We start from the raw sequence: 288,358 nt of genomic DNA, 5'->3' as shown, positions 1-288,358 counted from the left end.
GCAGCTAAATAAATATCCCATCACCAAAAACATCTGCTGGTGTGGTAAAGCTTTTCAAGAGCATGGTTTGGGGATCACTGAATATAAAGGTATTTGTCCTTTGATCAAGGACTCCTGCTCAATTCCCAATGGGATAACAGACAGCTCCTGGTTGGCTGTACCCACGGAATGGCAATGAGGGTGTGCATGCAATGCACTGGGAAATTCAGCCTCAAAAATATCATATATATATAAATGTTTGGGGACTGTCCAGCACCAGCAGACCCATTCCCAGCAGGACCTCAAGGAGCTGCTGGGATTCATGGAAACCACACAAGTCCTATGATTCATGGGGACTGGATTATAAATGACCCACAGCATGTCCTGCTGAGCTAAGAACTGTCCACAAAAATGGGAATAAATTGGATTTCACCTCTCCCGTGCAGCTGCTTGGGGCATGGTGGGCACAGGATCCTGCAGGCTTCATTACACTTCGTAGTAAAATACTACAGACCCAAAATCTTCCCCCTCTGAAGGTAGTTCTGTCACAGAGTATTTAGGAATGTTGGCTGATTGTGGCTTGTTGCTTCATTTCTGCAGTTCCTTTGAAGTCATCAATATCCCAGGTTCATTTGGTGGCAGAGTTAGCTCAGGGGAGAGGAGAAGAATGTGTCATGGATTCAATTCCACAGCTAACTGCTTATTGGGACTCTGATCCTCTAACCCTTCATCAAGGAAAACTGCTGGCCTTGGTGAGACAGGGGGAAAATGCTCCAGGAGACTTCCCTGAGTTGTTTTCATCCTGTTGCTCATTATTTGAAGATTATATATCCAGTAAGTGCAATAATAGGGGGTTGTTTTTATGTCCCTGCAAGAGTTATCAAGGACATCTAACAGGAAGGAAAGCCTTTCCCATAAAGTGCAGGGAATTGCTTCCCAGCTACAGGACCAGCTTGTGGAGCTTTTATTTCCATTTCTTTTATTAACTATTAATAATGATATATGCTCTTTGAAGTACACTCTGTTTACACATAAAGAGCATAATGGAATGGCAATGATGAGGCAGAAAGTAAATCTGGGTTTCTAAACAAAACATTTTTAAATGATAAAGTAGTTCCAAGCAAAGAAAATGCAAGGAAAAATTGGTCACTTGGGATGCTGTTGCTGCCTTTTGGGACTATCTGAAGATTGCTGACTAGATTAGATTAAAACCACCATAGCACACAATTAAAATTTCATAGAAAATACTAATTTTAAATATTGATGACAATCTTTTCTTGCAAACCACTTTAAAAAAATAACTGTGGCAGCTCAGTGGCATCAGTGAAATACAGTGGCACAAGTGAGAGTTAAAGGGCAGGTAATGTCCATTCTGTGACAATTGTTGGCAAATCCAGTTCTGTTGGGAATTGGGGTGGGATGGGACCAGTGTCATCTCTGTGGGACAGCTTCTCCAAGGCTTGGTCACATTTTGCTATGAGGTTAAATAAGAGCTAAATAAGAGGCACAGGGTGTGTAACAACCACAGAGGCAGAGTGTGTTCTTTGTATGGAGCTTTCACCTCAAACTGCTGAGGATTTGAGAAATTGTCCAAATGACAGAGGAGGCCACGGAGCTGCTCCAAGGACTAGAGCCAGGCTGGGAGAGCTGGGGGGGCTCACCTGGAGAAGGAAAAGTTCCAGGGAGAGTTCAGAGCCCCTTCCAGAGCCCAAAGGGGTTCCGGGAGAGCTGGAGAGGGACTGGGGACAAGGGATGGAGGGACAGGACACAGGGAATGGCTTTAAATGGAAAGGGGGGAGATTTAGATGGGATTTTGGGCAGGAATTCTTGGCTGTGAGGGTGGGCAGGCCCTGGCACAGAGTGCCCAGAGCAGCTGTGACTGCCCCTGGATCCCTGGAAGTGCCCAAGGCCAGAATGGACAGGGCTTGGAGCAACCTGGGACAGTGGAAGGTGCATGGTAGGATGTTGGAAGTGGATAATTTTGAAGCTCCTTTCCAACCCAAACAATTCTGCATTTCCTCTGGCAGGCAGTGACTTCCCTGATGGGATGGAAAGGTTGTTTTTGCAGACAGCCCTTATTCCACTCTAAACTAATCTCTCCTGCTCTCTGCCTGACATCTCCCTCACCGTGCCCTCACCGAGCCTCCAAGGACCATGGAAAAATACACACAACAGAAGAGAGTTATGCAACTCCTTGTTACAGCAACAATCCCTCCCTGCTGCTGCCGGGGGAGTTTCTGCCTTTGTAGGGCCCCTGCTCCCACACCTCCAGCTCTGCTGGGCCTGGCTTTGCCAAGTTCTGAGCCCAGAGGTTCAGAAAGGAGCAGATTAGGGCCAGAGAGGTTATGTGCAGGGAGGGAGCTGCAGGTAGCAATAGGTTTTCTGGCTTTGTTCCTTTTTAAGGGTTTCAGGAACTGTGAATTGCCTCAAACAGTGGGGTGGTTTTTTTTAAAGTTTTCCCAAAAAAACAAGAAAAGCAATGTTGTGTTATCTAGAAGGGGAAATGTAAAGGGAAAAAAACCCCATTTATAGGGTTTGCATATGCAGTTATTGAGGATATAATTTAAAAAGCAACCAGGAAGCAAAGAGGGGGAATATCAGACAGAAACAAGGAGAAAACAAACAGCAAAACTGAGACAGACCTTTAAGTGGATGCAAAATGTTGGCACTGAAGCCAATGCTCTGCCACCTTCTTCATCTCATTTGTCTCAGAGAAATCCTCAGGACTGAGCTCCATGGAAGTCACCAGTGCAGGAAAAAGCAAATCCTGTGAGAAAACACATGGTGGGGATCTGACAGAACTCCCACTGATGGTCTGGTGAGCCCCTTCCTCCCACACCTACAGCAGCCTGAAAACCCTAAAGAGGTTTCACTTAACCTGGAACTATGGAAACAGAAATTATCAATGAGAAAAAATGACCATTAAAATTTTTATTAGAGGTGTTTAATTGCTGGGACAGCTTTGCTCTTCTCCAAAACTCACTGCCAAAGGCAACCAGCACTGCCAGGCACAAGAGTTAAAGGAATGTCACCACAGAGTCATGGAATGGTTTGGGCTGGAAGGGACCTTAAAGCTCATCTTGTCCCACCCCTGCCATGGACAGGAACACTTTTGTAGCCCAGGTTGATAAAAACTCAACTGCCAGCACCCAGATCTGCTGCTGAACCTCCAGAAAAGCACAAAGATCAGGGGAAATCCTGTTGGGAATTCAGCCCCAGCCTCAGGAGCTGTGCTGGCTGCCCTGGCTGCAGCAGGACATGGCTCAAAGATGGAGCCACTGACCTGGAAAGGGCTCTGGCTTTGCACATTGCTGTCCTTGCTGCTCTTGGGGCCAAGTAATTTCCCTTAATACATCCAGGAGGAAATCTGCTGGGGTGCTGCTGCCTTCTGGATTCATTCCTGGGCACTCACTCTGGGTGCCAGAACCCAGGAGATGAGGTGAGGACACAAATGCATCTTCTGGGTCAAACCTTGGGCACACAAGTTGGTAGCAGAAAACTCTTTGACTTCCCTTTTGCTGTTTCAGAGAGGTCAGGATTTCTATCTCAGTTTAAAAAACACCCTAAACCAAACAAGAATTTCCCTCTACCCCTGCACTCCCATGAGAATAATTCTCACTCCTGTGAGAATAACAGAGAGCAATTAACAAAATATGTTATTTTGTTTTGATTGATGGCTGGGCTGAAGAAAAACACTGGGTTTTTTTTTCTTTGAGGTTAATGTGCGTCATTCAAATAACTTAAAAATAAATAATCCTCCTCTGTTCTTTTCTTACTACATTTTTGTTAGGATTCCTTGAGCCAGACCTTGCCTCTGTTGCTATGGAAGTCTTGTCTTAAGGTTTACCAGAGAAAAGAGTTTAAAAATGTAAATGGGAGATTGACTCAAAGATATTGATTGTTGCTACAAGGTGCATTGTGAAGTCATTTATTTCTTGCTATGTATCTTTTTTTTAATATCAGAATAGAATTTTAAGTTAGGATTTAAAAAAAAAAACCTTAGCATTTTTACATCAGAAAATAATTATCTCATAATTATATGAGGGGTTTTTCTTAATTGTGGGCAAGAGAGACCTAGAAAATGGTAAAGAGAATTGTGAAATGCACAACTCACTGGTTTTATCAGTCCAGGGAGTAAAAATATCCTGAGTTTTTGAAAATTTGGTTTTAATTTATGTCCTTTGAAGAGGAAAAAAAGGGTTATTTCAAGGAGCTCAGAGTTTCTCTGTTAGGAATGATACCCAAAAAAATTAAATTTAAAGCCAAGCTCATTTTAACTTAAATATTCTGGATTGTTGAGAAGGGAGAATTATTTCCTATTTGTAGACTTAAATTTGAATCTTTGGAGCAAGTACCCTGAAAACTTTGGGTTTTTTCACACTGTGTACATGACTTGATTTCTGTTGGGGTTTTTTGATTATTTTTTAAGCAATAATTGTCTTCAGTCCATAAGGGGAAAAAACCTCTAGGATTGAAATTGGCTGTGAAATTGAATTATAAGAATATTGAGGATAAATTAGCAATGAATGTTTTCAGGCAGTGTGATGGTGGATAGACAGACAGACTAGTGTAGATTGATAAATCTTCAGATTGTTTTAGGGATTGGAAACCCATTTGGAATATTCTCCTGAACAGCTCTGGAATCACAGCAAAATTGTTTAGCCAGAGAAGTACAAAGGGACTAAAACTAGAGTTAAAATATTTGTGCAGGGCACCTAAAGAGTTCTGGTTGCTGCAATGTAGAGACTACTTGGAGCAATTAAATTTCTGTGTCACTCTCGATTACATCAGAAAGGTGGGGCAAGCCCAGGAAAATGCAATAGTGGAGTCTCTTTGATAATCAGATTTATGTTCTTAAGCTCCACAGAAACATTGGAAAATGGATTATAAGTAACTTGGTCACTCAGATAACATCAAAATTTCTTGGGAAAATACCCTGAAACACCCAATAACCCAGAAATAGCTTTAGCCATCACTGGACAATGGGAGAAAAAGGAAGAAAAACCCATTCTCTGGCTTTGCCATGGCTTTTGAAGCTCCCTAAATTCCAGCCTGGTGCTACTCTTGGAATGTCTTTGGTTTCTTTTGTTTATTTGGACACGACTTCACGCCTGCAACCTTATTTTGTTCAATCACCAACATAACAAACCAGTTTTCTCATGCATGATTTGCTCATTAGTGGCAGCTTCAAACACCCCCATCTCCTGGCACATAATCCAATTTTAAGAATAATTGGGAAAATGATGTCGCGTAATTAGCATTCCGAAATCTGGTTTAATCCGTGTGGCTCTGGGTCAGCTGGGGAGAAGCGATTTCAATTAGTGATGAATTGCCTGGGCTGGGGGAGCAGCGAGGTGGGTGTTACACAACCCTGCACTGTCACCTCCCTTGGCCAGCCTGCTCCAGGATCTTCCAGAAAAACTCAGCCTTGCCAGGGATTCGCTTGGCAGAGCCTTCCCCTTGGATTTATCTCCGACCTGCCAGGATCTGATCCCGCACCTTTGGAAGTCGGAGGGAGTTTAGCAATTCCCTTGGCCCGAGCCCCAGGCCCCGTTAATTGGGGCTGGCAGTGATTGGGCCAGGCTCATTAGGGCTGCTCTCTGTGTGTGTGGGGGCGCAGTGCTGCTGGGCATGCTCTGGCCACACACCAATCCCAGCAATGTCACAGCACCAAAATCCCCCCGGAGCCTCCTCACAGTGTCCTGGGTTGCAGTGTAGGATGTACACAAAGTATTTATTCTATCACCATCCTCATGAACTGTTGAAACCAGGTGGGCTAGTGTTTTCTCAAGCCTCCTGCCTCTTCTGTTAATGGCCTTCGGATGTCTTCTGCTAATGGCCCATTAACGCCTTGCCCATGACTCACAGGTAACTCCCTCCAGGGGTTATCTCTGATTAATGGGCCATCAAGGAGCCACTTCACAACTCATCATCCCATTGTGAGATGTTCCACCCAGGGGGAGGAGCCAAGCATTCCCACCTGGATATAAGCTGGTATGTGGGACAGTGCAAGAGCACTTATCCACTGGATTCCCAGAGGACCAGAACTACCAGACCTTTCTACAGGATCACTGCTTCAGGAAGAGCACTTCACCTGGACTGCTCCCACCATCCTGCTCAGGTTGTATTCTGACTCTGTCAGTGATCCTTTGTGTTATTGCATTTATTTTATTTTACTTTTACCTTTTTACCTTTCTTCTTATTAAATTATATCTCTGACTTGGAGCCTCTCATTCATTTTGCTTTCAAACCACAACACACAGCCAGCCTGGGGATGCTCTGGCCACACGCCAATCCCAGCAATGTCACAGCACCAAAATCCCCCCAGAGCCTCCTCACAGCCAGCCTGGGGATGCTCCGTGACTCCTCTGTGGCACCGCAGGGGGAGATGCTTAGCCCTGGGATCTTCCACAGTCAGGAGAAGCAGCTGGCGAAAAGGAGGAGTGAAAAAAAACTTCCGAGCAGACATTATTGAGGTTGGAAAGATCCTTATAAACCTGTCCTATGTGGAGAAATGGAGATTTTTATTGCTATGCAAATGGCTGTTATGTACAAGTCTCACAGGCTGCAGTGGAGATGAATCATTTAAATTGACTTAATCACTACATAGTCTGTTAAAGGGTTATCTGAGAATCTCATTAAGTACCGCTGCTAATGGCTGGCATGTTTAGGCCATTGTTTTAAAACTCAGAAGTCGCCAAGTTTCCTGTCTGACAGAGAAACAAAACCCCAGGAGCTCGACAGCCTGACTTTTTATTTTGGATGCTTCACTTAATAACTCCTCGGAGAAAAAGAGTGACAGCATAGGGATTTGTGGTCTCACTTCAAGGTATTCTACAATCCATCCTGAGAAAGTCTCAGCGTTTTCTTAAGCTATTTAAAATGGAATGACTTAGGGCTTATAAGTGTCTCATTTCTAACTTGTTGCTTGTCCACTCCTCAGTCACACACACGGGGATGCACCTGGAGTGCACACCATGGAGAAGTCCCAGTGGCTCCCATTTTCCCATCCATATTAGATTTAATTGTGCTGGCTAATACAAGGATTTAGGGGATCAGCTTGGGCAATATTTCTTAATGATATAAAGCAGCATAGGAGCACAGAGCTTGAAGCAGAGGATTGAATTCTCAGGCTTAATGAGATACGGGGCTCTGGCTTATCTATTCAGGCAGGGATTTTTATTGACAGCAGGAGCATGAATGCAAGCTTTGGAAATAAAGTGAATACAGCAGCTGCCCAGAAGATCACCTTGACTGCAGCTCCTGCCGTCAGATGCCCAATCTGCCAGGAAGCTTCTGCATTATCCCCAGCCTCAGTCCAAATCTGAAATCCAAAGATTTGAATTCATCCCTCCCGTTTTCTTCCTCTGCAGAGAGCTGGCACACGGAGCTGCCTCTGTCCTCTCAATCTTCTTTTCCTTCCCTCAGTAATTTTCCACTTTGCACCCCTACACACCTTCTCCCTCACTTGTTGCAATTGGTTTTATGCAAAATGGGTTTAATCCTTCCTGAGCCGCATCCCTGTGCCAGCACACGGATGGAGGAATGCAGACACGTCACAGAACTCCACCAGGCTGCTTTGGGTTGGGAAGGACCTTAAAACTCATCTCATTGCATACCCTGGGACACCGTCCACTGTCCCAGGTGGCTCCAAACCCTGTCCAGCCTGGCCTTGGACACTTCCAGTGATCCAGGGGCAGCCACAGCTTCTCTGGGCACCCTCATGTCCCTCCCAGGGAACAATTCCTTCCCAATATCCCACCTAAACCTACCACAAACTCATTATATTCTTACTGCTCATAAGCATGGAGGTATGTCTTACCAACTCAGGAGTAATACGGTGTCTGTACCCCAATCATTTTATCCCTGTGGTACCAGTGGGGCTGGTTGAGGCCTGGCCTGAGGGTGGGATCTGGGCATGGATCTGGGCAGGTCTGTGATGGACATGGCTCCTGCTGCAGTGATGGACAGGGAAACCATGGCAACCAGCACTGGGGTGAAGGTGGTGGCAGCAGGGCTTGAACCTTGGAGGTCTTTGGGGTGCTGGGGGTGCTGAGCACCCTCTGCCAAGATCAGTGGGATCAGGACAAAGTGGGGTCAGGGCGTGGCCCCAAAGGCATGGAGGGTGAGCAGGCTGCTCACAGCCAGGTTTTTATCTCTGGACATCACACCGTGCTGCCAAACCTATCAAGAAATATCCAAGTACTACCAGTGCACTTTAAAACTGATGTAAATTTCCATGCAAACGAGGTGCAGCCCTCCAGCTTTTGGCAACTGGCCACGGCAGCCTCTGCTCTTGCCCCCAGCAGCTCATGTTTTATGGGAAACCATCAGTCATCCCACAGCACCCGAGGAGGAGAATTTCCCTGCATGAGCTGCATGAAGATGGCACTGCACACTGCTGTCCTACCCAGAGCAAAGGGACTCTGCTCCCAGCTCTTCATTGGTGCCTTTTCCAGCCTACTGAGCCACTGCAAAAATTGGATTTATGGGATTAAAACAATAGGGTGTTTTGGAAAACAAATTCAGTGTTCTCATGAATGGGCAAGTGATAATCCTAGATAAAAAATGGAGTTTGAGTGTCTTGTGTACATTCCCTCTTTGCAAATATTGTATTTCTTCTCTTTTCACTGCCTACTGGGTACATTTGTTTCTCTGTAAAGAATATCAGAGAAAAGTAATCCTTGGGGGGCAAAATCCCAGGCTTGATCCTCCCTACAAAAATATTTGGGGGAAGAATAACTCCAGAAATTCTTCTGTTTACAGCTTGATTGCTTCTCCTAGTGAAATGTTAATAATGCAGCAGTGGCCAGAGAGGGTCGATAATGAGGTAATGTGTATTTATGGGCTCTGTGTCCAAATGATCCTTAGTGCATGGTTATTTGAAAATAAATAGTGTATTGATTGAAACAGCTACGGGACAAAATGGGCTTTCAACACGTGGGGAGTGCTGATAATTACTTGGAATATTTTTCCTTGTTGTTAATATATCAGCGAGTCTATTTTTAGCTCTTTTGTATAGAAAGGCAAATCCACTCAGAACAATATGATAATTTTTAATAGGTTTGGGGTTTTTTAATATATCAGGGGTTTCTGCATCAGTTTGGAAATTCTGTGATGAAAATACAATATTCACACCTATCTCCAGTCACTGGGATGTCTCCATAGTCTCATTTCAACACAGTCAATACCACTTTGAAAGAGGTTTTAAATGGCATTTAATGTAGCCACACTACTAATATTCCATTAAAACCACATAACCTCCTGTCCTGGGAAAAATCAACAGAATGAGCTGCAAGTAGTGGAATTCATAGAGTTCAATACCCAGCTCTTAAAACTCTCCATTTGGGGGGGGTGTTCTGAAGTCTTCATGGCAATATTTTCGGGAAATAAATGAAAATTATGTGAAAGTTGAAAAAAGGGATGAAAAACCCTTTGAAAGACCAAAGCTGGGTTATCAGATGAAGAGATTCCCCTCAGTGACTCAATGGATCCTGACTTCATATTCAGTTTTCCTTGTATTCTAAAGCCAACAGATAAAATTCCTACACAGAGAAAGAGCTGACGTAGCTTATTGGGTAAAATATCTGATTAAAAATTTAATTCAGTTCTTAAAGAGCTGGAATGGGTTGAAAATTTGGAGTTTCAAGCAGGAGGTATAAGCGACAACTTGCTTGTTTTCTTTCATCTCAAAACTGCACATGAAAAATTAAAGGTTATTTTTAAAACATTTAATAACTCTATTCCGTGCTGCAGGCAGTAGAATTGGGCTTTCCCCAAATATCTGGGATGCTGAGATGTTTGAACCAAATATTTGGTATTGATATTTACCTATGAAATACTCATCCCAAATATTTGGTATTGACTCTTGCAGAGGGATGTAAATATTGACCTGCGAAGCTGAGTTGGGGATGAGGAAGATACTTTGTCTATTTTACAGTCAACAAATGCCGCAATTCCCCACATCATTGCCCAGTCCTTGGATTTTTGCAATGGGAAAAATGCAGATTAAGGAAGTTTGAGGATGTGTTCACTGTCCACAGGGCAACACACTCAAAATGTAACACGTCCTCCTCCACTTTTCCTTGCCCTTTTAGTCTTCAGATCCTTTTTAGTGAGGTCACAGCTAAGAAAACCACATTATTGTCTCCTCTAGGCACTTTTTTTCAAGTGCCATTAAAATCTATAGCATTCTGTCCCTTGGCCTCTTCTATAATTCATAAGTATTTTGTAGTTGTGATCTTTTATATTAAGAACTTCCAAACCCCCCTAAACTATCAACTTCAATCCCACTTAATTGCCTGCCTGCAGCATCAGAAAGCAAAAAAAGATGAATCATTTATTCATTTATAAACCTTCTCTCCACAGCACATCCAAGCTTTGTAGATTTAAGAACAACTTTCCTAATACCCATAAGTTTACAACGAGAAGGTTTATAACACAGAGCTATAAGCACTTCCCAGGCAATCGAGGTATTTTTCCCTTTGAATGTGCCATTTTGGTAATTCGAAGGGCAGCTAATGGTGTTTTTTGGATGGGAAGGATGGGGGTTAGAGGGCATTTGTTGAGATGGTTGTAAAGCCAACCCAGATTCTGTAATTGCCAGTGCAAGGCTGCCCGCAGCAGCTGCAGCACTCCAGCTCTGTTTATTGATCCCTGTGATTCAGTGTTTGTGCTCATGGGCACAAGTCAGCACTTCCAGCAGACCAGCACGGGGCCTGAAGGATCAATCGCTCCTTCCCCCTCCTGATCCATTTTAATTGGGGTATCAAAGGTGCTGTAATCCTCTCTCAGGTCAGGAGATGTATTTGAAGCCGGGACAAAGCTGTGCAATAAAAGCAGAGAGATTCCCCTATGCAGATCTGAAGGAAAACCTCCTCATTCCAGGAACCCACCCCAAAGCAGCAGCCAGCCACACTGAGCTCACTTTAAATTGTTACAGCAACCGACTCAATAAATAAAGTGGTTCACTTCCCTCACCTCTCCCTTGGCAGCAGTGTAGGGCTGAAAGGCAAACGGCAGGACAATGGTGCTCCAGGGAAATTATTAAGCTCAAGCTCAGAGTCTTTATTTTGACATTCAGGAACAAGCCAGAGTGCAGACATGTTACCAGGCATGTGAGGGCTGAGCTCAGGTGAACCTGAGTTGCGTCTTTTTTTTCTTTTGGAAAAAAAAAAAAAAATCTCTTCTGAAAAAAATTCTCAATCCTTCCATCAGTGTGTTTAACTGATGAGAAATAATTCTGAGGGAGAAGAAAAAATGATTCCTAGAACAGCTGCTGGCTGTTGCACTCCATTAATGGAGAGGTGTAATCAGAGAATTGGGATAGCAGCTTGTCAAAACACAGGATTGCTCTGTGGTGGGATTGGGGGCTTTTCCACTTTGGTTTAGAGCTTTGTCACCTCTGCTTTTAGCCATGCAGGATATCAAGGCTTTCACATTCCCTGTGGAAGGTTGGTCTGTGGCTACTTGGGATTTCCTGGCACATATCCCATGGAGAGAGCACACATCCCATGGAGAGAGCACATATCCCATGGAGAGAGGTGGAGGGAGAAAGGAGATTTCTCCAAGGCTGCTGCACTGGTGCATATCAAGAGAACGCACCTGAGATTGTTTGGAGTGACCTCCCTCACCTAACTTCGGTTTTCTCCATCCTCTGGTCCTAAGAACTCTTCCAAGGAAGTTGAGATTGATAATCCACATGTGCTAGACTCTCTTCCCTCTGAAGAAAACATCCTGCCCTCAGGCTGCCCCTCACACACAACCTCCTTCCAGGGGAACTCAGAAATGGCTCTGGAGAACCAAGAGAGGATTTTATCTGGGAAAGAAACAGCTTAGAAAATTTTAGGCTGCTCAGCTGGAAGTCAAGAAGTGGAAGAAAAGACAGAAGGAACCAGAGCTGCTCTTACGCCTGGTGGAAACCTTGATCCAGAGAGGAACTGCAGGAACAGAAGAGCCACAATTCAGGAGTTTCAGGGCAGAGTTCCCCCCGGGGTCACAGCTGAGGGGGGAGCACAGACCCTGCTGGCAGGAGGGGTAACATCCTGGCTGTCCCCATGGCAGGAGGGACAGAGAGTGGCTGCCACACCAGGCACCTCTGCCCCACCACCAACGGGAAGGTGAAGGGAGAGCTCCCTGCCCTAATTTAGAGTGGCCTGCAGATAAATCTAGGCTGAAAATGCATTCCTTGGAGCTTGGAGTTTACATTCCAGGCACACATTTATCCAGATCCTTCAGACCGAGCTCCAGCAGCACTGCCTCACTCCAAGGGCAGGTTCTCCTGGCTCCTGCTGAGCTTCCACAGGTGGCACACCTGGAAACAGCAGGTTTGGGACCTGCTGCAAGCTTCATTCCCAACTTATTCAGGAGGAAATCACTTCTCAAGACCTCTACAAGAGGCTGCTGGTGAAGGGGGAGCCCAGGCAGCTGCTGCTGCTCCGGGCATCCCTGCATTCCAGGGAAGATGCTGCACCCACAGGTTCATGGATGGTTTCAGCTTTCCCTGGGCCATAAAGGACACAGATGTGGAGCCACAGTCTTGGAGGAGAAAGGAGAGTGGGGATTTTTTACTGTGTGTTTCACCAGGTTTATTTTCTTTGAGAACTGGGGATGATTTTGCATTTTGACCAGTTTCACACTGGTTTCACACTGTGCTGTGGGAGCAGAGGGATGTGAACCAGAAGCAAAACTGTGCTCAAAGGTGTCCAGCATCAGACCTGGAGGCCCTCACACAGCAAAGCACAAACACAGGTTATTCTGAGTCATTTGATTCCTCAAATTTTCCTTCAAAAACTGACAAATTGTCCTCATTTAATTTTGCATTTAATTGCAACTGCAGCAGTGGACTCACATTAGTGATCTTAGATTAAAAAGGCTTCTGTCTATACAAACCGGGTAGCACATCCTGCCACCCTATTTACACCCAGAAACAGGCAGATATTCGGGACCTCATTAAATGCATTTGAAGTGAAGTTTGAAGTGGTGAATCCGTGACAGGGATTTGTGAAGATGGGAGCCCCAAGTGGAAAAGGTATCCGGGTAAATAAAATAATTAGGGAAAAAGTGCCAGCACACGAAGCAGGGGAGGGACAGAATGAGAGAGGCAGAGCAAAATGCAGCTTGCCTGGGCTGGGAACACACAGCAGGTGTTTGGACAGCAAACAGGCATTAGTGGATGATTTTATGGCAAGCCTACAGTGAAATGAGGGGATGCTGCAGATAGAGGTGAACTGATGGACAAAGATAGGTGCCTTTAAAAATTAACATGCACAGGAAGAGGGGATTGGAGACAGAGCTGCCATAAAACCGCAGAGATAGATGGAGAGGCATCAGCAAAGAGGAGAGAAGGAGGGGAAGTGGATCACGGACTCCCTGCGGAGACAGCGATTATCACTTTCAGATAACTTTAATAGTCCGAGTCCTTGAGACGCTGTTATCAGCAGAAGGAGCTCGAAATGCAGTCCGAGATAAAGGAAATGGGAGCTCTAACACGAGAGCGGTGTAAGAGCATCCACCCCACCTCTGAAAGGCGATGCTGGGGAGGCTCAGATTGGATCTGCTGCTCCTGGGTGTCAGCCCCAGCTCCAGCACCAGCACAGTCCGAGCCTGGGGCAGGTTTTCTCCCTTTTCTCTGACTAAACCTGCTGGGTTTGCAGTTTTCCTCTGAAAAATGGGACTTGAGCAGGTGACCTGGAAGTGGTTAGAGGGCAGAAATGTCCTGGGTTTGTTCTATACTTCTTATTTTACCTGTTCAGGAATTAAATCCAAACTCATTGCAATGGTCTCTCCAAGACTCTTTTCCTTGCTTTACATAGTTGATTACTGTATCTATACATCTATATCTATAGATATATGTTGTTGAAGTTTATAATGGACATAACATTTTGTAAATATAAATTATACTACTATAAACTGTACTCTGGAACCTCTGCCCTACCATTTAATCCTCTGATGGATTTATTGCCAATTTATTGCTTATTACATGCCCGTGGTGCATGTACAGCTTATTTTCCCTTTCTTTTCTCGTGGATGTGATGACCCCAGCTATTTTCTCACCAGTTACAGCATTCACTTCTTCTCCCCAGCCTGATGCATCAGAAATCAAAAACGTGGTTGGGAAGCAATCAGAGCAAAAGCCCCCTGTGAGCTGAAGGCATGGCAGTGCCTGATAAGTGTGTTCTCCTCCTGTTCCCAGTGTTTGGCGTCCTGCAGGCTGTTCCCATTAGGAACAGGCAGTGCTGATGGAGTTGTGTCACCCTCTGATGAGCCCCTGTTTGTTCCCAGGGAATGTTCCCATTTCCCTGGGCAGAGCAGGGCTGGGGTTGTAGGAGCTTCCTCACCCCCCTGACTCAGTGCTCAGTACCAGGAATGTTTTTTTCCCTCTGTCTTTTCTGTGCCCTGGGTGATGCCTCTTTGCTGCCTTTTCTTGCTGTTTCTCCCTGTTTTTGTCTTTCTTTCCCTCCCAAAGAGGCCTCAGAACTCTTTGCCCCTGTGTGTGCAGGGAGGCTGCTGCCCATGGATTACTGACACAGCTCCCTGGGTTATTTTTCTAGACGAGAATGTGGGGTTCATTTTTCAGCTAATGGCATCACCAGAGTTAATCCAACTGGCAGGAATAATCTCTCAGATTTGGTACCTGATCATTGCACCTTGTTACAGGTGAGCCCCTAATGAGAGCAGAAGGGTTTTAGTGCTTCTTTCTTGAATTTCATACAATCCCAGATTGGTTTGGGTTGGAAGAGACCTTCAAGCTCATCCAGTCCCACCCCTTGCCATGGGCAGGGACACCTTCCACTATCCCAGGTATTCGCTGGAACTACAGCCCTGCATTTCTCTTCTTCCCAGTTTCTGGCTGAAATGCCTTCATTATTTTGTATTATTTCTGCTCTTTCTTTGTGTGAGGGTTTGACAGTTGTATTAAGGAAAAAACAACTCAAGGGTTTAGGTGTTGCAGGCAGTTCTGAATGTGATGAAGTCGAGGATCAGATGATCCTCACCCAAATTGTGATGTGTGCCAGCCTCCTGCCATGGCTTCTGCTGGGAAAAAAGATTAAAATAAAGACAGAAAAAAAAAATAGTTGAAAAGAAGCAGCACTAAGCAGCAAGGAAGTTAAAATACTCATTTTAAAGAGTGGCTCATGTTTATTGTGTAACAAAGAGGAAGAACTCTTTTCATTAATATTAACAACTGACAGCAGATTAGACCAAAAATACCCTATTACCACTTTCTCTAATCCACCTCTAATTGTGTACCAAGCTATCGACGAGTACTTAAACCCCAAAAAAGCCTCAGTAAGAAGCAGAAGGCAATTGTCTGCTTCAGCATCTCCGACAGTTGGAAGTGGAAGTCATTCAGCTCCAATTGTCTTTTATTTCATCCTTCCAGTGCCTTCACAGCCCTGCAACAGTTTGAGGAGTTAAATGTGGTCTGTGGGGTGCAGCCAAACACCCAAACCGCTGGAGCTGCCACTGAGGAGGAAATTTATTCCAGTGGGAGAGGCCTGGGTTTGTCCTTCTCTGGATTTGTGCAGAAACAGAATATCTTTCGACATTATTCAAACACTCTGCCTGAAAAAATGTGGGTCTGATTACTACTCGTTTGCATTCCCTTTTCCTTAAGTTTGGAGAAGGCAAAGCTCTCCAGTGAATTAATTAATTTCACTCCATTTTGACAGAGCGCTTAAATCAGCTCAGAAGTGCCACAGCTGAGTAAACCCAGCTCGCAGGCTGTGATTGCTTCTTTTGGAAGGCGCTGCTCGACAGCAGCAGCAGCAGCTGAGACAGAGCAGCCAGGAGAAGCACTTCATTAAAGAGCTGTGACAACACTGCTGCAGCCTGGGCTGCTCCTGCAACAAACTGAGCTTTTACAGAGTGATGAGGAACTTTTCCTTTGCCTTTGTGCCTCCATGATCCAGTGGAAGATGTTCCACTGTGACCCAGGTCTGATCCTTCTTCAGTTCCCCAGCCCTGTGTGCACCCAGAGCAGGTTTGCATCCCACAGACAGGAGCTTGCAGCCAGATTTCCCCAAGGCTGGAAGTTATTTTGTTGGTATGGAATTAAGATATTTAATTACCCTGAAATGTTCAGAACTTGTGTGATTGAGATCTCTATAGATACTCTCTTGTGTGTGTGATAGATACTCTCTTTTGTGTGTGTGTGTATATATGTGTGTGTGTGTGTATATGTATATATATATTTATAATAGAGATATATATACATATACATATACTTTATATATACATATATATGTAAATATAAAAATATTTACCTATAAATATATGTATATATTTATATATACATATAAAATATGTATTTCAAATTTTATATACAATATATTTAATGTATAAATATACATTTAATATAATCATTTGTATAGATATATATTTTAATAACTCCATATTGTAATTATATATGTTATAATTTTTATATGTAAATATAATATATCTTACATTTAGCCCTCCAAGGTAAATTTCCCTCTTGAAATGTCCATCAGCCTTTCCTGTGACAACCTGGCATGAACTTTGCCCTAAAGTAAATGTACATTGAAAACCTTCAATACAAATGTGCATATCTGGGAGATCACCTGACAGGCTTCTAGAACAAAAGTGTTTTCCCATATTGATCCAAGTGGACACAATCTGTAGAGCAGCTCCTGTGAAATATGGATTCCTTCTTTGCCTGCCATTTAATTTTCCCCTTTTAAGTGCATCAGGATTTTAAGATAGAACTACAGATCCTTCTGCCTTTAATTCCTGCACCAGGTATTTTCAGGCTTCATTGTGAGACAAAAATTCAAATGCAGTCACCTACAGCTTAGAGATGGAAATTGCATTTGTGTTTTCCTTATCACTGCTGTGTTTTCCCAAATTCCATCTCATAACCACAGCCATCAACCTCATCGACCTGCTTAAGTTTGGATCTTCTAGAGACCTGCCCTCGCTGTCACCTCTTCAGAAACAACACCCTCCCCTCTGCAGCCAGATAAACTTCTGCGGCCTCCCAGCTCCCTCTTCCCTCTTGAATTATTTACTGAGGTCATGAATTTCTTAGAAAATCAGGCAACAAGACACGAAGAAGTGAAGAGAGCCTTTTGTAGGTTTGTGTCTGGGAATTAATTTACTGCCTTGGACTGGGAAATGGCCAAAGGGAAGATGTGAAACCCCACACACACGACACAATGAAATTGCTTCTTGTTGCTCCTTGTTTCAGGTCAGGCAGGTTATTGTGCTTGGAAATTTCTTTTATACAAGATCCAGTTGCTGCAGAGGGCGAAGTAATCAAAACCTTGGGAGCCTGAGCAATTTACATGGAAAAGCAGAGATGATACAAGGTCAGTACCTCACATCTGCTCCACTCAGGCCAAGGGTGCACCCAGGATGGCTCTGAGGAGGTTCTGTCTAAAACAGACCCAAAAAAAAGAGTTTAGCAGCAGGAAATTGTGATCAGCGGGGAGAGTGCAGGGTGTAGTCCTGGGCTTGCTCTGAGGCTTCATGGCAGCATCTGCATTTTCATGATCTTATTTGAAAAAAAGAATCATCGTTTCTGGGTTTAGGTTGTAGAGGGAGAACTGAACAGCACAGGTAATTCTAAGGTTGTGATTCAGTGCTATTCCATTACCTAGGCAATTCCAAAGTTCTAGTGGGCAAACAGCACATTTTAGCTCTTCTTTTTTAATAAAATCATACAGATTTGTGTTAGAGTTCAGTGCAGCCTCTCATGCTGCAAAACTGAGGATTTCTGAGCAAACCAGCTGGATCTGTAGATTTACCAGGATGGAGGGCACAGGAGCTGCCTGGCAGCTTTTGCCATCCCCATCCTTGGGATTTCAAGGTCTGCTGAGGGAAAATCCTGAGCCAGTGTGTAGAGGTTGAATCTGAATCCTCTCAAGTCCCTTCCCACTGGGGAACCTTGGGATCCTGTATTATAGGCATTGTGAACTATTTTATAGATATTATAAAGCTTTGCTATTAATTCATGTTCACCCTTCATTCAACAATTCATGGGGGGGGTGGGGTGGGGTTCTGACCTCTGTGAGCCCTGAATGAATCCATGAGAACGTGAAAGGGAAAACAACAAATCTCTCCTGTCTGAAATGATCTATTTATTTTGCTGTGGCTGCCAAAGTGAGAGGCACAGTCCCATCTGTCCTGCAGCACTGGCCAGGCTTCCCAGCTCATCGGGGCAGGCACTGAACAGAGACTGCAATGGAGCAGTGCCAGGGAATTTATGGCTGAAGTAAAAGCTGGGAAAACATGGGTGACTCTCACAAAAGCTTTGTCCCAAAGAAAATGTACATTTTCTTTGAGGGAAGTACAAAGTCACTGTGAGGATCACCAGAGCTGTCCCAGGACTTCAACTCCCTCACCATTATTGAGGTGTTTGATGTTTGATTCTCTGCAGGAGTGGCAGCAGAGGTGACCCCTGAGTGAAGGCTCCAAAGAGGAAAATCAGGTCTCCTTTTAGCCTCTGAGAGGGGAATTGTTGCAATCCATTAAGCCTGGCATGGAATGCAATCCCAAACAGGGAGGGGTGAGCTGGCAGCAGCCAGGGCTGGGCCAGGATGGGAGCAGGGCTGGGATCAGCCTCTCGGGGATGGTTTGTGTTGGAAGGAAGAGGGAAGAGCAGGGCTGCAGGCAGGAAAGGGATTCTGCTGGAGCAAGGAGCCAGGAAAATGATCTGTGAGAAGGATGGCTGTCAGTGAGGAGGTTTGGGATTTGTCAGGGTCAGAGAGAGATTTCTAACAGCCCAGCACAGAGGTTAACCAAGATCAAGATGAGCACTTTGCAATGTGCAGTTAAAAGGCAAAACTTGCCTAAGAAGGACCTTAGAAATGTGCAGGGTAAAAAGCACAGAATTTGCTGTCACTCCAGAAGAACTTACATCAAATGAAATAAAAGGTGGTAGGACCTCTCTCATCTTTGGGGGTTGGAATGAGATGGTCTTTGAGGTCCCTTCCAACCCAAACCATTCTGTGATAAATCCAGATAACACAGGTTCTGGGAAGCAAAGGCGCTGTTAAATTGTTGCATCTATCTAAGAGATCATAACTTCACCTCCCTCTCTTTATTCCCATTAAAATATTTGGGATAAACTGTTGGTGAGACAATACTGAGGATACAATCCCAGTATTACTAATCAGGACCCATGGACAGCACAGCCAGGCATGGAATCCATCTCTGTGTTACTCCTTGAACCCAATTAATACCAAATGGCTTATTAGCAATTACATAGCTGATGTTTAAATCTGAAAAATATTTAGGAAATAAATATTGGAGAAAAAAGAGGCTATTAGAGGCACTTTCTCTTGGCATATTGCTTTATTAATCTCTTCCTTGGGAGAAACAAAAAATGAGGGAAGAAAGCAAAAGCTTTTTCTTGGTGCAAATTGGCCACAAAGTGGATCTTTAAGAGGTGGATGGAGCTGAGGTACAGAGGAGCCAATAAGGCTGGGCAATACAGACAGATCTTCATTAAAATCCCTGCTCTAACAACAAAATCAGGTGTTGTAGCAGACATTTGGGAAAGTAACCTTCACCTGCAGTAAAAGTGTCTGAAGCTACCAATGGCTATTTATGTTCTTAAAATAATGGTTTTCACAGCACCATTTCACAGGACTTCTAAATGAAGTTTGGAGAAGCAGCTCAACGACGAATAACAATGAGAAAAAAACATTGTGGGAAAAAGAATTGTAAGACAGTTCCTCTCACTGTGTCTGTGGGAATGTTTATCAGGGAGACATTCACCACCCACATTTTCTGGGTGATTTTGCAAAAACTGCAATGCTGTTCCCTTCTTTGCCACAAATCCAATTTTTGCATTGTTTATCGAGAAGTTAAAGAAATTTCAGCCACCTGCTTTGGTGGGAGGTATCCCTGCCCATGGTCTTTCAGGTCATTTCCAACCCAAACCATCCTGTGGCTGCAAAAGGGTTTGGAATTTAGGATCCTCAACTGGGTCCCCTGGTGGGAATTCATCTCTGGAAAACCCCTGCCCGTGACAAAAGGAGCTTTTGATGAGATTCAACACTGGCCTGCAGCCAAAAGTGCTCTGATATGTGTTGAAAACAATGCTGGGGCTCTGCTTTTCTCTCTGATTTTGGTGTAGCTGAATGTGCTTGGTATTCTTAATGCTGTGTTCTGCTATAGGGGGGAAAAATGTTAATTTTCTATTCAGATATGCTCTCTACAGATATTTAGTCACTTCATGTCAAACATCTGAAATGTGAGACAGCAAACTGTGCCCCCGGTCAGGTTTTTCCCTGAGTTTTTAACTTCAGTTATCCCCTCATCGTTGCACTGTTCTTCTTTAATGCATGGATTCCATGATGGGACAGAAAAGAAGTTCTGGTTTAGTCAAGGGAAAAATCCCACAAGTGCTTTTATTGCATGTCTTTACAAGCAAAGCAACTTCCTTTCCAAAGTGTCTTCATGCCCACTCTCAACACAGAGGAATTAGACAAAACCAGGATATTTATTAACATAATATTTATTAACATAACATTTATTAACATAATACTTTCTTTTCCTTGATCCAGTGCTGATGCAAAGAACCCATTTGCTCTTAGGTTTAAATCATGTTTTAATTATGTTGTTCTAAAATCACCTGTGACTTTATTAATCTTGCACAAATAATAGTTGCTTCCTGCACGTGGTGGCTGGAGAATAGTGGTTTGTATTTGTTCTAAACTGCTTGTTTGGTTAAATGAAGTGCTTAAGATAATTAAAGACATTTTTGGGGATGGCTCAGCTTTAGCCTAATGGAGGAGAGGCACAAGAAGGTGCACACAGACACTTCTTATTGCCCATAAATCTGTTCTTATTGCAACTGTAAACTCTGGAATGGAGTTTTATGGCTCCCATTCCATCGAAAACTGTGGAGGCTGTTACTGATGCTGGATATTTGAACAAAAGCAGTTTTGAATTTGGGGTTTGATTGCTTTTACTTGTGAATTATGCCAAAACTGCTGTAGTCATTATCTTAAAAACTATTTAATTAAATGTAAGTATCCAGCTGTGTGTATTTTCAAAGAGCCAAAATCCTCTAAGATCTTCAGCAGAAGAGAAATATATGTATTTATGTATCACAGGGTTTGCAAAACCCTTCCCTCCTCATTTTTCTTCGAATTTCCTTACTTTGAGATGTTTCATTTGCAGCCCTAATGATTGTTTTAGTCTCTATTTCTCATGTGTAATTTGAATTTTTGGAAATAATAAGCAGAGATGAAGGCCAGGGCTCAGCTTGCACCATCAATATGCAGTGAGCATTGGGCAGAGAGAGGGATGGGAGCTCCAGTCCTGCCCTGCCTCCAAAGAGGAGAGAGTCCAAAATGCCCTGACTCTTCTGCCCACCAAACCTGAGCCTTTTTTCCTCTTGGTTTTTCTCCTTCAGTCTCTCCCAGCCCTAATTGCATTTCTCCCTCTCTGAGAGATCTTTGTTCTCCTTCTCCTTTCACTGCAGTCCCCAGCTCTGTGCCAGATCCAGCCCAGATCCCCGTCCAAGTTGCTCTCCTCTCACTCCCTGTTCCTTTTGCCTTTGTCACAATTATCCCAATTTTTCCTGTTTAACCATTAATGGTTTCCTGTTTTATCTGCCTTTCCCTGCCCACCTTTTAATTCATGTCTTGGCTCCCTCATTTGCCAGTATCCTTAATATTTTTATTCTCTGAGAAGAGCTTCTCTCTTCTCTCACCTCCCTTCCCCCACCTAATTTTTCAGGAAATCTGCCTCTTGATCGCCCTTGTTTGGTTTTATTCCCCATTCTAGTGACATCCAGCCCCTTCACTCAGCCTGTCGCAGTTCCCCTCCTGTATCCACACATGAATCTGTGCTCCCTTGGATGTGCAAATCCTCAGCCTGTTCCACAGCCCAGCAGAGTTCAGCTCAGGCTGCTGCCCAGACTTCAGCCGTGCCTCCGAGTTAATGATGTGAATTAAGGAGTCAGCATTTACTTGGAATTTTCTGCCTTTTGACTTTTCTTCTCACAGCTTGACGTTTTTGTAATGCTCTGTTTTTCTGAGACTTAAAAAAACCAAAAAAACCCAAAAAAACACCAAAAAACAAAACAAAACAAAAAAAAAAACAGATGGGGAACAATGTGCCAGCAGAACATGTTTTGGCAGTTCTGCCACAGCTCCCCGGGAGCCTCACTGGCCTTGTCCTGGAGTGTTGCCCCTCTTGGTACCACGTGCCAGAAGAGGCACACTTGGTGTTTCAGGATTCCAGGATTATTTTGGGTGGAAAAGACCTCCAAGATCATCCAGTCAAAGCCATGCCCAATCCCCAGTTTGTCCCCAGGCTGGAGCACTGAGTGCCACATCCAGGAATTCCTTGGACACCTCCAGGGGTGGGGATCCCACCACCTCCTTGAACAGTGTGTTCCATTTCTTCCCATGAAGAAATTCCTTGTGATGTCCACCCTGAGGCTCCCCTGGCCCAGCCTGAGGCCGTTCCCTCTCCTCCTGTCCCTGTTCCCTGGGAGCAGAGCCCGACCCCCCCGGCTGTCCCCTCCTGTCAGGGACTTGTGCAGAGCCACAAGGTCCCCCCTGAGCCTCCTTTTCTCCAGGCTCAGCCCCTTCCCCAGCTCCCTCAGGAATTCTCCAGCCCCTTCCCAGCTCCATTCCCTTCCCTAGACACAGTCCAGCCCCTCAATGTCCTTTCTTGAGTGAGGAACTCATAACTGGGGACAGGATTCAAGCTGCTCCTCACCACTGCTGAGTACAGAGGGAAAATCCTGAGAATCTCATCCCAAAGTCAGCTTGGCCACCTTGGGCAGGTGTCACCTTGGGGAGATGGCAGCTCTACACAGGTGTCCCAGCAGGGAACACATTCCCTGCCAATGGTGCCAAGGAACAATGGGGAAAAAAAGGGAAATAAGTAAGGTGACAAGCTGGGAAACAGCCAACAGGGAAGGGTCAGTCCCCAGGCAGAGCAGGGAATTGATTCCCTCCCCTCCAAGATGCATCTCACTGATTTCCTGCAGCACCTTGACAGAAAGCAGATACTACAGTGATAGCTAATTTAAAGGTATCAATAGACAGTCACACTCCAATCTCCTTTTCTGTGGTCAGAATCCCAAACCTTTTCTGTGGTCACACCATCACCATCCCTCCCCAGCTGCAGGATGGGCTGAGGCTGTGTGATATGACACAAATCTGCCCTGAACTGTGACAGACTGGGGCCCTGCAAACCATTTCCAAGGTGTGGCACAGCTTTGTGTATCCCAGGAATGATTTCAGGCAGTTCCACCCATGGATGCCACTTTTGCACAGTCACATTTTCTCATGAGCAGTGGAGATTCACACACCGAATCCTGCAGGTCGGTGTGGCTGCTCCAGATCTACATCCCACTTCAGCTGGCTTGAGGAGACAAATGGAATGAAAAATGTTTGATTTGAGCAGAATTCCATCATCTGGATTATGAAAATGGAATGGAGTTTGTCCCTGGGATGTGGTTTAGTGATGGACGTGGCAGTGCTGGGTTAATGGTTGGACTTGATAGTTTTGGAGTCTTTTCCAACATTAATGATTCTGTGAGCTCAGAAAATATATGGTAATGTAATCAGAGGTTAAAGAGTTATTGGATCCCCCTGAGGTGCAGACAGAGAGATTCTGTTGTGTCCTGTTGTGACCAGCATACCTTTAATCTAAAACTGTTTCAGAACTTCCATTTGTGTGGATTTTCTCTCTGATTTGCAGGGAAGCTCCAGCCCGGGTTAATAATACAGTGGCAGCACTTCACAACACTCTCCACCATCCAGAAGTAGCTATTAAACTGTCAACAGCACTAAAAGATGATATTTTGATGGCAATGGATAGGAACCCCATCTCCCTGCTCACGCTACTCAACATTTCTGCAGCTTTCAAGCACAGTCAAGCATAATTTGTCACTGACTTGCATATGTGACACTGTCTGAACAGGGACTCAGAGCTACAACTCTGTCAATCATTTTTATTTTTTTTCCCCCCAGACAAAACTTGTGTAGCACCAACAGACAGCAATTCCCTTTCCCTCCTCCATGCCCCTTGCACTTTCTGCTGTTCACCATCCACCTGGAGAACTCTGGAGGGGTGGCAGGATGTGCCAGCTCTGGGGCTGGAGCTGATCTGGACCTGCATAATCCCCATGCCAGCTGCAGCCAGAGATAGCATTGAATGCTCCGAATGAGGAGTGGATTTGGGCTCAGTGCATCCTGCTGGGAAACGCTTCCAAGGGCTGACTTGGCCAATATCTGTCTGGCTATCTTCTTCCTCGCAGCTTAACCTTTCCTTTCACACTGCTCACATCCTAAAGGACATTTCCAGCATTCAGCTCAGGTGAAAATACATCTTTTTTTGGCCGTTGTCACAAGCCCGCCATAGGAGGGGGTGACCTCAGCAGTGATCTCTGTAATCACCACCTCCAAAAGTGCACCTGCAATCTGGAAGGAACAGCAGATCCTGGTTTGTGCCAGAATCCAGCAGATAATCACAAACCCTTCTGTCCCTGCTGCAGTTTTAAGCTGGTGATCAAAGTCTTAGAAGTCATTCAATCCCACCTACATCAAACACTGAATAAAGTTGTGTTTTTCTCAGTTTAAACCTGTCTGGAGAATATTAGAGGCAGAAATAAGCTTTGTTTATAATTCTTAAGGAAAATCAAATTATTTCATGTCCCTGTACCCCAAGTTGTTTTTCTTTCTTATCCTAACTGGAATAATGAGAAAAAGGTGGGAGGAAAAGTGCATCCACCTGGGCTGCTCTAGAAAAGCTCAGCAGCAAACATTTTGAAGTCTGCCATGAAACATTCATCAGCCTCATTTGCATTACAATGCCGTGGTTCTCTGGGTGAAATCCTGAAATCATTGCAATTTTTTTTTTTTTTTTTTTTTTTTTTTTTTTTTTTTTTGGATTTAGAGATTGCTAAAATCACCACATGCAGCTGATGGGAAGGTAATGGAGGTTCAATGAACAACACGAGCACAATGCAATTCTAAAAGGATTTAAAGGAATCTCCTCTTCTGTTCCCTGCACTTTGTGTTCTGTGAATTTTGTTGTTTGTTTGGGAAAAGGATATTTTCTAGGAAGGTATCTAAGAAATGCAGAGGTCACTGGTGTACTCAGAACATTTTTGTAGGAAGTAATCACTGTCTCCAATGAAATATCTACCTCAGAAGTACTTCGAGGTATTTTCTCCTTGAAAAACCCTTGGTGCACTGTAATCAAATGAACTCTCAGTATCCTTTTGGACAGCAAACCAGGCTGGATCACGTATTTTTAATTTTCTTTAGTAAGTTAAAATAATTTCTGAGCAGTGTTTTTCTATAGTTCTATTTGGAATATGGATACCAAAATTATTGCAATATTCCAGTGCTCAGCAGTATTAGAGGAAATCATTTCCATCTTTGTTTACCCCCCTTAAGGCATTATATAACTACACAGTTAAATTATTAAAAATCCTTCATTGTGTTCCATCATTAGTGTCGTGATCAGTTATCAGCAGGATGATTATAAAATTGGTATTTTATTCAGTTATCAATGATTTCTACATGGCAAAAATCGAGGAGAAGAATGGTGCTACCACTGATTATTTTAAAAAAACTTGCAATAAAAATTAAAACATCTCAGTGAAAAATATCACCTTCATAGCATAATTTCAAAACTAACACTGCAATGGAATTTTAAGTCAATTAGGAATTTGCTGGGCTTTTTTCCCCCCCTCCCATGGCTAGAACAGGAACCTTTTGGCAAACAGGTGTCGGCTACTTAAAATTCCAGGAGCTCGTTACAGGGATATGTGCGAGCAGCATATTTGGACATTTCCTCTTAACTTTGCTCCGGAGCACTGAGAGACAGGGAGACAACTCCAGTATTTAAATGGAGAGAACTGTTCACACAACGCCTTTACACCCAAACACGAAGGGACACAAACCATCCCCACCGGCGCGCCCAGCTTTTCCCATCACCAAGTGCTCCAAAGCCATCTTTCCCGGGACACAAAGCCCCCAGTGAGAGGCTGTGGCTTGGCTGCCGGAGCGGCGGCAGCTGCGGGCGCTGGCGGGTGAATAATTGATGCTCTGGCAGCTCGGGGCTGTCCCTGTCACCGGCGGCGGGCAGCGCATCCCGGGCGGCGGGGGATGCCCCGGGGAGCGGCCCCAGCGCCACCCCAGCGCTGCCGGGACAGCCGGGACAGCCGGGACACTCAGCCCTTGGTCACCTGGGACAGCCGGCCCTTGGGCACCCGGGACACTCAGCCCTTGGGCACCCGGGACAGCCGGCCCTTGGGCACCCGGGACACTCAGCCCTTGGTCACCCGCACCGGGAGCGGCTCCGCCCGCCGGGAAACGCGGCCTCCGGGTGAGTTTGGGGAACTTTGGGGGGTTCTGAGCGTCCTTGATGAGCTGCTTTCTATTTCGTGCCGCTCTCGCTAAAAAAAATACTCCTTTTTGAGTTTGAAGTGATTCCTAAAAAGGCAGGAAGTACCTTTCTTTTTAACTCTGGGAAATGTGTAAACAGTGCCTGCAGAAGGGCACTGAAGTTGTGATCCAGCCGTCTGGAATTATCTGCTGCTATTTAAGTTGTCAACCCCCCGAGGCACGCTACTAAAACTAAAGATATTTATGTTCTCTTTATGATTTTTCTAAACTGAGATTAATGTAATTCGCTGTCAAATGTGAGGACCTGAAAGGAGTTTTGTTTTCCATTACAAAAAAAAAAAAAAAAAAAAAAAAAAAAAAAAAAAAAAAAAAAAAAAAAGTTGGTTCCCTGTTGGAAGTTTAACTTGTGTTGTTTTTTATTCAGTTACACACATTTCTCCTTGGGTTGAGAACATGACCCGAGACCTGCATTAAGTTCTTAATTAATAACTCTGCATTAAATGTTCTATTTTACCATAAAGTAGTGGAAAAGTAACTTTGTTTTCCTAAGGATAGGAAGGAGATATATTTTATATGTAAAGCACACGGCAGTGACGAACTAAAGCAACTCTCACCCCTTCTGTACAAGGTGAAAAGCATCAAAGTGTTTTTATTTATTAATCATTAACAGCAAGCCTACCCATGATATTTGTTCCAACTGTCTGAGCGCTGTTATTTTCCAGCAGTGATCCTGTCAGCAGTGCCTGGAAGCTCTCAGGTAACTCAGTCCTTGGCACAGTTAAAAAATTGATACAAGAACAATCAGCTCCCGAGAGCAGAGGCCATGGGCAGGAGCAGGGATGTGAGATGAATCGTGAATAAGCCTTGATTGTGGAGAACAAGTTCCCTCTCTTTTTATTTGTTTTTAATTGCATAGTCCAGATTCTGCTGCTTCTGCTTTATTTCCTTTGTTTGGATCACAAAAGCATTTCTTATTTGGCATCCAAAACCCAGCCAAATTTCGAAGGGATACAAGTCCAGCACAATGATATCTGGTGCTAGCAGTAATTAAATGCCCCATGTTAAAAAAACCCCAACAAAAAACCAAGAGGTGAAAACAGGGATATGTAAACAGCAGGAGATATGCAAAGAATGGATGTAATGCTGCCCTCCTTAATCATGGGAGTAATCCATATTCAGGAAAATAATCCTGGTGCTTTCAATAGACATCAGTGAGTGCTGGAGCACCAGGCCCAGCTTTTCCAAGGAGATAACAATGTTTTACCTGGAGAAAAAAAAATTACCTGTTGGGTTGGTGTTTTTTTTTTTTTTTTTTTTTTTTTTTTTTCCTGCAGTGCATTTTTAGCAACCCAGCTCTTGGTGATGGGTTTGAATGCATTAGTGATAATGTTAAATTAGGCTTTACCTGATGTCCGTTTTGCCTGTGAAAGTGTGAAAGAGAAGAATGGGATAATGGATGAGATGTGGCAGGGAGAAGGTACAAACCCCACGTGTTTTATTGGCTCTCCCTGTTCCCTGTGTTTGTAAATCACTTCTTGGTCCATGGGATGTATAAAATTTGCTCTTTTTTTTAGGACAGGATGCAGCTTTAGCACCAAAAGACTCTGATATCCCTTGAAGTATATTTGAGTCTCCCTAAAAGTGATGTAAATAAATATTGTCCATCTGATTTAAATACAAGGGGACTGTGGTAATGCCCTGGGAACATTTTTTATTGCTGTTACGTTCTGTGATCTTGCAGGAATGACACATTTTTATATAAATGTGGTGGTTTTGCCCTTTCCACCAGCCCAGCTCAGCATTTCTGAGCTTTGCCCTGCCAGCCCGTGTGGTGCTGCCCTGTAATCCAGGATGGGGCTTAGGAGCACCTGCATGCCCTTCCCCAGGCAGTGCATCTGTTAATGAGGAAAACTAATTACTTAAAAGCTTTCAGCAGGATGGGGCTGTGAAGTATAAATAGTCATGAACTGCTCCTGGTGCTCTGTGTTTGTGCTGCTGCCAGCAGTGGTGGGGTGGAGGGCAGTTACCCTTTGCAGTCACTGCTCTGGTAAAATGCTTCCTGTAGAGGAGAAACTCTCCTCTGAGCACCCAGAAATGGGGCAAAACAGAAAAAGTTACAGTAAAAATGCACTGGATGATGATTCTAGATGGCATTAAAAAGTCACTCTTAGTGACGTTGGCATTAAGTCTCCATTGGCTTCTTGTCATTGCATTGAGCAGTCAAGAATGAGCTGATTTTCCTCCATCAGTTTTCTTCCATGGTGGTTTTAATTTAAACAGGAGGTTTAGTGGATTATCAGCATTTATTTGCTACAGAAGCAGTTTTATGCTGAGGTTACATCAGCATGGGCAGCTGGAAGCCATAAAATGACCCCAGTGCCAAGGGCTGGAGGGGCAAAGTGGCAGCTGCTGCCAGGAGGAGGCTGCAGTGGCCCTGGGCAGTATTTCCCTTCTCTAACTCCCTGCAGAGTCCCAGCAGGAGCACCAATTCTCTCCAGGGAAGTCCCTTTCAGTCCCTGAGCCCTGCCCATGGAGTGTTCCTAATCCTTGGATAACCCCACAAGCACTGGCTGCACGTTAATTTGAACTTTATAAAATTTGAAGGTACATTTTTTACATCTGGTCCTCTTTATTGAATTATAGCTATAAAAATCCAAACCACACATGCAGCAGTTTTTATTGAGGATCTCCTTCTGGCATTGGGCACAGGTCAAGTGCCAGGTTTAGTTTTTATTACTTTTTGAGAATTTAAAGGTGGCTGTTCAAGCAAATTTGTTGTAAAGTTTTTCAAACTTGGCCAAAGCGTGCTCTGGAATGGTTCAACCTGTGTGTGCAGTGATGTAGAATGGCTAGGTTTGGGGGGGTTTTTTGTGCAAATTGTGTATGGAAAAGGTATTTTCTGTGATTGTTGATGTGTCATTCTTAGGTCTCTCATTGTCATGGCTGGTATTTGGTCAAAGGTTGGACTTGATGATCTTGGAGGTCATTTCCAGCCTTAATGATGCTGTGATCCTGTGACTTGGAGGTGCTTTCCAACCTCAATTATTCCATGATCTTGTGATTTTAAATGGGAAAGCTGAGGTGGTGTCAGTGTACATATTGTATTTAATGTATAACTACAGACAGATAAAACTGCAATGCATATTTTTAAAATGAAGCTTTTCCCTTGTCCTCCATGAGTTCCTGTGCTGCAAATCCCAGCCTGGGAGCAGCCAGGCCTGGAGGAGCAGAGTTCCCAACACTCCTTGCTCTGTTTGTGGTCCAGCCCAGCCCCAATATCCCCCCCAGGGCATTTTCAAGGGTGTTCTTCCTTTATACAACGCTGCTCTTGTTTCATGAGACGTTTCTGCATCCCTGGGGAGGGAGAGCTGAGCACAGGACAGCCACACTCCCACCTCTGTGTGTGGTCCCAGATTGCCATCAGTGCTGTGCATTAATCACCGCGTTAATTGGGCGATGCTGCAACACCTCAGTCACACACCTGGTGTGGGTTTGGGTTTTTATCTTCTTTCCTACTGTTAGAGCTGAGATTAAATGCTCGAGAGACACAGTTCATGTTTGGACTCAGATGTTTATTAATTCTTATCTCTGTTACAGTCTCACAAGCTGTGAGTTCTAGCTAACAATGTAGAAAATGGCTTTGTCTCTCTACAAGGCCTTTTAAGCACAAACTGTCCAATTACGAAATGACACCTAAATGATTTTTACTTTTAACCCAATAACCAACCACCCATGACCCACAATGTGGATTTTTCTACCCAATTACAAAACACCACCCAGACCCATGAAGAAGGTGAAAAAGGACTCAGCCTCCACCCTAAATCCTCCATCTTGCTTTATATCTATATTACTATATTCTAAACCCTTAAACTCTGAGTTTTCTACTCTGTGATATCACACACTTCTATTCAAACTCCACACCCACAATCCCAGTGCTGTCACTCAATTTTGGAAGCCTTTTCCACAGCCTCAGGTCAAATGCAGTGTTTGCCTGGGGAGCAGTGCCTGTCAGCACAGAAAGTCTCAAATTCTCAGTGCCCAGGGGTCCAACAACCTGGAAATCCTCTGAGCAACTGGGACAAGCTGGGCGAGCTCCTGTGAGGAATAAGACCTGACCACTCCCTGTGGAAAGGGATTCTCTTTCTTCCCCTCCCTGCTAAGTATCAACAGCTCAAAGTGTTCTAGCCCCACTTGTTGATGGTGTGTTACCACTAATAATTATTAGGGTCCTGCATAGGCTTGTATCACAACTCAAAGTGTCTTTCCTGCCCATGGCAGGAGGTGGGATGAGGTATAGAAACCTTTGCTGGTGATTAAAGCCCATCAGTGCAGGATTTATGAGGGGCAGAGAACAAAATAGTGCAGAAAACACAATAACCAGTGACGAAATCAGATATTGACAGTTATTTTGGCTGTGTTTTGGAAGAAGAATGGAGTCAAGAGAATTTTCCCTTTTGTCTGTAGGATAAATATATAGAAGAAAAGAAGTGTTTTAGCAGCAGTAGGTAACTCTGGCCACAGTTTCTGTGGGTGCTCTGGGACACCTTTGGGATTGGGTTTCAAATCTGTTTGGGTTTAATTGATTGTATTTAGTTTTCTGCTTCTCTTGCTCTGGATTCCTCGTGCCACTTGGAGCTGCCAACATGGAAAATGGATTTGGGAGGCTGAGCACAAACAGCTGGGCAGGTTGGGGACATACCTGGCAGGGCTTGGCTTGGAAATTCCCATGAGAAGCAGGGCAAGGCAGAGCCCAGGGCCACACATGGAGAGCTTCTGCCTCTTCTGGGATCAACTGCTGCTCTTTGGGGCATTTAAAATTACTTTTAAATTCCCTTTCTGGATAAAACCAAACTTTAACAGGCAAAGTTCCCATGCAAATTCCTACAGAATGAGCGAACTTTTTTTTTTTTTTTTTTTTTTTTTGTGTTGTTTCGATTAACAGACACTCTTAATGACAGATTATACTGAAAGCAAGGTTTAATCAACATAAGGTGGCTGGGTCTCACTTTGCTCAATGTGATGTGGCTGAGGGACTAGAAGTGAGCTGCCCATGCAATCCCTCACCTGCAGGAATTGTGCAGCATTGCACAAGCACAGGAGCAGCCTGCAGGGAGGGTCTGTGCCAGCCTGCAGGTGAACTGCACCAAACTCCTGCAGTTTTCAAACAGCAGTTGAACAATGTGGGTTCATTCCCATTTTCCATGCCTGGAGCTGGTTGTGGCCCTCACAATGGGCATTGTCCCATCGGGTGACACACCAGGGAGGGCACTGTGGGAGCATCTCTGGGACAACCCTTTCCATGGACAATAAAAGACTTTTTTATCCATGGATAAATAAAGAGTGGATGTCACTGTGCAGCCTGAGAGCAGCCACTGGGAGCAGCCTTTGCCTGCTGAGCCCAGAACTGAACCACCCAACTCTCCTTTCCCTGTGTTATCCTCTCATTGTTGCCTTATCCTGAGTTGCTCAAGGCTGGATTTTCTTGCAGGCAAACGCCGCTTGCTTCGAGTTTTTTTCCTTTCTTTCACATTGCCTTGAACAACAGCTCCTGACCTACTTCTGTCTTTTAATTGCTGCTGCAATATGAATTTTAATTCCAGCCAGAGTCCAGATGTATTGAGGATGCACAGCACATGCCAGGGCCAGGCCATTTATCTCCCAGGCCAGTCTTTCCCAGCCCTTTCAATCCAGGGACCCCTTAACCTTTCCGAAAAAATATCTGAAGCCATCATCACGTATTTCAGTGTTGTCTGCTGATGGGAAATGGAGATAATAACTGTTAATCTAAATGCTAATATGTATTTTCTCTGACAGCTTAGTTCGTTTTACTGTTCTTTAACCTTTGGCTGAAAATATTAATGGAGATGGATGTGAGCCTCGTGCTTCCATCCCCCAGTGCCCAAATGAGCCAGGGCAATGGCAATTTATATTTTCATTATGATACTTAATACTTTTTGCTTCTTTTCATGGCTGTTTTTGGGGAGTTATGGACATTAGAGGATGAGTGGGTCACTGCAAACTCAGTGTTCTGGATCTGGGGGACATCACCGCTTGATGAACGAGAAATTAGGTTTAGCATTCTCCAAAAGGGTTCTGTGAACTTTGTTCTCCCAAAAATATCCTTTTTTACCTCTCTTCACCTGAGAAGAAACACTGGCTACAGGTGCTGCATTCTGAGCATCTCAAGAATTTCCCCTCCCAGGGGATATTATTTTCCTTAGCTAAGATCTCCCTCTTTTTGTCCCACAGAAATGGGAAGTGAGGGCAAGTTATCAATGTGTCTTCCACTCAATTAAATTAACTCTCACAGAATTAAAACTGAACTCAAGAAAAGCTTTAATTTTAATCATTCTCTGGTTGTAGCTTGTGAAGGACTCAGGAATCCTTTGGGAGGGGGAAAAAAAAGCATATTAAAAAACATAAGCTGGTTTAGCTCAGGTTTTTCTGGGATACACTATATTTTAATTAACCAGGAGTTTAATTAATAATAATTAATAAGTAGAATACAGAAAAAGAGAGCTGCTCATACTCTGGAGGGTCAGAAAAGGAAGAGAAAATTGGGGATACAGCCTCACACAAGCCTGGGAATGTGGCTGGGAGGAGAAATCCAGGGAAGGACAGCACAGGGTGGAGTATCCTTCCCTCCACCATTCCAGCATCCTCTTTCCCAGAAATATTTTCCAGAGCTTTTTGCTTGCTGGTCACTCTGCCAAGGGTGGATTTACCAGCACAGATGCATCAAATCATTATCCCAGTGATGTATTACAGGTACAATGTGTATTGCAACCTGTTCTCACAGCAGCCAGAACGTTAGTGCCTGGTATTATTACTGATATTTCATGTACAATCCAACTCTATTTAATTAGTTCACTAAAATGCACTTTTCTGCCAGAGAGATGGTGGACAGGAAGGAAAATCACCTTCCTGGAGAAATGCAGGATGACTGAAAAAAGCAGATAGTAGAGTCTGAGAGGCAGAAATTGAGCACATTAATCCTGCAGACTCCCCCAAAATCTGTGGAACCTCATAGCTGAGATTTTGGAACACAAGCTGGCAATGTAGCTATAAAACAAAACTCTTTAAGAGGAAACTCTCATGATATTACCTATAAACACTTTAGAACAGCAGATTAATCTGGAGTTTATGTGTAAGGTAGCAGAAAGATGCTTCTGTGCTCAAAGAAGTGTTTTTATGTTTGGGTAAATGACCTGCTCTTCATCCAAAGTGCTGCAGCTTTGCCTTAAACACGAAAGTCAACTGTGGCCTGGGGAATCATCCCCACCACAGCCACATTCCTGTTGTCTCCTTGCTGCCCACACTCACAGTGACACCAGGAGATCATTAAGAAAGGTTTCATCTTCTTTCTGCATCCTCTGTGGAGGCAGCAGAGCAGGGGATACTGGATTCCTCTGCATGGCTGATGGCAATTTGTGCCCTGCTGTGCTTCTCAGAGCCAAACCCTCCCTGAGCAGCACACACACCTTCCCCCAGCAGCTGAGTGATCACAAACAGCTCTCTCCTCCTTCTGTCCTGTGGGAAACGTGGGCTGACTTGGTTGCTGGACGTGGGAGGAGGATGCAGGAGCCAAACACCACTGCAGGTCCTGTTCTCCTGCAGGTGGGAAGATAAAAGGGCTTGGAAATGGATCTCTGAGCCCTCTTGCATGAAGCCAGGGGATCCTCTCTTGCTCAGGGCTCACTGGGGGGCTGTGAGAAGGGTCCCACTCATGTTGCTGCTGCTGCTCTGCCCCTGTGAGGTTGGCACAGGGAGGAGGGGATCCAGCGGGGTGGAATCACAGCTCCTGGACAGCTGCACTAGGGAAGGTCCCTGCCCATGGCAGGAGGTGGAATCAGGTGGCTTTTAAGGTCCTCTCCAACCCAAACCATTTGAAGATTCTGTGATTCTCACAGTGCCTGGTTGGGAATAGTCCCCCTCCTAAACTGACAAACCTCCCCATGACCAAATGCCCAGCTCTGGGAAGGCTGATGGAAGCCTCCAAGGGAAGAGGGATGGATGTGGGATTGGTGGCTCGTGCAGAGTCAAAGAGCTGTTTTGGTGGCTCCTTCCATCAGAAAGGTCAGAGAGATTCAGAGGGGAGAAACCTGAGCACTGAGCTGCAAGGAAAGCTGTGCTGCTGTCTGCATTTCCAGTAAAGGGAGCCTTGCCCTGGGTCTGGCAGCTGAGGGAAGAGGGAGGAAGGGGCATTTTCCCTCATCCCAGAACTGCCTTTCCAAGCCTTCCAGCCTGGATGGGAATGGCAGGACACCATGGAAAAATTTGATTACCTGTGCTCATTTCCTGTGTGGATCTGCAGCGAGCTGCTCTGCCACATCCAAATTCCACTTTATTGCTTCTCATGTTCTTTCTCTTTCCCTTTGTGCTCCTCAGGTAGCAACTGCATTTTAGCTTGTTTTCAGGTACCAGCAGTAATATTTCCTGAGCCAGTTCCTTTCTTTAATTTGTTGTTGTTTTGGTGTCTGACATGTCCAGAGCTCTCCCTGGACTCCGGAGTCTCTGTACAGCACAAGTGTCTTGAACACAGTTTTTTTTAATCAGGCCTCCCAGAATTCAGTAAATACTTCAGGCCAATTCCTCCAGCAAATCTGAACACATTCAGCAAAAAACATGTGCAGCCAGTGCTCAGACATAATTGCCAACAATTTCACACCCACAGAATCCTCACCTGCCTCGAACATTCCCAGAGCCCCATCTTCCCCATGGCTGCTCCGAGCAGGAATCTCCCAGTTGCTAAGGGAAAGGATTTTTTTTTGATGCGGCTCTAAATGAAATATTTTCAGCACCAAGTGCAAAATTACCTGTGTAGTTTCCTGGTTAATGTTCTCTGTATCAGAGTGGAAGGACCAAGCTGCTGTGAGAAGCAGCTCTCCAGAGGTCTGGAGGCCAGGTTTGATCCAGGCATTGAAAATATGAATTGAATCCGTGTCTGCTGCGTTTAACTGCAGCTCTGACAATTACAGGCTGTCACAGGAGACTTCCACTCCTGTTCCTGACTCAATTACCCAGTCCCATGCTTCTCCTAAGATCACCATTGCTGTAAATAAAGTCAAGCTCATTCTCCTTTCTCTTTGCTATTCTAAGGAAAAGGGAGAGGCTGATTTTACCACCCAGCATCCAATTGAGTCCAAGCCTCAGGGGGAACTTTTGGTTGAATTGGAACTAGGTATTTCTTTTTTTAGCCAAGATGTGGTTATGGATGCACTGAATTTTAAAACAAACAAACAAAATCACATTCTATGTTTATTGTCCTTGTTATAGGAGAATCTATCATAAAATCCTAAAATAACAAACCTACCTCATCAACTCAGGTCCCCTGAAAATTTTACGGACACAAATCATTACTGGGCAAAATACTGCAGCACACCAGTAAGTTCTGTTATTGCCACTGTATTTTCCATAATGTTTTCTGCTCCTTATGTAGCCTTGTTTTCCTTATTCCCTGTTTCTTTGTGCTGTAAAGTTGTTTGCATTAAGCTGTTCACAACTCCTGCTTTCTTTTGGGAGTGATCTGTTGATTGCAGCTCAGTAATTGAGTACATTGAATTATTTCTTGCATTTTTGTAGTGATCTGAGCATGTCCATGTACAATTCCTGAATTGTGTCCTATTCTGGAGCTCGTTAATCAACTCTGCATGAGTCAGGCAGGCTCCACTTCCCATGGAAGTGCTCCTCTCCTTCTCCTTCTCCCCTTTTCCCCCGGTGTCATTGTAGAACACAAAAGAAAGATGAGAGACTCCAAATATTTCAGAAGGAAAAGAGCATAGAAAAAAGGCTTCATTGTCTAATTCTTACTACCTTTTATAAGGTGTTGTGATACAGACTTAACGTGGTTGGTGAATAGGAATGACACCTCTCTAATGCCACTGGTTAAACCAGAGAAACAGCAAAGCACCACCTGGAGAGAGATTGTTTTGAGAAAGGAGAGTTGTTTGCCCAGATTGTTTTGAGAAGAAGCTTTCTTGAGAATTTTTTCCTTGGGAAAAAGTTAGCAGCTGCTAGCAGGCTAAAACCTCTCAGACCCAGAAACATCAGGCCCACACCCTCAGATGGCACAGAAGGATCAGCACAGGATCATCCATGGGAGTGCTCTCCCACAGGAATGAAATCCCTCTAAATCTGGGGAACTGGGAACTGCACACCACAGTGCTGTGGGATCTTGGCTGGGCTGCTCCCAAAGGTTGTGTGGAAGTGTTTAACTGAGCTGCATGGGAGAAATGCCTCAAAAAATTCCATATCTTGTTGAAATCCCTGCTGTGCTGCCATAGTTTGGGGAAGGGACCTTAAATCCCATCCAGTGCCACCCCTGCCATGGGCAGGAACACCTTCCACTGTCCCAGGCTGCTCCAACCTGGCCTTGGGCACTGCCAGGGATCCAGGGGCAGCCAGAAATGACAAATTGTGCCATCACTGGTGCTCTGTGTTAGGAGGGCTCATTAACTCCCCAGAGCTGCTTCAGGAGATGAAAAGTCTCCTTTTCACAGTGCAGGAGTTTTAACTGTGCCCTGGCTAAAGATTACCTCAACCTGCTATAAATTGAGATGTTTCACTAATTGCTTTCTTGGTTCATTAGCCATATTGTGAGTATGAGGGAAATGGAAAAGGCTCAGAATGAATCTCCCTTGCAATCCTTAATTTAAATAGTGAATAATAATTTAATGTTGAACAAAACATTTTGGGTGATTTGCTGTGCTGGAGCTCATTTTTTACCTTGAGATTATTTGCCACCTTTGAGGCTTTGTGAGAAAATGATCCTCAGCTCTGCTTCATTGTGATGTGACACCAGGCAGGAAGGAATAATTATAGAATAATTGTAATAATCTCAGAATTGATACAGAAACACTTTGTCATGGGAAGTCCCTCCTCAGGTATTGTTTTAAGCAGTGAGATGAGAGAGATAAAAGGCAAAAATCTTTAAAAGTTTTGCTCCTGTGGATGCTGAGGCTCTATTTCCATTTCAGCCACGAAGGTGTCAAAACTACAGCATGTCCCTGGTTTACTCTTTCCAACACTCAGCTAAAAATCAAAGATTAACTCCGAGCAGCTGCAGGGAACAAATTCCACTAATTCATCAAAGCCAACACTGCAGAATTTAATCTGTTTTATGAAATTCCTCCCATGGATTGTTATGGCAGGGCTGTGGCACAGGAGGTCATTTGTGAGCTCTCAATTGCTGGTTGTGTGACAGTGAAAAAAGGAGGCCAAAAGAAAGGTTAAATTAAAGAAGCTGCTAGAAGCTATTTATGTGAGATGAATGTATATTATCTAAATTAACGACAGCAAACCTCCAATTAGCTGGATATTGATGCAGAATTCGAGCTTTATAAGGTAAATACATGTTTTGTCCAGCCAAAGGGTTGGGTAAGGAAGGGTTTAACTGAGGTGGGGTTACAGGTAAATGAACATTCTCTCTTTACTGGGGCACAGTGACCTCACTGCTGCTGCTGACAAATCTCTACAATAAATCTGTCATTGTTTCCCAGCATCAATAAGGAGTGCGAAACTTGAGTTTGACCTTTCCCTCTAAAATATCCTCCTATAACATGGGATGAGCAAAAGCCTTGAATCTGCTGCTTTGTGTTTCGATAAACAACTTGATTTTTATTTTAGAGCAGAGCTTTCCTCCTCACACCAGTGCATGTTGGTTTGGCTTAAAGAAACTTGTTTCTGTTTTGTTCATTTAGAAAATTTCTCTATAAAAATATGACAAAGAGAGCTGCAGCTCTGAACTCCTTCTGTTGTGGTTTTTGCAGTTTATACATGCTAAAATAATGGTGTAATGGAGTGATTTGATCAATTTACTCTTTGGGAAGGGTAGGATTTTGTTGTAGATCATCGGTTACTTCATTATCCTGATAATGGTCATTGAGATTCAAGATTTAATTACACTTTGTGCAGAAAAATTCTGTTTTAATGTACCCAGAAGCTTCACATCTCCTCATACCTCTTCCTATGCATCTTCTGAATTTTGTGATTTTACTGCATCTCTACCCTATTACTTCTTTTGACTTGCTGATGACTGCCAACTTCTTTAGTGTCAATATTTTCCAGTAATGTTCCCCTTTCTGGGCCGTTCTTGGGAAATATCAGTTCCTAGAATACTTCTGCTTATTTAGAGAGATGTGGAGGCACTGCTCTATTTTATTTATTTATATTTTCTTTGATTTCTGGCTCTGCTCCTTCGTCACCCTGGTCTTCAGTCTTGTCAAGGCAATTTAAACTGGGTTTATTTTTTTTCATATTATTCTCTGATTTATCTTAATCCCATCCTAATTTTGAGATGCCTGTGATATCAAGATCCCTTTTTTAAATTAAGCAGCATTCTGGATTACTCAGCACTTCTGTGCTGTGTGTTCATATTCAAGCTCACACACTTTGTATTGCTCCAGTTGCTATTTTTAAGCTCCAAGTACAAATGCAGCTCTCCTTGTCTTCATTGTTCTTTGCAATTATTTTATTTTTTTAACCTGAAATTTTCTCTGTCCAAAAATACAGAAGCTTTTATAACCAACTTTTCTTCAGCTTTTAGCTGGGGAGGGAAAAAAACCCAAACCTTTTTAAAAAAAAAATCCATGAAAACTCTCTCAACATTAAAAACACTAATTGCTGTTCTGTTCTGGGGGTGGATGGAGCCAGGCTTTCTTTGCAGCCTCCTGCTCAGCCCCCAGGGTTTTGCCAATAAAATTCCCTGTTTTCCTTCTCTCCAGTGTCTTTTCCTGTGCCATTAGAGTGGGACTATTTTTCATGTGAGGGTTTTTCTTTTGTTTCCTGTGTCCCCCTCTCGTGTTTCTCAGTTTGTCTAACTGGGATTGCTCTCTTTCTGAAAGCTGAGGGACATTTCTAATATCCAGAATTGAAGACAAATAATTACATATGTGCTTGACCCAGGTTACCAGCAGATCACCACCCACCTTTTCTTTGTTTTTTTCCCCTACCTTTGATCTCCACTGCTGTTTATTCCTAGCAGGAGACATTTAGCAAAGGCTTTGGCTATAAGATGAATTCCCAAATCCATAGAGTTTCCTCATATTGTATTTTCAAACTGAAATCCTTTTGAAAGGTCACTTGAAGGTTTGAAATACCAGAGCACTTTGATTGCTGTTGATTTTTCTCATGGTGATTGAGGAGCCATCAAGCTCATCAAGCTTCTCTACTGAAAATACAGCAGTGGTTAAATTTTCTGTCCTTGTAAAGAAGGAGAACACAGAGCTTTTCCACACAGCTGCTGCTGGAGCTGCATTATTCAGGGATGGATATCTCCAGCAATGACAGCTGGATCTGCCCAAATGGGGCAGAGGAGAAACCATTCCATGTACCTGTTGTAATAAAAGGGAGAGCATGAATCCATTTATGTGATTATGATGAGGGATTAATTAACTATCCAAGGCCAGGTTGGATGGGGCGTGGAGCAGCCTGAGATGGTGGAAAGTGCCCATGGCAGGGATGGAATGGGATGGGATTTAGGTCCCTTCCAACCCAAACCATTCCATGATCATAATCTCTGTATGATTAACTCAGAGCCACATCCCCAGGGAGGTCACAGGTGACCTCTTTGTTTTGGGGGCTGGTCTGTAAGGGGTCACCTTTGTTGGGTGAATAATTTTTGGGGTCGTGCTAATAACAATAAGATACTTTAGTTGTCCTATAGGCTGTCAATGTATTCTATGAGATAATATATTTATAGGTTTCTTCACCAAGTTTGGCTCAAATAAAGATTACTGAGTTCACAGGTTTATAGGTAGCCCAAACAATGGATAACTTCAGTATAAAATATTTTCAGTAAAATAACAATGGATAATTTCATTATAAATAACCCTGAATTCATTCAGGAATGCCTGAAGATGTTTCTTTTGTAAAAGATGTAACTATAGTCCTACCACCCTCATAAATGCAAAGATCAAATTGCTTTTAAGACTTTAGAAATATAATACGGAAGATTTTTGGCTAAGGGGTGATTTCTCTCAGCATTGACCTGCCTACCCATGACTTCGGTGCTGTTTTAATTAATCTTTTTTAATTAATGATGAAGTGTCTGAACTTCCCTGTGTCATCCCAGTGCTCTTTTCTCTTTGCCATCAGGATGTTTCTGTTATCCCACTCTGAGTTCATGCCCTTAAAGTTCTTTTCCACTCACCTTCCAGGCTCAGAGGATCCAGCTCTGCTCTGACAAAAGGCTGAGTTATGCTAGAAAAACATTAATATCATATAGTGATTTTTTTTTTATCCTTGAGAGAAGATAGATCATATAAATGAGGCAATCATTGCTGAGAAGAGAACTTAAATTTTTTCCTTTCTCCAGTACAAAGTGCCAAGCTTTCTTAAGGAAAAGGAAGATGGGAAGTGCTGTGTGGAGCTCAGTAGCAGAAATGTAATAGCTCTGTGTACCCTCTTTGAAAAGCTGCAAATTGGTTTTTTTAATGAGTGAAAAAGTGAATAGTATATTATTTTTTACAAAAAAAAAGGAGAGCTTTTATTTATGTAAGGGAATCCGTGTTTATGATAAGTTAAACATTTGGAGAAACAGCTTTTAAAAACTCCACATTCTCTTGGATTTACAATGAGGTTTATGTGCTTGGTTTTCATCAGAGCTGAATAAAACCTCATCCTTCAAACAAACCTGTTAAATATTCTTCAGTTCTTGTAAATATCCCTCAATTCTTACGAAATGTTCTTCAATTCTCTATAATCCTGTATCATCTTCTCTTTGGCAGCCGCACAGCAGCTGTTGGCTCGCTGTCCCTTGATTAATTCTCTCCCTGTTCCAGGGTGGAATACACCTAGTTTGTTTAGTGAAAGGGAATATGGCTCATATTTAAAAATCCCTTTTAATGCAGTTACAGCATCTTTGCAGATTTAATTAGATCCCAGCCCCTTCCAAATCGCTGAAGTCAAAGGTCCCATCTTACTCGTCCCCGAGGCATCGTTACACCAAGTCCCCAGACGGCGCCGAGTTCCTAAGCGATGACTTTACCATATAGGGGCTAATTGCTTCTAATCTTACACATTGATGAGGCTGGATTTTATGTCTCTGAGCCACTGGGACTGCAACTGCCAAATTATCCTCTCCTGTAGCACGGGGGGTTGTTTCTCCATTAAAGGGACTGGCTCCACAAATGACAATCCCTTCCCAGCGTATTTGAAACCCTAATTGTTGCTGGCACAGGGCTGCATCCGATGAGCTCCTGGTAATCCCCGTTAGAATCTTGGATAAGCTGCTGGGGCCTGGCTCAGTTAAGCCAGGGAAGGGTGAGCAGAGCAGCAGAGGGAAGCCAGGAGCTGAGTCCTGAGGGGACGTGGAGGCTGTAGCTGGACACAGAGAATCCCTGAGCCCAGGCTGGAGCAGCATCCCTGAGCCCAGGCTGGAGCAGCATCCCTGAGCCCAGCCTGGGAGAGCATCCCTGAGCCCAGCCTGGGAGAGCATCCCTGAGCCCAGCCTGGAGCAGCATCCCTGAGCCCAGGCTGGGAGAGCATCCCTGAGCCCAGCCTGGGAGAGCATCCCTGAGCCCAGGCTGGAGCAGCATCCCTGAGCCCAGCCTGGGAGAGCATCCCTGAGCCCAGCCTGGGAGAGCATCCCTGAGCCCAGCCTGGGAGAGCATCCCTGAGCCCAGGCTGGGAGAGCATCCCTGAGCCCAGCCTGGAGCAGCAGCATCCCTGAGCCCAGCCTGGGAGAGCATCCCTGAGCCCAGCCTGGAACAGCATCCCTGAGCCCAGCCTGGGAGAGCATCCCTGAGCCCAGCCTGGGAGAGCATCCCTGAGCCCAGGCTGGAGCAGCATCCCTGAGCCCAGCCTGGAACAGCATCCCTGAGCCCAGCCTGGAGCAGCATCCCTGAGCCCAGCCTGGAACAGCATCCCTGAGCCCAGCCTGGGAGAGCATCCCTGAGCCCAGGCTGGAGCAGCAGCATCCCTGAGCCCAGCCTGGGAGAGCATCCCTGAGCCCAGGCTGGAGCAGCATCCCTGAGCCCAGCCTGGGAGAGCATCCCTGAGCCCAGCCTGGGAGAGCATCCCTGAGCCCAGCCTGGAGCAGCATCCCTGAGCCCGGCCTGGGAGAGCATCCCTGAGCCCAGCCTGGAGCGGCATCCCTGAGCCCAGCCTGGGAGAGCATCCCTGAGCCCAGGCTGGAGTAGCAGCTCTTTCATTTAATGAGCAATAACTTCCATCAGGTCTTTAAAAGAAATGACTCAACACTTTCACCTTCTGAGAGCAGTGAAAAAAAATGTCTTTGGAGTCCATAATGCATGAAGGTGTTGGAAGCCTAATCTAGTATAAGCTGCCTTCAGCCAGGCCCTTTCAGCACCAGGGAAGAGAAATGAATATCTAAAAAGCAGCAAATAACTCCAATTGCACTCTGATTTCATGGCTGTGTGTGCTGGAGGTCAGGAACATAAAGCTGTTTATTTCTCCCCACAAAGCAGAGGCTGTTATCATAACCTGCTCTAGGTGCAGGTATTGCAAACTCCTCCTTCAGGGAAATGTTGGATTTTATTACAGCATTACTTCACACCAGATACGTTCCTTTCTCTGCTTCTTTCTGTGCTAGTCTTAACCTAGCCTTGGAGTTGTGTCCCAAAAGGAGATTTTTTCCAGGAATCTGGGAGTGATGTTATAATAATTTGGATTGAACATTTACCAGATTTTAAGCTCTGCCAATGGGTAACCATGATCTGGAAGCTTTGTTAGGAAAGGAGAGGGTTGGGAAGAATAAGGTTTGGAGCTGGTGGAACTTTTAGTTGTCCATTTGCAAGGAAATCAGTAACACCTCGATTTAGCTACTGCTCTTTAAAAGGCAACAGGGAACTGCTCTCTTGGGGACAAAAATCCCAAAACACCAAAAAAACCCAAAAACCCAGTAAACCGCCCCCCCCCCCCCACTCTCAACCTTGGAAATCCTGGGAAAATCCTAATGTTATCACAACACACAGCCAGAAACACCAATGTACACCCAAAGTACAGAAACATCTTATGCTCATTTCAGTATTTTATTTAAATATAAAAAGACCATTATAAATTAGAGAAATTCACTTAATTCTGAGTTAATAAACTTTCCTTAACTGTTGAATTAAGTATATAAATCTACATTTATACATCTATCAGCATTAAATTTCTGGCCAAGGTGTTAATCCCCACATTCTTCTAACTAAGGCAGTGCTACATTTAGAGTAATAAGATGGTTTTAAATCAATATGACATAGACCAGATACATCCTCCAAAATCACACTTTCAGTTTAGGTTATGAGAAATATTTTTGCCTTTTTATTTAAAATAATAATGACTTGCTGGAATTTTGGGGATTTTAAATTTTTTTTACATCATAGATGACCTTTATCCCACTAAGCACCAAAAAGTGCATGTAATTCTGAGTGTATTTTAAATCTTTTTGCTCTTTAAAAGGGGAAAAAATTAAAAAGTCTGGGTTTTAATCTGTTTAAAGAGGACAAAACTTTAACCCAATGCCCTTGCAGGTATCTCTGCAGTGTTTGTCTCTCCAGTTGGCTGCTGTTGGTTGGATTTAATTTACAGTAAATACTCCTGTTGTAAATATTGGTCTTTTTGCCTCAATTCCCTTGAATAATGCAGTGGTCTCTAGATTCAATCCCTCTGTGTCCACATCTGTTTAGCATTCCCACCATCCAGATTGCATGGATGTGTTTGGGGAGAGAAAATTCAGGATCATGGAGCTCCACGGTGCAGGGTTTGAAATAAAACTGGCCTGTTTTCTTCCTCAGGCCTCAGCACTTCCTCAGCACTCAGCTTCTGGAGTGCTCCCAGCACAGATTTTTACTTGTCCTAGCAAAGACCAGGCTTTTCTCCATTTTCCCTTTGGGTATAAGAGCCACCAAGGTGCTTTTTTGGAGTGAATACAAAAAAAGGTCCATTACAAACCGAAAAAACCAAGCAAACTAAACAGGCAAACCCACATCTCATCCTTAAAAAAAAACCCCAAAAACACATAAACCAAAAAGCCCATCAAACAAAAATTGCAAATTAACCAAAGTAACTGGAACTAATCCAACAGAGATATCTACCTCAGCCTATTGGCCCAAGAAAATAGAGATGAAAAGAAGATATGGGTGCAGAAAGGAGGAGAAAGAGTGCAGGAGAGAGGGCTGCAGCCATGTGGATTTGGCTGGAGAGTTTCATATCCACATTTCCAGCTGCAGCTTTACCAAAAGACCTGAACATTCCACCTGAGCTTTGCTGCCCTTGGCTTTGTGCAGATCCTGACCCAGTCATATCCTGCCTGAGCCTCGGTGTCACCAGCACAGGGTTGGGAGCTCAGAGTGCTCCTTGTTGAGCCTGAAAAGGCTCAGCCACATCCTGCAGGTCATTCCCAGCGTTTGATGGCAGCTGGTGGAACAGGGAATATCAATAGTGACCCAAGAGGTTTCTGAAAGCACATTCAGCAATGTCTGTGTCCTGGAGCTGGTGACCCTGAAGAGACATCTGGGATCAATTCCCATCCCAAAGCACCCAGTGGAAAGGCTGGACGTGGAAGGACCAGGATTTGGCTGGGGGAAGAGTGCAGCTGAGTTATTTAATGGTTTGTGCCTTGGCTCTGGATCAGAGATTGTCGTGGAAAGGAACAACTGCAGGACAAACAAAGTGGTGCTGGTGGCAACCGTCCCCAGCCACCTCATTTGCCTTGGAGAGAGAATTGTTTCAGCATTTGGTTGTTCTGAGCTCTCAGTTATCACTTCACGTGGAATTATTCCAAGCATTCTCTGCAGTAAAATCTGGGAATCTGATGCTGAGTCTGTCACATTTAGGAGGGTGACTGCTCCAGCAGTGCTTTGCTCTGTGACTTCAAACAGGACAGATGTTGCACATGGTTATGTCTAAGTTACCCCACTGCCAGGGTCAAGCAGCTGTGGCAATTTTAGATTTTCTCTGTGATGCCTTAAGTTTTAGCTTTCATGTTTTTCAGATTCTGTGCTGCCTAGGGGTGTAGTTCTGAATCTCATATTAAGTGTTAGTCAGCTCTCTTCACAGAGCAGGGAGACAAAACAAATCCTTTTCCTGCTGAAGACCAAGGACAACTGTTAAAAGTTTTCAGGCCCAAAAGCACAAACAAGGGTGGGCTAAAGAGACAAACAAGAATGATGGGACTTCATAATCTGAAGCTGTAATTGGACAATTAAACCCCAATATGCAAATGGACCAAAACTTATAAAAGTGTGAGACCTCGTGACCAGCCGTCCATTTTGTGTCCATTTTGTGTCCACCTTGGGTGTAGCCCTGGTCAGGCTCTTGTCCTGCTCAAAGGACTTTTAATAAATATCTACTTAAAGGCCTTTTAATAAATATCTACTTTATTCTTCAGCTCTGTCCAGTCTCTGTTCCAGGTCAGCCTTCCCAAGGCATCATCTGAGCCCCTCAATTTCCATAATCTTACATGAGATTTCCATATTTTTTCAGAAAATGAAAACAAAACTGTGAACTGGAAAATCCAGGCTGACAAGCAAGAGGCCATTCCATGAGAGCTGCCACAGCCCATGAGCCCAGACCCAAATACTGTTCCTCACTCCTCCCCATGTTTCCTTTCCCTTCCCCTTGTCCATCTGCCCCCTGTGCCTCCTCCCAGGGATGCGTCCTGCCTGACTGGGAAATGTGTCCTTAGATCAAACAGGGATGACCTGGTGAACTTCTGTCTGTGGCAGCCTCTCATTCCCACAAATCCATTGATTTTCATGGTCAGCTTGTTGGCAGATCAGCTATCGACCCTTCTGTCAAGTTCCTTGAAAGAGGCCACAACCTCAAAAGGCCCAGGTTGTGCATAAAGAAGGATAGGGCATAAATCAAATTCCTTTTGGACATAAGGCTAAAAATGTGATCCATGTAGAGGGCACAGTGCAAAAGCATTGTTGGGTTTTTTGTTGTTCGGGGTTTTTTTTTCTCCTTACTTGTTTCACATGCAATAAATAATAATTACGAAAAAAATTCAAGACTTCTAAACCACAGAGACAACTTTTTTTGCAGGGAGATTTGTGCTGTGCCCAAGAGAACACGGCCCTTTAAGTTTGTTCCTCTATCACTCTTAGTGACATCATCATTAAAACGTAAAGGTATTTGAATGACTTTATTCATGGAAGTAGCTCTTAAAGGACAACTGTTATGAAAAATAACCACTCATATATTGAAATATTTTTCTGATTGGCCTGGCATTGAATTTGTTGGGGGGGGCGGGGGGGGGGGGGGGGGAAGGTGTGTATTTTACAAACACAGCCTTGGAGAATGAGGATTGAAAGAAAACATGCTTTCTTATTCATCTGTTGTAGCTCTGATGTTGAATGCAATTATTGTTGAATGCAATAATTTGGGATCTGAGCTGAGTTTTGCACAAGAACTGGAACACACAAACAGCCACCAGGTTTGGATGGTTGCTAGGCAGCAGCTGATTCCTTCTTGGAAAAGCAGGCAGGGCTGACAGCCCCAGCCCTGCTCCCTCCCATCCAGGTGACATCCACAGCCAAAAGAAAGCTGGAGAGAGCTCCACTTTTCATCCCAAAAAGCTGCCTGGGGTTACAGGTTTGAGGGCTTTCACATTTGATCCTCGATTCCAGACTTTTCTGCACCATTTCAGAGCTGAAAGCCTGAGTGATAAAAAAAAGAAAATAAAAAAGGCAATGGCCAATTGTCTTCTGCTGAATCTGGTGATAAAACCAACACCCTCCAGGCCCTGTTTTGTGGTCATATGCCAACATTTTTGGTTTAATCTCTATTATTTAATCCTTGTCTGCGTTTCTCCACCTGTTGCAATGGAATCCAAAAAGGGTAATTTCAAGATTGAACAAAGTGTGAGTGCATAGTAAAAGCACGTTATGAATAGAAATTTGGTTTTCTGCTTTCCCTTCCAAAGGGAAGTTTGGGTAATAATTCACCAACTGAAAAGTTTTATGTGGTGGAACTGAACTGCAAAGTTCAGCTGTTAGACTTAGAAGAGAGGCAAGTCCATGGCAATTTAAATAAATTAGAGGGAGCTGCAAAATATTCTTAAATAATGCAAAACAAAACTATTTGTGATCACACCAGCGACTTAGAAACTGAACTTTTGAGGCCTCATAGTTATTTAAATCTTAGCTATTGTGTTTTTATCCTGTGAAAGCTGATTTTTCTTTATCTTGGTTTAGCCTCCTGCATCCCCTATTATCAAGCAGTTTGTGATGGCTGTAATCACAGCAGTTAATGTGAAAGACTTCCCAGAAAGGAAGAATAATCCCAAGTATTACACAAAAAAATGAATGCTTCTATTGTACCAAAGTAACATGAAAAGTCTGTATTCAATCTGGCATGGCTGGAGCTCCAGCAAGTTTCGTTTTGTTGTACAAATCATTCAGTGTCAAATTTGGCTCCTGAACATCCCATATCTTTGTTTTGGAAACAAAATGGGAGTGATGGAGATGTGGGTTGGAATCACTCCTTTGATACCTCCACAATAACATCTGTACCCACAGCGCACATCATTTTCTGGAATCACCGCTGTATTAAGAGTATTAAAAGGAAAAAAAATAAATCAATAAATACCATTGTTAAGCCAAAGCATCTCAAAAAACTCCCTGCAGCAGGATATATATTGAGTCATGAAATGCATAACAGGCAGTGCACTTGTCCTCTCTGAGTTTCTTCTCTTGCAAAAGCAGGTAAATATAAGAAATACTGAATTGGGAGGCCACACAGAAACCTCGAGCTCTTATTATGCACAAGCAGCTCTGGGCAAATGTGTACATTTTGTAATTGCTACCAGTTCTGAGCAACACGGGTGGAATTTTTATTTACAGAATCCATTTGTGCCATCAAATTCTGTGCATGTTATGACCTTTACATAAATACTCATAATAACACTAAAATCACTCTTCATAAATAGAATTTTTTTGGCTGCAAAACTGCTTTGCCTTTGTTTGCTTATGCATTGTATTTGTCATGTTTACCGTCACTTAAGAATTTTCTGGCTGTCTCAAGCATTCCTGGACTTCCAGAAATGGATGTGGTCTCTAAAATGGGGTTGTTTTAATGCCAGGTTGGGAAGGGGACTCTGAGAGGGGTGAAGGAAACCTTTCATCAGCTCTTTATGGAATGTTTCTGTTAATTACGTCTTTATTTTGAGAGGATATTGGGTGCTCAATGGTCAATAAACCAAATAATGTGACAACAGGTAGTAAACAGTCTCAGTGCAAGGCTCTGAACCAGGAATTGTCTTCAAAATTCTCTAAAATTTGAAAAATTTAGGTGCTCATGTTGCCTGGACTCACCTTCTTTCTTTGTCTCTGTCTCCTGGTTACTTTATTTTCTGTACAAACTTCTGGCACAGCCAATGTTCATACTGAAATATTGAATATATTTAATCAGGCTGGTCTAACCCAAAAGTCAGTGCTACAGATTTCTTACATAAAACAGCCTCCAGTGAGTGCCTTACTCTTGGTTTTTCCCCTCTCTTGCTTCCCATGCCAGGCCAGTGACACTTCCAGAGCCTTTCAGCCTCTCCTCTCCAGCTGGTTCTCACTGATCTTCCTGTTCCCACATGATCCCAAACCTCGGCTCCAGGGCAAAACCCCTCCCTGGGATCCCTGCCACACTGAAGGGTGCCATGTGTGGATAATATCTGATTGCCCAACAGCATATCATGGTAAATGAAAGGAAAAAAAAATAAGAGGGGAAAAAAGAAAGAAAACTTGGAGGAGAAAGGGAAAAGGGAGAAAGTGAAGAATTATCTTAATTTATTCTGTGTGACAGATGTGCTGAGGATGATCCCTCTCTTTATATTATTAATTGAAGATAAAGAAGAACAGCAATGCATAATGAAAACACCATTTTTTTCCCACTTATGCGTGGGTTTGAAGATCTAATTCCTGTGCTCTTTCTGGCCCCCTGATGAGCACCTTGCTTCTAATGGCACGGATAATGAGACATTTATGACTTGTGGCTTTTTGATAGCAGACCAGGACTCATTTGTCCCTTCCTTGGTGGATCCTGTAATCATCTCTGCAGGCAGCCAGCACAGCTCCAAGGTGTGCAAGCAGGGAGAGATAATTCACTTATCAAATCTCACTTGTCACAGAAGAAAATCCCTCCTGACATCTTAAAAAAAACAAACAAACAAAAAAAAACAAACCAACAAAAAACCCCCAAAAACAACAACCACAAACTTTTCTATTTTGTTTACACAATGAATCCTGTTCAGGCTGAAATGATTTCAGGCTGTTAGGCTCACTCTGATTTGAAAGCCTTCCCCACAAAGCTGCCTTAAAACACCATCATTTTGTGCCACTGTGTTGAAGTGCTTTCTTTTGTAGCAAAGAGCTTGTTTGTGTTGGTTTGGTTTTTTTTTCATGACAAGAAAGATTTCAAGGAAAGAGCTGGAGCTGCTTTCTCTTGCTTTGAGCCCACGTTGCTGTTTGACCTTTGTTGTCAGGATGTGAAGGTGGCTCTTGTAAATTCAGCAGAGATGCTCTAAGAGGACTGAGGGACTGTCCTTCTGTCCCCCTCTCTTGACGAGCACGTCCCATGTGGGTTTGGGGTATTCTTGAGCTCTCCCTGTTCTCCTTAAGTATCCTGGTGAAAATTCCTGCCTGGCCTTACACCAAGGTTGCTAACTGTCAAATCCTGCAGAGATTATCAATGTAACCCCTCCCCCCTTCCTTGAATTTAACATCACTCTGGAGACTCAGGACAATGTCAGTGAAGGACAAGAGAAGCTGTGGCTGCCCCTGGATCCCTGGCAGTGTCCAAGGCCAGGTTGGACGGGGCTTGGAGCAGCCTGGGATCATGGAAGGTGTCCCTGCCCATGATCTTAAGGTCCCCTCCAACCCAAACCATTCCATGTGCCTGTGCCAAGGCTTTCTGGAAATGCAGCACTCTCCATTAGCAACTAACCACAACATTTTTTGGTAAATTCCCTATAAATCAATTTGACATCAGCGAGGACTCTGATGAAAGGTGGAATTTTCAGCATTCATTTCTCTACTTTTCATACCAGGAATGTGAACTTTAGCTCCGCTGCTCAGTTTCATTTTGAATGACACCAGGCTCTGCAGTTTTATGCTCTCCTTTCTTTATGACACATGAAGAAGACCAGAAGACATGGGCTTGGTTCCGGTGTTCATTCCAGCTTGGCTTTCATCTCCCATGTATCCGTAATGTCCGGATGGGTTTTTTGGATGACTCACCTCAGATCTGAAGGAGCAAACGATGATCTCTCCCAGCCCTTACTGAGCTGAGGAATCTTTAATGATGATACTTCTTTTTCCTCGAGGCTTCTGCAGGTATTTGAATTTTAAAAAAGCCACGAGGAAATTGAAACAGCTCTAATGTTTGAAACAGAGTCGAGTATAAATTACTTCCTCCACTAAGAATAATACACAGAAGGAAGAAAAAGCCTTTAAAAAAATGTTTAGCACTGTTCTATGTTTAGCAGAGTGATTGCTCTGATACCCAACCCTGCAGCTAAGCCATCCCTGTCCTTTAGCTCCCGGGTGCTAAGTGGGGAATTTGATGAATTTTTTTGGAATTTTTGAGTGCTGTAGGGATCCTGATGCCATGGACATGGGTGAGAGCCCAACTGCCCTCACCAGTCTCATGGATGTTGAGCTAAAGTAATTTTTTTGTGAAGTGGAGAAATCTTCCTCTTTCCATAGCAATGTCTGTTTGATGGTGTTTTCAGGGAAGCATTGGGGGTTCCTGGAGGTTCCAGAGTTCACTGTGAGGTGATGCTGGTGGCTCTGAGGGGACAAGGGACATGATCAGTGCAGAGCAAGCAGGGCTTGGAGCAGAACAGGGGACATCAGAAGTGCTGACACGCATTTGAGATTTGTCAGCACGTGAACAGTGAGTGACTAAAATATGCAAATTTCCTGACAAAAACTGGGGATGAGGCCAGGGCCAGCGGTCTAAAGTCACTCCAGCTCTGCCTGGTGTCACTCTGGGTGTCAATCACAGAGTGCTTGAAGTTGGAAAAGCTCCCTAAGATCATCGAGTCCAAATATTCCCCCTGCCTGCCAATGTCACCCCTAACCCACGACCCCAAGGGCCACATCCACAAGATTTCTGAATGCTTCCAGGCTGGGTGACACTGCTGCTTCCCCAGGCAGCCTGTTCCAACTCTTGAAAACCCGTTTGGTGAAGGAATTTTCCCCTGTATCCACTCTGAGGCTCCCCTGGCCCAGCCTGAGGCCGTTCCCTCTCCTCCTGTCCCTGTTCCCTGGGAGCAGAGCCCGACCCCCCCGGCTGTCCCCTCCTGTCAGGGACTTGTGCAGAGCCACAAGGTCCCCCTGAGCCTCCTTTTCTCCAGGCTCAGCCCCTTTCCCAGCTCCCTCAGGAATTCTCCAGCTCCTTCCCAGCTCCATTCCCTGCCCTGGCCACACTCCAGCCCCTCAATGTCCTTCTCACAGCTGGTTTGTCATCAGTGTCCCCCAGCCTGGCAAACACCTGAACCATCGGAAAACCAGCATTTTCCACGGTTTTCACACGAGCCCCAAATTTTGCACAAACCCTGATCTGGCTCCGTGTGGGGCTGTCCTGGGCCAGCCAAACATTCCCGGGCCGTGGTTCCTCAGCAGCACCCTCACCTTTGCCATTGATCCGGCCTTCGGCAGCTGATTTACAGGCACATCTTTTGTGAGCCATGATCTGAGGCGCTGCCAGCTGGCCCGAGGCGGGATCCAGGCACTCGAGACGGGGGAATCAGTTCCAGCTGCACTCCGTAATTAGGAAAACCCTGGGCCGCAGCCGGATGTCCAGGGGCCTTGCCAAGGAACGTAGATTTTGGTTCAACAAACAGCGTTTGTGAGGGGAGAAAAAATTAAAAAGAGTGAAGATTCACAGGACAGAGGTCACGGGCCAGCAGTTGCTCCTCTGTCCCTCATGGCATCTCCCGTTTTTGAGCTGGAGAGGTGGATGGTGGTGGGAAGGTCTGGGGAGGTTAAACGGACCCTCAGAATTTCAGCTTGGAGATAAATAAGTTTCTCCTGCTCCCCACAGAGACAGAAAGTATTTGAAATGCCATTTCTTTCATGCTTTCGCACCAGGGAAAAAGTGAACTTTGCATTTTGTTGTGTAACAAGGGTTCCGGGGCGATGTGTTGTGTCAGCAGCGAGGGGAGGGTTTGAATGCTCGGTGTGTGACACATCTCAGCCTCCTGCTCCCTGTAGTGCCTTCACTGCAAACACAGATTCAAGCTCTTATTAAAGGTTTTGGGTTTTTTTTTTGCTTGTTCTCTTAACATGAATTAACAAATGTGAAGCTTCCAACTATAGATTTAATAACACCATGATAAATGCCAGTGCTTTTGCCACGAATGCCATTTAATCTGGCTCAGCAAATACGTTCAATGGCTTGCCAAAAGTTTGAGTGTTTTCCAGCTGTAGGATTCCTATAGCAATATGAGAATGTCCTTGCATGAGACAGGGTACAAAGCCAATGCAAATCTCCACTGTGGATGATTTAGCAAAGAAAATAAATATTTCCTCCTCTTCTTCTTCTTCTTCTTCGTCTTCTTCTTTGTCTTCTTCTTTGTCGTCTTCATCTTCATTTTCTTCGTCTTCTTCTTCTTCTTTCTTCTTATTCTTTCTTCTTCTTCTCACCTCAATTCTTCCTGCTTCTCCTGCTCCAGAAACAGCTACTTTTTAGACAGGCAAGAATTTGCCAATCTATTCCAAGGCATCTGTGGGATGTTGGAAGGTTCTACCCACAGATTATTGCTAATCATGGGAGGTTACTTGGATAAGAATAATTTACTTGTTATGTGCAATCTCCAGTGTGGGCTTTGACAACTTGTTCTTCTTTGACCCTGCAGTCCTCAGTTTTTCTCTGATGCTGGAAATTCATTTGAATGAAATTCATGGAAGAATGAGCCTGTTGGATCTGATTTCTCCCTGGCCTGCCTCTGGATTTCCTTGTGCACCAGTTGACATTCAGCAGTTGATGATCTCCCTGATCTGAGACAACTGGGGGGTTCTTTTTTCAAAGCATTTCAGGAAAATATTGATAAATTAGTGGAAGTTGTTGTTTTAATTAGATGGCATTTTTTATCAAATTTCTATTAATGTCTTACTCAATCCAATAATTTCTTCTCTACCCCTCTCTGCAGGTTATTCCCTATTTAGTTGTTTAAAAAACAAATAACACACGTGGCTGCTCTCCATCGTGAAGGTGCCAACGTGTAATTCACCCCAGCACTGATACACTGAAAATAACCTTTCCATGAGGCTCCCCCAGCAGCAGAGGAGGATTTTGTGCTTTCATCTTCTCCTCCTCACCATGCACCACAACAAAAACAAACCTCTTCCTTCATGCCAGCTGTGGATGTACATGGTGGCATCGGCACCTTGGAGTTATGCTAGGGAAGCATTAAAATATATTTTAGTGTACCTTATTAAAACAAAAACCTCATCAAACACCCTCTAAATGTTGTGGTGGGACTAAAGATTTCTTGAGGGATAGATCTGATATCTTCCTCCTCCTCCCCTGTGCCCAAGGAGATGAATTCTGTTGTGATGGGCATGGTTTAATAAACAATGCCTACAGTGGAGCTGATTTATATTCCTTTGTTAATATAATGTAACACATAAACTGAAATTCCACTTAGCAAAAAAATTTTCTCCTGTGGCAGCCTGCCTAGGTGGAAGAAAAATAATACAAAAGGTCTTACCAGTGATGTGACATGTTGCTGTAAAACAACAGCCAGGAACGTCAAGAGATTTTAGTCCAAGTGGAGAATTTCTGAAAATTAATTTTGGATGCTTAATACAAACTAGAAAGTAACGTAATTTCTGGCAAAGCAGTTGACAGCAGACGTAATGCATCAGTGCAATGGCCCAGACTGTGTTAAATGGAAATTAGCTCCATGTAAAAAGCTGCAGAGAGAGAAGAGTGCTCGCAGAAAACAACCCATGACAAAAGCAGAGGTTGAGGTGCCGGTGGAACAGTTATCACCAAACTGGGAATGTTGTGATGTAATAGAATTTGTGGATGTGGTTTGGAATCACTGCAGCTCTTTAAATGTGCAGGTGACTCAGAGCCAGTGAAATCCAGCTCTTTGCTGGGCTGTCTGTGCTCCCCGTTCTGCAGAGAGCACAAAAGGAGTGTTTGTTGAAATCCACATTTCCTGGCTTCCCCAGTCCCTCCATGGTCGTGCCTGAAGCCATGGAAATCAAAAGCAGAGCTAGTGAAGCTTTGGATCAGGCCTGGACACAGTGTGGGACTGTCCAAATCCTTGCCATAGGATCCCAGGGGTGTTTCAAGAGCCTCTTCTGTGGAGGGGGAGAAACAGACCCCAGGGCAACCAGATCATTTCCAGGACTCTCTCCCTCCTGCTGCACTCTATTTAAAAGCACGTTTTCTAACTCATCTCCTCCAGAACACTGACAATAATGTTCTTTTCTCTGTGTTTTCCCTCAGGGGTGACACAAAAGTGCTGGGGCCCTGATGGTCAGAGGACATGCACAGGCCTTCAGCGGGAGAGTGATGTGTGGGGAAAATCCAGCCCTACCAAGGTAAAATAAATAAATTCTGTTTGGGGAGCAGTCAGCAGAATACAGGAGGGTTTAAAAAACAATCCCTGATTGCTGAGCAGTATGTTTGGACTGGGTTTTGTTTAGCTAAGCTTAGCTTAGGCAGCAGAAAAGCCAAATAAAATGATGGTTAAGTGTGATTCTGTGTGCTCTTGGTGATGGGGAAAAAAATCGCATGTATTGTTGGGGAAAAGAAGTTGTAAAAAAACCCTCACGAGACTAAATCAAGCAATATCCCAAATATCAGTGCACTCTGCCTGATATGTCCTGAGGATAAAGCCTGAGGTTTTCAGCTCACCACAATTACTTTGTGTGTGTGTGGATTTTTTTCACAAGAGTCAGTGAAGCTTGAAAGCTCCCAGTGAGCACAGGATCAGCTGGGCAAACTTTAAAGATCCATTTCTTTGCTGAAGATTGGGAAATAATACATATTTTTCAACTGAAAAAAAAAAAAAAAAAAAAAGAAAAAAAAAAAAGGAAAAAAAAAAAAAAAAGAAAAGTAAATTATTTAAAACATTGGTGCATGAGTTTGTAGCTAACCAGGAGCGTTTCTGACATGCCTTTGGACTCTTGCAGGATGTCTCCATCTATGCAGCCCTCAACGAAAGAAATAAATGTCAGATTAACTACTGGAGCATGAGAGATGCATCCAAAATAAAGTCTCTCAAGGAACATTCTTCTTTGGTGCCCTGTAGAAATCTGAGCGAAGTTGAGAGTTTTGGAAGGCATGCAAAGGCCTTAAACCTGCAGGTAGAAGTAAATGAAGTGAAGAAAATATGAGGCAAATGTTGTTACAAACCATGAAAGAAACAGAGGAGGGAGAAAACGCTCTCCCTGAGGCTGTGAAATTATTGAATTGTCCAAACCACAGGCAGCTGGTTTAAAGAGTTGATAAAATTTATCCGGCATTCCACCCTGTTAATAAACTCCTGATCTACCTCTGCCAATTTGGGTTCCCAAGAGGCTCCTTCCCAAGAGATACAAAGGAAGCATCTGGTGATGCTTTCCTGCATGGAGGAGGAACACAGGGATGGTTTCACAGGAGCTCAGAATCCTGGAATGGTTTGAGTTGGAAGGGTCCTTAAAGACCCTCTCCCCATGGGCTTCGGTGGGGTGTCACCCAAGCCCAGGGAAGGGTGACCATGGCACCAGGGAGGTCATGGCATTGTCACCCTCACAGTCCTCCTGGAGGGAGAATAACTTTTTGTTTTGTGAAGCCCTTGTTGAGTCCTGGCATTGATTATCAGTTGATAGAGACACTCAGCTAGGACTGGGGTGAATTCCCAACAAACTGAAGTCCATGGCACCTAAACACACAATGGGCTTTCTTTAGGAGACTAGTCCTCAGATTCTGCATGCTAATTCAGTGTTGTGTTTGGGGGTTTGGGTTTGTTTGGTTTTTTTTGGTTTTTTTTTTTTTTTTTTTTCTATTAGGATCAAGAGATCTGGGAGCACAGGGCAGGAGCAATCTAATCAGCCAATTTACAGCAGCAGTGAGATTAGGCCAGATGCTTTATTGCATAGGATTTATGTGCCCAGTGGGGTAGATAATAATAGCAGGAGGTTTTAAACTCAGGTTTACTCTTTCTCAGAGAGCTGGAACATAAAAGAACCTCCTTTGTCACCTGGAGGGAAGTAAGGTGTGGTCTATCAAGATGGATGTTTCCTGTCATGGATGGAAAAATTAATCTGGGCCACTGTCAGTCTCTGGGCCACTGTCAATCAATCTTGTACATAATGTGTTTGTACATCACTGGCAGGTGTCACCAAGGAATCATAAGAAAGAGGGAACTAATTAATTAAAATAGTGCCCAGAGCCCTTGTGAGTAACCGTATCACTTTTTTAGGAGTTTTCATGCCTTTAACTGGTGAAGTTGTAAAGCTGTCATGCTCCTGGCACCCACATGTCCTCTGCTGCATGTGATGTCACAGGCCAGTGATCCATAATATGTTTAAATACATTTTAAATGCCAGCAGATCATCATGAAAGAGGAGTTTATAGTCCAAAACTGGCAACTGTCTTTGCCATATCCATTTTTAAACAGTTACCAATCCCATCCGTGGTGATGAGTTAAATATTCAAAATAATACTATGGAATCCAGGTTTAAAATTTTAATATTTTTTCCTTCACAAGAGTGATAAAGTTTCCATTGAAGCCTCCCAGACAATTCAGAGCTGATTTCAAGAGTGTGCATTTTTAAATGACAAAAAAGTTATTATGAATGGAAAGTTAACAAGAGATTTTGAACAAAACTGTCTGCTGTGATAGATGGTGGATGAGTTGCACACTGGATAATAGAGTACGGTGATAACTGGGAATCTTTTCATTTGCAGGAATCTCTGCCTTCCCAAAACACAACATCGATTTCACCAGGAATCACTGCACAGATTGATGAGGATAAACCCAGAGGAAACCAGCCCTCTCTGCCTATGCAGGCCCTGATCCCCCAGCCCAGAGTTTGTCACACGAAGCCATCGTTGCCTCACCACAAGTCAGTTGTCATTAGCAGAACATTTTTGGTGCTTCCCAGTCGATTAGAGATTCAGGCATCCTTAGAAGACAACACCATGTCACCATCACACTCTTCTAGTCCAAACCAGTGTCCAAGCCAGCAGAGAGGCTTTGCCTCCATCACTGTCACAGCCAGGCGTGTTCCTGTGGGCTCTGGAGACCTGGCACGTGGGGCTGGCCAAGAGCCCAACACTGTGTCCCCCACGTCCAGCAAAGTCCCTGCTGTCCTCAAGCGCTGGCCTCCCCCAGCCCATGCAAACCAGCCCCCTTTAAAGGTTTCCAAGTCTTGCTCAAAATTAGGTGAAGAACCCCCAAAGCAGCTTTTTGACCCTGGAATCAAGGAGGATGGCATGGGTCTTCAAAGCAGTGATGGGAGGGAGAAAATGCCACCTTCCTTCATCTCCCGCGTCCAGCTCCAGGTGTCTCAGCCGTGTCCCAACACCATCTATTATTTAGACAAGTCGCTCAGTGTGTGCATTGACCAACCTCGAGTGAAATGCCAAAAAATGTACAGATCCACGTTGTCCTTGCGCCTGAAGTGCAGTTTGTCCGGATTAACAGCAGATGGAGTAGATGGCATAGCTAATGGAAAGCCCATGGAGGAGAGAGCTCCAAGGAAGCTCCCAGGAGCAAACGGGGCCCCACTCAGAGCACACCTGAGCGCAGACTTCACAGGAAATAAAGTAATTAAGAAGGAAAAGACAAAGGAAGGACATTTGGGTAGTAAATACCCTTTGCAAAGCGTCTTTGCCTTGGGACTTCCAGCATTTGTGGATATTCCCAGAGGACCTCACAAGGCAGCAGCAGCAGTAAAGGAAGAGGATGAGCAGCCTGGCAGACACCACACTGTATTTTCCCTTCAAATTCCTAATTCAAGCAATGAGGCAGGTAAGTCATTTCCATAAACCTCAGACTGGTGGAGCAGAGGTTCGGGCTGGAGCAGCCCCACCACAGTGATTCTATGAGAGCAGATAACAGCAATCCTTGCTTCTGCAGAGGCTCAGGGAGTTAGAGCACAACCCAGAGGTTTCCAGCTCCAGCACTGCCATGAATATTTGCCACACTAGTGATGCGTGGTGCTCATCAGCTGAGAGAGAAAAATCCCCTTGTGTTTTCTGCATTAAACCTCCTTTTTTAAAACCGTTTATAACAGTATTTTTTATTATTTTCCCAGCAACCTGCAAGTGCTTATCCCCTGAAAATAATTAGGTTTATCTTTGAATAAGGGCTGAATTTCAAGGTGTGAAATTAAGAAGGAGATGACTGCACTGAGCTTGGTTTTGTGCTCCTTGCAATTAAAAATGATCTTGTTTTCAGCTTTTATTTAGAAGGCTACAGCAATAAGCCCAGGCTTTTATACCTAATGGAACCAGGTAAAAGGTTTGCAAATCTTGAACACATTTGTTTCCAACCTTTCCAAGCATCTCACAGACATAAAATGTTCTTTGCAGAATTGCTCCTGAGGGAGGGAGAGGGGCCCTGGGGATTGCTTCCTGCCCAGAGTGGTGCAGCTCCTGCTGCACTGGGATTTTCCAGCACACTTGGATAACCACGGCTGAGTTTATTGCCTTTCCAGGAAGGGAAGGTGGATGGGAAGATTGTCAATGAGCAGAGTCTGTTTTTTACCAAAAGCACAGAGATTAAACTCACCCCCTCTGTATCCTGCAGCCTTGGGCTACACTTAATTGCAATTACCCTCTTCTTAGATGGCCTTTTTGATCTAAGGGTCAGTGCATGAACACCAGCCACTCCCTAAGGCTCCTTTGTGCCTCATCCTCCCAGTGTGCAAGTGGAAGGAAACAGAAAGATGAGAAGCCTCACACTGCCCCGAGGGCTGGGCAAGGTGCAAACCCCTTGCACTCTCTCCTGCTCTCCCTTTTCCAAAATCATTTGGATTGTTCCTCCAGGGGCAGACCTGAGATAAAATATTCCTCTATTTTCCTAAGCGTAATCCAGGCTGTGTGGTGTTGGAAGGGAGAGGGCACAGAGGGAAGCAAGAGAGGGAAGATGCCAACCAGTGCTAAGGGGATTGGGATAGAAATCTAAATGGATGGCACCAGTAAATGAAATGTTTCACTGCAGACATCCTAATTTTAAGTATCAGGGAATATCATTCCACGGGGAGTGTTATGTGTTCAAGGCTTTGTTCAACACCATCTACGGTTTCTCTGTGATAAACCAGAATTAAAACTGAGCCTTCCCTGGGCTTAGTGATGCCATGGTGGCATGGAAGAACCACTTTTACTAGAAATAATTAGAAAGTGAATTGGGAGGCTGCTCGTGGTTCCATAGTTTTACTGAAAGGAGGAACTCACTGAAGTAAGGAGCTGAGAAATACTGGCTTGTGATAAAGGACTTCCACCATTTGTGTACACAAGACTATAGGTGTAAATAAACATGGGAAGTGTTATCTTTTTAACTGCTTCCACCTTTTGTGTGGGCCATAATGTAGAATGTAAAGACATACGTTTCTCTTGCTGAGACCCTTTGTAACGTGTAAGGAGGTGTTTATCAGCTTACTACAACTTTCCTGTGTGAAATTTGTATAAACAACCAGAATAATGCTCCAAAACAACAGCCTTCCTCAGCAGGATCACCCAAGTAATGAGCACAGCCATCAACCATTACATGGGAAAAATCAGGAGAAACCTGGTAAAATGCATGGGACATCCACACTGGTCCTTAAAATGAGAGGGAATGGTGTGATTTTAACCTGGGAGAAATGAAAAACTGAGTCCTTTTTACTTCTGGAATGGGTGAAGTGAGAAGAAGTATTAGTATAAGATTATCAATCATGGAGTCATTTATGTTTGAAAAGACCTCTAAGATCATCCAGTCAAACCAGCCCCTAGCACTGCCAAGGCCACCACTGACCCATGTCCCCGAGTGCCACATCCAAAGGGCTTTAAAATCACTCTAGGATTGGACAACCCTTTTGGAAGAGAACTTTTATCCCATTCTAGATTCCTAGTGATTTTGGATATTTTTTCCTCTGCTGTTTACTGATCCAAACCCATTCCCATTAAGCTTTGTTCTGCTCCATGTTTATGCAATGAAATGTTTATGAAATGAAGTGTTTACAAAGAAGGAAGAACCAGCAAAGAAGGGACAGTGAACAGGTTTTGCCACAGCGTTCGTGCTTTAACACAGTTATCTTATAGATGAGGTAACTGCGGAGAGCACTTTGTCCATTACATTTCTGATGACCCAGAAAGTTGGAGTTTATATTGGTTTGCAGCTGTAGGCAAGAGCTTCCTGCCAGCAGAAATACAAGTGGTAATAACATCACTATGCTGAAAAAAAAGAAAAGAAAAATTACTTTCAAGGCTACACTTCTCTGTATGGAATCTGTAAATGCAGTTTCCAGGATGTATAGGTTGCTTTATTAGGATCTGAGTTGGAACGAGCACACAAATACTTCTCTGCTTTACAGGTGCTGGGGCTGGGTTTGCTGTTTCCTATAGGCCCACTTGAGTCATGGCCTCTTCGGAGTGTCTTTTTCCTAATCTTTTGTGTGACTTCACTGCAGTAATGATGACTCTACTTACTGTATTACTCATATTATTTCATGTCCAAATCCAACTTTTCAAGACTTGGCTATAGATGGACCTGGATAACCTAATCTAAGGCCCTTCTTTCAGCAGGAGGTTGGGCCAGGTAATCTCCAGAGATACAGACTTCCACCATGTGCCACATATGAAAAGGATGCTTTAGGATTATTAATGAAATGTAAATCTTGGGTTCTGCTCGTGGAGGGGAATTGCACTTGGAAATCTAAATCTCTGGGACTCAGAGTTCAAAGCTATGGTTCATGCTAGAGCATCCCAAGGATGGAATATGATATTTCCCCATGGTGGACTGTATCTTCTATTGGCTCCACTGCTTTGGGCCTCTCCTTCCATTATCTGGCAAGAAATTGGGTTGTAAGTGCTGGAAAATCCATGTTATACATGAAGTCAGACTTGAACCGTGGGAGGACAGAGCCATAGGACAGAATTGTGTTTACTTTTAGTGACTGGCCAACATTTCCATCCCTTGGGCAGCTGCAGGAATGTGTGAAGGGTCCCACTGGGGGCCACATGAGCCACCCACCTCAGAGATATGGCCAAGGGCCAGGCCAGGCCAGGCTCCACGAGGTCCCTGTCAGGGGTGATGGATGTGCATCACCCTGCCTTTGGTCACGGCTTTTAACAAGCTGTCAGAACTTGCTAACGCTGCTTTTCAGGCAATGCTGCAATTTCCTTTCCTGTCCGCAGCTGATGCCTCATAAATACAAGGTAAGTTAGAAATGAAAAGATTAGTCTTGTTTCTGCTGAAGACAGGAACATTTTTAATCTTAATTTCTCACCTACCTTTCACTGAAGAATATATTCCCCATGAATATCTAGTTCTCCATCCATCTTTCACTATCTATTACCAACAGGGCTCTAGGCTGAAGTCTTAGAAAGGAGAAAAAGAAGAAAATGGGACAATTTTAAATTCTTTTTGACCTCTTGATTAAACAATACCATCACTTTTCTAGGGAAGATTATGAATGCCAACACCTAAATTTATCTGTTTGAGCTTAGATAAGAGTAAGCTTCTTCACGCCTGGGCACCTTCACACATCTCAGCTGTTTTCTAAACCAAAATATTTTCTGCTCACCTCTACACTTTTGTTCATGTTTTGTTGTCATACCCAAAACTGATGTGGAGACATACTAAGGAATAACAACTGAGGTGGAGGGTGAATCCAGTCTGCATTGTGGGTGGATCCCACTGCCCTGAGCTGAGGTGCAGGTGTGCAAGGAGTGTGGGGGGAGATGACAAAGAGGAAAATCCTGAATCACGTTCCCATGTAAGCCACCCAAAATTAGGGGCATCAGGGTTATAACATAATCATCCTGCCAAAGGACCAGGGCAGTGACCATCCCTGTGCTGGCGCTGCTGAGGGACTTCAGATCCTGGGGTCAGTCTTGGACATTGAGGGGCTGGAGTGTGTCCAGGGAAGGGAATGCAGCTGGGGAAGGGTCTGGAGCCCCAGGAGGGGCTAAGGGAGCTGGAAAGGGGCTGAGCCTGGAGAAAAGGAGGCTCAGGGGGACCTTGTGGCTCTGCACAAGTCCCTGACAGGAGGGGACAGCCGGGGGGGTCGGGCTCTGCTCCCAGGGAACAGGGACAGGAGGAGAGGGAACAGCCTTAGGCTGGGCCAGGGGAGGTTTACATTGGGTATTGGGGAAAATTCCTTCATGGAAAGGGTTGTCCAGGCCTGGCACAGCTGCCCAGGGCAGTGGTGGAGTCCCCATCCCTGGAGGGATACAAAATCCATGTGTGTGGCACTTGGGGACACAGGGCAGTGGTGGCCTTGGCAGAGCTGGTGGAATGGTTGGACCTGAGGAACATAAAGGTGTTTTCCAGCCTGAAGGATTCCATGGTTCAGCAGCAGGAGGTGGGTGACACAAACAGCAGTGCCTGAGCCCCTGGCAGCTGTCCTGGCCCAGGGGTATCCAGGGGAACACTCCCAACGTTCCTTTTTCAGAATTCAGGGATGAAGTGCTCAGGGGGGGAAGGACACAGTCACAGCAGTGAACAAGACACATCAGACACTTGGTAATGTAGCTTCTTGTGCCTTTTCTTAAAGGATGTGGCAGGTGACTTGAAAGCATAATTTGCTTAATTACAACAACCCAAGGCAGCGAGTGGGGAAAACTGAGATGGGATCTGGGCTTTGGGTGTTGAATGGCCTCAGATGACTACAAACTTCTGTTTCTTTCTTGAACTTATTTATTGACAAGTGCTGAAGTCAGCAGCACATTGTTAAGGAGTAAATAACTAAACTTTGTTGCAAGATCTATTTTAATTTTTTGATGCATGTATGTATATTCCTACTCATACTGGAGTAAAATCAGAACAGCTGGTGCTGTGGGACTTTGATAAGCTGCAACCTGCAAAGTAAAAATATATTTTTGTTTTAAATTCACACTGAAGACCTCCTGGTATTTGAGGCATTTATGTATGAAAAAATCTTATGGGACATCTTTAAATTAATATATGAGCCTGGTAATCAGAATGGGCTAACTAGGAAATCTGAAGGCTAGAAGTAATATTTACTTTCCTTAATTAAATAATATTTGAAATGCTGTGATGAAGGATTGTGGCCTATCTAGTGTTCTCACTTCATCTTCTGTTTATGGGAAAATCACCATGCAATAAGCCAGAGTACAGTATTTGTATGTGTGTAAATATAAATGTATATACAAATATATATATACATATATATATCTACATGAACAAGATATAATTAAAGAAAAGCAGTTCCTGACAATATGGAATTTATTGTGTAGAAACTTGAGCAGCTCCAGCTGATGCTAATTAACTCTCCACCCTGCAAATGTGTGCAGCAGAACTGGTGGTGAAGACAGGAGAAATATGAAATATAGTACAGGAGATTTTACTTTAGCTTGCACCTGCTAAGCACAAGGAGCCAAATCTTCAGCTGAAGTCAACCAACTGAAATCTCTGCCTGCAGAGGAGTGACACTGATTTACACCAGCCAGGAATCTGGCTGGGGACGTTACTGACTTGGCATTATGGACACAGCAGCTGGTGCTGACTTGTTAAGAACAAAGGACCACATGCCAAAAAGCCCATTAAAAGGAGCTCCTTTGATGTTTCACTTCATCTGGGATAAATTTAAAATGGAGGAGGCTGTCAATTTTCCTTAGTCTAGACATTCTATGTCATTGGGTCTGTGTTACACTGAGGTGTGACCTTCATGTGCTGCATCCCCAGAAAATGAGGATTCAATCATTTCAAGTGTTGAAAACTCCAGTGAGGAACTGACAATCCTGTTACAGGTGACTCTGAAAGATGTGCCAGCCTTTGAGACAGACCCCAGCCTGTGTGATGGGCCAGAGCAGTTGCCTCTCTTTATTTTGGAGCTTTTTAATTAATTTTTTGAATGAAGGGGATGCCTCTTCTTTTCTGGAGGGCCCTTTTGCATTTTTTTTGAGCACCAGCTCTTCAGCTTTGCTCTCTGTCTCAAAGGCCTGCTGCCTTCCCCATCATCTGGTGGGACAAAGGGTGTGGGAGAAGGAAGGGATCAGCAGGAGGGGTATTCTTTGATATTCCACTCCTTTAAACTATTTACTTATTAAATCAGAAGGCAGATGTGGCGACCTTCTGTCCTGCCATATGGAGGCAAGGCTACCCCTGGAGACTGTGGGCAATGATGTCAGCAGGGGAGAAGGGTGATGCTCAGGGCTCTGGGGGCCAGAGCTGGTTTTCAGTGACAACGCTGTGATGTCATAGTGACCCTGGCTGAGATAATTCCCCTGTGGAACCAACTGTTCTTTATCAGTTTCTCTGTGGTTTAAGGCAACGAGGAGCCAGAGGCAGTTGGATTTTCTTGGGGTTTGTTTGTTTCTTTGGGATTTTCTTGTGGACGTCTTTGTTCGGTTTTGTGTGTTCAAGGGCATGATCATAAAATAATTTGACTGGAGTTGGAGTTTCCTTCAGGAAATGTCTTTTGAGGATTAAAGGCTCAATTTTCTGTTATGAGACATAACAATTAAACTGTTGGGTAGAAAGGCCACTTTTTCTCTAGAAGACAGAAGGATGACTGCCTTGTTAATGATGATACAGAACACATTTTTATGAGTGACACTTTTAAATTAGATTCTCCCAAAGATGTTCGTGTTGTCTGAAGATCCCAGTTAGAGTTCAGCATATGAAAACTGAGGGTTTGAGTCTTCCACTCTTTTCCATTTTGGATTCCATGATCTAATGGGCTTTTCCAACCTCCACCATTCTATGATTCTGTGATTCTGTGACATTTCTATCTTGAGCTGTCAGAGTTGGTAAGAATGTGAGACAATTTGAAGTGAAAGACTGGAGGGTACAAGTCACTCGTTAGCACTCTAGGCAAGCAGCAGCGGCTGGAATACCAGAATCATTAAAATAATGATTAAAGGAGATGGGCTCTGTGGATTCAGTGACTGCATTATGCCACTGGAGTAAAGAGCCTCATTTTCCCCTAATTCACACTTGGTTTAAACCAGGAACGACTCTTGTGCAGTCTGTGAAATGAATACTTGGCTCAGCCTGGCTGCGGTAAATTATCAGAAAGAGCTGAACTGGGAGCCTCGGACATGATGAGAATTCCAAGTGGCCCGTGCCTTTCTTACCCTGCAAATCACCATTTAAATGTTCTGAATCATCCTGAACATTTTTTTTTCCCCCAAGTCACACTGCATCAGATTACTCCTTGAGTCACTACAATAGTGTCTGATAGCTTCTAGCATGACATCCTGGAAATGCAAACATGGATTTCCAACTCAGAGGTTCTGTGTCCGTGGCTATCACAGGGAATGTCTCGAAAGTACAGCAGTAAATATTCCTTCTTTTCATCCTCTCCCGGCTCATAGGAAGGAAAAAGGGGAAAATGTTACTAAAATATACAAACACTGTAGTTGAGCAGCTGGATATTGGGAGCTCAGTGGTGTGAGTAGTCACCTCAAATCGTGTGGGTGGGTTATTAGCTGCCCACTAAAATATTCTGCTGCAATTATACCCTCTCACGATTCCAAGTGCAAAGTGATGTCCAGCAGGTGCCAGGCAGGAAAGTCTCCTTCTCACAGAATCACAGGGTCAAGAAAGTTGGAAAAAGTCCTCCAAGATCACCATGTCAACTAAACCCTGTCACCAAGTGCCACATCTACTACTTTTTGGAACACTTCCAGGAATGCTGACTCCACCTGGGAAGCTTCTTCTGGGGTTAACTACTCTTGTCAGTGAAGAATTTTTTCCTGCTGCCCAACCTCAGCCTACCCTGGTGCAATGGGAGGCTGTTAAATTGCAGGATTTTGTGGTGCAGCCACTGTAAACCCTTCTTCCACCAAAGCTCTCCATGGCGGCCAGACTGGGTACAACACGTGTGTCCCCATTCCCTCCCTGGAATAATTGGTGTTCCCTTGTTTAACACCAAGGGAGAAGGTCAATTAACTACTTGCAATGTGCTTTGAGAAAATAAATTGGCCTTCAGCAAGGAGAGGCTGATTATTAGGGGCTGCTGATTAGCTGGGTTTGGGATTGTTTGCTCTGAAGCCACTGCACTAATTTTGCCCAAAGCCTTCTGTAAACAAGCTGTTTCTTGACATTAAGAAGCTTTTCCTACTTAGGACTGATTATAGGTTTGAAGCCTAACAGCTCTTAGGTACACTTTCTGTTTTAAATGATTACAACTTTCTACAGTCAAATATTAGCTTTTGCCGAAAGAAAGCCTCTTCCTTTTGAGAAATGTGGCCACAGCTGTCAACATAGTTTAAAAAAAAGCAACAAACCCAAAAGAGGTAGCTAGAAAAAAGAGCAGCTTTTTTGTTAGAGATAATTTTTTTTAATCTAAACTCTTAGCTTGAGGTGGTGTTGATATAGCTGAGATAATTAAGCTTTGCCCCACCAGGCAGGGCTGTTTGAAGAAGCATTAATACAGGTGCAATGACACATGCATTGGGAGGAATGGGCTGGCTGAGCCTCTCTCTTCAAGCCTGCAAAGTTACCTTGACTTTGGATCTTGACAGTTCTGGAAATGGAGCTGAGGACAGGGCCCAGCCCCAGGTTTTTACTGAAAGGTGAATCAAGTCCTTGTTAAACATCACATTTTGAACAGAGAGCGTGGGCAGAGCTACATTACCAGGAATTCAGGTAGTTTCCATGGATGTTAATGCCGAGCAGCAGCTGATGCTGCCTCTTGCAAATGAGTAATTTGAGAAGCATCAGGAGGCAGTTTGGGACAAAAGTCTCATTGCTGGTCAGCAGGAATTTTAGTCCAAACATGTGAATTTCGTGGCACCCCTGGCTGACTGCAGCTCATTGACTGATTACAAGTGATGCCTTTTCCTCCGCAGCGATCTGAAAAATAAATCCTTCGTCCTATCTTGCATCCCTTGACAAACCCTGGCATAACTAATAACGCTGTCATGGCTCTCAGTGTTTCCATTTCTCTGGGTTACCAGGCTGTTGAGATGATGTGCTCTGTTTGCTCATATCTTAAGATTGCGTGGCTTAGCTGTGCCAACCCTTGATTCATGATAAGGGCTGAGCCATCAGTCTTTGTCAGGCAGAGGCTGGAGTCTTGCTTGGGATTATGGATGGCTGCTTGAGGCATATGTGGGTCTCCACAACTGGGTCTAAATCTTGAAGGAGGCAGAAGTTTCTCACATTTAAGGAATGTTAATTCCTGCTCCTCTCTGCTTGGGGTGTTGGCAGCATCAGCTCCCAGCACGGAGGTCTGGGAGAGCTCAGCAGCTCAGGATGTGGGGCTTTTATTAAATTAAAACAAACCCTCCAGCAGGTGGTCTGTAATGTAAAGCTATCTCCAGTACTGATGTCTGATCTCATTAGAGACACACAGAGAATCAGCTCTGAGTGTCCCTTCCCCAGCCACCTCTCGGGCTGACTTGGTGGCCGGGGAGGATTTGCAGTCCTGCCTCTGCTAAAATGAACTTTGGCCAGTTTCAAAGTACTTTGTCACAAATCATCAAAAATCCCCACTGGAACACTGGGGAGACTGTTGTATGCAAGGATGAAAAGCTGAATTATCCTGCTGTAAAGTGAAATGGGGAAAAAAGAAGCAGTAACAATGGAGCAGGGGATGTTTGCCTGGATTGTGTGTGTCTCAAGGAAAGGCAAGTTTAACCTGCTGTAATGCAGGGTCACTTCCCGTTAGCAAAACCCCCTGAAGGGAAAGAGGGGGAAATGTAAAAAGATACTTTACAGTAAAACAATATACTTATTTTACTCCAAGATCAAGGATTCCTTTTTTTTTAAGGAGCTTTTGAAAACCTACCCTTGGTTTTACAGAATATTTTTAACTCCTCCAATATCGTATGGTTTTCACTAAGTCATTATTTAAAAATTGAGCTGTTGTCATCTTTCTTGCACAGGGCAGAAATTACTCTTCTCCAGATGTAATTATGATTTTGTTCCTTAAATTTGCTTCTATAAGCAGCTGAACTTCTACAACTACAATCTGTACTGGCTGAATTTTATTAATGGAGTCATTCTGCTTTCTGTTTCTTTGAGTTTTGCTCTCCCATATCTCCCAAAGCATTACACTTGCATGTCTTTGTTCATTAGTTTTAAAGCCTTTTCTCAGCTGGGATAATAGAAAAAACATCTATTTCTGGTCATCCAGTTGCAATTCTGGCTATTCTCAGTGGGGCATATATGTTTCAAGTTGGGTTGGTGGAGGGATTTAGATATACAATTCCAGATAGTCTTAATGAGAGTAACAGCCCTAATTCCCCACACGGAATATTAAAAACGGGCCCAGAGTGTACAGAGTGAAACACTGTGATCTTACCTTTAAATACCTTTCCCTTGTTCTTGGTTTTTTGGTGGTTTTTTTTCTATTCCTAAATATCATTTGCATCTGTGTTCGTTAAAGTAACTGAGAGCTGCTTTGAGGATGAGGGAGTTGATTTTTAGAGCCCCTGTCTGGTTTGCTTTGCTCTGTTTTCCTGGGGATTGGCTGCACCTGGGTGCACCTTTGGAAGGGAAAGGTTAATTCCAGAGGGAGCTGGAAGAAAGAATTTAGCAAATTGACTCTGTTATTATTCTGATTGCCTTCAGTGTTAGACAAGAACGAGATGCACCTTTTTTATTGCCTTAATTAACTACCCCCCCAAAAAAAAAGAATCCCCATCATACTGTGAATCTAATAAGGATTAAGATTTAGTTAGAATATTAGAACCAGATCCACAAGGAAGACACTCTTCATGCAGGAAGGGTGTGTTGATTTTATTCCTGAATTTCATCAGGAATCATGGGGGGTTTTAATTCTTTCTCAAGGCAACCTTTTATCATAAAATGCTAAGAAGCACCCCTCCCCTTTTTCTAATTTTAGGCCCCATTCTTAGTTTTGTTCATGCATTTCTTTTCCTTCTCTCCCAATCCACATCTTCACAGGGACCCCCAGACCTTGGGAGGATGCCACTGGTGGTGTTTCTTTTAGCAGGGAAGTGGTGCATAGAGAAGGGAAGGTTTTCTCCATTTGCTCAACGTGTAAGAAATTTCCTGGAGCTTAATTGTCCATTCTTGAAGGTTGCTGTACTTACACTTGGAAGCCAATATCCATGGAGAGCTAGTCTGGTAGTTAGGAGCAAATGGAGTGTGAATACTCCAGGCAGCTCTTCTTTCTTGTGTTCAGATCAATATTCTGAGTTAGAGAGGGGAGATGTGACTTGGAGCCTTCTCCTTCCCTCACTCTGGTCTCCACCCTTCTCCCTTACAGCCCATTTTGACCCCTTTGATGACTCCAGCTGATTTTGGGGAGCCCAGCAGCAGCAAAAAGTCCCTCCTGGGGACACAGCATTGGCTTCAGCAATTTGACAGTGAAGCTGTTTGGCTTCACAACACACATTTGCTGCACAGACCATTTCTTGATATGAAGGCAAATTATCTCCCACTGTGATGCTGCCATGGATGAGTAGAAACTCTTTCCTCCTTTCCTCTTTCTTCTCCTCTCTGTTTACTGCTGGCCAGTAAACTATTTTAATTTAAAAGGTGATTTAATGAGATAATCTGTTTTCCATTCAGGTCCTTCCTGTGGCTTAGCTCCCTTCCTTTTTTTTCCCCTCTATCCATCTGATTTCTTGGCTGTCTGAGTGAAAGGACTTCCTCCCCTGCTGCTCTGCAGTTACTCAGTGCTACCTGCTGCTTTCTTCATCTTCTCCTACCCCACTGCTTGTTCCTGCCTCCTCCCACAGCCACCCTTTGAGTCCATGACCCCATTAATCCGTCCCAGTGTTTTCCCCCCCTCTCTCTGTATTATAAGACATTTTTGTGTGACTGCAAAGATGGGATTGGTCAGGGAATGAGGGAACAGGTCCCTTGCATGAGCTCTGAGGGGATGCACAGAATTGAGTCTGTCCAATTTCTTGAGAGCATTTTCATCAAAACTATTTCCATCTGAGAAAAGAGCTTGGTTGTGACAAAAGATAAGGGAAATATTTGCAATGTATGAAAAGCACAGAGAAAAATAAGTTCTGTCTGAGAGCAGGAGAGCTTGGATACTACCCTAGAGTTTGGCAAGTCTGCGTGCATCTCCTTGCTTTGACCGGATTTTCTGTAAGGCTGTGAAATTGCTTTGGATGGGGTTCATCTCAATGAATTTAATTAAAAACAAGGTTTGGTTTTTTTTCTGTTTGTGCTGATCTTCAGGGATCCCTCACTAGAGGATCCCCTGAGGAGCTGACTCCTCTCACTGTATGGGCAGTTACAGAAAGGAGCTCAAGATGTTATGGTTGGAGTCGATGATCTCAGAGGGCTTTGCCAACCTAAACAATTCTGTGATTCCGTGCTCCAAGCTCTGATCTACAGGGAAAGGGAAAAACAGTAAATGCTGTATCTTAATGCCTCTGATTTCCTCAGAAATACTGGATAGTCAAAAAAAGACATGAGCCAGTCAGGTCGCTAAAATGCATAGGAGATTATCATTTTGTGAAAAAGAATCTTTCTTATCTATTGTGAGTGGATTAAGGATTGGGAAAATGAACTGAAAACTTCCCACACAGCAGGATCTGATTTTTGTGAGTGACTTTGAGATAAGAAAGTGTCAAACACAGAATCATAGAAGCACAGAATCATTTAGGTTGGAAAAAACCCTTCACGATCATCGAGAACAACCATCACCCCAGCACTGCCAAGCCCATCACTAACCCATGTCCCCAAGTGCCATATCCACAAATTCTTTAAATCCCTGCAGTGCCATTTCACTCTTTGTCATTAATTGGCTCAAAGGACAAAAACACTTCTGATCTTCACTCTGTCCTCAACCAAGACATGGGAAAGAGTCAGCCAAGAAAGAACTGTGTTAAATCTGCATTTTAAAAAGACAACAAGAAAGACTAAGAAATCTTTACAAGGGCCAGGAATGACAGGACAAGAGGAATGGCTTTCCACTGCCAGAGGGAGGGTTAGATGGGATGTTGGGCAGGAATTGTTCCCTGTGAGGGTGGGCAGGCCCTGGCACAGGGTGCCCAGAGCAGCTGTGGCTGCCCCTGGATCCCTGGCAGTGCCCAAGGCCAGGCTGGACATTGGGGCTTGGAGCAGCCTGGGACAGTGGGAGGTGTCCCTGCCATGGCAGGGGGTGGAACAGGATGGGCTTTAAGATAAATTTCAATTGGAAGTGCTTCAGGATTCTAGGATTTGAAAGTGTTTAAACCTCATCAAAATCATTGTTATGGATTCAGTGGTGGCTGTGATGAAAACCAAGGCCTAACAAATTTTGAGATCAAGTTTTAAACCCCTCTCCAGTGGTTGCCTCAGAAGCATCTCCCATCCCCAACATTTCCAGTGCCCCAGTCTGGCTCCGTACAAAGTCACAGCAGGAACCACCTGGACCCAAAAGGTCCAACTCGTACAAAGCTTTGCCATAAAAATTTTTGGTAGAAAGGGCATTGCTCAGCCCCTACAACTTCAGCATCCTGCAATGCCAATAAAAATTACATGGATTAGAAGGCTGAGAAAAAAAAAAAATCCGATGCTATAGGATCTGGGATTGTTTTTCTGTTTTACACAGGAACACCAATGCTGTTGGGAAGCAGGAGGAGGAGCAGCACAACAGCCCCTGGCCCCCTTCCAGATGCAGCCTCCAGAGAAACCATTGCTGCTGCTACTGATGGCTCATCCAACAGGGCAGATCCCTCCAAAGACACCTCCAAAGCCAAAGAGATCCAAGCACAGGGTGTCCTGAAACCAAAAATGTCTGTCTCCAGGAGCATGTGCAACATAAAGGCGTCATCAAGAATCCTTGGGGAAGAAAATGTTCACGGGCAAAAGCAGCTTCTAAAAAGTAAGGTACAAATCCTACTGTGGTTGTCAGGAATATGGTTTCAATAATAAGATGAGATCAGTCTCAAAGAAAAAAAAAGTGAAATAATGGAAAGTCAGGCCATTTTTGTCCAGCTTTAAGTGCTGAGTGTGAGTCATCTGGTGAGAGATCAATCAGCTGATCTGACTGTATACATTGCTATGGTTAATAGAAAACAAGATTAAAATGACCAAGATAGGCTTAGATTCCCATGAAAATCTTGAAAAAGCATTAAAATTGCAAAGTCAAGGAGCCCCTGCCTAACCAAGTAATACCAGTAGTGAGGTTATATTTACAATCTTGTTCTGATATCTTTCTTTCTCTCCTTCAACTTTTTTTTTTGACACAACAATCTGAACTATGATTGTTAACATGATTTCGGCTTGTAAAACATAATTTCTTTGGGTGCAGCAGTGTCTGGGATGTCTTACTTCCAACATTTATTCTCACAGCTCAAATGCAGATGACACCAGCAGCTGTGTGCATGCACCAGGTATTTCTGCAGAAGACATCTGAGAATAATTTGGGTTTAGTATCAATATGTTTGTGAGAAACTTATTCCTTAAAAATGTCGTAATGATCATACAAGCTTTTTTCTTTACAGCTGTTTTTTCTGAAGAGAATTTTTGGTAGGCAGGTCAGAAACTCACTATTGAGCATAAAGCCACTTAATGTCACACATTTAGAAGCCTAAATGCCGTTTTTAGTGCCTGAGGTTAAATCATGGCATTCCCCTAACTGGAAGCGGCTTTGTTTTACAAAAGTGAAGCATCCACTGAGATCTGGCAAAGCCCAATTTAATCCACACCTCTGTAAACCTGGCTTAGGGAGGAATTTAATTTTGTGTTCACAGGTTTCGAGGTTTATTCCAAAATGTTGGTGAGAACTGTGTTAGGGAGGAAATACAGCTCAAGCTTTTGTAAGGCAAATGTACCCAACACAGATCTTTTTAATATGTTTTTTAAGTAGAATATAATATGTACAATATGTCATAAAGAGGAAAATATTTTAAGTTTATTGTAACCAAAAATTGAAATAAAACAGTAATGGGCTTTATTCCCAGATATTTAGTTCTAGAAATCAAATTATTTGGCAAGGAAGGAGCACTCCAGTGTGACTTTTCAAATAGTTCATATGGAGCCTTTCCGAAGTTCCTCTGTTATTTTGGATTCGTTCTGTTCTCTGAATGAGAATCTGATCTTTGAGCACACAGCCTCTTTTGGTCATAATTTGTGCAAGGAGTATCAGTCAGTGAGCATTAAAACTTAATTATAGCCTAGAAAATAATCTCTTTTTCTCAATGTGAATTGACAGCTTTCATAATAATGCCCTATAATGCACAACAACCTCCTGTTGATTATTTTTTTAATGGAGTCTTTCCACTGGCAAATGGATCTGTAGGAATGTCAGAAAGCAAACTGGATTAAAAACAAAGGAAAAAAACAAGTGGTGCTGATGAAAGACTCAGTGTGGTGAAAGGGAAATGATTTTTGGTTAAAGCCCATAACAATCTGGTGTTTTCTGCAATAAATTGGAATGAACTCCAACTGCAGGTCACAGCAAGGTATCCCTGGCTTTCCATGGCACAAGCTTTGGGAAGCACCAGCAAAGAGAGCTGAGTGTCCGAGAGTTTAAATTGTGATTTCCTTCCATGTGAGGTCTGGATAATGTGAGAGACACTCTGGGTGTCACAGGGCAGCCACCATTAGATCTGATCTCTTCTGCCTAATGAGGCCTATTAATAACAGCCTGGCTGTCTTATTTCAGGAATTGCCCTCTCTGTCTAATGAGGTGGAGAACCCAATAAAAAATTAGCCATGCGCTCCTAACGAACTTTTAAATCTCTCCAAGGTGATTACGAATTCCCCGGTTCGAGGGACAGAGCAAAGGAGCTTGAGGCACAGGAGGAGCGGGAGCGACGCAGGAGGGTGACACTGTCCAGGGTGACACTGTCCATGGTGACACTGCCCAGGGCCCACTCTCCAGCTGTGGCCTGGGAGAAAAACCTGCTCACCTGGCCAGAATCCAGCTCCCAGCTGCAGGAAACTCCAGCAGCCCCATGGACGTTGCGGGTAAAGCATCTTTTTTTTCTTTTCCTTTTCACCTTTTTTCCTGCTTATTTTTCTTTTTTTCCCCCCTTTTCCCCCATGGATGGTGTTTGCTTCCTGAGAACTTGTTAAAAGCAGAAGTTCACATTCCTTGGTTTTTCCCTTTCCAGTGAAGTTTTGGAAGTTCGTATCCACTGCCAAAACTTGCTTGGTTGTCCAGGCTCTCTGTTTTGAGCTGCAGCTGTTCCTGTGGGGGAACTTGTAAAGAGTTTGGGAATTTACAAATTCCCAGTTTCCCAAGTGCCTGGAGCTTCCAGCACCAGCTGTGCTGTGAACATGGCCCAGGTTGGTACCAGGCTCCAGCAGCACATGGACTTTCCTGCCTTTTCCTCCAGCAAATGTTGCAGACCCATCTCTGCTCCTTTCCTCTGTCCTAAGACATTCCTAAATGTTGAAGCAGCCTTTGACTGGGAAGTGTTTTCTTTCTGGATCAGCCATGGAGAGATCTGACAATCTAAATAAACAGGAAAGTTTGTGAACTGTCAGTGACGAGTTGCTTTGGTGGTGGGGTGAGAAAAGGAAACAGGCAAAACATCAAGAACTTGAATTTGGATGTAAAAACATGTAATTTGAAACGTAGAAATGTATAAACTTGACAGGACAAGGGGGAATGGCTTCCCATTGCCAGAGGGCAGGGTAAGATTGGATATTAGGAAGGAATTGTTCCCTGTGAGGGTGGGCAGGCCCTGGCACAGGGTGCCTGGAGAAGTTGTGGCTGCCCCTGGATCCCTGGCAGTGTCTAAGGCCAGGCTGGACACTGGGGCTTGGAGCAGCCTGGGACAGTGGAAGGTGTCTCTGCCATGGCAGGGAAGGGGATGAGCTTTAAAGTCCTTTCCAACCCAGACCCAAACTCATTTTCATCACTGTAATAATCTCTTACTGAACTCAGTCCGATGCCCATCACACCTTTTCCTTCCTTTGAATGATGTGAGAATAAAGCAGTTTCTGTGTTTGCTGTAGGAAGCCCTGGAGCTCCACAACCCTCAGTTCATCTCCCGCTCCCAGAAGAGGCTGAAGAGGCTGGAGCTGATGGTGCAGCTGAGGAGGGCCCAGCAGAGGGAGGCTCCTCCAGGCACCCCCCGAGTGCTTGCTCGAAAGCTCTCCATGTCCACCCCCAGCAAAAAGAAGCAATTCACCATCCCTGACCCTCTCAGTGGTGAGTTGTGACCAGCAGCAGGTCCCTGGCTGCCTTAGAAATCCTAGATGGAATTCTGTCCTGGTTTGGAAATGCAGGTGTCTAAGGAAGGCAGGAGCCTCCTTTGGAATGGAGAATGTAAACCCCTTCCCTCTAAATTATTATATTTGTGAAAGTAAGGGGCTCTCAGGCAAAGATATGGGAATAGGAATAACAGTTCTTTACTAGGAAAATTAAAATAAAAATGTAGTAGTACAAAAAAAGGAAACAAACAAAAAAAGAAAACAGTGACAGAGTCAGAACACAACCTGACCCCCTGTTGATCAGGGTGTTGGTGTCAGCCCAGTCAAGTCCTCCTGCAGTGACAGATGTGGTTCTGTTGGAGCAGAGATGATCCTGTAGCAGGGTGTAGTTTTCCTCTGAAGGTCCAGTGGTGCTGAGATGGGTCTGGTGTTCCTCTGGCAATCCAGTGCAAACAGGCTGTGCTGCTGTTCTAAATGCCAGGTTTGATCCAGGTGGGAATGCTGGGCTCCTCCCCCTGGGTGGAGCATCTCCCCATGGGCTGATGGAATTGTATCAGCCCTGCAGTGAGCCTGGATGGCCCATGGACAGCAGAGATCCCCTGGAGGGAGGATGGGGCCTGGAAGGGATAAAGAACAGAACACTGCCCCAGCTGGTTTAACAGCTGGTGATAGAAAACATACTTTTGGTTAGATCTTGCATTACAACCCAAGACAAATTTCCATATTGAATTTGAGAAGAAACATGAGAGCTGCAGTTCCTGGTTCACTCTCCAGCATCTGTCCAGATGCTCCTGCAGAAATTCCCAGCAGCTCAGAGATGGGTTAGTGGGGATGAGGAGTTTCCTGTACTCTCTGGCAGCTCCTTGGGGACTTTTTGTCACTGTCACTTGCTGCTGGTTGTGGGGGTGATGGCAATAAATGACATTTCATCTGCTCCCAGCTCACAGAATGATCAGTTTGGGGACAGAGGTGACAGTAGGGAGGCAGGTGGGATTTGGGATAGGAGCCCCAGCTCCAGGTGTGGATTTGCCACTTCTGTCAGAAATCCCAGAGCTGGGGAAGAGCTCTGCTCTGCCCAGCCCTGCTAAATCAAGGCATCCAGACTCTGTGATTTCCTATTTGAAACTGATTAGATTGTGGCAAACAGCTTCAAACCCCAGTGAGGAAAACTCTTCTCTCCCTCACAGCCCATACAGCACCTCTGTAAATGTTATCTAAGCTCAAGATGTTAAACAAATTGCCTTTCTTTTCTTTTTCCTTTTTTTTTTTTTAATTGCCATCTGGGTGCTAATTAATTCAGTTGGCTAAAGAACAAAGATTTATTTGATTGACTGGTATTCTTTTTTACATCTTGGTTTTAAATCTGTGGCTGCTTGAAGATACATTATTCTACTGAAAAGTAAATTAATTTAAAAGATTAAACAAACTAACAAAGACACCTGGAGGATGCAGGAAAGGGAATATTTAATGTCCTCAACCTGAGGAAACACAAACAGGTTTTTGGCTCCCTGGGGAATGAGGGTGGGTGCAGGAGAGGTAGGTGCAGCTCCATTTCAGGGCTCCTGGAGAATTCCAACTTCCAGTGGTCTGTCCTACATCAGAGACCTGCTGGGTTTTTATAGGGAGAGCTAAATAAACCTAAGGAAACACAGCACAAAGGATGAATTCTATCTTAAAGACTCAACAGAATTAATTCACCGTTTCCATTATCCAAGTTAATTCACCTGGAATCAGATCTCTCAGGGCTGTGCAGTGTGATGACTCTGCCAGCTCTGCCAGCAGTAGACCAGGAGTTTGTCATCTGTCTTAGAAGTGGCAAAAATCTCCCAATTCTGGCTGATCATATTTGAAAATCCCCCAAACCACTCTGCAAATAATTTATGAAACAAAATATGAAAGGCTAAATCTATTTCTCCTTAAATTACAATGAAATTTTAATCTTTATGCTTGTTTAATGAGTAATAAAATCATAATATTGAAATATATTCATTAATTATAAAAGTTAATGACTATTTCCATCTTTCGGTGGTTGGTCATTAAAGGTAAATTTGTCTAGAGAGAATCTTTGGTTTCTGTAACTCATCTGCCTTTGTGTAGCCACGTGTGGTTTTCTGTTTGTGAGACCTTAATATTTTTATAATGACAGAAGTGTCGTGTGTCTGTTATTGAAGCAGAACTGGAGTTAATGCTGGAAATCCAATCCTAGGATAAAGCACAGCCCTGCAGGCTGCAGTACAGAGGGCTCTGCCACATTGCTGAGCATATTTAACTTGCTCTGAGTCCTGAAAATTGGTATTTTAGGATTTGTCCTGGTGGATGCTGTTGTGCAGCAGGACTGGTGTTATCAATGAGACCCAGGGTGGGGAAGTTTTTGTTCCTAGAAGGGGCACTGGATGTCTCTGTGCTTTTGATGTCTCTGCTGATGACAGACCCATTGCTGATGGATCCGTTTATAGGGAATCCAGCAGCAAATCTCTTAGTGGAGAAAGAGTCTTTCATCCCCAGAAAGCTTTGGCCCAGGCAAAGTCTTCATGGAATGGTTTGGCTGGGAAAAAAAACCCTTTAAAATAATTTCATTCCACCCCCTGCCATGGGCAGGGACACCTTCCACTATCCCAGGTTGTTCCAAGCCCTGTCCAACCTGGCCTTGGACATTTGCAGGGATCCAGGGGCAGCCACAGCTTCTCTGTTCGCTTAAGAAAGAAATCTGTGCCAAATGCAGAGATTCCCTCCCACAGCTTTCCCGGTTTGGGGAATCAGGCTGCTCCTTCACAGCAACACCCTCTGGAACAACATTGGGAATTGGAGGGTAAAAGGGTGACCTGGAAACGTGCTTAAGCATTCAGGCTTGTATTGATGGCACCTCTGGGGTCAGGCTGTGATCTTGTGGTTGTTTCTTGATTATTTCCTTCCTTTCTTGGTTTTCTTTTCTCTTTCCTGATGTCCTACAATTTGTGGAGCTGAAGCTCTTTATGGCTCTGAGGTTCCCAGTGCTCACTGCCAGCACACCCTCACGCATTTTCCAGAGGTCTTGCCCCCAAGAGCAGCTTGGCTGATGGGTTTAATTTCCACTGACCTGCCAGAGTGACCCCAGGATGGATTAGAGCCCATCCGAGGCGGGCAGCAGGAGCAGGTCATGCAGCACTCTTGGCTCGAGCACTGACTGTGCAGCAATTATCCAACTCATTTTCCACCTCAACAGGACATTCTCTGCCCCGTTCCCCATGTGCCCACACAGGAGGGTGGCCCAGGACGGAGAGAGGTGGGTTCCTGCCTTTATTTAGGTGCAAATGGGGCCTGAACTGCAGCCCAAAGGTGTTTTGAGGAGTTTGCTGCACTTACCTCTCTCTGAAATAAGTTTGGTAAATGTGCTTCCCTCTGGTCTTGCAACTTTTATTCCAACAAAATAATTTACACCCAGAGCAAAGACCTGCAGAGGTTTTTCTCTCTTCCAGAGAGATTATTCTATCAGCCTAAAACATCTTTATTGATAACATGAACTTATTGACTAGCAGGGTTTCCCCGTGTTTTGACAGTGTTGTTACAACTTCGGTTTCTTGTAAGAGAAAGAAATAATTGGCATTCAACATCATTTCCATATAAATGCCAACATCTGTGCAGTTCCCATTCACCTTCCCATCCTCAAAACCCCGCGTTGTTTACCAGTCTTTAATTGTCCTTCACGAGCGGGGCTTTACAAAACACTGAAAGTAATCTCGGGAAAAGGAAAATGTTTATCCTGCACGAGATCTGATCGTCACAAGAGCTCTTTGAAGGCACAGAACCTGCAGCTCTCAGGCCGCCTTTGTGCTGGGTAATGGGGACTGCTAAATTCTGAGAGTGCTAATTAGTCCAAGATAGACAACTCTGCTGTTGACTGTGTCGAACAAATTAGAGATCCCACTGTGACGAGCTGAATAGAAACAATGTTCAAATAACTGCATTTAAATCTCCAAAACCGTAATGTAATTACTGCAGTGACAGGACTACCAGCTGTTTATAGGCCTTTAAATCTGCATAATGAACAGCCCTGTGATCTTGGTGTGCACAGGCATTTTCGGAGGTTTAACGCCATTTCTCGGGCACGTTGGGGGTTTTTCCTACCTTTCCTTTTTCTGTCCTTTGACGGGGAGGTTGCTCTTTGGAATTGCCCATGGAAGTTGAAGGTTACCCTTCAACTCCACCATGAAGCCGGCTGAGCTCCTCTGGATTTGCATCCAAAGCTTCAATCTTCAGTGATACCTTGGATACAATTTATATCCCCTCAGTCCTGCCGCTAAACCTTCCCCAAAAGTTTTTTGGGAACTGGAGGAGCCTGGAGGGTGAGGATTGCTGTCTGTTTGGGTTTTTTAGGGGTGGGTTTCTCCAGCAGCCCTGTGCCAGGGAGGTTTTTATTTGGGCTGAGGGAGGAGAAGGTGGCAATCAGAGAATTTGCAATAATCCTGCAGCCACCAAGGTGTATTCTCGTGGTCTTCACATTGGTGCTCAGCTGTGACTATTTGGGTCACTCTCCTTTTCTCATTAAAACTTCTAATAGCGCTTTCCATTCTTTTGGCCTTGTTGGCTGGCAGCTCTGAATCAAGTCTAAGCTAGAGTCAGAAAATGGAATTAGGAATAGGAGTGACCTGTTTTGAAGATATAATTAAATTAATATTAACTCTGCAACACCTTCTTCAAAAGCTGCTAATTTTGCAGGGGGAAAATGGCTTTTTTAGGATTATGTGCTCTAATTATATTAGAAAGATTTAGGAAGGCCAGGCAAGATGCTAATTTTTTTTTGTTTGTTTGTTGTTTTTCTGGATAAAATCCATGAATATTTAAGTATCATTTGGATAGAGATGAAATCTCTGAGCAACAGAGATTGAAATCTCTGAATTCAGAAGGATTCTGACTTTCTGAATCTGAAATCTCCAGCAACATCCCCAAAATAATTCTGATACGAAAATGTTTTCATAAATCTCTCAACTTTACAGCTTTTTAGAGATACTACTAATGTTTTCCATAAAGACTGAAATATTGAGGAAGCTCAGAAGTCTCAGTAGTAGGAAGAGAAACCTGAACAGCTGGAAAACCTGGGAACCACATTCCTGTGGGTGCTCCTGGGGCAAGGAGCACTTGTGAGCTTCAGGATTTCTGTGGGGTGAGCAGCAGCCCAGGCAGCCTTACCCTCAACCCTTTAACTCATGGGTTATTGCATTTTGTGTCAATAACACCAAAAGCTCATGTGCTGACTGCAGCTGATACAATTCAGTGCATGAAGTCACTGCCAGAGGATGTGCAGAGTTTGGGCAGCACCCCTGGGTGTAGGCACTGCTTTAAATACTCTGCATGAATTCCCAGGAAAATCCATGAGCGCATCAAACTCAACATCACCTCCACATCTATCTTAAAGGCTAATTTATTTTTTAGGGGACTGTTGATTTAAAAACCCCCAATGTTAAAAAAATATTCTGTATCCCAGGATTTCTCTGGGCAAATGTGGGTTTTTTTTGTGAATTGTTTTTTCAATTCAGTAAAAGAGCACTTAAATTAGAGATCCACCACCAGCAGTGCTTTGCTTTTCACACACCCTCAAAGCATATTTTAGCTCCTACCAAACTTTGAGAATTCACATTCATGTTAGAAGAAAATGTATCTATATTGTGTGTATTATGATAAATTTTGTCACTGTTTTCCTCTTCTAAGTGCTCCAGTGATTTAGTGCTAAATAGGAAGTCAGGGGCTGGTTCCAACACAATCATTTTATCTGTTCTCTGTCTAAATATTTACCGACTTGCCAAGCAGGAGAGTTACTCATCCTCTTGGAGGTGCAGTTTAGCATTAATTAAAATGTTTTACAGGGACGACCCATTTACATTCATTTACAGTTTGCTTTAGTGGAGATGTGAGACCACTTGTAAAAGCCAGAAACTCAGGAGTTTCTCAGGCTGTGAATAAAACACCAACGAGGTGATTCAGTCCTCTCTGTCTAAAGCTTCTTTTGACTGTGGTGCATCCCTGGCTGTGCTGAAGGTCTGCTCTGAAATCCCTCCTTTTCCCTCACTCACAACTGTTGTCTCCAAAAGTCACCCAAGGCTGTGAAATCTGATAAGGAGTTTTGATAAGGAACAGCTAAAACACAATTTAGAAGCCTGTCAGCTTGGGGAATTGTCCACCTCATGGCCCATTTGATCTTTGCTTGCCAGGAAAGAGCTTTAATTCAGGTCTCCACGATGAGCTGGGCAGGTTATTTCAGCTCTGAGTGTTTGCTGCCCTTCCCCTTTGAAATGTGCTTTCTTCTCAGTGTCGAGGATGAACAACTATTTAAATGCACACACGACTTTTATTTTCTCATTTCTACCAATTTTTTTTATTTATTTCTCATATAACTTTTGAATCCTAATCCTACAATCCATCAAGGATCAGCCTTGATGTTTGCACTTGGGTTTTTCCTGGTAAGCAGCAAACTGGGAGATGCTGCAGGAATGTTTGGCCATGAGAATTAACCTCGTGGCTCCACGCTGCTTCACAAAGGGCGTTTTTATAACCGAGGTGGATTTATTATTTCCTTGGAGGATTTTCCCCCAGAGTCTCTTTTGAATCCAACCCTTCTAAGGGATGGATTTGCCACACCTCTTGCTCCAGAGCAGTGATGGGTCTGATGCCCTTCTGTGCCAGCAGGAGAGGATTATTCTGGAGCACCAGCACCTGCACAGCTCCCAGCCTCTCTGGTGCTTCCCAGAAATCGAAAACAGAGGCCACCCTGACTTAGGGACTTGAAGGAAAAATACATTTTATCCCTTTATCACACTGTATATGGAATAGGAAGTGGGTCTGCAAACCCCTGGATGGGTTTTTCCTTTTCTGGTGGCTACACACAAAGGTCTGGAATATTAATATGTCATCATGCCCCATCCCTGGAGGAGTTCAAAGCCAGGCTGGACAGGGCTTGGAGCAACCTAGGATAATGGAAGGTGTCTCTGGGTCACAGACAATCTGCTCCCTGCTCTTTCAGAGTTATTTGGACAGCAGCAGCATCCAAGTTGTTTATTCTTTTTAAGTGAATCAACACGTAAAGGAGTGTTAGAACACTAATAAATAAAAGACAAATTATGTTTTCCTAGCAAATCGAGCATGTGGCTTGTGTGTACTGAAGATTTAACAAGGATGATTAAGTGTAGACAACTGCTGAGTGGGGGAAAGTCAGTCCTGAGGCAGAGGAGACTTCAGAGCCTCTCTCCTTGCACAATTTGTGCTTTGGAAACTGCACCAGTTCAGAATTGAAACTCAGTTCTGAATTTCTGATTGTTCTTTGATTTTTGATTGGAAGGATGATCATCTCTGCTCTGAGGAATGGCTGAGCGATTTGGGATTGTTCAGCCTGGAAAGGAGAGCTCAGAGCCCCTTGCAGGGCCTAAAGGGGCTCCAGGAGAGCTGGAGAGGGACTGGGGACAAGGGATGGAGGGACAGGACACAGGGAATGGCTTTAAGCTGACAGTGGGGAGATTTAGATGGGATTTTGGGCAGGAATTGTTCCCTGGGAGGGTTCAGAGGCCCTGGCACAGGGTGCCCAGAGCAGCTGTGGCTGCCCCTGGATCCCTGGCAGTGCCCAAGGCCAGGTTGGAGCAGCCTGGGACAGTGGAAGGTGTCCCTGCCCATGGCAGGGGTGGAATGGGATGAGCTTTGTGGTCCCTTCCAACCCAAACCATTCTGTGATTCCATGGATTTTACCCAGAGGTACAACAACAATCTCATTTATTTCCTGGCTCCCTACCTTGTACAAACACTCTCCCTTCTCATTCAGAACCCATTTTTGCAAGGAAGGTGTTAAAATCACCTGCCCCTGAGAACCACCAATTTCTGCTCAGATCAGAAATTATTTTCCTGTATCCAGGGAAATGCTCTCTGGAATGAACACAGATCTCTTCATACTTGATCAGGAAGGAGTAATGTGATTTTCCTCCTTCTAAAGCTCAGATAATTATCCACAGCCCTGCAAAACTGGTGTAAATTCAATCAGAAATAACTGTACCAGGGCAGGTTCCTGACACACTGAGGAGGCAGCCAGGGTGCAACTGCCTGCAGGAGCCTGTGAGGGAGATCTGGAGAGATTTGGAGATTTGGATCTGGCTTTCAGCCTTCAAAACTTTAACCAGAAATGGCAAACTGGGGCTCTGTGGAATATGACAATTGGGATTTCAGTAAAAGCAGATCCCTCCAGTACTAACTTTATTTTCTCTCTGCCAGATAACCTCTTCAAACCAAAGGAAAGAGTCATCCCCGAGAAGGAGATGCACATGAGATCTAAAAGGTACAAATCCCTCTAGTTTAGAGTTTGTCCATGGATATTTTTTTTTTCCCTGCTGTATCAGCTCAGATTTGGGCAGCCCTGGCCTTTCAACACCCCTTTTCCAGCAGGTTCAGACAGCATGGGGCACTCATGGCATGAAAACCAAATCCTCAGCAGGTCCCTCATGTTGAACACCCAGAAATGGAAGCAGTGAGGTCACTTTGGCTTCCCCCTGCCCCGATTATGGTCCAGAGGATGGGAATGACAGCAAATGATGAGGAATGTGGTGTCTGATCTTTAACTGCATGGCACTTCATGCAGGGGAAGCTGCAAAAGCCACCAGGAATCTGTACCTGTTTCAGATGTGTCCCATTCCTCTTCTCTAAAATACAACCCCCAGCCAAAACAGGCTGCTTCAAGGACTTGGAATTGCAAAATATTTTGAGGAGAACCCAGAACTAAACAGGCTTTGTGCTCATGCAAAACCAGGGCTGTCCAGATTTCTCTTCTAAATCCTGGGAAATTTATCACTGATTTTAATGGAAAAAAAAATCAGAAGTCACCTTTTTAATGGCAACTCCTGCTATTTTTAGAACGGAAAAATTGTGTTGTCCTCGGTAAAAAGTGTTCCTAATGACAGTGAAAAAATGAAAACAGTTTGCAGACTTATAATGATAGTTTTCTTATATTTTAGAAAATTACTTGAAAATGAGTGCTTGATATTGTGTGGCAAAAAAAAAAAAAAAAAAAAAAAAAAAAAAAAAAAAAGAAAGAAAGAAAGAAAAAGAAAAAGAAAAAAAAAGAAAAAGAAAAAGAAAAAAAGAAAGAAAGCCCAGATTCCAGTTTGAAAGTTTGAATTTTGTTGCTAGAAATGGAATCCAACTTCACTGAGCTCATTAGAAGCTCCTGCATTGAAATCACCTGATCCCATCTCTTCCTTTACTTTTTTAATTCCAAAATTAGAATTTTCAACAAGATTTGAAACCAGCCAGATTTAGTATCAAACCATGATAGTTAATAATTCATCATTCCCGTGCCATAAATCAAACTTGAGTACTTAAAGATGCCCATTACAAGTGTTGCATGGAAGGCAAACACTCCCTACAGGAAAACATTAATTATTTGTGAGTCCTGGGGATGACATGAACTCCTCTTCCTGAATTCCTGACAGGATTTATGACAATTTACCTGAGGTTAAAAAGAAACAAGAAGAGAAACAGAAGCGGATCCTCATCCAGAGTAACAGGCTGCGTGTGGAGATGTTTAAAAAGGTGAGGGTTTCCTGTTAATTCTGGAGCAAATGGAGCCAGTAAATTTGAAGTCGGGGATGCCAACTCCTGTATCGCTAAAGATTTCTATCACCTCATGGATTTTAATGGTATTTTAAAGCACTTTTGCTTTTTTTTTTTTTTTCCCCTAGCAATTACTGGACCAGCTCCTTCACAGAAACACGGAGTGACAAAGGAGTCTCTTGCCCATCATCCTAATTGGATCTTGAATGCCTTTGACTGCTAGATAAGCCATAAAATTAACTCTTATCTCAATTACCTGGAGGTATTTTTCTTATCTTTGGCTCTTTTGTATAAAGAAGGATCATTTATGTTTCAATTGAAATTTTAAGGCAACTTTCAAGTAATCAAAAACAGCCTAAAAGGGAGCACAGCTGTTCCAGAGCATCACCTTTTGGTCATTTTACCCACAGGAAATAATTTTAAGAATTTTTAATGCAAATACTGAATTACAGAGGTATTATTTATCTTAATTTTTTTTAAAGTACACTTCTCTGTAGCAATAGCCCAGAAAAACTTATTTCTCTGAAATATTTTATTAATTGATTTCCTGTGAGTTAAATCCTTGAAGAAAACTGTTATTTGTTATGTTTAGGAACCAGTTGAAATAGCGTTACCACATCATCAGAGCCACAGCAGTTTCACATTAATACTTAACATTCCAAAAGGGACCAATATTTCAGCTTTCTGAGGAACTCCATTCCTGTTCATACAGTGAAACTACCTAGCAAGCTCTCCCATTAAAAAAAAAAAATTTAAATTTTTTGTTTATAACACTTTTTCCACATTTTTTCATTGTCACATACATTTTACTCCACTTCTGTGAGCACGAAGTGTTTCTAGAAATGGCAGATGAAGGAGTGGTGCCAAGAAGGATGTTTGCATCAAAACTTGCAGAACTCAAACCAGCTGTCATGTTTCCTCCAAAAAAATATTTCAATCTTTATTTGTACATGTTGGAAGTAAAATCAAGCGGCTCACAAAGCAATGGAGTTTATTTATGGAATAAAGCATGAGGATAATATTGATCCAAGTGCTGTGTTTTTATTTGGTGCTGTTAAATATAACACAATTATTGAAACTGCCTGAGAAGTCGTGCCTTTGTTACCCACAAAATCCCATGTGGAAAAAAACCACTGCCCCTAAAAATCACGGCAAGTGTTAAATCTTGCTGCATAAAGTTTGAGTTGAGGTTTGAATGAGGCAGGAATTTGGCCTTTGATAGTTCTGCTTTGTTTTCCTAATCCAGCCTGAGATGTAAGGTCAGGATTTTTTGGAAGAGGGATGTTTGTGAGCCACTGGGATAACCTCCAGCTGGGTGACCTGTGCTGGACACAGGGACCTGGGGATATTTTGTGCTCTGTTTCTGTTGGATTGTTTTGCCTTTTTGTGTTGCAGCTTCCCAGTTAACGTAGGAATAATGATGTTAATTTTTGCTCACAGAGAAGACAGAGATCTGTTGAACAAATATATTGCATTCCAGAAAGATATCCCCAAAAACTTACCAATAGTTCAATCCTTTGGGAGAGGATGTGGAAGGTAAGGCAGTGAGGAAGGACCTGCCAGCATTTTTTCCCTGAGAAACATCTTTTTAACCAAGGAGGTCATTCTGTACTGGAAACCAAAGCCAAGTCTGGGCCACAGATAACTCCAAGTAGAGCTCAGAAAAGGGACAGCAAGAAGGATTCTCTTTCAGGCTTTCATCCAGTTCTAGCTCTCAGTTCTCTATGACCAGAGACACTTCCTATAGAATCAGTGCCCAGATTCTCTTTTCTTTCAGTAGAAACTGAACATTTCTCCCCCTTGAGTCCTCACTCCCTGATTTTTTGACTTCAGGGAAATGCAACTTTCGAGGTTCATTCAAGTCTGTACCTTCAGGTGCATTATTTCCTGCACATCTGTGGAATAGAGGAATATTATTTACATTTCCCCCTGCTTTAGTGTATTCCCTCAGGTCTGCCTGGACTCTCACCCTAAAACCACAGCAAGATATTCTGGCACGGAGAGAAAACATTTAGAGCTTGGTATCCATGAAGGACACAGCAAAATAATAATTTCCCAGGTCCCAGGGATGTTCCCTGGGCTGGGACTGACACCAGAAGGGAGCCCCAAAACTCTTCCTACTGGGAATGAGAGTGTTTTCCATGGAAATCTGGCATGTATCCTGCAGGATACCCAGGAATTCAAGAGAGATGGATTCATCTGCCAGCCATAGGGTGTCCCTATTCCATGCCCATATGCAAATATATGTAAAAAACATACATATTTGACATGCTTCTCACTCTCTGGGAATATCAAGCAGAGGAGCTGATCCTGCTTGGAAATCATGGCACCCAGGTGATCCTTGTGAGGAAATGAGTGATGTGAACATTTCCTGGGAAGAGCAGCACAGGCTTCAATGTGGGATTTTACCCCTTGGCACCATCATGGATGCCCTGACCAGGGATTGACACCTCCACTGACCTGTTTTCCTTTCCCTCCTTGAGGACAGGGTACAACATTCACCTGCTGCATCCTCACCTCCCCTGGCACAGGAGCAGCTCCTCTGGCTCACAGCATAGAGCCACGTGAAAAAAAAAATCCTCTGTGAAAGGGTTTTATCCAAATGTTTTTATTTTCTCTAAACATGATTTTTAAAACCTGCAGGACCAATCTGTGGCAGTCTGAGGTGGAACTTCTTTTGTACAAATAAGCTAGTGAGGAAAATGCACGATGCAAATCACTGTCTGGGAATGTTTTACACAGTGCAAGACCTGTGCTTCAGAAAACCAAAAAATTATCTCTGTTGCAAACCTAATTTCTCTTTCAGGGCTTGAGAAAAAGAGTTATCTGGTACTGTATCCAGCAAACAATTCTGACATTCATTTCAGCTCTACAATCCAATCATTGTGATAGAAAATGGACTGTGCAGGAAATTGTCACTTCAGGAAAACAGGAGCCTCCCAGGAATAGCCCTGGACAAACAGGCATCAGCTTAAGGAACTTCAGAGTTAGGGACAAAGTGGTGGGAATTCCCTTTGGACTTGCAGACTCTTCAAAGAGCCCATTTGCCAGCAGATAACAGGAAAATTTGAGGTCACCCACCCTTGTCAAGCTGGAATTTTCCTTCTTGTCTGAGAAATTTACAGATTGAGTTGAAGGTCTCTGGGTGTTGTGCCTGCCTTTGGAAGGGACATTTCAGTATTTGTGACAATGCTGGTTTGGGGGCGGTTTGGGATGATTTGGGGGCATTCAGGCACAGAGCCTGTGTAGACTTGCAGTACATTGCCTTGGCATTGTCCTTCCCAAACACAAAAGCTCCCCACAGGGCTGGAATTCTGTAGGAATGGAAGTGAAGCCCACACAGGGAATGCACAGCACTGGAGGTGTGCACAACAGTGTTTGTTTGCTGACATCATTCATCTCACCTGGCAGAAAAACCTCTCCAAGGGTTGGAAATCACTGTAACCTAAAGGACTGAGGGTTCCAGTGTTTTGGGGATTTATTTAAACCCAAATATTTCCCTGTGTATGTGCATGCAAGTCATCAGTTACATCTTGCAGTTGACTCAGCTGCTCAGATAGATGAGGAGAAAGTCTGGGTAAGATTTTCGAGGGGTTTTATTGTTGGATATCTGGGACTGGTCACGTTAGTGTAATGTTTTCTTGGAGAGAGATGATTTATAAAGAAAATAACACAAAGCAACACAAAAAAGCAGGGATAAAGCTCCTGGCAGCCCTCTCCAGAGGAAACCATTCCCTGATACAGCCCTTGCAGTGAGAGCTCCATGCTGAGAACACAGCTTGCCTCATCTGCAGGGGGGTTGCCCCTTTGACTGCAGGGACAGAAGTGCCTGTGTGCTTTGAGGGCTGGGTGATTATCTCCCCCAGAGCACTGAGTGGCCACTTGTCCCTGCTGGAGCCCATCAGGATGCAGGGGTGTCCCACAGGGTCACATTTCTCCAGGCACTGTGACTCCAGCCTGTGTAGTTCCTTGCTGGTTTGGGATGTGGCCGGATCCTGTGGGATCCCCCTGTCTTGGCTACGGGTCAGCACCGGGAAATGGGGGTTGGAGAAGTCCCAGCCATTCCTCATCTGCAGCCCCCTGAACAAAAAGGCATTTATTTCAACTGAAATGCAAATTTACCTGAGCATAAAACCAGATCAGAATGAAAGAAGCTACAGAAAATCCATCATATTTACTATTGGCAGAGGAGCTCAGTACATAGATGGAGATATTTATTAAGGTTTGGTTTAAATATGTGTCTATTTATACCAAAATCACAAAACCCCTTGCCCAAAATCTTTATCAGAGGGAGGAGCCTGTGCTGCCTGTGTGGTGCCACTCTGCCCATGGAGAATGAGGTGCCAGTGTTGGGTTCTGGAAGGAGAATTTGTCTCCAAGCTGGAGGTATTTCAGGAGGTCATGGTTTTATCCCTTGCATTTTCAGTTTAGCTGTGACAAAAACTGTTGGAATTGTTCCCTGTGAGGGTTCAGAGGCCCTGGCACAGGGTGTCCAGAGGAGCCGTGGCTGCCCCTGGATCCCTGGAAGTGCCCAAGGCCAAGTTGGAGCAGCCTGGGACAGTGGAAGGTGTCACCATAGCACGGGTGACCCTGGATCAGATTTAAGGTCTCTCCCAACCCAAACCATTCCAGGGTTCTGTACAAAACCTCATTTTTATGTTAAGGATATAAACCATCCTCTCTTTTTTTAGGTCAAGAATTTTACTTTTCCGAGTTCTCCTTGGCTCCGTACCAAAGCTGTGGGAGGTAGAATTACTTAATACTCAATTTAGATGACCCACAGAATAAGATAATGAGGTGTATCATCTCCCTACCAGCTGCAGAGTGATTAAAAAGTAAAAATTAAAAATAAAAAAAAGGAGAAGAAACTGCACCAATTTTCTCATGGTACACAGAGTTGTATAAAATTATATAAAATAGGAGAAGTGCAAAAAAACTGCTTGAGGATGCTGTTGCATAGATAGGAATATGTAAAAGAGCTCTTAATTGCAGAAATTTGGTGGGTATTTAAAAAAAATTGTCACAGGATGTATTTTTAGACTTTGTGTTTAAAATACTTTTATTTTCTGCAGTATCTTACCATGAGTAGACTTCAGTTAATATATAATTATAGGGTACAAACACCTATCACAGAGAGGCTGCTCTGTAGTGCTGGAGTTATTTCAAGTCAGCAACTGGCTTAAGAAATTGGTATAAAATAGCAAAAAAACTTTTTGAAAACCACTCTAACTTCTTGCTTGGGCCATCTGCTATTTCACCATCTAATGGGCTCTTGCAGCTGTGCTTGAATGGGGAGACGTCCATTTCTATTTCATGTTTCTGTGGTTTTCCAGAACTTCTCGTGCCTTAAAGTGAGCACTTTGTATCTATGATGTGGGGAAAATTAATAAAACTCCTGCCCAAAGGGTGGTCAGGGGAATAGTGTCCAGTCTGAATGTGGGCTAATTTTCTGATTGCCTGATAATGGTGTCTGGAAGGAAGGGCCCTCAGCAGTCATTTAATTTATTGTGATATATAACTGTGGCCAGGGAGTCAAACAAAAACCATATTGAGGACAGAAGTCTGGTTTTGTAGCTGGGTTGTCCTCTGAAATTGTGTCACTGCGGAAGGAGGCAGGGAAATGTGCTGGAGACAGATTTTGCCAGGATTTGGGGGATAAATGTTGAGAAAAGGGCCATGTCCTGGGTAAATCCCAGGCTGGCTGCACATGCAGCTGGCTTTGAACAGTCCCAGAGTCAGGGAGTGGGGTGGGATGGAAGGGACCTTAAACGTATCCAGGGCCACCTCTGCCATGGCAGGGACACCTCCCACTGTCCCAGGCTGCTCCAAGCCCCAATGTCCAACCTGGCCTTGGGCACTGCCAGGGATCCAGGGGCAGCCACAGCTGCTCTGGGAATTCCATCCCAGCCCCTCTCTACCCTCACAGGGAACAATTCCAGCCCAATATCCCATTCATCCCTGTCCTCTGGCAGTGGGAAGCCATTCCCTGTGTCCTGTCCCTCCATTTCTTGTCTCAAGACCCTCTCCAGCTCTCCAAGGTTTTAAGTTCTCCCTGGATCCTCCTCCTTTCCAGGTGATCTCTCCCAGCCAGAGCAAAGGGGCTCCAGCCCCTGTTCCTGGAATTATTTGGGTTAGAAAAGCCCCCAAAGACCATCAAGTCTCTGAGCCCAGCAGTGCCAAGGCCACCACTAAACCATGTCCCCAAGTGCCACCTCCTGCTCCCCACAGCCCCCCATGGCAGCCCTGTCCTGCCCAGCCCTGCAGGGATGGCAGGGGCAGTTTGTGCTGTAGATTTCTGGTTTTTGGGGGATAACCCCGAGCTTGGATATGGATATGACATCCACCCAAGTTCTATGTGAGTTCTCCTCCAAGGAACACCGGAGGAATCAGTGACTAGTCCCCACTGAGTGCTGCCAAATCTGCACTGACCCTGGGAGCACATCTCTAATCTGGGGGTTTGTCATTAGGTGAAAATGCAACTTTGAGGGCTCATTGGCCTAAATGGAATTATGTACTGGCCCAAGTTAAACTTGATGTGAAAGATGGATAATTATGGGCTGCCTGCTCTGTCTAACACCATTAGCTGCTGTTACAAAACCAACATTTGACTCCTGTTTGTTTTACTTTTGAGAGGTTTTGCTCTGTTTGGGGCTCAAAGTTGTGCAACACAACCTAGAAGAAAATGCCTGTAATAAAGAAGCTCTGTTTCATTCTTCCCTTCATAAATAACAGGAGATTAAGACCTAATTGATTTCATTCTCCTGTGATGGATACCACAGTAATTTTTAGTGATTTCTCTCAAGTTTCCCATTAGGAATATTTATTTTTCTTTAAAAATGCCCCCAAATATGCTGTCTTCCTAATTTACTGCCCCAGCTTTTATGATGATGGATGTTGCATTGTTCTGTGGCTTGCAGAGGGCTAGACAGGAATATTAAAAATATACGACTTCATGATTTTTAGTCTGAGTTGAAGGCTGTCCTCTTGTGAGACATGTAAAAATTTGTGGCTTTTCTTTCTTTTGTTTTCAGAGAGACAATGAAATTTGAGGCAACAGATCAAAGCACTTATTCTCAATGTCTAGTCTGGAGTAAAAAAACCTCCCAAACTCCCCCACATATTTAATGGGTTATTTGTGGGATTTAAAGGGATTTAAGCACAGGACACCTTCCTGACATATTGTCAGGAATGTCCTGTTTGATATAAGGATTTTGCTGGAAAATCTTCACTTCTCAGTACTGAAATTTGTGGAAAAGCCTAAAATGATGTTTCTTCCCCCATGGAGGTTTAGGGCTGTGCAGACATCCCAAACATTGTTTATTTGTTTATTTGTTTGGGTTTTATGAAGGTTTTGCTCATTTGGTACTAAAACAGAGGAATTTTCAGCTCATGGGTCTTTTTCCTCTTCCATGGGAAGGCTGGAAGAGGAAAATGTTGATGGGTAATTGGTAAAGCTGGGCACCAGGGAATCACAGAAAATCCCAAGTTGGAAGGAACCCACAGCAATGATCCAGTGCAGCTCCTGTCCCTGCACAGACCCCAGCAATCCCATCCTGTGTATCCCTGGGAGCTTTTTCCAAACACTCCTGGAGCTCTGGCAGCCTCGGGGCCGTGCCCATTCCCTGGGGAGCCTGGGCAGTGCCAGCACCCTCTGGGGAAGAACCTTTCCCTAAAATCCAACCTACACCTGCCCTGACACAGTTCCAACCATTCCCTGGCTCCTGTTCCTGCCACAGATGGGAGCTGCCCTCTGGAGGAGCTGCAGACCCCTATGAGGTCTCCCCTCAGTCTCCTCCAGCTGAGCAAACCCAGTGACCACACATGTTCCTTTTCTGGCCTCTCCAAATCCTTCCCCACCTTCACGACTCTCCTGTGGACACTCTGATAGATTCCCACCCTGAGCCCCACATTCCTGGGATGTTGGGGCTGTGGGGTCAGGGTTTGGGGGAGCAGGGGTGCCCCAGGGTGGGGAGGGTGCTGGTGGTGTCTGTGCTCATGGGGGGCTCAGGGTTTGCCTGGCCCAGGGTTTGTGTTCCAGGAAAAGATCCTATGAGGTTTGGGGATTTGTGTTTTAACTGCTGAAGAATTTCAGGGTTGCTGTTGTTGCTGTTGAGGTCCTGGGTCCTTGCAGGGGTGGATTTCTTTGTTTGCTCTTCCCTGAGCTCCTCTTGGCTTTTTCACCCCTGGCCCTGTGACAGCCGCCTGCAACGGGCTCTGTGCAGCCTCCCCATAAAGAACTACACGGAGCTTAATCAGCATTAAAGCAGAGCTGACTCCCCTGCCTTGCTAGAGAAAAGGAGCTGCTTTCCAAAATTCTATTGTCCTTGGAGCAGCAGGACAAACTGGGCAGGGAAAACAGGAGAGGAGGAATGTGATGGCACTCAGCATCAGCCCTGCTGTCCTTCCAGGTACAAATGATGCTGGCAGGGAGTGCTCTCCAGGCACAGCTGAGTGGAAGGGGTTTGCTCTCTCTGACTGTGTTTTATCCCTGAGACACACTGAAAATCCTGCATCTCCTTTATAAAATGCATAAAGAAATTCAGCATGGCTTTGTTGGTTTTGTTTATGCTTGAATTTAATGTTACAGTGGTTTATCACTCAGACAAGGTAGGAGTTGATTCAGTTTTTTCTTTATTAAAAAAAAATCTGTTTCAAAGATTTCTTGTTATATCTTGTTTTGCCATAGCAGTGCAAAGCTCTCTACAAAGGACCATTTTACTCCATATAGCTGCAAAAAATCCCAGCTTACCAAGTGTGTCCTTTTTATTTGTGCAGCAAGGGAGAAACTTGAGTAAATTCTTGGTTCTCAAAGTCAGAAAATCCCAGACTGGTTTGGGTTGGAAGGAACCTGGAACATCATCCAGCCCCACCCCCTGCCATGGGCAGGGACACCTTCCACTATCCCAGGTTTGCTCCAAGCCCCATCCAGCCTGGCCTTGGACCTTCCAGGCCAAGAAGCCACAGGATCAGCCTGTCCCTGTCCCTGAGCCCTGCTGGATCCCAGCTGGGCACTGGGAGCTCTTTATTTCGGATGAAGAGATGGACCAAGGCCTCATGGCCACTGGAGGAAGCTGCTCTGGCTGCAGCCAGGCACTGGCTGCTCTGCCCCCTCTTGCTGTTCCCAGCTGCCTTGGCCAACTCACAGTTTTGGGACAGAAATTCCAGCTGAATCCAATATTATGGGGCCTTTAGGGCAGGCAGGGAAAATCCTAACCAAAGGAGAGCAAGGCAGGGATGAATTTATGAGTAACAGAGCAGTGAGATGGCTGATCTTGCATTGCATTTCCCGGGTGTCACAGCGTGGTGCAGACTCACTGTACTGCTCACAGGGAATGCATGGAGGGTGGAAACCTGCCCTTGGAGACCGCGAGATCCACAGAATCCATCCCTCAAGTATGTGCAGCAAACAGGATTTACAGCCAGGGTTTGATTTCAGAGCTCAGCCCTGGTGGATGCTACTCCATGTCTGAAGGCTGGGGCAGAGGTCTGCAGAGCAGAGCTCTGTGGCTAAAGGTCAGCCTGAATTATGCTCTATCTATGCCTGTTAATTATAGAGGACTGTAATCTGCCACTGCAGTCACAATTCAGCAGGATCTGGATTGTGCAGAGAGTTAATGAAGTGAGGGAGGACTGGAGACATGAAGTCTCAGCAGCTGGCCGGGGGACACACAGATTTCAAAGGGAACAGCTTTTTTGTTTTGTTTTGTTTACTCTGAGAAGGAAAAACTTTAGCCTGGAGGCCCCAAAACTGTAGATCCCTGTAGCTAAGCCCAGACAAGTCCTCATGCATTTTGGCACATAGGGGAATGAAAAAAAAAATCTGGATAATACTCAATGCTGTGATTACAGTGAGGTTTCCTGGATATCCAAGAGGAGATCACAGCTGATCTGGGAAGATGTGAGAGCAGTGTTACAGAGGTGCTTTCTGCCCAGCAGAACCTCTTATCTTGAAATTGTTCAGCTCTCTGAAGTGGATTAACCTCTCTTCATTTAACTCTGTTAACACAAGGGATGCAAATCCTGCTCTGCCAGAGAAGGGCAGCAGACAGCTTTCCTTTTCCAACTTTTTTTCCTTTTCTTCCTTTTCCTTTCCCTTTTCTCATACTCCACACCCCATAGCATACCATAACCCATCTGACAATTAATATTAATTAATTTACATTGCTTTGGAACAAACATTACCAAAGCATCACAGTATCATAGTCTGAAGGATTTCTTTACACTTTATTGTCACTCCACTCCCTTATTTTCTTCCCTGTTGTCTCCATCAGTCACTAATTCCTTCTCAAAACTCCTTCAACCAAGGGGGAAGGAATGGAAATTCATGTTTCCCTCAGTGCATCCTCCTCCTTGCCGGTGTGTCTGTGTGTTCAGCTTGTTTCCAGGTAAGTTATTCCACACTGCTCCCCTCCTGATTGCTCTGCTCTGGGCTGACCTTTCCGGTGCCATGTGAACTAAAGTGCCTCATGAATGGGTAATTTGATAAGCAGAGGCCCCGCCAGCCGCCTGTGTTGTCACACGGTCAAATATTCATCGTTTCGAACCGCGAGTGCCCTTTACATGGAATTACTTCCCCACCTAAATGCGAACTGGGGGTTGAGCTGCCTCGCTGTGACCTGCGACGGGGACACGGTGACAAGAAGGGTTCTGCCCGCGGTTCTGCCTCGGGAATGACAACGGGGAGCGATTAATGCAGGGCACATTCCTGCAAGCATCTCCAATCCTCACATCCTCCGCCTAAAAAATGCCTGTTAAGCGTTTCCAAAGCACTCCCGGGGGAAGTTCAGTTCAGAGGCGGCCCTGATAGCATCTGGGAGATCCTTGTCACTTCATTCCTTGGATGTTCCTGCGGCCACAGGTGACCCGGAGCCCCAGGACGGCTGTTCCTGCACACACCTCCAAGCACAGCGGTGCTCCAGCAGCAGGATTTGTTCTCCCCAGCTTTTATCGAATGCCTGGCTCGCTTTTCCTGCAGAGGCTCAAAGCCAGGAGCAAACCAAGCACCCCGCGTGTGCCAGCCTCTGTCTGCAGGAACAGAGAAAAAAGGGTGCTGTGTTCGGTTCCCCTTGCCCAAGGAGGTAAAAACTAGGAATAAAAAGAGGATTTACCTGTTCTGATGTTGTTGCTACTGCAGGTGAGCTCTGAACTAGCACACAGGGGAGTGAATGCTTGGGAAGGAGAAGCTTCTTGGAATTGAAGAAAAATTAAATACATACAGTAAGCAAGATAAGGAGATAAAAGTGAAGGGGGGAGCATAAAAAAGGAACAGCAAAAGATAAAAAGGTAAAAGCAACCCCAATAATAGTGAGACACCTCCACAACCTCTCCTTCCATTCCTCTTCTCCTGAGAGTGCTGAAGAACAAAGCTGGGATGGATGGATGGATGGATGGATGGATGGATGGATGGATGGATGGATGGACGGACAGATGGATGGACAGATGGATGGATGGATGGATGGATGGATGGATGGACAGATGGATGGAGGGATGGATGGATGGATGGATGGATGGATGGATGGATGGATGGATGGAGGGATGGATGGATGGAAGAATGGAGGATGGATGGATGGATGATGGATGGATGGATGGATGGATGGATGGATGGATGGATGGATGATGGATGGATGGATGGATGGATGGATGGATGGATGGATGGATGGATGGATGGAGGAATGGCTGTGTGGATCGATTCCCATGATAATCCTGGATAATCAGAGCTGTGTCCCCCTTTGAAGCAGCTACACCACCTGGATGCAATTTCCTGCAGGGAAACTCAGCCTTGTTGTTCTGAAGTGGATAAACCAAGCCTTGTAAAACTGATTGTGGGAGGTGCTTTGACATGAGGAATGAAAAGGCCAGGCCTGGCCTCTCCCTGCACATCCCAGTGAAGCAGGGGCATTTCTTATTACCTGCCCTGTACCGGGGGGTCTTTTTTTTCCCCACTTTTGAAACTGAGGTGAAAATTGTGCTGCTGTTCTCCAGTAGTAGCTGTAATTCAGTAGCATTCTTACATGGATGTTGTTAATTAAATATTTGGGGCTCTTTTGTGGTAAATTATTGATTTACCAACTTCTAGCCCATAAAATTAAAATGGTAAAAGGCAACAGTTTCTTTTGGGGGGAGGAGGAGGAAAATGCCTCTGATAATATCTACTTCATTCATGCTAATGAATGACCAAGATATAACTGGCTCCACATTCTCTGTTAGCAAATATTGTTACTCAGATAAAAGTACTAGCACTGTAAAGAAAAGCCTTGTAGGATTACCAAAACCCTATGTAGAACTCTCTAGTTCCCTTTAACTAATTTTTTTTTTCATTAAAATGGGGAAAATACCTTCAAAGACCAAAGATCTCTACATGGCTTTCATGGTGGCCTTCCACAAAGGAGTCTTGTGTTTGAATTTTAATGTTTTTAACCAATGTTCTGTGTGGAGCACATATGTCCTTAATGAGAGAGTTGATGCAGTTCATTAGTTTATATTTGAGGGATGAAACGTTGCTGAGTGTAGCTGTTAAATTGTAATTGGTAATGGCCGAGTAGGGAAAATTCAGCATTTGGCTGTTCAAAGTTCCACACAAGCTAATCCCAGACTGCTCCCAAGGAGAGGGAATACAATGAGCAAAATGTGAGGTGTAAGTGTAGACAAAATTCAAATTTCAGAGCAACTGGAGGTGAGCCCATGGGTCTGGTCTGGGCAGAGGGGTAAGAGGTGAAAGGTGCTGTTTAAGCAGTTGATGAGAGCCCTTCCTGCACGTTCCTCATGATCCCAGCCCTTTTCCAGGTTTGTTTGTGCTGGGATGACCTGGCATTAGCACAGTTAGCCCTGGATGGCTCAGTGATGCTGCCAGGGCACCTTGCCAGGCTCCAGTTTGGGAATTACAGAGGTTGTACCCCTGGAATTTCTGGCTCATTTATCCCCAGAGCTGATGAAAAGTTTAGTCTGGATCACTGGGAATAATCAGCATCCTCTGCTCCAGAACAGCCCCAAACCTGTGCTTCCAAACACCATTTTTCAGTGCGATTTCATGGCTCTTCTGCCTGCTGGCCCACAGACACATCTCAGAACACTTGTGCCAACTGTCTCATGCACAAGGAACATGGAGCCAAGCTGCAGAATTCAGTATCAACATCCAAACTGTGAGATTTGGGAAGAATCTTAGTAAATTAAAGCTAAAAACTGCACAGTAAAACTCTGTGAGGATCTTCAGGATTAGATTTTATTTTTTTCTGCTGCTCCACAGCAACATGTGGGCATTACATGTGTTTTGGTGGTACATTAAGGAGTAGATAATCTGTATTTGGTTATTCTCCCAGACAGTCAGTAATAATAATTTGAATGAGGGAGATTTTAAAAAATGCATCTGGCAACTCTGTGGGTATGTTTTGTCGTTTGTTTTCTTTTTTTGTTGTTGTTGGTTTTTTTTCTTCCCTTCTTTTAAAACCTCCACAATATAAAATAAGAAACAACACCAGAAACAGCTCTGAAATAATTATGAAACCAATAAATAACCCCTGAGCTCTAACGTACACAGATGACTTTCCAGAGGCGGCAAGGCAGGCTTGTGTGTGGAGTTAAAAAAGAAGAAAAAAAAAAAAAAGGGGAAAACTCTGGGTGCAGGGATGGGAGGGGAGCCCCCCGGGGCTGGGACCGCAGGGCTCAGATGTTCCAGGGGCGCAGGAATAGCTTTGCTCCTTGCCAAAACAACAACAACACAATATGAAATAGCAGACACAAACCTACTTAAATAAGGAGGGGAAAAAAAAAAAAAAAAAAAAAAAAAAAAAAAAAAAAAAAAAAAAAGAGAGAGAGAAAAAAAAAAGGAAAGGAAGGAAAAAAAAAAAACTCTTTTTTTTTTTTTCTTTTTTTCTTTTTTTTTTTTTTTTCTCTCCCCTCAGCAGCCGAGCCCAGCTCATCAGCAGCTGAGGCAGGAGCAGGAGGGGTTTTGGAGTTAACTGCATGCAGGAAATCTCTCACATCCTGAGTCCCGGCTCGCTCCTCTCGGTAACTGTATATTATGGGGCTGCTCTCCAGCCGCAGCTGATGAAAGTTTGTGTCCCTCAGTGCGGGCTGCGATGTCAGAGCGCCTCCAGGCAGCGCCGCCGCGCTCCCCCCGTGCGCTGCCCCCGGCCCGGCTGCGGCTCCCCGCGCTGCTCCTGCTCCTGCCGCTGCTGCTGCTGCTCCGCCCGGCCCGCCCGCTGCCCGCATCGCCCCGCGGTAAGTCACAGCCACAGGCACAGCCACACACACGGCCCGAGAGGAGCCCGAGCCCCGCGCTCCGCTCTGGCCGGGCGAGGAGCAGAGAGGGGTTTTCAGAGCGCCGCTCCCCTGCCCTGCTGCGGACGTGGAGCGGGAGGTCCCGGCCGGGCACACGCGGGGCTCCCGCTCCTCTGCGGGGCTTCGGGGGGATTTCCCGGGAAAGCTCCGCTCTGCGGCCTCCGGACACCCCCGAACCCGCCCGGTCCCTTCTCTGCACCCCCGAACTCACCGGGTCTCGTCCCCGGCACCCCCAAATCTGCTGGTTCCTTCTCTGCAAACCCATCCCCCGGCACCCCAAACCCGCCGGTCCCTTCTGTGCAGCCCCGTCCCCGTGGGGTCCCATCCCCCGGCACCCCCATCCCCCCGGGACCGGAGCTGATCCCGGGATCCCACTTTTGTGTCTATTCGGGGGTGCCCTGCAGGGTCCCTGGGAAGAGAGACGGGGGGTTTGGAGATTCTCCTCCCACGCATCCCCTCCAAACAACCCCCCCCGGAGCTGAATTCAGGGGTCTGAGAGTCTTGTCAGAGTTTGGGCTCTGTTTCCAGCTGGGGAAAACTGCGCGGAAAAGCCAAATAGTGATGGTAAAAGCGTGTCCTGGCCGGGTAAAAGTTTTCTCGCCGCCGCCGCTGTGTTCATTCAAAGGGAGCTGCAGGCGGGGAGCGGGGATTGGGCTCTGGAGCGCTCTGCTGTCCGTGTTATGGATGGGGAACAGCCCAGGAAAGGGATTGTCTCTTCCTGCAGCAAGTTTGGGGGTTATTCTGGAATCCTCAGAGCGCCCAGGTCTTCTCCTCTTCGTTAAGCAGCAGCTGACAGTGCATATTTTATGGCAGAAAGTCGAGATTCTCCTCTTTGAATACATTTAACAGCACCGAGGGGTGTCTGTGTCCCTGAGTGTTACTACAAACTCCTGTATTTGGTCTTTTTTTGGCTTTTTCTCCCCCTCATTGTAACTTGAAACTTTGTAAATATTTGCTTATCTCCGAATTTATTGACAGCGACTTTCACCGGGACTTTGGCTCTGAACTTGCTAAGAGAAAAGATGGGGAGATACTTTAGCACATGGAAATCCCAGAGGGGGAAAGGACAAGGTGTTGCCTTTGATCAAACACCTGGAATTTATTTTAGTGGATTAACAGGAGTTGTAGCCTTGCCTTTGGAAGGGGTCTTGATTTCTGGTTGGCAACACTTGTATTTGCACCAAATCAGTGGGTTTGGGGTAAAGGCTGCAGAAATTCCCTGGCAGATGGAGAGGAATAGGTGCCCTGTGGCTGTTCCCTTTTCCTGGGCCAAGGGAGGGTTGGTTTGGGTGGGGGTTTAGGTCCCTGCTCTGAGTGTGGGAGCCACTGTGGCTGGCCAGCCCCTCCATGGTTTGGAAGTTCACTTGCAGATGGGAAAATTTGAGGCGAAATGCTTCAAAGTGTTTGTCCCTCCAGTACAAAGAGGGCAAACTGTGGGTGACTTGGCTCTAGCACAGATGAGTGAGCAGAGTGGGAAGAGGGGGTGGAAATCCGGTTTCTCGTGGCTCAGAATTCCCTCAGAGCCCAGCTGAAGCTCTAAGGTTACGCTCACACTGATGGTTTGAGCTCTGTATAAAGTTTGTGTCAGCTGCTCATCCTCTCTGGTGTCTTTCTGGGGCTCTACATTTGGGCAGCTGTGGTGGTTCCTGGCCCTTGGATTTGCCTTCCTGTGTCATCCTGCTCCTCTTCTTTCCGTACAAATTACATGTGTATAATTTGCTCTTTTCCATCCAGGATATTCAGTGAGCACCCCCTGCCTTAATTCCACCTTTTCCTGTGGAAGCAGAGCACAGCTTTAGCCCTGCCAGAGCTTGTGCTGCTTTCTTGGTGGCGGAGGTGCTGAAAGTTCCAGCAGCGCATTTCCACACTCCCGGTGGCAACAAGAGCTCTTGGCTGGGCTGGCACGGGTCTCACTGGGCATTCTGGAGCCCTGCAGGACATCCTAAAGCTGCCAGGACATCTGAATTTTTACATAAACTCCTGTTTAGTGATTAAGACAAATTGGAGTTGTGATATGCCTTGAGAAGCGGGTTTGAAATGTGGCAAGAACGTGTGTCTGCCTGAGCGACAGGTCTGGTATTAACCAGAGGTTGTCAGGTTGTGGGCTAGACTATTTAAAAGTAGCCTTGTTGCTTGCTTTGGGTATGTTTTCTTTCCATTTTTTGTGGTTTTACAATTGCCCTTTTAGTTTTCAGTCTTGTGCTAGGTTTCTGCTTAAAGGACCTCATGGACAAAAAGGAAAACTCAACCAGGCCAGATTAACTTTGTTGTCCTTGTGGAGTGGGATATAAAGTAGGACAACATCTGATCTTACAGTCTCAATCGAAGACCTTAAAATCTACACCCATACAAGGTTTTTGTGGTCCAGGCCGTCCTGTTTCTGCAGGGCAGACAAAGTGATTCTGTAGATAGGTAAAATGCAAATTAGAGACTGTGTGTGTGCACAAACTTTTAAATTTCTTTTAAATATTCTGTGTTAGCTGGGCAAACAGCAGAAAAAAAATGACTCTCAGAATGACAGAATGATTTGGGCTGAAAGGGACCTTAAAAACCATCTTGTTCCATGGGCAAAGACACCTTCCACTATCCCAGGTGGCTCCAAGCCTTGTCCAGCCTGGCCTTGGACACTTCCAGGGATAGGAGAGCCACAGCTTCTCTGAGCATGAAAAAATGCAAATCCTAAAATTGCAACCCAAAATTCTTTACCTTCAGTTTAAATCACTTTTGTCTGGATTTTAATTTGATACTGATTGCAGCTTTCTTGGGTCTAATGGAAATAAATTGCAGGAGAAGAAATCTTGCCTTGTCTTGTGCTCTAAACCTGATTTCTCCATCACCCTCTGTGTTTTAGAGCTCATTTATAAACCCTGTCTTCTCTCAAACTGCATTTTGGCAGATACTTCTGGTGTGTGTGTAATCACCTCCTTGTCTGATGATTATCCCCTTCAGGTCCCCTGCAGACAGCCTGGCATGAGCTGTCACTGTCCCTGGGGCTCCAGAGATCCACGCCAAAATCCCCTAGCAGAGGAATTTTATTCCCGCTCTTCAGCAGTGTTTGCATCCTTAACCTCCAGCTCGCTGGGGAGCTGACAGGTTCTTCCCTGGTATTTCCTTGGCTCTCCCTCTCTTGCTCTGCTTGGGATTTTTGGGAAGGTCCTGATGCAGATACAAAGAGCATCCTTGAGTTCCTGACTGTCAGGCTGTGTTTTGGGTGGGTTTGCATCCTGCTGGGAGCCCCAGTGGGATTTCTCTGATGGCACTTGGGTGACTGCAGCAGACCAGGGCTGTGTTTATCTGTTTATCCCACTGGAGATCTCTCTTCATCTGTTATTCCCACCAAGGCCGTCACTCACCACCCATGATCGTGAAATCCTGTTCTGTGAAGGCTCATTTGATCCTCCAGCAGCCTTCTCCAGACCTCACATATCCTCCTCCTGACAGATTTATCCCTGCTGCTTCCAACAGACCTGACACTGCCAGGGCAAACTGGCCAAGGAGTCCAGCTGGGCTCTTTTATTTGTGTTCCTGACTGTCCTTTTGGGCTGTGGCAGAGAGAAGGGTGAGCCCTGAGCTTCTTTGTCAGTCACTGGGCTCTTGGGGTGGGTTTCCTTTTGCAGCAAGAGCTGCTCTAATCCAGGGGCTGACATTTTTAGGGTGTTTGGAAATGGGTCTGGAACACTGTCAGGTTACACAGGCAGGCCCTGCCACGCCAGCAGGCTCCCCCCAACTCTGTCTCACACCATCCCACCCTGCTTAGGATGCCAGGCTGTTCACATTGCAGGGATTTTTTTTTTTTTAATTTAATCCCTTTTTTCTGATGTGTTTCCTTCCTCTCCAACCTCTTATGTTTTACTGCACGTCATCCTGGATCTCACTCTCCCCGTTGCCTGCGCTTTGTACTTACATTTCAGGCAGCTCCTCAAGTTTCTCCCTGGACAAAAGCACATCATCTGCAGAGTTCTGGAGTGCTACAGGCCTAAATCACACCTGCAGAGGCTTCTCTTAGGTCCTGCTGGGTCTCCAGAGCAGATCTATGACAAAGTAAATTAAAACCTCACAGTCTGAGGGTAGCAGTTGATTCTTCATAGCACAGTGCAGTCCAAGAGCTCAGTCCCTTTTGTTTCTGCTTAACACAGGGCAAAGTGCTTCAAATGTATTAAATTTTTATCTTTTTGATACCCCACTAACTAAGAGAAGGGATTGTTTCTTAGCAGAGCCCTGCTCCAGCATGTTGACCCTCCTCTTTTAGAGTCCATGCAGGATTTTGAGAGTATGTTGGTATCAAGTGACTTGAACTGCATCATCTAATCAGAAATTAATCTGTTTAATCCCTTCAGGATGTTCCACTAATTTTTTTACACCCCATACAAATGAAGTTGCTGCTTTCCATGACCTGGAGCTAGGATAAAAAAGAGTTTGGAGGCAGGAAATTGTCCTTTGACAAGGTCAACTTGCTAAAAGCAGTTCTTAGAAGAACAAATTCGCTCTTGTCCCAAATCTATGATGTAATAAGGCAAGAAGTGAAATGTACCATGGCCTGTGAGCCATGCTGGATAATGCACATTGAGGCAGAAAAAGCTGGATGCAGAATTTGGCACAAAAGTATTTTTAACTAATTTCTTTTGAGGTATTTTTTAAGAGGAACTGTGTCAGCCCCTGGAAAATTAGTTTAATAGTATGTATCATATGCATTAAGTGAAAAACCTTCTTCTGCCAATGGTGAAAGTTTGCTGTTTTCTTGCTTCTTTTAAATGCGTTTTAATCCTGAAAGCAGCTGAGAGATAAACCTCATGTGTGATTGCTTACCTCAGAATGAATATATTCAACAAATATATTTATTCAACAAATATACAAATTTCAACAAATTCAATATTTATGGGATTGGTTTGGTATAGTTATGTAAAAAAAAATTAAAAATTACAAAATCTGGATTTCATCATTTAATAAGGAGATCATATACTCAGGCCTGGAGTTGAGCATGGTCAGTGTTTTATCCAGCAGGACTGCCTGAATGCAGTGATGGTCTGTGCTGAACATCCTCTGGTACTTCCAACAATTAGAAGATGTGAGGAGGATAATTCCATCCATATTACGTAAGTTTATATTCCATTCCTTTTCTACCACTGAGAGCACTGTGGTGATAGAGAGAGTTGGGAATAAATTCCCTCCATCCCTCTGGAGAGCACAGGGATGGCCATAGCACCTCCTCACCCATGTTGCTTTTTGAACTGGAGATCATTCAAGGATCTCCAGGTTAAAATCTGCCCTTGCATTTGGATGTGTGTTTTGAAGCATGAGGTGAGCATCCCAAAAAAATGAGGATTTACTCCGTCACCTCTTCGCTTCCTGAGTAAGGCACAGACACACTTTGGGGTAAACACCAAGGTGAAAGCACGGGATCGTTGTAGAAAATATCTTAGAATGGTTTGGGTTGGAAGGACCTTAAATCCCACCCAGTGCCACCCCTGCCATGGCAGGGACACCTCCTACTGTCCCAGGCTGCTCCAAGCCCCAATGTCCAACCTGGCCTTGGGCACTGCCAGGGATCCAGGGGCAGCCACAGCTTCTTTGGGAATTCCATCCCAGCCCCTCTCCACCCTCACAGAGAGGAATTTCTTCCTGAAATCCAATCTGAACCTCTCCTCTTTTAGTTTAAATCTTCACACTTTAGAAAGAAGGAGTTATTTACTCTGCATGTTGTGTTTGTGTTGTTTCCATGCCTGACCCTCTTTTGGCATTAGTTCTCTCCTCTCCATGGACCTGAGTCCTTTGTACAGCTTGGTGCTCATGTCCTGTGCTGGAATTTCAGATCCTTTTTGCAGCACCAGAGGCTGTGTAGAGCAGCTGAGCAGAGCTGTGGTAGTAACCTGGGGACATATCCTGCCCTGAAGAAAACATAAAAATAAATGTTCTTTGCTCCTGTAGCTCATCATCTGGAGGAATGTGTGAAAGTCAGGAGTTACGGAGCAACCCAGAGCTCATGGTGACACTTTCTGTAATATCACACTCACAAAGCTGGGCAGGAGAGGTGGCTTCAAGAACATTAAGTAACTCCAAATTGTCTTTTCATTCACGTTTTGAAAACCAGCAGAGAGATTCAGTGGCAGCTTGTGCAGGAACAGGTGCAGTTCATTTTCCTCTCCCTGCTGTTGTGTGATGTGAGGATCAGGTATTCCCCACACAAACAGAAACTCCTGATGGAAATCAACTCCTCAGCCCAGCAGCTCCTTTTCTAGGCTTGGGGAAGAACTACAAATCACATGCTGTGCCTGCTCACCTAAATTAATCCTCTAGTTCACCTCAGCTGTGTTTCCCAGAGAAATCTGAAGGGATGATTGGTGTGCCTGTGAGCAGCACAGCTCCCATCCCACTCAGAGGTGTTTTTCTCTGCTGCTTGTACACAGGAAGGAACATCCCTCAATTCAGCTGTGCTGAGGATTCCTTGTACTTGCTGAGGCAGGTTGAGTAAATCACTGCAGAGAGGGATTGCACTGTACCTTTTGAAAAGACCAAGAGGAAATTGTATTTTGGAGAGTAATTTGAACTTCACTCAGTGAAAGTAGCCTTTCATGAGGCTTTGGAGGGGAGGAGTTGGAGAGGAGCACTGGACCTGGATTGTCACATAATTATGTGGACTCGTTGCTGAAAAGTGAAGATATATTTAGTACCTTGTTCTCTGCCCTTGGAGCTGTGTGCATTCCTTGTGCTTGTAAAGCACAGGTTATTATTTCTCTACCTCAGTAAGTGTTTTTGGTAGGTGCTGCTGGTGCAGAAGGGAGCAAGGCTGAGTTCATAATCAAAACAAGGATCTGTGGGACTCTTTGGGGAAGAAGCAGCAATTTAGGAACAATCAGATGTGTCCCAGTAGCACCTATGCTGAGTCGGGATGGGATCCTTCACTCTGGCATCCTGGAAATACCTGTGGGAGAGGCACTGTGCAACCCTTGAGGATTTCCATCCATCATTAGTCCTGTCCTGCCGTTTTTCCAAGAGAGAATGGCTGGGCCAATTGATATGGTGTGGATCAGGGCTTGGAAAAGAAACAGCTGAAAACAGGAATTGCAGCAGGAGGACAGAAGTTCTCCTAAGCTGTTGTGCCATGGACTTTCCAAAGCTCCTTTGGGTTGGAATCTTGCATTTCTGACCTGCCCTCTTCTGTGAACTCCAAGCCCTGAGCTCTTCCACAGGGGAGCCTCTCGATCCACCCCCATGACCCACTGTGCTGAAATGCCCTTTTCTTCAGAGCTTCACTGCTTTATTTCTCTATATTTCAAAATGTTCTCTTCTAGGAAAAAAAAAAAAAAAAAAAAAAGACAACTCTGTCTTTGGACTGGTCCTGAATAGTAATTCTTCAGTCAAACAAAACAGCATCCCAAATGAGGCTGGACAGCTGTTTCCCAAATATATCCCGGTATATATTCTGTACACATCATAAAGCTGGGTTTGGGCTATTTGAAACGTTCTGCAGGCTCCCTGCCCCCTCCTGCAGTCAATGGCAAATGTTGTTCTCCCAACTCCACTTGTCACATTTTGTTCTGGAGAACAGGGAGGATATTGAGATATATACTGGCTTCTCTCCTTGACTGCATTTCAATATGTATTTTGTATAATGAGGGCCCAAATCCTTCTGCCATTACTTATGCTTTAATCACACTGTGCTCTCCCCAGATTGCTTTAATGGCATTTGCATCAGCAGGAGTTGCTCTCTGTGATGAGCAATATTTCATCTGCAAACAGAAGAGACACATCTCGGGCACTGGAGGAGGAAGGATCTGCCTGGCCCGGGTTTGTTGCAGCACAGCTCCAGTGAGGGATGGTACAGCATCCTGACTGGAGAAATAGATTTTCAGGAATTAGAAGGAACAAAGCTATTTTTACAGGGTTTTTTGTTTTGTTTTGTTTTGTTTGTTTGTTTGTTTTTTGAGGAGCTGTCAAATGTGATAGCTCCCTTTTAATTTTCTAGTAAATGGCTTTTTGGCATGTGTTATCTGCCGAGGAACGCCTGGTGCAGAGACATCATTTTGTACTTCAGCCATGACATTACTCTAGATGAGAACTGAAAAGTTATATAGATATTACACCAATATATAAACCATGTGTGTTAGGAAGACAAGTTCAGTTTTGAAATATTTGCCTTAGCTATGCTTTTCACTTTCAATCTGTGCCAAACATGTGCTTGAATGACTGATGGAGTCATATGGTTCCCTGAATAAAGCACTTTATTGTGCTCAGACTTGGAGCCTTCCAACAGTTGTATTACAGAAGCTTGAAGATTAAGATGATCCAACTGCTTAGGGGGTATGTCCCACAAGGAACATTTTAGTTTTTCTTTTCTTGTCCCCTCCTTCTCTATTTTTTTTTCTCTTTCTCTGTGTCATCAGTTTGTTCAGCTGGTGGGGCAGTGACATTGGCCACAGAGAGTTTGGTGGAGGAGAGCAGCAAGTCACCTTCAAATTGCAGCTTTCCCTGCCGTGTCCACATTAAAATGTTGAACACATGACATGTTCCAGGCAGTTTATGGGATTTCATAGGGGAGGGCTGAGAGGGCTGTTCCCTGTTGCTGATTATTTCATCAGCAGAATCAGATTTAGGAAGGGAGTAAGTGTGCACGAGCACGTGATGACAGGAGGTAGAGCTGAGAATTATAAACCCCAAATATTGAAAGCCGTGTTTTTAATGCTGTTCAGTTAATGGGGATCAGGGAATCTCCATTTCTCATCCTGGTGGTGCTGCAGAGCTTCATCTTTAGAAACCCATCAAGCTGGAGGCAGGATCTTTTTCCATTAGAAGCCAAAAGAACAGAAAATTAAATTCAGAAATGCATGGAGTCTTCTTGCTGCTGCCTTTCCTCAGGCTCATCAAAGACCTTTGCTGACTTCTCATGTTTGAAAAATTTTTGTACATGGGTAGTTATTTTGCAGTGTGAAAAAAAGACAAAATTCAAGCTCGAGAAGATCCATGGAATTAGCTGCTTTCCAAGGGTTACTTGTGCTTAAATGCCTGAGGTCTTGGCTTTGGGAATTTGGGAGAAGGGAGAAAACAAGTAAAACTTTGTGTTTAGTTTTCCCCTTGGTTTTTTGGTGACTTATTTTCCAAGCAGGCCATGAAAGGACTAATTTTCCTGGGTTTTGTAGAAAGAATCAATGTACTGCTTGGAGGAGCAGAGGCTAGCTGGGAAAATAATTCATGATTTTTAACTAATAAAAACTTTACTGCAAGAGACAAGAGTTTTACTTATGCACAGTCAAATCTTGCACAGGCTTTTGTGTCATAAATGGAGGGCAGACTCTGGTGCTTTTATGAAGCTGTGGAAGTGCTGGCAGTGGGACAATGGGAAGCACCTTATCAATGTGATGATTTTTGTCCTTTCCTTTGAGAGGGTCTCTGTGTCCTCAGCTGGTGGTTGATGTAAAATTTAAGCTGTTGCTTTGTTGACCCTGTGCAAGTGGCAGGGCTGGCTTTGTTTACCATTATGCACTGGAGATCTGGTATTGGTTTATTTTCTAGCATTTTTATATTTATTATGATATATAATTATCTTTTGGATTTTTTTTTCTTTTTTGTATTAGTGCCCTGGGAGGTTGTGGATTCCCATCCCTGGAAGTGTCCAAGGCCAGGTTGGAGCAACCTGGGAGAGTGGAAGGTCCATGGCAGGGATGGAATGTGATGAGCTGTATGGTCCCTCCCAACCCAAACCATTCTGAGATTCTGTGATTTTATTAAGAATCAATTTGTTTTTCCTGTCTCAGGCAGAACAGGCACCATTTTAGAAGGTGGTTTCAGCAAGGCCTGTGCCTGGATGTTTAACTTGGGTAATGGTTTGGCTTTTACTGGAAGATGGAGTGAAGTAGAGGATTGGAATCACACATCACCAGGCCTTGGCCACATAGTTGGATAATGGACACTTTTTTTAAATGATATAATCTGACCTCTAATGTTGACAATTTCCATTTAAAGCAAGTTGGTTTTCCTTTTCTTTTCATTTTCCTTGATGGACAAGAGCTGGATGTGATCCTCTGTGCAATTCAATATTGGAATCCTATCTCACTTTATGTATAGGCACTTTATACTCCTGCCATCTATAAATATATCAGCAGTGGCAAGATAAATACCAAGAGGCATAGAAAGCTAAGGGATAATCATGGGTCCTGTCACCTTTGGTTTTCTAGATTATGTAAAATAATTCTTTTAGTTCCCATCTTGTAATTCAGTCTTTCCACTTCCCTGCTCCCCCTGGCAGCCTTTCCAAGCCACCAGCTCCAGGCTCAATTCATCTTCTGTGAGTGCAGGTGAGGAGAAATGCCCCCAGCATTCCAGATGTGCTTCTCCCACCAGTTCTCAGGACAGACTTGGATCTCTGGTATTCCCTGGAAACATCTCTTTTGGTGCAGCATTATCAATGTTATCCCCAAAACCATGTGGGGTCATTCTGGTGTCACTTTCTTTGAAGAGCAATGGTTAGAGCAGAAATCTCAATGATCCCTAAGGGTAAAACCCTCCTAGGTTTCAACCCCTTGCTGCAGCCTGCAAGTTATTGGGTCCTTTGTAACATTCCTGTCCTTCTCTGTGCAGTCATATCCCACCTCTGAGCAGTGGATTTCAGGAGGACTCTTGAGTTAAGGTTGCTGATAAAAATACAGACTGATCCTAATATATTTTCTTACTCTGTGGTAAAACTCTTCCCTTGCCTGGTTGTAGGTGCTGTGTATGTGGGCAACTTTCCATTCTTACCCTGTTTCACCCCTTCCTAAAGTTCCTAAGCTCACTTCCATCTTGAAGGAGAAGACTTGGTCCTCCCCTCTCAGTGTGTAAGCTTGGGAATTTTGGATTAAAAAATTCTGGTTTGAGTTTGGAGGTGACAGAAGAATCATCCCAAGTGAGAGAAAAGCCTCTGAGGAGGGGGATAAATCTCTTTGCCATTTGATGGGCCCCCATGCAGCAGTGGAGGCTCCAGGAAAACCTCAGGAACTGGCCACAAACCCAGTGCCAATGGTTGAGTGACTGCTGGATGCAGCCAGGTGTAAATCCCTTCCTCCACAGCCAGGAATGACCCATCCAGGTCATGGATGCCACAAACTGAGAACTAACTGAGGAAGCTGATGAAAATGAGGGAAATGGATAAAGGATGTCCTTCCTGACTTGCAGGGCATTGCCTGTGGCACAGAGCACTGCCCTTAGCTGATTTCAGTTTCAAGAAAGATTACTCTGTTCCATTATTGTTCTCAATCCAAAGATTATTCCAGTGCTTTGGCTGTTTTGTTGCAGAGAAAAATGAGGACAGGCTGTGACTCTACAGTTTCAAGCCAGTTTGTAGTAGGAAAGGTAACACAAGGATAATTTAATTTAATCTTTTTTTATTCCCTCCCTTCTGTAATTTTGATACCTCAGGAGTAAGTGCAGGGGGGGACATGAGGGGTGTTTGGGGACAGTGTGAGGAGACAGAGCTCCAGTCAGGGATGGAAATGGACATCTCACACATCACTGGGACCTTGGCTGGGCTTTTGTGAGGCTCTAGGGCTGTGTAAGTCCTTGAGCACCTCATGAGTGATGCAATGCTGGAGCCTCTCTCCTGTGAGGGTAGGCTGGGAGAGCTGGGGCTGTTCAGCCTGGAAAAGAGAAGGTTCTGGGGAGAGCTCAGAGCCCCTTCCAGGGCCTAAAGGAGCTCCAGGAGAGCTGGAGAGGGACTGGGGACAAGGGATAGAGAGACAGGGGACAGGTTGCTGCAGTTAGACCCAAAAAAGTCCCATTCACATTTTGAAATGGCTTTAAGCTGAAAGTGGGTAGGTTTAAATGGGATTTTGGAGAAGAAAATATTCCCTGTGAGGGTGGGGAGGAGCTGGGATAGAATTCCCAGAAGAAGCTGTGGCTGCCCCTGGATCCCTGGCAGTGCCCAAGGCCAGGTTGGACACTGGGGCTTGGAGCAGCCTGGGACAGTGGGAGGTGTCCCTGCCCATGGCAGGGATGGAATGGGATGATTTGACAGTCTCTTCCCACCCAAACCATTGTGGGATTCCCTGAACCATGTTATTCTGTGTGTCCCTGTTATTGTGTGGGACAAGAATGGGCCCATCCACAGCAGGAAGGAAGCTCTGCATCACAGTTGACTTTTCTGTAAATCTGTGTGTAAGAGATGGATGTTGTTTATAAACCAGCCCAGGTCTGACTCCTGTCCTGCTCTGTGCTAGGGGGGCACAGCCAGCACTGGCAGGAGGGTTGGGGTGTGCATTTAGTGGGATAGATTCTATTTCCCTTGCACTTAATCCCATTTTATCCAGAGCTACTCAGCATTGGGCACGTTCACCTCTTTGTTTGTCATGAGGACAAATAAATTGCCCTGCCTCACTAAAAGCTTATTAATTCTAAGTAAATGCAAATCCGGAGAGTGTCTGGGTTTTTTCAGGAGGCAGTGGCCGCTAAGCAAAGATGTCACATCACATGCTCAGAGTTTATTTTGCACAGAGCTTGGAGGAACTGAAATAAAAAGCAAAAAGATGAAAGCCATTCTAAACTTCTTTGCCAACAAGCCCTTGTACGATAGTGTGCAAAGCAGAAAAGTTGTAGAAGTACATGGCAGATGAAAAATATTTAAGCCACACAAAAGTCACTGACAAGTAACATCTACTCATCTCACTATTTGTACAAAGTAGCTTTTATATTACTGGGAGGGGAAAAAAAAGAATAAAGGGCGCTGCATCAGCTTGTGGGCTGCTTGTGGATCAAAAGCATTACCTTCAGTGCAGGCTGAAAATAGAAAACAGACACAACTGTGAAGTTTTTCATGTGAAAAAGTGGGAGATGAGCTTGCGTCAGGAGGAGCTGGACAGAATTTCACTGAAATGGAAAATAAGTAGGTGAGTAAGTAGGTGCATGTGACACAAAAGATAGGAAACCTGGGTCTAATATAACTTTCTGGTATTGCAGATGGCCTGATTTTCTTCTCCTCTCACGACACATTACCGAAATTTCAATTCTCTGATTTCAATTATTACCCTATTTATACTGCTGTAGTACCAAGAGTCCCTGTAGAGAAGAGGCCTCATTATTAATGGAACACAAACAACTCTAATGGTTCAGCTTCAAAGAAATCCTCCCAAAAACGGGGAAGGGAGATGCAAGAGTGGCAGAGAGGAAATACCAGCACGTCTGAGTGCGTGAGGAACTGCAGCTCTGGGAGCTGGGGGATGTGTTTGGGGTGATGGAAACCCTTCCCCAGCACAGAGCTCCGGGCACATCCCACCTGGTGCCCCCGGGATGCTCCTCGGGAGGGCTGGATTGTGCTCAGAGATGGGGTCCAGGGATGCCTCAGGAAGGCTGACCTGGAACAGAGACTGGACAGAGCTGGAGAATGAAGTAGAGATTTATTGAAAGGCCTTTAGGGTACACCTTGGACAGGACAGGGCCTGACCAGGGCTACACCCAAGGTGGACTAAGAATGGTCACAAAATGGCTGACAGGTCATGAGGTCTCACACTTTTATAAGTTTTGGTCCATTTGCATATTGGGGTTTAATTGTCCAATTCCGGCTGCGGGTTGTGAGGTCCCATCCTTCTTGTTCCTCCCTTCAGCCACCCTTGTTTGTGCTTTTGGGCCTGAAAGTTGTCCTTGGTGTGCAGCAGGAAAAGGCTTTGTTTTGTGTCCCTGCTCTGTGCAGAGCTGAGTGACACTGACTGTGAGCTCAGAACTGCCCCCCTGGGCAGCACAGAACCTGAAATACAGGAAAGCTCAAACTTAAAGCATCACCATAATCACCAGGACAAAGCTGGGGATGTGTTTTGCTCAGATGTTGTGCAAGGGAAGGGGTGAAGTATCCCTGACTGGGATAAATTCCTTGGTGTCTCCAGCCGAGGTGAGGGCCCTGCGGGCCGAAGGCTCTCCGAGGCTGCCAGGAACTATCCAACATTTGTACCTGAGGCCTTAAGTTTATTTTTGTGGGTTTTTTCCCTCCTGATTTTGAATATTTCTCTCTCCATGTCTGTGTCCCATTGCCTTTCAAATCTCTCCTAGTCAAGGTAAGTGTGGGTTGCTCTTCCCTGGCTCTGATCCCTTATTATCTGCTCTGTGTTCTTCAGAGCTTTGCAATCAGGCTGCAGAAACTTATTTAAAGGATTTACCTATTTATCTTCCCCATACCTTTTTTTTTTTTTTTTTTTTTTTTTTTTTTTTTTTTTTTTTTTTAGTTTAAAGGCTGGGTTAGAGTTTATTTATCAGCTTTACAAGTTTCTTTATTTTGCAGTCTTTCAGAAATATACCCAGTCCATAAATATAATGAAATTTCATGAGAAAACCATTATTTGATATACAAAAGACACCGTACTGTGCTTATATCACACTGAGGGCAGCTGGGAGTTAAGCAAGTGCACAATCCATGTGCCCAAATTCTCTCCAGAATGAGGCCCAAAATTGGGCTGCAGTGCTTCCTCTGCCTTCCGCAGGAAGCTGTGATTTTTATCACACCCAATAATTTAAATAAAAACATTCAGATAAGCAGCCAAGTATCTGGCTCAGGGAAAGCAACTAGACAGAAATTGATCTCGTGTTTTTTAAAATGCTGTGGCTTCAGAAGAGTTTGCAAACCCTGAAGCTCGTCTGCTTTGTTTCCCCCCAAATAAATTATCTTTTCCAATAAAGCTGTAACTGCTGCCTATAAACCTGTCTTGATGTCTGTCTCCAGACCATCAACACTTCTGCACAATGAGGGGTTTCAGCAGATAAATAAGCATGTGTGGAAGATTAAATTTGCTCATTGTAACCTTGCTTTGCCGTGCACCACCAGCATCACTTCATCGGGGTGGAAGAGATGTAGGAGTGGCAAGACTGAACTACACTTTGTGTGGATTTTCCTCCTTTTTCCCATTGCATTTTTATAGCTGCTGGGCTGTCTATTTAGGGAATAACACATCTGTGCACAAATGCTGATCCCCTCCCTTTTTTTCTGCTGTTTTGGGTGTTGCTGTGAAGTTCATGCCTTGCAGAATGAGCAGGAAAGGCACAAGGAGGAGTATCAGAGAGACTTTGATGTTTCCTGGTATCTCCACAGCAGCTCCATGGTGTCAGACTGCGTGGAAGCCGTGCAGACAATGCGTCCAGGGGAGGATAAGGATCCCCCCAAGGGGTTCTGAAAACTTAATCTCATGACACTTTCAGAATGCAAATCCCACAAAATAATGGAAGGGCCTGAGTCATTTATTGGTGTGGTTGAGATTGCTCTGGTGAGCCAAGGAGAAAGGAGAGCAGGGCTGGAGCCAAACTCTTCTCATTTTGCTGAGATATGCTTCATAAATTCCTGTTCTGAGCAGGGGAGTTTCCTGCCTGATAATGAGAATAAAGGGTTTGGAGGTTCTGTCTATACCCTCCCAGGCTGATGAGATGGTGTCTCATGTGCCTCCCCAGGGGACAACCAAATCTTGGGCCAGGTTTGGATCATCTCTTCTAAGGGTTGACACTGTGTCCTGCCAGCCCTCTGTCACCTGGGCTGAATTAAAGGATGTAAGAGCTCTGTACGGCAAACAACTTTCCTCTCTCCAACATATTTTATCTTTTTCTCTTGTGAGTTGGGGGTTTTTTTTGGTGTGTTTTAGGTAAAGTGTTGTGTTTTTTAAAGCATGTTGAACAGCACCAGACTTTATTTCTGCTCACATTGGCTTAGCCATAATGACAGCACAGATGTTTTTAAGCTAATTCTAACAGTGACTAAATGGGGGTTATTCTGCTCAGAATATGACTCTTCATCCTCTGAGAGCATTAGGTGAGCACAGAGAGTGTGGCAAACCCCACCAGAGTTTTGATTATCCTGTGGCACCTGGAAGCCATCCCTGTCTTCTGTTTGATTTATTCTCAGCTATTTTTCCAGCTCTTGTCCTGTGATATTGGTTTTAGGGCTCTGCCTTGACAGGCACAATGCCATTAATATGCTTAGGGAGAGGAAAAACACTTGATAAATGCTGCATGCAAACAGCTTTTTGACCTGATGGTATGAATTGAAGTCATTTGCCTGTGTAGGAGTAGAATGTTATTGCAATGAGAGTTTATATTCTCTTTCTCTTCCAGACCTGTTTTTTCCCCCACTAATGAGACTGTGCATCCTCCACGATGACATCCTTGCATCTTGATATCTCTACTCTTGATGTGCAGGCTTTGTCTTCTGCTGCCACCACCTGATCCCCCTCCAACTGTGCCCCCAACCCCAGCTCTCTCTGAAATTTGTGTAGGTTTTGACACTGACATCACGAGCCCACGGTGGTTTAGTGTTTAATCATTTTCCTGAATTATTTCCGTTTCAAACATGCTGCCAAGTCCCTTAAATAACAAGGTTCACCTCGTCAGATGCCCTTCCCAGCTAACCTGAAGTGCTTCTCCCTGTCCTTAGGTGAGAATGTGGACAACAAAGTGGAGTCCCCGAGGCTGCAGATGTCAAAGGACCAGTCCAAAGATTATGAGATAACAATTCCCTTCCTTTTGAATGGAGAACAGTGGAGAGCAGTAGATGGCATTTATTCAAAGGTTAGTCTTCATTTTGCCTATTTGTTTATTCTGAGGTGTGTAACAATTTAAAGGCTGCAGAGAGAATTCAATGCACTTTCATCCTACAGGTTATAAGAGTGTTTTTATATTGTTGTTGCCACATATCTGAAGTTGTTGCTTATTTAATTTAAGAACTGAATAAGACTTTTGGTTAAAATTAATACCTTTTTCCTGCAGAGATGCATTCTTCTTTCTGATGGCAGAAATGAAAGTTTAAAGTGAAATAATCATAATTGCATTGCTTGAGATTGTATCATGCAACAGCAAAACCAAAACTGAGGGCGGGGCAAGCACACCAAACAGGTTTGTTTGAGTAAATACACTCTGACAGCAAGAAATTTAGGGATCAGTGTAAGTAATGTTGCTGTGCTGGCTGCAGCCTGAGGCATTATCTGGACTTAATTACCCCAGGGGAGACCCCAAATTCCAAAATTCCCTAATTCCATCCCCTGTGCCGTGTTGGGAGTGAGGGGTGACTCTCCCTTCATACTCTGCATTCCCTTTGCCTAACAAGGGAAGGATCTGCCACTGCCTCTGAGCAGGCAGAAATTGTTTCCCCCTCCTGACAGGCCCTGATAAGCTTTCCTCCTTTTTTCCTCTCAGACATTTGTGAGCAATATAGGAAGCTGCTTTTAGGTAAAAAAAAAAAAAAGAAAATAGCTGGGTTTTGTCTCCTCCTTGAAGTATGAAGACAGTTTGTTGTTTATTATCACCAAACATATCAGGGGAACTCTTTCCCAACCTTTTAACTCCAGTTTGATTCTAGCTCACTTTTTATGTTGTACTTTTAATTATCTGAACGAGGAGAGGGAAAAGCAAAGTTTTTAAATAGTTAAAAAAAGAAAAAAGAGGGAAGAATAAAAAAAACAAGCAAAACCCACAAAAACAATGCAAAAATCCCAGCGAGCCAATTAGAAACAGCTTTCCTTGCTGGATTGGGAAAGTGTTCCATGGAGAAATCCTGCTTGACTACTGCCACTGCTTGCAGGACGTGGCTTTGGATCACATTGCTGATTGACACGAGTAGGTGTGAAAAGACATTTCCAAACAAGGGCTCTGACTTTCAAAAAAAGCTTGTCTGGATTAATTTTTTCCCTTCTTTTCCTCTGTCCCTTCCTAAATAGGCAAGAAGGGCCAGGCCCAGTTCTGAATCTGTGCAGTGATGAAAGGGATATCGGAGTGGGTGTAGAATGGCTTATCTTGGAGAGATAACACAGATGGCTTGGTCCTAGATGTATGTGCAACTCTATTTTTAGATCATTTAATTAGAAACAGGCATTCTCCATATAGAGAGAGGCCTTTTAGCTACTCACTGGAGCTCTCTGAGAGAGTTACAACCGAGTATCTTTCTTTCTGTGAGTAATGATAATGTGATTTATATCGTTAATTTGTTTCCCAGAATTACTTTCAGTTTAAGATGAACACTAGAAAAGATTTGTGGCTTGGTAGAAAGATCCACGTGCTGTATCAGCACTTTTTTTTTCCTTTTGAATACTTCTTTTCCATGGAAACTTATAAATTAAATACACAAAAGTGCACATCAGGCTGTGGGAAGAACAACAGCTTCAGTGGTAGAGGAGAAGAGTAATGAATAGCTTGTCACATAAATATTGATCAAAAGCACAAAAGTTAAATACTGCTGTATTTGATGGCTAAATGGGATCTATTGTTCTTCAACTCATTTCAAAGTGTTCCTCTGTTTTATTTTAATTGTATATGAAGTCAAAAAAAGTATGTACTTGTAAGAGGGAAATGGTATTGCAATAGGATATATGGTAAAATAAATAATGGAGTGGCTATAAAAATGCCAAGGGATTAAAGTTATTTGTGTACAGATAATTGCCTGGCAATGATGGCCCCATTCCCCAATCCTTTAACTGTAAATACTCCTGCTTAACAATTAGTCCCTGGGAAAGCACACTCATCATTTAGTGCAGCCTTCTCTCCCATCTTGGAGATAAAACTGTCCTTTTATTTACCCCAGGAGTCGCTGCAGTATCTGTTGGAATCTCTCACTTGGAATCTGTCAGGAATGATTATTAAGCTAATGACTTTCTCGTGGAGGGCCGACTACACAGTGCAAAAAATGTGTGATAATTCACACTGTCTAATGGCACCAACACACAGAACTGCTCAGCAGCAGTGAGAAAATTCCATTTATTGAGGGGGGGGAAAAAAAAGAAAAATTGCTTACCTCGAACCAGATTTTACTCTAATATACTTGGGATGTGCTTTTTCAAGGGCATCTCGTGATTTAGGTGCTTCCTATGAAAGTTTAAATTAGTGAGAGGCAAGCCCCAATTTTGAATTCAGACATAAAATTAAATTATATTTCAAGAATTTGGGATATCCTAAGTGTAGATTAAGTGTTTTGTGTCTAGAGAGAGCTGATCATTTACTGGGCAGATCAATTTTTCTCTTCACCTTCCCCAACTCAAGTCAAAGCTTTATGACACCAAGGCCAGGATTTCATGGTGGCATCATTCCAGAAATGTTGATGGTTTTTTTCCTGTTTAAAAGATGCCTGTGCTGATACCAGCACTTCTTGTAGAATCATGGAATTCTTTAGGCTGGAAAATACCCTCAAGGTCATCGAGTCCAACCTTTGGCCCCACCTTATCAATTAAAGCACAGCACTGAGTGCCACATCCAGTCATTTCTTTCAGATTTCCAGGGATGGAGACTCCAACACTGCCCTGGGCAAGTTTGATCCAATTCTTATCCATTCTTTCAGTGAATTTTTTTTTCCTAATATCCAACCTGAGCACAACTTGGGGCCTTTTCCCCTCGTCCTATCAGCGTCCTGGATAGGGAAACACTTAAAAAATAAAATATAAATGCTTAAGAGAAGCTACTATGGAAATACCTCAATGTTTTTACAACTGTGTGATGCTGTTTGTTTAGTTGGGGTCGTTAACATTTCTCCTGGCTTTTTTTTTTTTTTTCAATTTAGAAAATGTATCATTTTCAGTGGGAATATTTTACTGGTACCCAGTTAAATTCTTTTATTAAGTGGCTGTAATATTCAGCTCAATCCTGAGCAGGCTGCCAAAATTAGTGGCTGCTATTTTGAGTGTCCAGTTGTTGCTGCTGAGGGGAAAATGCTGCATTTGTGGCCGTGTGGCAGCAGGATCGGGCCCCTGAAGGGTTGTGCAACATCACCCTGTGCTTCAAACAATAGCTGCCCATATTCCCTGCAGATGTGATTTCCTCCTTGCCTGAAATTTTGTGTGCATTGCAGCATGTGTTGATAGGTCATTATACATTAGAGCTCCAGTTGTCCTTCCACTTCTCTTTTTTCATTTGCTCAGCACTTTGCGTTCTGTGTTGATTGCCACCCCCCACCTCAGTGCTTGCTTTAAGCACACAAGGGTTGGGTTCTATTTTTCTTAGATATTTCTAAGGTTTTGAATCAAATGGTTTCATTTTATATTATTTAAGTGCAGCAAAAAGCCTCTTTCCCCCCCACCCCAAACATATTTCCAGCTGAATATTTTTTCTTCCCAACTTGGCTCGCGATTCCCAAATCAAGCCAAGTTTGATGAGAGTTTGGGTAAGTGATGTTTTAGTACACAGAACACTTTAGGGAAGAGATTTTTTTGAAGACCATCTGTTTGGCTTCAGCTTTTATCCTCACACCCTGTTAGGGACACAGAGGGCTTGGTGTGTGCCAGATCCCTGCAGCACAGGAGCTGCGGGTCAGGTAATATCAGTGGTGTTATTCCGGAGCCTGCAGCACATCCCTCCTCTTGGGGAGACAAGAGCCAGCCAGGAAATGTTTCACATGGGCATTAAGGGGCTTTTGGCTCTGTTTTTATGCTTTTAAGGTCATCACAGTGGAGAAATGATGCCTGGCAGGGCAGGCATGGAAAAGCTGGAATGCTGGGGAGATCCCAGTGTGGCATTGCTCTGCGCTGACACTCCTGTTCCCAGGGGGACACAGATTAGTGGAGCTGCCTTTGGACCCAGGGTTTGGTCCAGATTGTAAAAAGCATGGAGTTCTTGAGAAATGGGAAGTATTTAGTGAGGATTTGATGCGATCAGCTATGCAGGTAAATACAGAGAGCTCAGGGTGTGGCACCAGTCGCTCACCTGTGGGGTTTTCTCTGCCCTTGTCTGTGTAGGACCTGTAATGCCATCACTGGCACCTGCAAGGACTCAAAGAGAATCAGGACCAAGTGCCTTGAAATATTTATTTCTCTCAATTTTCTAAAAGCCCATGGACAAGTTAGGTGCAGCTTTCCTCACTGAGGGATATTTTGCACGTTTTGATGCGTGTGGATCTTCTTTTTGTAATCCTGATCTCTGTACCTGTCCAAGTGCAATATTCACCTGTGTGTGCTCCAGTCAGGATACAGCTGCCATTCATAAAAATAAATGGGAATGCAGCTGAACCTGGGCAGGTATTTGAGGACATGCAGCCTGGAGCTGAGTGTGGTTCCCAAAAATCCAGATGAGAAGCTGGAAAGCCCCAAGATGCTTGAACTCCATTTGAGTTTGCAAGTTGCCAGCCCAGGTTGCTTTCAAAGGATGGAATTTCAAACAGGGAATTTGAGTTTTGATGTTAAATTTGGGGGATGTTTAAATCAGTGAGCAAATTGTGCTTTGTGACTCCTTTAAAATAATGAACTGTGGGAAGGTAGCAGCACACAATCTACCTGTCATTGGGTCAGACCCTTAATCCACCTGGATCACTGCGAGCCTCACGGGACTCTTTTAAAATACTGTCACTGACCTCGATATATAAGAATAGATTGGAAAATCCACCTCTCTACCAGCTTGCAGACAGTGAGACCTCTTTTTCTGTGGCTTCCCACACCCCAAAAGATTTGGGTTGCATTGGAGTTACAGAGAAGCAGAGGAAAAGAAAGGTGCTCGTGGTGGGCAGAGAGGATGAGAAGATCTGCAGGACATTTCCAGCTCTCACTCCAACACCAGGGACTTCTAAATCCAATCCAATCAGAAATTCTTCTCCCCTTTGGGGAGGGGCCGTGGATTCAGGGAACAGTAACACTGCTTTGCCAAACTGAAGTTTTCAAGGCCAGATTCTGAGCTTGTGTGAATCCGTTTCCTTCCTTTGCCCGGGCTGGAATAAATCAGGCTTGCAAATTGAAATCTTAAAGAAGGGCTTTGAAAAAAAAGGGAGAAAGAAAGAAAGAAAGATGAGAAGGCAGAGTTCCTTTTTTTGTAGCAACACTCTTTTTTTTCTTTCTTGGTGTTATGTTATGCTTTGAATATAAACTCTAGCAATGAAATGCGAAGATAAAGATGAAAGCCAGCTATAAAATATATATTTAGACCATATTTCTTCTGGTTTTTAAGTGTATACTTGTCACAGCTCTAAGATTGTGCATGTGAAGTGGCAGAGGATTACCATTTCCTGCTGCTTAGCATGCACTGCATCTCCCTGTGCTCCTGGAGCAGCTTTTGCATCCCTGCCTGCCCCATTCCTGAATATTGTGCCATGGGTTGTGTTCAGGAGCAAACATCAGAATCTTGATTATTTGTGTGGAATTCTGGGTGCTGATTACGTGCATCTCAGTGTGAAATTCTCTGCTATCTATAAAAGTATCATCAGCTCTGACAGTTGTTGGTTATCTTGATGATTCTCCAGATTTATTACATCTATTGGGTGTTACACTTACGCTTTTCACCTTTTCTGGCATTTTTTTATGCCTTCACTCTAAGGCCCTAGTCCAACACCTACTAAAATAGGGATTTTTTTTTTTTCCATTGAGACAAAATACTATTGGCAAGATGAGGGATGTCTCTGTAGGACATGAAATGAGCAACACACACACACTCAAGTCATCAGGGCAAAAGAGAGAAGTTTATTTTCCTATTTCTGTTTATGTAGCTTTTGGACAATAGCCATGGATTGGAGGATGAGGTTGCCACCTCTCCAACCACACTGGTCAAACTAGAAGTCCATCAATTGTCCCTCCTCAAGAGAGGAACAAAAAACAAGGACAGTTACAATAACATCACTTTGTTTACGTGAAAATCTGTGAGAAACTCCACTACAAAAATGCAAACATCAGAAAGCTGAAAAAGATCTGGGCGACAGAGGAAATAACTTTAAATTTGTTTAAAAGCCACTGTAATAATGCTGGAAAGTCAAGAACACATTGAGAGGTGCAAACTGGCAGAAGGGGCAAAGAGAGCTGTAGGCAGGGTCTTATCTAGAGCTTTGGTCTCCACACCAGTTTCAGTTTTATTAGGAACTTCTTGGGGCATCACAGAGACTCACAGAGTCCTGGAATGATTTGGGTTGGAAAGGACCCTTAAGTTTGTCTTATTCCTCCCCCTGCTACAGGCAGGGACACCTTCCACTGTCCCAGGCTGCTCCCGATGTCCAACCTGGCCTTGGACACTGCCAGGGATCCAGGGGCAGCCACAGCTTCCCTGGGCACCCTGGGCCTCCCCACCTTCCCAGGGCAGGTCTCTGCTGGCTCCCATTTCCTTTCTTTGCTGCACCTTTCACAGGGTTTGATGCACAGCTGAGGGACTCACTCTGTCAGATAATTAATTTAGAGCTCAGTCTTTTCAAGAGCAAACCCATTCAAGTTTATTTCATAACTGGCATAGCCTTCGTGCAAGTGATAATTGTTTATATTCCCTTCAACTGAGCCTCCTGCTGTTCTTTTTCATTTGAAATAATTACCAAAGTTTAGACTTCCAGACAATTGTATTAAGGGGAATCATACAGTGCTGCTTAAACAAGGCTTTGAAGGCTGAGAGGACAGCTTTCATAGCTCTTTTACATGGTTGTTTTACATATCTTGAGAGAGAGAGGCATAACCAGAATTTATAGTGCTCTCCATATTTTTTATGACTCATGAGCATCGACTATAAGAGGCAGAGCTGTGCTCTCTGCACAAGCTGTGTCATCAGCTGGGAATGCAGCTTGGCACAGGCAGAGGAACAGCTCTAATCCTCCACAACCTTCCCTGGGAGATCCTCTCCTTGAGCCTTTAATTAATAACCTGGAAGTCATTAATTTAATAGCCTGGTAAACAATCTGATATTTCTTTTGCTTTTCCTTATCCCCATACTCCTGCCTTGTAGGGCCACTCTGAGGAGTAATTAGTGCAAATATGCTCTATTAGTTAGCAACTCTGCTGTGTTTGTTTAATTTGGAAGCAGCCTAAGTTTTGCATGGACACAATCAGGGAAGGGAGCGTGGCACCTCCTCTGGCTGTCAGGGAATTTCTGTGTCCCAGTGAGCCAAAGCAGCTCAAAGCCACCCCTCTCACCTCACCTCCTCCAAGAGGAGGAAAACATGTTCCCTTCCTTCCATCCAACCTCCTTTAACCAGTTGATCCATCTGATAATTTAATTCATGACGTTTTTTAAGAAATGTTGGTAGGTGTGTCCTGGTTCCAGGGACTTGCTGGAGCTCACACAGCAGCTCCAGGGCTGAGAAATTCCTGGAGCTGGGACCACCAATAAAAACTTTCTGTTGGTGATTGAGTGGAGAAAATTCTTTTCTCTGTGTGCACTGAATCAGTGCCCTGGTTCCAGCTAAGATACACGAGGATTCATTTCCTGCCTGAGTCGCTTGGGCATACTGGGAAGTGTTAAACAACTGGGATTCATCCCAGAAAAGAATCCATTTCATTTTTAGCTGAAGTGATGCAGCGTGTTAAATTTGCAGAGCTTTGTGTGAGCGTTTGTGCTCAGCTGTTGTTGGAAGTGCTGGGTGTTTGAATGAACAGAAAATGGAGAGCTTTGTGTGAAGAGCCCAGCAGACACCTCCTGCTCCCCATGGGGGTTTGCAGCCTTCCACAGGGTGAAATTCCCCTTCTTGAGCCCGTATCACGCTGAGCTGCTGGAGGAATTCTGTCATACTTGGCCAGGAGAGATCACCAGTGATATCATGGTGGGGAGCTCTGCCTCCCAGTACCAGCCCTCGTGGCCAGGGGCTCTGCAGAGGGTTTGGTTGGGACCCACCAGCTATGAGGTAGTGTCTCAGATCGGAGCCCCAGCAATCCTTCAAAAGCTGATGGGGCTGAAGCAATCCACTTTAACTTGAGTTTTCAGGCTGGTATTTAAAAAAAACCAAAAAAACACAAACCAAAAAACCCACAAACAAACAGATCATGCTTTCTGCAATAAAACAGGGGGAAAAATATTTTGATTTTAATGGTGCAGTTCATGTTAGCAACCCTTTAATGTGGGATTAAAATCTAAACCTAAGTTCCTGCCTTATGCTGGGTTTGTAAAGTGCTTGTACTGAGGCATTTTCATATTGAATTAATTTAGCTTATACTTGGCTATTTCACATCTCTTGCAACAGATCTTGCGAGTGTAAGGTATGAATTTCGGTGTTGGATTAAAAGAATGCTTTGCTTTCCAGCTCTGAGCATGTGATCTTTTTTCTCTTTTTTTTCTTTTTAAAGGCAAGAGAAGAATCTCCCTTGTTCTTAATTCCTATTGTGAGTGCCTTGGGTCAGACTGAACCCTAGACTAGACCAGGCTCTCTCCTGCCAAATGCCCCTGGTACCTGCAATGTGCAGCTCCTGCAAGGAGTCCTTTGTGGACTTGTAACTGCAGCAAAACTTGGGGCTTTTCCAAGGACTGAAATCCTCTGAGCAGGGGAAACCATGACCTGCTGGCATATTTTGACAATGAAGATCCTTATTTCAGAAAGCCACAGAAAATCGAGTTGTTCTCAGTGCGTATTTTAGGGGTGAAGAAGTAAATTGAGCTGGTCAATCCACTGAGTCCTACAGCTAACAAGCCCAGTGCCTTTGTTGTTGAATTATAATTCTATTTCAATATGATTTACTCAAGCCCCAGTTGATTTGCCTCTTCTATAGGAATATTTCTCATTTTTCAGAATTGTAATGAGGAGTCATAGAGGTTATAGGCAGTTTAAAGCCTGATAAAAAAAATAATTAGGATTGATAATAAGGCTTTTTAAAATGCAGCAGGAATATCTTGACAATAAAAGGCTTTCAAGGTGTTGGTATTTTTCTAGAAATAAAATGCCTGCCAAGAAACTCTGCCAGTTGCTTTCAAAAAGCTTGTGTAGATGAGTTAAAAATTATCTGTATCATTTTGATATTGCAGCAGAAAGTTTGTGTTCAGTTTTCATCTCATGGAAATTGTGTGTCCCACTTGTCTTTCCTCAAGGACACAGCTCTAAAGCAAAATGGAGCTTTTGGAGCTGAATGGTGCAATTTCCAGCCTGGTACAAATGGTGAGGTGATGGAGCTTGGAGAGGCTGGGGGTGAAATCATTGTGAGATACATTTCCACTCAGTACTGTGTGTGTGGTGGGGCTGCTGCCAGAGCTGCAGGGTTTTCCTGGACTTGATCAAGGATATGCTGGGGGTGTTTCTTTCCAGTGTCCCCATAACTCTGCTGGTGACAATGTGCTGGAGCTATTTCCAGCCAGTGTCCCCATACCTCTGCAGGTGACAAGGGTATGAAGCTGTTCCTGGCCAGTGTCCCCATAATTCTACTGGTGACAATGTGCTGGGGCTGTTTCTGTCCAGTGTCCCCATACCTCTGCAGGTGATAATGGTTTGAAGCTTCTTCTGCCCAGTGTCCCCATACCTCTGCAGGTGACAATGGTATGGGGCTGTTTTTCCCCAGTGCCACCATAAGTCTGCTGGTGACAATGTGCTGGGGCTGTTTCTGGCCAGTGTCCCCAAAATTCTGCAGGTGACAATGTGCTGGGGCTGTTTCTGCCCTGTGTCCCCATAACTCTGCTGGTGACAATGTGCTGGAGCTATTTCCAGCCAGTGTCCCCATACCTCTGCAGGTGATAATGGTTTGAAGCTTTTTCTGCCCAGTGTCTCTATAACCCTGCAGATGACAATGGTTTGAAGCTTTTTCTGCCCAGTGCCACCATAACTCTGCAGGTGACAGTGTGCTGGGGCTGTTTCTGCCCTGTGTTCCCATACTCTGCAGGTGACACTGCCTGCTGTGAGGTGTGTTTGCTCTCATGGACACAGCAGTTGAACACGCTCATGGCTCTGTCACTGGAGGCAGGGAGGGGTCCTGTCCCATTTCACACCAGGATGTGTCAGGCTCCATTTAGATCCCGGGTTCTTTCATGCTCTGCCCAGTTCCAAGATGTGAATGTGTTGTTTCCTGTGAAGCTGCAGTCATGCTCAGGAAATGAGGAGCTCCTCAGTCCTGCCCTCGTTCCTCTGCCCTTGCCGTGTCTCCTGCCTTAGGAGCAGCTTTATTTGGCTTCTGCTGCATGACCTTGTTCCCCCTTCCTCTTCTGGCCCTCTCCTCCACCAGGGTGGTTCCTTGGCAGGGTTCATCTCCTTGTTTGTTCCTTCTCTCTCCACTGACCACATCCTTTGAGGAGCATTCCCTGCATAAAAATGGTCTTTTTGGGGTGAACCTGCCAAGCCCTTCCCAGCCAGCCATCGTTGTCTGGAGTGATTCCTGGAATCGCAGAATGGTTTGGGTTGGAAGGGATCTTAAAGCTCATCCCATTCCACCCCCTGCCGTGGGCAGGGACACCTTCCACTATCCCAGGCTGCTCCCACCTGGCCTTGAACTCTTCCAGGAATGGGGTAGCTACAGCTCTGCCTCCTCCTGAAGTGGCAGCATTTTGCACTCTGTGTTAAAATGAAACCTATAAATAATTCAAATATTTAGAAGAATTTTATTACCTGAGACCACCTCAATGAGGGCAGGGGCAAAGATTTTATCCAAAGCTGCTGCCTGGAGATGGGAGTCAGATCCTCTCTGAGATGCCCAATTTTTGTTGATTTTTTGGTGAATGTTATTTTCTGGCATGCTTCATCCGTGGGAGAGCTGGGCATGACAGGCTCCTCCAGGCAGCAATCCTGGATGCAATCCCACTCTAGTGTCTTCCATTATTTACTTTAGCTTCACCCATTCCCTCCTGTCTGCCTCGATGTTTGCCTGTGAGGTACAGCCTGTCCTGGGACAGAAACGCTGCTGGCGAGGGGCAGGGAGAGAAAAGATGTGAGAATTGGGACAGCCAAGAGCCTCCCTGCCCCAAAAAAGGGCCCTTGCCCTGGCAGGGGCTGAACCTGCCTTGCAAAGGAGGTTCTGGACATGGATCTGCTGCAGGAAAAGTCAACAAAAGGAATTTTGTCCTCGAAGCAACACCGAGCCTATTCCCGTGTTGGCATTGCCCACTCCCTCCAGGAGAAAGAGTGGGATCCCTGAATTCAGTGTATCCAACAGAAACTGCCTCTCTCTTGGTTTCAACAGACAGAAAGGTTGTTGAGACCAGACTTTTTTTGGCATTTGCTGGCATTACTAAGAAAGAGTTGGCCAGGAAAACTGGCAGAAGGAGATGAGTTGGAGAAGCTTTAAAGATTTTTTTTTTCCTATAAAATGAATATCCAGAAGCTGTGTAAATGTAATTTTTTCAGTTTGAAAAGTGTATAGAAAGACAACATACACACATTTCTGACTGAAATACCACCTAAGCTGGCTGTGCCCTCCAAATTCTTTTCCCTCAATTAAAAAGATGGGAAAAGAAAAAAATAAATGACAAAACAAAACAACATCTCAGGAAATCCCTAGAATGTTTATTCAGGAATAGAGCAGCCTGTTACAATCATTAGCTTGCAAAGGTATTTCTGTTATAGTCAGAGAGCAAAGTGAATTTTAACCTTTTATTGCCAAGAGATGTCATGTTTTTAGTGGAGGAGCTGTTGAGGTGTGTAAATCCCTGTGAATGAGTGAGTGGCATCTGGAAAAACCCCAACCAAAGCCCCAAAGCACACCCTGCAGAGAGAAACTAAAATCAGTTCCAATGGCCACAGTTAAACATAAAGTACTACATTTCATGCTTTATTGAGTTTCTATTTATTACTTAATTTCTGGTTCTAAAAGGCTTCAATTGAAACAAAAAGATATTTCAAAATATTTGACTCCCTTTTTCCTTACGAGCTCAGTGTGGGATTGCCAGCTGCTGTGGGGTTTTGATTATAAAGGGAAAAAAGGGCTGGATTGGTTTAAAATGTGATGTGTGGGAGCCCTCCAGAGCAGAGAGGATGTTTCCCAGGAACCCCAGAGGAGGGAGAAAAGAAAGGAAAATGCAGCTCCAGGGAGACCCAGAGTCAGGAGCCTGGGAACACTGCTGGTCACAAGGGCAGATTTAGGAAATGGATGGAAACACTTGGGGATTCTTAAGATGGAAACCTGAATTATTTGCCTTGTGCTCCCAAACATCTCCCCTTTTATTGTCCTGTCCTTTCCCATCTATAACATGGGAATAAAATTTAACCCAGGCAATGGGGCATCAATTTGATTTTTGTAGTGGCCTTTTCAGACTAAAAATGGTAAAATTTGTGTTCCTGCTCAGGCTGTGCAACCTTTAGGAGCCAGGAATTTGCTGTTCTAGGGGAAAGAGGGATGTCTTGCACGTGTGGAAAAATCCCAAATGTGTTGTTTGAACAAGGGAACAGACATTTTCAAGATTTTAGGTCTCAAGGAATAAAAGAGGAGGAGTGGTTGCAATGCTGAGCATGAGGATTGTCACTGTTGCAAACTTGGAGGCAATTTGAAAACATCTTGTAAATATTGTGAGGAACATTAACTGAGATTTTTATAGGGTATGATGAGCCTATAACTGAGTCCAAATTTAGACAGTCACCTTTCCTTGATGGAGATCAACAGGGACATGCAAACACTTGAATTTAAGAAATATTTTGATTATTAATAATTTGGTCAATTACGTACCTCTCTCTTATATGTACATGTTTCCTTCTTTCAACCGTGCCATTTAATCACCAAGCACCAATTTATTTTCAAAATTGCATTTATCAATATTATCCCACTTGCATACATCTTCTGTTAACCAATTTAAAAAGAAATTGCGACGTGTAGAAGCAAAATCAGCTTGAATTTCAGAGCCTTCACGGAATTAGTATTTAGCATTTTCCCTAAATCTGTGTGAGATGGAGACAACAACAGCTGGAGTTGAGTAATTTCTTTTGCAGGAAGAACTGCACTGCTGAATTTTCCTGTATTTGTATCAATGTAGTGGGTATATCAATAGATATATATCAATATATGTGCATATATATCTATATATATTGAGATCTCTATCTGTACCTATACAGCTGCTCTGCTTCCAACCTTATCTCAGGATTCAGCTCTCAAAGCAGGTTTTGAATTTGTTTTTGCAAAACTCTGTGAGGAAGAAGCAGCTGAAGAAGGCTACGGCAAGATCTGGCATTGAAATCAAATCACAAAATCAAGCAGTGGAGAGGAGGATGCACAGCATGGAGTGAAACTCTTATCACTGCTCTGCTTTTCTAGGACAGGTTATTAGGGAGGAATTTCATTTAGGAGCAGAGGCTTTATCAGTGTGTCCTTGTGATGGACTCACCAACGCCATAAACTTCATATATGGAGATGGAGCTGTTCTAATTTTAGGATAAGGCATTGAAGGGCAGGAAAAAACCCATAATGTAAAAGAAATAAAGGCTATTCCAAGTGTGGATATTATCTGTGCCATCACTGCACAGCTTCAAATTGCAGGAGAATCAGCTGCTGCAGATATTTTGGCTGATGTGGATGAAATCAGTGTCTTCTGGAGCTCCCCATTATTGTCTACAATATTTCCTATAATTCAATTACTTTGAGGCAGGTAACAAAGAGAGACTTTGATATTTCTGTGTTAAAAAAAAAAAAAAAAAAGCATTTGAAAATTCTTCACAGCCTTATTTATTAAACAGTTTAGATAGAGAGTCCACTCTCTATTTGAAAGCTTCAAAGGCAACCTTGGCTTGTTTTTCCAGCTAAATCTTTATCTTTCTCAGTGAAAGAAAAATCAATACAACCCTGGTAACACAAAGCTGTGTCTTACCAAGGTATATTCCTTAAGCTCAGTTTGAGTTCTGACGCTGCCCATCACACTCAAGCCAAATTATTTGGAAATACCAAGATGTGCTTGGTTTTTTCAGCAGCCACTGAGTCATTTTATAATTTTGCCTTCTATAATTTTATATGTGTTGATTTTATTACATTAATACATATTCTAGATATTATAATTTAATTTAATATGTAATACATATATTACATCTAAAATATGTTATATAAAAATATAATATTTAATTAAATATATAAATATATATATATATTATTGAATAGATATTATTTTTATTTTATGTTATATGTAAATATTTCCTTGCATTGAGAGTTTCAAAAGTTCCTCATGAACCACAGTAAAGTTGTTTTTGTGCTCTGTCCTTTTTGGTGTGCTGCCTGGCACCTGGTGAGCTGGTGAGAAATTTACTCAGCATAAAATGAAGTCGTAGCGATTTATTGCTGTCTTTGCCTATCCCACAAAATCGTTCCTCTGCATCCCTTGGAATGCACGAATTTGCTCCTTCAATTTTCGGGAGCTCGTTTATTGATGCAATGTCACCGTCACAGCCTTGCAGCAGGGAGAGGAAATAACTTGTATTTAGCCTCAGGGAAAGTTCGTGTGTTCAAGGTGTTCTTATCTGTGAATTTTGATTTGCAAACGACAATTTGATGGAGTTGTTTTGGCGAGTGGGGGGGGGTGCAGCTGCTATAAGTCCTTTATCAAATGCATTGTGAAATTTAGGTTTATTTTAAAACATCCTCGATGTAAAAATGAGTGTTTGTGGTCTGAGGAGAATAATGCCACATCTCTCAGCTCAGGAATCCCGTGGGATGAGTGCACACAGGGCATCTCTGCCCTTCCTAATTCTTTCCCTAAGTGTAACCAATTTATTCAATCCTCAAATGTTATTTTCTTGTGCCCCTTGAGGAGCTGTCCGAGTTCCTCTATGAAATTCTTCAGTCTTCTGGTGATCAAGGCTTCTCACTGAGGCTGGGATCTGGCCCGAAAACGCTTCTCCCCTCCTCACCTCAGGAAATCAGCGCAGTGGGGGGAACCCCTGCAGAGCCCTGCTCTATTTATATGTTGATAAATTTTCAGAAATGCTGGATATACTTTTAAACCCTTCAGAAGGCTCTGTCTGGCTTCAAAGCTCTGAGCACACCATGTTCGCAGACATTTTGGGATACAGCAACACCACCCCTATCTGGGAAACTACTTCCTATTTACAGGGACACTCCTGAACCCTTCCAGGAGCCTTTCTCTTTTTATTCTGCTAAAATATATGGTTTGGCAGCATAAAAACCACCAGTCTCGTGCAATATGTCAACAATGTTATTTATAACAGCAAAGTTTTATACACTCGTGTAGTTGAATGTCATTTAAATATGTAAGGAGTGCATCATTAAGGTGTTGGTTTTTTTTTTTTTTTTGTAAAGGAGTGGTAGTTCAGTAGTTTAGGTGCCTAGCTCAGTAAAAAGTTGGACTTCTTGCTGTCTGGAAAACAAAAAGCAGAGTTCAGTGGTTCAGGAGCAACAGTGGGGTGAGACTTGTTCGCTCCATGGGAAGTGGTGGAGTCCCCATCCCAGGAGGGATTTAAAAGCTGTGTGGACGTGGCACTTGGGGACATGGGTCAGTGGTGGCCTTGGCAGTGCTGGATTAAGGGCTGGACTCCATGGTCTGAGAAGTCTTTTCCACCCTAAAGTATTCCATGACCATAACTTGGTCCCATGACCTTTGGTTGGTCTTTTCCAACCCAAACCATTCCAAGATTCAGTAGTTCATACCATGGGGGCTGGAGGACCCAGGAGGGCTGGAGGGAGGCTCAGGATCAGACACCAGGTGTTGGATCTCACAGGAGGCTCAGACCCAAGGCCTGGAGATGTTTCCTTGAATAATGACTGGGAAGGAAAACAGTCATTAAAATAAATGAGAGAGATAACTCATGTGGGAGAACACGGGAAGGAGAGCCAGGAATGGCTGGAGAAACCATGGCTGTGGTGAGGAGCAAGGACCTGGGAGTGTCAGTGTGGAGAGGAGGAGGCTGAGCAGGGCCCTGGTGGATCCTGCAGGGTGGAAATGGCTGCAGGGAAATGAGAGGCAGTAATTAGTCTGTGTGTCACTGTTAGATGTGCTCCTGTCTAGCAGGGAAAAGAAGAATGGCCTTACAAGGCAGGCAGGAAGAGCTCAGTAATAAAGATAATGAGAAAAGGATGTATTTACATGCATATCATGAGGAAGGGAGGCTTAAAGGTCTCTGAGTGCTCTGGAGTTTCAGAAAAGCCAGAGACAGAGCTGCTAATGAGAGTGGTGGAGTTGGTCCTGACAGGGCAGGAACCTCTGAGGTCCAACAAAAGCCACATTTTCTGTGATTGGATGCAAAGTGGAGACTGTTCTTTCTGCTTCATGAAAATCTCCTTTGTGAACTTTGCCATCTCTCTGCATGACAAGGGATAAGATTCAGATTTTTCTGGATTTTTAAATACCTGAAACTTCATAGGGAGCACTTTCCTGCTGAGGGTGAAAAATGGGTGCTCCACAGCTTTTCTTTCTCTTGTAATTATTGCCTTTGTACAAGTTGGAACCAGACTAAATAATACCTAGACAACTGAAACATTAACTCCTTTCTCAGCTGGGTGAAGAAAAGGAAAATTCTTTAGCAGAAGTTCAGCCTTTTGTTCTATGAAATTTTGGTTTTAATTCCAGGATAGATACTGAAATCAGAGGGGTGGATCAGGATGCCATGGAGGTTGGGATATTTGATACTTGAAGAGGTTTGGTTAAAGGTGGCAGGTAAAGGTCTTGTTAAATTCTGTGTTGGGCTGCAGTTGTCTCCTACCTGTGCCAAGTTATTGGCTTCTGGTTTTGGGGATGAGAGCAAAAGTAGAGCAGGATTATCCAAACAATGGAGTGAAAAGAGGGGGAAATACTGGAAATACAGGACTGAAGGGTCTGTTAGCAACTGGGAGCTGCCCAGCAAGGCAGGTAAAGAGTCCTCTCTCTTTAGTCCTCAGGATGGGATGCTCTGGAAGCTCAGGTTTTGCACAGAAGGATCTTAGGAAGAGATCTGATTCCGTAAAGAACAATTGAAATGAAGATTTAGCTTGTAACTCGACTTGTTCCTCACTTCAGCTGCAGGGCCATTGCTGCTTTCTCCCATTATTCCCAAGCTACTGACAAGTCCATTTTCCCTCAGTCCCTATGGACACAGAGCTCTGTTCCTGCTTGTTCTTTTTGTGATGCTCTGATCCATGGGGCTGAGGGTGGGAAATGGAGATGTTTCCTGAGCCTTCTGCAGGATTTTTCCCTCTTTCCCACCCTTGTGCACTCAGTTCAGAGCAGGCTCAGGAATATTCCTGTTCATTTGCACTCTGAAGGTGAGAGCAGACTTTGCTTTATGCTTTTATCACATGTTGCAAATGCCTTTAAGATGTTTCTTTCTTTGTTATCTCCAAATTCTGTGCTGTATTGATTTTTGGGTTTTCTCTAAGGGGCTGAAAATTTCAGCAGTAACCCTGAAACCAAGTGAAATAATTGATTATCTGTTTTTACCTCCTCTTCAGTTATTTACCTCATGCCCTTCGATGGAGAAAGGCTGTCCTATTTCTCGATGATTTACTGTAAAGCAGATCTTTGCTGAGCTTTAATATCAATTTATATAACCTTGATCCAGAGGTTATTTTTTGAGAGCCACAGGTTTATCTAATATGTCATGGAAGAAGTTGTTCTAGAAATATTTTTTATAGCTTATTCTTGTTGAACAGATGGGCAATGTGAAAAGAAACATATTTTCTATAAGCTCAGATCCCAATTGAAAATACTTAAATTATCTCCAAGAGTAATTAGATGCCTAATGGACTCTATAACCAATTTAGATATCTTAAAATACATTTTATCATGAATAGATATTCTCATATACAGGGGTTTTTTTTTCTTGTGTGGATATTAATGGTAACAGCATTTTTATCTGTGTTTTGTCTTTGCCTTTGTGGCAAGAAATATACTGGTCATTAATACTTTAAACCTGAGGGTATCAGTCAGAACAGCATATGTGTTTTTGTTCTAGGATGAGCTTTCTGAGATAAATTTACTGAGCTTTCCACACTCCTTTGTGCCATTTGTTTTCTCCAAGAATGTCACTGGATAGGTGGGGTATCTCTGGGCAAAGTCTCTTTCTAATTAAGCAGAAAAATGTGAGATGCTGCCCCCAGGTTTCAGGATAATTTACTTTACGAGGAAATCTTCGGATCCTTCTTTCTCTTAGGGCGCATTCCAGGATATAAAAATGATTCATGTGTCTTGGAAGTACAGCTTTGGGAGGTTTGTCAAGCTATCTTGAGTAGCCCAAGAGTGGGGTGAAATCACCCTTTTCATTAGTTTAAAAAATATTAATATTTTATCTGCCTTTGTACAACTCGTTTGTCATCTTCAAAAGATCATCAGAGGCAAATTGTGGTTTGAGAGAGTGGAAATCAGACTCCTCTGTCCTGCTCTGCATTCCAGTGTTTGGGATGCAGAAGGGAACTGGGATCCAGAAGCAAATCGGCGACTGCAATAACAAATTAGCGCAGAAGATTTAATCGGAGCCACATAACAGGGAAAGATGTTTAGGGAGAACGAAGGCTGAGCTCAGAGATCTTGGCACAGGCCTGGTGCAGTGGAACCGTGTGATTGGGGGGGAGAGGGAGGCTCTGAAAGTGAAGAACAGCATATAAATTAAGCCAAATAAATTAAGTGATTCAAGCATTAATCTAGCCAACCCTCCGAGTTCATTCAGAGAGGCAAAACATCTATCATTGCTTCTCTGGAGATTGTAGCATTGTTGAGAATTCAGTTTAGCCAGGACATTTAGACCAACCCTTGTATTAAAAAAAAAATTCTTAATTTTCTCATTGTCTGAAACCAATTGTATCTTTTTTGCCTTTCAGTAAGTTTCACTTAGTTGCAATTACTTTGGCTTCAAAATCTTGAAATCAAACGAATTAATGAAAATGGAAAATCAGAACTCTTTCCTAATTAAGAACTGAGCTTTTCAAGGAATATGAAAGGATTTAATTTAGAGAGAAATGTTTGGAGAGCATGAAATGTGGCTTGAAGGAGATACATGTGCATTCAATAGAACTCACTGAGCCCAGCCAGATTTGTATTGACGGGAAACAAAAAGCATCTGAAATCCTCTTTCAGTGATAGGAGAATTTATGGGCTTTCTTGAAGTGTTCTGAGTTGACTTCCAGTTCAGGGAAATGGGTGGCCACCTCTGTTTGTGTCTCAGTGGACACAATTCCTACCGAATTCCTCATTATTTCTCTCTGTTGCATTTTGCTGAACCTTCAGAATGGGATTTTGGGTTTGATTTTCCATGGCTTTGTAACCCTTCCAGATGGGTGGAGGAAACCTCTGTCCTGGCACTGCTGCAGGTGACACTGAGGGGTGTAAGGAGTGCCTCAGATAATGACTCTGACAGTTCAGAATGGATTTTGTTGTATTATTCCTGAAATCCTGTTCTGTTCTGCTGCTCCTTGGGTCACAATACGTGTGTGACACCTGGGGCTCATCTGCTTGTGCCCTCCCCAGGCAGCTCCCACTGAGAGGAACACGAGTAGACAGGACCTGGAGGACAGACCATTTCTTATCCTTGGAAGTTTAGTAGTAATTATCATCATAATTCTCCTCCCCCACAGTGCACAGCACGTCCTGGGCTCCCCACAAGTGATGGCTGCAATAATTCTGTGTGTGGAAGGGGAGCTGTTTCCAAGGAGGGTCAGGTTGGCTGCTCAGCCCAGCTCTGTTATAGAACAGTGGATGTGTGGGTGGGAAAATGCTGGGCTATTAGCTGGGAATACCCTCAGGAAGCATGCTGGGACAAAGGGAGTAAGGTGCAGAAAATATAATTACCCTGGGTAACGAGCTGATGAAGCCTTTGACATGGTCCATGCTTGACCTTGGCTCTTTGAGCGCATGGGGGGAATGCGATGTTGTAATCAAACTTCTGGTAAAAGGAGGTCACAGCCCCCAGTGTCCTGACAAAGAGGAGGAAATTTACTTTTCCAGACAGGAGCAACCCAAACGGGATCCGCTAAATTTGCACGGCACCGTCCTCAAAGAAGTCCACGTACATTTCAAATTGGCAAATATCAACAGCTGCTCACTCCCATTGTAATTACCCAAATTGCAAAGGACCGTCTGCAGCGAGCTCTGTTCCATAACTAAAGCAACCCAGCCCCAGTGCAATTGCTTCCTGCCTGCCAGCACTATTAAGTTGTGCTTTGTGACAATTTTCTCCAGCCCAGGCATGTTTGTTTTCTTTGCACAGCCTTGCACCAAGCATTGTTTAAGCAGCACATAATGGATTCCAACCAAGAGGTGCTTTCTGCTCCCATCTGTTTGATAGCACAGCGAACAGTTGTGATTCATACGTGCAGTGTAAATACTGGGTAATGACTGTGGCTTTACTTGGAGCCAATTCCAGGTTGTTTCATTCCTGGGCCAGCTTCTGGGCTGGTTTTGAGGCAGGGAGAAAATGTCTGATCCTAGGCTTGAAATTTTCAGGTGTTAAATCTCTCTCTAACAGAGTGAGCCATGTTGGTGCACAGGTGACAGTAAAAGCTGCCAGGAGCAGGAGCTGCCATGAGCTTCTCAAATCTCTAAAGCTGTGGGGTGTCCAGTTGCCTTTTCTGAGTATGAGGCCACCCAGACACTCCCCCAGAAACTTACAGGGTATTTCCACTTAAAGCTTTTGAGGCAACATCCCTGGAAGTGTCCAAGGCCTGGTTGGACATGGCTTGGAGCAACCTGGGATAGTGGAATGTGTCTCTGCCCATGGTAGGGATAAGCTGGATGAGCTTTAAAATCCTTTTCCACCCAACCCAAGCTGTGATTCTGTGAATACAATAAGGAAAAGAAATATAGGGGAGGATTCATTATTTTAGCTCATTTTTTTAACAGACTCTTCAAAAAGCTTTTCGTTTTGCTTGGGTTTTCTTTTTGGTGGTTCCCTCCCCCATTAAAAAGATTTTTATATTTCCAGATCTTTCAAAAACTCAAATCTGTATTGGTGCAACCAATCAAGCTCCTGGCCACCCCCTCAGGGTGTCAGAGGACAGGCAGGGTCTGGCCTTTCCGGCCAGTTTAGGGAATGGGATGGGAGAGCAAACACACCCTTCCAGCAGGCTGGGATTCAACAGCTCTGCTGCTCTTGATCTGCTTCCAAGCTGAGATCCTGTAGGGCTGGGTAGGAAGTCCTGCACTCCATGGAGTCACATCAGTACCTGGATGAGCAGATTTGGGGATCTTGGATAGGTTTGTGGCAATGGCCCTTGACAGAGATGGTGTGTTTGGGATACGCTGCAGTAAATGAAGGCTGGCTAAAAGCACACATCTTTTATTATTATTTTTATTGCTTGTTCTTACTACAGAATCGAGTTTACACTTTGGTGCAGTCATTTCCATTCAGTCAAAACCATATGCTGTTGCATTTTCCTTTCTTCCCTTTTTTTGATGGCCTGTGAATCCAAAGCATCCCCCTCCCCCGGATGTGGAGCAGACTCCTCACAGGTCACCAGGCACTCAGGGAAGGGCAATAAATACACACCAAAGGCTGCTTTGGGCTGCTGTACACCCAGCCTGCTGCAAAAGGCTTCCATGCCTCCCCTGGCTGGCTTGTGTTCCAGCTCTCATCCCTCTCCCAACCCACATCCTGAGCTGGAGCATCCCAGAGCTCGCTCCACATCAGCTCTGTCGAGGTGTTGGCAGCACCACTCCCCTTTTCATAATTTATCCATGTTTGTTTTCTCTGAGCTTGTTTTTGAAAACCTTTCAAAGATTTTTTTTTTGTTCTTGTTGTTGCAAGGTTTGTCCTGAAAAGGGAATACTGATTTTTACCTGCTTTCAGCCGATATAGTTCAGAGGATAATTGGAGAGCTGCTGTAAAAACCAAGGCTGCCCTATTTGCACTGCTTAGATTTAATTAAAAGGATGGAATTTATTTTACTTTATTTTTTAAACTATAAAGCTGAAAATTTTCTGCTAATCCCTTTTTAGCTGGTTAAATGCACCTGAATACATTTTAGTGTAACCTCAATGCTTGATAATGAAAATATTGTGTAAAGGTTGAATTCAGGTTTTATGCCTGATTTTTTATTGATACTGAATAAATTCACAACATAACTCAGCCTGACAAGGTGCAGATTTCTTTCAAACATCAAACCAGTTATTTTGGATCTGCTCCTGAAATATTTGCTGCTTGGTGTTAGGACATTTTGAACGTGTTTTAGCCTGGTTATCCTTTGATTTTTAAAAAATGTAAATCAAGAGTAGCTCACAGAAAGGATGTAGCTAAGCTGTAAGCATGTTTTCCCTTTCCAGGAGCAGTCATTAGCTTTGTATTCCTGCATGGAAAGCAGGAAATGGGGAGCTGGAGCTGTGTAATTTTATTGATTTTGGTCTGGCACAATGAACTTCTCAGTTTCCTCTCTCTCAAGCGTTGTTTGCTTGGATTTTTAACTCTGGATAAGGATCCTGGGACACCAGTAGAGAGCAAGGAGCTGGGAATTTAAACAGAGATACAGAGATTGACAGGACCTTCAGCAGATGCTGCCAAACAACCTGATGGGCAGAGGCTGGCACTGGCACTGCTGTAGAGACAGCACACAGAAATAATGAGATTTTTCATTTTAATTGAAAGTGGTTTTAGCTTATGAAGAGAAGTTTCCCAAATTAGAGTCGTCCCCAAGTGCTTCTATTTTATCTGCATCCCATGATCTCCATGGTGGGGTTTTCTGTCAGCTGGTGGAAGGTTTTCCTGCTCATTGCAGGGAGTTGGACTGGATCATCTTTAAAGGTTCCTTCCAACTGAAACCATTCCATGATTCCTGTAATGAAGCCAGGGAAGGAGCAGAAAAGTTGCTTTAGAGCTTCATCTGCCACGGGTTCTGCCACGTCATGTGGGGCAGAAGGTTTTAAAAAATACATAAATTAAATATACATAGATACATACATATATATAAATCTTCCATAGATTTATAATGTAGCAGTTTGGGAAGCAGGAAAAGAAGAGGGTGGAAAAGCCTGACTGCCTCCAAGCAGGAGTTGCAATTTGCTATAGGAGTTAAGAAAAAAGAGGACAAAATGAAAATAAAATAGAGAAGAAAACAAATTTAGCTATTGTGTCTTCTAGATAGAGGAATCTTGCATTTCTCTGTACAGTCAGCAAGAAAGAAAAAATCTGATCATTCTGCTTTCAAATAATCACTTTAAAATAAACATGGGGACAAACTTGGAAGTTCTTTGGTTTCCTACATTGTTGGACTGGCTCAGCTAATTTGTTAAGGGCTTGGGAGTCTTTGCTAAGCCATTAAAGCAAATTAAAAAAATAACTGCAAAAGGCTCTGTTCTCTTAGTTGGTGCTCATTATAAGCAGCCACAGGGATAGATCCTTCTCATCTGAGAGCAGGCAAAGCACAGCTGAATTTGCTTCCCCCCAGGAACCTGCAAAACTATAAGAATTAAGTGTTTATGCTTTTCATGTCCTGCACATGAAATATCACTCGGTCTTGGAGGTGTTTGCAGAAAACCTTGCACTTTGTGTTCACTTCTAAACTGAAGCCAAAAGAAAACGAGGAAATATTTATAGATTTAAAAGCATTGCATGCAATTTACAGCGTTTGTTGCAGGTTGTAATTATCTTAAATGTATATATTTTGTAGACAGCTTGCATTTGTTGGATTGAGTTCCAGTTTCCATGGTAAGATTCCCTGAGTGACTTTATTTCTTATAGATTTCCCAGCTTCTCCCTTTTTGTGTTTTATAGATAGTAGAGGCATAATATCAGCCCAAAGATCTGATACTGTAAATACACCTTTTAGCACTAATGCAGAACGCCAGTGTGTGATAAATGAGGGAAATAAAAGGTATTTTCATACAGATAGCAAAAAATGGCGTGGAATTTTTTCCCTCCTGGAAATAATGGACTCTTTCCCCAGTCATGCAGTTTCTAGTTCCTGGTGTTAGCTCTTCTGATACAAGAAAAGATGTTTGTGTGTGTGTGTGGAATGTGACTACCTGATAAACCTCAAAGGTCCTTAATTTCCAGAGCCGTGCTCAGGAGATTGCAAACTCACGACCCTTATTTTTTGTGCTGGAATTTCTGGTTTTAAGAGCACAGAGGAGAAAGTAAACAGGATCATGGAATCACAGGAGGATTTGGGTTGGAACGGACTTTAAAGATCATATGGGACCTTGAAGGTCATTTAGTACAACCCTCCTGCCATGGCAGGGACACCTCCCACTGTCCCAGGCTGCTCCAAGCCCCAGTGTCCAGCCTGGCCTTGGGCACTTCCAGGGATCCAGGGGCAGCCACAGCTGCTCTGGGCACCCTGTGCCAGGGCCTGCCCACCCTCACAGGGAACCATTTCTCCCCAGTATCCCATCTAAATTTATCCTCTTCTTGTGTCCTGTCCCTCCATCCCTTGTCCCCAGTCCCTCTCAGCTCTCCTGGAGCCCCTTTAGGCCCTGGCAGGGGCTCTGAGCTCTCCCTGGAGCTTCTCCTCTCCAGGTGAGCACCCCCAGCTCTCCCAGCCTGGCTCCAGAGGGGCTCCATCTCTCTCATCACCTTTGTGCCTCCTCAGGACTTTCTCCAGCAGCTCCATGTCCCTGTCCTGCCCCAGAGCTGGATGTGCTGCTCCAGGTGGGGTCTCTCACAGCAAACATCAGTGGGTTTTAGCACAGTTTAAAGCTGTGGATGAAATAAATGCTCCCCAAGTGACCCCCCTTGGTGGAATCCTTTGTCTACCAAATGCTTGAATCTGGTCTGATTTGATGTAGTTTCTGTGTCTTTGAACTGGAGCTGATGAGGAAATGTGACACTCTCTTAGAGGAGGGGTTTTATTTAGCTCCCTGTGGAATGTCAGGAGCCACGTTGCATACAACTAATTACAAGCCATAATTCTCCTCATAATTATTATTTTTTTCCTTTCTATCTTAGCAGTTTTTACCCATTCCAGCACTGCATGAGCCTGGGTCACCTTGGCCACAGGCAAAGCTGAGCCTATTGCAGGACTGGCTTTAGCAAAGTTAATGCCAGCTCTGGAGGGCCTGGAAACCACTTTGCTGGGTTAAACAAACCTGCCCATTTCAGTCTGGCCCTGTCAGGATATAATTTAAAACTTTGAAACCAGACAAGCAAAATGACCCCATTTGGTTCTATTTCTTGTGCTGATCTCTATCCTCAAACAGTGGATACAGCTGAAAATTTCTGTTTCCAAACAAATTAATGCTGCTGGTTTAAGTTCATTTTCACTCTTTTCCTTATCTGTAGATATTTCCCTTTATTTCTATGATGTAATTGCTAGAATTTATTTAAATTTTTATGTGCTGATCTAACTCATGTATCTCAGTCCAATAAAACCCTTTATTTTTATAGGGAGGGAGCTGCAAAGGCAGATGTCTTAGGACTCTCCATTCCATCAGTTTTCTGCTTTTCAAATGTAATAAGAAATGACTTGGAGTCTTCTCTCCCAGTCCCAGCAGGGAAAAGCTCAGTCCTGCAGTGGGATCACAGCCTAAAGGAGAGGGGGATCCAGCAATAATTAAGATTTTGCTCAGTGACAACTTCCTTGCATTCAAATTTCAGAATGGGCATCCCACCAAGGTGAACAAACCTTCTCCACAAGTGTTTCAGGAATAAAAATGGGCTCTTTTGAGGCTAGATATCATTATCATTATTATCATTATTATTAGACAGTATTCCCAACACCATCCCCACGTTCACAGGGGAAGCCCTTAATCCCTAAACTATCCTTCCTTTTCTCTTTCTCAGTGAGGATCAATGTGATTTAAAAAGGAAAAAAAAAAAAATAAAAAGGTAGTACTTAAAAAACACGTACTAGTTAAAGTGGTTTTACTGCAGAACTTTTCTGACTCAGAAATAGGCTGCTGCCCCTTCATCTTCTGGTTAATCAAGGACTGATTGATTAATTTTATTAATCTGCTTTATCAGTGAGAATTCTTGCTTGACCTTGAGTTAATGTTTCACCAATTTCCTTCAGAAAATTGAGTTTTACTAACATCAATTCAAGCCAAAACCCCTCAGCTCCAAGCAAAGAAGTAGCAAATTAAGGGGGGAAATGCTTTTCCTGTTCTTTTGATACAATTTGATGCAGATTTTGGATGCAAATCCTCTAAATAAGAAGGGAAAGTTATGGAGATTACTACTTCAATCATCCTGAAGTTTGGCCTCTTAGGATATCAGGGAAAAGCTTGTGTGCACTGATGAAATCTTCTCTTATGCCACAAAAAAAAAAACCCAAACCAAAACAAAAAAAACCCCCAAAACCCCCAAATCAAAACAAAACAAAAACCCGAACAAACAAACAAACAAACAAAACCAACAAAAAACTACCAAAACCAAACAACAACAAAAAAAAGGAAAACAGCAAACTGCAGTTTTAGAAGAGGAGCAGGAAACTTGAGTCTTGGAGAAAAGAAAGTAGAACCATAAAAATTTATTCATTATGGTTTGAATAATGCCACTCTCATCAGGTCCACTTTGCTTCCACGGTCAAAAATTTTAAAGGGATCAATGTGGGAATAAGTTGTGGCACCAGAATAGAAATTATTTTTGTGGTTCTTAAGGAAGACTTGCAACAAGTGGCTCTTTCTCAAACGCTCTGAGCAGGAGGCTCTGTACCCCCACAAGGTGCTTTTTTGATTATTCTCAGTGGAAAATACAAAGCAGTGCTGTAATATCTGTACTTACAGTCATTCCCATTTCACCCTGCCACTCAGTTTTGAAAATACTGATTGTAAAGGGAGGATATCACAGTGTTCCATGGGATTTAAGATGAACTTTTAAGGGTTTGTGGCAGAAATGTGCAAAGACTTCAGGGAAGACTCCACAGCCACTGCAAGAAAAACCCCAAAAAAAGCCCTAACAAACAAAAAATCTGAATTAATTTCACAGGAGTATGGATTAAAAAAAGAGGAGGAATAAAACACAAACCCCAAGCACCCTTTCTGAAAGAGACTCATTTTTTCTTTACCATTAGTAATTTATAATTTCAGGTGTTTCTCTCTGTAGTCACCCTAACACCTGTGCAGTGGGTAATTTTTGCTGTATTTGTGGTTATGAATTCCAGTCAGACTAAGAAAAAGTATAGCCTCATCTCCTTGCAGATGGAAAAGAAGGAAATGAGCCATTTGTTTGAAAGAAAAATTGATGGTGAAGCAAGATTCCGAACCTGGGTCTTGTGCAAAGCAGTGCAGCATCCATAACTGGGGCCATTATTGTGCTCCATGAGAAGAAGTTTCAGCTTTAGGAATTCTCTGAGAGATGATTTTGTCTTGTAACAGCCTGTTCTATTCTGCAGCTGCTTTTTTAACTTTGCAACTTTACCAACATCCATTGACTGTCAAATAAGTACCACTGTGAACTCATGAATAAACATAGTTGTCATTTCCATATTAAGAGGGCCTTCAGCTGAAGAGAATCCATTTGTGCCACTGCAATATCTTAATTATTTACTGTGTTATATTGTAATTAATTGTGGTTTACTCTCTCAAAACTCCATATTCTGTAGATCTCACGGGTTTTGGAAGCAATGCACTAATATTAAAGTCATAATCAACACTGCTTCTAAATATTCATGCCAATAAATGACTCCCATGTGTTTGCTGAGTGCCAAGGATAGTCTGAAGCATTTATTTAGCATTCTAGTGGGATCTGGTTTCTGCAGAGTTCACAGAGATGCAGAATTTCAATGCTGTTGCGGGAAAAGCACGTTTGTATTCGCACGAGCAGGACACTTTGGATAAAGCAATGGTATCTCACTCCCAGCCTGGGCTCAATAAAGCCTGAGAGCACTGGGGACTTCTCAGCTATTTCTCATTTTGAACAATTTTGTTTAGTCTATGACAGCCTCCCAATAATTTCACATTTTAATAAACATCCCTAATTTTTCAAACAATTTGAAAATCACTGCATTCCACAGGCGGGGATGCTCTGTCTGTCACAGAGGCTCCGCTGCAGCAATCACAAATTCAGACACATTTCTCAATAAATCAATTAAACACCAGAACCCTGAAATGATTCTTGCTGCAGTTGGCTGACACAAATCTCCAGAAAAGCATCTTGAGTGTACGGAGGAACAGCTGATTTATGGAGCTACTGTTGGAATTTCAAACAAGGAAATGCTGTCGCGCAATCCAGTGAGTTTGTTTAATGAAATGTAAGTTAAATGTAAACAGTTTTAAAATATATGTGAACTGAGTCTTTTGGATCAGGAGTAGCCAGCATATTGCAAACTATGCCTTCTCCTTGGAAGTGCAGTTTCCAGAGCCTCTGTAGGTGCATTGCCCCTTCCTGAAGGTTTTTAGGCCTCCACTGCTCAGATCTTCTCTCTCAGTTTGCCCAAAAAATTATTGGGTTTACCTTTAGATGCTTGAGATGCAAAAGAACTTGATTTTTATAATCAGAGGAAAGGCAGAATGAAGATTGCACGCAGTCATGATGGTGCTTGAAAATACAATCCAGATGTCCTGATCCACGCTGGAGTGCAACTGGGATTTCTGTGGGCTCTGTTGCTGATGTCTTGTTTAGAAAGTTCTCTTAAATACTTGTATATGCATAAATACTTTGTCTGTTGTTGTCACAGAGATAATTGATAATACTGTTGACGATACTTTTATTGATATTTCACGTTTTTTTGCACTTGACAATCCTTATGTGTCCCTTTCACCTCAGGATATTTATTCTATGACCTTAATTGCTGCAACACCACTTATTTTTTTCTTTTAAGATGAAACTTAATTATGCCTTATGAAAAAACTTGTAATACATCTTAAAAATTTGGAATGCATCTTGGATATTAGGAAGGAATTGTTCCCTGTGAGGGTGGGCAGGCCCTGGCACAGGGCGCCCAGAGCAGCTGTGGCTGCCCCTGGATCCCTGGCAGTGCCCAAGGCCAGGTTGGACATTTGAGCTTGGAGCCACCTGGGATAGTGGAAGGTGTCCCTGCCCATGGGAACAAAATGGTTCTTAAGACCCTTTCCAGGCCAGACCTTCCTTTGATTCCATGATGGGTCCATTTCCCCAGCAGAGCTGGGTGCAAGATGATGGGCTCTGGGTTTGGACTCAACCAACTCTGTTTTCCTTTTCCAGAACCACCCAGCACTGCTGCAGTTTGTAATTCAAGCTGAAAATAAACATCTGGTCATTGATCTGGAAAGGAATGAGTAAGTACCCTGGTGCATGGTCACTTTGTACTCTTGGAGGAGGGTTATAATTTTAAAATTGATGGTTTAAAGTTACCCTGGGACCAGTTTTGCTACTGGTCCCCTAAAAAGAGTCCCCTAAGAAGAAAGTTTTGTTCCAGTTTGGATTATGGGTATTTGTGCATTGCTGACAGGGCAAGAATCTCTATGGTTGTGTGCATTTATGTGGGGCTGAAAATGGACATGTTGCCTCTCACGGTTTTCCTGTGTATTTCTTTTGGATTTATCCTCCTTTCCTGTGGTAAGGCCTTTTATTTATAGTAATCTGGAATATCCTACAGTCTCTGGAATTTTTTGGGGAGGACTCATCCCTCCTAAATGCTGTCTGCACCCATGATCTGCTCCATGCAGTGTCCATCAGGGATGATGAGTCAAGACTTCAGGATTAACCCCTGCTGGAATGCTAAATGGAGCTTTTTGGGTTTGCTGGCAAGAGGCTGATGAAGGGATGGTTGTGCTGTTCATGAGGCCCAGGACCAACGCTGGGCTTAAGCCCGTGTTTGTTTGCATTTTTTCCATGTGCTCTTGGCAAATTCTACTCATGTCCATGAGATTTCAAAGAGGGATCAGGGGCTGCTGTAGATGTGGTCCCATGGCCAGATTGTTAAAGGGACACAAAACCATACAGGAATGAAATCACTGCTCTGGAAGTCCATGACAAATGGGAAAAGTCATCAAAGTCTTTGTCTACTCTGTGAGTGTTCCTTTTTCCTCTAAGAGAATCTCAAGGATATATGGTGGGAATCCAGATCAGGACAACTGCATGCTGTTTGTCAAAGGCAAACCAAAGGTTGCTCTCAACCTAGGGAAAACTTTTTATCACAGTTCCCAAGGATCTGTGAGTTCTGTAGGTTCCCCTGCTGGGGAATCAAAGGCACAAAGGTATTTTTTTCAGTTTAATAGAGAGAGCGTGGACGTGAGCGGTGCAGTTTGATGTGTCAGGATGAAGGAATGTGCCTGTGAAAGCAAATGTCCAGGGGAGGCCAGGGACATCCTGCCTCAGGCTGGGGATGGACAACATCAATGGAAAACCACGGGGCACCTCTTTAGTCCTCTGGAGTAAAACAATGTAAGATGCTTTTTATTCCCAGTCATTTGGATGAACCCTAACGTTACCCAGCTGTGATGAATTCCAGTTTATTATTCCACATCAAGCCCAAATCTTGAGCTTCCTTTATATTATTTTTAATGCCCCTTAGCTGTTGAAAACCTGTCCTTGAAGGGTGTGCAGATCCCCCATGCACAGGTTGCTGTGCTCCAGTAACTAGAGGAGAATTTAATTCCTTTAGTAAACAGAGATTTCACTTTATATTCTCTTAATCTTTGTCGAAGGGTGTGCCTTCCTGCAGGAATGGGAAGTATGCAGCAATTGAGGAAACTATTTACATTCCATGTCAGCGATTAAAAGAACATAAAAACATAAAAAAGCCATAAAACTGCTAATACAGGCTTTGCTGAACATACCAAACTCTCTTGTACCTGTAATAAAGTCGGATTCAGAAGACTGTAAGATGCAATCTCCACCTCTTTTAGAAGCAGGCCAGGGAAGTGCAATAAATTACCTGTACAGGCGTCTGTCTGACTGGTGGATTTGGAGATGTGGAGATCTGCTCCTTAAGAACTACATTTATCAATGATTATTTTTCAGTTGGGGTAAACTGGGATTATTTTTATACTTTGGTTGGGTGTCCAGCTGAAGTTTTGCATTCTGGAAGAGCTGTATGTCGTCTCAACAGCACAAAGTTCCTCATCCCAGCAGGAGCTTTGAGGCAGTTTCGTGGAATGGGACAATCAGCCTTGTCTTGGTCTGGCATTTGTAGTAGCACACAAGGCAGTTCACAGATCCCAAACCACAGGAAAAATTTGGTCATGGTCTTGCAAAATCATTTTGCTCTTTCCTTCAGAATTTCTGAGTTTGATTTTCCTACGAGATGATGGTCTGAATGTTGCAAGTCCATGCAGAAGTTTTCTCAGCGTGTGCATGTGTAGGTCAGTTTTTGTTTCTGTAAATCACACCAGGCACTGGTCTGCAGGACTGGGCTGTGCTTCCCAGGGAGAACAATCCCAAGCTCTTTGTGCTTGTCTGTGGAAGTCGTGGTTGTGTTTCTTCTGCCTGTAGTGCTGGTGTTTGGTTTGCTGGCACTGGCACAGGAGGTGAGGGGGCATGAGCATCCTCTGCTTCCAGGGGCTCTGCAGGGGCATGGAGGGGGAAATAATGCCCAGGAGAGGAATGAGAGCCTGCATTTCTGCAGAACAAACATCTGATGGCAGCAGGGCAGGCTGGACCCATGGGTTCTGGACTCCAGAGGTGGGAAAAGCTCATCAAAAACCTGGGGAACTGAGCAGTCAGTCCTCTCATCCTTGCTTCCTGGGAATCTCCAAGGATGCAGATGAGCCCCTGCTCCCTCTTTCTGATATTGGTGAGGAACATGGAGCTCAAATGCCTTGCAAGCATTGAGCCACCACTCCCTGCTGCAGGTAGGAGTGGAGAGAGAAACACAAACACCTTGTCTGGAGTAAAAAGTGGCAGCACACGAAGCTCTGAGACGTGTGCTGTTATCTTTCTGTAGTTTCATGTAAAGTATTGGAGAGTGGTGGGGGTGGAGGTGCATGGGACCCCTAAATTACATAATTTCTACATTGGGTCATGCAAAAAAAACCTGGATGTGATTTTTCCATGGTTAGGAGTAACAGCTGCTTCGAGTAGTCTTGACATTAAACTCCATTTATTGAAAACCTTAGAGATTTTCCAAACCTTGAGTTATATTTCAAAACATGATTCAGATGCATTAGGCAACCCCAAGTGGGGAACAACGTGTGAAACCATCTGTTATCTGTGGAAATATTGAATGTCAGTTTGGTGTTTTCTGATACTTAGACTCATCAAAAAATGTGTTCATATGTCCTGGGCAAGATGTTCTGAGTGACTTCTGGAAGAGTTACTGGTACCTGACTTTGCAGCCTAGGGCTTGAAATCTTGATGGCTTGCAGCTGTTGAGATTACTTTTGTGGATATTCATTAAACACTTTGGTGATTAATTTCCAGGCACTGCCCATTTGTAATTGCAACCCCAGAATTATTTGTGGTGGATTCAATTTGTCACAGGCAGAAAACCTGTGAGCCAGCTCACGTTGCAAGTACATTCCTTACCATGATTTAGCTGCAAAAGATGATTGCACTCTTGAGAACCTTCAGCTCTGTAGTACCTTAAATGTTTTAGAAACACTTGTCATATGGAGAGATTTCCAGAATCAGCAAAGCATCCATCCACTGCAAAACAAACCACTTTTTTTGAGCAGCTGACTGGGGTGTGTTACATCAGCAATACTGATGCTCTGCTGGTGTGCAAGGGACAGTAATGTATGTACTTAGAAATCCCTTGGAAGTTGATTGCAGCATGTGGGTCTTACAGGGAAGCAGTTCATGGCTGTGTCAGTGAAACAGACCCCCTGTAAGATTAAATCTGAGCTGGAGAGGGGAACAGTCTGTGGCTACTGTACTGTCTGTGACTGGAAATGTTTTGCACTCTGTCAGAGCTGGGTCTGTACACAGTAAAGCTCTTAAGTGTTCTTTTAACTTTAAACATGTGAGCAATCCAGGTGAAAGTCAGTGGAATTACTGATTTTCAAAATTAATTTCATGCTTACATGAGCTGCTGACAAAGGTCATAATTATGAATGTTAGAGAAATGTAACTGAGCAGATGCTGGGGAACTTTCCCAGTTCTGAGTCCTGTGTCTACCTGAGGCTGAGGATATCACAGAAGGATGAAAAGCTGAGGTAAATTGAGGGCATATGAGGGTGAGTATGGAGGGCAGATGGCTTTGCCCCTGAGGACATCAAGAACATCCAGGTGTGTCCTGGATAGTTTTCTTCTGCCAGGATTTCATTGTCTAGCTTTGCAGAGGGAGCAGTGAGGGTGACATCAGTGTGGTTGAGGCTGGTGGGCCACTGGCAATGTCCATTGGAACATGGAAATGGAAAGAAAAAGCTGGAATATGTTAGAGGAGCTGACTTCACTCTTCATTTCCCATCATTTTATGCTCCTTTTTGTCAGATTTATAGCCCAGCCTTAACAAAGCAATATAAAAAAGGCAATATATGAGGTTAAATTGCTGCCTTTTATTCCCTCTGTAAAAATTCTTCAATTTTATCAGGACACAAAATCCACCTCAGACCACAGTATAATCCTCCATCTTATCCTATAAATCCCTTAGGATCCCAGGGATCTCCAGAGGTTTAGGTAATCTCTGATTGTCCCCCTTGCACATTTTCCACTTCTTCATGGAGACACAGTACCCAGAATGAGTTGGGATGTAATGGCCCAGTGTTGGAGTTCACTCTGAAAGCTTTTCCCCAGGACTGAGTAGGTTCCAGCAGAATTCCCTGGGCTGGAAATCATGCAGTAACCATCTTCATGCACAGTGCTGCCGTGACCAGTTCCAGTGAGGCTTTTGAGTTCAGCAATATTTTGTTTTCTCTTTTGGTTGAAAGGAAAGAAGTTGTTCTCTCCACTTTTCTGCCTGCCCTCCCTGAATGGGAGCACTGCTTGGTGTGCAAGTGACATTGGAGCTGGATTAATTTATCAGGGAAACAACCCATTCCCAGTGCCAAAGAAAATAGCTGACAGGATTTGTTAATGAACTGACATGCTTCTATGGAATCAATGGATTGAAATGCAGAGGGAGAAACAAATCTAAACAAACAAACCCCAAACAGAGAGCTGGGACCTGTCAGAATATACTTGCTATTATAATTCTGTGCTGTGTCTTAGCCAAAAAACTGTGACCTCAGCCTGGTTTATCTGCAAGTGCTGCAGCTGGCAGCTGTACTGCAACATCTCAGCCTGAGCTGACAGTTGGGATTTCACTATAATTGAAATAAAAGTTTCACTTTACTGGAAGGAACGGATTTTTCCTCTTCTGCAGTGGCACCAGTCAGATGGTCTAAACCATACCAAAATTCAGCTACCAGAGCTACAGTAAAAATGGGATCAATCTGTGGCTCTAAGGCTACAGGTATTTCCCAAAGGTTTCTGGTATAAAAATGAAATATTTAGCGTGGACATTGAGAAACAAAGGTTCATTCTATGTTTTTTAGCAATTTTTAGTCAAGGTGGTGTGGTCAGGGCTGCCTTTGGCTGTATCATTTTGGAGTGAAAGGGTTCAGCCCCATCAGGAGAGAACCTGCTGCTTTCTTGGTCTGGTTTTTATCTTCTTAGAATCACAGAATCATAGAAAGTCTTGGGTTGAAAGGGACCTTAAAGATCCCCTTGTTCCAACCCCCACAAACAGGAGGAGTTCCCCATAAGGAATTCCAGCTCCTCACATGAATGTCCCAAAAGAAAGGAGCAGTGAAAGAAGATATTTATATGCTGATACAACATGCTGGAAAGGGAAAGGATAAAAAGGCTCAGAAATACAAATTCTGAGACATTTTTTGTGACTGTCATAATGCCTATCAAGCTCAGCCTGCTCTTCCCATGCCCACAAAACAGCAGGATAATGGGGCTGTGCCAAATTCCCTGGAGAGAAGAGGGGGCTGTGTCCTCCTCACACCCCAAACCCTGGTTTGGGGGCACACTTGGGGTCAGGGGAATCAGTGCTGCTCTGTCCTGCAGCCTGGACACAAGAGAAGTGAAATGTGGGAAGTTTCACACTTATGTGCATTCTGCAGAACTCCAGATATTGTTCACACAGCAAACAAAGCCAGTCTGATGGCTGGGACAGGTGCTGGTTTCTCTGCACGAGTGTTTTCCTGAGCTTCCAGAGTGTCATCAGCTGGCAGCTTTGAGCCAAGTGAACCCAAGCTTTTTACTTTTTCACTCTGTCAGTCAGAGCAATCCTGAGCTGTCCCTTCCAACTAAAGATATGACAATAATAGGCAAACGTTAATGAATTTAATATAGAGTTAGCCTGGTTTAGGTTTCACTCTCAATACCTTGCTGTAGCAGACCCCAGTCTTTTCTGAGCTGTGTTTTGACCTCCCTTTGCAGTGCAGAACGTGAGGTGTTCAGCACTTCCCTTTGCCGAGGCTCAGCAGAGAGGTGGGGAGCAGGGCTGGCTGTGGGGAAGGAGCAGGAGTGGGGAGCAGGGCTGGCTGTGGGGAAGGAGCAGGAGTGGGGAGCAGGGCTGGCTGTGGGGAAGGAGCAGGAGTGGGGAGCAGGGCTGGCTGTGGGGAAGGAGCAGGAGTGGGGAGCAGGGCTGGCTGTGGGGAAGGAGCAGGAGTGGGGAGCAGGGCTGGCTGTGGGGAAGGAGCAGGAGTGGGGAGCAGGGCTGGCTGTGGGGAAGGAGCAGGAGTGGGGAGCAGGGCTGGCTGTGGGGAAGGAGCAGGAGTGGGGAGCAGGGCTGGCTGTGGGGAAGGAGCAGGAGTGGGGAGCAGGGCTGGCTGTGGGGAAGGAGCAGGAGTGGGGAGCAGGGCTGGCTGTGGGGAAGGAGCAGGAGTGGGGAGCAGGGCTGGCTGTGGGGAAGGAGCAGGAGTGGGGAGCAGGGCTGGCTGTGGGGAAGGAGCAGGAGTGGGGAGCAGGGCTGGCTGTGGGGAAGGAGCAGGAGTGGGGAGCAGGGCTGGCTGTGGGGAAGGAGCAGGAGTGGGGAACAGGGCTGGCTGTGGGGAAGGAGCAGGAATGTTGTCCCGTCCCTCTGTGGGGAGCTGAGCTCAGCCCCAGCGCCGTGACAGCGAGCACACGGACACGTGCACTCCTCCAGGAGGGAAAATTCATAACCAGGGGGGAGGCAGGAGATAAAACCCTTCTGGAAGCCCTGTAATCTCCTGCTGATAGCACAGCCCACGTGGCGAGGAGCGCCGCGTGTCCCGGGCCCTCGCACAGGTTGGCAGGAGAAGGATGGGAGGCTCCAGCTGGAGCCAGGCTTGGCTCACAGACCTCCCCAGGGTTCCTCACGTGGTTTTTCTATCTGCTCCTTGGGCAGGTTTCAGAATCCTTGTGCTTGTTGGGTTTGGTTTTTTGGTGGGTTTTTTTTTTATTTTTTTAAATTTATTTCTGACAAGAGTGAGCAGAGTCTCAAAGCAGTGAGGGGGAAATGCTGAGCTTGGCTCCGCAGCCCCAGCGCGGCCCGAGGGGTTTGAGCTCCTTCTCACAACACCTGAAAAACACCAGGCTTCTCCTGATTTTCAGAAACAATTGTGGATATTGTTTTCTGGCTTCAGAAACACAGGGAGGGCTTAAATAAATTTTCAAATCACAGCTGAGGGTGGGCAGGCCCTGGCACAGGGTGCCCAGAGCAGCTGTGGCTGCCCCTGGATCCCTGGAAGTGCCCAAGGCCAGGTTGGACAGGGCTTGGAGCAAACCTGGGATAGTGGAAGGTGTCCCTGCCCATGTCAGGGGTAGAATGAGGTGATCTTTAAAATCCCTTCCAACCCAAACCATTCCATGCTTTTATGGTTCATGGAATTGTCCCTTCCCTGAGTTTGCCCTCTGGGATTTTAGGTGGGTGTGGATGTAGCAGAAGGGAGATCATAGGAGCAGGAGGAGGAAGACCTGGCAATGTGTGTCCATGTCAGAACAAACTGGGAAGAGATATCACAACAGAAAAAAAATTCAAAAATCAAGATGCAAGATTTAAGATTCTTTTTATCATATCTTTCATTCTAATACTTAAGATTCATGTCTTCAAGTTTTTTTTAAAAACCAATAATCCAACCAAAAGCAAACTCCTGATAATATTGTAACAGCCATGCTTGAATCGTAAGGTTTGGCAGTTTTGCCTTGTTGTGGTTGTGGAGTTTAGATAAAAGTCTTCTCCTTGCATCTGCCCAACATGATTTGTGTGTTGAGCTCCTGGGATATGGTTCTTCTAAGGCTGCATCCTTGTAGCGTTAGAAGAACAAATTTGTATCACAAACTGAGTGCAGGGATTTTTTTTTTAAGGGGTTAAAGAGACACTGGTCATGCTGTTCTCATGAAGAGTTCATACCTGAGTTTCCTTTAAAGATCTCAGTCAGGAACTGAATGCAGGAACTTCCACATAAATGTTCATCTAACCTGTCTCTCTTTTATCTTCTTTTTATTTCTCCTTTCATTTTTTCTTCTTTATTTTCTCTTTTCCCCCCCATTTTCCAAGCTCCCTTGAGAGGGGTTTCCTGGTGTGGATGAATTTCCACAAGCACAGTAGGGCAGCCTTCAACATTTCAAGCGTTTCTTTCCTGCCAGGGCTGCAGGGAAGGTGGCCAATGTGCACAGACCCCTCTCTAAAAACCTTAGGGTCCTCCCCTGCCACAAAATCCATGGAAAGAGGAGGGAAAGCAGGGGAAGGGAGTGAATGTGTGTCCAGAGCAGAGTGTGATTCCTGGATGTTTCTCTGGGCAGGATCCGATTCAACATCCCCGGTGTGGGCTCCTTTTCCATTTCTCGAGCGCGGCGTGCGTGACTCAGGCTGCAGGCATGTCTGCAGAGCTGCTGCTGCAACAGCTGCCTCTCTGCACTTAGGGCAGCTTTGCCTCTTCAAAAAATATAAAAAAGGAAGGAAAAGATAGAATAAGAGTAATTTTAAAAAGAAAAAATTAGGGAAGAAAGAGAGAAAAAGGCAGGTGAAAGGTATTTGAGGACAAGATATTTTTTCTGTGTATGTACAGGGCTGAATTCAGAGGAGAAGCAGACACTTTGCTGGATGCTGAATTTCAGACTCTTTCCAGAAAATGTCAGTTCCTTTCCAAGTGACAGAGCAGTTTCTCAGGGCTCCAAAGATGGCAGAAAGTGCTGCTGGAGGAATCCAGAGCCATCCCTGCCTGCAGAGTGTGCGGGTCCGGGAGATGCTCGGCCCTGTCCCAGCCAACCCCACAGGGAAGGAGGCAGGGATCCCCGCATTTATTTATCTCATTTCCTCCCAGCAGAGCCTCAGGGATGAATTTGTTCGCATTTTGAGAGCCTCGAGGACGAATTTGTTCACATTTTGAAGATGAAAAGCAGCGAAGTGCTGCAATATCAGCCAAGAGGGCTGATGCAAAAAGCAGAGTCTGTATGGAGAGTGGGGAGGAAATACATATATGGAAACATAAGCTTGGCAAGAGGGTGCCTTTTCCCCCCTTTTTCTTTGATGTCTGGCCTCAGTAATCCAGACAGATTCCTTCAAGAAATGGGTCCAATTTATTCCTGTGCTTTTATCTTGCTACCTGCTCCTCCTGGCTGTGTGTGGAAGTGTGCCTTTTGTAGGAATAAGGGAATTTGAGAACACTGCAATGATCCCCCAGAATGGGACTATTCCTGGCAATTTGTCCTTCCCAGGGCTTGCCTATTCCTTCACCTGCCCCACATATTTGCAGTCTCTTGGTGTTGCTCGGTCCAGGAAAAGCACAGTGTCCTCTTCCCATCTGATGCTCTTCTTTTCCGTAAAGGAAACAAGAGTTATGTTCACTTACAGCCCCAGTTTCAGTTCAGTTTCAATGCAGTCTTCATCATGTTACATATTTTATCTGCCCAGCATATTCTGTTACAGATTACGTATTGGAAGGTCATGTTTTATTACAGTTTTTTCCTCTAAAAAGAAAGAATTAGAAGATGTATCTCCTGTGCTCTGATAATAAAACATGTAAACTTTTGGCTTTAGAAAAGCTACATGTGGCATTTAGGAATAAAAAAGCAAGCTCCATCACCAAATTAATCAGGAATGCTTCCATACGGCCCAGTCTGACTTCAGGGGAATGGCTTCCCATTCACATCAGAAATGAATTTGATACATTTAAATGTTAGTTTCACTCTGGATATTAGATAAAGAAAAAAAATACACAACTGGATGGAAATTAGGAAATGGAAGTAGAAATATTTTCACAACTTAGCCTGAAAACCATGGAAATGACAGTTTTCTTTACATTGCACACAGCCCCTCAAACACAGCTCAGAATCTGTCAGCTGTGCCTCGTGCTGACGTGGTTTGCAGACAGCTTCTGCCTTTTCTCCTCAGCACTGGGCCTTGCTTGCACTTTGTGCCCTCCATCCCTCTCCCCCTCCCAAGCCATTGGTGAAGCAAACTCCACATCCCCCCAGCCAACCCCCAAACCCATTTATTCCTGCTTTAATTGAACACCAAGGCAGTAAATGCCTTATCAGTTTTGAAACAGCGGGCTGGATAATTCCAAGCAGATGTCTCCCTCTCCTCAATCACAACATCAGTTATGTCTTGGTCAGTCTTGATTAGCTGATTCTTACATAATGAGGAGCTGCAGTTAATGGCCACTTCTCTGTGGGCTGAACATGCTGAAAGGAGCAGCTTTGCCCCTGGAGAACAAGAGGCTGATGAGGCAGTGAAATCAAGCTCAATGGAATGAGGCTGCATTATGAGTCATTAGGAGGGATGACGCTCTGCTAACAGATGAAATATCTCTGATGGAGACCAGTTGTAAAAGCACAACTTGGTGCTTAATAAATGTGTTGGGGTGACTCAGAAATCTCACATTTGTCTCTCGGTGGTGTTTCCTGTGTTGGATCCTGGATGGGTCTGGGATTTGAAAGGAACACCTTTGCACTCACTGCATGAAGGATGACTCTACCATAAATATGAAAATAAGAGTGATCAGACTCCTTGCATTTGGCTGAAAAATGGGCAAATCTCCCATAAAGGACTGGGTGCCTGTTAGGTGTAGTATCATTTGATTAGGTTTAAAACTCTTCTAGATGAAGTCTGGATTGTTGGAAGCTACAACAGTTTAACAAGTTCCACAGACCCCTCTAACAGCTTTTAGTTGTGATGCCTTGGGAAGGCTGGCCTGGAACAGAGACTGGACAGAGCTGAGAGAATAAAGCAGGTATTTATTGAAAGGACAGAACAGGAGCCTGGCCAGGGCTACACCCAAGATGGACCAGGAATGTCACAAAATGCCTGACTGGTCACGAGGTCTTACATTTTTATAAGTTTTGGTCCATTTGCATATTGGGGTTTAATTGTCCAACTTCAGGTTGTGAGGTCCCATCCTTCTTGTTCCTCCCTTCAGCCACCCTTGTTTGTGCTTTTGGGCCTGAAAGTTGTCCTTGGTGTGCAGCAGGAAAAGGATTTGTTTTGTGTCCCTGCTCTGTGCAGAGCTGAGTGACACTGACTGTGAGCTCAGAACTGCCCCCCTGGGCAGTACAGGAATACAGGAAAGCTCAAACTTAAGGCATCAGTTGGACAAATAAAAACCTAACCTAGGGAAAAGCAGGGATTCTTTTACATTAGGAATGAAAAATTGAATGAACCTCTTAGCCCTACATAAGCAGCAAATAAACCCCCCAAATACAAATAAATAACATCACATTATGAGCTGGGTGATAGTGTTGTTGAGGTGTCATAAAACCCAGCAGTGATTGCAAAATAAATGCTCCTAAAAAAAAATATTTGTGGAGGAGAGGAAGGGATGTGCTACAAAGATTTAATTGTTTTATTAGAGAAGTGGGTAGTCATTAGTGTCTTCTGAAAACAAAGCAGTCAGGAGCAAGTAGCTGCTGTTTTCACTTGCTTTTGGGTTGGATTAATACAATTTTTGTTCACAGAGGAGCTGCATCATCATTAAAATCTTCCTCACTTTGTTTTGTGGATGCAAGTTGTAGCAAATTAATGTCTTCCCAAAGGATTCTTTGGATAATGTTCAAGCAGGGCATGCATTTGACTGCCTTTGAGCTCAGAAGCCTGGTGATTTGATATAATGACCTTTTTAAAAGGAAAACAAAGCCAGTTCTTGTTAAGGTGCTTTTACTTGGTAGCACCTGTTTGGTCTTGTTAAATAAAAAGTGGCTATTTTCCAAAGAAGAATATGGATTTTTATACTAATTTAGAGGACTATCCATCCAAATTGTACTAGGTCCTTGAGAAGAGTTGTGGATGCCTCAGTGTAAAAATGGATTTGTGTTGATGAAGTTTGCCCAACCTGTCTTGCAAGAAACCAGCATTTTCCCTGGGCTTAGCAATTCCTGCAGGAAAAATACTCAGCATCGTCAGGGCAGCATCAGAGGAACTGCTTTCTTTTGGATTTGCCAGGATGTGAATCCATCTGTTTTGTTCTCACACCCCCTAGTAATTTAATTCAGATCAATGGGGCAGTCTGTCCTTCCTGCAGCAGGGCTGGCATTGTTATGTACCAAAACCTCTGAGAGAAGACATTTGCACCTTCCCATTCTTCCAGTGCTGGTGTCACCAGCCCAGTGCCCCAGGGGCAGCACCAGTGTCCCCCCAGAGAGCCCCAAGGTGTTGGGGGCCAGTCACCAGCAGCAAAAAAGACCCAGCAGCAAATATATCTATATTTTTATAAGTAATGAATTCACGTAGTGGGAAAGGGCAGGGTAGAGAATGAATTGTTTAACAGATTAATGTGAATGTCTTTTATATTTTATAAACCTCTTAATTCCCTGGTGTGCTGAGCCAGGTTTTGTTTATGTACATGGAAACACGAAATCTTTTCCAGTCCCTGTGCAAATAACACAGAATTGGACTTCATTACGTTGGCTAATTTAACAAGTCCTGGGAGGCTTTTTGTTACAGGGGAATGGAGGAGGAGCCAGGAGCCCAGAAGTGCTGCAGCAGCACAATCTCTTGGAATGAAATAATCTGCCTTTGCTTTCGGAGCTCTCCAGGAAGGCTTTGCCTGTGAGGCCTGAGCTCAAAGATTTGGGGCAAAACCCAACTTTTTTGGGGGGCTACCTGGCCAGGCAGGAGCCTTGGTGGCAATCTCCAGCCCAGTTCCTGCAGCAGCACACTCTGATATTGGTTCCTCAAAAAAGAGTTGGAAGCATCCAGTTTTAGTGAGGCTCTGAGCTTTAATGAAGGATTTGGAGATCTTGTCTTTGTAATGAAAAGCATTAAAATTCTAAGACTGGGAATTTATTTCTCTCTCATAACTAGTGGATAATCGTGGTAGTGAGAAGCAGGGCATTTAAAACTGCTGATATTATTGCTGCTGTGCCAGTTAAACAGAACTAATGCAAGCATTGCATAAATATTTTAATAGCTTTTTACTGTATTTCTTTAGAAAATGTTTAAAGAGCCACCTAATGTCAGAGAGAGATACTTCCTGAGTAAACCCTTGTTAATTCTCTTTTAATGGCTTTATTAACATTGTGTAATTGAATATTGATACATCTAGCAGCCCTTTAAGCATCCTGTTTTATTGAGGTGTTGCACTCACATATTGATAAGTAGGACAATGTTAGAGCACTGATTAATTTCATCTTTGCTTAGTTCTCCTTGAACTGGTTCAACATGAAAGATGAAACATAGGTACAGGAGAGCTGTCATTTTCCTCAGCTTGATGTATTTTATATGCATAGTTTGTACCTCTTAATTGAGCTTCATTTTGATTCCCAGTCTGCCCAGTTAGTACGAGTATGATCACACTGCCAGAGATAGGGGAGTCTAAATATTTTACTCTGTGAAATGTTCTGTCTTTTATCTCTTCCCTTATGAATAATTTACTTGTTGGTACAGCTTCAGAAGTGAATCCTGTTCTACAAAAACATATATATTTTACTGGGAAAAGCAAGGATTACAGTGATATTAACTTTCTCCTTGGAAACTCTCCTCACAGTATCAGAAATCTGCAGAGGAGGATGCCTTGCCTTGTGTTCCTGGTCTTAATTACAGTGGGTTTTCTGCTTTCCTTCCATCAGAAGCTCTGGCGTTGCCATTCATATTTAATCACAGCATGGCTGCTTTTCTGGTCTCCAATGTTCCCCTTTGCTTCTTTATGCATATTTTTCACACAGTTCAAGCAGGGTGAAAATTTATCCAAGAGCAGAGGGAGCATGGAAGATCATGTAGTGTCTGCAAACCACATCTCCAGGGCTTTTGCCAGTGCTGGAATTTGCATATGAGCTGAGATGAATTTTCTAGGTCTTCCTCGTGTCTGTTCTTAACCTATTGTTACAACAATTAGAAAGGGAAAAAAAATAAAAATCCCTCTTTGACTGGCTTCCACAGAATCCTCTTATTAGAGGTTGTAGCTTGGTGGGCTTGGTTGCTTCTCCCAGAGAACAGGGACAGGATGAGAGGAAATGGCCTCAAGCTGTGCCAGGGGAGGCTCAGGTTGGACATCAGGAGGGATTTCTTCCTGGAAAGGGAGATTTGACATGGGAAGGGGATGCCCAGAGAACACCTGGATGTGATGGCAGAGATAAGATACACACACATTGAAATCTTCTATGGAAAACCTTCCTTGCCCAGCAAGGTTGCACAGGAGCTGCTGCAAATGAAAACACAGAGTTGCTGTGGTGAGCCCTGGAAGTCAGGAGATCACATATGCACCCAGCTGGATGCCGAAACCTGCTCCGGTTTTCACTCCTGGAGGGATTCTGAGATCAGGATTTATCAGGGAGAGATTATTGCAATCCAGAGATAAGGAAAAATTAAGATCATATCTCAGTCTGAGCAAAAGATGAATGTCAGGGATGTGATTGGCAGTATTGATAGGGCTAAACCAGAATCCCTTTAACCCTGGAAATGGCTCACCAGGTATGAGCTGTGTGTCCAGATGGGACTGGAAGAGAAGGTTGGGAAACTGTCTTTCCCTTCAGGAAATTAAATCAGGAAAGAAGCATAAGGAAACCAATATGATATGATCATTTCTGACTAAAAATTATACAGGAAGCATATGTTGGATCATGAGGATGCATTGCTCATTTAAGGTGATCTTAATTTGCAAAGATGTGTTAATGTCAGTGATGAGCAATTGCTGTGGCTTCTCCATATCAAGATCGTTCTGTTCCCTAAATAAAAAGTTGTTTTGGAAGAAGAATAAGCAGGGAGGGAGACAATAGGTGAAAATGGGAGAGAACAGATTGATCACAGGAGACATCCTTTGCTCACAAAACTTGTGGCAAAGAGAAAACTGCTGGCAAATACGTCATAAAAGAGAAGTTAAATGAAGCCACTTGTGTGCTTCGTTCCTGACAGAATTTCCTAAAGGGAAAGGTGATTCCAAGGATGGGACAGCCACAGCTTTTCTGGGCAACCTGTGCCAGGGCCTCCCCACCCTCATTGAGAGGAATTTATTTCTCATCTCTAATTACAATCTGCCTTCTTTCAGTGGGAAATGAACAAAGATTTGTTCAAAATGTGCAACGGTGTTGGGTTGAAACTTGGTCAGGGAAAAATTAGGAAACTTGAGTCTTAGAAAGAGGTTTAGGATGTAATTTAAGTTTAAAATTAGGCCACTTTGGAGCATGAATACCTTTGTGCTTTTTATCAGCTCTGTGTGTTTGGTTCAGAGGGGAATGGGAACTGCACCCAGACATGCTTAGAGAAGAACTAATGTTCTATATTCAGATATTTTAGCAAGTCAATTCTCATTTATTTCCATGTATTACTCATGTCATTGCATGAATCATTGCGAAAGATATGGAGAGGAGAATAAAAAAAAAGTTAAATTGGGAAGGCATAGTATTTTTCATACATTGCCAGTTATGACATTTAATCTTAATTGTGTCTGAATTTGACTGATTTTCCAATTGCCTGAGTTTAGCAAGAGTTATGTTGTTGCTAGGACACAGAGACTTCGTGTGATACAACTGTCATCAACCTAAAAGAATGATTTTAAAGACTGAATCTTAGATTTGCACTCACAAGTACATTTTGAGCAGTGTAATCCTAATGCAGAAGGACTACAGCATCCTTATTCTGAAGGAAAGTCACTGAGCAGTGGTTAAGAAATGTCTCAATTTTTAATCTCTCTGTGGGTAAACGGGAAAGAGGAGCATGTCCACCCTTGTGGTCATTTCCTGTGGTTCCTTAGTCATGATTTGTTTGGCCTTTTCATGTTCTCCCTGGTGAATTTGGTTTGTACTGGTTTTATTCTGTTCTATGAGATGTCCCAGCCCTGTCCATTTCTGCCACTGGTTTGCTGCCTCTTTTTGAAAAGGAATAATTTATTTTTGGGCACAGTCACAGCTCCTGGGCTGGCTCTGCATCCCCTCCAAGGTCACCTCTTCTTGTCATGACCTTGGGGAATTCACTGCTTGTGTTCATGTGGGCCTTGAACCATCCACGTAGTAATTCCAGCTCCTAATTCCATAGTGATGACTTCCCAGGCCAACCTCTGAGATGTTTTTATGGAAAGATTTGAGCCTGTGGGTTTTATGAATCAACTGAGTGCCTTTAGCAGCAGCAGCACCTTCATTTCTGACCCTCTCAGCCCTAAAAGTCCACAGCAGAATTTGTGTAATGATGTAGAATAAGAGCTGTGAGGTCCTTGCAGAGTGTGATTCACGTCCCTAAAGCCACCAAAGCTCTGCAGGTGGCTCAGATGGAGAATTGCTTCCCCTAAATGCAGTAAATGAACCTCTCCAGTGCTAATTGGGTTGAGCTATTTATAACTGCGAGCAGCTCTTACAGCAGGTCACAGCTCTGGGTGCATTGCAAGACTCAAAACGTTGTCCTGGGTGACCTGAAAGGTCCTTTTTTAACCCTGAGAGATAATTAGCATGGAAATGGACTCATTAAGACTCAGCTGTTAGTTTGGAATCTTCCAAATTCTGGCCATGTTTGAGTCGCAGTGAGTTCACACCACACCACAGGATCCACTCAGTGACATTTATTATCACTGCCTGTAGGATGGTAGGATTGGAGCTGGGAGATCCTTTGGTTTCTTACTCTTCTGTTCTGAAGACAGAGACACTTCTGCATAAAGCCACTAGAATATTTTATTTTTTATTTTTTTTCTTCTGAGGAAATACTTTGTAGGAAAACATTGTAAATTTTTTTTTGAAGGATTGTAGAGACTGTCATAACAGAAATGGGATTGTTGGACAAAACCCTCAAGATAACAAATTATTCAAAGTGCAGGGTATGGGACTCCAAAATAATCATCAATTTGAACTGAGTATGGAATTATTAAAGTTGGAAAGTCCTCCAAGATCATCAAATCCAACCATTAAGGCCACCACTAACTCAGGTCCCCAAGCACACAAATAACAGATCCATTTAGACCACACTAAAGCCTTTAATTTCCCAACTTTATAGAGAATTTTATTTTTATAGCCAAAACTTTTGCTGAATATAAACTTTTTTTTTTTTTTTTTTGGTTGGAACTTAATATTTCAGCATAGGAACATGGTGGAAGGCCAAGGCCACTGCAGTGTGTGATGAGCACAGTTGGAATGTGATTCATCTCCTGAGTTCATGATAAACTGAAAGAAGTTTGAAATTTATGAGAGCAGAAGACAATGAGTATTTTACTAGGGCCATTTAGGACTGTCATTTGCATGAAATTAAAGATGGGCCCTTATAAATTTATGTATGAAGTTCTGACAATCCACATCATTTTTGGAGACAGAGATTTAGAGGGTGATACTGGAATAACACTTGGTAGATATATTGCTAGATCAAAGTCTGTTGATATTAATATGAAATTTCAGTTTTCTTTATCTTTTACAAGGAACTTTAATTTTTACCCTGGAGGAGTCTCCAGTAATCAGTGGTTCAGCAGGATTTTAACAGGCCCAGGGAAGGGCAGAACCCTCTTTTCTCACACTTTGCTGCTGGATGTCTTTAAATATTTTCTCCAAAAGGGCACTTCTGAGGTGAGAATTCAGTGCAGGCAATAAAAAAGCTCCTTTATCCAATGTGAAAGCTCAGTGTAGCCAAAAGCTGACATTTCATGGTGTCCAGAGAAGCTCTTGTGCTTTGGGGGTGGAGTGGGAAGTAGGTCAGATACAAATTCAGATGCCATGGAAGAATGTAAGCAGGAATGTTGTAGGCCAGAAAAATAGGAATGGATGATGTTCTGCTAAAGAAATATGCTCATGCTATCACCCTTGGCTAACAATTCTGACTTAGCTTGGGGTTTGGATTAATTGCTACAAATTGTGGAGGTTTGTACTCACCAGAAAGTGGTTTATTATTACAAATACAGCTGACATTGTGCAGCTGCCAACACCTTTTTTTTTTAAATAAATTCCATCCTCTTACCTCTTCTGTGTTTTAATGTATAGACCAGCTTGCCAGGATATCAGATTATCTTCTCCAAGTGTCTGTGGCCACTGACCTGCTCATATCTGAAGATTTTGCATCCTGACCTGGTCAGCAAAATGTGTTCCAGACCTCCAGTTTCACTCCTTATCTCTATAGTTACAGAATGTATCTCTAATGAATCACTTCCAGAACATCTGGATGGCTGTGGATAATGATATCCAACTGGAATTTATCTGGTGTTTAATTTGTGATTAATATTTTATCTATATGGTCATGGAATCACAGAATGGTTTGAGTTAGAAGAGACCTTAAAGCTCATCCCACCCTCTGCCAAAGGCCCAGACCAGGTTGCTCATGTGTAGAGCTGTTGTTTCAGTGAAATCCTTTTTTATTTACAGAATTCCTGTTTATCCTGATAGCAACAGAGGATTTCCTCTGTAAAACAGAGCTGGGTGAGTGAGCACAAATATCCCCAGATAATTTGGCCATCCAGGTGTTCCCAGCTGTGAAATCTGCTGCTGCTGGAGGGTTCTGAGACAGTGGTAGTACCTTTGGTCTCTCCTGCTTGTATTCCTGTGGCCCAGCAGAGTTCTGTGGCTTCCAGGCTTGTATTCTCAATGTTTTGGGATTATTGAGAGGTTCTGGGAATTTCATAACCTCAGCTGGACAGAGGAGTGAACATTTACTACCAGATGATTCCTTCTACTCTTATATTCTTGTGATTCCTTTGCAAACTATTTATGTCAAGAAATTTTATCCAGCAACGCCATAAATTGGTCATTTGAGGATGGAAATACAAAGATCAGGGACCCAGAATATTGGGTGAGCTTTTGTGACCTATTTAAATGATCTCTAAGCATGAAAAGATAAAGCTCCATTAAAACAAAGTTACAACCCATCTTTAATACGTAATAAAGGTCTTACCTGCTGAATAGAAAATATTCCTTTCTCAGGTGCAACTTATCTATAGATGGTGCTTTAAAAATACTTTCAATATTAACATTTTGGGGTTTTAACTTGGTTTGAACTTAAACTGTTTCAGATCGTCTTTTAATACCTCATGAATTACGAGCAAACACAGACAAAAGACCTGATTGACATTCCAGTATGGTTTAGTTAATGATGTTAACACAGGAAGATAAAAGAGAATAAGCATTAATTTATTTTTGTGTCCATGCAAGCCCTGTATAGTGCAGTGACTGATTTCTTCAGGGAAAAAAAATCTTTGACCATAGTGTTGGACCAGGTCCCTGCAATCTGTCCAAGTCAAGCTCTCAATATAATTTTCAAGCATGTTTCTTTGAAGAAAGTATTTGACCTAGTAAACCATCATATTTCACTGTCACAATTATGATTCCCTTGGGAATTAGCCATGTTTATCCAATTTCACATGTTCTGTTGTGCTATTCTTCACTGTTGGGAAGCTGATGCTTTGGAAATGCAGTTCTGGAAGGGAATTATGTGACCTTGAAGGACAAAGCTGCAGTTTATATCTACTCACTCTTTTTCCAGTTTATATCTACCTGTTTCTTTCTCCAGATCATATTTACCTGCTTTTTCCCCAGTTTATATCTCCCAGTTCTTTTCCCAGTTTATATTTACCTGTTTCTTTCCCCAGTTCATATTTACCAGCTCTTCCTCCAGTTTATATTTATCTGCTTTTCCCCCAGTTTAAATTTACCTGCTCTTTCCCCAGTTCATAGCTCCCTGCTCTTCCTCCAGTTTATATTTACCTGGTCTTTTCCTAGTTTATATTTACCTGTTTCTTTCTCCAGTTTATATCTAGCTGCTTTTTCTCCAGTTTATACAGTTTATATTTACCAGCTTTCTCCAGTTCATATTTACCTGCTTTTTCCCCACTTTATATCTAGCTGCTCTTTCCCCAGTTTATAGCTACCTGTTTCTTTCCTCAGTTTATATTTATCTGCTCTTTCCCCAGCTCGTATTTACCTTTTTCCCCAGTTTACATTTACCTGTTTCTTTCCCAAGTTTAGCTCCTCTCTCCAGTTTACATTTACCAGCTCTTTCTCCAGTTTATATTTACCTACCTTTCCCCCCAGTTTATATTTAGCTGTTTTTTCTCCAATTTATATCTCCCTGCTCTTTCCCCAGTTTATATTTACCTGGTTTTTCCCCCAGTTTCTATTTACCTTTTTCTTTCTCCAGTTTATATATACACCTGCTTTCCCCCCCCCCCCCCCCTTTTACCTGTTTCTTTCCGCATTTTATATCTCTCTGCTCTTTCTCCAGGTAATATTTACTATATTTACCTACTTTTCTCCCAGTTTATCTCTCCCAGGGCTGGCCAAATGGGCTGGTGACTGCCCTTAGTGCAGGACAGTTCCTGGGGACAGAGTGGGGAGTACAAGTCATGGACAGACTTTGTGCAATAAATCAGAGCCTTGCTGGGAGTGCTGCTCCTTCTTTAGCTGGGGAACCTGTAATGGGATCAGGGTTGGAGTGGCCTGGATATGGATATGGATATGGATGGATATCCCGTGGAGCACTGGGGATAGCAGAGCCAGAGGGAGAAACCTCCATGAAGGCTTTGGAAACAGGGGCATGATGTCAGTGCCAGTTTTGTGATGGCTCAGGGACATCCAGCAGCGAGAGGAGGTTGCCAGTCTGAAGTGGTTTGGATTGCAGTGTTTGAATTTGTTCCTGTGGCCGAGCAGTTTGTGGGACATCGCTGGCCATGGGAAAAGGCTTGGAAGGAAACCCAGCTGGGGAACAACCAGCCTGAATGTCAGCTGTGAATCCCCTCGTTTGCCTGCAGGGGAAGTGATGGGAGATGAATGAATGGAGCCTTCAGGGCTGGGCTGGGAGGGCTCTGGGATCCAGTGACACATTCTGGGCAAAGACAAACTGTAAATGGAGCTGAGAAACCTCCGTGTCTGCACAGGACAGGCTGTGTCATAACCTGATTTGGGCAGGGAATTAAGAGTTGATCCTTTTAGGGACAGACAGGGAATTCTTGGCATTCGTGTGTCCTCCAGCAACTCTTATATCTGTTACACTGACTCTGAGATATCTTAATCTAAACCCCGTCAACACTGGGCTCTTTTGGATTTGGTTTTTTTTAAAGGAAACTTGTTTCAGTGGGTTGGTCTGAAATACTGGGACAACAACAAAGTATTTGCCATTATTACCAAATGTCACAGCTGAGCTTTATGCTGTAAAGGGCTTTTCTACGTAGGGAGCAAAACCCCAGCCCAGGCAGCAAAACTTCCCTGCTTTGCTGGTAGAGATTCAGAATTATTCCTCTTTCTCTGGGGATCACAAAGAACCAGTGACAGAATATAAAGGCTGTGCATGAGATTTTCCAGTACTGACCTACTTCTTCTCTCATTAAAATCACTGTGAGTTTTACCATTGACTTTTCAGGCAGAGTCAGGCCAATATTGTGTGCTAATGAAATTGCTTTCCAAAAAGCTTCTCCAGTAGTTGTGTCCAACTGTTCCAAGCCATGGGTCACAATAGGATTTCAAAAGCACTGAGGAGACCATCAGCGTTGTGAAACGTATTTCCTGGCCCTGGGTGGCTCAAATTTGCATCTCCCAGGCTGTGGCAGGGAGGAGGAACCACACAGAGGGCCCTTTCTGGAAGAATTTGTTCATTTGCCTTTGTGGTCTCCTCCTTCAGGTCTCCCCCATCTTGTGGAGGAACCTGGCAGGAGCATAGGGGGCTGAATTACCCCAATATGCAACACTGGGGTTGCATAATACAGGTAGTGTCAGGGATTTCTGCTTTAGTATTTTTATCCTGTGAGTTTTAACATTTAGGATTTTTTTGTCTTTTAATTCTTTTGTAATTTGCTCCATAGTTCAGTGTTTCACACTGTCTGGACACTCAAGAGCCCAGAGAGCTCTGCCAGACACAATGGAAAAGGATTTCTTTGGGTTCAAGGCATACCCATGAGAAGGAGCTTTACCTGGGTCACGTTTTTCCCTCAAGTATCTACAGGAAATGCTGAATAAGCAAAACAGCCTAAATGGATGGAAGCCTGATTTTCCTCCTATTAACCGTAGGATCAGAGCCAGGGATTTGGTCTGGGGCTAAAGGAACTGCAGGATGTAAAGCCGAGACCAAAAGAAAAACAGGATTTTAAACTGTGTGCTTTAAAGTTAATGAATAGTTACACTGTCTGGAGCACCACGCAGGAAATAAAAACTGGGCTTTTTTCAACTCGTTATTTTGGGGGATTTTCCTTCTTTTTTCCCTTGCACAATTTAGCAGTCGGAGATCTACAAAAGGAAGACCCGAGCATTCAGATAATTTGAGGGGATCAATTTTTTTTTTTTTTTTTTTTTTTTTTTTTTTTTTTTTTTTTTTTTTTTTTTTTAAAAAAGGAAAAAGAAACGTTATCTATCCAAAAATCGTTGAGCTGAGTCTGTGCAAGGCTGCTACAGCAGCAGCATTGTGCCCTCCAGTGACAGGAGCTGCTACAGCAGCAGCAGCAGCAGTGACGTTCCTGCAAGCTCCCGAGGGGACTCCTCCACACCAGGGATGCTCGGAAAGTTAATATGAATTAATCAAAAAAAAATGAAGTTAATCCAATCTAAGTGAAAATATCTGCATTCCACTCTCACCACTTCCCTTCAGCAGATGCCTGCCTGCCTAATTTGCTCTTAATTTGCTGTAATCTCCCTACCCCTGGACATTCACAGAGTTGTTTTTGGCTTTTAGGTTAGAACACACCAGAAAAGAATGCAGTCTCCACATCTGTAAGGAGCTGCCAGTTGTAATAATTTCGTGCTCTTTGATGGGTAGTCTTGCAGGAACAAGGAGCTTTGTGGTGCACCAAACCTTGATTTTGCAACTGGGTTCCAGAAGGAAAGCCACTGGTTTGGAGCAGGGGGATGGAATGAAGGTGCTCAGCATCCTCCGCTTCCCTGAGCTGGAGTCACTCCAAAGGCTGGTCCCTGGAAGGAAATGGGCTGAGTTGTGAGAGAGGAGAGAGAACCTGGAAGTGCCCAAGGCCAGGCTGGACAGGACTTGGAGCAGCCTGGGATAGTGGAAGATGTCCCTGACCATGGCAGGGGTGGCACTGGATGACCTTTAAAGGCCCCTTCCAACCCAATTTTGTTTCTATTCTCTGGTTATATCTTTGTTTAGTTTTCCAGCACTGGTGTGCCCTAAGGGGCATCCCCAAAACGTGGGCAATCCAAAGGTCAAAAGAAGTGTATTTCTATAAAAATGTAATGATTGAAAGCTGAGCCTTGTTCTTCTGCATGGAGAGGATAAAACCCCTGAGGTGACAGGTCAGAGCTAAACTCTCTTTTATTGTTTGAAGTGTGAGGTGGAGGCGAGGCTCCCCTACCCTCCTTTTCCTGTGAACAATGAACTGTATGCAGAGAGAAAAAGAGAAATCCCCTGGGCCAGGCAGGGTCAGCTTGGACATCAGGAGGAATTTCTCCATGGAAAGGGTGATTTGACATTGGCAGGGGCTGCCCAGGGTGGGGTTGGAGTCCCCATCCCTGCAGGTGTCCAAGGAATTCCTGGATGTGACACTCAGTGCTCTGGGCTGGGGACAAGGTGGGGATTGATCACAAAGTTGAACTTGATGATCTTGGAGGTTTTTCCCACTCCAATGATTCCATGATCCCAAAACAAACAGGAAACCAAGAACGGAGGATGAAACCAACAAACCAACAAGAGGCTCATCTTTGAAGAGTCATTTGAGTTGCTCTGGGGGATGTGAGCAGAGGTTTGGGAGTTGATGAGCAGGAGTTGCACTGTCTGGCACTGCTGCACAGCCCTGCTGCACACAAGGGCTGCCTGAAGCGTGGGGAGAGGGAAATCCTTCCTCTGCAGCGAGGTGATCATATGGAGAGCAGCTGTAATTGAATTAGAGGCTGATTTAATGAAATGATATTAGAAGTGACACCGCCTTGCTCTGTCGTGGCAGCCCTTTGGAGCAGCACTCAAAGCAGCTGCCAGGTGGGAATCACCAGCTTTTAAACTCTCATTTCCTGGCTTTTTTCCCCCCACTTCTTTCTCTGAAGGGGAAAAGTACAAAGAGACCTCAGCTTACACAGAGGTGAGCAAGTTATTCCTTGCACAAAAAAGAGATAGTTTGATAAAATAGGTAATTTTTTTGGTCAGATCACTGTAATACATCAATTTTCTGAGTAATATTTTCAGTTTGCACATTTTTTTTTCCCATACCCTCATGGAGTTTTAAAGGGAAAAAGGTTGGTTTGCAGAGTAGAAGAAACTGTTGTTTTGCAATAACTGTGTCATTGAAGAGAAGGTGCAGGTTCACAAAACCACCTCATGTTCCCTGGGTGTTTTCCATGGTTGGGATAATAGAATTCATAACTCCATATAGAATTAAATAATTTGGTTTTTAAAGTGTGTAAGTTCTCTTTGCACTCGTGATTGGTCTCCTTTTTAATGGGAATCTTCTACAATAAAGGAATAAAGCTTGGAGATATTGACTGAAAGCTCTTTAGGATTCTCTGGTTTAGGTTGTTTAACACTAAGGAGAAAATTATTTTAAATGTATCCCGTATTCTTGAACTTTTATCTTCAAAGTAATAGTTAGTAATAGATTAACAATATAATTAGTAATGGATTAATCAAATTTCTGCAGAGCAGAAAAAATGTCAATATTTTCTTTCTTTCTGTCCCTGGTACCAAAACTTGCCTGGCAGTGGTGAACACATGTTAAGGACAAGGAATTCCATTGCAATGGCAGCTCAAAGGCAAAATTATTAATTTCTGTATTTGCTTTAAATTGAGCCACAGTACAGTTTTCTTGATTTAATCCAAAAAAAATAAGCAACTCTGTTTAAATGGATGCTGAAAGAAAAAGAGAAAACCATGAATAAAAAATGTCCCAGACATGATAGGGCTGGTAATTCCTGATGAGAAATCACTGCTGTGGTTGTCAGTGCTGGAGATCGAATTTACAGCTGTCTGGAGGTGCTGCATTTAGAATAGTCTTGTTTGTAAATCATTATCAAACTTTGAGTACACTTTTGGGGTTTTGCCTTTTTTTTTTTTTTCCCAATTATTTTTTTAACCTTATTTACAACCAGCTTGTTGAAACAGTTCCTATTTCTGCTCTGCGTGTTTTCTTCCTCTTTTAGTTATTAGGGCAGCAGACTTAAAAAGGCAAATTTATTCATTACAGAGGAGGACTGTGCATAATATAGAATTCATGCTGTTTATCAAAGCCTGAAAAAATAATTATGGAATTTGTGCATGAAGGAATAGAATTTACACGTGTTAGGAGGATGATGTTGTTGTTTATCCACCAGAAAAAAATTTGTTTGCCTGAGGCCAAGAAGGTGTAGCATTTTACAGGACTCACTTAGCAGAAGCTTCCTAACTTTATAGGAATTATTACATGGATTTGACTGCCAGCTATCCTCTTGCCTGAAATAAAACAAAATAAAATAAGAACTTTCAGCCATTTTTATCAGTGGTTTTGAGGTATTTGGCCTCATTCTGACCTTTCTGAGCTGTTCAGTGTAGCTCAGGCAGTCTGGGGTGGTGCTGAGTGGTTTTTTGGGGGCTGATGTCTGTCCTGAAGAGAAATTATCCAGTTTGGGATCCATGAAAAATTTAAATGCATATTAGACTTGACTTAGTTTTCTGCAGAGGTTTCTGTTATGAAGGTTTAACTGCAGCTTTAATTTTATTGTCTCCATCAATCTGCCTACTGAAATTTGTCCTTTGAAGCCAAGTCATTTTTACTAAGCTGTTTTATTTATATTTGTAAATATTTCAGAAACCAATTTCTAATTGCTTAAATCACAAATTATATAGCAGAAGGCTTTGGTCTGAGTGCTCATCTCCCTCCAAAGAATAAAATAAGCATAGAAAGCAATAAAGACAATAAATAATAGAGAAAATACTATGCAGAACAATAAAGACAACAGTAGAACTCATGGTCAGACTTAACTGCATGTTGTAGACATTGTTTTTTTCTTTGTAAATCAGAATTTCTGTGATGTTTATTCAATAGGAGAAGTAGAGACAAGAGAGTCACGTATTTGAAGCTCCTTCCCTTGCAAAACCCCACCTGGATAATTTCCGCGTGAATTCAATATCTGGAGGTTTTGGTCAGGATGGACATCATCCCAAATACATCCCTAATAACATCAGAATAAACCATCAAAACCTCTCCCTTCAAATATTGTCACCAGCAAGGGACCTCCAAACTTCAAGCCAAATGTTTGCATTTCTTCAAGACACAACAAACGTACCCAACCTTCTAATTGCACAACAGCTAAATTAAAATGAATGCTAAAATGGTGGTTTAGGACTTATGGAGCCTCCTGCAGTTTCACAGAGAAAAAAAAAAAAAGAAAAAAAAAAAAAAAAAAAAAAAAAAAAAGTATGTGCTATTTTATGCACCAGCAATTTGGACTGCTAGAAAAATAATTACTTTTAAAATCCACACCGCACATATGCAGATGGTTAACAAACTCTGGCTCAGCCACCAGATGAAAATGATATTGGGAAAATCCATGCTGCAGAGATAGTGCCATTCCATTAGAAATGTGCAAAGTATGCAAAAACATTACAGCCAGATTGTTTTCCACAACGGCCTAGATCCCAGTGCCAGATGTTTTATTCTTTGCATATCTCGTTGTAACTTCACAATTGCTGCTCTCTGGGTTTGTCCAGCCTGGGAGAGGAAATGGGAGTTTTAGATGTGCTAAAATGCTGCTGGTCCAGGACAGACAGGAGGTTCCAGGCTGTTCATGTTTCTCCCAGTTCCCTCCTGGTTATTCCTAAATCACACAGGGTTCATTCATGTTGAGCTCATTTGGTTTCAAACCCAGTTTAACCCATGGCAATGGCAGCACTGCAAAAGCAGAGCTCTTGTGCCAGGCAGGACATCTGAGCCTGCTGGAATAAATGAGATTTTGGGGCATGGAATGGCAGGAATGAGATGGGTGAGTGAGCCCTGCTCTGCCCTCACTGACCACACTCCCAAAGTCTCCTTGCCTTGGTCTCAATGAAAGTTTGTGGGTGATAGGAAAAGCTGTCTTTGAAAATTCCCATTATTTTATAGATCCAACCCTAGATTTTGCTGAACTGAGATTATCATATTTTAGATCAGATGTTTTGTTGCATTTTTAGAGAATGTTGGCATTTCTATGTTCCAAAACCTGCCCTTCATTGGCTTCCACAGAACCTTCCCTCAACACGGGATCATTGCCAAGGGCAGCTGGGCCTTGGCACCCACCTGTGAGAACCATCAGACTTTTACAGGCACCCAAACCTCACATTTTTTGGTAAAAGACATTTGTTCAGTTAAAACTTCCTGATAAACAGTAAATGTGCCTTTTTTCCCCCTTTTCCAGAACATGGCTTTTCCCAAAATTTCTAAAGCACGAGTGTATTCTGTAGTATACAGAGGGATTTTTTATCCAGAATTAAATCAATTTCAGTTGACATACTTTATCCTTATTACTGAGTTACTTAATTAGTAATTTCTGAGAGCAGCCATAACTGTCAGACATACTGTGGGAGAGTCATCAACACTCTGCTTGTTGATGTAATTGCAGAGTTTTGTTATTTTTCCAAGTGTTCTTGTTAAGCACCAAGTGCCATTTGCCAGTGTTTTGCCCACAGTATCCCATGATTGAAGGAAATCCTTCTTTAAATCAGCGTGGACTGCAGTTGTAGGAGTCTTCTAAACTGCAATCCAACTTCTGCAGGAGCATGTGTCAGGAAAAGAATCTAAAACACGGTTTAACAAGCATGTGACAATAAATTAAGGAAATACATTTGGATGTGTGAGGAAGAAATGGTTTCCACAAAAAATACTCATCTCCTCCCAGTCACAGCTGTGACTTTTGAATATGTATTAAGCTCTGCAAGGAGAGCTAAGCTTGGAATTTGGCAGTGATAGTCTATTCATAAATATACATGAAATGTGAAAAAAAAAAAAAAAAAAAAAAAAAAAGAGTTTACGGAATTGGAAGTGAGCACTGGCCAGGGTAAGCACACATACCTTGAGATAAAAATTGCAATTCGTTGTCAGCACACGAGGCCTCTGATTTCAGCTGATGAATGTAACAGCGTCATTAGATTTTCTCATCTCCTCTGCATTACTTATAATTGAATAGTGTATTAACAAGTGAATGGTTGTTTAAGGGGAGAGAAGGAACCTTCCAGCCAGGCAGTTTAAGGTTTAATATCTTCTCTCCAACAGAAACAACTCGTTTAACATTCAAAGAGAGATTTTGGCTTTTTCTCCCCACTCACTTTACCTCCACAAACCAGATGGCAAATGTCTCACTGAAAGAGCCAGTGCAAACACAGTCTGCATCTGCCCATCCTCCTGTTTGCCCTGCCAGCAAAGGGGAAACAAGATTAAATTTAGGGTCTTGTATGAAACACTTGCAGCTACATTTTCAGGTTTTTTTCCCCATTTTGCATTCTCACACGTCGTTGAGCCAAGCTACTGACAGGTTTTACTTATTTTGATGTATAGCAGGGAATGAAATCTATTTATTGACATCATATTTCATGTGGCATCTTCCAACAATGAACAAGTGTGCCTTTGGCTGGTATTTAATATTTTCCTCTGTCTAGTATTTGATAGTTTTTCACTTATATGTGCACAGAAATCTCCTCATTTCCAAGGTAATTGTCTGTGATTTGAAAGCAGAATTATCATGTAAATAGATATTTGTATTTATACTTATATCTATCTGTATACCTCTGAAAGCCTTGGTGGTGAAGGGGAATTTTTAGAAAGGAAGGATATTGGGACAGCAAGGGTAACATACCAAGAAAGCAAATTAAATACAAATTAAATATTGGATTGGATTGTGTTTAGTAAGAGCTGGTGGTTGCCCCTCACTTGTTTTGTATTGAACAGATTCTGGTTTAATTTACCAATTCTACAACATTTAAACTTTCGTATTTCGGTAGCCAGAAAACAAATGAGATTATTTCTCAGGTTCTTTGTTGCTTGTATCACCACTGAGAGCTTTCCAGAAGAGCATCACACATTGCCTTCGGATTTGTGGGGTTTTTCCTGTGCCCTGTCAGCCAGAGAGTCAAGACACAGGAAGAAGGGAACATGTGGAAAATGCTTCCATATTTCTTCCCGTGAAAATCTATTTGGCATTAATATTATCACATTAAGACTGTGATTCCTGGCTGATGAGAGGAAAAAGCAAGGTAAGAAATCATGATTTCAATGACTTCATGTGGGAAGAGTAGGTGTGCTTTAAAGGACACCTTTAATTAGGACAAAACTCACAATAGTACAAGAGTTTCTGGTCCAGGTTGGTGGTAAAGAGGAGTTTTTTAGAAAGGAAGGATGTTAGAAAAAGAAAGAAAGCAAATTAAATATTGAGTTGGATGGCATTTAGCAAGAGCCAGTGGTTGCACCTCAGTTTGTACTGCACATATAGCTATTTTCTTCAACTCTTTATCACTTAACTTCCTCCTTGGTGAATACTGCAGTGGAGAGGTCTTTATTGTAACGTGTTAAAATACTTTAAAAATCAGATTAAAAGTCTATTGTTAAAATAGGCCCATTTGAAAATGACAGCTGAGCAGTGGCAGAGCTTCCCTGGACCCTTTCCTGAAAGCACCACTACTATTTTCACTCAAGGGTGAGAAGAGGAAAATCAGATGTTTTAGATTACACTTGAGATAGAAAATAGATGTGATCAGTTCAAAGAACCAGGGGAGATGTCGTTTGCATAAATCGTAGCTGCTCTTTGTAGTTAACCTTGAAAGCCTTCTGTCAAAGAAATGCTGTTTTGTTAAAGTAGTACCAAGTCTCCCGCTCTGTGGTACCTCATTACAGGGGAACATTTTGCATTCCCAGGCACTCTAAACCCTATTATCGGCTACTTGTCCATTTGAAAAGCAATGTCCAATTTGCTTATGCAAAGGAAATAATGGTGTTTGTGGAGAATTCACATTAATTCTGAGCAAAAGTCCTCGCTGGAAGTTAATACATGGAACTGACTGACTCGTGGTGTTTCCACAACTGTAATGTAAAGAAATACAGATGTATTTTTAAAAATAATCAGCTTTTCCTGATGAGTTTTTCAACTTGCAGCACAATAACCTGATGGATGTGTAGTAATTACAGGCAACATGTACAGCAGTGCTGGAGGAGGATTTCATTAAACCCAAAGAGGCAGGAGGACTCTGAGTAGGAGCAACCACCAGATTTATTGCCAGCAATGCTCCTCAGTTCTGTGTTCTCTGCAGAAGAAATGTGGAGCTTTCAGAGGGTCTGGGAGGACACAGAAGTTGAGATCTCACTGTGAAAGGTTTTATTTTAAAATGTTGGTGTTTAGCAGCAGCATCATCACCTTGGTGTTCTCCAGACCACTGAAATCCTGCCGCACAACAGGCAGAGCATCCCACAGCCACAATTCCTAATTAAAAAAAAACAAACCCTCAGAGCTGTTAAGCCCCTCTGTCTCTCTCTTCTTTGCTGCATTCTTGCTCAAACCCAGCACTGATCTGTTGGTTTTCCTTGGAAAACCCCATCCCTGTGGGATGGTTCCACATGTCACCCAATTAACAGCAAAATCCTTTCTCTCTCATCATATGAAATTCTTTCCAAGTTCAAGTGAGGTGCAGATTATTTGTTTACTTCAAAGTTGCTGATGGCAGTGCAGAATAACACAGCACCTGCCAAAAAACAAAAGCCCGTGGGATCCCACCAGGAGCTGACTAAGAGCATTCCTTGCTGACACTTGTTTTTTGAATTTTCCTGCTTCACTAATCCCTGTCTCATTTAAGATCTCCTGCCTGTGGATCTCTGCTTGGAACAATACTAGGTCAGATTCCTTACAACAGTTTGAGCCGTGTAATCATCTTTAGAAAAGCAAACATGTAATCATAGCAAGGAATGAAATCAGGTTTGCTTGGCATGACCCGTTTTCCTCCAGCTATGCTGACAAAGATTAGGTTCCAAAACTTCCTTTGGCTTATAATTGTTTTATAGGCCTATTGAAAATGCAAGTTTAAGGGCTTTTGTCCTGAATCCAGGTTAAATTCTTACATTCATGATAGGGAGAGCAGCTCACAGTGAAAATCCCGCAGGACAAATATTGCTCCATGAAGTGGGGTGGCTGAGCTCTGAAAGGGGGGGTAACTCTTGGTTTGGTGTCTTCTGCAGCCATCTGATAATGGGGGAAGGGGAAAAGGGGGGGTTAGAGAGATAAAATGTTCTTACATCAGTGAAGTTTGGGATAATAAACACCCTGGATTTAATAAAAACCCATCTCAATTTCTCTTGCTTTTTGGATTAGACTTATTAACATATTTTTTTTGTTTTGATTTGAAATGCAATTGTATTATTATCATTCTGATTTCCCTGTAACTTTTAGCTTGCTGGGCAGTGCCTCACCAGCAGCTGCTCCAGCTCTGAGCCTTTGGGTATCAGTGACAGAACTCCCACCACTTATTCCCTTTCAATATCTCAGTTTCCTAATAGGTGAAGCAAATGAGTGCCATTCAGGCATAAAAGTGAGAATGTGAGTGACAGAAAGGCTGGAATACAGCAAAAAGCTGAATTTGGAGACAGAGAACACAATGGGCAGCTGAGGAGATCCCTTCAGTGAAATGCAGCCAAGATCAGATCAGAGCTGGGAAGTGCAGGGACAAAGGCAAAGCCACTCTCTGTAAAATCATTGCAGAATTCAGAGCTGGAGAAATAGCCATTAATAATGTGAGGATGCAGGCCTAGCTGCTTTGTGCTGCCTTTGTGCTGCTCCTGTCTGCACCTTACAAACCCCTTGAAAGCCTCCTCAAGAATGGGGGATGATTTTAAAGGTGCATTGAAAGTGCACAAGACAGGAAATGTGAGTTTTATTTTTCATGTATTTTAGCTGGTAATACTGAATGCCTCTCTAGGTTCTTCTTCAGACAACTAACTGATCTTAAAACCAGCAGTCTGGGGGTTATTTTGTTGAAAAATAAGTGATTTTGCAATTATTTTTAAGGTATGTTGAGCAAGAATAGTTTTTACACTTGAAAGGAGTCACAATTGTTATTTATCCATAACTCTGAGCTTTACCTTTTGATAAAATGGAACAAATATGATGGATAAGAGTGGGGATGTAAAAATAACCTTTTTAGTTAAGGGCTTGGAATTGTGAGGCTGAGGACAAACCAGTGGCCATTTGCTGTCATCTCTTCATCTGTGCTTACACTGCTCTTCATTTGTTATTTCTGGCTAAATAACTTTTTAAAAGGTAATTAATAGTATTTCAATAGAATACTGCAGTTGTTGAAAATAATCTAAAAGTGCTGAAACATGAACACCTGGCAGCGAAACACAACATGAGTTACAGACACAACTTACATGTCTAACAAGATTACAGTGGAGTTGTATTGAAAAGATAAAAATAGAGGCACTGATTCAATTCTAGAGTTAATTGACAATAGAATATTGTGTATTTTTATACAGACAGGAAAAAAAATATGGGTTTAGTTCATGACTTAAATAATCTGTAATTCTATACATTAAGATGAATTATGATTATTATTTAGGAGTAGTTTTTGTTGTCCCATTTCCCCCCTTCTGGATCTGCTCTCTCACCTGATCATACAATTTTGCCCTCTTCCTGAATTCTTAAGAGCAGAACACATAATAGTCCTGCAATCTTTCTCTACTGGTGATGTGGTCATATATTTTATGTTGCTAATTAATTGTAATGAGGCTAGAATTTTCCACCATGAGAATATGACAGGGTCTTCTCTGGTCACCTCTGATTTGCCTGTGGGTGTAGCCACATTCCCCCTCTCGAAGTCATGTCTGAATTATGTTTCAGTTTTAATTAAGAGTTGGATTTATCTTTAAGACCTTGCATTAGAAGCCTGATGAAACCAAATATGAGACAGTTCCCACTGTGAATTCCTGGGAGTGTGTCTGTCTTCCTGCACAGGCCTAGGTGAGATAAACAGGACAGATCTCAGGTCCCTCTGCCTCCTCTGCAGTGCTGGGTGTGACACCATGGCTGCATCTCACAGATGAGGAAACGAAGGAGTTGGACAAATGAAGAGAATTTCAGAAGCTGCTTCAGGATAGGAGAGTTAGAAGTAGACTCAAGGAGTGCTTGCTGCTTGTTTTTCTCTCTTGTCTCCATTACTGCTGCCTGCTCTCAAGTATTATTTCATATGTTTCTCTTTTAGCCGGCCTTTAAGTATCAGACTTCCTTTTCCCCCTTCTTCGTCACCTGAAGGAAGCTCCAGGGCATGTTTTGGGGGTGCTGGATAAAGGTTTAAGTCTGTCCTAGTGCTCCCCAGCCTCAGCAGGGCCTGATATTAATGCCAAAAGACATCCTCTCCATTTCCCTCAGCAGTCTTCCCCTAAAGCAGCAGAACTCATTCACCTTCACACCGTGAGGCAGCATCGTGCATTTCATAAATGTGAGCCTGCAGTGCCTCTTCATCTCTGCCCCTCTGCCTGATCTCCTTTTGCACTGATGGATCCATCCCTTCACAGAACCTGGCCCCAGACTGAACTCCCTCCCTGCCTCACACCCTAAAAAACTGGCCTTTTTAGGGCCACTTCCTGCCTTTCCCTTCCTTCCCTCCTGTTCGCATTGCAAATCCCACTCTGTCATCAGCTGATGGTTTAAATCCATTTCAGTGACTCAGCACTTCACAAACTCCTCCTCTGAGGCCTCACTGAGATACCCACGGCAGGAGAGGGTGAACTCTTTAATCCTCTGTGTTTAAGGCATAATGGTTGGCTTGAACTGGATATGAGCATTTGGGAAACCACATGGAAAAGATGCTTTTACCCTGGAAATAGTGTAACCACTGACACCTCTGAGGACAATTTGGACCACTTTAGGAGGATAATGATCCTCCCTTGTGCTGTAGCACAATTTCTATTGCTCTTCTGCACTGCTTTGCTCAGGCTGCTGGAGAGCCTGAACATGTTTGGGTTCTCTTACTGGGATAGAAGTACCTGGTGTTGGCCTGGAGGACACAGACCAGTGTGGAGCTGTAGAAAACCCCACCAGTTTCCTGGTACAATCTCCAGATTTTAGGTTCCTGTAACTAAACTGAGAAGATAAAGTTGTGCTTTATGTCTAAACCTTCTGCAGCCTTCTGATTTTCCAGAGCCATAACCCTCCACTCCTCCAGTTTCTCTCCATATATGAAAATTTCCCCAATTAATTTTATTATGTTTCATTCTGCCTACAGTGCAGAAGTTGCTGAATATTGGAACTGTAAATACCACGAGGGCTGCAAAGGGACTCTTTCCTTCTTTTATTTTAATGGAGATTTTTGTAGCCTTTTCCAAACTCACGTGGGAGTTAATCAGATGCAAGGCAGAAAAATGTTGATAGTTATGGATGACCAGGAATACCTGAGGGAAGCAGGAGCTGGCCCTGCTTGTGAGAGCCTTTCTTTAATGATTTTGTTTTTAAACGAAAGCTCTATTTTTCTTGCCCATACCTCCTGAATGATTTTGCTCAGTTCTCTGTCTTCATGATAGCATAGAGTGGCACTTGCCATACTCTCTCCTCTTAGGGTTTGATTTGCCTTCTTGCTCAGAGGAACCAGGATTTTCCTCTGTGTTCCTGGATATCAGAGCCACTGCAATCCAAATTGCACATTTATAGGTACAGTGACGCTCTGTTGTTGGTTTTTATGTCTTACAGCCGATTTCTTTCTTTGTTAAACAGGCCACAGTGAAGAGCCACACTCTGGGTGTTCTCAGCAGTTCATGTGTACAAAGGAGATGAAGGACAATTCTGTTTTTTCTTCCTGTTTGCTGCCTTTTGGCTTTCGAGATACAGAAACAACTTGGCAGAAAGTGCCCTGAGCAAACCTGGGCTTACAGAATGCTCAAGCCCCAGTTCAGACCTGCACACTTGAGAACTGCTTCTCTCCTGAAGCACTTGTTTACCCAACATTTCCTTTTATCAAACAATTTTAAAAGAAAAACCACACAACAGAAGACTTTAGAAGCTTCAGCTGTGTGCTTAAAGATTTTTCTGCAGAGTGCTGGCACTAAGCACGTGGTTTTACTTAAATGGGTGCTGAAATCTCAGCTGGATCCTTGCCATGATTCTGCAGTTTCTATTCAGGCTTGGTGGGCTTTGCCCATTGGGAAGAGGAGGAGATGTTTGGCTAAACAGGAAAATGAAATTGTCCCCCCCCAGAAGCCATTGGCAGGTGAATAGAGGGAAGAGAGAAAACTTGGAAAGAGTTTTCATTACAATTTCAGTTGGCTGGACTTCATTTCCTTGTCTGCAGTTCACTGTTGGGATACTTGATGCATGTCCACCTCTGGACAGACCCAATTTAGCTCTCCTGTATTATCTGTCTGTGTCTTAGATTGAATCCTGCCTGCTGGATTACTCCTCTCTTCTCCTACCTGCAGATAAACCATATTTGCTGTGATGATTGGAGTGAAATACTCACTCTGATGAAGACAGCTCGAGGTTTGACTGCAGCAGAGAGGTTTTTATCTTGCGTGGCAGAAAATGACTGTGTGACCTGGAGCATCATCTGCAGCAGCCAAGTGTGAAATCAGCTGTGCCAGGCAGCTCACACACTCTAATGAGGGAATAATTCCTCAGTGGAAATAAAAATATTCATGCTGTGGCACACCTGCTCTTGGAACATAGAGACATCCAGCGGGAAAGGGGATTTGTCAGCCTTTCTCCTTCAGTGCCACTCACAGCTGACACTTTACAATAAACCCACAGGAGGTTCAAGGCTCTGCTACAGCCGGAGCCGTGTCTCCAGGAGAGGAGAGGATTTCAGAATACAGATGTTTGCAGAGGGATAAAAGGTCTGAGCTGCTCTCAGAGCGCTGCAGCAGGGAGTGCTGACCTGGCATGTGTTTGGTACCTGTGGCAGCTCTTTCAGAGAATCACACAACGCTTTGGGTTGGAAGGGACTTTAAAGATCATCCATTTACAACCCTCTGTCTGGCAGTGACACCTTCCACTAAATCAGCTTTTTCTGAATTTTTAACCACTGGAATGCCATTTTCCCTTTCTCCCCATCTTGGCTAGTTTTTGTCTTAATACCTGTGTTTATACCACTGGAAAGGTATTGTTTTCTTGAGGATTCCTGTTATATTCTTCACATCTGCAATCCCCAGAGCAGATGATTATTAGGAAGTGGCAAAGCTTTAAAAGAGCAGTGAACATTCCCTGGTGGCTGAAAGGTCACACTGGGATGCAGAACTTGAATTTCCATGGCATTGATGCCATGAGCAAAAGGCTTTCTCCCTTCAGCTGGGAAGTTTTCCACCACAGCTCAGCACATAAGTGCTGTGATTTAACAAAAATTTTACATGAATTTGCCTTCTGGATTCATCTTTGACATCTCGAATTTGGTGTTTTAGGGAAAAGACACGCTGCTGGGGAGTGAATTAGTTCTACTGCTGCAGTCAAAAAAATAGGCTCATGCCTTCTGAGAGGCCAGGAGAGGAATATTCTGGGAAGCAATTTGAGCTGATATTGTTGGGAGGGTAATATTGCCTGACAGATCTGCTGTGACAGCTGAAGATGTGCCAGAGCACAAAATAGAAAAGGAAAAGATTGTTGTTAGGCCAGCGCCAAGATGAAACCCTACTACTTGTGACAGCTGTTGGCAGCATGAAATCACTGTCCTCAAGCTTTGAACAGATCTGCAGCATTAGAAACTTCAAGATCATGTTGGTTGTGTGTTTCTGGAGATCTTGTTTGGGGTAATGCTCTCTGACAGCAGCCAGTTGTAATTGGCAATGGGGATCCTTCAGATACAGATGGAGAAACAAAACCCCCACGTTTTCATGATCCTCTCCCAGGGTCACTGGTCACTGCTTCCCTGCTGGAACCATCTGCAGCTCAAAAAGTCATGAGGTTTCTTGTTTCTGGAGCATCAAAGGGAAGAAAAATGAAATGGGAAGATGTAGGAGTAAAATTAGGCTCGGTGAGATGCAGAGGGAATTCAGGAAGTGGGGAAAGGGAAGATTTGCCTTCTGTTTATTGAGGTGTAAAGTGACAAGCCTGTGTTAGAGAAACTTTTAACATCTTTAAAACTCCCTTAGAGCTCAGCAAACTTTCAATGAGGGAAATCTCACTGGGAAATGATATCCCTGTGCCCTCCCCTCTCCAGACATACTCCTGGCACTTTTCTTCTCATTCAGGCTTTCCACCCAGGTGTTTCTGCTGAGGTTCTGGCACCTTCCCAGCTTTTAACCATCAGGAAGCTGAGACAAGCCAAAGAGTCTCTGCTCGAGTCTTGCTGAAGTCTAAAAGGCCTTTTTTGGCAGTGCTTGGCAGATTTGGGGCTCTGGAGCTGCAGTTACTCTCCTGTTTCAGTGACACTGTACTTTGAGCCTCTCATTCATCAGAAAGGCCAAGTATTTCCTCTTAGGAGAGAAGATTTCTGGAATTCCAGTGCTATGTTGGTTTTTTCCTTCCCTCACCAGCTACAGTTACTGCCTTGTATTGAGTTCAAACCTCAGCTTCATTTGTCTCCTGCCTGATGTTAATTCTGAGAGTCTCTTTTGCATTCTAATTTTTATTGTTGTATCTCTTTCAGCTGATATGAATCACCACAGCTCAGTAGGAAATGATGAGATTCTGCTGATCTGCCCTAATATTTATGAAATATTTCTTCCTGTGCATTATCTAATTGTGTCCAAAATATGCCCATGAAACCAAATATGGGCATTCATTAGTTGAACTCCTTAAGAGAAAAGTTTTTTTCAGATATCAAGGTAAAGAGATTAACAGCTGCACTGATGATCATAATCCAAGAAAAACTTCCCCATGACTCTTGATGGTGAAAAAACCCAATATTCTGAGCTGCAAAGCAAAGCTTCTCTCCTTTGGTGTGTTATGATAAGGAGAACATGTCTCAGGAGCTCATGGAAATTGCATAACATTGCACTTCCCAAAGTGCAGCTGGAAAATTCATCCTGTCTGGAGTGGGACAAATTGGAGCAGACCAAGGGAAATCCAGGTCTTAGGACAGAATCAAGAGGTATTTCATTAATGGCATCCAAAGCCAAGGCTGTGACAGATTAACAGGGACATGTGGTTCATTGCTAAAGTGAAACGCCTGCTTGTAGCTCAAAATGTGAGTCCAATGAATATGTTTGGTTTTTTTTTAAGGAATCAACAGCATCCCATAAAAACTGGTCAGGAACTGGAGAAAAACATTGTTCTGGTTTTGGCTGGCATAGAGTTAATTTTTTCTTAGTATTCAGAGCACTCCAAGCAGTGGAAGGTTGCTCCAAAGCATTGTTGACACCGGAAAATACCCACAAATATTAACAAAAAAAAACCCCTATCTATTTCTCTGGTGGGTTTTTTGCTTTGTTTTCCCTTATTTCTGTTTTCCTTTTGTGCCTTTTATTATTGAGCTGGCTGAGCTGCTGGGCTGCCATCCCTGGGATTGATGAGCTTTGCATGCAGGAGGTGTCAGGCAGTTTTACTGCACCTCTTTATACTCTGCCCACCTCAGCCGTGCTCTGCCTCCTCATAACGAGGGAATATTGGGAATTTCTGCAGCATCTCCTTCCTGCTCAGCCTGATAACAGAACAGACACTTGGCAGAACTCAGGGGGGAAGGGAAATGTGGCTGGGCTGGGTCGATTGCATGATGGTATCACTGTCTAATCTCAGAGCAGCTTATTTTTTTTAGGAATCTACTCATCAGCCACCAGTTAAAGCAAAACCAAACCAAAACAAAACAAAAAACAAACCAAAAAAATACGCAAAAAACCCCCAAAAAACCCAAACCCAACCAACCAACCAAAACCATCAAAACCCAACAACAAAACCCCAACAATGACAAAAACCCAAAAAAACCAAAAGAACCAACCCTTTTCCATTATTATGGACAAGGATCTGATTAAAACCAGAAGCCTGGAGGGGAACAGCTCAGGATCCCATTCCACAATTCCCAAATTGTTGGAGTCCCTGCCATTTTGTTGGTGGCTCTGATTGTGTCTGTGGCTCTGTCTCCTCACCTAATGGAAATTTTTTTTTTTTTTTTTTCAATATTATCAAGATCTCGCTGACAACCTGGCACCTCCCTTCTCTTGTGCTTCCTCTGTGGCCTTTGTGGGCCAGGCAGAGGGAGCAGACAGACACAGGAGTGGTAAAACCCTCGTGCCCCTTTGGTTTTTGCTGCCCAGGCTGAGGACCCAGCACAGCTCTGATAAAACATCATCTCCTGCTTCTCTGCCATGGAAGAGTTGTAGGGGAACATCTCTCACCAAGTTAAAACAGCCTCATTTCCCTGGGAGTATTGACCTGGCTGGAGTAAAAAAAACCCACCCTTTGTTTTAGGTGTGACATATTTTATGTCTCTTTTTGGACATTTTAAAGAGTAAAAATTTGGCAGCATGTGAGGAAGTAAAGAGAGATTTTTTTTTTGTGCTTGCCATGCAGTGGATAATTATTAGTTGGTTACCTTGAGCTTAAGAGAAGGAGAAATGGTTTTAAGCCAAAAGAGAAAAGATTTAGATGGGATATTGGGCAGGAATTGTTCCCTGGGAGGGTGGGCAGGCCCTGGCACAGGGTGCCCAGAGCAGCTGTGGCTGCCCCTGGATCCCTGGCAGTGCCCAAGGTCAGGTTGGACATTGGGGCTTGGAGCAGCCTGGGACAGTGGGAGGTGTCCCTGCCATGGCAGGGGGTGACATTGGATGAGTTTTAAGGTCCCTCCCAACCCAAACTATTCTGTGATTTTCTTGTGGTGTCTCAAAGTCTTCTTTTGGAGATCTCTCTTGGAGGGATTTACTGCAGGGCTTTTGCCTCTCTAGTTCACTCTTGTTAAAAGCAATCTCCCACCTCACCTGATCTGTCCAACACCAAAACATGGATGAACATGTCCTGGCCTGAGTGTATCTCAAATGAAAGAAAGATGATTCTGAGAGGGTTGGTAATGACCATGAGATAAAGCCAAAAGTCTGACCCTGTCATGTAATTAACCTTTCTTTTGAGATCCCTTCACAACCTTTGTGAAGGTTGCCAAATTTTCCCCTTGGCTATTATGGCATTCCCATATGTCTGCAGGTTCTCTGGGTTTGGGTTTCTGCAGTTTGCAATGTGCTGGTCTGGGAACAGCCTGAGCCAAGGCACTGCCTTCTCCTCCTGTCATCAGCAGGAGACAAATTTCAGGGATAGGATCACACAGCTTCATCTTTTCCATGCTGCAGTCTAGTCTTAAGCCTGCTGGCAAAACTTTTACCCTGCTGAATTCCTTGGTGATGAGTGTTATTTCTTTGACTGATGTGTGCAGGCAGGGGAACATTTCTACATCACTGCCCAAACTTCCTAAAACATACTTAAATAATTTACATAAAATCCAAATCTGCGTGTGAAATATCCTCCTGAGTCAAGGGTTTTTTCACTGTGGATCCATTCTGTGAGTGGGAGGAAACCTAAACTGTCTTGGATAAAATGGCCTTTATAAAATATAGATCAATTTCCTAATATTTATGTCAGATGCTTCTCATTATGGGGTTGTTTTTTTTTCTTCTTCTTCTTTTTTATTTCAGTCTGAAACTGCCTCAGCAACCCCTTGCTAGCACTGCTTCAGGTGGATGTTAACACTAAATCAGGAGAGTTTCTTCTTTCTTCTGTGTCTGTCTCATTAAATATTATCTCTCTGATTTGCCAGTGTGGATTATAATAGGGACATTAAAAAGGCATGTATCTGTAATTGCTTCTTAATGCCACTGCTATTTATAGGTGATTTCAGTTTCAAAGTAACATGGAAAGTCATGTAAAAACATAAAACTCTTGGTGATAAGGGAGTGCCAAGGAAAATTGATCATACATGAAGTTAATTAATTCAAGTAGTGGTAAGGATCCTAAAATGAAGCAGATTTCTGTGTGCAGTGTGTTGTGGTTGTGCCAGTCAAACTCAGGGTTCTACTAAATACTGCAACCTCAGAAGTACTAAAAACCCACAAATTTTATGGTTTAATTTTCGTATGAGCATTATTAACAAGAGTCATAGCAGTTCCAGGTATGACAGACATAGCCTCATCCGTGAATAATAGAAAAATAAATTAATTCAGTTCTGTGTGGAAATACAAGCCTACATTATCCAGCAATGCTGCTTTTCATTTGTGCATGACAGTTCCCAGTGCAGAGCAAGCCCAGCTAGCTCAGAAATCTCCTGTAGGGTTTTACATCACTAAAAACTTTCAGTACATCACTTAAACCTTAGCTGGGGCAGGGGGGCTCTGCAGAATTCTGTTAAACAGTTTCCCAAAAGATTTGTTTCTTCACAGTTACCGAAAATAAAGCCAAGGCTGCCAGGATTTCTCAGGTCAGCAGTAGTAGCATAAACTTGTTTCATTTAAGTGTGAATAAATCCCTGTGATGTAAGAGGATGGGGCACCAGGTGCATATATTTCATATAGAAACAGATAAATGCAAGTATAAAATAAAATTCTGAAGGGATTTTGTGTGTCCAACTTGCCCAAGTGCTTTAGAGAAGACTGAATTTCAGGGAGTGGTCACCAAAGAGTCTGTAGCTCTGTCAGAGTTAACAATTAATTTCTAAGACTGTTTAATGCACGTGAAAATGCATATAGTACTCCAAAGTATATATATGAATATATTTGTGGGTGTGCACATATAATTTCTGTACATTTGACTCACATCTGGATCCATGACTAGTTTGCCTATAATCCTGTGGAACTTCATTTTCTGGCAGATGAGTCTATATTAATTCCTAAAACCCTGAGCAACAACAGAATTACTTTGCAGTGTTAGGGGGGAAAACATTACAATAAAAATGAAGCATACTTTTAATTATCTGTAGTCATTTGGATGAAATCTATAATGAGCTTGATAAATGCTGATGCTCTAGGCATCAATTTTTCAAATGACAGTAGAACCAAAAATATCTAGGAAGGCATTGTTAGCTCAGACTGCACAATAGTTTTGAGGTCTGGGTTAGTAGGAATAATTAAAATGACTTATGTAAGATAAGTGTCATATCTCTGTCAGCAACTAAATGTTAAATGTTATTATAAACTAATTACTTCCTGGAATTGAAAAGAAAATTATAATTTTGTGTCTTAACCACTAGAAGATGGTGTCTGATCCCTCTGTCACTAAACCAGGCTGTCTGCAGAGACTTCAGTGAAGCCTCAGAGTGGGTGAGGAGCGAGTTTGGACCAAAAGCCTCACTGCAGAGAGGAGTCACAGCCTGCTTCTGACGTTCATCAGGCCCTAAATGAGTAAAAGGAGAAGGAGCTGGTGCTGTGAGGTTTCTCTGTGTGTTTGTGAGTGCAGGGAGGAGGAGGAGGAGGATGCTGATGGCTCAGCCCTCTGTTGTCCTTCCTGCCCACCTCCATCTGCTGCAGCTCTGTGCTCGGGGCTCAGAGTCGTGGCTCACCTTCCCAAAGCCACGGGCATTGCTCCCCTGCAGTCATTTACTGCTGGATTGATGGGTTTAATTTGCTCATAAAGGGTCTGACACATGGCAGAGCTGAGGAATTAGATTCAGGGGAAGTGCAGAGCAGAGAGAGAGGTAAAAAAGCAGAGAAAGACGTTAAAAACTAATTTACCCTTACTGATTTCACTGGTTATTCTTCCTCTGCTGCCTGAAAAACAAGAGCATGGAGGCTGACCTGAGAGCAGCAGGGACGAGCAGTGTTGCCTCCATGAAAGGTCCCACTGGTGCCACATCTTGTGGAGCTGGGCACTGACAGGTGCCTCAGCCTCACACCCCGGGAGGCACCCACAGCTTTTAGACTTGTTGAAGAACAGCACCAGTGTGGTGCTGTTGCTTTTTGGTGTTTTTATGTACCAAGGAAAATGTTTCTCCTGCTGAATAATAAACCTCAGCATACAAGAGGTGATGAAAGAAGGGCTGAGGCGGTGAGAATGATGCAAGGAAAAGGAGAGGCAATGGAGAGATGATGAAGAAAGGTTAAGACAAAATGCACGGAATGTAGGAACATAATTACTGGCTAAGAAAGAGAAAGGAAGGAGGAATATTTCAACCCCATCCTTTCAGCTGCCTCTACCCTGTAACTCGCTCATTGCTTGGTAGCTCAGGCCCCTGGTTTTGTTTTGAATCACCTCACCCTAATTTTATGTCACATCTCGAAGCAGAATTAGTTGGAAATGAGCCATAATCTCCTGAGAGTATAGCCTGATGTTATTTGAAATATCCCTCCAGGCTTTCCCAACGTGCCATATTCCAGTAGCTGATGGGAGTTTGGGATGTGTTCCCTTGTCCAGAGGCTGAGGGTGGGAGCAGCCCCTGTCTCTGAGGGTGTGTTTGTTTAAAAAGTGGTTCAGGCACCGTGCAGTGACACCTCTGGGCAAGAAATGGTGCTGCTGGCAAAGCCAGAGAGCAGCTGTGGAGTTTTGGGGCGGGAATGGTGTTAACAGGAGTTACCAGGGGTCCCACACAGTTCTGCTTGCTCAGGTAAAAAACAACCCTCACACCCTAGAAAACCACATGAGCATGCCCAGGCAGCCTCCAAACAAAACCAGCCAGGTTCCTGACACAGTGGGGATGTTCCTGGCTGGTTTTCTGTCCCACTAAACTTGTGCTGGGCACTGAAATCAAAGCCTTCTCCACGGGAGCAGCCTCCAGAGCACAGCAATTGCAGCTGTGTTTGTGCCCTGAGCCTGAGCACAGAGCTGCAGCCTGCTTGTGCTACCAAATTAATTGATCTTCTTGGAAGTCACTGCTTTAATTGGGAAGGAAGAGTGGCAGGAGACACTGAGAACACCCTTGTGGGCTTGTGTTTAATCTGTTCCACCCTGCATTGATCCCTGGCTCATAAAGGATTCAGAGGCAGAGCAGGAGCAGTATTTTGGGGAGATGTAGAATGTTTCTCCTCTTCATGACTTATATCCTTAGTATTGGCCACTGGTGGAGACAGAATATAGGACTTAGGTGGACCTTTGGTCTGACAACCTGCAGCTTATTTTAGGGGTTTTGCACCTACTGAGTTTTAAAGCAGATTTATAGGCTTGAGATTTAAACACAGATTTAAACACAAAGATCTCCTTACCATCTCTGTCCTCTTCACCCAGCATTTTAAAAGGGGGACAGTGAGGCACAGGGCAAAATGAAGACATATCTCTCTAAAAGTCTAAGATTCTGCAAGTGAAATATGAACACAGCCTGCTTAGAGCAAATGGTTCATGCTGGTGGCAAGGAGGAAATTGTGGGTTTAGTTAAAAACAAAAATACGATTTCATGTTGCAACGAATTGGCAGAAATGGCAATAAAACTTCTTTAAAATTAAAAAATGCAAATGCAAGCCTACAGGCACACGCTGCAAAGCAAGAATAAGGTACAGAGAGGATGTAATTGTTGGTTGGAGTCTAAGGATAAACTTAGGCTCTGTGACTTTTCATTACTGTAGGAACTTGGCTTCCTAGAAGTATTGCAGACGCTCGCAATAACCTTTTGTAATCCCTCAGCACTGTTTGCATTTTGTTAGTTCTATTTTAATAAGCTCTGATTTTTCACTGGAGTTACTTAAATTTCTATGTTTATAAATTTTCCATGTTAAGAGCAGTTTTCTTGGATCTTTTAACCAGAATTCCGTAGCAGTCTGAAAATGTTCAGATGCAAGTACAGTCAGACAATTTGCCCAGTGACATCTGTTCAGCAGCATAATTTTACTCTGCTACAAGTGACATATTTAATTAACTGAGACATTTCAAATAGAATTTGACAGCTTTCCAGCCCAGTATCTCCAAACTTACTACTGACTGAAAATATGCCATCCTAGGAGCGTTACAGGAAGCATTAGTTTTGTGAAAGGCAGTGTTGGGATGTTGGAAAATAATGCATTAAAAAGATCATATTTGCCACTTGTGATGTGTGTGCCTCTGAGCTTCTGAACCATCTCAGTGATTCTAGGGAGTCTTTCCAGCCTTGGTTTTGTTCAGGGTTTTCTGCATCTGCAGCTCCAACGCTGCACTGGGCAGGCAAGATCAGAATGTCACAAAAAGCTCTTAGATTATCTTGTACAAGTTTTAGCGGAAGCACAATGTTGGAACCCTGGGCACTGAGAATTTCAGACTTCCTGTGCTGACAGGCACTGACCCCCAAGCAAACACTGCATTTGACCTGAGGCCTTGGAAGAGGCTTCCAAAATTGAGTGATGGTATTGGGATTATGCGTGTGTAGTTTGAATAGAAGTGTGTGATATCACAGGGTGGAAAACTTAGAGTTTAAGGTTTTAGACTATAGTAATATATATGTAAAGCAAGATGGAGGTTTTAAGGCAGAGACTGAGTCCTTCTTTTTCATCTTCTTCTTCATGGGTCTGGGTGGTGTTTTGTAATTGGGTAGAAAAATCCACATTGCTGACCACAGGTGGTTGGTTATTGGGTTAAAAGTAAAAACAATCTAGGTGTCATTTCTTAATTAGACAGTTTATCCTTAAAAGGCTTTGTAGAGAGAGAGAAAGGAGCCATTTTTACTTTGTTAGGTTGAAGTGCTGTAGAACTCACAGCTTGTGAGACTGTAATAGAGATAAGAATTAATAAACATCTGAGTCTGAACAAGAAATACCGAATTACACATTTAATCTCAACCCTGGCAAAATGAAGATAGAACATAACACTGGGAAGTTTGCTTTTCATCAGCAACTTCAGCACTGCCATGTGAGCAACAGATCCATGGAAGGGCAGCCAGGAGCTCCAGAGCTGTGTCAATCTTTGGTCCAGCCCAAGGCAACTCAGAATTCTGATTTGCACAGATGGGTCTGGGCTCAGCCTGCAGGGTAGCAGAGCACATATTCCTTCTGATCTCTGCCACAGATACCTCAGAGGTGCAGGAGTGCAGTGATTATTTCCAGCAGAATGCTTTCACTTTTGGCACTTTGCTTCAGGGTTTCACTGAAGCCACTTCCATTACACCAAGTTGAAGCCGCTTAATGTAGTTGGAGCAGTAAAGTCTCCCCAAAGCAGGCTTTGCCTAAATGTACAGAATTGTATTTTTCCCATCAAAAATCCATTAACCAATGAGTGCCAGCACCTCTCCATCACTGACAGCAATTTGTGGCTGGTGTTATTCTGGAGCCTTTCCTGAAATGTTTGTTTTTCGTGGCTCCTAGCCCAGCTGAACCAGTGACAGGATTTCTGTTAATCCACCACTCAGGGAAGCTCAGGGAGGTGACACAAAATATTCCTCACAAGAATAACTCCAAGAGAGGTGCTGTAAGCTCTGGTGTATCAGAGTTGGACAGTGAAAAGCAGTCAGGAAGCCTTTGAGGTTAACACGGAAATGCTGGGAATCCAGTTGTGAGTTTGGCTTTTGGGATGTGTGACATTCACCAGCTCCAGTCAAAGTCCATGGAAGTGCTGCCATTCCCTCTCCTGCTGCAGAAGTTTTGCTGTGTCTGAGCTCTCTTGTGGAGACAGAGTGAACCTTGCTGGTCTTCCTTTGATTCCCCCTGTGTGTTGTTCCTTCCCATCTGAGGTGTAGGGTCACCTAAACCCATCCCATTAGGACACCCTGGACATCTTGACCAAGTTTAAGCCGTTTTAGGAAAATTGGGGTTTTTTTACCCATCTACTTTGTTGGAAAACATGGTATTTATCTTCTTTATGCTTTCCTCACCCCACTGGTTAGCAGTAGTCTCTTCATTAATGCTTTGGAATTAGAGTGATAAATAAATGCTACAGTTTTGGCAAGTAAATGGTGACATAAATGTGACAATGAGTGATGGAAGCAGAGTGATGGAAGTGCATTGAGGGCCCAGAACAGCACGGGAGGCCTCCAACATGCTGAATTTAATTTCAATCTTTGCCTATTGAAATTTGGGGAGGTGAAGCTCATGGATTATTTGCCCAGCAGTCAGGAAAGAAGAAAGCTCTCAATCACTGGGTGATTGCCAGCCAGGGAGCTGCATTTCTCCCTCAGCTGTTGGGATTTGTTGGCTTACACTGTTGGGCTTTCTGCACGCTGCCACCACATGCAGTGATGAGTTATGAATACAGGGTGCTTGGAGGCTTTGACAGGTGGATTTGTCCCTCTTCTCTCCCATTCCCAGCAGACCAGAGAGCAGCCAAGGATGGGAATGCCTGTGCCCAGACACTGTCCAGGGATCACTCAGAGCATGGCTCTCACCTATAGCAGGTGTTGGCCAGAATTGGTTCTCGGTGTGCCAGGCACTATTCTACTCATTCCAGGGAATATATTTTAACATGGGCTCCAGTAGGCACAGGATTAGATGAATTTCTGCATCAAAAGGACTGGTTACAAGCACAAAGACATATTTTCCAAATCTAGTGTATGATCTACTCAAATTGTCCATATGAAATAGACTGCAGGCTGCTACCATAGAGCTGCTGCTGAAACCTGGGATGCTTGGTTGATTTTCCAGTTATTATAGTTTTATTTTACTCCCCTCTTTGCCTCTGAATTGTTGTGCTAATTAAGCTCACGAATTTCAATCTCTCAGGTTCTTCAATTATGACACTGCAGCCCCTCTGTGGCAGCACACTGGAGTGTGGCAGATAGGATATTATGAAGTGGAGACATTCAATGGGAAAATGTCCAAAAGCAGTTCAAATCACTTAAGATAATTAAACAAGGGGAAAGAATGAGGCATGTTTAAAGAATATGAGATGATTTTGTGAATAGAGTGGTGTTAGGTACCTGTGCATGGAAAACTCATTACCCATGCTGAACTCATTTTTTACCTTGTAATGAGAAAGAAGAATTGGAAAACACCTCTGTGAACATCACCTTTGTGAGTGCTTGCACTGAGACCACCAGAGCAGAGGCAGCAGGTTTAACAGACTTGTTTATTCCTCTGGATGTAGCTGGGAAAAAATGCAGCAATTGAAGAAATAACAACTAATTTCAGTGTAAAGGTCAAAATGACCTGAATTGAGATGCTTAAGAATTAATGGAGTAGGCTGGTGTCAGCAGGCAGAATAAATGACATTTTTTATAACTGCCTGTTCACCATCCTGTTCCAGTCTCTTCACCTCCCCCAGATGCAGGAAAGGTTTCAAACACATCACCAGAGAGGATTTAATAAGAGTTTGTATAACAGAGTGAGACAGTGCTTGAGTGGGGGAGAAAACAGGCACTTGATCATTGGGAAGGACAAAAAAGAGTAGAAAGTCTGAGTACAGGTCAGGGGTGTGTGTGAGGAGCAGGCAGCACTCCTGGGGGAAAGGGAGGAGCACAGCCACACCTGGGGCAGCCCTGCAGCACCTCTGCCTTGCCCTGGGCACTGTCCCACAGGGCGGCACAGCAGCTGACTGCCATCCTTTACAGAGCCAGAAGGATGTTTAATGTCCTTCCTAAAACAGCAGTTCCTGAAGTAGAGTGACTACAGAGAGCTGTGAATGAAAGCCAAGGGGAAGCAGGAAATCAGCCTTCAGAGCACACACAGTGTTATGTGCAGAGCTCAACAGGGCACAGCACCTTCTCTCCACTGCTGAGAAACCAGGTAACCAAAGGGGGACATCCCTGTGATGTTGAACCCCAGGGTCTGCTCCTGCTGAGATGATGGTGAGATTTTTCCTGAGTAGCACTGATGTGAAAAGTGCACAGTTCTTGTCCTTTCTTACTGATACTCTGTACTTGGTGCCTGGATGGCTGAAGGACAGTTTGATAATAATCTGCACCTATGTGAAGGACAGCTGTACCAAGAAGGAGAGAATTGTCTCAGCTGGTGAAAGAAGTGGGCTAGGAAAACCTAGAAAAGGCTGGGTTTTGGGAAATGCATCATGACAGTAACATCTGTTGGAATGCAAAGTAATCTCCCCTGGAAAGTGGTGGGATCAGCATTGCTCCTGACATTTGCAGCTCGATGAGGCAGAACCTGCTTTGAACTAAGGCACACTTACAGGCCCTCTGTATGATCCACTGGATTTTTTCCATCTCTGACTCCTGTGACTGTCTGTCTGACTCTCCCTGGGTGATGAAATATCATTATAACCTTTTGAAATAATATATCGGTGCCTGGAGAGCGGAGACTGATTTTCTCATTTGCAAGTGAGAGGCAGTGTGTTAAATTACCACTCCTGTCATTAAATGGATTGAGGAAAAAAAAAATCTGATGTGCTTGAACCAGGACATTTTTCCCCTCCCCAAAAAAACCACCTCAGATTGCACCTTGTGGGGGGCCAGGAAGGTGAGGATTAGAAGTTTAAATAACATTCATCATATTCTCTGAGGCTTAGGTTACTTGCTTGACACCTGAAAATGTTTCAGCAAGTCTGACATGGAAGCTTTCTGTTGATTTACAGAGGATGAGGGAACCTGTGCTGTGTCTGTCAGAGATCAGGAGCCATAAAATTTATCTTTCTGAGCCATGGAAGCTTCCAATTGTTCATTTGGCAGTGGGAAATTTGATGCTGAACAACCTGGTCTAGTGGAAGGTGTCTGTGTCCGTGGCAGGGGATGGAACTGGAGGGGGTTTACAGTCCCTTCCTTCCCAAACCATCCTGCGAGTCTGTGAAATGTCAAAAAATCACTGTTCTGATAAATTCAGTGACTAAGTTGGTAAGTAATGGTGCTCAAGAATTGCACTTTTGCATCTGTGGAGCAACAATGAGAAAGTTGTAGTGTTGTTTCAGCTGATTTTTTTAAAATCTCATCAAGCAGCTGATGCAGTTCTCCACAGCATTTGTTTCTGTCTCTTCATGCAGGGCAAAGTATTGATAATCATCTGGTACTGCTGAGCATTGTAGCTGGCAACATTTGAAACTCCAGACATGGTGATGAATTGCTCTATGATACATTAATGTTATTTTGATCCCTGCTCTTTCAGAATTACATTGATCCAATTAGGTTAAGTAGCTTGCCATCTAAATTCATTTACTTTCCTCTATTAATCTCCTTTACTCTGGGTCAAAACCAGAAATGTAAATCAATCCATTATATTACATATCTTTGGGGGGGTGGGAGGGTAATTAAATTACCTAATAGATACATATGCTGGATTGATTGTTTGGTATGTTGAACATTATTGCCATCATTGGAAAGTGATGTGGTATACACTCACTAGTGGAATTTGAGTGCTTGTTACACTTAATTTTCATAACCTGTCAAGGAATGCCTTGCTGTCCCTGGGTACCAACCCTGCATACCCACCTGAACAGCTTTTAGGGTATTGGACTTTTTGCAAGTGGGGATAAAAGCTCTTTCCTCTGCCAGGAACTCTGCTGAACTCCCTGGCAGTGTCTCAGAGGTCCTCACCCTCTGCAGTGTGGAGAAAACCTTTCCCTGGCTTGTTCTCAGGCTGGCACCAGCCCCGTGTGGCAGCAGAGCAGATGTCCCAGCACTGATGTCTGAGTTACCAGACTGGAGGAGGGTTACTGCAGACTCTGAAAAGCTGGGTTCTTTTCTCAGCAGCACGTGAAATTTCCATGGTTTGATCCAATGGAGTCGCAGAATGGTTTGGTTGGGAGGGACCTTAAATCCCATCCAGTGCCAGCCCTGCCATGGCAGGGACACAGCCAGGGATCCAGGGGCAGCCACAATTCTGTGTTCCACATTGGGGCATTCTTTTGCTTTCCTTAGGTTAGTCCAACACTGAGATTCCATCATCTTGTTGCCCTTACCAGTCTTTTACAGCTCACAGTGGGAATTTTTATTTTCAGCCAGTATTTTCAGGATCTATATCAAACTTCCATCCTGACAGGGACATTGCTGACACCAGGAATTTGTTTACCTGCTACGTTTCCTCACGAAGGAAGAAGAACTTGCCATGGAGGACTCAAACAAAAATGAAGCTTTGATGTGAGGGAATGAGATCCAATCCAGTGGCTGGAAAGTGAATGTTGGCACTGTTAAAATAGATACAAAGTGCAGTGGTTTTAGGTTGGGCTTAGTTAAAACCTGACAGGTTTGTGATAGCTCTGTCTGTGTGGGAGATCGAGGCAAGGGCTCTTTACAGTGGGAAAATGGATCTGGTTCCTTCCCTGTCATTGTAGCAGAAGATAAATTCAGAGATCAAATGATCTCTGTAATGGGCAGGGCAGGCTGGTGATCACAAATCCCTTCTGGTATTCAGACCTACAGATCTATGAAGTGTTTTCTAAATCTCTGCCTGAGAGCAGAATGAACAGCAGCAGAAAGGTCACCTCTATCATCATTGCTGTCAAACACCTTGGAAACAGCAGAGCACAAAGCAAGTGTGTTGCTCAATCACTTTGCCCTTCTGCTACATCTGTTACCTTTACCTGTACTTTGTCCCATTAAATGAAACTCACTCCCCTGTCCTGGATGAAATCCCATTTCCAAAAACTGCACAGCAAAATTCTGTGGGCTTCAGCGATGGGATCTTGCCTTTACAAAGGTAATTAATGCTTGCTAAGTGCAGAACTTAGCAGTGTTAGATAAATAATGATAATTATGAAAGCAGCTGCTCTTTGTGATAATGAGACAGTAGGAAACAGAGGGGGACTTCTTGCAAGAGTGGGTAGTGACAGGACAAGGGGAGTGGCTGCAAATTGACACTGAGTGGGTTTAGGTGGGATATTGGGCAGGAATTGTTCCCTGGGAGGGTGGGCAGGCCCTGGCACAGGGTGCCCAGAGGAGCTGTGGCTGCCCCTGGATCCCTGGCAGTGCCCAAGGGATGTTGGATGGAGCTCTGAGCACCCTGGCATAGGGGAGGGTGTCCCTGCCCATTGCAGGGGGTGGCACTGGAAGATCTCAGAGGTCTCTTCCAACCCAAACCATTCCATGACTGTTGGATACAGCCCAGTCTGCTCCTGGCAGGGTTTGTGGAGGCTGCAGGCACAAAGTGATATCAACCACTGTAGTCAAGTGTCCTCTGAGGCCCCAAGGGTGTCCCTGTGGAGATGGTTGGTGTGATTTATTACTGTGTATCTAAACCAACTTGAGATCTTTCATTGGGCACCCAAATCCTGCTGTGGGTGTGGTGGTTGCCTGAGATCCAGTTCCTACAAACCCACCAAATGCTGCAGTGTTTTAACATTCTATATCTATTAATATGCTAATATTTCCCACAAGCTGAAAAATTTAAAAGTTAAATGTGAGAATCTCTGCTTGAATGCTCACTATAATGTGTTGGGGCTTCATTTTTTGCCTTGCCACTTTCTTATTTTCTTTTTTTCCTTTTCTTTTTTTGTTTTTGGTCTTGTTTAATTTTATTTTTTTCCCTACCTCAAGACAGAGTGTTTTAAAGCTGAGTTTTCTCCCTAAGAAGTGTTTGTAGAATTCCTAGCACAACCAGATCCTGATGGAGCCACTGGGTATTAATGTGATGCAAATTAATCAGTAATGAAAATTAAATGTGTGTTTATGCTCTAGTTATAATGTTTATACAAATACAAGAAATGTGTACCATGACTGTGTCATGGTTCCCACCACAATATTTGCAAGGGTGCAGCATAAACCAGCTTTAAATAAAAGGAAGGGCCTGGTTTGTTCCAATGAGCAACCCAAGGGAGAAACACCTCTTTGAAGTGGAACAGAATGAACATTGTGAAATGCAGAGCCAAGGATTTTCAATATCCCACACTCTCCAGTTTTCTGAAGGTGATGGTGGCATTTTTCTCTTGTTCCTTCTTTATTGTGCTTTTGCAGTTCACCAGAAATTTTGTCAAAACTCAAGGGTGTTTGTGATGTGGAGCACAACTCAAGACCTAAGTTAGGAGTAAATGTGAATGAGTGTTCCTCCTTCTGCCTTTGTTGGAGATGCTCTTTAGATAAGGAGTTGAAAACGGATCAATAGCAAGACTTTTTTTTTAAGAAGAGGCAGATGCAGCTTCCCTCTTCCATGAGTTCCCTACAAAAAGAGAAGTTTTCATGGTTGTCACGCATATGTCCCTCCCTGCAGATTCCTGGAAAATGACAATTGCAAGTCCACATTTTTTATCTCATTGCCAAAGGCAGGAGGGGAAGTGTGGAGAGAATGGGAACAAGCTGCTTCATCCCACACATGATCTTGCATATTCTCCTGTGAAATCGTTAAATTTCCATTTGTGAATATCCTTTCAGATGATCAGGATAAATCCAGTGCTGTAAATTCTATGATGTTCATGCAATGTTTGTTTTCCCTGGAGTGTCAATAGTAGGAGGTTGTTTCACTCACCAAGTGCTAAATTAGTCTTTGGGTGGTCACTTGCTGATGAATACAACAGATTAGATGGGAAAATAAGGAACACGGGGAAAACATTTTCCTTTTCAACAAACCACCATTACTTAACAATACTCCAAACCCCAGATTTCCCATTTAACCTAAAATGTGTTGAAAATTACATGGAAGATTCAACACTGAAATGTGCTGGCACGGAGTCCTCATTTGGAAGAGAAAACAGTCTGGAAACTTGTAGTCTATTCACAATTACCACAGGAATTGTTCGTGTCCTGCAGCTTCAATATTTGGAGTTCTAGTTTCCCTTATTCCCTGTAGTCACTGAATCCTTAACGCCTGGCTTTGATCCTTACCTCAAACAGAACCTCTAAAGGATAAACTCGAGGTGAGGTGGCCTCAATATTCTGTGTGCTCTGTTTTTTCCAGGGGCCTGTTGGCCAGAGGCTTCACAGAGACCCATTATTTGCAGGACGGCACTGACGTGGTTCTCACACGCAACCACACGGTAAGGTTGGGGTGTCCTGGGTAGATGGTGCTTCATCCTTAAAATCCAGAGTGTTCTCTGCCAGGATCTGAGCCCTGGGATGAAACAGCTCAACCTCTGATCTTTTTTCTACTATTGCCTTCAGTGTCTTTGTGGCTGCTCTGATCCTACACATGAACTTTTAGAGGCAGACTTTAAAGGCGAGCTCTGGGGTTTGAACCAGGTGACTTTTAAAATTTGTGAGGGTTTTTTTTTGGAAACAGACCCATTAAAATTTGGTAATTACATCAATCGTGGCTGATCAGTTATGGAGAAAAGCTCCAGTTCCGTTTGGGAAAAAACCCTTAAATATCTGATTTCCAGAGTGCAAAAGTTCATGTCAGAGGTTGGAAGGCTTGGATGTCTTTCCTCACTGGGCTTTGGAAGAGGGTGTTGGTTGGGTTTGTTTTTAAATCCAGGCCATAAGTGTGTTGTGGATGTACTTTATACTTGTATTTGTGTGTATGTATGTGTATATTCATGTACATGTATAAATGTGGTTATATACAAAATATGGCTTGTTAAAAATAAGCAGTTAAAACCTGCTTTTTACAAATAAAAACCCCTGAAGGCAGGACTGTTTTTTGTCCTCTGACAGTATGAATGCCTTAATTAGAAATAATGCAGCAAGCCATTTTAATTACAAAGCTTATCTTTTATCTGCCTAAGTCCCATAAAGTATTTGTTATGTTATGGTATTTACTTACTGACACTGTCAGCAGAGACACCGTGCTTTGTGTTCCCATCCATAATGGGCTTTGCTGGGATCAGGGGAAGGAATTATTTCTCTGCATAACATCTTATTTCTGAAAGAGCATCTTCATTATAGCTCCAGACACCCCAAGAAAAGCAATCATTTCAAAAGCTTTCAGCGCTTTCATTTTGCTGGGTGCTCATCTCTCCTTCAAAATCAGCTTGGGAGAGAATAGTCATTTGTTTTAGGAGCTGGAAGGCTGCAGAGACTCCTGAAGGAAGTAAAAGGAAATAAATGAAGCACATGAATCTTTTAGAGATTTACCTGAGTTAACAGGAGTATATGTACAGCTAATGACAGGTTTTCCTTGCTAAAATACAATATCTGTTTGCATAATGGCAAAGTAAGTCATGATTAATAATGACAGTGCATTTTGCTGCCTGAAAAGGAGAGAGATCAGTGAATTCATTTTTCATTAAGTGCTGCAAGATGGTTGAGAAAAGCTAAGTCTCCAATTTTATTTTTATATCTCTTCTTCACCGAGGACATCAATGCAGTCTGGAGTTGAAACCAAATCCGATTTTCCATTGAAAAGTTGCTTAGTCAAATTCTGCTTGGAGGTCAAAGCAAGGCAGGTTCGTGGAGCTGTCACTTGGTCAGTTCTCTAGCACAGGAGTCAGTGTCTAGGTTATTTTTCAATTTTTAGCACCTGGAAAATTGTCAAAAGCTGTGATTTATTAAATGATCTCAAGCAAGGGTAGAGTACTGTTTTAAGTATGATAGATCAGCCTTGGTAATTATTTGTTTTTAAGGGGTCACCCATTTTTATATACACTAGTTTGCAGGAATAAAAAGATTTGATAGCAGAAAAAAAAATTCCTGCAGTTCAGTGGAGTTACTGAGCTAGAAATCAATTTTCTCCCAGCCCCGTTGCAGGCCATGCTCTGATAAGTTTACATTTTCGATATTGAACTTTGCCATCACATAGCTGGATCTCAGAGAAGTTGTGAAATGGGCCACAACCAGGAGCTCAGAGTTAATAAAATGACAAGTTGTATGTGGAGAGGGAAAGAAATCAGGCCCTTTGCCATAATTCACTCTTAGATAAAGACAGCTGGACCACAGCAGCAGCTGCGTGGGGCGAGATATTGGCTCCCCTCCCCATTTCACTGCGCCTGTGCTCAGATCTCAAACCCAAAGATTTCTTTCTCAGGAGCTCTGAGCTTCACCTCTGCCTTTAAGCAATCAGAATAAACCTATTTTATTTTTGGTTTTAGCATATAAGAGATGCAGTGCTTGAGTGAGAGGGGCATTGATTTTTCTTCTATCAGCTGGGTGTGTGAAATTGATAACACTGAAATAAAGTGAAGTAATGCACCCACACTGAAAGCTTGACATCCATAGCAATTGTGACTGAAGTGATCACCCCCGCAAAAAAATTCAGTCTGTGACTCCCTCATTTCTGTTTTGGCTTTGTCTTTGCTAATGTGTTACTGACTCTTTATGAGGATTGATAAGAATACCTGAGAGTAAAACACTCTCACCCTGTTTCTGTCATTTCTTCCACTGGGAAAAGCCGCTAAGATTTGTATTTAGAAAGTCAGAGCTGGCTGCTCTGTGTCCACTTGCTCATGCTGGAAATCAAACAAACATTTTTCCTGGCATAAACATATTTGCAGAAAATTCCTGTCCAAATCTTGCCCAGACTGTTGCTTTCTTCACCAAAATCAAGGTGGTCTTTAGAAGTTTGCTATGTGAGGCTTTGTGAGTGAAAACCATGCCCCAGACTGGAAAGGTTAATTAATGTAATAATGAACCAAGCCATAAAAAAGGCACAGGGAGATGACTGTTAGGTTGCAGCACTGATATCTTCCCTCTGCACTAATCAGATAGGAACCTTTTGCAGCAGAGTTTTCAGTTTCCAGGTGGCATTCAAAGGGCCACGAGAAAAGGAACACTGGACATGGCACAATCCCTGCTTTCCAGCCAGTCACATAATTGGCAATGCAATATAACCTTTAGTCAACAATAAAATTGGCCTTGATTCCAGACAGATATGGGGATGTGCTTAGAAACCCTCTGTTGTGGGTGCCTTTTGCAAGCAGTGGATTATTAAAGAAATATAATAACCTAGCCACAAAATGAAATTGGACTGTTGTCTCTCAAAATAGAAGACCCTCTTTATTCTTGGTTGTTTTTAATAACATGCAGCTACTTGGTTGGGTATTTCAATAAAAAATTTCCTTTCCAACCTGTTTCCCTTCTCCTTCATTTGCTTTGTGATTTTTTTTTTTTTTTCAAGTTGTAGGGTTGGGATTGGCTTTGTTATACTTCTCTTTTTGCATACCTATCTCCTATAGGGATACACTATCCCCTATAGGGATAGATTTAAATGTCCTTAAATAAAAATAGGGATCTCTATAGAAAGCAGTAAAATGCAGCAGCTGATCTGTTCATCTGATTAATTTTATAAAATATTCAATATTGTAGCTTTAAATCAATAACATAGAAGAAGAGGGTTCAGTCATACAAATTTAACATTATTGATCCTTTAAAAAATACGAACACAAAACCAAACAAAAAAAACCCTATAACCTTTTAGGGTTTAGGAGATACATAAGGTTTCCATTTAGCACCTGCTTGGCCTGGTAAGTACAGTGAATATTTGGAAATATTCAGGAAAGGGACAGGAAAGATGCTGTCAGTGTGATTGTGAATGCTGTGGCCTGAAATTGATAATCACCTTGGAATAGAAGGGCTGGAAACCCAGGAGCAAAGAGCATTTGTGAGCACTGAAATGTTTTCTCTCCCTGCCACAGGGTCACTGCTATTACCATGGCCAGGTCCAGGGGTACCCCGAGTCCTCCGTCAGCCTCAGCACCTGCTCAGGCCTCAGGTGAGCCAAGATTTCAGCAAGATTTGACCTCCTGAGAGCTTGGGTTGACTTCTAGTGAATGAATTGATATGGGAGAAGAGGCTGGAGCCTCAGGAGGGGCTGAGGGAGCTGGGGAAGGGGCTGAGCCTGGAGAAAAGGAGGCCCAGGGGGGACCTTGTGGCTCTGCACAAGTCCCTGACAGGAGGGGACAGCCGAGGGGGTCGGGCTCTGCTCCCAGGGAACAGGGACAGGAGGAGAGGGAACGGCCTCAGGCTGGGCCAGAGGAGGCTCAGGGTGGATATTTGGGCAAATTCCTTCATGGAAAGGTTTGTCCAGGCCTGGCCCAGTTGCCCAGAGCAGTGCTGGACTCCCCATCCCTGGAGGGATTTAAAATGCATGTGGATGTGGCACTTGGGGACATGGGGCAGTGGTGGCCTTGGCAGTGCTGGGGGATGGTTGGACTCAGTCATCTTAGAAGGGCTTCTCCAACAGAAACAATTCTTATATTCTCTCTCATTTTCAAGTGTTGTATGAATCCCTACAAATCATTTTCCCTCTAATTGCTCTGAGGAGAAAAAACAAAGAACAGATAACACAATTTGTGGGGGTTTTCCAAGAGCCATCCCCCCCCTCCTGTTCCCCATACCTCTCTGTGCCCATTGCTTGGCACATTTTCGTCCTGGCAGTGTCCAATGGCTTCCCAGGCCTCTTTGTCCTCAAAACTGTTCCACCAATGCTGTCAGCACTGCTTTGCCAGCTGTGGAATCACTCAGTGTCCAGCAGCCTCATCCTTAGGAGAGGTGGCTTTAGAAATCAGAGAATGAGAGATTCCGTGATACAGGGAATATGCATGGTTGTGGAGCTCAGTAATTGTGTTTATGGCAGGTAAGATGCTCAGTTTTTGGATTTTATCTGCTTGTTAACAGCAGAGCAGCAGATTCCTGTCGCTGAAACCCAAACCTCTTCGAGTTTGACAAAGGAATGGGCTGACAATATTTCAAGTACACAATGGACACAGTTCAGGAAACAATTATCTTTCTTACTTGGACAATCAGAGACTGGTATTTACTCACAGAACTGTTCCAAATCACAGTAATTAACTGTAAATTGGCTCTAACGTTCTCCCTGGAAAACCCAGTTTTCCTGTCAGATTTCCAGCTGTCTCAGCCTTTTCTGGGTTTAATTTATCTACAAACAGCAAGAGTAGCTGGAATCTTTTCCCATTGATTTTGCATTTTGTGCCATAGTAGCACTGTCAAGGCTTTTGTAAGGGAGCTCTGGGACAGGCAGCAGCAGAGAGAGCAGAGTTTGATCCCAGGACCCCTCTCCCTCTGGGAATGACCCGTTTGCTGTACTGGATGGGATTCCTTTGACTCATTCCCACACAGAGAGAAGCTTTATGGGTGCTTCACTATGGATCCAGCATCTTCCCAAAGTTAAATAAACCCCTTGCAAGAACAGTCAGCATTTATCTGTTCATTCTCACTGTAAAATATATCCAGAATTTAAAACTGTTTGTAAAAATCTAATGCAGAGCTCTCAGTATTTTTGTTAAACGGTCAAAATGCTGCAGGCTCCAAAGGAAAAATTTGTACCTTGTGGGACAATGCAGACCTTGTGGGTCTGCATTGATGCCCTTGCTCCAGAGCTACCTGGAGATTAATCACTCTCAACAGAAAATACCCTTCTCCACAGTAGAAGTCTTTTCTTTCTTCTACAAAGCGTTTCCCAGTTTTAGGTGGTTCAGATATGTCAAGACAGCAGATGCTGGCAGGGACACATGGGGACAAATCCCCAAAGTGCAAGCTGATAGGATTAAGCTCCTTCTCTGCAGGGAAAGCAGAGCAGCACCTTTTTCAGTACAAAATTTCAGACATTTCCTTTGCAGTGCATGTTTTGTTCTAGTAGGAGATCAGCTGAGGATAAATCCCAGTTTCACTGCTGAGGGTGGTGAACAGAGTGTCCATGGGTGAGAACACTTTGTGATAAGAGTTCTGTGCCTGTTGATTCACTCCACCAAACCTGTTTCACAGCCCAGCAACCAACAGCAACAACTCCCAGACAGCAATGACTCCCAGATACTGCCTGTGCTTGATCAAAGAAACACAGAATGGTTTGGGTTGGAAGGGACCTGAAAATTCATCCTCTTCACCCCCTGCCATGGCCAGGGACACCTTCCACCAGATCAGGTTTCTGCAAAAAAAAAAAGGACAGCCCAAAACAACTTTAGAGCATGGGTTGGACTCTAGGTTGGAGGTCTCTTCCAACCTAGTCATTCTGTATTCTGTATTCTGTATTCTGTATTCTGTATTCTGGATCTTCATGACTTACTTTGCTGGTAGCTTTGCTAGCTTGAAAGAATAGATACAGGTAGGATTGGACAGGATGAGATGGGATAGAATAGGAATAGGAATAGGAATAGGAATAGGAACAGGAATAGGAATAGGAACAGGAACAGGAACAGGAACAGGAACAGGAACAGGAACAGGAATAGGAATAGGAATAGGAATAGGAATGGGAATGGGAATGGGAATAGGAACAGGATAGGATAATGTACTTGCCACCACCTTGCTGGAGCAGGGACTCTTGTTTTTCCACAGCATGATAAAGACTCCAGGCTGCAGGAGCAGGGACAGGAGGCACTGTGTGGCCATGCAGCCCCAGGTGGGGACAGTCCCTGGAGCAGCCCTTTCACTCACAGCAGCTGTTGGAAGGGAGGTCAGGTTTTGTTTTCAGGATCTGTTCCTGGCTTTGTGACAGACTCTGAGTGAATCAGACAAATGTCTCTGTCTCAGTTTCTCCATCTGTGAAATCCATTTAGTGATTCTTACCTACCTCACACAGCTGCTGCTTGGAGCTGGGGTTCAAGTGCCTGAAAAACATCTAATGAAAGGAAGTGCACAGTGTCAGCCCTCTGAAATCCTGGAGAACCAAAACCTTCCCCCTCCCAGCAGACAGGCACCTTGGGCATTGTTCCAGGTGTGGATAGGTAGGGGCTGTGCATTTTCCCCCAGATCAGCAGAGGTTATTAAAAGACATGAAACTACTCATTAAGAATAGGTTCCACATTTCAGTGTGCTCTGAAGCCTGAGTGCTCAGCAAAAGTCAAAGAAGCCAAAGGGATCACAGGAATTACTGAGACAGAAGTAGAGGATAAAACAAGAACCCTCATTACCACTTTATAAATCCACAGAGTGCTCACGTCTTGAGCTCTGCGTGCAGTTCTTGTTTTCCCCTCCCTTGCTCCATCTCAGAAGAGGAAGAAGCATTATATCTAGAAAAGGTACAGAGAAGGGCAAAAATTGTGATCAAAGGTATGGAGCAGCTTTTATGCCAGGAGAGAAAATAGACTAGGATTTGTCACTTCTGAAAGGAGATGACGGAGGAAAGGAGCATGATGAAACAAGGCTGAGTGTCATACTGGAGAGGGGACAATTACTGAGTATTCTTCATAACTTCAAAATTAGGAGACATCAACTGAAACTTTAGAGCAAAGGAAAGTTCTCCTTTTATTCACATAATGAAGGGCTGGAGCTGCCACAGGTGGGTGTCAGTGTGAAAAGTATCAATGGACTCCAAAAAGATGTGACAGTTGGGGAAGGGGAGGTCAGGGCTGTCAAACCCTGAGATGTGCCTGACCCTTATCTCTTATCTCCCACCCCTGAGTTCCTGCTGTTGGCCAAGGCTGGAGAGGAGATGCTGAGCTGGAGGAACCCTGCTCTGACCTCACCCAACCATCAAGGTCTTTCCTCCACATGGCTGAGCAGTTGAGATGAGGTTTTAGCTCCTGAACATGATGTGATTGCTCTGTGATGAGGAAGGATTGTGTGAAATCTGAAAACTTAGGTTTGTCTGGTATATCAGGCAGATAGAGGGGTGAGAGATGAAGAGGAGAGAGGAGGAGGCTCAGCTCTCTCAAATACACATTTTTCAGCTCTGTTACGTCCTCACACACAACGTTGGAGCTCCTCACCTCATGTAGGAGCACAATGGCAGAAATGGAAGGATTGACACTGAGAGCTGCCTAAAATGCAGGTTAGAGGAGAATATAATCATGCCTTAATCTGTATCCTGCTGGCTCCTCTGAGGAGGAGGAGCTGAATGGCAGAGAGGGCTCGGGAAATGCTGAGTGCATGGAAAGGGAACAATGGCTAATCAGGATTTCTGTGTGTCCATCTGCATCAGAAAGCCAATTAGACTGTCAGAGCTTGTGGGAAGGTGAAGGTACGACAGAGTTGAGCCATTTCCGTCCTGTCCTCAGGAAATGCCCTTCTGTTTATCCAGCTTGGAGGCTCTTCAAGTTTTTAGCAAATAATTTTGGCATGTGGCCACCGCTCACATCTTCTGTCATAAATTTGTTTAGACTTAAATGATTTTTCCCTGATTACTCTCCCTGTGAGTGCTGAATACACCCAGAACTGCAGCCTGGAGAAGGGCACAAACCTCCCTGGTCCAGGGGCTGGCAGAGAACTCTGGCATGGGAACGTGCAGCTACAAAAGCATCTGCAGTGACCTCTTAGATAGGGGAGATTCAGAGGTGGCCTCAAAAATTCCTTGAGAGTCTAAGGATAGAAATCTCCCAGGAAACCTCTTCCTTCTGAAACACCAAAATGCACTTGAATAGCCTCAGATATTTTACCAATTGTTAGGTAATTAACCCAGAAAGTGTTCAGTCATTGCCCAGCCTCAGCAGCAGCTGACAGGGATGACAGTGTCCACAGTGACAGGGATGGGGAGAAGTCCCCAGGATGGAATAGATGCTCATTTTTACTGGGATTACAGAGTTATGGTACCCCAGGCTCCCAGTACTGGTTTTCAAATGGTCTGGCTGAACTCACTGTAGCCCAGACACAGTCAGCTGAAGAGGGGATTTAAATGTGACACTCCAGACATCAACTATTGAAAAAAGGAATGGAAGTGGGGAAACCAGTGAGAAAAAGAAATGTAAATTCCTCACGACTCCTCAAGCATCATTTCCCCACAGAAGAAGAGATTTCATCCAAAAGCTAAGTTAGGAGAAAATCCCTGTTGAAAAAAGCCCTGGTTTGAATGTGAGCTTTCCTCCCATACTTTCTGAAGAGCTTTTGGTTCATTTAAACATCCTGCATGGTTTGTAATTTATCTGACTGGGAAACTCCTGGAGGATTTTGAGCTCCACATTAAAAACCATTCACTTTCTGGGGTTTCATAGCTTCTGTTGGCTGCCTATTCCTGGGGAGCAGCTCCTGGCTCAGGGTCACCCCTGTGCTCTGAGATGAGGATCGTGTTCAGCCTTTGACCATGGTGTGCACAGGGCCCCCAGGTGCACAGGGATCTCTGCCAGGACAAGGATGAGGGATGATCCCTACCCAGCTCTTTGAGCCTGCTCCTGCTCCATCCACTCTGCTTCTGGCATTTAGTGAGATGTGCAAGTGTGAACCTTCTTTTCCTGTCTCTCTGTTTGCTTCAGGGTGCTAGAAAATGTGCTCACTAAATTGGTACCCATGCCAACATCTTCTTCTTTTTTCATTTCCCTTTCCTTTCCTTCCCCTTCCCCTTCTTCTTCCCCTTCCCCTTCCCCTTCCTCTTTCCTTTCCCCACATGTGACATTTATTTCTGACAACCCTTTCAGCCCAAATGCTGGCCATGAAATTGAATTTTCTCTTCCCATTCAAGTAACTCCTTGCTGGAATTTCAGGAATTAAAGTTTCAGCTCGATCTGCATCCACTCTGGACAGATCTATCCTGCACTGAGAAAGGATGAAGTGTGTGCTGCAGGAGTCTCTGGCCATAATTCCATTTCAGAGAATATATTTTCAGGTTCATGAAAGGCACTGGCTGGAAGAGAAGCTCAGTGAGTAATGATGTGTCTGTGTGAGAACACCTCCACCACTCCTGTGAGATGTAAAACCAGTGGTGCTACTGCTTCCACCACCTTTTGAGATGATGCCCTGGGTTGATTTGGGTCAGATTTGTTATTTTAATAGAATCCTGCTGTGCACTGTAGTAGGAGAATGGGATTGGTTGGCTCTCCTATTGTGCTCTTCATCAATAGATAATTTTTTTTTCTGTGCATACTAAAATTTCCTCCACTTTAGAGGTGGGGGATTGTTGCAGAAAAAGGTGACCAAGGGCAGTGGTGGAGAGAGGAGCACATCTGCCTCCAGGCTCCCATTCTCTGTATTTCCCAGTCCTTTAAAGTTAAAGACTGACCAAACCATTTGAAAAAAATCTAAATATCAGCTTTGTTAGAAAAACAGTCAATAGATTATTCTGCTCATTTATCCCCACAGCATCCATCTGCAACTTATTAAAACAGCTAACAGTGAAGTCCTCATTCACCACTTCATTTTTCTTCCTCTTTTGTTTGTTTGCCTGCTTACTTGCCTGGGAATTTGTTATAGAGGGCCCTGGGAATGTAGAATGTATAATACAAATAAATAAAAAGTGCCCTCTCAGTGCACAGATCACCCCCTGAGACGATGCCTGCTGAGCAGCCCTGCACTCCAGGGTCACAAGGCTCCAATTCTGGGACCTTTTCACCTAAAATTCCTTGAAATCCATGGAAGAGCTGTGGGATCAGCCCCTGTCCTTGTGAAGCTGTACCATTAATTGTGGGATGAAGTACCTGGAGGTTTTCAGGCGGCACAGGAGCACTGCAGTGTCTGTGGGCAGGGACAGAATTTAATATTTAGAATTTAGAATATTTAGTGTGTGAGCAGGACTTCCCTCTAATTGATTTCTCACCAGCTCAGGACACCTACATTCCTCTGCCAGTGGTAATAGAACTTTTTATTATTATTGTTTAGAAATGAGTAGAAGTTTGAGCTTCATTAAAACCAAATGTTTAATTTGCACTTGTGGATCTCAGGTTTATCAATTTACTTAATTTCCCCTCTACACTGCAGCAGAATAATATATAATAGTTTCATAAAGTGCTGTCCCAGCCAAGTTTTGCTTCAGCATCACAATTTCTCAGACAAGTATGTGTTGATGGTTTATGTTGGCAGGACCTTTGCTTCTGCTGACAAGTTGGAAAAGAAAAATCCCATTTATATTTTGAGATTTCCTAAAGCCTGTTGATTTATGAAATACGACTGGCCTCTCTTTAGGTTTTGTTTGGGTTTTCCTTTTAAAGAGGGGAAAAAAAACCCTATATTTGATTTTATCGACAGTTTAAAAAGTGGAATTATTCCATTAAATTGCCTTCCCCTGATTGAGAGGTTCCTGGCAACGTGGAATTATGTGAGTTATGTTTTAATTTCTGTTTGAGATGGGGAGAGATCTCCCATCTCACACAGACATTCCCCAGGTGTCCACATGGCTCAGAGGGGAGGACAGGAGACAAAAACCCCGGGAGTTTTCCCTGTGCAAGGTGGATCAGATGCGATGTGGATGAGGTTGGTTTACTGCTGACCCCAGACACAGGCAGAGCTGTGCAGAGCTGGAGTCAGGTTTAAGCCAGGCTCAGGAAGGACCACACTGGAGCTGCTTCCAGTTGGCCTGGAGCCTGGGAGTTGCTGTCTGGACGTGCTCTGGGGATGGATATTTTCCCTTCCTCTCTGCTACCAGTGATGGAGAAGACAGAGGGATAATTTCAGGTAGGGTTGAGGTTGTCTCTTGGCCTTCCTGCCCTGCCTCATTTGCAAATCTTCCTGACTTCCCAGCATCTGTATGTTTGGGACCAAGGAAAACACAGAATTAGACACCTGACACTAAAATTTTAATACTCCATATTGCTTTTTCCCTCTCAAACATTTATAATCCTGGGAATTCTGGTAGTCTTTTGTCTGATAGAAATCCCACAGATTGGTCTCAAGATTGCTGAAATCTCTTTGGGGTTCTCTGTATGAGGATTGGTAGTTTAATATATAATTTGCCACATTAATATACTCTTTGCCACAATGGAAAACACTACATTGTTTAACATGAATGGCTCCTGAAAAATAGAAAAGTTTCTGGGAACATAGGCTGACCCAGGAGTGTGGGAGAACCCTGTTGAAGAGGGAGGCACAGAAATGGTGGAGGAATAACTGAGGCTTCTTGGAAACACCCTGAGGAGAGTGGAAGGAATCAGTAGCTATGGATTTATTTTATTTTTGCCTCAAATTCTCAGTCCTGAATAACTGGTGGGTATTGTTCACACCAAAAACAAAAAAAGAAAGGAAACATAACTCTTGGCTAGTTACATTTTTAAGGTGCTGTCCTTGGCACTGCACAGTGGGGGAAAAATGCAATTGGAGGAGAAGAAAATTAGTCAAAAACAGAGAGCTGGCCAAGAAAATTCATATTTGATATTCATTATCTTGTTACAGATGGTCACAAGCCAAGTGCTGATATCCTGTAGGCAGCACTCAAGGGATAAGTGTGCCTTAAATGAAAAGTCTGGTTTTCTTTATGCCAAATCTGCAGATTTTCCTTATCCTGGGATTGCTCCATAGGCAAAATGAAACTGTCCTTAAAGGCCCACACTGTCCTTTGGGATGGGAATCAGACTGGTCTGCTCAGGAAAAACACAAATTAATTATCCTGGGGTCTGATCATTTGTCCATACCCTCAGCAGCTAAAGGAAATGAGGGGTAAAGAAATGGTTCTTTCTTTAGTTCTTTTTAAAGAAATTGTTATTTAGTTCTTCTAGACAGAGGTTGGGTACATGAGGGATACATTGGAAATGTGGCATTCATGTTGCACATTTTGGATATGAAGTCCCAAAAACCAGATGCTCACTTTAAAATATTTAAAAAAAAAATAAAACGGGGAGAACTCTACTCAAGATACAACTAAGTCTCTCCCTTTCTAGTGTAAGTAATTAAAGAAAATTGTTCAAGCTTTTAATTTTGAAAGCGAATCTTCTAAGAAGGGCAAATTTAGCATTAAAAATAAACCCCTTCACGCTTTTCTGTTGTTTCTGAGTTGTCAACACAGGGAGCTGGTCAGGCTGGCCCATTTCAAGCAGTGACTAATGGGCTCCTGCCTCCAAAATTAAATGATTAATTGCACAAGGCAAAGACAACAATCCTTATTTGATTGTGCTGATTACAGGGCTGCTGGTTTTTGGTGTAAAGGGAATATGTTGTCCTAATTTCCCAAATCCTCCAAGGAGTTAGGCAGCTCTGACAATAATTTAGAGCTGGGAGGTGTGGGGTTACTCAAATCACGGGGTGACCTGCCCGAGGTGTCCCATCTGTCAGGGGAGTTTTGGGATCCTGGCTGGAGCTGCCAAGGGGGCTGCTGGGATAAATCAGCCCAGCTTTTCCAGCCGTGATCCATCACTCCCAGCTCGCTGGGTGATGGGTGGATGTGTCTTCCCTGCTCTGCCAAGGGGACTGAGGGAGCTGCAGATGAATGATCAGAATTATCAGACCCTGAGCCGTGGTTCAGGTCAGTCAAACAGGCTCCTGGGGCTGCTCTTGGGCAGATTTTGATATCATGGCTTTCCAGGCTGCTTTTTTCTCTTGGATTTTTAGCTGTTCCAGTCACCAGTGAAATGTCTGCTGGCTTGGCTGAACTGGTGTTAATGGTGCTCTAAAGCAAAATTGTGCAGCCAGCTTATTTATGCTTCAGTTAATTTGTTAGCAGCCCAAACACTTTGAGTTTCTTCATCATATCTTCCTAATAATAGGATAACTAAGGTAGCTTTTTCCTAATAATTATAATTTTAAATCAGTCTTCGTTGTATCATTAACCTGCTTTTGGGTCCTTTTTCTCCTGTTTTATCCTTCTTTTTTAAACTTTCTGGAAAATTGTTTAAAAGCCACCGACACTGGTCTCACAGTGGTTGTCGTATCTTACTTTTGTCACAGCACAGACAGAAATAAAAAGGGCAGACACTTGTAAAACACCAAAAAGACACACTAAGAAAATAAAGTTGCTCTGTGCCCTTGTCCAGGTCTCCTGGAGCCCCTTTAGGCCCTGGAAGGGGCTCTGAGGTCCCCCTGGAGCCTTCTCCTCTCCAGGTGAGCACCCCCAGCTCTCCCAGCCTGTCACATGTTCAGCCTCTGTGGCATCTCAGGACAACTGAGCAGGACCCTCTTTCCTTCCCCTTACAGGCTGTAGCATTAAAGAATTTAGCAAGAGAGCTTTCACTGCAAAACCTGTGAGTTCCTTAGGGAGCAGGTGGTATTGCTGTCAAAATTATTATTTTGGGCAGTAAAATGAGCGAAACAGGAATCAGCTCCTCCTGTGCCTGAGCTTCACTCTGCTGTGCAATATTTAATAACCATCCTGACACCATGAGGCCTCTTTGATGTGGCAGGGCCGAGGCTCATGTCAGGGTTTGGTTAAAGTGCTGTAATGCAGCTGCAGACTGTAATGAGTGCTTTTTCCCACTGTACCTTCTCTTCCTAGAGCATTTCTCCAGGCTTTGGTTCGCTCCGTGGGCAATGCATCACTGGGAGAATGGCAAACAAATAAAACACAAATATCATTTTGCTCTGCAGTGCAGCACTTCAGAAGAGACGAATCTCTGTGAGCCATTGGTTCTTTTAAAGTATAGTGTGTGCTGCAGTGACAAATGTACAGCTTTGATGTTTCCTGCTCTGCTCGCCCGTGACATTGTAAATCAGTGTTTTGCTTTCTCATACTCCATCATTATTAAACTTGGTGTAACTCTGATGTAGACAAGCTCCTGAAAACCACGTGTCTCGCTCTGCTCTCCCGTGTCCCAGGGGAATTATTGTGTTTGAGAACAACAGCTACATTCTGGAGCCGTTGGAAGGTGCCACAGGCGAACACAAGATCTACCGAGCGGAGAATCTGAAAATAGCCCCGGGATCCTGTGGCCACCAGCTGGACATCCCTGCCACGGGAGCTGCTGCCAGAGCCACCTCCCAGCATTCTCCAGCTGCCAGGGTAGGTGGCTGATGTGCTTTTCTGTGTTTGGTTGGCAGCATTTCCATTTACTGCCCACCACAAGAGTCTCTTCTGAGCCTTAACCCACATCATCGACTTCCCTCGGTGGCGTCTGCTGAAGTGCAGCCTTGAAGTTATTTGTTAAAGCTTTATTGCTTTTCCTGCACTCTCCATGTATAACTTGATTTTCACTTCCTTTTCAGCACAGAAAAGTTTATGGGTTCATATTATGGTCGTATATTTTGTTTCTTGTATGGTTATAACCAGAATTTAAGGCTCCCTAAGAATACTGAGCGATGTCTGGAAAAGCTCTTGCCCTCCCAAGATGAAAGAGAACATGATAGCTGGGATACTTTGCTAATACCACGTTTGGAACCTTTATATTTTAGTAGCAAAGTCTCTTATGCAGACAAAACAAATTCTCAGCATATTATTTTACAGATATATCCTTGGAATTGCTGTGATGTTGGCAGAAAGGTACTCCACGTGAGATGCATCTAGCTAATGGAAATTAAAAAATTAAATGAGCTAAAAACCAGGAAGAGGAAATGCTGTAACAAATTCATCTGCATGTTGGATAAGGATCGTAGAGAAGGCTGGATTGGATATTCAGGAATTATATAATGATACAAATCTGCCATCAGCATTTATCGAATGTCACATACAGGGATTTGTATTTGCATGAACATCTCAGGCTTTGCATCAGGTCCATTGTTAAGGAAAGCAACCCAAGTGACATCTCTAGATATAATTATGCAATGGAATTAATTTATTTTACATCTTTAGGAATATTACATCTAGAGTGTTAGCCTTTGCAAGTAACATTATAAAAATTAAGTGTATTTCTAAAACTATGTGTGGGTGAAAAACATTGGAAATACAACTTTATTAAGGTTTCCCCAAATTATTTGTGACTTTGACTGAATTCCACTGAATCAGTCAATGCAATGAAGAAATAAAATGTGTGCATGCAACAAACTGACACAGTCAAAGCCATTTGATTATTCCCCTTATGGTTCTCCCATTTTGCTGGTGGCTTCAACTACATCTCAAATTTCACTTTAAATATCTGAAAAATATTTTTGCTGTGGTTCAGTGGACATAATTATAAAACCTGTCAACAGTCACATCATATGGATAGGTAAAATAAATTTAATGAGTAAGTTGGTTAAGCTTCTAATGTAGGAATTTTGAAAGCTGTCAAATGTAATGTGTGGAGTGAGTTTTCACATTTCAGTGTTGTCACTAAGCAGTCTGTCAGTGGGCACCTTGAATAAAGATGACCTGCAAAGTGGGGAAGACATAAAGCTGCTCCAGATCACACTGGGTGACAGAATTAAGCAGAAATCTGGTCTAAGGTTCAGGGCATGATGGAAATACTTGGCTTCTTGACAGGTCTGGAGGAAAATTTTTGTTTGGTTTCATCCCCTGACTCTTCCCTCAACCACCTACACAAAATTCTTATTGAGCAGAGCTGAAATGTGAGCTCAATATATCACCAAGGGCCTTTGGGTTAGCTGCAACTACAGCTGAAGGATGGGACAAGCAGCAGACTCAGCTTCCCAGATCCAAACTGGAGCTTCAGTGGAGCAAGGCAGGAGATGCTGGGGGTGCTGCAGACAGGCTGTGCCCCATGGAGAGGGGTCTCTCTCAGTACTGGGTCATTTCTTGACTCACTGCACCCTCACATTGCACGAAGGAGCGTTTTCCAGCTGAGCTCCATTGAGACAGGACCCTGCAGAACATCTGGTGTGTAGGACAGACCCTTCAGGAGGGAATTTTCTCTGTAGCCACAAAGAAAAAAAAGCCATTTTGGTGGTGCTGGTGACCACAACCAGGCAGGTGACTTTTGAGAGCATGAAGAAAGAGAGGCTGCACCACTGCAGTGTCCATCCAAGCCATGCCAACTCCCAGGCAGGAAAGGCTGAGGAAGGGGTGGGACAGCTGCTGGGACAGCAGGTTTGTGACAGGATCAGGTGTGGAAGAAGCAGAGGAGAGAGACAATGGTCAGTGGAACAAAAACCTTTGTTCCCCAACTCCCATGGCTGTGTCATTGACTCTTCATTTCACTTCTGAAGGATTAACTCAGCAAAGCTGAGTTAAACCTTGCAGAAAGCAAGCTGAAAGGAGCCATAATTAGGTATATTTCATAAATAAATATTGTATCCTAGGAATTCACATAGCCTTTGGGCAAATCTCAGGAACAGATTTGTTATGCAAGTCAGTCACCAGAGGCTCATGTGATTTCTATACCTGCTAGCCAATTTCTCTGCAGCTCACTCCAGTCCAAACGGTTTTACTCTTGGTGAGAAGGGAATGTTTTAAACTGACTGTTGTGTCAGAGCTCTCCTTGTACCTTTGAACTCAGATTTTCCTGTATCATCTTTTCTTCTTTGCTTGGAGGAGGATGGAGAGGCACCTGGGAGATGCATCTCTTTAGGACCTCATAATAAATTTGATGATGGGAAAATTTTAGTGTCTGAGAGATCAGTTCCATCACAAACCACAGGCACATGGCCATTTGCCTTTTGTGGCACCTCACTCGTGTCTGACTGACAACACCAGAAGTTTTAAAAGAATCCACCTCAGCTCATTTGCCAGAGCCCATAACAAGTGTAATTCAGTCAAGTGTTTGCATCCTTGATGTTCAGTTCATTAACAGCAGCTTTTATTCCTTTTCCCATCCATAAATATTGTCCAAATGAAACTTTTTTTCAAGTTGTTGAAGTTTGCAACACTATTAAATATTAGTTTGAAAGTCAGATACTAAAGATTGCATCGTTCACTTTCCTCTAATTCTTGCAAAATATCAAAATCATTAATCTGCAGATAATGAAGAGGAACAGTTTGATAATGTGAAGAAAATTTTGTGAAATTTGGCTGGAAGGAGATGTCCAGCACTGGCTGTGCTTAGGGGATCTCTGAGTTTGCCTTGGAGCAGTTTTCCTTGGAAAGCTTTAGTCATGTTTTAGGTTAAAGAGCTTTGCTGCAGCTCAAGACATCGTGGTCACTTGTAGGTCAGACATCTGTTTAAGCCCTCGAAGTTCTGGCAGGAAGATCAGATATTCTGCTGAGACCTCGTTTCCCTAAATGTCCTCATCCAGACACAAGGAAGGAATGATAGGATGGATGCTGCTGCTGTAAATCACAGAACTTTTACAGGCACTAATAGGTCACTTTAATTTAGGGTAGCAAAGGAGCTGTGACATGTTTTGTACTCTTACAAAATCATTTCACTTTCCTCAGTGGTTTTGTTTTTTCAGTTAAGCATTATGATTCTTTCAGACCTGCATTCTATATGAATATGCAGATACAAGATGAAATGAGTGCCTTCCATTTTTTAAGTATTAATTTGCTTCTCCAGACAGTAACATTTTGTTCTGCTTTTTTTTATTTTGGGGTTTTTCTTCCTACATAATTTATCAGTTGACTGCTTGACCTCTTCTCTGCTTCACTCAATATCCCTTTATCTCTCATTTTTCTTAGCAACCAGTTTGTCTATTGTGTGAAATGTTTGTAAGAAGTTACCTCATCCCTCCTTTAAATGTGCCTTGGAAATAGCAAAGGTCTTTCTGCTAGAGGGGATATTCTCCTGTGAGGAAAGATAACTCAAACGTTTCAACTGCAGAAAACTGAAAGGTTGAGAGAGATTTTGCACCACTCTCCTGCTTTCTGTGATCAAATCCTGAGAGGTTTTGTAAGGAAAACTTCCATGAGGAGGAGGAGGAATACACCACAAATTTGTATATAGTAAAATCTTGGTGAAATGCAAGAAACCTGAGACAATGTGTGTTTCCTCTTGCAAGCACTTTGTTGTATCAAGACTGAAAATAAAACAAGACTTTCATGGTTTTTTGACAGTACAAGAGGGAGACTCTGAAGACAACAAAGTACGTGGAGCTTGTTATTGTGGCAGATAATCGTGAGGTAAGGAACTGCAAAATAAAAAGTTATGTGAGCAGGAGAGGGGCAGCTCAGTTCAGTTACCATGGTGCTGCAGTCAATAATATGTTGGTTTTCTGAGGTGAATCATCCTCCCTAATTAGGGCTGAGCAAGGGAAGGAATTATTAAGGTGGGACAATAATGACACTCAGTGGCAAAATTTCTTGCAATACTTTGGAAGGAGTTTGACTCTGAAATAACAGTGTCAGGATGGAAGAAGAGGCAAATATTCATTCCTTGACTGAGTTAAGTCCTCACTGCCATTCCCTGTGCCCCCAGTGGGGCTGTCAGTGCTTCTGAAGCAGTGCTTGGCCATCACATTCCGTGGAGCACGACTGCCTTCCTGATGGTTTGTAAAGGGAGCTTCAAAGTACCCAGCCCTGGCTGTAAAAATGTTCCAGTGAGCTGAATGGCAAAGATCTGAATCTTGGCTGGAATTATTTTGCTTTTTCTTTTTTTTTCTTCTTTGAACACTGCTCCTTAAGGAATTGCAATCACTCTTTGCAAGACTTGCCAAGAGAAGAACTTTCTCCCAAAACACCAGTCCTGAAAAGACCCCTGTGTAACACTTGGAGATTTTAAAATCTTTCCACGAGAACCAAATTCCTGTCCCACAGTCTGTGTTTCTTTTGGGGCAGACTGTGGTCCTGTGAATCCAGCAGGAGTCTGCTGGTGGATTTTGGCTGCACCCTAATTCCCACCCAAACATCCCTGATGTGCTGCCTCTTGGGGGGAAACTGTGACATTTGTGCTGCTGGTACATTGATCCTTTACATTCCAAGTTTCAGAGACAAGGCAAAGATGTGGACAAAATTAAGCAGAGGCTGATAGAAATTGCAAACTACGTTGATAAGGTAAGAATGTGAGGATTGTTTCCCTTTTCCCAACCTTACCACACTTTCTGGAGGATGCTGAAGGAGCTGACCCTGCAGCTTTCCTGGTATTCCAGTATTCCAGAGCAAAGCTTCTCTCCAACCAGGAAAAGCAAATTTAAACTTTAAATTCATTTGCCTTTTGATACACAAAGCCGTGAACTCTGCTCTTCTGTATATGGGATGTAAAGATTTATTCCTAAGAAAAAAGCCCAATTTAGTCCTGAGATTTTATTCACCAGGGAAGAGGGTGGGGATAATTATCTATGGAACAGCCTATAGAAAACAAGAGGATTAATTTGAAGAGAAATTCAGAGAACAAAGTCATTTGCAGCGACAAAGGAAGGCCCAGTTGTAAGGCCAACAAAACCCTGTGAAAACAGTTAATAAAATGTGTAAAACAGGGAAAATGGCAGAATTCAAGATAAGGAAGCAGAGTTCATGGCTGCTGAGTGGGAGCAATAAGAGAGAGAAATAACCTGAGGGTTTTTTTTGGTCTTGAAATAATTCCTTGACAGTAAACAATAAAGGCTAAGAGTCCTCTAGAGTGGTTTTTGAGCAAATTAGAGTTTATGTTTGTTGGGCTGTATGGCCAGAAAATATTAGGACTCTAGTAGTGAAATTACATCTGAGAGCATCTTAATTTATCTGAGAACTTATCAAGTGATACTTCAAGGGCAGTAGCTCAAGGAGAAGCGTTCCTGATTAAAAACAAGCTGCTGGAGACACCTCTACCTCATCCATAATTGTCTTGCTGACTTATTGCCAGAGGACAGGTGTTTATATGTTACCTGCTCAAAATTAATTTTGCATATTGTAATACATTTTTTGTTTCATGCCTAATTTATGCTCAGCAAATGCAGCGTTATGCAAATGACCGGAATGCACAGAAACAAGACAAAGATCTACTGGGTGTTTTCCTCAGCCTGTCAGGCAAATCTGGACTTGATCAATCCTTGACTCCTTCCACACATTACTCTCACATTAGAATTGTTGTCGTGGCTCTGCTGATGTTGCTCTGGCTCCCCTCTTGCAGCAAAAATGGCATTTGCTGATGGAGGAATAGATGAAATCACTTGGTTTTATTTGCTCTGTGCAAGACTTGATGGCCCTGGCCCATTTCCAGCTACTATTGTGAACCACAACCAGAGCCCAGACAGTTCCTCTCCCTCTGTAATTGGATCTGTGCAATCCAGAGTGGGGCAGCCCTGGGAGAATCATCTGCCATGGCCAGGGGTTCATTCAGAGCTGAGGGACATGGGCAGGCAGTTGCCAGGTTGGGTAGGACAAGGAGAAACAGGAAATCCCTGGATCTCTTGGAATGCCTTATGGGTACTGAGTTGGGTCAGAGCTGTTTCCTGGGAGTCTTGGTAATATTTTGTCTCAATCCTGTCAGGTGTTCTGCCCTGAAGAAAAAATTGGTTTAACCTCTAATGAAAGGTTCCTTAACCTTTCATAAAGAAAAGTGCATTATGCTTTTATTGAAACATTCTCATCTGAGTATTCTAGTCTGAAATATTTTTTGGACACATATTTCCTACTTTTCTCTTCTCCTCAGTTCTACAGATCACTCAATATCCGAGTGGCCCTGGTGGGAGTGGAAGTGTGGAATGACATGGATAAGTGCTCCATTTCCCAAGACCCTTTCACCAGCCTGCATGAGTTTCTGGACTGGAGAAAGCTCAAACTCCTACCTCGGAAAGCCCATGACAATGCACAGCTGATCAGGTAGGTTTGACTCTGGGTTTGATACCTGCCAGGATTTGGGGGATTTGGGGGATTTCAGGATAGCTGTACTGAGTCCTTCCCCAGCTGCCAAGCTGCTGGAAGGAACATCTGTGCTCCTGAGGGTTTGCCTTTCCCCTCTGCAAACATCAAACCCAAAATACTCTGCAGGGCCCTTCAGCAGATGCTCCAGATGAGTTTCCTTTCCCAGCTCTGGTCCTCAAAGCCTGTCCTGGGTATAACTCGTGTAGAGAGTGGGTTGTACTCACCTGCTGCATACTCAGGGTATAAATTTACAACCAGTTTAATCTGGTCTCAGTCTAAACTGTCACTGGAAAAGCCAGTCCTGCTCTGTCCTTAATGTGAAGCCTATTTCTTAACGAAAAGACCTCAGTATGCTTTAAAATGCTGTCTAATTTAGACAATTCATTTGCGATTTAAAAATTAAATCAAAAATGTATTTTACCCTGCTGCTTTTTCTTGGAATAAAGTAGCTGAGTAAAGGTCCCTGTCAACACAAACCAGTCTGTGATTCTGTGAAAGTAAAAGCAGTCTTTAAAAAAAGGTAAGAGGAACACCTCTTTCTTGAATAGGTATTATTTTGATCAATTGACTATTCTTTATACTGAGCAGATAAACACACCTGATGTCTCAGTAATTAAAAGGAGTTATTTACTTCTTCCATTACCTGAATAAGAATAAATTGAGCCTTTCCAAACTGTCCCTCCTGAGATATTTGATTGCTCTATATGTATAATAACACCTTGTTTGAAATTATTACATTCAAGGCTGTGCATCATCACAAGTAGCACATAAACTTCCCCTTGCATTACAATAACCCTTCTTTGAGTTAGAGACATTATTTTTATGCCTGTTCCCAACTTCAGTCAGCAGAAACAAAGAAAGGGAAGAAGGGTCCTGTTGCAGCAGTAAAAAGTAAAAACAAAGGAGGTGATACAGTGGGGATGATCCAATGGGGTGGTCCAATGGGGGTGATCCAATGGGGGTGATCCAATGGATGTTCCAGGAGCTGGGACACTGGGGTTCAGTTCAGCTGCGTCAGCACAGCCCATCTGGGCTTTCCATTGCTTTCGGCCTGCAAATGTGAGGAGCAGGAGTGGGGTCTTTGTTGGAGCTTGGCAGAAGCACAAAACTGGAAAGGACAGGGAGATGTCTTGGCTCTGACTGGTGACTCTGTGTCTCCTCTCCTGCAGCGGGGTGTACTTCCAGGGGACAACCATTGGCATGGCTCCCATCATGAGCATGTGCACGGCAGAGCAGTCTGGAGGGGTCGTCATGGTAAGTGGGGCAAGCCCAGCACTCAGACTGGGGTGACACCACCTCAGGTTCTGCAGCCCTGCCTCCTGAACCACAACATCAGCCCCCATTTGTCCCATTTTCCGTCTCCCTGTTGTTTATATCCCCATTCAGATTGCTTGTAAATTATAGTTTCCATAGTGAAAAAGCCCAAAATATTGCATTAAAATATAGCAGGGCCTCTTTTCAAGGAGTTTATACCTCTAATTGTTATTGCACCAGGTGCTGAGGTGCTGTGAAGGAAGAGAACCAGAAGATGTATTTGTTATACACTTGGGTATTCTTGTGTTACAGGCAGCAGCAGCCTATCCTGAATCTTTTATTATATTGATTTTATTCTGTATTTATAGAGTTTCCTGTGTTAGGCCTTATTTTCCATCTTTGCAGCAGTGGTTTTATTGCATTGCCAGACAGCGAGAACAAACAATGGCAGCATTTATTCCACCTGAGTCTCTCCCAGGGTATTTCTGTTGTTGTTAGATGCAAGACATGGTGAACACACAAGCAAACATCTTGTCCAATTTCTGGAAAGGGTTCTGATGTATTTTATTTCTGGTTTTTTGGGTTTTTTTTGGTTTTTTAGATTCCAATTTTACAGTGTTTTGTGCTAAGACAGAGGGAAGAAGCTTTAAAACAAAACACTTAATTTGGGAAAAGTTGTGTCAAAGTTGGAGAAAAGAGGAAGGTTTCAGGCTCTTGGTAGCTTGAGAAGCTGAGTCTGTAACTGGTGTCTGTAACAATTATTCACTGGGTACCTTGGGGAGAGGTACAAAAGAAAAAGAAGGAAAAAAATTAAGAAAGAGCTGTAGGAGTCTCCCAGTGCACCCCCAAAGGCACAGATGAGGCAGACAGCCCCATTTCAGCCATTTGACTCTCAGCCCTGCAGTCACTGCTTTGGCTTTATCTGCAGCCAGAGATGCCCTTAATGATGACTTTTTTGTTCTTTTAATCTTTAGCATAAGATTTAAAATACTCCACAGTGTAATTTACTGCCAAGTCAGTTCCCTTCGCTCTGGAAACTGTCATTTTAAAGAGAAATAATTACAAATAGTTCATTCCAGTAACAAGAAAACAAGAATCAGCATTTCTTTAGAACATTCTCATCAAAAGGGGACTGATTTATATGTCCAGGAGAAACCCAGGGTCTGTGGATGGATCCTGGCCCAGGCTGAAGCTTCTGTCAGTGAGTTTAAGCTTTCGAGGTGCAAATTAACTTGAAACTTGAACTGAATAACCAGAAATGTTCTCCAGCTCTTTAAGCAAATCCTCAAAGAGGAGCCAAATCCAAACGAAGCAAACACTCACCCCAAAACCCAAAAGTGCAGCTGCCCAACCATCCCCTGAGTTAGCAAAGGCTGATGCAGGCATAGACAAAACATATTTATAAATAGTGGTACCAGTACCCTGGTCCAGCTGCCCAGGGAAGAAGTGGAGTCCCCACTTATGGAGGGATTTAAAATCCATGTGGCACTTGGGGACATGGGGCAGTGGTGGCCTTGGCAGTGCTGGGGAATGGTTGGACTCCAAGATCTTAAAGGTCTTTTCCAACCTAAAAGATTCTGTGATTCTATGAAAGAATGAATCACTCTTAGCCTGAGAAGGTGAGGGGCTCAGGTGTCCCAATACTGCACAAATGAACATTTGGCCAACCTCATAATTCAGCCAATTTCTCACCCATCCCACCCCCAGCACCCAACACCAAAAGCTCCCACACTCTAAAACCTGTTCTGGAAGAAAGGACAATGAGAGACTGCGTCAGAAATGACATTTGAATACAAAATCTGGAGTGACTCTTGTCTGATGTGATTTTCCTGGTTCTTTTTGCAGTTAGTCAGCTCTCTCTATGATCTAAATTCCTCTGTCATGCCTCCCTGGGAACCTGCCTGTCTCTTTTCCATAGGGCTGAGCCTCTCAGTGGGTGACACCCTGTCTCCCATTAATTTTCAGAGGAACTCAAAGCAGGAAGAGCAGCCATGTGAGTGTGAGAAGCTTTAACAAGACTTTTATCATTTCATTTTCCTGTGAAGTTTCTGTAGTATCATAGAAAAACCAAAGAGAAGTTGACATTAAAGCAGGTCTTTGACGTGATTCAGTCTTCATTCTTCTGTTTCCAAAGGTTGCCCACTGAATTCATGGATTTAAAAGTAAAATATTTCTGAGGGGAGGAAAATGACTTTTTATCTGGGCAGATAGGGCAAGGGAGAAGGGTTTTAAACTTACAGAGGAGAGATTTAGATTGGACATTAGGAAGGAATTGTTCCCTGTGAAGGTGGGCAGGCCCTGGGCAGGGGTTTCCAGAGAAGCTGTGGCTGCCCCTGGATCCCTGGAAGTGTCCAGGGCCAGGCTGGACAGGACTTGGAGCAACCTGAGATAGTGAAAGGTGGGACTGGATGATTTTTGAGGTTCCTCCCAACCCAAACCATTCTGTGACTCTATGAACCAAGTGACCACATGCTGAAAGTACCAGGAGCAGGACATTTTCCTGTTGGAGCTGTAGGTGACAGTATTTAATTATTAGGATTTGATTTAGATCCCAGTGGAAGGAAGCAGAATTCAGCTGAAAGCAGCTGCATGTTTTGTGCAACAGCTTATAATGTCTGAACAGTAGATGGTTGCTTATTCAGTGGTTGTGAAATGTGTTGGGTAATGACTTTTACTGCTCAAGTTAACTTTGAAAGACCCTGGTGGAATAAATCAAAGTCACATTGCTATTCATTTCTTTAGTCCTTGTGATACTTAAACGGGCTCAGTATCAAATGGAACATGTCACTGTTTGTTTTGATAATCTTCATTTATGCTGTCTTCAAATAACCTCTTTTGCTGAGGCATCACATTCCTCCTTTTAAAAACCCTCTCCAGAAGCTGATAAAATTGCATTCCAAGTGGATCTGAGCAAGTAATGAGAACTGCATGGGTTGGAATAATTGTTTGCCTATTCAAGTCCCAAATTACATTTCACATCATTTATTGCTCCACTTCTGGAGTGGACTGTGTGAATCCTTGGTTTTAGTTTTAGTTGACAGCTTCAGAATATTCAGAAAAATATAATCACCACTCAGTAAGTGGAGGAGATACTGGGGAAATAAAGAATGTCTGAGCTCAATTTGCTGTGTGTCTGTGTAGCTCAGTGAGGAGTTTCTGTCCTGACCAGATAGCCCAAATTTCAAGGCATCGTCCTATGAGTCAGTGGTAAATTATATGGAATTATTTTGCTGTTTTCTTAATCTTCAGCCCTGCTTTTTTTCCCATTTGAGTGAGAGTTTGTGCTCTTTTTATGACCTCAGGTTCAATTACACTGAATTCTCTAACTATTCCATCAATTACTGTGTGCACAACGATAAATCCATCTGTATCAGACCAGGATCTAAATAAGATATCTCATTGTGTAGTTGTGCAGGACAAACTGCACACAAACTGACTGTCACGAGATTTTTATATAAAGATTTTTAAACTGAGGGAAAAAAAATTAAAAAGAGACATTTTGTGAAAAGGTAAAATTCTTCTGAGCTGATTCCAGTTGCAGAAGGAGCAGTTTGGTGTGTTCAGAATGACTGTATTCTCTTCTTGATTTTGTTTGCTGTGTGAGAAATGATTTACTAAAAAGTATTAGCCCAGACAGATGAAAGAAGAAACTGTTACATCTACCCCAAGTCATTTATTAAGGCCTCCATTAGTACATAGATAATGCTTTAGACAGTTTTACCTTTCACATCTTTTTAGTCTGGAGTTTGGCTTAGATGATGCTGAAGGAGTTATTTAAAGTGAATATATTCATGCACGCTTCTGGAGCAGGCAGCTGTACACAGTAATTCCATTTACTGACTGATAAATGGTAGATCATGCATTTATATTACATGTTTATGCCTTCAGGGAAGGCTTTCTTACAAGTGTAGTGGATTTTTTTTTCCCTCAAGGAAAATGATCAGTGTGGAAAAGTCTCTTATTTGTGTAAAGCATCATTCTGATCAGCAGCCTGTAATCAAATAATGCAATGAATTTCTCAGAAATGATTGTCCCAAAAATCAGATTAATGTTAAAATTTCAAACTGACACTTTCAACATTTAGAGTATTCACAAGTTTTATAAGAGGCCGTGGAAGATGTTGGCTTGCTTTGGCCTTTCATTTTAAAAAGGAAATTTTTAAAGGTTCTTGCCTTTTCTTACAAGGTCTGTGAAATCTTGGACATACTGATATAAAAGAAACAGTCTGAAGCAAATTAAATACACTGAGTGAAATCCCTTGCTGCATTTTTAATTTGCCTCCTCACAGGAAGGATCTTCTCACTTCTCCCTCATCACACTCATCCTCACCCATAAATTATTGCCCTTTTTAACACTCCATGTCTGGTGACCTCTTTCTGCCACTGCTGGGACTGGGGAGTTTGGGAGATTTGCTGAAGAGCAGAATTTTAAGCCCCAATAAAGAGATGTTCACAGCTGCTCCATGGTTTCAAATATCTAATGGGGAAACTGGGTGGCCAGAAAGGCTGTCCTGGAATTCCCACTCTGCCCTATACATGGATGAATTTAAAATTGAGTTTATTTAACAACAGAGTAACTTCAGCTGCTGAACTTATAAAACATTTGAAAGGACAGGGACTAGCACCTCAGAGGGGGAATGTGTGCCTTGAGTTGGGTTTAGATGCTGAATTGACTGGCTCTCCTGTGGATTTTTTTCTTTTGAAGGATCACTCAGAAAACCCTCTGGGTGCAGCAGTGACACTGGCTCATGAGCTGGGGCACAATTTTGGGATGAATCACGACACACTGGAGAGGGGCTGCAACTGCAAAGCATCCACTGATAAAGGGGGCTGCATCATGAACCCCTCCACTGGGTAAGTGCCAGCCTGAGACTGGCAAGGTTCACGAGATACAGCTACACTGGGACATCTGAGGTTTCATTTTGTGCCTCAGGAACACTCAAAGGTTAAAAAAAAAAAAAAAAAAAAAAAAAAAAAAAAAAAGAATTTTCAACTCCTGTTGAATCTTGTTGCAGTTATCCTCCTCACCCTGAAAAAAATTAAATGTTATTAGAGCACAAGTACTAATGCACCTTTCTATTTCCAGGTTAGCAATGTGAGAGACAAAAGTGCTGTAAAGCAACTGGTTAATTTAAAAAAACCCAATCCAGAACCAAACAAACTGTGTTGCAAGTGTTAAATCAGAATTTCATCTTCTCTCACCTTGCCAGTTGAACATCAGCCACAATAGGAGATGAGCCAAGACTGAGATGAGTGTGTAGGAAATCCAGTAATGCAGGAAATGCACTCTTAGACTCCCTGCAAACTCTTTGTCTTGTGCAGAGCAGGTTTTTAGTTCTGCACAAACTTCTGTTGTAAGTGTGGCGCAATTTCAGCATGTGAGAAAATGAAATCTGCGAGGCTGACAGGATGAAGGCTGTTCTGTGTCCAGAGGGAGATCTTCCAAGAAAAAGAGATCAGAAATGTGGGAAATAAAACCCAGTGAAGCTGTGGTCACTGCTGTGAGTGCAGGGCCAGGAGCTGGACTCTGATCCTGGTGAGTCCCTTCCAGCTCAGGATATTCCCTGATTCCCTGTCAGCACTGAGGGGTGGCAGAGGCACAGTGCCAAGGGACACTGAGATTTCAGGCACCCTGGGCACAGTGAGCTGTCACTGCTTGCAGAGATGTATTCGAAATTCCTGCTGGCACTGGAGGAGCTGAGGAATGAATTCTCCATGTCCATGTTCAGAGTAGGACTGGAAGGATTAAATTGAAGTGAGATTTGCCAAAGCTCTCTGATGGTAATTCTGGGCCAGATGCAGGAATTAGGCTGCCTGTGACTGGAATCCAATCAGAACCAGTGAGGCAAACACCTGCCAGCAGTGGAGGTACAGCTGGATGTGCCTTAGGACAAGAGGATGGTCTGGATGTTCTCCGATGTTCTTCCAGCTCCAGCACTCACTCTGTGTGCCTAAAGTTCATCTGTTGCTTAAAAACCTCTTCTGGGAATTGTGAGCATCTCTCCCTCGGCCTTGTCCAAGACTGCAAGTTTCTGGGAAAGAAGGGGAGCAATGTGGGAGAGGCCAGGGAGTGTTGGGCAGGGTTGTTCCCTGCTGGTCAGCCCAACAGCAGCCTTGGAATTCCTTCAAAGGCAAAACTGTCACCCTCCATCAGGGCAGAAATCAGCACTGTGGCCAGAGGCCAAGCACAGCAAGTAGAGAGACAAACACAAGAGTTGTGAGAGTGGAGGAGGATGAGAGGGATTTCTGCAGTGTGGAAAAGAAAAAGAACTCAGCTCTTTGGAGACAGTAGGTGGTAATTATCCCCATGGAATTGCATCCTGCACAGGTCAGGGCTCTGTGCACACTGTGAGGACAGAGTGAAGGGGAGAGGCTCTGAGCTGAGGTGATGGTGAGCCCTGGGCAGGCAGGGCTGGGCTCTGAGCTCCTGAAGGAAGCATTCCAGCTTCTGTCAGCTCAGCTGAGTTACTGGTTCTGCATCCAGCTGCTCCACTTTGGGATAAACACAGGGATGCTCTCAGGACAGAAATTTCTGGACACTTTCTGAGAGGTCACTCATCTGGTGAGAGGGACATTAAACAGCTCCTTCCTCATTCTTCCTTTGGGTGTGTCAGATCCTGTACTGGTGCTGGATGTGCCAGTCCAGACACTGGACTGGATCAGGGCAAGGTCAGAGCAAGGCTGTGCCCACTCAGTGCTCCTCAGGAAATGAGGAATTGGATGTTTCATTCCTCATCCCTTGGGGACAGCTCCAAGCAGCTCAGCTCTCCCTTTGGGGTTTGTGTAGCACCTTCCTTGAAGGCTCTGCCCACCCCCAGCACCCCAAAAGTTTGGGCGGGGGGAGCCAGCTCAGTCTTGTAATGCCCTCTTTGGATTTTCAGCAAGCTCTGCATTCAGCTTGTGCCTGAGGAGGAGCTGTGGCCTTCACAGCCCTGAGCAGGCTGAATGTTTGCTCTGGTTATTGATTTAGAAATGGGAACTTTGGGTTTATAGCCTTAGGCTTTATCTTGACACTGTGCTGTCAGTCTGTGAGATAAATCTTCCTGGGGAACACTTCATGCCTTGAGCCAAGCTGCATCTCACCAATTTCAAATTAACACTTTGAATATTTAATTACCCAATGTGTCTCACCAATAGCAAGACTCCCTTGAGCACCATTATTGAAAGAACACTGAAAAGTTTTCCTCTCTGGAAGTGCTTGTCTGTTAAGGGAGGGCCAAATTAATGTTCCTTACTCAAATGCACTCTGGAAACAGCCAAAAAAATCAAAACTAAGAGCGTCCCATGTCCATTTAGAGAGACAGCCTGCTCTCAGTGTACTCACTGCACTGACTCTGTGCTTTTCTAGTTGGTTTAAGGTAGATTTAATGAGTGGAATTAAAAAAAAAAAATCCAGCTGAAATTAATGTAAAAAGCACTGAGAAGTCCTTATCTGATGTCCACAAAAATAGGAAATATCTCAATTATACCAGAAAGGCCTCTGTGAATTTAACTTTGGAGTCAGTGGCATGGTCATGCACAAAAGGGAATGTTTTAGGGCTGTTGACTTAAAAGGGATTTCATCAATTATTGTAATTTCTTTAAGTTCTTCTGTTTCAGTCTTTGAAGAGGTCTTGGAAATTATGTCTTGGTGGGAAAAAACCTCCAGGGATCAGGGTGGAATTTAAACTCTGTTGGATCTATTCTTTAATCAGCTTCCTATAGTTTTTATTCTTAAAAGATACCAGCAAGATGAGCACCAGTTGTGTGTGAGCTACAAATGTCTAAAGACCTACTACTTTAACAAAATGTATTTTTTATAACATGAAATCAAGCACAAAACCCCACAAATTTGTGTCAATACAGGACTTTTAGAGATTCAAATATCTGCTCTGAAAATCACATAAATCCTTCTGTAGAAATGGGGGTGGTTCCTATGAAAATACTCTCAATAAGGAATGTTTAGTACCAAAATTAGTATTCAGTACTATGGAATATTAATATTTAAATATATTTAATAGTGATACTAACCATATCAGTAAGGGATATTTAATACACGTTGTCCTCTTTTTTATCAGTTGTAATGATATTCCTCTAGTTTTTAAAATTGTCTTGTACAAGGACTGTTGCAAGTGAAAAAGAGGGAATGTTAGAGAGATTTGTGAATCTTTTTGCTGAGATCTCATTATGTGGAAACGAAGGGACTGGGCTGAGCCACTGAGGCCTCTTCAGTGTCCCACTTGTTTTCCAAATATCTCCCTAAAGTGTCACCTCTTAGGAGTGAAAATATTCCTCCTGCCAGGGAGATAAATACCAAAGAGTTCTGGTGCTGCCTCAGGCATTGGGCTGGATTTATACCCCTGAAAATGTGAGCAGAATTTAGCACTGCAGAGCAAAATGCTGCCAATTAGCAGCACTTGTTTATTTAATAATTTTGGAAATGTACTTTTTATATGTACTTCTTCACCAGAATTGAGCACAGGGACCTCCATGGGGTTTGAAGCCCACTAAGAAATCGAAATATTGAGTTCAGATATGTTTGAGATTTTTTTTTTTTGCCAGCCTTAAGGGAAGCAAAATTTTGATAGTTAATGTTCTCCCCTCTCTCTGTAAACTCAAGGGTTGAACCTCCCCTCAGCCACTTCCCTGTGTCCTTGAGAGCTGTGCTGTTGTAGCTTCCATGCAGGTGGTCCACACAGGGAAATTGTCTGCAGGGAAGTCAACACCTGGAAAGTTGTTCTTCCTTCCCTCTTACAGGGAATGCTCCTTGATGCCTTTCCTGGAAAGGTGGAAAATTTCTTTTTCCTAGGTGAGGTTAATGAGAGGAGGAATCCTCCAAGGATGGGCAGTTTCACCAGGCCTGTTCACATCCTGATCCTGATGCCTTGGGAAGGCTGAGCTGAAACTGAGACTGGACAGAGCTGGAGAATAAAGTAGATATTTATTAAAAGGCCTTTAAGGATACACCTTGGGCAGGACAGGGCCTGGCCAGGGCTACACCCAAGGTGGACCCAAAATAGTCACTAAATGGATGACCAGGAGGTCTCACAGTTTTTTTCCATTTTGGTTCATTTGCATATTGGGGTTTAATTGTCCAATTACAGCTTCAGATTATGAGGTCTCATCCTTTTTGTTTTCTCCCTTCAGTCCACCATTGTTTGTGCTTTTGAGCTTGAAAACTTGTACCAGTTGTCCTTGGAGTGCAGCAGAAAAAGGATTTGTTTTGCCTCCCTATTCTGTGCAGAGCTGAGTGACACTGACTGTGAGCTCAGAACTGCATCCCTGGGCAGCACAGAACCTGAAATACAAGAAAGCTCAAGCTTAAGGCATCAATCCTACAGTAGTTTTTTCCTTTTGGGATGCCCATACCTGCAACAAAAAAATCCTCTTTCACTGGCCCCTGGTGGAAGTGTTTCCTCTTCCCAGGTTCATCTCTTGTTCTGGGATCATCCCAGCCAGGGATAATGGAAACAGCTCCCAGGACAGAGCCCTTTGTTCCATTTCTCTTTGCCTTCCCACAGACACAAGCTGGTGGAATAAGGGGAAAGAGCTGCTTTGTGGTGTTCTCCTCCAATCCCCTTTGCACCTGGATATGGGAATGGTGCAGATTTTTCTCAGGTCTGTCCTACTGCCCTTTCCCCCATTGCTCTCTCTGTACATTTTTTATGAGATGGAACACCTCACATTGATCTGGAAGATTCTCCTCAAAGCCCACAATGGATAAAATATTAAATAAATGCAAAACAATTTAAAACACTCAGGAAAATATAAATGCTGTATGGGCTATAGATTTAAGACATTTAATGAGTGGTAAATATTCAAGAAGTGGACAATCTGGCGTGCGGGAGAGCATGGCTATTGGTATTTGCTTAACAAACTTCTGAATGAAAGAACGTCTCTTGGGAAACTTTATTTTAATCTAGGCCCCCAGTAGACCTAGCTGTCCTCTTTTCCAGGAGTGCCAAGGCATATTCTGATTTAGATCCCTTGATGACACACAGGAAGGTCTGATCAGGCACAGGAAGGAGGAAATAGCTTCTTTAGGATACTTCCCCACATAATAACTCCCCTTTGTCTTCTTCCTTCTGTGTGGTGCTCCTTTTGAAAAGTCAAGAATGAATTGAACCCCTCTCTCTGCCTGCCTTTTTCCCCCCTGTTCTTATCTTGGATTTCGTGTTCCCATCTCCAATTTTCACAGCTAGAATTTAAAGTCACTCTGTGTTTCTCTCTCACACAGATTTTAAATTGAATTTACTCAGATAAATATGACTGTAAGAGTTACAGGGAAGTGGGACCTGGGCTGTGACACTGCTGGTGGAAATTCCTGGTTCGTGCAGTGATGACCATGAGTGGGAAAAAAAAGGAGAAATGAGATCAATTTAACCTCTCAGCTATAGATTATTATGTTAGAGGGTTTTTATGGAATGGTGCCTCACGGGGAAAAAAGGAACAGCTAATTTTGAGTAATTGCTTTTCAGTACACAATTTCACTTTAATTATTGAGTTTTTGGAGGCAGGGTCTGGGGGAGGAGACCAATTAGGAACGCAGACAGCACACAGAGTAGAAATCATAAAAAAATATGGGTTCATTCACTGTTGTAATTTGGAGAAGACATTTTTCTAACCAGTCCCAAAAAAACCCCACACTGTTATCAGTAAATTTTTAAGTAAAATTAAAACCTTTGTGTTAGAATTAAAGCAGAGAGGCAATGGGAAGCTGCCTATTTGTGAATGAGAGCAAAGGTGATCTGTTCAGACTCAGCTGAGTGGTAGTCCCAAATTAAACTAATGACTTGAATCAAGCACTGCTGAGGAGAAATGGGGGGAAGTTAACCATGGGAAGGACCATCAGGTGGGCTTCTTCCAGCTACCACTGAAAAAGAGCCTCAGCACTTACTGGGTTTTAATTCCCTCCAGGAGCAATTAGATATTCTGCACTGAACACTGAGTACATCAGTAGTAATTAAGGTGAGATAAAATATTTAAGTGGGAACAGAGTGATTTTTTTGCTGAGCAGTAGTACCAGATGTCTGTGAGGAGCTCAAAGTGGCACCAAGAGTTACACAGGAGCTGTAGCAAATGTGAATGTTCCTGTTTGCCTCCCTGGGGATGAGCTGGTCCGTGGATCTGTTGTAGAAGTGGTCCAAGCATCCCAGGATGAGCTTAGGAAATGTTTGTTCCCCACAGGCCAATTCCCCAGATTTTCTTGAAAGGGAGCTCTGCTGCAAGTGAGGATCGGTTCATTTGATGCTTTGCTTTCATGTGTTATCTTCAGTGGCCAAGGAAGGGTGCATCACTCTTTATTTTGTGCTTTTTTATAACTAAACACCCATTTCTGCTGGCAAGGAAAATCTGATTTTATTGGCTCTATTGACAGCCTCTGTGATAGCAAATACATTATCAGAGACATCTAAAATAGCTGTTTATTTGTTTTCTCTTCCTGCCCTCATTCCTATTTCATGCTTGTTCCATACTCTGGAAGGTCTTGCTGATTTTCCTGGTGTAAGGGCTCTGATTCCAGCTCAGACTTGGAAGATTCCTCTGGAGTTTGTGCTCAGTAGAAGGGCAGGGCTGGCAGAAGCTTTGGCATTCACGTGCAGCTGTTATTGCAGGAGTCCAGCATCAGAATAATCTCTCTTCCCCAAACTCCTGGTATCCAAGGATCTGAATATTCCCCAGACTTCTGGGGTCCAGGGATCTGGATCTTCCCCAAACTCCTGGAGTCCAACATCTGGAATATTTCCCCGAGCCACTGAGGTGACACAGCCTGGATTAGTGAGCATTCCTTAATTAAGTGTCCAGTCACAGGTGTGTGAATTCTGTCTGTATACAGAGTCTCTGTCCAAAACCATCTGATATTTCTGGTGCAAATACAGGTTTGGGAAGAGAAATTGTGCACCCAAACCCCAACCAGGTTTGCTCCTGTAGTAGTAGGGTAAAAAATCTGGCCTGTCATTTCTTCTACTTGCAGCTAACAGGTAATCTGTGAGTTCCCACATGAAGCTGTGTTGAGAATGAGAAGTTTCTTTAACACAACAATCTGTCCTGAGGGTGAAAAATAAATACACCTGTAATAACAAGAGATTTGTCCCATGAGAGTCAATAAAGAAAATATGTAAACAATCCAAGAATAGATAGATTTGATAGACAAGTAAAATATCTTTTACTAACCAGTAGAATAATTAACAAGAAAGCTGTTAACTAATTAGAAGTTTATAAAAACTGTATAAAAGACAGCATGGGGCCATAATGAAGGGAAGCCTTCTGAACTTTTATGGTGTCACTCTATGTTGTGACTGTCCCAATGTGCTCCTGCTGCTTCCACCTCTGGTGCACTGGAGCAGCATTTTTTGGGAGTGAAAATCCAGGTGATGGGAGGCACTCAAATGAAAAGCAAGATTTGTGGAGACAGGAGGATGTGTATTAATAAGGATTCCTCAGGGATCTGCCTGGCTGTCCAGGAGTGCAGCTCTGCTGGTGGAAATGGGGTGGATGAACAGCAGGGCTGGGTCAGGCTTGGGGGGATTCAGCAGCTCCTTCACTCCTTCCCCAGGGCAGTGTCTGGGGGAGCAACACCCCATAATTAAAGTGTTCCACAGTCCTTTGGTGGTGCTGAAGGTCTCTGCTTCCCTGTGGATGCCTCATTACCATTAATGAGGTTTTAGGGCTGCACATCAAAAGCAGGCCAGTGGCAGCAATGCCGATTTTACACTGCACAAGTGAATATTTGCATCTTACAGGGTGGCTGAAGGCTCCTGGAGGGCTGCTGGGCTCAGTGGGTTTGGGTCTTAAAGGGTTTTCTGAGGAGCCTTCTTATTTTGTCATCTGCTTTTGTTTGATTTGTGAACTGCCACGGGAAAAAAAGATTTATTTAACTACTTTATAAACACGTAGTTAAATAAATAAAGCATAGTGAAAATCTCTTCAAGACAAATTGGGAAAGTACTAATCACTTGTGCCATTTGTTGTCTTAAGTATTAGCTTCAATCACTTTTCTCCTTTTTGAAAAATGATCTCAAGGAAGCAGAACATGAGGTCACCCTCATTTTGGTCATTCAAAGGTTGAACTGGAGATCTCCAGATGTGAAAATGCACACCTTCCAGAGATTTCCAGCACACTGCTCCAGAACACAGCCAGGTATGCCATGAAAACAGCATCAGCTTGAAGGGAAAAACCCTTTTTCCAGCACCTCTCCAGAGCTAAATAAATAAATAAATAAAAATTTTTAAAAAGCTTGAAAAAAGACAAAAGGTCAGGGTGAAAGGGGAAAGAAAGCAGAAATAGTGTGGGAAAGGACACTTTAGTTTACTGAGTGGTTCTTTTTTTTTTTCTTGTAGATGTCTTGCAGCATCTTGTAGCTGCAGAGCTCTTAAATGTTAGATAATCAAACCATTAGTAGTTAGCACAGAATTTCCTGACCCCTCTCAGTTGGTTTTCAGCTGTTCAGACCTCACTTTGCATTTTTCAGTCTGGCAGCTTAGAGCCATTAAACTCTGGAGTCAGCAGAACTATCTGGAATTACCTCTGTTACAATTTGAGGAAAATGAAATTATCTTTCAGATGTAAACAGTTTCTAATTAAACTCTGAAGCTGTTTATGTTTCCAAACCAGTCTGAGCTGAGCTCGGCACAAAGACAGACTTCTTTGTTGTCTTTTTCTTTTTTTAATAAAGTTGATATACTGATGTAATAAATTACTTGTGACAGAGCTAGGTCTGTTGTGCCAGCAGTGCAACTGCTTTAAAAAAAAAAAAAAATTACAAAAAACCTTAAGCAACATATCCCTCTGCCCCAGTAATTTAGCACATTGCATTCTGGTCCTTCCTTTAGTAGGAAACAGCCACAAGATTACAGAATAGATTTATGTCAGTCTTTCCCTTCACTCCAAGTAGCCCCACATCTGCAGTGCATTTGGCCTCCTTTTTTTGTTAATAATTTCCATGCCTGGCAGAGATATTTAATTTTTGTGATAAATAAGAGCTGTGTTGAAGAATTAGTAGCATTGGTTGAAATCCATTTAATTTTTCCCAGTGCTTTGCAGGAGTGGGTCATGTTAACAATTAGCACACAGAACTATGGGGACAAAAAAAAAAAAAGATAATTGCTTTTTATTTCATTTAGTTTTGCCCATTTCAGTAGATGTGCTGTTAGAAGGGGAAAATATTTGGCTTTGCTGGTGTATTCTCAAGGAGAACTCACACAGATTGACAGCATGACTTTGCTGTAAGTGAAGCTGACAAGGAGAGAGGTGACTTCTCAAATGAAAACACATTTTACTCCTGGTGTGATTATTTATAGCAGATACTTAAGGACAAGCAGGGGTTTCTGCCATGAGATGTATCCACTTTTCCTGGCCTGGATGCTGGGATGAGAGAGCTCAGCTGCCTTTTGTCTTGTTGCTGTAATATCCATAGGAAATATAGCTGTGAGAGGGACATTTTTCTCCTGCAGTGCTGCTGTTGCCATGACCCATGAGAACAAATCACATGAGGACATTTCCCTTAATCTTGGCTTTCTGTTTCATCTAAAAAAAGAAAAAAAAAAGAAAACAAACCCCAAACTTTTCAACCTGCAGGGATAAATCTGCAGTGCATGGAGAATTAAGCACCCAGTGTCCAGTTTTAATTGGTATTAATGAATTCCAAACTCCTGGTTTAAAAATGGTAACATACCTTAAAGGGCAACTCCTTCAGGTGACATGAAAGCTGCTTTTTGAACCTGTGTTGTATGCCCAGGAGCACCTGAAGGAGTGGAAGTGGACTTGGAAGGCTGAATCCCTGTAATTAACTGGTGCCCACAGCTGCATTTGCCACAGTTGTCATGGGAATCACAAAGGGAGCCCTTTGTGCCTGGCATAGATGTGTAAAACGTTGAAAATTTTACCAGACAATTCCTTCCTGCAAAGTCCTCCTTGATCTTTTCTAAAGTCAAAGCTAGTCACGAGGTGCTGGGCACATTTTCCTGGGGGGCTTTGGTGGCAGCAATGCAGGGAGGCTCCACTTCAGCCTTTGCAAATGCAGCCCCAGTGATGGATTCAGATAAGAATTCACCTATTTTAGAGTAAAGGCACTGAAAAAAAAGAGGTGAGGTAACTTTGCTGTCCTAGAGAGCCTTTCTGTCTGCCTCTTCCAGCAGGGAAATTGTGTTCATCTCCACCCCTGACACTCCTGACAGCCAGCCACCACCAGGTGAGAAATCCAGAGTTGGGAGGAAAACTCCCAGGGACTTCAATAAGGCCAGGATTTCATCAGGATCCGTATGGGGGTTTTCTTTAGGTCTATTAAAAGCCTTTCATTCTTGTGAGTGAAGGTTTTAATTTGCTCATTAAGGATCCCTAATTCTTAGATCATGGCTGGATCCATCCTGTCCTCGTGCCTTGAAATATTGAAATAAATACAATGTGGCTGCTAATTTTATTTTGCTCCAGCTCTGTGAAAAAGAAAGGAGAAGGTAGAAAAAGTGATTCCTTGATATATTTAGGAATTTTTTTTAAGAACTCCATTTCCACTCATCTGAGGTGGTTTGGGTGATATGGGATAAAAAGCTTTTTTCTCATAACAGAAGCAGGGAAAGTAGGGATGCTGGGGAAATTCAGACTGATTTCTGGCGCTGTTTTTCCTCACTTATCTTTCCTTTGCATCTTCCCAAAGAACAAAAAATTGAGCCATGGTGCTTGCAAGTCAGATCCTCCTGTCCTGGAGCTCTGATTTATTTAGAGCCCAGGTAGTGTAGATGTTTAGTGAAATCAATATGAGCCTGTTCCCCAGGTATTTATTATTCCCAGCTTTTTGCAGGGCTCAGGTTCTTTTCTTCAGCACCCACATCTCATCCAGTGGCATTTCCATGCACTTCATTCTCTGCTCTTGCTCTTCCCAGTGGGACAGCTTCTCCACGTGCTCCTTCCAGAGGGCTGATCTTTGGGGTTTGTCTGTGCCAGGAACTGGACTCCAGGATTCTCTGGGTCCCTTCCAACTCAGGATTTTCCATGAAATCCCTTCTCCGTAGCCTGGGTTTCTCCTGGTTGGGTTTAGCCCTATTTGGGGTTCATTTCCCTTAACTTGGTGTTGTTTGATCTGCTTATCTGAGGCTCCTCCTCACTCAAATCCATCTCCTGAGCCTCAGTACCCTCTTTATGACAGGTCTTTCAATCAATCTGATTCCCAAAATCAGATTTTTTTTTCATCCCTCTCTGCTCCTGGCCCATTTAAAAAAAAAATCAATTCCAAGGTTTTTCAAGGGAGAAAATTAGAATGTAATTTCCTGGAACAAAAGCAGATTGTAAAATCATGTTGGGAACTAACCAAAGCACCTTTTCCCTAATCAGAAATCAGCAGGAAGCTGATCTTCAGCAGCGGTTTGGACCATTTGTCTTTATTTGCTCGTCACATGCTGAGGATGTTGTGTTTTGTGTGACAAATTTAAACTCAGGGCACTCTTGGTTGTGCTCCTTATCCAGATTTCCCTTCACTGCCGGGAGCTGCTGGCAGGCACAGGGTGTCTGCATCCCAATTTTCCTTAGCCTGGGACCAGACCTGACCCGGCCTTTTCATCCCTCCCTCTGCTCTGTCTTGCTTTTTTGACTTTTCCTGTAGTCAGCATTGGATTAACCTCAAATTCTAAGCAGTAGATTGTGAAACCTGAACTCTCAGCAATCCAGCAAATTTTTATTAATGAGGTAGTGGTCTAAAAGGAAACAGAGCAAAAGATGAGCCAGAGGCAAATTCAAACTGATTATAGCTCCTTTCCTTGGCTGTCTGGTTCCCAACAGGAAGAACAGTTGTCTGAGTTCAATTCCCATGGAGCTTTTGCAATGCAGATAACTCCAGCACAGAGTCAGGATCCTGTCAGGGGTGATAAATTGGTTTAGTATTGCTTCACCCCCAGAACACAAAGGAAAGTCACAACAGGCCTCTCCTCCAAGAAAAAACTTCTCTGACCATCTATTTGTCAAAGGGAAAGTAACTGCTAATAATGTTTTATTTGGCAGTTTTGTGACTGCCACAACACTCTATACTGTATAAAGCCATTAAGTGTTGTTCCCTTGCAGAATGGGTTTTTGGGAACCATCCAGGCATTTGTTCTGTCGCTGCTTTCTGCCCTGAAGTCCCACAATCCAGTGTTATAAATCTGCCTTTTTGAATATTCCAGACAGTTAAAATTTCACCTTCCGTGTAATGGGAGAGGTCAAGCCTCAGCTGAGGCTGCGTCAATCCAGTCTGGGCACCTGAAGGGAGATTGCTGGAATCCATTCTGGGAATCTGCACCATCCCCAGGGAAAAATTAAAACAGACTTAAGGCATTTGTGTGCAAAGTTTAAACATTTCCTTGGAAAGGCTTTCCTTCCAATAAGCCTGGAAACTCCACTGTAGCACAACAAGCCATCCAAGCAGACATCAATTAAATTTACCACCAGTGTGATATATTAAATAACCCAGTTATTTATTGGAAGAGTTAGAAGCCACCATGTAGTGAAGGTGACAGAAGCTGTAGGAGAAATCTGGGCTTGTTTTGAAGTCACTGACCATGAACTCAGAGAGAAGAGCTTTGATGTCATCTCTAACTACATGGCCCAGTTCTGTGCTCTACTTTAGCGATGCTCCAGGGATTAAAACTCTAAAAGAGGAGCAAGGGAGTGAAAAATAGGCTAGAAAAATAAGTGTGGGTTGTCAGACATCCTCTACCTTTTGAAGCAAACTTCCGTTTAAATACTTTATCTGTAGATAAAACCACTCTACGGTTTTTTAGCTAAATCCTTCCAAATCACCTGAAAAAGATGTGAACCATCAGCTCTGGGACTGATGTCTTGGGTAAAGCTCTGTCATTGTGCTGTTTCCAAGAGTCCAAAGGCTCCTCCAGCTTCTCCCCTACTCCTAATTTTCCCAATTTGCTGTTGGCAAAAGCTTTAGGTGTGAAACAATCTTTAAGCTCCCCCTTTATTGTGCTGGTGGGGTCAAAAACTTTGCGTTTGTGCCTTTCTCCCTCAAAAGTACTTAGAAATTAAGACGTTGTCTAAATAATGGATTAAAAAGTCCTCCCATATTATGGCACTTGTCTAATTAGTAGATTAAAAAGTCCTTCCACATTATGACACGTGTCTAATTTTAAACAATTGCTACTAGAACGTGAGGTGTAGGAAATAACGTGTAGTGACAGAACTTGCTACATGAAGGGATCTGTAGTATTTGAACACCTATTTCAATATCAAAGAAAACTGGATTTTATCTCCTGCTTGACACCTAATTCTGTGAAGTTCTTTATGCTTACTAATTCATTAACATACTTGCTTGTACAGAAGAGCTGGAGTGTCAAAAAATGTCATCTAATAGCAAATTCACTTTTATTCTGGTAGGCTCATCTCTCTTAGGAGCCCATAAAAAGTTGTTTTCAAAAGCTGGAGAGCAGTAAAAATGTCTGGAAGGTTAAAACCAAGGGGGATGCTTCTGAGTGCAGAAGGATTGTGTCAATTAGATCAGGAGTTAGAGGAGGCTGGAAAATTGTCACAGTTCCTTGAAATCAGCACCTCCCTGGGCCTAGAAACATTCCTGCTGCTTGAGTTTCTGCCTTCTAGAGGTTTATTCTTTGGTTGCTCCCTCCAATGCTGCCATTTTTTCCATGGAAAAATTACTGACACCTGTATTAACAAAAACAGCCCTATCCCTATTCTTTAATTTTATCTCTTCCCCCCTAATTTTTATGTAAAACTGGGATATGCAACAGAAAACTCAGTATTTCTGTCTCAGACATCTGCAGAGTCTGAATAAATCCAGACTCACATCTCCATGCTCCAGTAAAAGGTTCTGCGTTACTCTTCTCCCCTCCAGCTGTGAGCCAAAAATCAGGAATTTTGGAGATTAAGGCGAGTAAACATTCATAATTTTGAGTCTCAAAGGGTCCTTGGGTCGAGGCAGACACGAAGTCACTGTGGTGGTCAATTCAGACAAGGTGATGTCATGGAAATTCAGGTGTTGGACATGGGAAACTTCTGACTCAGCACCCCTCTTGTCTTTGAGCACCTTCATGCTCCTAAAAAGCACAGCTGATACCAGAGCTATTTCCAGATATGGCCCCTCAGGTTTGGGTTTTCAGGAATTCTGGGCAAAGTTCAGTCCCAGTTTTCTGCACCTTTGGAAATTAGCTAGCCAAGAGTTGTTTCCATAAGTATGCTCAAAAAAAAAAAAAAAATTGTCCCTTTTAAAATTAATATAATCTCCAATTATCATATTACCTCAGGGAGGGAGGTCTGGTGGTACTTAACAGAGCTCTTTGGGGCTCTTGTGCATTTTAATTGAGTGAATAATTGTAAAACACTTCAGGGTCTTTTGGTAAAAGGCTCTGTATAAACATTGCCATAATGCTGAATAATCAAGTTGTGATGTGAACTGGAAGAAATGAACCCTATAAATAGAAGGATATCCATATAGTGTCTATGTGTGAGTGTCTAATCAACATTTGGGACAGAACAATGAAGTTCCTGTAGAAAAATCCTGCAGCTCTTGAATAAGAAATAAAAAGTGAGATTGGATAGGGATCATCATAATAATCAAAATGTTTTCAAGATATGGTGAGTAGTTTATCCTCCTGTGCAATGAGTAGAGAACTCCCAGAATTATTGTGTTACCCCTTCAGTGCTGCTTGTTGGATAACAGACAAATATGTGTGTTTAATGGTGGGAGAACTCAGGGGAGATAGACCCTGAGTTCTGAGGTGTAGGCAGACAGGATCTGGAGGAAAAAAGGAAAAAAAAGAAAAAAGAGAGAAGAAAAGGGAAAAAGAAGCAAAGCTGCCTGTGCTGGACAACGAGGTGCTGGTAGAAAGAATCCTCTCTTGTTAAATGGGACTTGACAGAGTGCTGATGCCACTTCACTTAGTTAATGGAAGGAGCTATCTAATACAGGCTAAATGCAGAACTGCCTAAAGGAACCTGGCATTTGGAGGGCTGGAGTGCTTGAAATATAAATGAATGGGACAAGCCCAGGCTGTGTTTCCCTAGGAATCGATTACCAGAGATCCTCTGATGACTGTGAAGGTCTTATTTGCAGGAGCAGGCAAAGCTATTTTTGTTGGAAACTGGGATATTTCTTGCAGGGGATTAAACACATCTTTTAAGCACCAAGGAGACACCAAGGAATGCAGTGGATTCAGAAGGGGTAGAAAGACTGAAGTGATTTTCCTTGCTGTAAAGCCACCGAGGAGACTGATGGTAGTGCTGGGAACAATTTGAGCTCTGTAGAGTTGTACCCACAGCCAGAGCAGTTTGACAAAATGATCCATTGTGCATTAAATCTACAGATTCAGACAGTGTAAAAAATGTATGAGACACAGCATTTTAGAATAAGAGTTAGGCTGGACTAAAGTTTCCTTTCTCTTTCCAACTGGAAAAAAAAAAAAAAAAAATAAGGATCTGTAACAGAAAATGTCTTGAGCGAAGATGAATGGAGTATAAAGATTGCTGATGAATTTTTTACCTCTGGAAGGTTCTCCCATGGCATTTATGAGCTGGTTTTCCAACAGAATAAGTGTCTGAGCTACCACAGGAAGCACAAGCATCCCTGTTCAGATATCACTGAAACCTTAAACAGGTCAAGGACTGATTTTACTGTGGAGACTCCATTTTCTTCTCCCACCCTAAGGCAGCTCCTTCCAGGTGAAATCAGAACCCTCTTTACAGGGTGGTGGGAAGAAGTTCCCTGCATTTGTTCAGAGGATGAATTCCTTTCACATCACCATTCCTTTGTCATTTTTCACAAGCTCCAGAGCCACTCAAACATCGGTTTGAGTGCCCCTGACATCCGATATCTGTGACTTCCCTTCCCATCCCATCTGCCAAGGATTTCATTCTTCTGAAATTGCAAAGACAGACAAAACACAGCCTGAAATCACAACAATCAAGTGCTGTGGCTGTCACATAGGACTTTATTAGTCAAAAAAAAAGAAGACTGGTAGTGTATCAGAATTTCACATCAAAGATCAATCAAGTTTCCAATGAAATACCAATTGGCACCAATTGATGTGGGATCTTCTCTTGCATGGTGTGGTTACCCTGAAGTTTCTCTGCTTCTACCAGCTGTGTTTATTTCTGGGTTTTTACTGCTTTATTTGTGGATTACTTGGTAAAGAAGCAGCATTTCAGGAAATGTCATCATGTGCCATGTGCTGCACTGATGTCAGCTGAGGAAATCAGCATCAGGAGCAGGAAAAGCCAGAAGATGAATGGATCTCTGAGTTCAAAATAGGAAACAGCTTGAAGTTCCTTTTCAGGGGGAAGGAAACATAAAGCTCATTCATCAGCAATGACACAATTTCACCTCTCACAGAGAGAGGACCCTGCCCTCCTGCTGATGGACAGACAAACTTCACATCCATGCAAATAATCCTGGGAACCCAGGGATGCAAAGGAGCAGCCCTAGAACATTGACAGGATTGGCTGGTGAGTCAAACCTGATCACAGATCTCATGATCTGTGTGTGCCTGAGAGGTGTCACATGGAAATCTGCATTAATTGTGTTCCTGAGTGGGTTTCATTCCCTGTGAGCTGCGTGTCTCCTTGTCTCACCCCTTGACAGTGGGTGTCAAAGCAAACCTGTGCCACTGAAGAGCAGGATCTTGCCTGGATGATGCAGTATTCATCTATTCACACTTTGATATGAGAGCTGTGTCTGATCAAGCCCTCTCAGAATTTATCAGTCAGATGTATCTGGGTTTCTTTGTTTTTTCCTGCTTTTTATCAGGATTGTACATTCTTCTACTGGTTCACAGTCACGTACACAGAATTTTGTGAGGTTTCTCCCCAGTCACACTGAGGGTAGGGCAGAAGTTTGTGGTGCCCTGTTAAGAACATCTCCAACTGCCCAATATAAAATGGTCAGTAGTTTTCCAAGAGCCTTTATTTTCTGTTCCATTACTCCGAATACGTTCCCTGTTCTCCCTTGGGGCCCAGCTAACAGCCTGGCTCCTGCCTCCTGCTATTCTGAAATTTCTTTATTTATCTTAGACTCTGTCATTTTGCTGAAACATTGATATTTTCCAGCAATCAGCTTATTACATGGAGATGCCTATTAGCTTTCTGAAGTCATATGTCAGTGAAACTCAAAACTGTTTAGTTTAACTTGACAAGCCCTATAGTGATATTGGAAAATTATTTTCTTCTTCAGACTCATGTTTATGTTCTTTTCCAATGAGCTGGCTGTTTTATTGCAAAAGAAACTGTAAAAGAGGTAATTTTAACTAGGCACAAAATATATTCTGTTCAGTAATGTATCCATAACCTTCTAGAAGATCCTAATTAACTTCCTTATGTCAGCATAGGAAGCTCTATTGCATTTGTAGTTGCTGAACATTTCTTTCTTTTTAATAGAAATTTTTCCCTTTCTGAGACCTGCGGGCATCATCAATCCCAAAACAAGCTTTTCATTTGAGGCTATCAGAAACACCAGGAGATTAATGGAAGTCTGAAGTTCAGCAGAGCAGAATTTCTACCTGTTACCTTGCTTGTCTGCAAAGATAACAATCCTAATAACACGTGGGTGACACAGAGCACTCAGTGAGTAAAGTGAAATTGCCAGGTTGGCTCCTGAGCTGCTGAAATGTTGAGTTACTGCTGGACCAGGGAGTGGCAAAGGTATCAAGTCTGAGGGGAGAAGATGTTTCACAATGTCTTTGTGACACGGATTCAATGTAATTCAATGTAGACAGGAGATATTTGGGAAAATTGTTCCTTGTGAAGGTGGGGAGGCCCTGGCACAGGGTGTCCAGAGAAGCTGTGGATGGAGCAGCCACAAGAACTGTCCAAGGCCAGGTTGGACAGGGCTTGGAGCACCCTGAGATAGTGGAAGGTGCCTCTGGAGGTGGAATGAAATGGTCTTCCAAGTCCTTTTCCAACCCAAACCATTCCATGACTCCGATTCCATGTCAGCACAGAGCAGTCACAGCAGCCCTTGGGACACCAGGCCCACGTGTCACTTGGTCTCTCATCTGTGAGGCAAACTGCAAACATTCCTCAGCAGAAATAGAATTAAGTTCTGCCCCAGAAAAGCACCAATTATCTGCTGATATTTGCAGTGCACGGGAGTGCTCTGTTCACACTTTCTGGGTGTTTTGCAAAAGGAATGGGAGCTGTTGTGTGCCTGCAGTGGGAATTCCAAACAGGAGCATTTTCAGCACAGTGTCCTTACAGTTCTGCTGGTTTAAAATAAGAACTGTCTTTGCTTTAATCATGCAGTTCCCAAGCTCAGCTTTGATGAATTGCAGAAGCAGGCTCTTATCAAGTAACAGTGGGTTTTTTCTTTTATTCTTTTTTTCCTGAAAAGAGCAGGAAGTTTGCCATTCTGCAGAGCAAGATGAATGAATTTGCCATTTGAGGCTGAATTTTCCAAGAAGGATTGAGATCTTTTGCAGTCCTGCAAGTGTAGGATACTACTTGCAAACCCAGCATTTCTTTAGGCTCACAATCATGATTTGCATTATAACTCCATATGCAAAAGAGAGAGAAGGAATTTCATATGTGAATACTTCCAATCCTTAACAACAGCTACAGATTGAAGTGAAAAAGTGAATTATAGTCATAAATTATTATTATTATTAATGGGTTGAGCTCAATTTCACAGTGAATTGCTGTATCTCAATTCTGTGTGATAAAAACTGAACACAAGGCACAGATGTGCTAAAATGTCACCAGTGTGGCAGGAGAGAGAGGTTTTCATCTCATATAACAACCTTCATTTTGTCTCCTTGTGGTTTTTCCCCAGCTATCCATTCCCCATGGTCTTCAGTAGCTGCAGTAGAAAGGACCTGGAAAACAGCCTGGAGAAAGGAGTGGGAATGTGTCTCTTTAACCTGCCTGAAGTCAAGGAGTCCTTTGGTGGCCAGAAATGTGGGAATGGCTACGTGGAAGATGGGGAGGAGTGTGACTGTGGGGAGCCTGAGGTAAGACACCACCTGGGAGTTACTGCTCATATCCTGCCTGCAGGGTTTTGACAGTGGAGTGTTGGTTTGTTGTAAAATGGAACTCTCCCTTCTCTGCTTCCATCCCATCAGCCTAAACCTCAGAAGTGCAGGGAGTCTCGAGTGTATTCCAGTTGCCAAAGTCCAGGCAGGGCTTGGGTTAAGAATGTGCTCAGTTCATCCTTAGAGAGCAAACTCTGGCTTGTTCAGCAGTCTGGCCATGACCTTGTGTTCCTAGAAGTTCCTTTTGGCATTAGCTAATTAGCTAAACTCAAAAGAAGTTTGAGAACTTGGCTCAACTTTTTCAAGAAAATGTGCCTTAGTTGAAGGTTTGTTTCCGTCAGTGAGAAGCCACTTGTATATTTATATTTATGTCAGTATAACCATAGAAACTGTGCAATCACAGAATGGTTTGGGTTGGAGGAGACCATAAAGATAATCTCATTATCCCTCTGCCATGGGCAGGGACATCTTCTACTATCCCAGGTTGCTCCAAGGCCCAATGTCCAACCTGGCCTTGGACACTTCCAGGCATCCAGGGGCAGCCACAGTTTCTCTGGGCACCCTGTGCCAGGGCCTCCACTATCAACATATATAACATTATATAAATAGGAATATTAATATTGGCCAGATATTTTTCATTGCAGTTTCACTTTTTATGTACGAGACCTTTCCCTTCTTCACTGCAGGATTTTTCTTTCCCTCTAGCCAATTACCTCCCAACAGAAATAGCCTTCACTGCCTCCCAAACAGATTGCTGCTGCTTCAAAGATTGTTCCATTTAGTTTAGTGAATGTGTCAGAGGACTCCTCAGATCAGCAGGAGATAGGCAAAACCTGGGGGTCAAATAATATCCGAGCTGGCATCCTTATCCCTTTTACATCCCATCCTCATTGGCTTTATTGAACTTCTCTCTGATTATCTGAATTAAAGGCAGCAGCAGATCAGGGATTTGTTTCCTGTGATAAATAGGGACCTAGAGACAAAAGAGATGGGGGCAGTTAAAGCAGCAAGATACTGCAGCATCCTGCCTGTGGAATGTATTGGATTTGTCCAAGCCATGAGGATTTCCTGACAGTTCACTCACTCTTGAGGGTAACAAGGTTGGAGGAAGCAGCCTTATCTCCTTGTTTGAAGCCAATAGAGTGCAAGCAGCTTGCAAATGTCTTTCTAACCCAGTTATCTTTCTTGTTTCCATTTCCGAACGTTAGCGATACCTTTTCAAGTCAAAGCCACTTAATGTCAGCAAGCACTGCCTTCATTTGCCTCTTCTTTCTGTCTTTTTGCCTTTTTGGTTATATTGGAAAAACTGCAGCTTGGGTGCAAGTAAATTTATTTGGGATTTACTGCTCTAATCTGAATGGTTCCAGAAAAGCTGTGTGATTAGTTACTCATTCACTGCCCAGTCATTTATACCGGCTGAGTTCTGTCCATGGTGTTGCAGTATCCCAAGAATGAGTGCTATGAGGAGTAAATTCTTCTGTGAGGCCCCTGGATCCTTGGAAGTGTCCAAGGCCAGGTTGGATGGGGCTTGGAACAACCTGGGATGGTGAAAGGTGTCCCTGCCCATGACAGGGAGAGGAACTGGATGATTTTTGCTCTCTTCAAACCCAAACCATTCTATGATTTTATGATCCTAACAATTTTAAATTATATGACCAAAAAATGTCTGATGTGCTGCAGTGTCTGTGGAAGGAGGGTTCATGTAGATTATAGATGGAAAGATAAAAGAATGAAAAGAAATAAAAATCCTCGGTCCTCAAAAGATGAAAACGTGTGTTTTACAACCAGCTGCAAAGGAGAACAGAAAACTACGAACTGCTAACTCAGAAGTCAGACAAATTACTTCCAAATGTAATTAGGAGCGAGTGCCCAAACAGCTGTGACATGCCAGGGACGAGTCAACACGGCTTTTGTGCCAGGAACTCTTGTCTTACAAAATCTTGTCTTACAAATCCATCACAGCACTCTGAAGGGTTTAACAAGTGGATGGAAAGGGACAGGGCTGTCACTGCAGCCTGTGAGGAGTTCAGAGAGCCTTTGGACCAAACCTTTCACCAAAGGGAGATTGAGCAGCTGTAAAGGAGAGAAAACTGCATGGGCACAAATTGGGTTAAAAGATAAGAAGTACAACCAGGTGTAAATCATCCATTTCATGTGGTGGAAGGAGATCTGCTGTGCTGTATCCATGAGAAGTGTCCTGGGGACTACACAACTCAGCGTTTTCATAAAGAGCCTGGGAAGAGGAATAGTCTTTAATTTGCTGATGATATTAGTTAGGCTGCTGGAGATGAAAACTGGCTGTGAAGGACTGCAGAGAAACCTTCTGAGGCAGCTGGAACAGGCATTAAGATGAGAAATGGGACCCACTGAGGAGTGATGCACATTCCAAAAACACAAAGAAGATGATGGACTCTGAGCTGACTCTGACCATGGAGGAACAAGACTTCATATTGCAATAAATAGTCTCATGAAAATGTCAGCCCCAGTGCTCAGGAGTGGTCTAAAAGGTAAATAGGCTGTTAGAAAGTACTAGGGGAGAAATAGGAAAACAAAACAAAGCACCAGCAGATCTCTATAAATCTGCTGCGCCTGAAACTGCTTGTGCAGGTTTTCCCTACCCCTCCCTGATCCCAGGGAGGATAAAGCAGAGTGAAAAAAGATTGAGAGAAAAGCAATAAGGTGGTTCAAAGTTTCGAAAGGGCTCTGGCTGGAAAAGAAGAAAATGAAGGGAAGTGCAGCATAAGCTGATAAAATCGTGAGGGTAATGGAAAGGTGAGTGAGGAGAGATTGTCCCCCATGAGAAATAAGCAGATGAAGTTAGAAAATGGCAGGTTTCAAACAAGCAGAAGAAGCTGCTCCTCTGACTGTGTTGGTTACCTGTGAGTTCCTTTACTCTGACTCTTACAGGTGCTAAAAATGCCCAAGGAGCCAAGGGAAAGACTGAGACTGGGAGGGTGTTAATGTCCTTAAACATCTTCTGCTGGCTGCTCTCAGGGAGACACAGGGACAGAGGAGTTATGGGCTGACCCAGTGGGGTCTGTCTTTTGTTTTGAGAAAAGAGAGGGTGAAAGCCAGGGGTCCTGCCCACAGGACAGAGCCTGACATCACAGAGGTGGTGCTGGAATTGTTCTGGGTTTGGGCTGCTCTGGTTCCTCTGAAGAGCCAGGAGAGCCACAGTGAGAAACCTCCCACATTATTGCTGTTATCAATAATAACTAATAATAATAACAATAACAACAACAAACTCCAGCACAGCAGTAATTCCAGGTGGCAGCCTCCATCCTCCAAAAGCCTGGTGAGCCTTTCTTGTTTTTCCGCTTGTTTATGTTAAAATCATTCCTGACAATTTGATAGCCCAGGCACAAAAACTATTTACCAAGCTCATTCCCTACAATGAGCAATAAGTGAGATAGCAATTGGAAATTTCAGAGGCTGCTGAAACACCACTCCAAGAGCTGTGTCTTTATCCCAGTCTGCCTGTGGAATGCTGAATGCTGCTGTGGGGCCAGAGTTTGGGGTATTGCAGCTGATTGTTTCACAAGGACCCTAATGGGACTGACACTCTGCTCTGCTTATCTCAGATTATTTTAGAGGTGAATTTATAAAATGTGGCAGAGGAATGTTACTCCTGACATGCAGCAGCTGCATAGGAATATTTCCGTAGCCTGCTGCCTTCCAGTGATCAAAAATAGGAGCAGGAAGTTGTTCCTCTGCTTCAGAGCACAGTTGGCTTTGTACATCCAGGAAGATATTACCTATAAAACAGTGAAATGCTGAGAATCCTTCTGGTTTGTGCTGGTGAGTCAGTGCTAGCCCTGCCTTCCAGTTGGGAAGCTTTCAGAAGCCAGTGAAGTAACAAGAGGCTGTAAACATCACTCTAACCCACCCACTCTTCCTGTGTTCCCTGTATTGTTAGTGATCCCTTGTTAAGTCAAACAGACTTAACACAGCTGAAGAGCAATTTTATCTGCTGCTCTTTCTGTGAGAGAGATGAGATTCCAGCTCAGCTGGTGTAACTTGCAGCTTGTGGGCATTATCTTGGAAAAACAAATTCATTCTTTTCTGAGGCTGCTTACGAGCTCATTCTACTGACAATAAACTTTGCAGGAGCCCACACACGGCACCATCTAATCCACAAGTGTGAAATTGGGATGTATCAGTGAGTGAGGCTGCAATTCATGCTCACTCCATATCTCAGAGCTCCATTACTGCTGTACTCTGATAAGGGATTACATGGAATCGTGTCGTTGTCTTCCTCTGTGGCAGCCCCAGCCTTCGTCCAAACAGGAGCCTGGCCAGCAGCTATCACAAAATAGAGCTGTAGTCATGATGCTCAGCAACTGCAGCGAGCTCCTGGATCCTCTCTAGAGGCAGTGGAATCACTCCACTGGTTCCTGTGGAAATAAAATGCCCCAGCGCTCTATCAGGGTTGGTGTCAGCGTGCTTGGGTTGTTCGTGATATTTGGGATTAGATCCATAGCTGGAATAAACCAGCCCTCCTCAGCAGCTTCTCTGGTTTCACTACACTTACTGGGCTTGTTGAATCTGAGGGCAGACAAGGCAGTTTGGATCAGGTTGTCGAATTTCATGCATAATTCATGGTTTCATGCCCAGCTTTTCTTGGCAGAGCTATAGGCAGCCTCTTGATTTACGGCTCATTGTGACTGAATGTTGTCTGCTCTAAATTTACCCTCCAAATTCATCCAGGAATGTACAAACCGGTGCTGTAATGCCACCACCTGTGCCTTGAACCCGGGAGCAGTGTGTGCACATGGGCTCTGCTGCGAGGACTGCCAGGTGAACCACGGGAAATGTCTCTTTTCAGGGTGGGGAGGGCAGAATTCCAAGTTTTTCCCTGCTTCAGTGCAGTCAGCAAGGATGGAGGACCAGTAAATTGGTATTGATCAGTGTTAAGACACTTACATGTCGTGTGAGCAATTAAAAAATTCCCAAAATATAAATTATTGAAGGAGCAGATCAATAGATCTTTTAGATGGTCTCTGTGCTTTTTGTGGCCTCCTTTAGTTGCTCATGCAAAGCTTCCTTTTCATGAACTTTTGTGTGCTTTAATTTTTCTCATTCTTACATGGCAAACAGTCATTAAATACTGAACCCTGTTATTTTGGGGAGGGTTCTTAAATTATTAATTCTATCAACAACATATGCATTTTTAATAGCAGATCATCAGCTGTTGTGGTCTCCTAACACTCTGTAAAAGCCAACTTGCCACAGGCATTTACCTGCTTGAATTCTCAGACCCTCCCTTGCCCATGGGCTAATAAAGCATCCAGCAAGTTGCCATCGTGTTTGTGGCAACCCACGAGCTTGGAGCAGCAAGGGATCCCCACATGCAGGAATTGCTGTTTAGCAAAATCAATCTTCATGTCCTTTGTTTTTTACCAAAGGCAATGTGATTAAAATTCAGGGCTGCTCCCAGAGTACAGCCACGTTTCGTGGCTGCTGTTGAGATGCGAATGTTCAGACTGGCACATTCCACCATCAGCTCCAAAAATTATCATTACCCGTGGAAGTCAGTACAGGACAGAAACAGTTACATGGACTAGTCTTGTAGTTAAGTTTGAGGAGATCTTGATGCCCATCACAACATTTCCATGAGGAAACGTAACTCCATAGATTCATTAAGGTTTGAGACCTATTCAAGATCATCTGGTTGAACCTTCCAACCTGGGAATTGTTGGGCATCTGAATCCAGAGTTAAGTGGGCTGGTGGCTTCCTGAGCCCTAACACACCACAGTGTTTTGTGATCGGCTGCCCTGGTTAGAAAGGTCTCTGATCTGACTCTTGCCCAGTGCTCCAGAACCTCCTTTGCAGAGTTTTTGTGTTCAGACACAGTGGAGGAGCCACACAGCAAACGTCAGGGCTAGGGTTGCCTCACACATGAGCCGTGTGTGCAGCTTCATCTGTCCCTCCTTACTGCCAAAAACCCTCCCAGCATGGCTCACATCAGTGCACTCAAAGCTGTGCAATCCCTGCCCTGTCCTCTGCAGTCAGCTGGGGCCGGGCCAGTGGGGAAATCTGCTCCTGTGCTGCATGGCTGACCCAGGCCCGGCCCGGCCCTTGATGTTCTGTTTGTTTTGCAGCTGAAGGCAGCAGGGATTTCCTGCAGAGAGTCGAGCAATTCCTGCGATCTGCCCGAGTTCTGCACGGGGGCCAGCCCGCAGTGCCCGGCCAATGTTTACCTGCACGACGGGCACTCCTGCCACGGCGTGGATGGCTACTGCTACAACGGCATCTGCCAGACACACGAGCAGCAGTGCATCACCCTCTGGGGCCCAGGTGAGGGACACAGCTCTGACAGAGCCTGGGGGAGGAGGGGAGTAAGGATCTGAAGGATGCAGCACCGATCTGTAGCTGTTTGAATAATGAGGGGATTCATCCCAGCCTTGGTTTGCTGTCATGCATTTCTTGTGGTGGGACATAACGAGGCTCGTGCTGCAGCATGCTGCAAATGGATGGGTGAACTTAGACAAATCATCTCCTCCTGACTTTGATACGGCCTGATGTCACCCCACAAAGTGCTGAATGCTGCTGGCAGGTTCAGGCTGCTGTGTGAGCTTCCTCCTGTGCTCTAAAAGAGCTCATCTGCAACACAGATGTGTCTGCTGCATCCCCAGCCAAGGGCTCAGCTTTTGACACTCACATGAGACTACTGGATCATTTTGTGTATTTTACTAACTGGTGTCACCTGGAAACTGCCTCCTCACAGTGCTTTTAGCAGGTTGTGCACTGAAGCAGAAAGGGATTTTATTCTCCTATGGGAATTTGCTCCCTTTTTGCAGGAATCTGGTAACATGAGTTCTTGAGTTGTTCTCAGCATGTTTCCCAGGAAAGCTGTTCACCTTTCTATAAAGCCCTGTGACCCTTCCACTGCAATGCAAGTATTAACTCAGCATTTTGGTATTGATCCAAATCATGTCTCCTTCAGCATCTCTGACCTTCCATCTCAAATTTGAAAATCATTTACCTCTCCTAAGGAGAAGCATTACTTAGAGATAGATTATTTCTTTTAAACTTAACTTTTCCAGCCTCTTTCAATTCAGCATCTTTAACTCTGCTCCAAAACTTCTGTACCAATATAATGGCACACAGATGTTTCCCTTGGTCAAAACCCTCCCCAGAACTCTGCTGAAGAATTTATCTGTTTCCTTCCCAGAGAACATGGAAATTTTTGCAATCTCCCTTTAAAAGAGCATGAAAGCATCTCAAGAGCCAGCCCCAGTGGTACAGACAGCAGGTCAGCCTGGCCACGTGGGGATAAGAACACGTTCAGGAGGAGCCCCAGTTCAGAACTAAACTCCTCACGTGGAACAAACCGTGCCTCTGCTCCACTCCCCCGAATCCCACGCGCGTCGTAGAGTTGATATGAGCTCATAGAGCCATGGACAATTATAGCCTCCAGTCTTAGTCAGACTGGGACTCCTAATCCCTGGATGCAGAGGCATTTTCTCTTGTAGAAAGCAAAAAATCTCCTCCTGAACCAGTTTCCCATGCCGTGGAAAGTTACTCGGTCAGGCTGATCGTGGTTTCAGTGTCTGAGAAAAATTCCTCTGAAGGTCAGGGAGCTGAATTGCTGCAGCTCCTAGCCAGGTCTGCTTCCTAACACAGCAATTCCACCAAAGCCTGGGCTCCCCTCATTCTTTCCTGTCTTCCTTCTTGGGACTGTTGAATAAGGGCACGGCTGTGTGTGGAGGCTCCAGGCTGTGGGAGTCTATTTATGAGAAAGACAGAGTTCAAGCAGACTTTGGCTGGAATACTCTTTGGATTTTTCTTGGGAAGGTCCAAGGATAAGGATTTTAAGCAGAGAGGGTGGAACCTGACCAAACCTGAACTGAAAGTCTTAATTCTTCCTTTTTTGGAAGGGTAAATTAAAAATAAACACAGAATCCCAGAATGGTTTGGGCTGGAAGAGACATCAGAGATCATCTCATTCCATCCCCTGCCATCTGCAGGGGCACCTTCCACTAGACCAGGTTGCTCCAAGCCCTGTCCAGCTGGCCTTGGACACTTCAAATAATGCTTGTATTCTGGATTTAAATACTAGAGATGTGAATATCCACTGCTCTATCACACATCTGGCTGAAGTATGAGCTGGCACATGTGGGTTGGAATAGGAAGAGAGGTGGGTGGCTCATGCAGTTAGAAAAATATCATGGTATAGATTAAAAAAAATACACATCTTTCCAGCCTTGCTTGCAGCACAAGGAGAGATTTGATAGCCTAAGATTCTTTCTCTAGACTTTGTATCAAAAAATATACATTGGAAGCTTTTAAGCTTTTATCAGGTTGTTGTGTCTGATTAGAACTGTTTTTAACAACTGCCTGTGTTGGAGTGAAGTAGTTTTGTGGTTAAAAAAAACATCTCTAAAGAAAAAAACAGATCACAATTCATTTTCATTCTCTCCTGATTTTCTTCTTCCCAGTAGGAAAGATCCATGCAGAACAAAATACAATAACTTTTCCTAAAATAATATTCGGTGTATTGAATTCCTTATTACTGTCTTCCCTTGTACATCTTTCTTTATTCATCAGGTTACAGATGTCCAGAAGCTCAATGATAAATGCCAATCTTCATGTTTTTAGATCTATTTAAAGGAAAATGATGAACACTGTCAGAGCTTGTTTACATTAGGCTGAGCAGTAAGAACCTGTTTCCAGAAAAGCAGTTGCATTTCCTTGGGGTTGTTTTGTTACAGTCAACACAGTGATTCAGATAAAACAGAGGAAATTTTTTTTTTGCTCTTTCTTATCTGCATGGAAAACAGGGTGGGAAGGAGAAGGAAGGAGCTCCTAGGGACAATCTCTGAAAATAGCCATGAATTCCTCTCAGAGCCCAGGTTGATTCCAGTCTGCTCCCAGAACTCCCAGAGTTCTCCATTCTCTCTGTCTCTCTCTCCATAATTCATGTCATTTTTATCCTTGGGGAGCAGGAACTACTGATGACCTTTTTTTGGTCTGTATTCAAAAATATCAAATTGCACTGATCTGACCTATTGATAGCAGTGACTGAAAAATGCATCAATCGTGATGCTTTGTGTGGTGTCTGTGACTGCACTGGCATTTTCTAGGAGAAACAGATAAACAGATAAAAGATAGAACTGCTTAAGACAGAGAAATCATCAATTACCAAGGAACAGAAGATTCTCAACTTGAAGCTCATGGCTTTTTCTACATTGGCAAGAAAAGGATTCTTATGGGAAGTTTGTCAGTTTGTTTTCCTGTATTTCCCCAAGTGGGAAAAAAGCAATGATTTTGGGGAGCCAATGGCAGGCATTGATTTAACAATTAGAGCCCATTTAAATGTGTTGCATGGACGTGGCCATTTGTTTAGGCTGGAACATTCTTAATTTATATGTCAATATTTGTTACCAAGTTTTATATGTCAATATTTGCAGGTTTTGCCAGGTAGAACCCTACAGACACAAAACAAATGGGTTGCCCACCTCAGATATCTGACCAAACCATTGCTAACTTGCCCTTGAAAAAAATGCTAATTGTCCGAGCACTGCAATTTTCTGAATTCAGTGAAATCAGACTATTTTGATTATCACAAATTTATGGCCAGGCCTTTTTCTTCTGGAGATGGGGAAGATATTAAATCACATTCTCAGGGGTAGTGACATCATCCTCCTAAAATGCAAAAAAAATACTCAACCCCATCTTGCTCTTGCCCAGACAGAACAAGGATCACCAGGATGGAGGAGGGAGAGGCCGGGGGCAGCTTGTGGAACTTCTGCTTTGCTGCAAAAACAAATTTAATAAGCTGAAACCCAGATCACACAACAGAGAACTGTGGGTTTTATGCTTATATTTATTTGCACAGTTGTTCGTGGTGCTGGCTGGCACAGCCTGAGCCACAGAGCTGCAGCCTGTTACTCAGAGGTTGCTTTTTCCCTTCTCCCCACCCACAGACAGCTGGGAACTGAACTGAACTATCTTCCTTTTCTGCTGTCAGCCTGATAGAGGATGTTTCTCGTGTTCAAGGGATCAGCACCATGGTCAGAAATTTTCCTCATTCCTTTCTAGAGACCATGTTGGTGTTTTCCTATGGCCGCAGGTCTGAAATGACGCAGCATTTCTGTGCCCTGCAAATTCTCTTTTTTTTTTTTTTTTTTTTCTTTTTTTTTTTTTTTTTTTCTTTTTTTTTCTTTTTTTTTTTTCTTTTTTGCATAAGGAATTAAGTGGGCTTGTCATTATACACATTTGGAGAAAAAAACCCCAACAAGCTCCAGACTGCCAGCTGCAGTGGTGAGCTTTGACCTTCTGCAGCTTCCAAGGGCTGATTTAATCCCTTGAATGAGGCTTGTCGTGGAAAGGCTGACAGGACCTTAATTACAGGGTCATGATACTATAATTACCAACAGCAAAGTGAAATAAACTCTGCTCATCCAGCTCAAACCACTTAATAACCACCAGAAATCCTTCACAAATCATTTTGCCTCTGCCCGCAGAGGTAGAAAATAGAGGAAGACAGGACTTTCTGCTACAGTTTATGTGGTGCAGTCGTGATAAATGGGTTTCCTCCAGAAACACAACATTACAGTTCTCTTCCTAAAGCATCCTCTGAAAACCTCCTTTTAACTTGGTAGCTCCATCTGTTCAGCATCTTACACTCTGATATGTTTTCATCCATAAAAGAGTGCAAATATTGTGAGAAGCCAGTGGGGAGAGGGAAGAGCCATCTGAATCCCAAGCAACAATGTGTCTTGGTTGGATACCAAAGACAGAAATTGGAGCCGGATTTTGGTTTCCAGGCTGCAGATGATCATGGGTACCAGGTGTTTTCACACACAGACTGCTCCCAGCCTGGCAGGGGAGTGGTTTTGTTGTGCTCCATGAGATCCTTTTTCTTGTCAAGTGTTATTAGCTGGAGTTAAAGCTCAGTGTCTGAGCCCTGCAAGGACGCTGCAGATGTGTTTTCCTTCCTGGGGGCTGCTTTCCATCATCTCTGCAACGTTTGACTTCTGAATTCCGGGAGAAAATCAGCCAGGCAAAAAACTTTTAGCAGGTGAAAGAGGAAGAGAAACTCCTTAAGCTCTCTCAGTGTTCAGTGAGTGCATTCCCTTTTTAAAACCATTTTTTAGAATAAGCCGTTGTTACATCCCTTGCAGCCAGTGCACAGGACATGAAAAGCATTCATTTGGCTTTTGGCAGCTTTGGGAGGGGACAGCACTGAGGGGGCAGTGTGTCTGGGCTCTGGGCTGCTGCTGCCACATCTCCAAGGGAGCATACAGCCCCTGCAATTCCACAGCATCAGCTGAGCTGGGGCTCCTGGCCAAAAACAAGACCCAGAGCAATTGCATACAACCAGCACAAGCTTGTCCTGGCACATGTGGGAGAAAAAGGAGGTTTGGAAAAAGCAGTTTTGGAAAAAGTAGTTTTCCTTGCCCTCTTGCTGCCAGAATATTTCTTCCCTCCCCAGCCCTTCCAAAACTGCTATAGCACATGCACATGCTAATGTTTGTCTCAAGCTGAACAGTGAGTGTGCCCACCTGGAAAGATGAGGAGGGATCCACATGCTGAAAATGGAAATTTAACTTTTGATTTTTCTGCACAGTGCCTCATCTGGATTCTTTTTTTTTTTTTTTTTTTTTTTTTATTTATTTTTTTTTTTTTTTAATTATTGCTTGAACTTTAATGAAAAAGAATTGAAAATATCCTGTGTGAGTCTCTTTTAATAGTTCCAGATTTGAAAATATATTCTGAACTCAGCAAGCTTGATCATAATCTTTCAAAGAATTTCAAGCTCTTGTCCTTCTCTCCAGGGAACCAGCAGCTCATATTCTGTTCCTCCTGTGCCTTTCTTTCTGAATTTTCCAGTTTCAGCATGTAAAAATGTTAGAAGGAAAAGAGGGTGCCATCTTAAGCCTCTCTAAGTTTTAATATTTTGTCCTTAATAGCATTAGATTGCTGTTCAGCAGTATATAGTATTAGTCAAGCTTCTGACTATGAAATGCAGATAATTAATTGAAGTTTTAATCTCTGAGTTTTTAGTGAAAAGATCCACACTGGCTGGAAGTTTTAAAATTATATTTGTATTTTCTTCTCCAGAAATCTGACACACATACACCCCTCTTTTTTAAGAAAATAAAAAGAACATTTTTCTCTTTGAAGGCTTTCAAGTGAAATCTTCAGGCTGGCTTAAATAAATGCTATGTTTTACCCACAGTTAGAGGCATACACACTTGGAAGTGGCTCAAAACATTTGACAAAATGTAGCATTAGTTGAAATATTCTGTCTCTGGTAAAGATCAGGAGCACTGTAGAAATGGGATATTCTCAGCCTTTGGGCTATCACATCACTTGCTGCCAAGTTCTTTTTGCTTTAGTTTGGCTGATCTGTCAAAAGCACAGAAATGCAGTTAGCAGGTCTCTGATCAGTTTTAACCAGAGTTTCTCCTCAGCTCCTTTTCTGCTCAAAGCCAGTCTCCCTGTTGAAATGTTGGTGGTGACTTGATGGTGCTGTTAATTATTTTCATGGAAAGAAAACACAGAGTGGTAAAGAGCCCTAACAAAGGGCCTCTTAATCTTGCAAGAAGCAGCAATTATTGGCTGGAAATGAAAGCCACACTTCAGTGTAGAACAAAGGGATTAAATTCCAATACACAGACTAATGAATTGTTGTAGCAGTCAAACCAGGGAAGCAGATCCTTCACCTCTTCAACATTCCAGATGAGCAGATGCATCATCCCCTGGAAGATATTCTATAATTGGTTATAATCTGGAGGGAAATGAGCAGGAGGTTGTGTGTATAAAACATTAGAAGAGATGTTTTAATAGTACCCTTGAACTTCTGAAGTGCAGGGATGAATAATCTGTCTGCACAAGCTTTTCCAACCCTACTCCCACCAGGGAAGTTCCTTTGCCATTAGGAAATGTCTCTATCAGAAAAGATCACAGTGGATAAGAACCAGATGCTGCTTGAACTCCCAGATTCCCACTTCTACCACCAGGGCAGAAATGCCCCTTCTTCCATGTCAGTCTTTCCTCTCAGTGATACCTTGGGAAGGCTGATCTGGAACAGAGACTGGACAGAGCTGGAGAATAAAGTAGAGATTTATTGAAAGGCTTCAGGATACACCTTGGGAAGGACAAGGCCTGACCAGGGCTACACCCAAGGTGGACCCAAAATGGTCACAAAATGGCTGACAGGTCATGAGGTCTCACACTTTTATAAGTTTTGGTCCATTTGCATCTTGGGTTTTAATTGTCCAATTCCAGCTGCAGGTTGTGAGGTCCCATCCTTCTTGTTCCTCCCTTCAGCCACCCTTGTTTGTGCTTTTGGGCCTGAAAGTTGTCCTTGGTGTGCAGTAGGAAAAGGATTTGTTTTGTGTCCCTGCTCTGTGCAGAGCTGAGTGACACTGACTGTGAGCTCAGAACTGCACCCCTGGGCAGTACAGAGTCTGAAATACAGGAAAGCTCAAACTTAAGGCATCATCAGGAGTGGATGTCCTGAGGGTTAAGATGGGATGGATTCCTTTCCTCTCCCCAGTACTTCAGCCTGTGTTAATAGCAGCACATTTCCCTTTGCCATGTCAGGTCCTCATATCTTTACACCCAGTTTACAGCTGGATTTTTTCTGTTTTCTTGTTCTCAATTGCAGTCAAACAGGCCTTTTTGAAGAATTCTTTTTGGGGTCTCACCAGAACATGGACTCCTGCAAAAGAAAGGAGTTAATTTTCCAGCTGGCCTTTGTCTGCTTTTTGCTAGCAGTGTTTGTGTCCTAGGAGGATCAGCAAGAGGGTTATCACCTCGAGAAATCCTGGAAGAGAAGGAGTTCTGCATTATCTGTTGCTCAGCACTGCCAAGAGAGACAAACAACACTACAAACAACCCTGGCAATCCCACACAGCCAAACTCTTCCATTAGCATGCGGATCCAGCACCGCTGCTTTGTTGGGCCTCATCAACATGCAGCTCACATCCCCCCTTTCCCCTAAAGCACCAGCAGAGCTCAAAGGAAATTATTAAAAACACCTTGTATGAGATGAAAGTTCTGATTAGGTTTTGTTTCAGGTGCGAAACCCGCTCCTGGGATCTGCTTTGAGAGAGTCAATTCTGCCGGAGATCCTTACGGCAACTGCGGGAAGGACTCCAAGAGCTCCTTTGCCAAATGTGAACCCAGGTAGGGCCTCCCCCTGCAAACACAGCAGCAGGTGCTGGGAGAGGGCTTGGAACACTGGAAATGCTTCACCTAATCTCTGCTTGTGTTTGTTTCCATCAGGGATGCCAAGTGTGGGAAAATCCAGTGTCAAGGAGGAGCCAACCGACCTGTCATTGGAACCAATGCTGTTTCCATAGAAACCAACATCCCGCTGCAGGAGGGTGGCAAGATCCTGTGCCGTGGCACCCACGTGTATTTGGGGGATGATATGCCCGACCCTGGGCTTGTGCTGGCAGGAACCAAGTGTGAAGATGGAAAAGTAAGATCCTGGAATACTGCCAGACCAGGGGAACGTCACTACCCTCATTTGTACTTCTTTTTCCTTTCGGATTTTTTTTCTTTTTCCCTCACAGAATAATTACTTCTCATGCTCAGACTGAGACAAATTTTACTCCCTTCTGGCCACTGTTCTGGATTACAGATTCTCAGATACAAATCTGAGCAACCTGATCTGGTGGAAGGTGTCCCTGGCCATGGCAGGGGGCTGGAAGAAGATGAGCTTTAAAGTCCCTTCCAACCCGAACCATGCTGGGATTCTGTGCAATGCAAGTTGCTTAAATCTATGACTGATTTTTTGAAGACAGTCCCAAGTATCTGCCCATGGAGGCTTGAGGTTTTCTGCAAAATAAGTACAGCAAAATACATTACAGGCTTATTAATGAATTCCTGAGTTCAATGTATTCCCTTTCTCAGCATCTCTGGCATTGCAAAATTGTCATTAACTTCACTTTAGGTTTCAGAATGTATTTTATCTTCTGATTATGGCTCTACACTGCCTTTTTTTTTTTCTACGCAAGAAAACCTATCTCTGTATGCACTCTTAGAAAACTATAAACCCATTGATGCTCAGCCACCAAAACTGATTTTTGCAATTGTGTTTTGCAAACTTTGTGGATTATCCCCTGTGAATGCAGCCCAGATTTCACATGGCTGCTTCATTCTAAGTTTTTCTTTTGTGGGGAAAGCAACTGAGAAAGATGGGAGGCAGCCATGAGTTTCCAGGGGGAGGAGGAATGGAAAGCAGTCCAAGAGCAGTTGAAATGAAGGAGGTTTCCATACTCTCAGTGGATTGCTTGCAAAAAGGAGGAAAAACAAGTGCTTTGATAATTTGTGGTAAATTCAAGTAAGCCTCTGAATTTCTGAATGCTTTTGAATTACGTTGGATTATCTCCCTGTGCTGGGAACAGGTTTGAAATCCATCCCCAGTGAAACCACAGCTCTGCTACAGGAAAACAAACCCTTACAACATTTCTAAGTCAATCTGTTATAAAAAGTCTTTTCAAAGGCAACTCAGCGCTGAGAAAGCACCCCATTATGTTTTACTAATGAGTATTTAATCTTTCTAATCTATCTAATCATACACATCCACACTATAGAATACACAGGCTAATACTTCGGAAATTGTATGTTTTACTTTGAGGACATTAGTGCATTTGTATTATGGATTAAGAATATGAATTTAAATATTCTTGGGTTTTCTCAACTGGAGATGCACAATTTGAGACGCAGCCATTTTAATGTGATCAGAATTCTGGGAGCTGCTGCACTGAGAATATTTGAATTGTGAATAGTGCTGTAATCAGACCATATTCTCTCCATGCCTGCATGTTGATGCCAATTCACTCTAATTTCCTTTCCATTTTTCCTTCTCCCCAGGGGATAAGTGCCCTGATTAAGCATCCCTGTCGCCTCCTTCAACACTATTCCCAGCTTAATGCTAATTATTGTGACTGACTTTTAGTACTACTGAACTGCACTGCAGTTAAACATGAGCAAAAATGTGTAGTGTGGGGCTTTTTGACCTTTTTTTGTTGTCAACATAGCAGAGGAACAGTCAGTCCAGTCCTAATTTCTTCTTTTTTCAGTTTGGAGTAGGGTAACTTCTCATTACTGACGTGCTCATCACTTGTGTGGTTGTTTGATGTTATTATTGCTCGGCACTAATCTTGCTTAACCTCAATTTTCAGCTCCATTGGCAGAGTAAAGTTTATCTGCAGTGACTGGAAAACAACAAAAACACTTTTGAATTTTATTCCTGTGCATATGCTATTTGTTTACTTCCGTTTCCTGTAAATATTAAACGTTAAATAGGGTTGGTTTATATTTGACAGCAAAAAAAAAAAAAATTGTTTAACTTGGAAAAACTTAGAAAGATCTTGGTTTTCCTGGGAAACAATGATGAGCCCATAGAAATCAATGACCTCACTTAAATATTCACCTACCCTGGGTCCAGGTTCTGTACTGGAGTGAAAAATATTTCACTACTGATATAAACAAAACTCTGGTAATTTACACCATAAGGATATAAAGCTTTCCTTGAGGAATCATCTGCTGCTGTGAAGAGACAAAGGCATTCAGGAAATTCAGTCCACTCCTAGTCCTGAAAAAAAATGCAAATTACTGAGTTTTAAACTGGTTTAAAAACCTCCCAAACTTCAGGGTCTCCCCAGTAGTTCCACTTGAGCGGAACTGTGAGGGTTTGCTTGCACAAACTCAGCATATCAACACTGTGAACTGTGTGTGAAACCAGGGTTGGCCAGGAGAGCAGAATTCAACTTGCTCAGATTTGGATTTCAAAGACTTTTAAAAAGCTGAGGAAAAGAAGAAGAAGACACCCAATCCTGGTGTCCTTTGTGTCCATACAATTATATGTATTTGTGTGCTGGGAAATATTTAACTGCTGAACGAAGGGGTACCATGCCCTGGGAGCCCCAGCAGCATAATCCTGTTGAAACTCCTTTTTTTTTCTTATTTTGCAGATTTGCCTGAACCGCCGTTGCCAGAACACCAGTGTTTTTGGAGTCCATAAATGTGCCACCAAGTGCCATGGACGTGGGGTAAGCATCCTTGGAAAATATTCTTTACAATCACTCAATAACCACTGGACAAGAAATCACTTTCTGTAATGGCTTTGAGATCTATAATTGCCTGCAATAGATCAATCACAGTCACTGCAATACATTATTGTTACATATTTCCATTTTCGCTGTCCCTTATGTGAAATTGTTTTTATTTGACAAAGAAATGTTTATCAGGCAGTAATTATCTTGTTCTTAATTGACAGCCTGTGATACAAAGGAATCTTGTAATCCTCAAAGCAATTTGAAGTCTAACCCTCCATCATGAAGAATTCCCATTAAAAATCAAAAATGCAGTTTCTCCATAGACACAGAGAAGTTAAAATTTTTGAATTGAGCATTGGAAGCATTTAGATTGAGAGGCAAATGAAATAGCATTTCCAGAAATAAAGAAAAACCATATTGATGAGTTCTGTGGCATGAAAGTGGCACAAAATGAAATTATATCATTTAATAATATCAGTGGTTTGAAATCCAGTTTATATTATGATAATGTTAATTATGTCAAACTTTGCCTTATTAACCTTGATGTGCTGATGAGCTTTTTGTTTCTCTGAAAAGCTGTGGCAGCCACATTGGAAGAGCCATAGAAATTCACTGTCCTCTCTGAGGAAGGATTTTAATTTCCTTTAACTTATTTTATCACTCTGAATTTGCAAAACTGAGCAGTGTTGATGGGGCTGCCTCTTATCATTGAGCTGGAATGAGCAGAGGCTTAGACTGGCATTTTTTTATGTCTTTACAAACAAGAACCTCTGGTTACTCCTCAGTGGCATCACTGACCTCATGGAATCGTAAATGGGAATTCCTGCAGGGCTTTAGTTTAAAAAATAATGCTTAACAAAGTATATTTTTAATTAACTTGGTGTCTTTGAAAAGTAATTTTTTTTTTTATTATTTTTAATTTTACATGACCACAGCCAGTCTGAGCTCTCTGAATATTTTAGTGCTCTGCAGACACAGGCAGCACAGTGTTTCTGAAAGCCTGCCAAGCTGACCTGGCCAGAATATTGCATATTCGAATAACCCAAACCCCTGTGAACTGATTTGTGTCTTGCTGAAAACTCATTTATTAATCTGGGTTCTCCGTGGTGGTGGCAGACCAGTGATGGTTTGGGTTAGCACAGAATTAAGGACATTATTGACAACAAGCACTAAGCCCAAAATATTTATTTACAAATTGATTTTGGTGCCTAGAGAAGATACCTGGAACAGAGGCTGGACAGTGTTAAAGGAATAAAGCAGGTACTTATTAAAACGCCTTCAAAGGATACACCTTGGGCAGTACAAGAGCCCAGCCATGGCTCTATCCAGGATGGACAGTGGGTCACAGGTTTTTACACTTTTCTAAGTTCTGGTCCATTTACATATTGAGTTAATTATCCAGTTACAGCTTCAGGTGATGGAGTCCCATCCTCCCAGTTTGCTCCCCTCAATTCTCTGTTGTTTGCACTTTTTGGGCCTGAAGCTGCAATGGTGTCCTTGGTTCTGGGGCTGGAAAAGGATTGTTTTGTCTGACTGAGCTGTGAGGAGAACTTGCTAACACTTTATATGAAGTTCAGAGTTATAAACCAATGCAGTGCAGAATCTGGAAAATACGAAAGCTAAAACTTTCAATTTGAGCACCTAAATGTGGTTTCAGATCCTGGGGTCAGTTTGGGGCCCCTCAGGACAAGACATGGAAGGGCTGGAGCGTGTCCAGGGAAGGGAATGGAGCTGGGAAGGGGCTGGAGAATTCCTGAGGGAGCTGGGAAAGGGGCTGAGCCTGGAGAAAAGGAGGCTCAGGGGGGACCCTGTGGCTCTGCACAAGTCCCTGACAGGAGGGGACAGCCGGGGGGGTCGGGCTCTGCTCCCAGGGAACAGGGACAGGAGGAGAGGGAACGGCCTCAGGCTGGGCCAGGGGAGCCTCAGGGTGGATATTGGGGAAAATTCCTTCATGGAAATGGTTATCCAACTCTGGCCCAGCTGCCCATGGCAGTACTCGATTCCCCATCCCTGGAGAGATTTAAAATCTATGTGGATGTGGTGGCACTTGGGGACATAGGTGGGCTTGTCATTTCTGGGGAATGGTTGAAGATCTTGGAGAACTTTTCCACCCTCTGCACAATTCTGTGATTCTGTGACTTCTGTAGATTGAGCACAGAGCTTTGAGCTCTGTATTCACCACACAGCAACTGCTTGAGGAGTAGCAAAAGGAAATAACAAGCATTTGGGCTGTGGGACCTCCTGAGGGGAAAGCCCTGATCTCCTGGCTCCTTCCCCTCTGTGCAGTGGGATCAGGCTGTGTTAGTGATGAGCTCCAGTCCTTGGGAGCTCTCTGATCCCACAGGGGGCACTGGATGGATCAGGCCTCACACGCTGTTCCCTCACTCAGATTAAACCACCACAGCACGGAGCGCTGTGTCCCTACAGTGCAGGTGTGATATCAAAGCTCCCTGAGGCTTTCCTCACCCCTGATCCCAGTTTCACAAGTCTCTCCAGCACCTGGTTCACCTTAGAGCCATGGAAAAATCCACACTGGGCCCAGTGCAAGCCCTTGATGGAGAGGAGAGCTGAGGGGGCTGAGAAAGCTCTACAGCTCCTGTGCACACAGCAGGAACAGAAGTTACAGAAGTTACCAGGCAGATAATGCTGCTGCTGGAAGCAAAGAGAGAACAAGACTTAAGAGGTGTCTGATTATCCTCATATTATTGATGTTGTCAGCTGGGGCAACTCCAACGATTACCTGCCAAAGAAATAATGGTTTTTAGGATCCCTCTCAGTCCATGGCGAGTTGCTCTTTGCCACCTCGGTGTGCAATAGGCAGCTATCAGCACATCTCCTTTCTTCTCTAAGTTTTATTCCTCTCTGATGTGTCACTGTCTGATTAGAAGCCCTTATCAGCTGGGGCTGCTCTCAGATGTTTTTTTATGTTAAGCCATTTGTCTTGTTTTGCAGGTCTGCAACAACAAAAAGAACTGTCACTGTGAGGCTGACTGGGCCCCCCCGTTCTGTGACAAGCCAGGCTTTGGTGGCAGCCTGGACAGTGGGCCCATCAGACAGGCAGGTCAGTGGGAATTCAGGTTTTTTTCCAGGATGAAGAGTGGAAATTGCTCAACCTCAGAAAGAATTATTTCTACACATTGCTAATTTTACAGGATTTGATTATTCTGTATCCATTTTTCCCTGAAGTGTTGGAACATTAGTGACCTCAAAGAGATGTTTCTGGTTTATATCAAAGGACAGACAGTCTCCTCACCAGTACATGTATAAACTAAATCTGGCTGGGAAATAATGTCTGTTTTCATATGAACAATGCTATTCTAAGCCAAAATGGATTCTCTTCTCTGCATGCCAGATGCTGCAGTGCGTGGCAAAACTGAAATTATGACATCATGGTTGTTTCCATGACAAAGCTTCCCATCATGATTTCACTACTGAAAAGTCTTTGTTTTTTGAAGATAGCAAAGAAACCCTGGTCAGGCACTGAGCACACCCTTGTAAGAAGTTAACTCCATGTGATTTCTTGCAGACAACAAGAGTTTGACCATAGGAGTGTTGATAACCATCCTGTGCCTTATCTTTGCTGGATCAATCATGTACCTCAAAAGGAAGACTTTCATGAGATGGTTGTTTACAAGCAAGAAGACAACAATAGAGAAATTAAGGTATGCCCATTTTCCCTGATTATATTCCAATAGATACTAAGGCAAGGAAGCGGTAAACACAGCAATGCTCATCACTGTGAATGAGTTAGAAAGAGACAGCCTTGAAAAAAATATTCACCATTAACAGCAGTGTTTTCCCTGGGTTGGTTTAATTTCATTGATAGGCAGTAAATAATGCAGGTATTGCTTTGAATATATCCCTCTTTTCTTTTGGGATGAAAAATTAAGCAGTGATGGAAGTATTGCCTTTATTTTCATTTGCCTGAAACAGTTTCATTACACTGTGTGGCCTTTTATCTAAACTCAGTTGAGTGAGCTGAAACTTTCCTATTTGAGGTCATTACTGTTTAAATGTTAGATTCATTAGAATAGTCTCCTGGGTGTTACAAAGCTGCATTTCCACAGATTGCAGAAGCTAATTTAACAGACTACTGGTTTCTAAAAAATCAATATTTATTTTTATTCTTGCAGGAGTGCTAGACAATTTTTGCTTTTCTTGTTTACTATAACCAGGCAGAAAGCCCTTGCAAAATCCCATTCTAGAAAGAGGCTCCTGTTTTAGAAAATGTTACAAAGCAGAATGTTGTGTTCAACAATTAAATGTTTGTCTTGCAGATCTGTCAGTCCAGCAAGACCTTCCAGTTCATCTGAGCCAAATCATGTTCATGCCACATGTGTTAGTAAAAACCTCATCATGAAGCCACAAAATACAACCATACAAAAAGTGAGTCCCTAAAAAATGTTTTTTTAAAAGAAGTGAGGGAAAACCAAGAAAAGGTCTCATGTATTTTGGATCTCATTTAAGTGATTTATTATAATAACATGATTACATGAACTTAATATCATATAGGACTAACATTAAGTAAAATGGGAGAGAATGGAGGCTTCAAAATTCGTCTATGGCTTCCATTTGAAGACAGGTGGAGATGTCCAGTGCAGAAAATAAATAGTTTTGTCTCTAGGAGAGAAAAGCAAGGGACTAACATGGATTTTAAAGTAGAAATAGGCCAGGTTTGATGGGGCTTGGAGCTCCCTGGTGGGAGGTATCCCTGCTCATGGCAGGGAGTTGGAACATTCTGGTCCTTAAGATCCCTTCAAACCAAACCATCCTGTGATTCTGTGCCAGCTCTTGACATTTCTGACTTTGGTTGGGTGATTTTTCCCAGAGGGAGGGCCCAAGGCGGCCGCTGCCGTACCAGATCATCGACATCAGCGACCCTGTGAAGACACACCAGGTGCCGCCACTGAAAACTCCCCAGCGAGTCCTGCCACCCCTTCCCCAGCTGCCAGGCCACCAAGCTGGGCCTGAGAGACCCCTGCCAGCTAATCCTTCACTGAGGTTCTCACAGGTAATCATTGATTCTCTTCTATTTAATATTTACTGTGAGCGTCTGGAGAAATGAAGTGTCTTCTCATCTTTCCTGCTGCCCTTTTCCCAGAGCATTTCCTTTATACTTTGTGTGAGTTTAGAACTGTGCTGTAGAAAAACTGCTTTGTGGCAGGTGGGGCTGTGATCCTAAAATTTAGGATCCTGACCTCTGCCTTCACCACTCAAAAGACAACAGAACAAACACAGGCTCGCCTCTCCAGCTGCCCAGCTGTGGTTTGTTAGTGAGGTGCCAAACACAGAGAGAGAGTTTAGGGAGTCACATTGCAGGTGTGATGTGCAAGAGCAAAAGCTGCCTTAGCTTAATGTGCTCCTGCCCTGCCAAGGGCTGCATGAACCAAAGTCTGGTTTTCAAGGGCACAGCCCATGACTATTTCATGCAGACACACCTTTCATTACGATGTTAAAGTAGAGATGGTAAATACATTTTTATTTTTATTTTTATTTTTGAATGAGGTGCATCTCAGGGCGCTAGACAGGGTAGATGAAGTTGTCTGTGCAGTCGCCCGTTTTAAATAGTGCCTTTTCTTGTCACTGGCTGCTCCCTTTTGGTGGCACTTGTGGAGTGACTGTTTCTAAGCACTCAGGCATGCAGCTATTCCTGTTCTGCAGCTCTGGTGCTGTTCTGGGTGTTGCACAAGGTTAAAATGAAGAGATTGTTGTTAACACCAGGCTCTCACCTGCAGGAGCCTGAGCCCCTTTCCCGGTGATGGACAGGAGACAGCTCTGAGACAGTGCTGGAGTGCAGGGCTTTGAAAAGGGATTGGAGAAATGTCAGAAACAAACAGGGATGAGAGAGGCTGCCCAGAGAAGTTGTCAGGGTGCCCAGGGAAGCTGTGGCTGCCCCTGGATCCCTGGAAGTGCCCAAGGCCAGGTTGGACAGGGCTTGGAGCAGCCTGGGATAGTGGAAGGTGTCCCTGCCGATTGTGGCAGTAAATAAAGTGTATCTAGATCTAATTTTTTCTAAGTCTGAACATTGTCATCACTCAGGTTAGACCAACTTTTACAAGTGCAGCCAGTGTTATATTTGCTTTTTCATCTTCCATTTTCCATCTTGCCAGTCATTTTCCTTTTCCAGGGGAGTAAAAAATGCTGATTCTTTCTAAAATAAATATTGTAGGGAATCAGAAGCAGTACTGATTCCTGTTGCTTGTCTTTAGCTCCAGTGGTTTCACTGTTCATTTTCTTGTATTCTCTAACATTCTGCACAATTCACAGTGGTCAAAGGGAAGATTTTTAAGTGCAAGTGCATTTCAGTTTCTTAAGCAGGATATGGTTGGAGAAAAGGCTTTCCAAGGAAAAGGAAATTAACCATTTCTCATTCTGATGCTGCATCTGCACCTGCCCCAGCCTCACTGCACATCACAGCAGCCCAGTGCTGCCCTACAACTCATGTTCCCAAATCCTTGTGCTCCAAATCCCACCCAGAGTGCCAGGTGGAATACCCAGACCTGCAGTGCTATCATTAGCAAGGACTGACAGATCTGAAACTGCCAAAAAGCTTTTCAGCTTGGCTGCTCAAATTAATGGTGACAGTTCCCTCATCAAGCAAAATATCATCATTTTCAGTCTCTGCAGAGAACACAAGCAGGACAAACAGGGGATCAGCTCAAGGCAGCCTAAAGAATGAGCAAGAATGGATTCTTTCAGAATTATATCATAACCTCAATATTGTCAGAAATAACTACTTTTTATATCAGAGGGACACAAAAAAACTGGGGAGAAAATCTTTCATTCTGAAGTTAATTTTTTTCTCTCAGAGTTTGACTTCCAAATTAGCTTAAGAATAGTTTGGGATAATAAATATAGATACTACTTCATGTATTGCTTCAGCTCTCCCTTGGAAGCACATCCAGAAGGTCAGCAAAAGGAAGGACTTTAAATATCACTGCTACTTTCAGGATGTCACCCAGATGCTTGGTGCTGCAGGGTAGTGCTGTAAATTATATAAAATTTCCTTTCAGTTGTAAGTAAAGTAGTTAAAAAAAAAAGGACAACACAAAATAAACCCAACCAATCAACCAAACAGAAAATCCTCAGCTAATTACCAAGTTTAATATTTAATTATCTTTTGACTGAAAAGCAGCTTTTCCTTCTTTCAGATGCTCTTGCAAGGGAAACAGTCTTTATTTATGGGCCAGATTCACAGTCAGTATAAATCAGCAGAGCCCCATGTGAATCAAGGGAACAATGCAGGTTTATCCTAACCACAGGTTTAGTCCATGGATTTGGTTTCTTCCCCTCGATTTTGTTACCTTTAGCATTCAGTTGCTGCCTCTGACACTCTCATCCTCTGATTACCAGAATATATCTCATATTTTCTGGCTCATCCTAATGCCAGGAAATAGAACTTTGTGGTTTTATTTTGTCCTCAGTGAAACTGAGCTCAGCTCAGCCTCCTGTTCTTTCTGCCACAGTTATCCTAGGAGTATCTGTCCTGTGACACCTCAGTCTGGCTGTAGACACAGAGGGCTTTCATTTTCTTCTTCAAAAAATCAGTGGGAAAACCTTGGAATTTCATGCACGTGATGTCTTTGGAGCTGCTCTGTAAAAGAATTCTGGTTTTCATTCCAGTATTTAAAACAACACATCCCCAAGCAGGGCCTGAATGCATTAAATGCCAGGTTGTGGATCAAAAACTGGACAAAGAAATCCATCCATAAACTGTTTGTGATGAAAGGCTGAAGCTTTTTAGGGGAAGAGCTGGAGAAAGGAGGAAGGGGGATGAGGGAAGCAGAGCTGTGGTGGTACCATGAGCTGTGCTGTAGCTTCCCAACACACCAAAGACTCTGCAAAGCCCCAAACAAGTTAACACACAAAGTTTGGATTCTCTGTGGCACAGAAAGAATTGAGAAGACCCTCCTGTAATCAGTCTGGGGGATGGGATTTATTTCTTCAAAGAGCTTTTTTCCCTCTGTTCCTAAGGTTGTGTGCTCCTGGTGGCGTCTCCTTTCTATCAAGTGCTGCTCCTTTTTGCTTCGTCTCAGCCACCATGTATTCTCCATCCTCATTTTTGTCAGCATTCCCTCCTTTTTTAATTTTTTTCTTTCATTTACTCTTTCCTACCAGCTTGCCACATTACACTTTCTGTCAGAACACTTGCCTGCTTCCTCCTTAAGAATCTTTTAACTTGAGGACATTTTGAGTGGGAAATGAATGAATAAATAAATCAGGCGTTGGGCCTGTGTACCCATCAATACTAGTACTTGTTATGCAGAGAATTAAACAGAGGATGGACTTTATATGCAACTTTAAAATGCAGTTTGTGGCAAATTTGAAGTTATTATATATGAGATTCACTTAAGATCTCATATTTTCTTCCTTATCAAAATGCCTGTGGATAATCAATCTGCCTCTCCTTGAAAGAGAGAATATTTGCCAAGGCAAGTAAAGAAACAAAGAGATGCTCAAAACAAATAATGAAAAGTTGGACTTTATTCAGGAGCAGTTCATGCTCTGATTGCTTGTTTGGATCACATCTTTCAAGGGATCTTTAATCAGATTATGCTTGTAAGCTCTTCTTGTTTCCTTTAGCTTTACTAATGTTCCTTACAGCAAACTAAAAATAAGGAATAAGATTCCTTGGGAAAAGCGTGGCTGTGCAGCTCCAGCAGTAGAAAGATCTGAAGTGAGTTTGGGGGTAAACTAGAGAGTTTCTGTGTGCCCTGAGCCAGCCACTTGATGTGTCCCAGCTCTCCATAATGAGGAGCACAAACAGCCAAGTCTCCCTGTTTGCAGGGACCACCCGGAGGAGCCACTGGCCCAGCCTGGCAGCAGATGACTTCTGTTCCTTATTAATGGAGCCTTTAATTCCACAGAATGAAAGCACAGCTCTGAAAAAAAAAAAAAAAAAAGAATTCCACAGATGCTCCCAATCCAAACCAGACTGGGGCAGTTTGGTTTTGTGGGCATCTGAATTTCCATCTTAAAGTAATGTTGAGCATTCCCACCTTTCTGTAGAACTACTTGCACAAAGTTATGTATTGAATCTCTGCTGTTTTCATTTACCACCAATTAAGCATTGAGTCCAGTAGAGATGCACTCTGCACTTCTAGAGTGAAGAATCAAAAGACATAAAACCATAAAAATATAGTATTAAATAGTATCAAAAGCAGTATTATAGTATTGAATATAGTATTATAGTATTGAATATGGTATTAAATCTTTGGTTTAAAATGTGAGTGCTGGCTTATTAAAAAAAAGTTATTTTTTTATTCATTTAAACTTATCTGGTCATAACAGACAATATCTTCAATTTAGGTTTAGATTAGGTGTTAGGAAAAAGTTGTGAGTGGGAGGTGAGGTCTCTGTTTTGCCCAGAGTTGTGGCTGCCTCCTGGAAGTGTCCAAGGCCAGGCTGGAGCACACTGAGACCATGGGAGGTGTCCCTGCCCATGGCAGGGATGGCACTGGATGGGCTTTAAGGTCCCTCCCAACCCAACCCGGAGTGCAGTCCCACGATTGTATGGGTGTATCTCAGCCGTGGCAGTGTGTGGAGGGTTTGCTGAGCACTGTGAGCACTGACAGCCCCCCTGTTCCCTGCAGGAGCCCCCCAAGCCCAGCCCTCCTCGGAAGCCGCTCCCCGCGGATCCCCTGGGCCGAGCGCGCCACGGACACCCCAGGGCTGTGCCCCACCTCACCCCTGCCAGGTCAGTCCTCACCTGCTGCCTTGGGCTTTGGGCTTTCTGTGGTTTCCATCTCTTTGTAACCCTGCAGTTCTTTGGGGTGGGACTCTAATCTCCATACACAGTGTGAGCTGCTGCTTCCCCATTTTGGTCAGACACGACAATTCCTCTCCATGTCTGGGACTCAAGGACACCTCACTGTCCCAGGGCTGAGAGATGGAAACTAAAGTGAGTTGGGGGGAGCAAACTTGAGGTAAATTACTTCATTACCTGAGACTGTAATTGGAAGATTAACCCCCAATATGCAAATGGACCAAACTCATAAAAGTGTGAAAACTCACAATCCATCACCCATTTTTGGGTGCAGGCCTTGAGGGGCTTCATCTGCCCTAAATGTACCTGGAGGCCCTTCAATAAATATACCTGCTTTTTATTCCCTTAGTTTTGTCTGGCCTCTGTTTTTAGGCAGTCCCAAAAAGGTATCAATCCTAACCCTGGATTTTAGCACTTCAGCAGCAACATGGCTAAAATGGCTCAAGGAGCTGCTGCAACAACCACTTCCAATATAATTCCCATCTCTAATTTTGTTTATCACGCTGCTTCTCACTGGGAGTGCACCAGCATGAGTGCTGTGATTCCCACAGAATATGAGGATTTATAATCCCTGTGAAGGTTTAACTGCAAACACCTGGCTGCATATTTACAGAAACTAACCAATAAATAATAAATTTTCTCCTCAAAACCTCCATCTGAATTAGGCTAAGAACTGAGTGCTGTTAAAATCAGCCACCAAAAAAGAGATTTCTTGATCACCTATTTCCCAAGGGAACAGCAATTTACATCAGCTGAAAATAATATCCAAAAGATTCAAAAAGTATAGAAATCATACACTTCAAAAATATAAAGTATGCTTGAAAAAAATAATCAGGAAGTGGAATAATTACACCCAATGTTAGTGGGTTTAGTCAATGCTGTTTTCTTACCCAGTATTGCTCAGTTTCCTGTGAATAAAGTGAGCTCCAAGGAAGATAAAAGTGATGTTTTAAGCTACAAGAATTCTACCAGTAGAGCACTTAAGAGGTCAGAAACATGAAAAATAGAATCAATATAGTCTCCTAATGTTTTAGCAAAAAGACTGCCAGAAGAAACTTTGATTAAACTCCTGGCTGTCCATTCTAGTCAGATATTCCAAGAGCAACAACATTTCAAGCCGGCTCCTACAACTTTTGGAGACCGTCTGGAATTCTGCAACATTATTGACATTTTTTGATCTGGTACAAAATTGATGAGCACCCATAGAAATGGAGAGATTAAATTAAAAAATTGCTATTTTCTTTCTTTCCAACAGACCTGCTCCCAAACATCCACCACAGGTATGCAGGCCCAGCAACACTACGGATGTGAAATGAGTAGAAAACCTGACACCTTTATTTTAAAAAGTGAAGACAGAAGTTTGCACTATCTTTCAACTCCACCTGGAGTTCATTTCTATGACAATACTTAGAATTTTTAATGTTTAAAACAGCATTATTTTTAAGAATTCTGAGCTACTGCCTTTGGTGCTGTGCTGTGCTATGGTGCTCTGTATACTTGCTCAGGTACTTGTAAATTATTAATTTATGTTGAATATTTATTACAGTGCAGTGCACTGTAGTAGATATTTTTACCATAGCTGAGTTTTCCTTAAAAGGAAGCTTTTTTTGTTTGTTTTTTGGTAACATTTCACTGAACTTGAATAATTCTGCTCTGTTGGTCCTATGTAGATTTCTTAGTTTTGATCTATTCTTTAAAAGTGCTGATACAGATCAATGACATGTGTAAACAACTCCATCTCAGTGGTTCCTAACCAACTCCTGGATAAATATGGCAGGGTAAAAAGACAAAAATCTCTCCTGGAGCTCGGTGAAATGCCCAGATATCTGCACACGAGGTGGAACCTGTATTTAACCAAAGGCTCACTCTGTGTTTGCAGCTGTACTGTAACCTCAGTTTTCATGTTACTGTTTGAGATCTTCCAGAAATCTCTGTGCTGGAAGAGGATGCATCCACCTGGAAGAAATCCTCTCACTGAAGAAGTACTGTATATCACAAAACTGTGGTGTTTTTAACCTCATTTTCCTCAAACACAGCCTGGTTAGTACATATTTAATGCAGGTATCAGGCCTCCCTGTGCCATCTCCTTTTTGATGCTTTTGGTAATTAAATTCAACCATCTCACTGTTGTCCTGGTTATGCTGGCAGTGCATTACACCCAGGGCTGGGGGGAAGCCAAGAATTACAAAGAATTACATTTTAAGAATCAACTTTTATATTATTTCCTTTTGCCTCACCGCTCTGCTTATCACCTGTATTTTGCATATTTACTACTGTTTTGTATTTAACTTCTACAAAATTGCTCCTGGTTTCTTAATGCCCAAATCAAAATGTGTATTTTAATACATAGACTTGGATTATCCAAAGAAAAAAAAAAAAAAGAAGTTCGTCTGTTCATCTCTGCTCTGTGATTACAACTGATCTGCTGAACACAGTTTCACCTGTAAAAACAACAATTTCCAAATATCAGTTGAAGCAGAGGGAGAAGGGACTATCACCTTTAATTAGGATGGTTTCCTCATTGCTTGTGGTTTTTGTTTCCTTAAGCAAAAATAAAAGCATTGATAGAAACTTGCTCCTGGCTTCAGGAAGTGTAATTGTCTTTCATTTTCCCCCTCATAGCAACACAATCTTCATGTTTATTGATAAACTGAACAAACCAAAATCAGCCCCAGCTTAGTTTGGTGCTGAATAGCAAAGGAAAAGCTTCACAAATGCATTTCAATTCTTCAAGCACCTCCAACAGCGACAACAGGGCTTTCTGTGTGCAGAATCACAACACAAAGATGCAAACACCCCGGGCTCAGCAGTGCTGGGGGAACCAAAATGATGCTTTTCATGGGCTTTCCCTATTTCTGTATTGAAAACACTAATTGTTTTGTATCTACACTAGGGGGTAGCTCCATTTGAAACAGCCACACGATCTCAGTTTGCTTGTTTGAATGTTCCCATTTTATCAGACTTCTTCTGCAAACTGCTGAAAAACATAAGGTGAAACTGTGAGTAGTGAAAGGTGGCATGAAATGACTACAAAGTGTTTGTCATCAGCATCAGGAGTTCTGAATTTAACAGTAGCAGCTTAGGCAAGACTTTGCACATCTATGAACTTAAACATGACCAACCTATGCAGGCTTAAAAGTATAGAAAATAGAAATATCCATAGAGGGCACCCAGTTGTGTCCCTGTCACTTCAAGCAGCCACCTTACCCAGACCACATGTCAAATTTCTTAACTATTCCACTAAAATAAGCACAGGTATCCAGTGACATGGAATTTAGTCCTCCAGTTAATAAAACAAACATGTTATGTACCAGACTTGCCATCTAAGACATGGCTAAACTACCAACAAACAACCCAATTCCCTACCTGAAACAAAGGTAACAAAAGCCAAAGATCCTGTAAAAATCAATACCATTGCTTGACACCAAAAAAAGTTCTTACTGGGATAGTATAGGCTAATTTTTTCATAGCAGAATGTGGGTGCAATGTGGGTAACAGCCATGAAATGTGGAATTCTTCAGGTCACCAATTTGAAAAATTTTTTTATATATATTTTTATTTATAAATATATAGTTGTCTATGTAAAGATATATTTATATATTTGTACATATCCGTATATTTTAAATATTTATTTTTATATTTATATAAAATATTTATTTCTATTTCTATTCTCAGATGCAAAATTCTACAGGTAGAAAAGGACCTGTAGCTTGGGGGTGGGATGGGACAACAACACCTGACAACAAGAGATGACACCAAATGATCCATCCAATCCTTCTCTTGCTTGGGGGAATTTTATCAGTCCTGGCTGGTTTGAGGTGTTTTCACACCCAATTAGTGCCTTCATGATTAGAAATGCAGATGGCATGGCAAATTCCACTGTGGGAAGCAGGTGAATGGTTTTACATCTGTAAGGGCAGTGTAAGGAAATAAATTGCTGTGAGGTGCAGCAGGGTGTGAAATCCAAGGTGTGCTCCTTGCACAGGCACAAGTCCTGTCATAATAAATTCAATTCTGTCATCATAAATTCACTCCTGCCATAATAAGTTCCTCCACCTCCCTTTTCCAGCAATCTTTGACTTCTAAATCACCTTTAATAATTAAGGTTACATCAACCTTTAAATCCTCAGTATTTTATGGTTCTCAGTTTATCTTGGTGGGAGAGATTTTTTTTATGCTGATTCTTCCTTTCTGTCTTCTCCCACATCCATATTCCAGCCTCCCACCTCTGGAATGCTGGAACAGCCAGGCTCCTTTCCAGAGGGAAGGCAGGAACAGAGTGTGTTTTCCCTGAAGCCTTTATGCTAATCAATAGAACAGAAAGTACAAAACACCAAAGAAAATTAATAAATAGGCAGTAAACAAAAGGAAAATTGCATATTTACCATCTTTCTCCCCATCAAGTCCCTTGGGATTAGTATTCCTAGATTGTTTGTAAAAGCTAGCAATTATCAGGGTAGCAAGATTTATCTTCTTTTAATTTCATGGAATATTTTAAAAGCCTTTTCAAAAGCTCAGAGAAGAAAGAGATACAGAGCTGCTTCTGTTGTTTCAATTCTGGTTTCTTCTGATCATTTGAGTATGCAATATTCTCTTTTATTAACTTCCAATCAAATAACAGCAGTTTCCAATTTAACTATAAATTACCATGTAACAGTAAACAAATTCATTCTTTATCTCCCTCTGCAAAACATCATTTTCTAAACTCAGAGAGGCTGGGACTTGTTCTGCACAGAGACCATCCTTCCACACAACCAGACCACACAGAAACGTGCCCCATCAATTACAGACAGCTACCCTTTTCACACAACACAAATAAGAGAAATTAAAACTCTAGAGCAGATTGAACATTTAGAATTCTTGGAATTTGGTTCGTTCAGGAATTTAATATCCAACATCATCATCATGATGACCAATGATGATGGTCATGACCCTCTTTCCATGACCCTCTTTTATTTTTTAAGCAGTGTGTGTAAAATCATGTGTACCTGTAGAGATGAGCAATACATTTTTCTACTTTACTTCATGTCTTAATTCTTAGATATTTAAATTTATTACTTTTAATGTGCTTAGGAACAACTGGGGAAGGATCTGGAGCCCCAGGAGGGGCTGAGAGAGCTGGGAAAGGAGAAAAGGAGGCTCAGGAGGGACCTTGTGGCTTTGCTAACAGGAGGGGACAAGGAACAGGATGAGAGGAAATGACCTCAAGTTGCAGCAGAGGATGTTTAGTTTGGATATTGGGAAAAAAAAATCTTCCCTTAAAGAAGGAATGCAAGAGAGAAGAGCATCTTTCTGCCTGTATGTTCTCAGTGCTCCAAGAACCTGTAGCAAAAATTAAATGTTCTATGCAGCAGATTGCCTTTTGTATGTGCCATGTATTTCATTATGCTGGATTTGCGGGAAAGGACTGAATATTTTCTGCTTTACTTTGGAATCTTGATGTTACTTGATATAAAGACTTCTAAAACTACTTTTTAAACCCCCAAACCATCATTTTAAGGAACAGATCTGAAAAGACCTCAGATCATTTATATCTTTAGCATGTATCATTTACTTTTATTTAGCAAATATACCAGATTATTTTACTGTCAAAACTGTAAATTACTACTTAATTCCAAAAGCTAAAATATATCAATATATATATTTACAAAGATTCATTAATTTAGTCTAATTTTCTATAGGAATTTTAGATGTCTTAACAATCTGAACATATTTTTCACTTCTGGAGATGAAGCTGAATTTATTGTACAAGCAGCTCACGATTTGAAGTAAAGAAGCATCTCCTTAGAAAAATTTAAAGATGAGTATTAACAAGGTTGGGTAAGAAATGCTAATTTTTTTTACTAAAGGGACAGTCATGGAAGCAAACAAGGTCTTGATGAAGAAAGGAAGCAGTACAGAAGCAAAAAAAAAAAAAAATTAGCATTTAATTTCCAGCAGCCTTGTAATATCCTCAGGGGAATGCCAAAAATCATTTTTGTTTATTTGAATTTCTTGCTTTACATCTAACTCTGCATGCAGGAGGGTTCTGTAAGGATTCAGTGCCTGTAAATCCCATGGATGCCCTTAAATACAGGAGGAGATGCTGAAGAGGAGGCTGAGCTCCAAAATTTAGAGTGCCAAGGAGCCAGAAATCTGAATAATAGAGGTGGAACAGGCAAGTCACAGCATTTGGGGTCAAATATTCATCTTTTCACTTTCTGGATATGAAAAATCGAAGTTATCTGAAGCATCATCTCCAAACTGGGAAACAGCAGCTTTTCTCTTAGATTTTCCTTCTTAACTTCCAGCAAATTGACCAAGCTCCAAACAAGCAGAAATTATAACAAATGCAGAAGGAAATACATTTTTAAAATAAACTCAGAGGCAGAAAACCTCTATGCAGAGATTATTTATACCTACCTGTGAAAACTTCCAGTCTTTTGTAATACTGGAAGGTAAAGAGGAAAGAATATCCCTTTCCACAAGGAAAAAAAAGAAACCAAACCTGAACCAGTAAAGTCTCTCAGTGGCTGTTGCAGCTGCAGGTCTGGGTTCCTCCTCCTGCAGCCCCAGGAGCACAGAGTGGAAAAATCACCTTAAATCCTGTTTGAAAGGTGGAATCACCGCCCTACACCCATCTAATCCAGGCTGCTGCTGCCTGGGATTAAATCTTTAAGTCAGGTTTTAACAAAGCAAAAAGTACCAAAGGGATGCAAAACAGAGGCTTTACCCTGGTACAGAACCCAGTGATTTGATTTTAGCACTAAGTAAAGCAGCAAGTAAAGCCCACTAACTTGGAAGCTGCAACAGGTAGATGGAGGCCTGGTTTGGGGTTACTTGAGGTCACAGGGGTCACTCAAGGTCATTTGAGGCCCTGACTGAGGTTACTTAAGATCATTTGAGGTCTGGTTTGGGGTCACTTGAGGTCACAGGGGCTATTTGAGGTCATTTGAGGGCCTGACTGGGGTTACCTGAGGTCACAGGGGTTATTTGAGGTCATTGGAGTATTTTTTATTGATCCAGAGGTTACTTGAGGCCATTTGGGGTCACTTGAACAAATGTGGTTGCTCAGGTTGAACAAATCAGTTAGTACAGACTCTGCCTGTGGACTTTGGTGTCCACAACCTCCAGGCAGGATCACAGGAGCAGCAGCCAGGACAGCTGTGGTCCACCCACCACACTTAGGTCGAGGAGATTTGGAATTCTCAGGTGGAGAAAAGGCTGGGAGACCTCAGCCATCAGTAGCCATGGACAGGGACCTCTAGTGATTCATGGACTATGTCATTGAATATGTCATTGTCTGCTTTATTCTCTGTATTTACTTCCCACTCCTGGTGCAGGGATCAGACCTGGAACAGGGGGAGTGCTTCAAAGGTTCCAGGTTCTCCAAAAGGGTTAAGTTAATAATAACTAGGGTTTGTAAAGAAAAATTAACAAATAAGAAGAGGAGCCCTTAATTTAATCTCCCTCCCTTTATTAAAATAAAGTTGCAGGACTGCTCTGTCTCCTTCTGGTGTTTGTGGATTTTCCTGACACACTCTGGATACAGCATTAAAAAAAGTCAAGAGAAAAGGCTCTCAGCAGTGACTGCTGAACAGGAATTTTCCCAAACTTTACCTCTCAGGAGTGTTTCCCTCTAGCAATGCCTCCCAGAGAACTGCAGGTCCAATAAATAACTTTCCGGGTTTTATTCCTCTGAAATCATCAGTCCATAAGCATGGACAGCAGGCTGTACTGTACAGCAATGCACACATACATCAAATAATAAAAATTATATCATTTCAAACACTTTACCCATGGAATTACTGGAGTAACAAATATCCAGCAGAATTAATTTATTAAGACAGAAACTCTGGAACCTCCTGATGGCTGGGACAGTAATACCCAATAAATGAGAATAATTGTGTCCCATCCTGCTCACCACAGCTGAGTCTTTGCTACCAAAGCTCCATTCCATGGTTTTCATCCTCCTTCCCTCTTCCAAAGCAGAATTTCTCCTTCACCTCAGGGAGCTGCCAGAACCAGATCACCATAAGCTCAGGTTGATGTTGGGAGCTCAGGGACACAGAATTTCATCACTACTCACAACTCCCAAACAGGCCAGCACTGGAAACAGGGGATCTATGAGGGGAGAGGAAAAACCAGCCTCAGTTCCACAAAATAAATGCAAAATTAAATTCTATCCCACAAGTTTTAAGTGATACTTAAAGTTTTAACTCCCATACTATTATTGCACATCATCCTGACCATCTTTAAGGAAAACTTCAGCTTATCCCACACCTGCCCAGCCCTCTCTGGCCCCTTGCACTCCTGCAGGAGCCTCCATCAAGCTGATTTATTTTCTTTTAATCTCAGCTTGTTTTACAGGTCATCAATTTCATTTCTCAGTGCTTTAGGTGCTCCCCTCTCCTCACTTAGGATAACATCACATCCATCAATTCTTATCTCTGAATCTCCAGCTCCTCATTCAGCCACCCAGCAGCCTTGATCAGAGCTTGCCAGCACCTTATCAGCTGCAACCCCGTTGATTTAATTATACCATCCATTTGCTAATATTTACTCAGCCATTACTAAATATATCCAATTTTGTTTGCTGACATACATCTGTGCCTGTTGTGAAACCGAATCCAGGCAGTCGTGCCTGTCTCCTGTCTCATGGTAACCTGCAAATAAAACTGAATGTTGTAGTTTGATTAAAAACGTGGATTATAAGCAAGGAAGGCTCCCTATTACAGCCTGTATTTTACCCTAATTTTCTGACACCCTGTTCCCCATGAAGGAAGGGTAAAGAGAGGAGGTTTAATTACAAAACACCACTATGGAAGCTCCACTGCCCTAAAGACTTAGAGGTTATTCCAGTTACAGCTATGATATCAGCAGGGTTTTATCCACTGCTCCATTTTTCAGTCAGAATTACACAATTCCCCAATTTCCTGAACCCACGCCCATCATTCTTTTGGGCAAATGAGTTTCCATTAAGCACCAGCCCTCCTTTGCCCAAAGGATTCAGGAATGTATCAGGGCAGAATTGACACAAGGATAAAAATTAACCTGTTCACCTTTGGCCTTCTCTGCCAACTGTAGAGATGAAACATTTCCATTTCAGCACCATCAACACCAGGCAATAGCAGGACCTTGTCCTCCACCTGCAGCCCTGAAAAGTTGTGTGACCTCCCAGATTTTTGCCTTCCCAGGAGGCACCTGGTGAGCTCAGGTAGTTAATCACATCCAGGTGACCAGCAAAAGTAGCCAACATCATCATTAAAAGTAGGGAAGAAAAAAGAATTTACCTGCTGCAAATTCAGGACATCATTATCACTATTAAAAATAAATCTATTAAATGTGTTCAATGCCACGTCAAATTCTGAGCAAGAATGTGCCAGTGGTAACCCAGCTCCAACATGGGAGATCTGAAAATATTTGACCTCTTGGAGACAAGGAATAACACCATGGATCTATTTTAAACCCTTGATGCACTCCTAAGAGCTTTCTGAAACCTCTGCCTCGTGTCAGAGCAGGATAAGAGGCAGACAGGCACAGAAACAAACACTGAGAAATCCAAATTCCAGTTCTCCTCCTGCCTTCACTGTCCATCAGCCCATAAAAAGGATGTCATTACCCACATCTTTTACACCAAATGTTCTTCTTCCTGCTGAATTCCCAGTCCCCATTCTGGCACAAGGATGTGATCTTTATATTTCTAGACATCAGCTGGAAATTATTAAAATCTAAAGGACCTGGACTTACATCTCTCAAAACAGGCAATGTGTGGATCCGAAAATATGTTTCTTTCCCCTTGGGTAAGTCCTTAAAACACTCTTTTCTTACTGAAAATCCAAAGGTATTTAAGATGATTTTACTCTCCAGAGATTTGTCACCTGTTGCTGAAGGCTGGGCTCTTCCTGAGAGTCCTTCAGTGCTGTGACACTGCCGAGGTGGGGCCTGGCAGAGCCTCCAGCAGCTGTCAGTGCCTGCAGCAGCTCTCTCATTACCCATTATCAACAGCACAAACGGCCAGATCTCCTCTCTGCACCTTTCCTTGGGTGAATGTCTGCACCTGCCTCCACCACAGCATCAGAAAAGCAGAGATGTGCTTTAATGGAGCTCGGGAGGGCTCCAGTCTCGCTCCTGCTCAAAGCAGGGGCAGCTCTGAAGCAACATCAGCTCAGGGATTTCTCCAGTTCAGAGTTGGAAAATGCAGGGATGGAGAGGTGCAGGCAGTGGATTTGTAGAGAATTCTCAAAGCCTGACAGAAGGCTCACATAATGTGCATCTGCATGTAAAATCTGAGATAAAATATACTGACTTAAAAATGCCACAGGATAGGACAGACATTGTTGAGAGAGAAATGGAACTGGAAACAAGTTTCAAAGGATGGCTTTGCAAATAGATCAGATACTTGGGAGAAATAAAATTCTGAAAGATGTATTGGAGTAGTTCCCATAATTGTAATTAAGAAATAGTTTGGCTTCTGATTTGTGATGGTGTGAATTGTAACATCTGCACTGTCTCACCCTTCACGTGAGACTGAAAATGGAATAAAAGTTTTTAAAACACCTCTCAGTTGCCCCATCTCTGAGTCAGAAAAAGGGACAATCCAACAGAGAGGAGGCAGAAGCTCCCTGTGCTCCCTGCTCTGCAGACCAGCCCTCCTGGGGAAGGCTTTTCCTCACACCCAGCCACAAACCTCTCCTGCTGGAGTTCCTGTCTGCTGTCAACTTGTCAGGGGACTTGCAGCATCTGTAGGACCAGACAGAATCAAGTTTAAACTTTAACAAGAGTGTGTTTTGCATTCTCATCCTTCCTCCCTTTTTTATTGAATCCTGCGTCTCAGATGCTCCGTGCACACTGGTGGTTCCTGGCTGATCCTCTTCCTCATTTAATATAAAATCCTCTGGTTCTCCAAACCTCAACCAGAATGGGAAGTACAAATAGATACAAGGATTTGGTAGTTAATAAATAAAACAAAAATGCTGAGAAATGATGCTATAATATTTTAGCCCTCCACCTAAAAAGTAGCTCACCAGGATAATTCTTTTACTTTTTTTCTTAAATGATTCAAAGATCAGCTCACTGTGCAGATTTTCTGTTGACACCCTCTGTCAGTGTGGTTCTCCTGTCCCTCAGGGTGGTACCACAGCATCTGTCATGTCAGATTGCATTTTTCATATTTTATATATAATTATATATCACAGAATCTCAGAATGGTTTGGGTTTGAAGGGACATTAAAGATCATCTAGTTCCAACCCTCTGCCATAGCCCAGGACACCTTCCACCAATATCTTAAAATTCATGAATGCAGGACTTCAAAATATTCCAGGTTATCAAGTCCAGCCTCCTGCTATTGCAACCAACCATATTATTTTATGTCTTTCAAAAGTTTGGCACAGAGAGTCCTCAGTGTAATGACAATTTTGCCCCTGCTGACTGGATGGCTACTCCAAAAATCTCCCTGTGCTCTGTAGAAATAGGTAGAAAACCTGTTTGTACTGAAGCAATTCTCCTTTATTGTTCTTTGCATTACAGTCAGATCCAAATCTGAGAGATGATTAATTATCTGCATTTATCTCTCAGAGGTTACAAGTAACAAAACTGTAGGAGTATCTCAATTAATGAGTCTTCAATGCAATGCTTGGCCAAATAACATTCAATCACTTCAAAACCAAGGTCCAGCTATGTTTGTTTTTCTACTTCTAAATGAGAAATCACAGTTCTTTTCCAAATACTGGGAGGTATTTGATCCCACCAGCAGGCAGAACCCCCATGGAAATGTTCAGTGGCACTCTGGTTAAATTCACATTAAAACCTTGCTGTCTTGGAAATAGCAAAGAATAATGTCATTCAAAACAACATTTTACTGCCTTACCCAACTCACTAAGATAATAATTCAATACCACTTCAATACATTTACTAAATGTGTAGTAAAGATGTAAATGAAGCAAATTCAACTGAAAGGAGGGTTTCAAACCTGGTCGAAATTAGGTTGGAAATATCTGCTTTGACAGAGATGAAAACATGACAAAAAATGTTTTTTTTTTCAAGCAAAGACAGACAATCAGAACACCCACTTCTTCAGGAAATGCGGAAGAAATCTCACAGGTTTTGAGACAATATAGACATTAGAAAATGTTCCCCAGTGACTCCATCAATTCTTGGAATACATTCAGCTGCCCAAGAACGATGGGCAGGACATGAAAGCAAGCAGGGCACACCATTCCCTCCTGCACAATTCCCCAAATTTCCAGGCAGGACAGCACAGCTGCATTCAAAGTGCCCAGTAAAACCAGCTCTGGTTACCAAAATACAGGGAAAATCAGCAGAAGGCTTTTGATAAACACAACGTGGATGCTCCAGCTACTGAAATTGTGTGGCTGTCCCAGCAAACAGGACAAAATTCCAATATTGGAATGGGAATTTTGATTCCAAGCTACAGCGAGGAGAGATAACTTCTGAGGAAGACCAGAGCCTGAGAAAGAAAAAGCCAAGAGAGTTCAGGAAAGTCTTCAGCGGGAATTCAGGTGTTCAGCAGGGATTGCTGGAGGCCAACAACAATTTTGTCAGGCTGAGCTCGGTGATTGCCAAGGCCCGGGGCTGAATGGGTGTCAAACAATGCAGCAATCAGCACACGGGGATTTTTATGGATTTACAGCTCCGGGAAGGAACAGCTGCTGAATCTCAAAAGAAGCCTTTGTGCTCAGGTTCTGTGATCCCTGGGCTGCTCTGGCCGAGCCCCTGGAACGCCCAGGACGGAGGCTCAAGAAATTAAAGACATAATTATCCACTAGAGAACCCTGGGTTCGCTAAAGTGACATTGTTTGGGTGGTCTGCAGAAAAATTCCTTAAATTCTGTAAAGGAGAAGCAGTGCCTGATGCAGATTGATTTAATTCAGAGCTGCTCTTCCTTCAGCATCCTGCTTTTATCCAGAGCTGCTGCACACTGAACTCAGCTACTCAACTGCAGCCCTTTAATCCTTCAGGAACAGGGACTTAAAGCCTGACCTCCAACAAACAGAGGCCGGCATTTCACCGCAGTTTGGGTTTTCAGTGAGAACGGCCCAGTCCCAGCTCCAGCTCCAAGGGGAGATGATCAGTAGGATGCAGAGCAGAGTGTACAGCGGGGCACTGCCAGTCTTTGCTTTTGAACACAGGGAAATGGGATTCCTTCACAGAATGCACATGAAGGGGAGAGGTCTGACCCGGGGAAGTGCCTGCTGATCACCGGGCAGCCAAGGGGAAGCCTGAAAGAGTTGAGCTGGGTTTAAATAAAGATAATAATTCTCTTTGATTTCTTTCTTTGCAAATCGGAGAATACAGGCGCGGATTAGTGAACAGGGGAAAAAAATAAATCATTATTTGTTAGAGCCAAGTCTCTGCAGACCTTCAGAGGGACATAAAGAACACCCAAAGGAGAATTCTCCTCCCTTTAGATGTATGCCTTTGTTTGTATGCTTTCTATATTGTATGTTTGTATGCCTTTCTATATCATACACAAAATAAATTCTCTGTATACCTTTCTTTTCCACCTCCTTTATTCTCTCCCTCCCGGCTCACTATGGATGCCTGCAGAGAGAGTTTTATCTAAAATTTGCAAACACAACAGCTAAGCCTGATATAAAAGAAGATACACTGATAATTGAATTTTGGAAGCACAATAGCATCTCATTGATGGTATTTTAACATTGTAATAGCAATTATAATGTAAATGTAATTTACAGAACATCGTGTAACGCCATTATTAAAACATTTAAACAACATAATAAAGCTATTTAGCACTTCTAAATCTGTTCTTCCAGGCCAGAACATTTTCTTACCCTCCTTGAATTCTTTTTAAAAAAATGTCTCTGCATTGTACCAGCCAATGGAATTGTTCTCCATTGATTGCTTCTCCTATGGAAAGCAAAGCACAAAGCAATTTTTTTCCAAAAAATAGTTGGAACATTCATTTTAGTTACACAGCATTAAGCCACTGCTGTAGAAGATCAATCTTCATGTTTAATAATACAATGCTCTGATATTTAGTTTTACTTTATTACTTCAGCAACAGAACCCAAATTCTCAGTTTGCTGATTCATGTGACAGATTATTCAAAGTTCTGTAAGATCCGATATCATTATTGCCATCAAATATTTCATGTATGGCCTTTCTTCAGAGACTTGGAAATGGCTGCAGAGCCTGCCTTAAAAATACCTTTTAAAGGAAGCAGAACAGGATCAAATTAAGTGTTTGTATCCTTTGAGTTGTCAATAAATTTTAACCTCTTCTTACTAAGAAAAAAACCCCAAACAAATCCAGAGCTGTTGTTTAGATTTTACATTTTGTAAATGTAAAATTGACAAAAAATTTTGTAAAAAATTTTGTAAAAATCTAAAAAAACAAAACAAAATCTAAATTTTTATTTCAATTTTACACTTTCTTGGTTCTGTTTCTCAGCCAGATCAAGGAAATATTAACCCAACACCAACCCAAAGGAAATGCTTCCATATTTATTATTTTATATTTTATATTGGTAAATACCCAACACTGGAATAGTCCCAAGATGATGTGGAGAAGCCCCAAACAGCCACACCATGGATGGAGAGGGGAAATCAGGACAAGGAAGGCTCAAAGAAACAAACTGCAAAATCAAAATATCAAGAACAAACCTAGAGGCAAGGGCAAAACAAAAGCTAAGAACAGAACAACTGAGCACAGCTGCTGCAAAAATTACTTGCAAGGAGGATGAAAAGAAAAGGGGATCCAGGAGGGAACAAGAGTGGAGAGAAAAGGAAGGGAAGGAGAATAAATCACACCAACTTTGGTCAAGTTGAAGTTTTGTGTTTCATTCCTATATTTCCTTTTGCAGCTCCACTGGAAATGATCAGTGAGAAAGAGGGAATAGGGCAAAATCCCAACCCTAAAGTGGAGCTGGAAATAAAAGGAACAGAGAAGTTGTGGAAAATAAATAGAAATAGTGAAGAGTTCTGGAGGTGAGGAAGGACAGAGATGATGGAGACCCTTCCCCCAGGTGCACAGTGGAAGGACAGCCGGAAATCACCCTGGAGGCTGGGAAACTCTGACCTGATGGAGGAAAAACAATTTATTTTATCATGAAGGGAAAAAAGCTGGAGCTGGAACACGGAGCAGCTTCAAAACAAGGCCTGGAGCTGGATCCAAGCTGAGCCAAAGGCTGGATGGACCCAGTGAGCTCTGAGGTCCCTCCCAGCCCACAGGGATCTGTGGTACTACTCCAGAACCCTCTGGCACAGTGGGGAAATCTCCAGAGTTTGGGATAATTTCTAACAAGAAATGAATCTTTCAGCTGGAGGGATTAAATTTGTTTTCCCCTCAGTTTCACACAGGAGATCTGACCTTTCTCAGGAAATGTGATTATTAGATGAAAACAATGAAGCTGGGAGGGTGAAGGTCACATCTTTATCTCTGGAAATAAATTCTTCATGTACAATCTGAGCTGCTCAGTCACAAATGTGCAGGCAGTCCTGCTGCAGGGTGCTCACACCTTTATTTTCAGCGTTGAAGGCAGTGAATAAATGATGAGTCCATTGGTGGAGACATTCACCAATTAACCAGCAGCAGCTGTTTGTCTTCTTTTCTTAGGGTACAATTGATTAAAATTGCATGCTTCATTGAAACAGAATTCTCTTGTACTTCACCAAAGGGGGAGAGAAAACTTCTCTTCTGATTTATAGAACATTTTTGCAGCTGAATACAAATTAGAAACCTTATTCTGCTTTGTTGTTTATAACATGCAGGCATGATTTGAAAAACCAGAGGTAAAATATTTTGAGTGTTAATCAGACAGAAACTGTGACAAAGCCCAGTTGGTGCAAGAAGATATTTCAGGTTTAAACCATCCTTCTTTTCTTACTCATTGCAGGTGTGGATTTACACAGGCCCACACACCACACATATGGGATATATGAGATATATGAGATATCCTCAGCCAAACTGTTAAAGGTATTTTTGATTTGTGCTGGTGTGAGGTAAAAAAGCTGAAATGCTGTTAAAATGTGTCCAAAGAGGAGGCAGAACCTGATGCTGACACCTCAGCCCTTCAATGAAAAGCCAAGGCAGAGATGCATTGACTGAAATAATGAAATAATGACTGAAATGCTGAAATAATGAAACCCAGCAGAAACAAGGTGCACCTTTGGAGCAGGGGTGATTCATCTCTGCAATCATTTACCTTCTACTGCTGTTCCACTTCAGCCATGAGCAGGAATTTGTAAAGAAAAATCCCATTTTAGCTTGTGGCAGAGATGAGATGCTGCCTGGGATGGCCTGATCAACGTCCAATACTTCCCAACTTAAAAAATTCATTTTAACCAAGCTCTGATTACTTGGGAAGCTGAAGGTTTGCAACAAATGCATGAGGAAATAAATTTCAGCTTTGCAAGCTCTGCTTCAAAACAAATGAATTTATTTAAGCTTTCTTTATTGCATCTAAGTCTCAAATATTCCATACAACACTATCAGTTTAAAGCATCTGTGCAAACAGATATTCACATTTTAGGAGAATAAAATCTCCTTCACTGTGAAGAATAAATTCTCCTTCACTGTAAGAGAAACTGCAATTCCAACTTGGAGATTAAATAGAAAAGGCTCCTGGTAAAAAATGAATTCCTGAAGTTATTGCAGGTGTTACCTAAAAATATGCAGAATTCCTGAAAAACTTGAGAATGAGTTAGCTGTTTTCAAGCAGATGTTATTCAAGCCTAAAAATGTCTTTTCTGGGAAAAAAAAAAAAAGGTATTTATAATTTTCATTGTTAATATTATTCATATTTTCCCAGTTGCTGAACATCCCCCAGTGCAGAAGTTCCTCTGGGTGCCCAAACTCTTCTGACAATTGATCTCATCCCACTGAGCACCTGCAGCACCCATTTTTCACCACTGCCAAACATATTCAAGGCAAAATATCCACTGACCCAAGACTCAGACACCTGAAAAGAAATACAAATAAAGTCTCGCTAAAAAATTCTAAGAACATGCAAGTCTAGACTTCCCCTGACAGGAACCTGGGATCACAACCATGTTCCTCCTCAATCCAGGCCTGAGATAATCCACATAAAATCCACAGATGCTTCTCCCCCTGCTTACCTTG

General features: G+C 43.2%; 2 protein-coding genes across 2 annotated transcripts; both read left to right on the top strand.

The window, feature by feature from the left end:
* Window positions 1-26,090: 26,090 nt before the first annotated feature.
* On the top strand, window positions 26,091-86,057 carry LOC310912063 ((E2-independent) E3 ubiquitin-conjugating enzyme FATS; the record flags this gene model as incomplete). Its single annotated transcript, XM_083866275.1, has 9 exons — window positions 26,091-26,310; window positions 54,732-54,826; window positions 57,180-58,245; window positions 71,915-72,187; window positions 74,057-74,277; window positions 75,274-75,469; window positions 83,698-83,761; window positions 84,912-85,011; window positions 85,161-86,057. 9 exons carry the CDS (start codon window positions 26,091-26,093, stop codon window positions 85,197-85,199), a joined length of 2,274 nt encoding a protein of 757 aa, XP_083722401.1. The 3' UTR covers window positions 85,200-86,057.
* Window positions 86,058-98,438: 12,381 nt separating this feature from the next.
* On the top strand, window positions 98,439-272,275 carry ADAM12 (ADAM metallopeptidase domain 12; the record flags this gene model as incomplete). The annotated part of the gene is made up of 23 exons (XM_083866274.1): window positions 98,439-99,622; window positions 115,676-115,809; window positions 144,806-144,879; window positions 198,229-198,307; window positions 201,839-201,915; window positions 212,541-212,724; window positions 216,586-216,651; window positions 217,450-217,521; window positions 219,098-219,267; window positions 220,479-220,563; window positions 225,268-225,416; window positions 244,286-244,463; window positions 249,192-249,281; window positions 250,587-250,782; window positions 258,519-258,627; window positions 258,727-258,925; window positions 261,426-261,503; window positions 264,462-264,570; window positions 265,036-265,171; window positions 265,787-265,895; window positions 266,338-266,520; window positions 271,103-271,206; window positions 272,170-272,275. The coding sequence occupies exons 1-23, from the start codon at window positions 98,992-98,994 to the stop codon at window positions 272,273-272,275; spliced, it is 3,318 nt and encodes a 1,105-aa protein (XP_083722400.1). The 5' UTR covers window positions 98,439-98,991.
* Between the last annotated feature and the right edge of the window lie 16,083 nt (window positions 272,276-288,358).

Source organism: Zosterops lateralis (genome assembly GCF_965231275.1).
Source record: "Zosterops lateralis genome assembly, chromosome: 8".
NCBI classification, from domain to species: Eukaryota; Metazoa; Chordata; class Aves; order Passeriformes; family Zosteropidae; genus Zosterops; species Zosterops lateralis.
Note: the sequence above shows the minus strand (reverse complement) of the source record. Positions and strands in the feature narration are given on the sequence as shown.